General features: G+C 35.0%; 1 protein-coding gene across 1 annotated transcript; it reads left to right on the top strand.

The window, feature by feature from the left end:
* The first annotated feature begins 130,986 nt into the window (after positions 1-130,986).
* LOC136306571 (ubiquitin carboxyl-terminal hydrolase 39-like) lies at positions 130,987-264,570 on the top strand. The gene is given in 7 exon segments (XM_066233063.1): positions 130,987-131,229; positions 192,144-192,584; positions 192,862-193,362; positions 196,530-196,533; positions 262,686-263,433; positions 263,435-263,930; positions 263,932-264,570. Coding segments are annotated over 7 exon segments (2,604 nt in total). The 3' UTR covers positions 264,103-264,570.
* The last annotated feature ends 23,788 nt before the right edge of the window (positions 264,571-288,358 follow it).

Raw genomic sequence — 288,358 nt, 5'->3', positions numbered from 1 at the left:
CTATGGCCACCTCCAGCACTGGATGAGTCAGCTTCTCAGGTCTTCCCATGCATTCCTCTGGCAGTCACTGTCTGTCTCTCTCTCCACTTCATTTTGGAAGATAAGCTAGCCCTTTCAACACACTCATTCCCAGGACCCCAGGCAAGTGGCTGTGAGCAATATTTACTACTCTTTCTCTTGGAATGAGAGCCCTTCTGGCCTCTCAGCATCACACCCCTTTTGTTCCTGTAATCAGGGGAGACCCACTGCTTCTCAGTGCTCCCTACCAGGCTTAGTGTGGCTTTTATTTTGCTCCTTAGTTTTTGAGAGCTGGTCTTGTAGTCCAGAGTTGGCTTTTCATGATGATTATTCCTAAATTAATTTGTAATTCAGTTTGGTGGTGTGAGCTGGGAGTCTGTGCATCTGCCTACTCTGCTGCCATCTTCAGGTCTCCAAAAAAAAAAAAAAAAAAAAAAGAAAAGATTTTTTAAAAAAGCATTGCTGATTCCCATAGTATCATTGTAACTGTCATTTAGATGTCACAAGTATATCATTTATTCAGTTGGAAGAAAGACTTTTGTTCTCTAAAAGGTGTCTTTTGGAAATGGAAGAGATGGGTGGTACATCTCGCAGCCAAACTACTACTTTTTGGACTTTTACATTACTTCTGAATCTAGTGAAGGCACTTCAGTATCAAACTTTTTATGACTTTGATGTTTTATTTTTCATGTGTTATTTGTCTTTCTGCCTCATACAAAATGTGTTTTTTAAAGTTATATCCAGGCCCTAGGCAGTTGGCTCAGTGGTAGAGTGTCGGCCCAGCATGTGGAAGTCCTGGGTTCAATTCTCAGCCAGGACACACAGGAGAAGGATCCATCAGCTTCTCCACCCTTCCCACTCTCCTTTTCTATCTCCCTCTTTCCCTCCACAGCCAAGGCTCCATGGGAGCAAAGGCATCCTGGGTGCTGAGGTTGGCTCCATGGTCTCTACCTCAGGTGCTAGGATGGCTCCAGTTGCAATGGAGCAATGCCCCAGATGAGCAGACCATAACCCCTTAATGGGCTTTCCTGATAGATCCCAGTTGGACACATGAAGGACTCTGTCTCTCTGCCTCCCTGCTTCTCACTTCAGAAAAATACAGTATCAAAAGCAGGAACATTTTCTAGTACTGATTCTGCCACTTAGAAAATCAAATAAACTTTGAAGGGTACTAGTGTGCTTAAGTAAAATAAAGATTTAGCAAGTTTCTTTCAAGCCCTTAAATTTTTTGATTTTTTTATTATCAGTAAAATATAAATGTACAAATGCATTTTTTAACTTCTGGATCTGTTTTATTGAGTATATAAATTTTATAGTAAAAAAAATTCAGATAGCCCTGGCCGGTTGGCTCAGCGGTAGAGTGTCGGCCTAGCGTGTGGAGGACCCGGGTTCGATTCCCGGCCAGGGCACACAGGAGAAGCGCCCATTTGCTTCTCCACCCCTCTGCCGCACTTTCCTCTCTGTCTCTCTCTTCCCCTCCCGCAGCCAAGGCTCCACTGGAGCAAAGATGGCCCGGGCGCTGGGGATGGCTCTGTGGCCTCTGCCTCAGGCGCTAGAGTGGCTCTGGTCGCAACATGGCGACGCCCAGGATGGGCAGAGCATCGCCCCCTGGTGGGCAGAGTGTCGCCCCTGGTGGGCGTGCCGGGTGGATCCCGGTCGGGCGCATGCGGGAGTCTGTCTGACTGTCTCTCCCTGTTTCCAGCTTCAGAAAAATGAAAAAAAATAAATAAATAAATAAAAAAATTCAGATAAAACAATTGCTTTAGTAAATGTCCAATATTATTACTGGGTGTTTAATAACAACCCACATATTTGTTTCAGTTGCATGTAATTGTTTAAAAACTGATAATTTCCACCGATGGGAAAAACCAAATGTTTATTTGGTGGAAAGAAGGCTGACCAAATATATATTTTTCAAATATTTCTACAGGCTATTTTTCACTTATTTTATTTTAGTCACTATTAATTTGCTTTTACTAAGAGGAAGAAATATTTAAAACTACTTTAAAAATTATTTGAAAAATACACTGTATTCTATACAAGGTTATTAATATAAAATTAGTATATTACAAATTACATGGTCATTTAAGATCTTTAATTAAAAACAATATAGATCATTTGATATGCTCTAAACCAATTCAAATTAGTAAATGTCTATTACACAAAGATGTCTTAATTATGTCAGTTATAATAAAGATTTTTATGAATTTAATAAATATTGACAAAGTGCTCACTATGCACAAAGCACACTGTTTTGTTCTGAAATCAAATTTTTAAGTTTATCTTTCTTTTATCTCTCAGTATAATAGGGAAGTCTAGCACTCAAGAATTGCCTTTAGTTCACACCTTACTAAGAATCTTTATAATATCCTCAAATAAATATCATTATTGCTGACCAGGTGGTGACACAATGGATAGGGCATCGGACTGGGACTCAGAGGACCCAGTTTCAAAACCCTGAGGTCACTGGTTTGAGCATGGGAACATAGACGTGACTCCATGGTCATTAGCTTGAATTCAGAAGTCATTGGCTTGAAGCCCAAGGTCACTGGCTTAAGCAAGGGTTCACTTGCTCTGCTATAGCCCCTGGTCAAGGCACATATGAAAAAGCAATCAGGGGACATCTAAGGGGCTACAACAAAGAATTGAAGCTTCTCATCTCTCTCCCTTCATGTCTGTTTTTCCTTATCTGTCCCTCTCTCTGACTTTCTCTCTGTCTCTGTCAAATTATATATATATATATATATATATATATATTATCATCATTAAACTGGAATGTATCCTAGGAATAACCTGGGTGTGTTTGTAGTAATTAAGATAATAAAATCTGACCTAGATATTTAATATGGATTTTTGAAGGTAATATATTTAATTAGTTCTGGACAAAGAATAAAAAGATAGAACTTCTGTGGTCAGGTCAGTGAAAAACTATGCCATCTACTTAAGGGACTGTGTAATGAATATAAATTATGTAGATAAACTTATTTACCAAACTCCATGTGCAAAAAATCATAAATTATATATACAACACACTTTTTTATTAGTTATTTTTTACAACGTTTTCTTCATTCTTGCTTGCAGATTTGGTAAATGCCTATGTCAAATAATTCTGTTATTTAATTTTGATTTAGCATAGTCAAAATGTAAGTATGGCCTTTGAAAGAGCCATTTTCTATGTAAGTCAAATTGTGAAAAAGCTGTTTAAATAAAGGATGTTAATAAAAGCATGGCAATGATGATAAGTCTCATTGCGTTTGTGATAAAGAGAAACTTGATGTGTGCACTCTTACCAGTATGGACTCACTTGAGTAGGAGAGGTGATGGGCCCTCTGTTGGAGGTTTATTGACATCTATATCATACTCTAAGCTCTAAAATTCACCTATGTCACTTTTATAAAACTCACTGCAATCAGAATAACTTCTAGTAATCCACTGGAAGCATTTTATTTTCTCAGAAGTTATTGTTAAAAATAGTATTTGAATTACCAGTCTTCCAGTTCTTCCTAAGAATCTTCTATTTCTTAACCTTATCTCACCACCTGCTTCCCATTTCACAGTTTTATTATTCCCCATGGTTCATTTTTCTCTCCATTAAAAGAAATCATACTTATTAAAGAACACACATCAAGAAGCAGATACTTAACAATGAATTTCTTTAAAACTCTATGGTTTCCTTTAACTTTCTGTGAGCAGTTGTAGAGTCTGATTATCTACATATAGCTGTCATCCAAAGAGAATTTTAAAATACTTAGTTCTGAAAAAAAATGCCATTTGGCAAAACCCATTTACTCATGAAAAGTAATTGTGGTTAGACATATTTAGCTTATATTACTGGCATTCATTTTAAAGTTCTGTAAATATTTATAGTGAATTTAAATGCATGTAAATACTGTATACTATTTCAGCAATTTAATGGGATTCATTTATAGGACATAAAAAAATAGGCTTAGCTGCCACAGTTCAAAGAACTGAAGTTTTTTTCATTTATTTCCAAATGTGTATGTTTCAGAATTGTAAAGTCCCCATGGAAGGAGAATGTGTGTTTTCCTCTATGCAGAATGTATTTTAGATGCACAGTTTTAGATGCAGTTATCTGAATGGGATGGAGAATTGGGAACTTGGAATTGGGGCAGGAACAACTTTCTTATCCTTGGCATTTAAATTAAAAAAGAAGATAAATAGTATTGAGTTATGGACCATAGTAATTGCCCTATTTTCACCTAATTTTGTCTGTAATATGAAAATAGTCCTACAGACTATTCATATACATGGACACACATCAACATGTATGTATAAAATTGTACCTATTCATTTTTTAACAAGTTGTGCTAAACCTCTGATCAGTAATTTGAAAAATGTCTTAGTTTGCAAATTAATTTAAATTAGTCAAAATAAATTACATTGGGTAAACATATGAGAACATTTTAATGTAAATGTTGCACTTCTAGTTTTCTCATTGTAAACATCAGAATGTACATATTTTAGAAAAGAAAATATTTAAGTGACTGGAAAAAAGTAAAACAACTAAGGCTATCAAAATTGAATAGATTACCTTATATAGCAACAAAATAAATAAAAATCTTGTATTTAATAGACAGCTTTGAAGCCAATAAAATGGTTGTATATACAATATATTGTTAATCCTCTCAATAACATTATTAACATTATTATACCCTTGTCATAGATGATAAAAAGAAGACTGACATAGACTAAATAATTTTTGGAAGATCATACATCTGAAAAATAGTAATGTGGCTATTAATTCTCATTCTTAAGTTGTGGGCACAGTCCAGTTTTTCCCAACCACTTAATATTCAAAAGTATATAAAGGGAAAGATTTGGAGAACAATAAAGATATAAATAAAATGGACTTTTGCTAAGATAAAGTAGAGGATACTCAACAAAAAAATTCATTGAGAAAAATCTTATACACTAGGTCTTGTGCTAGCTATGTATCTAAGTAAGATATAGTGTCTGACATAGATATCCTCAAATTCCTGGGAAAATATATTTCTGATTAATAATAATAATATACTGTGACAAGTGTTAAATTAGTGTTATAAATGAAATACAGAAATACCCCCAAAGTAGAAGTTAATTCATCTGGAAAAAGTAAGTGGAAGTAAGCTAGGATGCTGAGGCTTTAGAATTTCCAGGACAATGCATAAAACTTTAGATTAATAAGAGTAATCTTTAGCAATAACAGTAATATAGACATTATGTTGGTCTTTTAAAATACAGTATTTACAAATAAATTAATCATTTACTCAAAAGGTATAGAAGTTGAATTTTGTATTCCCAAACACAGAATCTTCAGAATATTTTTTTAGATGGGGTTGAAACTCTTCTTTGTTGAAGTGAATCTAAATTGTTCCTGCAAAGCCTCTAATATTGCTTTGCACATTCAGAAGTTCTGTTCCTTGCAAGATGTGGCATGCATGTGTGTGCATGAGAGAGAATGCAATGAAAAGAACCATACAAATTCTTCCTAATCTAATCTAAATTTTGTTTCAATGCCTACCATTCTCCATTAGCAAATACATTACTTTCATTTTTATAATAGATAGTCAGCATATTTATAAGTTATGAGTTGAAACTCAATTGAAAATATTCGCAAAGAAGTTTTTGTATTCATGTCTATAGAAGGCAAGGCTAAGTTTCAGTGATTTGTGGGAGGGGTCCCAGTGGTCACAGTGGGTGGCAGTTAATACCTTCTAACATGCACAAGATGGGTTCTGCTCTTGTCCATGGCTCCAGACATCTAAAACACTGCATTTTCTCTGTCAATCCTATTGTGCCAAGTCAGTACTGCAAGCCACTATTTATTTTAAAAAGTTGATAATGACTGGAGTCATGGGGAGTGCTTTGCAGTGATAAATACCCTTGAAAAATGCCATTTCCCTCATTGCCATTCTTGTCTTTTCAGCATTACATAACAGCAAGCATATTCTAAGGAAAGAAAATGGCTAGGTGTTTGTAATATATGTCACTCAATGTTTCCATTCCCATCATGGTGTGGAATGTTTAATTTCTGAACTCTAAGTGCTTAATGACTACTGGTTATTTTCTCTTCTCTACAAACATTACCTGTTCAGTTCCAGTTCATGGAATTCTGCCCATATACTAAACAGTAATATATGAACCCCCCCCTTAGGGTATTCTCTTTCTCTTAGTTGAATAGATAATCTCTAAATTACTCTTTTGCTGAAAGATAATATGATTTTATTTGAATGCCAGGGCTGCCAAATTTGGCTTTTTAATTGCAGTTTGCATTCCATAATAATTCATTTTAGCAAAGTATGTGCTTAACTTATTACTCATCTCCACTTCCACCATCAAAATGCTCTCAAAGATACTAATAGAAGTACTATGTGACACAATACTACATTAATGGACAGATTACACTCAGGAAACAGAGCTTCTAATACGACTGAGGAAAAACTAAGAATAGTACAACCAAGGAGGAATTTTTATCTAGATTTTAATGCTGTCCTTGGACTCACTAGTCATATAATTCATAAGCTGTGCATCTGTGTCTCATTTTATAACATAAATATAACATATATTTATGTTATAGCCATTTCAATATCAAAAACTTCAAGGAAAACTGACCTCTCATTTTAGAGATTCTAAGATTGCTTCAGTAAATAATTATTTTCTTTCTTTTCTTTTAATTCTTTTATGTTGATAATAACTGTCCATATTGTAATTTTAAATTGAAAGCTTTTTCCTGTATGAAATTTTCTGTACATGAAAAATACTTTTTCTATTTAAAGCTGTTAAAGAAATAAAGTACTTAATTTATATTGTGAAATATAAAATTAAACAGTATTAAAATTAGGCCCATTCTCCTGTCTCTTAGGCTGTGATTAGTTGAGAAGATGCTATTTAGGCCATATCCTAATTTACTGTAATAAACAGATATGTTTCAAATTCTAATGTTGAGAAAGCATCATTCTCAGAAAAACAAGCTAATAAAAAATAAGTTGAAATGCATTGATTTATCTAATATAGCCCACAAAAGCTCCCCATTCCTCAAAGACATCTCTTTTGATTTTAGGTGTGACAATTAAAATTGGTAAGGAAATCAGTATAAGAAAGAGACCTGTCAAATTTAAATGATAATGCACATGCTGCTTTAAGGAGAATGGATTATAGGCAGGCAAGAGTTGAAGCATCTGTTAGACATCTACTTAAAGAAGTTCAGAATTATTTAGTATTTTAAATATGACATCAAATGCATGATCCAATTGATATATTAGACATTTGAAATTTAAAACTTCTGCTCTTAGAAGGATAACATTAAGAGAATAAAAATATAAGTCACAGACAAGGAGAATATTTTTACAAAAACTATATCTGATAAAGAACTTGTATTCATAATATATAAAATAAAGAAAATCAAAATTCAGTAATAAAGAAACCATCAACTCAACTAAATGGGACAAAATTTGAACAGACATTTCACCAAAGAAAGTATATAGATTACAAATAAGATCAGGAAAAGATGCTGAAACTAAATCACTAAGGAAATATAAAATAAAATGGTGAGATTGAGTTACATTCCCAGAAAATTTAAAATACTAATCATAGCAAATATTGGCAAGAATTGGGAGGAATTAGAACTTTACTGTGAGTAGAATGTAAAATGCTACAAACACTTTGAAAAACAGTTGGTTATTTTTTTAAATATTAACATATACTAACCTGTGATCTAGTCATTTCACTCCCACGTTTTTATCCTAAAGACTGTGTCCATACACATTTTTTCAAACAAAGGTTCTTAGCAGATTTAAGATTAAGAACTAAAAAGTAGGAACAAGCCCAATGTTCACCAACAGGTGAAAGGATTTAAAAAATGCATATATTCACACAATGAGAAAGCATTTAGCAATAAGAACTACTGAAACATATCACAAGGTAGTTGTGCTGAATGAAGAACGCTAGAGTACACACAGGACAGTTCCATTTATATAAGTCTCTAGTAGATGCAAACAATCTGCTGTGATCAAATCAGTGTTTCCCTGGGAAAGAGAGGGTCAGCCAGATATTCCAAAAGACATGAGGGAACTTTTTGTGATGGATGAGTTCACTATCTTGATTTTATGGTTTCATGGGGAGAAATATACAATTGATCGTTAAGTGGTTATCCATAGACACTCAAGTCCCTTATATAAAATAGCATATAATAATGAATGCAGTTTGCCTTGAGCATCTGGACATTTCCAACCCTAAATGGAAATACTATTTTTATTTTATTTATTTATTTATTTATTTATTTATTTATTTATTTATCTTTGGTATTTATCTGAAGTTGGAAATGGGGAGGCAGTCAGACAGACTCCCGCATGCGCCCGACCAGGATCCACCCGGCACTCCCACCAGGGGTCAATGGTCTGCCCATCTGGGGCGTTGCTCTGTTGCAACCAGAGCCATTCTAGCGCCTGAGGCAGAGGCCACAGAGCCATCCTCAGTGCCCAGGCCAACTTTGCTTCAATGGAGCCTTGGCTGCAGGAGGAAAAGAGAGAGACAGAGAAGAAGGAGAGCGGGAGGGGAGGAGAAGCAGATGGGCTCTTCGCTTGTGTGCCCTGGCTGGGAATCAAATCCGGGACTCCTGCACACCAGGCCGACACTCTACCACTGAGCCAACTGGCCAGGGCCAGAAATACTATTTTTGATGGTTGGTTGAATCTGCAGATTCAAAACCTAGTATATGGAAGGCCAATGTTATATTTATTGAAAATAATTGCCAGGAGTGGATCATTGCAGTTCAAACCCATATTGCTCAAAAGTCTGTCGTCAATGTTTACGAAAGTTTTTACTTTAAATATGTGCAACATATAGTATGTCTGTTGGTCCTCAATAATAAATACAATGTATTTACTATATCAATAGTGAATCTAAAATCTAAAGGCATATATATATACACACACATATATATAAAATATCTAAAAGAGAACAGCCACATGTTAGAGGAATTGGGCTAATTTGAGCAAGAATGTGCTCAAGGTAAAGCATTTGTTATCAGAGAGCATACATTTCTGTCCCCAATTGCTTTATTTAGTTTCTGTTTGTAGTAACTAGTAGAAAAAAAATACTCTAAAATGCAACAACTAATTTTTAGGAGAAAACATAACACATGAAAAGCATTAGCTCTGGAAATATACGAACTGCATATAAATTCAGGCCATACCATTTGATAAATATGTGACTTTCTCAATTTACTTTTTTTTAAATCTTAGATTTTGTAATCAAGCTCTGAGAATTCACACTTGCACATGTACAAAATTTTTAGAAGAACATATTCACCTTTCTCTTAATACCAATGATCTTTGTTAAGATTAGTCAGGGGTGCTGGAGAGGAGGTGATGCGGGCTTGAATTGAAAAAGTTATGCAAGTTGAGTAGAATGATAGGAGAAAGCCTCTTGAGGCAAAAACATTTTGCCAGAGACATGAAAGCAGTGAGAGATTAAGCTGTGGGAAAATCTGGGGGAAATCTTGTAAGATGGAAATAGCAAAGGGTGACTATAAACTAGACTTACTGACTAATGAGCTCAAGCATAAAGTGAACAGTAGAAAGTGGAACAGGCTGGCAGGTGCTAGACCATGTTGCCCTTGTAAGGCCATGGGAAAGGACTTTGTAAGGCATGTAAAAGATTTGCTAATTGTTTGTTTAATTCTAAGTATGTAGGTAAGCCATTAGAAGTTTTAAACAGAACAATGTTCTGATTTTTATGTGTCCAAGCATATCTTACCTAGTCTGTGGTGATACATAACAAAAAATGCAAGAATCTAAACAGAAAGACTGTACATTTAAGGGTCCCTCTACTAAACAATGGCTTTCTCTTGCTATACAGTTTGAGACTTCTTCAGAAAAAATGGTACAGAACTTATCCTGAAAAGTTGTCAATTCATCTTTCTATGAAAATTTTTTCCCATTAATTAGCACTTAAGAATATTTCTTTGTAAAAGGCATGCATGCATGTAAAATAAATAGCATTTTATATATAAAATAGTATATGGTATATATTAAAATTTACGTATATAATTAATACATATTCTACTATAATATATTAATATAATATAAAAAATAACTGTGTTTTTTTTTCTTCTTTTCCAAGTGAGAGAACAGAAGATAGAGAGACAGATGCCTACACATACCTTGATCAGGATCCATCCAGCAACTCCCATCTGGAGCTGACGTTCTGCCCATCTGAGGCCATGCTCACAATTGAGCTAATTTTAGTGCCAGAGGCAGAGGCTCCACAGAGCCATCCTCTGTGCCTGGGGTAAATGTGTTCAAATCAATCGAGCCATGGCTGTGGGAGAGAAAGAGAGAGGGAGAGAGAGAGAGAAAAAAAGGGGGGAAGTAGAGGGGTGGGGAAGCAGATGGTCACTTCTCTTGTGTTTCCTGACCAGGATTTGAACTCAGGACATCCACATGCTGAGCCAACAAATACTTTTGAAGCAACCCAAGACCAGAATAACTATGTTTTAAACAAACAAATAAAGGCAGAGGGAATGAAAATGTTTAACAAACCAAAGAAAGAACCATACAAACTGAAAGCTGAAAGTATATATATATATATATATATATATATATATATATTTATATATATTTAAGGTATAAGTATAGAAAAGACAAAGATTTATCCTTGAAGTCTTACATTTAATTATTAAACCATCCATAGTCACTATAGTTGTAGAGCCAGTAAAGTATACCACTTGACTAGTAGACATAGAGGATTTATTACAGACTGCAAATATATTATATGTACAATCGATAGAGACTTAGCTTTGTCACTTATAGTGAAAGCAACTGCTTATTAAATTCTTCAATACAACAGCAGGGTAAAGGCCTGAGCATTCTCATTTATGCTGCATGGGTGGAAGTACAGTGTGGCTTGAAAAAGGTGAGAAAAGCAGAGGGAGAAGGGAGAAACCAGGGTAGATTGATGAACCATTTTAGGGATGTTAGGTTGTATATTAATGATAAAGGGAGACTTTAACAAGTTTTGTTTGCTTGTTTGTTTTTTATTTAAGTGGGAGAATGATTTATTTTTTAATAAGAAAAAATGTAAATTTGGATCTGTTAGTTAAATTCATAAATTTTATTCACTTTGACCCTTGAAATTAGGGTGAAACAAATATAGAATACATGAAAATAAGAACTTTTACAACAAACCTAGAAACATTTTTATCTGTGAAAGTTACAATAAAAAGAATATATAGAGATTTAGAAAAAGAGGAAAACCTGATGAGGAGATGGCTCAATGTATAGAGCATCGGTCTGGGATGCTAAGGACCCAGGTTCGAAATCCCAAGGTCGTCAGTTTGAGCATGAGCTGACCAGCTCTAGTGTGGGGTTGCTAGTTTGAACATAGGATCATATACATGACCCCACGGTTCCTGGCTAGAGCCCAAAGGCCACTGGCTTAAAGACCAGGATCACTGGCTTGAGCAAAGTGTCACTGGCTGGGCTGGAGAAGACACATATAAGAAAGCAATCAATGAACAACTAAAGTATCACAACTATGAGTTGATGCTTCTCATTTCTCTCCCTTTCTGCCTGTTAGTCTCTCTATCTCTCTCTCTTTCTCTTGCAAAAGAAAGAAAGGAAGGAAGGAAGGAAGGAGGGAGGGAGGGAGGGAGGGAGGGAGGGAGGGAGGGAGGGAGGGAGGGAGGGAGGGAGGGAGGGAGAAATAAAGAAAGAGAAAGAAAAGAAAAGAAAAAAATTAAAGAAAGGAAAAAATTGGGAAAAATGTTTTTATTGAAGTTAGCAACACAGTTATTGTAAATATTGAAGGCTTGGGATCTTACTAAGGAAATAATTATGACCTTTCTCTGGACTAGTAAAACAGGCTTGGATCTAAGATTTCAGTTCTGACTTTTCATAAGTGGGTAGTCCCTACAATCAATCCCTATAGGAAATACTGTCAAATACCAGTAGGGCAATCAGATTTCCCTCTTCTTCCTTAAATAGCTTATTCTTAATTTATGCAACTGAAGCAACACTTTTAATCCATATTATCTTTAATTAATATGTACTTATAATCACATTCATGCTCAATTAAAAACTCAACATTTACTAGATATTTCACAAATTTCTGGAAAATAGAACTAATTATACTGTTTATTGCCATTATTATACATATGAAATCATGTAAAAATTAAAATAAATGTATTAGGGTTACATGAAATTTATTATACTGTTCTACTCTAGCAGTTGCCCCTATCTGTCTGGATGCCTTCTATGGCTGTCTTTAAAATTTGCCAAAGAAAACACATATATTTCTCTGCAGTTAAAGCATCAAAGCTCCCACACAGAAACCCATTCCCTTAGAACCCAAATAAAAACATAAAGAAGACTGTTGGTAGACTAAATACATTTCAAGCCTTTTCCAGGTTTCTATTTAAACACACAGTCTGATTTTCACTTGGTTGACTCTCTTCCTATTAAGCCCTGGGCACATGGACCGGGACATACTTTTATGGCTTTGCAATAGCAATGATGACAGCTAAGGTTAAACAGGCTCCCATTAGATCCAGCAGTGCCCGCTGAAGCACATTACACAGATTATTTCATTGGAATACCAACCAGTGGACATGAACAGAATCTTGCTTAGTACCAGCACCTGAGACATAATGGACACTTAATAATTACTTATTCCATTATAACTGAATGATCTGAACCTAGGGAGAATAGCTAACATGCAGAGCTAAATCATGTTTTAGTGTTTAGTCTGTCCTCGCTTTCAAACTTTTATTTGTGTGGATTCAGACCACGTATGAATTTGAGTAACTAAAATTAAAATTATTGAGCAAAATGGTACAATATATATTTACATATTAAAGTTTTACTATATTTTAAACATTTAATTCAGATATCAAGCTGCATTTGCTTTCATATATTCTTATTTCTTGTGTTTTTAAAGATGGACTTTGACTAAGTCACATTTAAGATACCATGCTGAATGTAACACTTAAGATAAAGAAAATGATGTAAGAATGTTGAGCATACAAGTGATCATTAAAGTCACACTAAAAGGATTCCTAAAATAAATGTTTGAGAATAAATTTTAATTTTTAATACCATTTTTTAAAATCTAGAGCCTAAAAATGTGGTTTATCAGTTGTTTATTGTTTTTTTTTATTGAATGTAGAAATGAGAGATGGTCTAATTATCTTTATAAAATGAAAATTACATGACAGTTGCCATCACATAGTTCCATAGTCATGTGTGAGGCATTGATACCAAGGATGGGACTGATAATGTTATCTAAGAAGTAACATAGAGATTAATGAAATCCAGGAAGTGGAGGGTATTTCTGAATTGTGCTGGTCTCTCTCAGCTGAAAGGCAGGGCAAGGTTCATGTGCTCTTTCCATAAATGCAGTTTAAGACATAGAAAGGAACACTCATTATAGAGACAGAGAACCACCTGGTCTTAGAAGAAGAAAGAAGCTATTCCCGGGGAAATATAAAGTATTACTTTGCATTTATGTCTCTTTATGTTGTATGCAATTCATGGCAAAAATATAGAAATTTTTGAGAATTTCTAATACTCAAAGTAGCAAATTATGCAGAAATGCAGACAAATTTAGTACTCTACAATTGAGATTATAAACCCCAGTTCACTGCAAGTCCCAAAGTAACACCTATGTCTGCAGAAATTCCTGTGTGAACTGTATGCAGGACTGTGCCTGGAACTTATCTGAAGAAGCCTGACATTCACCATTCTTTGATTCCCTTAAATGACTCCAGTTTATTTAAAACAACAACAGTGGTAGCAGTTTGTAAAACATATTTTTAAATTTGATTGAGTGCAAGCATATATGTATTTTAAATGTGGCTTTCTACCTGAAATACCCCAAATAAGACTTCATTCTACTAAAAATTGCAATCTTGACTTTAAGGACTTTTTTATTCTATGCTCACATCTCTTACTTCCCATCCATTTATACCAAAATTCCAATAGGTAAGTGATCATGATGGTGTACCTTTGGTTGAATACTGCTGCAAAGCTTAATAAGTAATTTTCTAGATATTATTCTAATGTAATCCAAAACTTTGCCCATAATTCTCTCAGAATAACTACTGATTTAATGCTGCTACCTTTCTACCAGGCACTAGCCTAGACACTGGAAGGAGAAATTTATATTCTAGAGCAGTGGTCCCCAAACCTCGAGGCTGCGGACCGGTATGGGTCCATGGGCCATTTGGTACTGGTCCACAGAGAAAGAATAAATAACTTACATTTTTTATGTTTTATTTATATTTAAGTCTGAACGATGTTTTATTTTTTTTAAAATGACCAGATTCCTCTGTTACATTCGTCTAAGACTCACTCTTGACGCTTGTCTCGGTCACGTGATACATTTATCCATCCCACCCTAAAGGCCGATCCATGAAAATATTTTCTGACATTAAACCAGTCAGTGGCCCAAAAAAGTTGGGGACCACTGTTCTAGAGGGTATAGTCAGATAGCACAGCATAGAAATATATAAAGATTATACATAAGTACATAATGAAACCTGGAATAGAGAAAAATAAAGCAAGAAAGGGGGATAAGAAGTGCCTGAAAGTTACTGAATTTTAAATATTATAGCCATGCTAGAGGTTGCTGAAAGGTTACATTTGAGCGAAGACTTGAAATAGACAAAAGAGAGCCCCATGGGGCTATGTGAGAGAATAATAATGGGGAGAATGGCTGGTGTGTCTGCAGAACAGCGAAGCCCTATTTGTTACCTCTCTGGCTTTGTTTTTGCTGTTCTCCACTGCAATATTTGCACTGCAGGTGATGGGGACAGATGCAGTGGGGCTTGGTATTCCTATGCATGAAATGAATATCACTGGAGAGTTTAGAACTGAGTAGTAATATGGTTTCACGTAAATTTTAAGAAGGATCCTTTAGATACTTTATTGAGAATAAATTTGAAGAGACAAATGTAGATGCAGGGAGTTGAATTAGTAGGCAAGTGAGAAGAGGGGGTGGTGGTTTGAACCAGGCAACTAGCTGTTTAGGTGGTGACAACATGTCAGATTGTGGAGCTTTCTAGACAAAGTATAATGAGGTCTCTTTGTGGACTCATTTTCCATCACTGCTGATTTCAGTAAAGATTCCCTTCTCATGAGCGAACAGCTCTTGAGTATTTCATTCCATAGAATCCACCATTGGAAGGATGGAATTTCTATTCCCAGTTAAAAAATGTCATGAAAAAATATAATTGGCCCATAGTACATCATACAACTCTCTTTTAATAGGGTGTCCTAAGGCTAATAGGATATAAACCCCTTAATTCCTGAGGCATCACATGTCAGTGGACCTTACAGAGATATCACTGGTAAAACTCATTTATTTTAGTAGGCAACTTTCAAAAATCACTTGGACCACTTTCCACTCTGTCACCACATAAGAGGCCCCAAATTTTAAGATTACAGGTCTTGGAGGGACCAATTAAATAGATATTTCTAAATCTAATTTCATAAAGAAATTGTCCAAGGAGTATCAGAGCTCCCTATTTCATTCTGCTGTTCTTCTGCTTATGAAAGAAAAGCTATTTCATGTGTTAGAGGAAGAATATCAAAGACTAGACCAAACTGTGACTAAAATAAGTTGTATAGTTCATTCATATGCTAATCTGCACAGAACTGGTTGAGATGTAAAAATCTAAACTCAGTTACTATTCTATAGCATATCTATGTCTTGTTCACTAAGGTATTACCAGCACCAAGCCCCCATACCTGGCACGTCACAGCAAAGCAATAAATCCTTATTGAATGGATAAATGAATCATAACACACTGGAAAATGATGAATTTTCAATTTGCTTCTTTGTATGCTACTCTTTGGCAAAGAACATAACTTTTAGTATGCCAGGGAATAAGGGTGAGGGAGATGAATGTATCACCTACCTGTTTAAACATTCTGTTTTAACATTAAGGGTATGATTTCAAATTACTACTCATTTTTTTAATCAATATGAAAGTTTTTGCTTCCAAAAATTTATATGCTTCTTATATACCTATGCACAGAGATAGAAAAAAGTAGTTTTCTAAGCTTTGTTCTCTCATATATCATTTTTATGAATTAATAATTATTGTATACCTACTACTTTTAAACATAAATGCTTTCTTCAAGAAGTTTGCAAACCAGTTTTGGAGATGAGGTACAAATAAGTTTCAAGTTAAATTATGATATAAAAGTGATATAGTATTACATAAGAAGGAACAAAAAACTCACAAATGGTATATGATAGTTCATAAACAATGTCTACTGTTGAGAAAACAGGGAATGGATACTCACATCACTGGAACCATATGGTACTGTATGATCTGAATTGTGTTCCCCAAATTCATATATTGAAGTCTTAATGCCCAGTACCTCAGAATGTGACTGTATTTAGAAATAGGGTCTTTAGAGAAGTTAATGAGTTAAAATGGGCTTATTAGGGTGGATCCTAATCCAATATGATGGCTGTCCTTATAAGAAGAGGAAATGTGATCACAAGAGAAATAATGCCATATGAACATTAAGATAGCCTTCTACATGCTAAGGAGAGAGGATTTGGAAGAACGAACCCTGTTGACACCTTGATCTCAGAATTGTAACCTTCAGAACAATGTCAAAATGTTTCTGTTGTTGAAGCTACTCAGTCTGTGGTACTTTGTTACAGTAATACTAGCACACGAATGCAGTACAAATACAAACTTGGTTTTATCCAAGGGAAAATTTGCAGCAGAGAAATCACAGGGCATAAATAATTCCATGAACTTGAATTTTCTCAGAGAGTGGTGCTTAGAAAACAGCCATAGATTACAATTAGATGCATCACAGAAAGAGTTCTGAAAAAGAGACTCCACATTCATTATGCTCTGAAAAAACATAGGGCAGGGAGGCAAAGTCACACCTAGGTAACTCAATGATAATGAGACCTTTTTGGGTACCAATGTCCAATGGCCTATTTCAGCTAGTTATGTTGAACTAAACCACACCTTTCAAACAATCCCTTTTCTGTTTTTCACTCCTCACCTGTGTATGTGAAGAAGCACAGTTTGGTCAGCTCACCGTCAATCAAACATGAGTTCTTTAGTAATATAAATACTAGATGATTAAGTATCTAGTATTTAGTGTTAAGATTATTAATTACTAAAATTTATTCATCAAAAGGGTGGCCATTATTATTTTTAAGGTAAAATAAATGATATTCACTTGTAAATCATGATTTATAAATTGTAGTTTCATTAAATTTTTACTTTCTTTATAAATTATTTTCCTGTTTACTAACAGGAACAATTTATATTGGTTTAACAGACCTTGCATTTATAATTCATCTGCATGTTATCTATCTATATATGTATTACACATGCAAAGGTAAAGAAAAAAGTGAGTGATGCAGTTACTTTGTTGCCACCCTATTGACACCAGTGACTGGCTCAGGTCATTTAGGAAACTACCTAGTCCCAGGGAGATTAGGAGCTGGAAGTCACTTGGGAATTCAGGTATAGTACTGTATTCTGAATCTACTCTAACAGGAGACTGGAAAGCAAAATTCTGCACTTAAACATTATGAAAATGATCAATATCTGCCCTGGCTCAATATTTGGCAATCCATTGGCCAGATGGCCTCATACAGTTTGGCTCTTTCCTGCTGCCAGATGGTTTGGGTTTCACAGTAACTTACTTCACTAGTGTATGTTCTGAAGCCCTGAGTAACTGTGACATAAGTGCCTTAACCTGTGGGGTTTTTCCACTTGAAATTTCTGAATCTGGCATAGAACATAGAATTCACTACATTTCTCATGTGGCAATGTGACCTTAAAAGACTCTCACTGGCTGCTGGTTTGGGTACATATGCCTAAGGACTTTAAACAAACATATTACATAACATTAAAATGATCATCTGATTTCCAGTTAATAATGGGAAAGAAGTAAAATGTTTATGTTACATAAGCGGCTGAATGCCTAGGTAGAGCTAAATTTAAAAGGGCCAGTCTTATTCAGTCAATTGCCACTCATTTCAGTATGGCTCACAAAGAAATATAGGAATAAATATAAAGAGCTATATAATTTTGGAAAGAAATGGCCGATATAAAAACTTCTGTTAGTATGATGAACTATATCATTTGATTTTTAACCTTGTATTCATGGGATGCAAAGCACTGGTCATGGTATATTATCTTCTTTATATATTGCTGAATTCATATTGCTAGTATTTTGTTAGCTATCTTTCCATCTATGTTCATGACTGACATTGGTCTGTGATCATTGTCTAGTAATGAGATTGTCATGTTTGGAGTCAGAGCTATTCTGGCTGTATGAAATAACTTGAAAAGTATCTTCTCTCTTTTCTGAGAGTTTATGTGGAATTGATAATATTTCTTAGCTCAATGTGTGACAGAATTCACCAATCAGTCCATTTGGGTTTGTGGATTTCTATATAAGATTTTTATGTATAAATTAAATTTCTTAGCTAAAGATGGCTTTCTTCCAATTTTGTAATTCTTCTTGTCTTTGTTTTGGTGTAGTATGTTTTTCAAGGAATCTGTTTTTTTATCTAAGCTGTTGCAATCATTGACATTCAGTCATTATAAGATCTGTGTGATCTGTAATGACATTCCAAATGCCATTTCTGATAGTGTATTCTCTCTCTTTTTCTCGATTAGTTTTACTAAGGATTTACCAATTTTATTAACCTTTAAAAACACAATTTTTTATTTAAATATTTTTCTGAGTTGTTTGTCTCTTTTCTATTTCTTTGATTTTTACTTTTATTTTTACTCTTTTCTTTCTTCCATGTACTTAGTTTCACTTGCTCTGCCTTATCTAGTTTCTTTAAGGGGAAGCTTTAGTCATTGCATTAAAGATTTCTCCTTTTCCAATATAAGCATTTAATCCTAAAATTTTGCTCAACTGACCAAGTTAGCTGCAACCTACCATTTTTGATAAGTTTTGTTTTTTATGATCACTCATGTCAAAATATTTTATAATTTCTATTATGTTGTCTTCATTGGTAAATTATTTAGAAGTGTGCTGCTTTATTTCTTCTGTTATGTTCAGTCTCCTGTTAAAGTTTTATCTGATGAACTTTTTCTTTCATATATTGTCTTTTATAATACTAAGATTATTTTATTTTTGTTCCCCAGTTTCCAAATCTCTTTTGACTTTCTCCATTATACCATCCACTATGATAATATCTCTTGCCTTAAATTTGTTAACAGATTTATCACACTTATCAGAATGTTCTTGTGTGATAGCTAACTCCTACATCCAGGATCTTTGTGCTCTCTTTTTATTTATCTCTGAACCGTCACATTTTCTTTTACCCCTCATGTCTTTTAATTTTTTTAATTGCATACTGAACTTTATGGATAATATCTACAAATACTCTGTAAAATCTGTTATCCTAGAAGAATGTTCAATTTTGCTCTAGCAGAAGGTAGAATTACCAGCAAGCTATGTTGACCATGAGTGGAGGTTGAAAATGGGGAGACAGAGGTCCCCTCTGAGGAGCAATGGGTTCCAGCTGCATGCCAGGCCCTCCAGCCCAGGGATGCAGTACTAGGAAGACAAGTCCCCATAACTTTTGGCTTTAAAACTGGTGGTTATGACTGAGTGAGAGGGGTGCATTGCTGGAGAACAGGGCATTTATCTTAAAGGGCCCACACATTGATTTACATGGACTTACTCCCTCTGAGATCCAGCACTGGGGTAGCAGCTCAAAAGGCACCAGGGACATACAAGGAGAGACTGAATTGTCTGGCATCAGGATGAAGGATGGAGGAGCAGTTCTCTCTCAGACAGAAGGCTAGCAAAAGCCTTTGTTCTTTTGATTAGCCCTTCGCTGACAGACCCTGCAAGCAGGGGCCATAACTGAGTCTCTAGCAATTTGGCTGGCAGTGTTTGCTCCACCCTGGTGATTCCCTAAGACCTCCACCTTATCCAATTTTCCAGCCCAAGTCATTTCCAGTGACTTTCTCATTTGAATGGCCTGTCTTATACTGCAGACTTTCCTAAAATCTCTCTAATAAGCATCTGCCCTTGGTATGCCCTGTACTTCTTGCTAAGTGGCCTCAGACCCAGCACTAGTGGCAGCTGACCTTGGTTCAAAAATTGGCCTCTGCCCTGGCTGGGGGCTTCAGTGGATAGAGCATCAGCCTGGTGTATGGATACCTCAGGTTCAATTCACCGTCAGGGTACACAGGAGAAATGACTATCTGCTTCTCTCACTCTCCCTCGCCCCTTCTCTCCCTTTTCTCTCCCCACAGCCAGTGGCTTGATTGGTTTGAATGTGGCCTGGGGTGTTGAGAATAGCTCAATTGCTCTGAGTGCCTCTGCAGTCAGGAGCTGAAAATAGCTAGCTCAGTACTCTATTTGCTCCAGATGGGGTTGCCAGGTGTATCCCAGTAGAGGTGCATGCAGGAGTCTACCTTACTGTCTCTTCTCCTCTCACCTAAAAGTAAAAAAATAAAATAAATAAATAAATAAATAAATAAATAAATAAATAAAACTTGGCCTCTCCTGGGCACCTTAGAGCTCAACACAACTAACAATCATGTTCAGATTGCCATGTAAACTCATGCTTAGTGACTCAGGGAAGGGCACAGGTGGCAAATGACTTTGGCCTACACTTCTCAGGAAGCCCTGGAGCAGATGCAGTTTGTATTCAACCTCAGACCACATCAGAGTACCACCGGTCACTTCCACAAGCAGCAAAATCAAGGGGTGGATGCAATGGGCCCCAGACTTCACTGAAGCCAGTGCTGCTCTTGGGGTTGACACCTGCATAGCAGATCTCCACAGTCATGGTGGCTAGTTAGCAAAGCCAATCAACTTGGGGGTCATTGCCTTCCATTGACCTTACAACAGCAGTCAAGGCTTAACTACAACAAGAGGGGGCACATAGCCCACGCAGAGAATGCACCTGGAGTCCTCAGCTGGGTTGAACAGGAAGGATATGCCACTGATGCCTATAGAACACCTACTACTACATAAAATCATTCTATGAAGACTAAGAGACATAGCTGCTCTACCCAATATATAAAAAAGAACACAGAGATGTAGCCAAAATGGGGAGACAAGGAAGCATGTCACAAATCACAGAACAAGACAAAACTCCAAGAAAAAAAAAACTAAAAAAAATGGAGATAGTAATGTCCCAGAGTCAGAGTTCAAAACATTGGTTATAAAGATGCTCAATAAACTTAAAGGAAAAGTAGATGAACTTAGAATTTTAACAAAGAATTAGTAAAGGTAAAAATGGAGATAGAAACTAGTCAGAAATAGTTGATAGAATAACTGAAATGAAAAATACATTAAAGGGAATCAGTAGAGTAGGTGAAGCAAAAGATAAAATCAGTGACTTGGAATATAAGGAATCAGAAAACACCCAATGGGAACAACAAAAAGAAAAATAATAGTAAAAATGAGAATAGTTTAAGGTAATGGTCCCCAACCTTTTTTGGGCCATGGACAGTTTAATGTCAGATAATATTTTCACAGACTGGCCTTTAGGGTGAGACAAATAAATATATCATGTGACTGAGACAAGCATCAAGAGTGAGTCTTAGACGGATGTAACAGAGGGAATCTGGTCATTTTTTTAAAAATAAAATATCATTCAGACTTAAATATAAATAAAATGGAAATAATGTAAGTTATTTATTCTTTCTCTGAGGGCCGGTACCAAATGGCCCACGGACCGGTACCGGTCCCCGGCCTGGGGGTTGAGGACCATTGGTTTAAGGAACCTCTGGCGCAACATCGAGCATATTGCATCATAAGCATGCTGGAAAAAGAAGAGAGAGAGAGAGCTAGGGATTGAGTACTTATTTGAAGAAATAATGACTGAAAACGCTCTTAACTTGGTGAAGAAAAAAGACACACAAGTCCAAAAAGCACAGAGATTTCCAAACAAGATGAAAGCAAAGAGGCCCACATAAAGACACATCATAATTAAAATGCCAAAGGTTAAAGACAAAGAGAGGATTAAAAAAAAAAAAAAAGCAAGAGAAAAGTAATCAGTTACTCATGAGGGAGCTCCCATAAGACTGTCAACTGATTCCTCAACATAAACTTTGCAAGTCAGAAGGGATTGGCACAAAATATTCAAAGTAGTGAAATGCAAGGACCTCCAATCAAGATTACTTTACCCAGGAAAGCTTTCAATAATAGATAAATAGCTTCCCAGACAAGAAAATCTAAATGAGTTTATTGCCACCAAACCAGTATTAAAAGAAATGTTAGAGTCTTCACTGAGAAGAAGGAAAAAAAGGCCAAAAATATGAATAATAAAATGACAATAAATACATATCTATAATCAAAAGACATAAGGTAACTGAATGGATAACAAAGCAGGATCCTTACATGCAATGTGTACAAAAGACTTACTCAAGATCAAAAGACATACACAGACTAAAAGTAAATAGATAGAAAAATATATTTAATGAAAATGGAAAAAAAAATCTTGAGTAGCAATACTTAGACCAGACAAAATAGACTTTAAAACAAAAGCTAACCTGTCTAGATAGCTCAATTGCTTAAAGCATCATCCTGATATGCCAATGTTGTAGGTTCAATCCCCAGTTAGGGCACATACAACCATTACATGCATAAATTAATGGAAAATAAATCAATGTTTCTCTCTCTCAAGTCAATTAAAAAAAAAAGGCCCTGGCCGATTGGCTCAGTGGTAGAGCCTCAGACCTGCATGTAGAAGTCCTAGTTCAATTCCTGTCCAGGGCATATGGGAGAAACGTCCATCTGCTTCTTCTCCCTTCCCCCTTTCTTTTCTCTCTCTTTCCCTCCCACAGCCAAGGCTCCACTAGAGCAAAGTTGACCCAGGTGCTGAGGATGGCTCCATGGCCTCCACCTCAGGCACTAGAATGGCTCTGGCTGCAACAGAGCAACATCCCAGATGGGCCGAGTATCGCCCCCTAGTGGGCATGCCAGGTGGATCCCAGTTGGGCGCATGCAGGAGTCTGTCTGTCTGCCTCCCTGATTCTAACTTCAGAAAAATAAAAAAACCAAAAAACCAAAACAAAACAAAAAAATTAAAGGCTATATATAGGAAGAGACAAAGAAGGACCCAACAATTCAACTTTGGATATTTATCTGAAGAATTTCAAAACACTAAATTGAAAAGACATATCTATGTGTTCATTGCCACAGTATTTACAGTAGTTAAGATATGGAAGCAACCTAAGTGTTCATCAATAAATGAATGGATAAAGAATAAATGGTGCATATATACAATTGAATATGACTCAGCCATATATAGAATAAAATTTCATAATTTGCAATAGTTTGGATGGACCTAGAGGGTATTGTGTTGAGTAAAATAAATCAGACAGAGAAAGAAAAATGCTGGATGATTTTGCTTATATGTGGAATCTAAAAGTCAAAATAAATGAACAGCAGAACAAAAACAAGCATACATAAAGAACACTTTGATGGTTTCCAGAAGGAAGGAGTTTTAAAGGGATGGGTGATAAAGGTCAAAGGATTAGGAAGTACAAATTGTAGTTACTTAATAGACATGGGGGTGTAAAGTATAGCAAAGGGAATATAGTAAATAACATAGTATTAAGTATATGATGTCAGACGAGTACTAGATTTATTCAGGTGATCACTTTGTAAGTTGTACTGGTAATTCACCTTCCCAATAAAGAGAGTTCCTCATTTGAAGCTATTGCTAATTTCAAGGTACCTATTTAAAAATTAGCTCGCAGGATTTCTGAATACTTACCAGTCAGCTTTCTGTAATGAGCCCGCATAATTCTTAGGACTCTCCTACAGGATGGAACTGGTAGGTTTTAGAATATATTTCTGTCTCTGTCTCTCTTTTCCTCCCCCCCTCTGCTCACTTACTTCCTGTTTCTTTTAACAAATACACAATAGTTTAAGAAAATCTTTCTAAAGCAAATTCTAACTTTCTAAATAGAATGCTAATCCACAGTGAAAAACAGATATTCGGGTCTTAAAATTATGTCTTAAAAACTTAAGTAAAACAATAATACAAAAAGTTAGAAGTTATGAAACAAGAGACTACAGTTTAACCAGAAAAGAGCATTTATAAATCCCATAAGATCATGCTAAAAGGATTTAATGAAAATATTTTATTTAGTAATAAGAAATGCTGTAATTACCCCATATATTGAATAAAGATATAGTTGATGAATTATTCTGGGATCCTTGACAGTAATCTCTGGCAGATAATAAATTATTGCCCACTTTTGTAAATTATGCAGTAAAACCTCCCAGGAGATACTCGTTTATTGTTTTACCCACTGTGACTAATGGAATCATTCCTTAGCTAGATTTGAGGAACAGAAGATATGACTAATATTTCTCATTGTTTTAGGTTATTTTATTTAAAGAGATAAATAAAGAAATTCCATTTTCCATACTAAAGTACTAAAATTTATTTTTTCTTGTTCAATTCAGTGTCAGTTTAGAAGGCAGCATAGAAATCATCACTCAAATTAAATCAGCCCCAGTTGAATGAGCACTTTCCTCAGAGCCAGGCACCTCCTTGTCAGTTTGATCACCTTTCTATTTAAAATTTGTCAGCATTTCCTTTTCTTCTGACCTCCACATTCATTTCCAAGAACATACATTTTTTAAAAAATGCTAAATTATTATTATCTGATTTGAACAAATACAGGTGTGATGACTAAATGTTATTCAATTAGAAAACTGTATCTGATTCAAATAACCTTTTCTGCAAGTGGCTTATATCACACCAAAAGCATCCAGACAATTAATGATACAGTGCTTTTTTAAAAATATGCATTATTGAGTCTGTTCATATTTATTACATTCCCTTAAAACTGGTTGTGGTAATATGAACTCTTCAAATTCTTCTTTTGTATTAAATTCCATTGTATTATATATTGATGGAAAACTAATGAGAAGGAATAAAACTGACCAGCAAATGGATTCATTCCCATGTATCATCATCATAAACAAACAACTCTCATGTTTTCTACATTTTACTCTGGGAGCTCCTTGATGTACATTGCATAAAATCTTTCTTAAACCAGCATTTCCCAAATTATATCTCTTTTAGGAGGGAATACTCATTAATAACTTGAAGAAATTGTTCATAAAACATAGTTTGGGGATGTTAGTGTTTTTTAATTTTTTAGATTTTCTATATCAATTAAAATTATACTGAAATATATATTTCACAAATAAAATATGACAAAACTATAAAATATTAACAATGAACCCAAAAATGCATTTATTTTAAAATAAAACACATAGAAAGACTTAGTCAAGTGATTATGTAAGATATTTACCTCTAGCTTATCTATTATAATTATTAACCAGATTTAATGGAATTAATTAAATAAGCATTGGTGTTTTTGAAAAGTATATTAAAGCTTATATGGCACTTGAGAATTATTGTCCACAATCAATTTAGGCATATGATTGCTTGAGACACATTAGAGGAAAAACATTGATATTTACTAAGTACCTACTATATGCCCAACACTATTATAGGCACTTGATACTCTTTATTTTCTTTTTATTGAATTTATTGGGGTGACATTGGTTAACAAAATTATACAGGTTTCCACCCATTATCCCCCAAACCCTCTACCACCCCCTGTATACCCTCTGCCCCCAATAAACCACACTGTTGTCCTTGTCCATCATTTTTTTCTCTCTTTTTTTTTTTTGCTCAATCCTTCCACTCCCCACCACACTCCTTCCCTGACAGATGTCAGCCAGCTCTCTATCTTTGAGTCTGTCTCTATAATGATATCCTTATTAAAATCAACAAGCCCAAGCACTTCTTGGGTTCAGTAATTGTTTGGACATTCTGTGAACTTCAAAAGCAGAAGATGACATGGCTACTGTGCTACCACATGCTTACCATAGCAGACGGGACAAATAGTACAGCACAAACATTATAAAATGAGAAGTGCCATGAGAAGTACAAAGTGCTTAGTGAGCTAAGAAAGGAAATAAATTATTTAAGGCCAGTATGTGTGATGGGTGATAGGTTTAAGATGAGGGAATATGTAATCTTGAACATCTTTTTGTATACTTACTTTCTGTCTATGTATTAACTACAGTAGGTGTCTGCTCAGAAATTTTACCCACTTTTTAATTGGTTTGTTCATTTTTTTATTGTTGAATTTTAAGAGTTCTTTGTATATTTTGAATAAATCCTTTATCAGATGTAATTTTCACAAATATTTTCTTCTAGTTGTGGCTCATCTCATTCTCTTGGCATTGCCTTTTGTAGAGAAGTCATTTTTAATTTTAAAAAGGATCCATTTATCTTTTATTTCATGGATCATGCCTTTGGTGTTGTATATAGAAAGTTATCAACATACCCAGTGTCATCTAGGTTTTCTTCCAGGGTTTTCATGTTAGGATCATTTAGTTTAATGATCAATACTGAGTTAATTTTTTGAAGACTACAAGGTCTGTGTCTAATTCAATTTTCTTGAATGTGGATGTCCAGTTATTACCACATCATTTGTTGAAAGAACTATCTTTGTTCCAGTGTATTGCCTTTGTCCTTCTGTCAAAGGTCAGTTGACTATATTTTTGTGAGTTGCTTTCTGGGCTCTCTATTGTGTTCCATTTATCTATTTCTCCATTCTTTCAAAAATACCACACTATTTGATTATTACAACCTCATAATAAGCTCTGAAGTCAGGTAGTGTCAATCCTATAACTTTGTTCCTCTTCTCTTAATATTGAATTGGCTATTCTGAGTCCTTGACTCTCAAATTCCCTCAATTTTTGTTTGTCTGAGAAAGTCTTTATTTCTTCTTCACTTTGAAGGATTATTTTTTAGGTACAGAATTTTAGGTTGATGTTTTTATTTTCCCCCTCTCAACACTATTTCACTTCACTCTCTATTTGCTTACATGGCTTCAGAAAAGAAATTAGATGTGACTCTATCTTTATTCCTTTATAGGTAAGATTTTTTTCCTGTTTATTCTTTCAAGATTTTTCTTTGTATTTGATTTTTCCAAACTGTGGATATTAGATGTCTAAGTGTATATTCTTTGGGCATTTAAACTGCTTGGTATTCTCTGAGCTTCTTGGATCTGTGGTTTGGTATCTGACATTAGTTTGAGAATTTCTCAGTCATTGTTGCTTAAAATATTGTTTCTGTTTTATCTCCTTCCTTCCTTCCTTCCTTCCTTCCTTCCTTCCTTCCTTCCTTCCTTCCTTCCTTCCTTCCCTTTCTCCCTCCCTCCTTCCCCTTCCTTCCTTCCTTCCTTCCTTCCTTCCTTCCTTCCTTCCTTCCTTCCTTTCTTCCTTCCTTCCTTCTTCCTTCTTTCCTTCCTTCCTTTCCATCTCTCTCTCTCTTTCTTTATCTGTCTTTTCCTTCTGGTATTCCCACTATGCATATATTATAACTCTTATAGTTTTCTAACAGTTCTTGAATATTTTGGGTTTTCTTCTTTTTTTCTCTTTTTTTTAATCTTATTTTTATTAATTTTAATGCAGTGACATTGATAAGTCAGGGTACATATGTTCTGAGAAAACATCTCCAGATTATTTTGACATTTGATTATGCTGCATACCCCTCACCCGAAGTCAAATTGTCTTCCATCACCTTCTATCTGTTTTTTTCTGTGCCTCTCCCCTCCCCCCACTCCCTCTCCCCTTCCTCACCCCGTCCCCAACCCCCCACCACCGTTACCATCACATTCTTTTTTTCTGAAGTTGGAAATGGGGAGGCAGTCAGACAGACTCCCGCATGCGCCCAACCGGGATCCACCCGGCACGCCCACCAAGGGCGACGCTCTGCCCATCCAGGGCGTTGCTCTGCCGCAATCAGAGCCATTCTAGCACCTGAGGCAGAGGCCACAGAGCCACCCTCAGCGCCCGGGCAAACTTTTGCTCCAATGGAGCCTTGGCTGTGGGAGGGGAAGAGAGAGACAGAGAGGAAGGAGAGGGGGAGGGGTGGAGAAGCAGATGGGCGCTTCTCCTGTGTGCCCTGGCCAGGAATCAAACCCCAGACTCCTGCATGCCAGGCCGATGCTCTACCACTGAGCTAACTGGCCAGGGCAACCATCACATTCTAGTCCATGTCTCTGAGTCTCATTTTTATGTTCCATCTATGTATGGGTTCATATAGTTCTTAGTTTTTTCTGGCTTACTTATTTCACTCCGTGTAATGTTATCAAGGTCCATTCATGTTATTCTAAATGATCCGATGTCATCATTTCTTATGGCTGAGTAGTATTCCATAGTATATATGTACCAAAGTTTTTTAATCCACTCATCCTCTGATGGACACGTGGGCTGTTTCCAGGTCTTTGCTATTGTGAACAATGCTGCTATAAACATGGGGGTGCATTTCTCCTAATGGAACAGTTCTACGGTGTTCTTGGGGTATATTCCTAAAAGTGGGATAGCTGGGTCAAAAGGCAGTTTGATTTTCAATTTTTTGAGAAATTTCCATACTGTTTTCCACAGAGGTTGCACCAATCTGCATTCCCACCAGCAATGCAGAAGGGTTCCCTTTTCTCCACATACTCACCAGCACTTATTCTGTGTTGTTTTGTTGATGAGTGCCATTCTGACCCATGTGAGGTGATATCTCATTGTGGTTTTAATTTGCATTTCAATAATTATTAGTGATGTTGAATATTTTTTCATATGCCTATTGGCCATCTGTATGTTCTCTTTGGAAAAGTGTCTATTCATTTCTTTCTCCCATTTTTTGATTGGATTGTTTGTCTTTCTGGTGTTGAGATTTACAAGTTCTTTATAAATTTTGGTTATTAACCCCTTATCGGACATATTGTCAAATATGTTCTCCCATTGTGTAGTTTGTCTCTTTATTCTGTTTTTATTGTCTTTGGCTCAGCAAAAGCATTTTAGTTTGATATAGTCCCATTTGTTTATCCTGTCTTTTATTTCACTTGCCTGTGGAGATAAATCAGCAAATATATCACTGCGAGAGATGTCGGAGAGCTTGCTGCCCATGTTTTCTTCTAAAATGCTTATGGTTTCATAGCTTACATTTAAGTATTTTATCCATTTTGAGTTTATTTTTGTGAATGTTGTAAGTTGGTGGTTTAGTTTTATTTTTTTGCAGGTAGCTGTCCAATTTTCCCAACACCATTTGGGAAAATTGACTGTCTTTACTCCATTGTATACCCTTACCTCCTTTGTCAAATATCAGCTGTGCATAGAGCTGTGGGTTTATTTCTGGGTTCTCCGTTCTGTTCCATTGATCTGTGTGCCTGTTCTTAGGCCAGTACCAGGCTGTTTTGAGTACAATGGCTTTGTAGTATAGCCTGATATCAGGAAGTGTGATACCTCTCCCTTATTCTTCTTTTTTAAGATTGCTGAGGCTATTCGTGTTCTCTTTTGGTTCCATCTAAATTTTTGGAATATGTGATCTATATCTTTAAAGTATATCATTGGTATTTGAATTGGTATTGCATTGAACTTATAAATTGCTTTGGGTAATATAAATATTTTAATGATGTTTATTCTTCCTAACCATGAGCATGGTATATGCTTTCACTTGTTTGTATCTTCCTTGATTTTTTTTATTAATGTTTTATAATTTTCTGAGTACAAGTCTTTAGTTTCCTTGGTTAAATGTACTCCTAGGTACTTTATTTTTTTGGTTGTAATAGTGAAGGGGATTCTTTCTTTCATTTCTCTTCCTGACAGCTCATTGTTGGTGTATACAAATGCCTCTGATTTCTGAGTATTAATTTTATATCCTGCCACCTTGCTGAGTTCATTTATCAGGTCCAGTAGTTTTTTTGACTGAAACTTTAGGGTTTTCTATATACAATATTATATCTTCTGCAAATAATGATAGTTTTACTTCTTCTTTTCCAACATGAATGCCTTTTATTTCTTCTTCTTGTCTGATTGCTGTGGCTAGGACTTCCAGGACTATGTTGAATAAGAGTAGTGAAAGGGGGCACACCTGCCTTGTTCCTGATCTTAAGGGGATTGCTTTTAATTTTTTCCCATTGTGTATGATGTTGGCTGTGGGTTTCTCATAGATGGCTTTTATCATGTTGAGGTATGTTCCCTGTATTCTCACTTTGTTGAGCGTTTTGATCATGAATAGGTGCTGGATTTTATCAAATGCTTTTTCTGCATCTATTGAAATTATCATGTGGTTTTTCTCCTTCCTTTTGTTTATGTGATGAATCACATTGATTGATTTGCAAATATTGTACAAGCCTTGCCTCCCAAGAATAAATCCCACTTGATCATTGTGTATGATTTTTTTCATATATTGTTGGATCCGATTTGCTAATATTTTGTTGACAATTTTAGCATCTATATTCATCAGGGATATTGGCCTATAGTTTTCTTTCTTTGTGTTGTCTTTGCCTGGCTTTGGAATCAGAATTATGCTTGCCTCATAAAAGGAACTTGGAAGTGTTCTTTCCTCTTGAATTTTTTGAAATAGCTTGAAAAGTATAGGAGTTAGTTCTTCTTTGAATATTTGGTAGAATTCACTTGTGAAGCCATCAGGCCCCAGACTTTTCTTTGTTGGGAGTTTTTTGATAACTGTTTTGATCTCATTTGGTGTAATCGGTTTGTTTAGGTTTTCTAATTCTTCCAGGTTGATTTTTGGAAGATTGTGTGTTTCAAGGAATTTGTCCATTTCATCTAGGTTGTCTAGTTTTTTGTCAGATAGTTCTTCATAGTATTTTCTTACAATATTTTGTATTTCTGTTGTGTCAGTTGTTATTTCTCCACTTTCATTTCTAATTTTATTTATTTGAGTTCTCTCTCTTTTTTTCTTGGTGAGTCTAGTTAAAGGTTCATTGATCTTGTTTACCTTTTCAAAGAACCAGTTCCTAGTTTCATTGATCCTCTGTATTGTTTCTTTAGCCTCTATGTCACTTATTTCTGCTCTGATCTTTATTATTTCCTTCCTTCTACTATATTTGGGCTTTACTTGCTGTTCTTTTTAGATGCAGGGTTAAGTTGTTTATTTGAGCTTTTTCTAGTTTCTTAAAGTGTGCCTGTAGTGCTATGAACTTCCCTCTCAGTACTGCTTTCACTGTGTCCCATAAATTTTGAGTTGTTGTATGCTCATTATCATTGGTTTTTAGGAATTTTTTAATTTCTTCTTTGATCTCATTCTTAAACCATTCATTATTTAAAACAACCTGCTATTTAGTTTCTATGTGTTTGAGAATTTTTGAGCTTTTCTGTTGTGGTTGATTTCTACTTTCATGCCTTTGTGATCAGAGAAAGTGCTTGATATGATTTCAATGTTCTTAAATTTGATGAGACAACTTTTGTGCCCTAACATGGGGTCTATCCTAGAGAATGCACCATGAGCACTTGAAAAGAATGTATATTCTGCTGCTTTAGGGTAAAAGGTTCTGAAGATATCTATTAAATCGAGTTGATCTATAGTGTGTCCTTTAAGTCTGCTGTTTCTTTGTTAATTTTTTTCTTGAGGATTTATCTAGTGATGTTAGTGGGGTATTAAAATTCCCTACTATTATAGTATTGCTGTTGATCTCTTCCTTTATATCCATCAAAGTCTGCTTTATATATTTAGGTGCTCCTAAATTAGGTGCGTAGAAATTTATAATAGTTATATCTTCCTGTTGGATTGCTCCCTTTATCATTATGTAGTGGCCTTCTTTATCTCTTACTATATTCTGTGCTTTAAAGTCCATTTTGTCTGATTTAAGTATTACTACCCCAGCTTTTTTTTCATTTCCATTTGCATGAAATATTTTTTCCATCCTTTTATCTTCAGTCTATGTGCATCTTTTGTTTTAAGGTGTGTCTCTTGTAGACAGCATATGTATGGGTCCTGTTTTCTTATCCATGCATCTACCCTATATCTTTTGATTCAATCTTTAATCCATTTACATTTAAGATTATTATTGATATGTAGTTGTTTATTGCCATTTTAATCTTTAAAGCTGTATTCCCGTTTTGCTATATTCTTTTCCCACTTTGATCTGTTTACACCATGCCCCTTAATATTTCCTGCAGCATTGGTTTGGTTGTAATAAATTCCTTGAGTTTTTTTTGTTTTTTTCTGGGAAGCTTTTTATTTCTCCTTCAATTTTAAATGATAGATAAAGTACTCTTGGTTGTAGGTTCTTGTTCTGCATTACTTTCAATATTTCTTGCCATTGCCTTCTGGCCTCAAGTGTTTCTGTTGAGATATCTAATGTCATCTTTATGGGGGCTCCTTTGTAGGTGATAGCCTTTTTTTCTCTCGCAGCTTTTAATATTTTCTCTTTATCACTTAGCTTTGGTGTTTTAATTATGATATGTCTTGTTGTAGGTTTCTTTGGGTTTCTCTTTAATGGAGTTCTTTGTGTTCTTGAACTTGTGAGAGTTTCTCCTGCATTAATTTAGGGAAATTTTCAGATATGATTGAACAAAGTCTCTATCTCTTGTTCTTTCTCTTCTTCTTCAGGAACCCCTATGATGCGGATGTTATTTCTCTTCATGTTGTCACAGAACTCTCTAAGAGTTTCCTCTGACTTTTTGAGTCTCTTTTCTTTTTTCTTCTCCACTTGTATGCCTTCATTCCAGTTGTCCTCCAACTCGCTGATATAATCCTCAGCTTTATCCATCCTGTTTTTAATTCCTGCCATTGTGGTTTTCATTTCTGATATTGTATTTGTCATCTCCAACTGATTATTTTTTAATATTTCGATATCCTTTTTTATACTTGCTATTTCTTTGTTTTGGTGTTCGTAATGACCATCCATTGTTGTTCTAAAATCCCGAAGCATCCTTACAATCATTATTTTGAACTCCGCATCTGAAAGTTTGGTTATTTCCATATCACTCAGTTCATTTCCTGGATGTTTCTCTTTTGGTTTCATTTGGATTGCACTTCTCTGTCTTCTCTTATTTATATATTTGGGTGTTTTGTTTGTAGAGCTGGTTGATTCTAGGCTTGGTGTTGTCTGCCTCCAGTTTTCAGTTGTGTTATTTCTAGGTCTTCTTGGGTTGGCATCAGCTATTATTTGTAATCCACTTTTGGATTTTGGCCGCTTTGAAGTCTTGCTTTGTTTGTTTTCTTAATAGGTGATTGTCTTGTTTGCTTATCTCAGCAGGGGGCTCATTTGAAGCTGTATCCAGAAATATGGTGTGTGTAACCTGAGCTCTGCTAGTTAATCTCTCTGGGGATGGGTTGCTTTCTTAGCTCCAGTAGGGGGAGGTGTATCTCAGATCTTCATAGAGACCTGAGTTACTGCCCTTCCTCCCCACTTCTTTTTTTCAGCTGTGTCTTGTTGGTCTGATTGGAGCTAGAGAAATGTCTGGAGATCTGTGACCTGGAAGCACTTTATATTCTTTTTTGTGGAAGGATCATCCCCTCCCCCAGCTACGGTTGCCTCCAGCACTGAATTAGTCAGCTTTTCAGGTTGTCTCCTGCATTCCTGTGCCCCTCACTGTCTGTCTCTCTCTCTCTCTTCCCTTTCTTTTTGGAAGACAAGCTGGCCCTTTCAACACCCCTAGTTCCCTGGTCACCAGGCAAGTGGCTGTGAGCAGTATTTACTGCTCTTTTCCTTGGAGTGAAATCCCTACTGGGCTCTCAGCCTCACCACCACCCCCCACTCTGTTCCTGTAAGCATGGGAGATTCAGGCACTCCCTACCAGGTTTGTTGTGGCTTCTTCTTTGCTCCTTGGTTTTTGAGAGCTGTTCTTGTAGTCCAGATTTGGTTTTTCACACTGATTGTTCATAAATTAGTTTATAATCCAGTTTGGTGGTATGAGCTCGGAGTCTGTGCATTTGCCGATTCCACTGCCATCTTCAGGTCTTGGATATTCTGGGTTTTTTAGTTCTTTTTTTCTGTTTGATTTTTAGTTTAAAACATTTCTATTGTCACATATCAAGCTCAGAAAATCTTACTTTATCTATGTCTATCTATTAATGAGTCAATCAGAAGTACTCTTCATTTCTATCTCAGTGTTTTTATACCTTTTTAAATTTTTTCTTAGAGTTTTTCTGCTTACATTATCCATCTGTTTCTGTATGCTGTCTACCTTTTTCATTAAAATTCTTAGCATTTGAATCATATATTTTAATGGTAATTCTAACATACCTGCTATACCTGACTGGTTCAGATGTTTGTTTAGTCTATCCAAACTGTGTTTTTGTCTTTTAATTGTTTCATACCTTTTTGCTGAAAGATATATGTTATGTATTGGTTAGAGAAACAGCAATGAATAGGGCTTTAATAATGAAATGGTTAGGTGTGGGCTGTAAAAGTTTTCTATAATTCTATAACACTCAGTCCATGCTCCTGGAATGTGAACTTAACTGTACTTCTCAGGATTCCCCTCTTCCCACATATGGGACAAAATGACTAAAGCCTAGAGTTGTATATTTTCTTAGGTAGATTAGGCTCTGGTAAAACCCTAGCAGGGTAGAGTCTGATAAAATAGTTTCTCTTGAGGGCAGACCTTATTAATAGAATGGACTTCTCAAACACATTTGTTTCTTTTCCCTTCTTCTGCTGGAAGCAAGAGGAAATTTTTCTCCAATCTTCATTGATAATCTGGTCAAGCTCTTAGAGGTAAAATTCACAAAACTGAGGAGGAACCATCCCTCAATGACTATGTTCAGCTTTTTACTTGTTGTTAGGATGTGGTGACTTCCATGCTCCTCATGTGCTGAACCAGAAACCAAAGTTTCTGTTTATCATTTTTCTATGTGCTTATCTGACATCAATATCATTTTTTTTGGTAAAATGTCTATTCATATATTTTTCCATTTTTGAAATTATTTGTGTTATTTTTGAGTTTTGATATTCTTATATATTATGAATACAAGACCTTTGTCATATCTTCAAATAGTTTCTCCCAGTTTGTTCTGCAAATAGTTTCTCCCAGTTTGTGGCTTGTCTTTTTAGTTTTTAATAGAATCTTTTGAAGAGAAATTTTAACTTTAATGAAACTACAATAATTAATACAGAGTGGTATTGGTTTAAAGATGAATGAAGAAATCAATGACATAGAATAGAAATTCAGGAAATAGATCCACATTTATTTGGACCACAGATTTTTAAGAAAGATACAAAACTAATTCAGGGAACAGAGGATAATCTTTTCAAAAAATGGTGTTGGAATAATTGATTATTTATATGCAATACAATGAATTCTAGTCTTTTTCTGTACCATATACAGTAATTAACTTAAAAATATATCATTGACCTAAATATAAAGTCTAAAACTATACTGCTTCCAAAGAACACACAGGAGAAAAATTTGCACTGACCTTGGATTAAAAAAAAAGTTTTCATTAATATGACAACAAAAAAATAACCCATTAAAAAATTAAATTGGACTTTTTACTGTTGATTATCATTTGTGTTTAGAAAATAAGAATTAGCACCCTGGTCAGATAGCTCTGTTTCTTAAAGCATTGTCCCAAAACACAGAGGTTGCCAGTTTGATTCCTGGTCAGGGCACATACAGGAACAGATCAATGTTCCTCTCTCTCTCTCTCTCTCTCTCTCTCTCTCTCTCTCTCACACACACACACACTCTAAAATCAATAAAATAATCATTGTTTGAAAGAAAATAAAATAAAAATAGCTTCAGAAAATATTTTCTTAAAGTCTAAGTATGTTTTCAGTATTTGTTAAAAGAGAGAAAGGGGTATAATGGGAGGAGAGAGATGGAGAAAGAAAAAGAAACTCCATTTATCGTAAAATCAGGGCCTTTTTGTTTGTTTAATGGGTCAGTTTATCAGCATTTTATGTACATGCCCAGCAACAAAAGAATGGATAAGTAGACTCCTGTATTTCAATAAAGTGAAGTATAATAGAGCGATGAAAATGAAAGAACTAGAGCTAATGTACAAATGAAAAAAATATCTTAAAACTCAAAAGATATATAATACTATTTATATAAAATATTTTAAAAGGCTCTGAATATAATACCTATTCTGTTATTAACATTATGTTTATTTCTCTCATTTTATAACTGTGGTTTTACAGTAACATAGTAAGCACCATTGAGATAAGGGCAGCATGGCATCATAAGTAATGAATGAAAATAAAAAATATCAGGCTTATTAGGCCTGGCCTGTGGTGGCACAGTGGATAAAGCATTGACCTGGAAATACTGAGGTCACTGGTTTGAAACCCTGGGCTTGCCTGGTCAAGGCATATATGGAAGTTGATGCTTCCAGCTCCTCCCCCCTTCTCTCTCTCTCTGTCTCTCTCTCCTCTCTCTCCCTCTTTGTCTCTCTCTCTCCCTCTCTCCTCTCTAAAAATGCATAAATAAAATAAAAAAAACATCAGGCTTATTAAATGTTACTATTATGTCTTCAATTATATAGTTCCTTGTAAATGAGTCATGTATAGTTACATACTAAGAGACTTTGAAAAACTGATTTTAAAATAAGAGTTTGGCACTGATTAAAAAATTGCCCTTCAACTTACATCAGCCTCATTTCATTGAGGATTTTTTGTTGTGTATCATACAGCAAGAAAATAAACACTGCAAAATGAGGACATGACAATATGGATTGAGGGTAGGATTTCGTCTGAGATGTTCACATACTAAGAGGAAAAAATAAGTCTAATAATTGTTTCAATAAGTCCTGTAATATAATAATTTCTAAAAAGCTAATTCTTACATGTACAAATGTTGACTAAATCTGCTCCCCTAAACTTAAAAGAATAATAATCTGTTAAGAAGATAACTAAACAAATGATATTTTATGAGAGAAAAAACACAAGAGGTAATCATATGCCAAGCATTCGTTATTAAGCACTGAACATACTTTGGTTCAATTCTCAGAACAACCTGGTAAAGTAGGTAATATGATTTCCATTTAATAAATGAGGTACTTAAGGCTCCAAAAGTTTCACTATGCAGTATAGTTCCCCACCTCTGATTCGTATAGGATGTATTCTGAGACCCCACAGATAGTTTCTAACCCTATCTATACCATGTATTTTTCTTTATATGCATGCCTATAATAAGGTTAATTTATAAATTAGGCACAGATAAGAGATTAACAACAATAACTAATAATAAATAAAAACAACAATATATATTAATAAAAGTTAGTGAATGTGGTGATAACCTAGGTGGCTACTGAGTGACCAATGGGCAGGGAGCAGATACATTGTGGATACACTGGACAAAGGGATAACACTCGGGGCTGGATGGAATGGGATGATGTGGAACAGTGCAAAATTTCATCAGGCTACTCAAAATGATATGCAAGTAAAAACTTATAAATTTTTATTTTTGAGTTTTTCCACTCAATATTTTCAGTCTTTTGTTGACCACCAGTAACTGAAACCATAGAAAGTGAACTGTGTATGGGGGAGACTACTATACTTGTAAAGTTCAGTGTCTTATGTGAAAGTCAGAATCAATAAGTGGTGGAACCAAAATTAATACTGAGATCTAACTGAATCCTAAGCACTTTTTTCCCACATGTCACATGTCCTTCTTTCAAAGTAAAGAGGCTTTGTAAGGAGTACATATACATGCATATCCCATTATTCTAATCAGATATCAAAAAGTGTTCTTACAGAGTAAAATTTTATTTTAAAAGATAGAATTTATTTTTATATGTATTTTTTTTGCATTTCTTATAGTTTTCTCTTAGATTTAGAATGTGTGTTTCATAGGTATGGTGAGCCAGAATGGAACATTGGTGAATAAAGTTTATATATGTTTCTGTCGGATGGCCTAGGCAGAAGTACTCTATCTGATAATGCTATACTTATTCTACCTTCTATTATTTTTATCCCTTTACTGGTGTTTCCTGGACAGGTTTTATAGTAGCCATTAATTTAATTGTTTACCTAAAGAAAGTTTTAAATCAAATTGTTCTAGCCAAATGAGTTTTATAATAAATTAATTTTATAATAAAGTAACTGATTTTATAATTAATCAATTGCATAACAAGTTTACTATTTGGAGATTTTAAAAAATTAAGGCATTACAGAAAAATTAGTATGCTTAAATACAAATTTTATATATTTGATACATTCAAATTTGATACATCTTAAAAATGTCTGAATCTCAGTAAACTGAAAACTTTCAACAGATTTTTTTCTGAACCTAAACTTTATTTAGATAATTGTCTATACTTACTTTATGTCTTGTTCTTCATCCCTACCCTATGGCATAAGGTTCAGTAGATCTTTTTTTGTTTGTTTTTGTTTTTGCTTTAGGGAGAGAAACATTGGAACATTAAGCTTCTTCTGTATGGGCCCTGACCAAGGAATCGAACTGGCCACCTCCACACTCCAGGAGAACGCTCCAACCAACCTGGATATCCAGTCAGGGCTTAACATTTTCCCCCCTGAAACAGAGAGTTAAATGGTGAGAGAGGGGAAGGGTAAAGGATAGAGAGGGGAGGGGTAAGGAAAGCATTCATTTATTGTTCCACTTTGTCATATGTATATTCATTGATTGTTTTTCTTGTGTGTCCTGACCAGGGATCAAACCTGCAATTGTGTTGTTTCCGGCTGAAGCTTTTAACTGACTGAGTTGACCTGACCGGGGTAGGCTCAATAAAACTCTGTGAATATCTACCTATTTTATTTGTGTGATAAAAAAGCCATGCTACATTGGAATATACAAAAACATGAAGGAGATCTTTTGTAACTCTACTGAATTGGATAACTAATTAAGCTTTATTAAAGCAAGGTCTTTATCTAATGCCATAACACCTAAATAGCCCTTGGTACAAAGTAAAAGCTCAATAGAGCTGGTTCATATTAGGTAGTTCTATTTTTTTTTTCTTTCTTCTTATTTATTATTTTTTTGACAGAGACCGAGAGAGGGACAGATAGGGAGAGACAGACAAGAAGGGAAAGAAATGAGAAGCATCAATTTTGTGTTGTGGCACCTTAGTTGTTCATTGATTGCTTTCTCATATGTGCCTTGACAGGGGAGGCTACAGCAGAGCGAGTGACCCCTTGCTCAAGCCAGCGACCTTGAAGTCATGTCTATGATCTTACGCTCAAACCAGCAACCCTATGCTCAAGCCGGATAAGCACCAGCTCGAACTGGTAACCCCAGGGTTTCCAAGCTGAGCCCTCTGAATCTCAGTCCAATGCTCTATCCATGGCACAACAACCTGGTGAAGCTAGGAAGTTTTTTTCTTTAAATTGATTTTAATTTGTTGTGTTAACATAGTTACAAGTGTTCCCCCAAATATGTCTCCCTCCCTCCCCCCGTGTTCTCCTTGATACACCCTTTGCCCTACCACCACCTTCCTGCCTTCCCTCCATGATTTACTATCTTGCCCTCTATCTCTCTGTGTTATGTGTATTTACTTTCACTAATGTCTTTCCTTTCTTTGATCCCTTTCCTCTCATTCCCTTTCCCTCTGCCTACTTTCCCTCTGGACTCCTTAAGCCTTTCTCTGCCTCTCTTCCGTTCCTCAGTTCATATTGTTCATTGGGTTCCTCAAATGAGTGAGGTCATATGATATTTTTCTTTCTCTACCTGGCGTATTTAGCTTAGCATAGTGTTGCAAAGGGTAAGATTTCCTTCTTTTTCATGACTGTGTAGTATTCCATGTGTATATGTACCACTGCTTTTTAATCCACTAGTCTACTGATGGACAGTTGGGCTGTTTCCAGATCTTGGCTCTTGTAAAACTGCTGCAATAAACATGGGAGTGCATTTCTTCTTTCGAATCAGTGATTTGTTATTCTTAGGATATATTCCTAGAAGTGGGATAGCTAGGTCAAAAGGAAATTTCATTTTTAATTTTTTGAAGAATCTCCATACTGTTTTCCACAGTGGTTACACCGGTCTGCATTCCCACCAGCAGTGCAGGAGGGTTCCCTTTTCTCCACACTCTCTCCAGCATTTGTTATACGTTATTTTGTTAATGAACGCCATTCTGAGTCATGTGATGTAGTTTTAATTTGCATTTCTCTAATGATTAGTGATATTGAACATTTTTTCATATGCCCATTGGCCTTCTGTCTGTCCTCTTTGAAGAAGTATCTATTCAGTTCTTTTTTCCATTTTTTATTGGATTGTTTACTTTTCTGGTGTTGAGTTTTACAAGTTCTTTATAGATTTTGGTTTTTAACCCCTTATAGGACGTGTTGGCAAATATGTTCTCCCATTGTGTGGTTTGTCTTTTTATTTTGTTTATATTATCTTTTGCTGTGCAAAAGCTTTTTAGTTTAATCTAGTCCCATCTGTTCATCCTGTCCTTTATTTCACTTGCCTGTGGAGTTAAGTCAGTAAATATATTGCTGCAAGAGATGTCGGAGAACTTACTGACTATATTTTCTTCCAAGATAATCATGATTTCATGACTTACATTCAAGTCTTTTATCCATTTTGAGTTTATTTTTGTGAATGGTGTAAGTTGATGGTCGAATTTCTTTTTCTTTTTCTTTTTTTTTTTGCATGTATTTGTCCAATTTTCCCAACACCATTTGTTAAAGAGACCATCTTTACTCTATTGTATGCTCTTATCTCCTTTGTCAAATATCAATTGGCTATAAAGGTGTGGGTTTATTTCTGGGTTCCCTGTTCTGTTCCATAGATCTATATACCTGTTCTTATGCCAGTATCAAGCTGTTTTGAGTACAATGGCCTTGTAGTATAATTTAATAGCAGTAAATGTGATACCTCCCCCTTTACTCTTCTTTTTCAAGATTGCTGAGGCTATTCGTGTTCTTTTTTAGTTCCATATAAATTTTTGGAATATTTTTTTCTATATCTTTGAAGTATGCCATTGGTATTTTGATAGGGAATTGCATTGAATTTATATATTGCTTTGGGTAGTATAGACATTTTAATGATATTTATTCTTTCTATCTATGAACACTGTATATGCTTCCACTTGTTTGTATCTTCCTTGCTTACTTTTATCAGTGTTTTATAATTTTCCAAGTACAGGTTTTTAACCTCCTTGGTTAAATTTAGTCCTAGGTACTTTATTTTTTTGGTTGCAATAGCGATGGCAATTGTTTCCTTAATTTCTTTTTCAGACAGTTCATTTTTGGTGTATAGAAATGTCACTGATTTAAAAATATTAATTTTATATCCTACTACCCTACTGATTTCATTTATCAATTACAATAGTTTTTTGACTGAGACTTTACAGTTTTCTATGTACAGTATTATCATGTCATCAGCAAATAATGGAAGTTTTACTTCTTCTTTTCCAATTTTGGATGCCTTTTATTTCTTCTTCTTTTTTAATTGCTGCAGCTAGGCCTTCTAGAACTATGTTAAATAAGAGTGATGAAAGGGGGCACCCCTGCCTTGTTCCTATTCTTAAGGGGATTGGTTTTAATTTTTGCCCATTGAGTAGAGTATGATGTTGGCTGTGGGTCTGTAATAGGTGGCCTTTATCATGTTGAGGTATGTTCCCTGTATTGCCACTTTGCTGAGAGTTTTGATCATAAATGGGTGGTAGATTTTATGCTTTTTCTGCCTCTATTGATATTATCAAGTGGTTTTTATCCTTCCTTTTGTTTATGTGATGAATCACATTTATTGATTTGCAAATATTGTACCAGTCTTCCTCCCCAAAATAAATCCCACTGGATCATGATGTATGATTTTCTTCATGTATTGCTGGATCCAATTTGCTAATATTTTGTTGAGAATTTTAGTATCTAAATTCATCAGTGATAGGTGCCTATAGTTTTCTTTCTTTGTAGTGGCCTTGCTTGATTTTGGAATGAGGATTATGCTAGCCTCATAAAAGGAGCTTGGAAGTCATCCCTCATCTTGTATTTTTTGAAATAGCTTGAAAAGAATAGAAGTTAGTTCTTCTTTGAATATTTGGTAAAATTTGACTGTGAAGCCATCAGACCCAGGACTTTTGTTTGTTGGGAGTATTTTGATAACTGTTTCAATCTCTTTTGTTTAATCAGTCTGTTTAGAGTTTCTGATTTTTCCAGATTGATTTTTGAATGATTATATTTTTCAAGGAATTAATCCATTTTATCTAGGTTTTTGTCCCATTTTGGAGCATACACTTCTTCATAGTATTTTCTTACAATCTTGTGAATTTCTCTTGTGTCAGTTGTTACTTCTATACTCTCATTTCTAATTTTACTTATTTGAGCCCACTCTCTTTTTTTCTTGGTGAGTCTGATTAAAGGTTCATCAATTTTGTTTACCTTTTCAAAGAACCAGCTTTTGGTTTCATTGATCTTCTGTATTGTTAGTTTTTTGTTTTTGTTTTTTGCCTCCGTGTCATTTATTTCTGCTCTGATCTTTATTATTTTCTTCTTCTACTTCCTCTAAAATTTACTTGTTGCTCTTTTTCTAGTTCTTTTAGGTGCAGGGTTCAGTTGTTTATTTAAACTTTTTCTTGCTTCTTAATGTATGTCTGTAATGCTATGAACTTTCCTCTCAGGGCTGCTTTTGCTGTGTCCCATAAATTTTGAGTTGTTGTATGTTCATTTTCATTTGTTTCAAGAAAGTTTTTGATTTCTTCCTTGATCTCATTGTTAACCCATTATTTACTAACATGCTGTTCAGCCTCCAAGTGTTTGAATATTTTTCAGTTTTTCTATTGTAGTTGATTTCTAGTTTCATGCTGTTGTGATTAGAGAAGGTGCTTGATATGATTTCAATCTTTTAAAATGTATTACGACTTGTTTTGTGTCGTGACATGTGGTTTATCCTAGAAAATGTACTTTAAACACTTGAAAAAAATGTACATTCTGCTGCTTTGGGGTAAAAGGTTCTGAAGATATTTAATAAATCCAGTTGATCTAATGTGCTATTTAAGGCCACTGTTTCTTTGTTAAATTTCTGTCTTGATGTGTTATCCATTGATGTTAGTGGAATATTAAAATCCCTTACTATTATAGTATTCCTGTTGATCTTGTCTTTTTTATCCATCAAATTTGTTTTAGATATTTAGGTGCTCCTATATTAGGCACACATATATTTATAATACATATATCTTCCTGTTGTAATGCTCCTTTTATCATTATGTAGTGGTCTTTTTTATCTTTTTCTATAGCCTTTGTTTTAAAGTTTATTATGTCAGATATTAGTATTGCTACCCAACTTTTTTTTCTTTCCATTTGCGTGAAATAATTTTTTTTCATCCCTTTACTCTCAGTCTATATGTATCTTTTGTTCTGAGTTGGGTCTCTTGTAGACAGCATATGTATGGGTCCTGTTTTCTTATCCATGCAGGTACCCTATGCCTTTTGATGGGAGCATTTAATCCATTTACATTTAAGGTTATTATTAATATGTAGTTGTTTATTGCCATTTTATTCTTTAAATCTATAATCTTCATTTTCTTGATTTCTTTTTTTTTTTTTTTTTTTTTTTTTTGCTCTTTTTACAGCAAGCCCCTTAACATTTCCTGCAGTACTGGTTTGGTTGTAATAAATTCCTTGAGGATTTTTTTTTTTTTTTGTCTGAGAAGCTTTTTATTTCTCCATCAGTTTTAAACAATTATCTTGCTGGATAAAGAAGTCTTAGTTGTAGGTTCTTGTTTTGCATTACTTTAAATATTTCTTACCATTCCCTTCTGGCCTCAAGTGTCTCTGTCGAAAAGTTGAATGTCATCTGTGGCTCCTTTGTAGGTGATTAACTTCTTTTCTCTTGCTTCTTTTAATATTTTTCCTTTATCTCTTAACTTTGGTATTTTAATTATAATGTGTCTTGATGTAGGCCTCATTGGGTTTCTCTTTACCAGGATTCTCTGTGCTTCTTGAACTTGTGTGACTTTTTCCTTCATCAGTTTAGGAAAGTTTTCAGCATGATTTCTTCAAACAGTTTCTCTATCCCTTGTTCTTTCTCTTCTCCTTCAGGAACCTCTATGATGTGGATGTTATTTCTCTTCATATTGTTACAGAGTTCTCTTACAGTTTCCTCAGACTTTTTAAGCCTCTTTTCTTTTGCTGCTTTGTTTCTGTGTTTTTATTTATCTTGTCTTCTAATTCTCTGATTCAATCCTCTGCTTCATTCAGCCTGCTGTTGATTCCTTTCTAGTGTAACCTTTATTTCTGATATTGTAATTGTCATTTCTGATTGTTTTTTTTATGATTTCAGAGTCCTTTTTGATGCTTGCAACTTATTTATTTAGGTTCTCCTTAAATCCATCCATTTTAGCTCTGAGATCCTTAAGCATCCTAACAATCTGTGTTTAGTAATTTGGTTACTTCTATTCATTCAGTTCTTTTTCTGGGAATTGCTCTTGTTGACTCATATGCATTATAATTCTTTGTCTCCCCATTTTTTCTGTGTGAAGTTTGCAAGGTTATTGGGGTTGTGGACCTGAGGTTGGTATATGGAATGTGGTCCCTCCTCCAGGGCTTTATCCCTCAGCTTCTGCTGGTTGCTAGGATTTTAATTCTCCTTACTTAGTAAACCAGTCTTAAAAGTCTTCCCTGCTGTTTATTTGTTGAGCCCAGCAGGGAACTTCTGTGTTTAGGATGGGGGTAGTGGGCATATCTTGCTCTTTGGCCTCAGTTGAAACTCTATCCAGGAATGTAGTGACTGTGACCTTGACCTCTGAGCACCAGAATGTGTGGTCTGCCCAGTTACTCTCTGGGGGTAGGGCACATTCTTTGTATCAGAAGGGGGAGGTGTAGCTCAAGTCTCCCTGGAAACCTGAGTCACTGTCCCAACCCTTTATTTCCTCCTTTCCAAACAACCTTTTGCGCTGATTGGAGCTGGAGAGCTCTTTGGAGGTGGGTCAATTGGCTTTACACTAGGCTTGTGCTAGATGGAGGGACTGACCCTCCTCCCCAGCTATGGCTGCCTCGGTATTAGAGAAATCACTCAGCTCAGGTATTCTTCTCCCCATCACTGTTTGTGTCCCTGTGCCTCAATCTCCCCACTCTTCTCAAGCAAGACCAGTCCTACCATCCCTCCTCATGCTTGGAGCCCCAGGCAAGTGGCTGTGAGTGATATTTTCTGTGCCAGCCCTTTAAGACTGCAACTTCTTTGCCAGCTGTTTCCTACAGACAGAAATCCTGCTCTTCTGTCCACTCAATGCTGTCAGGCTGTCTCCTCCAGTCCTGGGACTGAGGACCCCCACCTCTCAGGATCTCTCTCCCCACAATGAGAAACTCTCTGGACCCTTAGCCACCCTTTGCTCCTGGGAGCAGTGAGCCCCACTATGTACCCACACATCCTACCTGGCTCAGTGTGGTTTCTTCTGTGTTCCTTGGTTGTCGAGTCCTGTTCAATTAGTCCAAAGTTGGCTTTTCATGATGATAGTTTTTAAATTAATTTGTAAACCAGTTTTTCCCATGAAGTGGCAGTTTGTATGTCTGTGTACTCCACTGCCATCTTGGAATGAGCTAGGAAGTTCTTAAGTGTAAATTATGCTTTATGGAAATCTGTCTTCTCATGGTTTAAAATATTCTATTATATATTATTCCATAGAAGTAATATTATTTTTTGGAACATTCTCTGGTTGATAACCTTCAACAATTTTCTACCTTTACTTCAATAAAAATAATTTATAAATAAATAACATTACTAAATTTTCCTTTAGTTTCCATTTCCAGGGAGTATTCTAAGCAATCTCTAATATCATGATACCATAAAGGAAAATAGCAGTATCATAATTAATGACCATCTAAGCCATGTAAGCTCTTTTAAGACTAAAATATTAATATCCAGATATTTCCTATGTTATATGTAGCAGGTGGAGCAAAAGTAGATTTAGAGTTGTTTGTATGGAAACTAATGCAATAATTAATAAATAATATAAGAATAAACTGTTTTAAATCCTCACAACTATAAAACAACCTTTGCCATATACTTCTATTTTACATATATACACTTATATGCATAAATCCAATAAAGTTTAAAAAATTTTTTTAAATCTTTATATTTTCTAGTTTTTTCTTTCAGTGCACTATTTTTAAGAAAAAAATGCATAACTTAATAATGAAAAAATCTAAACATAACTACAGAATGCCACATTTCAAGCAACTGCAATTATTCACTTATCTCCTTGGCTCATTTATATTTTCTATATCTTTATTACTTGCAGGAAATGCTATACAGAAAAGAAATGCATACATTTCATGACTTGAGTATTTAATACAGATATCGATCGACTTATGACCTATGCAACTTACAACCATTCGACTTTACGACCATAATCGTTAGCCATGACTGCTCCGCGTCTGGCAGCACAAGCGCTGCCCAGCTGGGTGTATGACAGTGTAGACCAGCTTCCAGCAGCACTACCATCTCCATGTGCACCATTTCAACTGTTATCCCAGACTCAGTAAAGCAATTTGTGTTTTGTCTTGGATATTTTTCATCAAACCCCTCCCGAGATGTCTACCAAGAGGAAATTGTCTTTGCACCTCAGCCTGCCAAGAAGGAAAGAAAGGCCATTGATCTTGACATGTAAATGAGCTCATCCAACTTGAGCATGGGTTTACCAGCTTGAGTGCAGGGGCACTAGCTTGAGCATGGGATCATAGACATGACCCCATGGTTGCTGGTTTGAGACCAAGGTCACTGGTTTGAGCAAGGGGCCACTCACTCTGCTGTAACCCCCTGGTCAAGGCACATATGAGAAAGCAATCAATGAATGAGTACGAAGGAGGAAAGAAAGTGAATGTGATCGCACATGTTTATGAAAAATCCAACTCTGGTGACCCCAACTGCTGCCTCAGATGATGACATCAATGATCAATAGCCAAGAACCAGCAGCCAATAAAATGTTTTGTATATGTTTATATATTTTGATATGTTTTGCAATTGGGAAAATGTTTCCTATGGTATTTTTTACACCTGTATTTTGTATTTTTGTTGCACCTGCATTTTTTATGTTTTGCAAATATTAAACTGATTGTACTGGTAATGCAGTGTTTTACTTAAACCTGACGAATGTAAAAATAAGAAACAAAATGGTGTAGAGATGATACAAATGGCATAAAATGAACAAAAAGTTATGATATATAACAATAATGAAAGAAAATTATGATAAAATATGATTTAAAAATTTTTCTAACATCATTTCACAGTACTATACATATAACCTACTCAACTTACAACCAAATTGTGTTACGATCAGTCTGTTGGAACCAATCGTGGTCGTAAGTCGAGCACTAGCTATATTCAGATACAAAATTTTAAATTATTTGCATTTTTATCTTTCCTGTCCCTCTCTTTTTTAAAATCTGTCTTTACATGTGTGTATGACAGAAATAGGTATGTGAGAAGTATAACATTACCTATAAACTCATTCATTCACCTCCCTGTGAGTAAATTCATAAGAGGAACATTTGTGTTTTTGTACATGTATTACATTCAAAATTAAACCATATAAAATTGTACTTTTTATAAGTCAGAGTGATCACATATTGACAAGTTCAAATTTATTCCTCCTGGTGTTCTAAGACATTGAAACATATCCTTTTATTCATGGTTAATGAAACTATGTTCAGTATATGCTGAACTGGTCAGAATTTTAAAGCTGATTAGTGTTCTAGTTTCTGGTTTGGGTAACTCAATTAGTTAAGGCACTGTACTACAGAGCCAGTTAATTTTTCCAGAAATTATCTGCAGAATTAGATTATTATATATAATGAGGAGTGAGTAAAGAGGTATGAAATTTTGCTTGTCTATACAAGGTTTATTTCTCTTATAACAGCCTCCTGAACTATCAACTTCCTTAATATTTCAAAATATACAAATTTACCTCTCTCCACCTGATGCAAATCTCAGTCAGTCCTTCCACCCACTCTTTACTGATCATTAGAAAAGTAAATAGTCAAAAAATAATTTTTAAATGGTTACATATTTTTAAGACATTTTTTTCTAAACCAAGTTTTATAAATTGTGTAAAGGTATTTTTGTAAGGATAAATGAAATTCTTAAGACATTTTTGCTGTAGCATTTACCTGTCTTTTATCTCCTAATGTATTTTCTACAAATTATGTGTTCTGATTATGTTTTCTCAGAGCTCCCTAATTACCATGGCAGTCAGCCCCATATAATTCATATGCACAGTACCCCATAATTCTCCGTTTTTGTACTTGGACATTTGTAATTAAGTACTTACTTGTAAAATTTTTAGGATTCTACAAAGAAAAAATATGTATTAATGTACTTATTAATTATGAATTATTGTAGTCACAAAATTGTTTTAGTGCTAGGCACATAATAGGTGCTTATACTAATTGTCATAATGATTAAAATAGTACCGTAGATATAAAAACACAAAAACTACATGATTCTCTCTATAGTCAGGAGATGGACTACATACAGCATGGTGATTTAAACAGTTAACTTGGACTTAGGCAAGCTCCTATATAAACGTCACATCTGTCATTTATCAGCCTGGTCATATAGAACACAATACTAAATATTTATTAGTCATAGATTTATTTTCTGTTAAAATATATATAATAATAGTACCTACATTATAGAACAAAATTAGATCATGAACAATGCCAAATTTCTTGGACAGGTAAAATTCAAAGAAAATAATACAAATATGGTTAATAATCATATGAGACAAGGTTACACCTAATTCATGTTTAAGAAATAGAAATTGGAGGAAAAAAAGTCATTTCCACTTACTAGATTGGCAGAGATTAAAAAGAGTTGATAATATCTAGTGCTGGTAAGGATGTGGTGAAATGTTTATGCTCCTATGCCTTTTGTGGCAACATAAATTAGTGCGACTTTTAAGAGCAATTTGCCTTATCTTTTAATATTTAAAGTTTCTATCTAGTGAGTCAGCAATCAGACTTTTAGGCATTTACCTTATAAATCACAAAAGTGAGAGCCGATGCGTGTGCCACTTATTACTGCATTTCATAAAATCGGGGAAAGTTTGAAATGACCAAAAGTTTTACCATTTTTCTAGTTTTTAAGAGAAGTATCACAAATGTTCATTCTGAATGAAACCTATTTTCTCTTCTATTAATTGAAGGAAATACATATAATGAGAGGAGCATTTTTTTTTCTAAAAATCTCATATATACATACTCTGTAAATGAGCTATATAGCTTTTTTGATATTGCAGTTAATTTTTATTATTCTTTCTTGAACTTTTTCAGACCAGAAAATTTATTTTTATAGAAGTTGTGTAAAATAGGAGAATTGTAATAGGTTTCCCCTTTGATTTAAAAAAGAAGGTTTTGTGTCAGATATCATCCTCTATTTTCAATACAAAATTTATAGTTAAAGAATATGCTCTAATAATCCTGGAAGGAGATGTGCAAATCAATACAACCCTCTCTTTTACCTAGGTAAAAGTTTAAGGAAAACACAGATGAATCATACATTTCTGTATAATCTGTGCTTTTGTCAAAAGGTTGCCATGACTCATTTATGACTTTCCATAGTTTTAAAACTAGTGTTTTTAACCATAGAAAATCTACTTCATGATCTTATTATGATGACACTCGAGTCAATAAGAGACTCCTTTGTTCATGCATGAATGTTTGTAGAGACAAAATATTAAAATTATCCCCTGCTAACTAACTGTGTAAAGCAGAATTTTATACAAAGAAAGAAAAAAATTATAAAATAAAATGAATGCCATTATATATACTGTGTTGGGTCCCATATACAGACATCCCCTCATTTAGTCCTCATGACTTCCTCTGAGATCAGCTACCTTTTGGATCAGGTAGCTGCTAAGAAGACAAAGGAAGAGAATGTGAACTCAAATTTATATGAGAACAAAAGTCACTAAAAGTGACCAAATTCTCATATAATTATTTTTTTTTTTTTTTTACTTTTTTTTTCAGAGACAGAGAGAGAGTCAGAGAAAGGGATAGACAGGGACAGACATACAGGAACAGAGAGATGAGAAGCATCAATTATTAGTTTTTTGTTGCACGTTGCGACACCTTAGTTGTTCATTGGTTGCTTTCTCATATGTGCCTTGACCGCGGTCCTTCAGCAGACTGAGTAACCCCCTGCTCAAGCCAGCGACCTTGGGTCCAAGCTGGTGAGCTTTGCTCAAAGCAGATGAGCCCTTGCTCAAGCTGGCGACCTCGGGGTCTAGAACCTGGGTCTTCTGCATATCAGTCCGACACTCTATCCACTGCACCACCACCTGGTCAGGCAAATTATCATATAATTCTGACTTCAGTTCAATATTTATTCATTTATAGCCAGCCTCACTGTTTTTAGGACCAGATATATGGGACATTATAATCTATAATAAATGATCTCTCATGCAGTTATAAGCAGTGAGCACTGGCATTGAGGAAGAACCAACATACTTGGGTAATTCTAAAGTATTTTTTTAATCAATTATACTGGGGAACAATTTTTTTTTTTCTGTTGCATGAAGTTTTCAATCTGTTTCTATATGTTTCTGTGTCACTGATTCCAAATCTGAAATTTGTTTTTTGTTGCATGCTCCAGTTTTTATGCAATTTTAAATTCTTTTTGTTACAGTTAATGGCATGCATTGGTTTTTAAATAGGAGTTAAAGGGCAATGACTCTTGGATTGAACATAACCACAAGGCAATTAATGTTTTACAAACACCACTTTTACATAATTGTAGTTGTTTTTAAATGTAAAAAACTATTATCTGATCAAAACACCCTCTTATTTTGTTTTAAGATTGAATCATGGCTTCTTCAGTAGCTGTAAATGTAAAAATAGTCCTGACTCCTTTTGTTATATATGTGGCTGTTACACACTTTAACATCAAAGGCGCAATATTTCATCATTGTGACACGTGCATATATTGCCTATTTTCAAGTTCCCCTTGGTGATCAAGACAAGAATTGGGCTCCTCATATTGTGTATCATAGTTGTGAGGAAATGCTTAATGACTGGAGAAAAGAAAAACATAAAGGAAAGCCTTTTGGTATTCCCATGATTTGGCGTGAACCTAAGGACCACAGCAGTGACTGTTATTTCTGTCTGATCCATACAAAGAGCATCGGCAAGAAAAAATGACATATGATCGCATATCCTACCTAATATTCTTTCAGCAACACGACCTATCCCACACTCTGAGACACTCCCGGTTCCAGTTTTCAATGGTTTTATTTCTTCTAAGGATGAAGAAAGTGAACATGGTGATCAAGTATATTTTGATAAGACGCATGAGGAAATGGTTGTAGAATCTGAAAGGTCTTCTTCTGATGCCAAGCAGTCATTAACCCCTCAGCAGTTTAGCCAACCTGAATTGAATGACTTAGTAAGAAATTTGGCCTATCAAAGAAAGCAGCTGAGTTATTAGCCTCCAGGCTTCAAGAAAATGATGTACTTTACCGGTCAGCTAAAGTATCCCATTTCAGAAAGCGTGAACAAATATTTGTGGACTTTTTTCCAAAGACAAACACTTTGTTTACTGTCATGATATCTGTAGTCTTCTCATCCAGCTAGGTGTTATCATTTATAGTCCAACAGAATGGCGGCTATTTCTTGACAGCTCTAAATGGAGTCTGAAATGTGTTCTCCTACACAATGGTAATGTTTATGCAGCAGTTCCAATTGGTTATTCTTTATCTGCGAGAAGATTATAATGGCATAAAAATTGTCCTCGACTTTCTGAAGTATAAGGAGCATAACTGGGTCATTTGTGTGGATCTTAAAATGGTAAATTTTCTGCTAGGACAACAGAGAGGTTTCATGAAGTATCCTTGCTTTCTGTGTTTGTTGGACAGCTGAGCTAAGGAGAAACACTGGACACAGAAGGAGTGGCCGAAACGTGAAGCTCTGGAAGTAGGGATGCAAAATTTTGTGAATGAACCTGTAGTTAATTGAGACAGGATCATTATTCCCCCACTTTACATCCAACTTGGCTCAATTAAACAGTTTGTTCAGGCTTTGAATAGAGAAAGTGAATACTTTCAACATATTATTTTTGCTTTTCCTGCCTTGTCTTTCAAGAAGATAAAAGCAGGTATATTCGATAAACCTCAAATTCGAACCCTCATACGTGATATAGAACTTGCCAGGAAGATAAAGAAGGAGGAGAAAGAATCATGGCAGTCTTTTGTGGCAGTTACAAAGAACTTCCTTGGCAACAAAAAAGCAGAAAACTATGAACTTCTGGTTCAAAGGATGCTGTTGGCTTTCTGTGACATTGGATGTAACCTGAGTGTTAAGATTCACTTCCTGAACAGTCACCTTGATAAGTTTCCTGAAAATCTTGGAGCTGTTAGTGATGATCAGATTACTGCTAGAGCATCAAACGAGATTGTCCTCAACAAGTACACAAACGCAAGAGCTACAAACGCAAATTTTTGCTTGAATAGAATTTAAATAAGTTTTGTGCAAATTTTATGATTAAAATAAGTTTTAATATGTTCTATTTCAAAATTATAGACAAATTCTGATGCAATCATATCTTTCAGTATATTAGTGTATTTACTGCATTATATAAATTATCATATTTTCACAAAGATGATGCCCAAGAAGACATTCTACTTCATTATGTTAAACAAAATGTTGAAAATTTTACAATAAGATGAAAACCTGAAATCTCAAATTGCAAAGAAACTGTAGCTTTCAGAGAAAAACTGATGTCATATTTGAGATCAGCACACTTGTATTAGGTAAGAACAAGTGTTTTTGTGGATGCAACAATAATTTTATTCCCCAGTGTTATCTATCATTCTCCATATAAAATAAAAAAAAGATATAAAGTCCATCCTTTTTTTTTCAAAACCTGTAATAACAATCAATTCCAGCATATGTGAGTGTTATCTGTTCAGTGGTAGTCTTTTTAACATTGTTCTTCTTTAACAGGATAGTTTTAAATGAATTAACTTGTACATGGCCATGACGAGAAGTCAACTTCTTTAAATAATTCAAAATATGTCAAGAGCTTAATTTTTCAGTAAAAAATTCTTATTTGCCTCCTCTTTCTTTTCTGTATTCTTTTGGGCTAGTTACTTTATGTTAGCTCCCATTTCATTTCATTCTGCATAGAAAACATGTAGTAATTAGGAAACAAAAAACACTACAGAAATCTGGAGATAATGTAGCTGTTCCTAGCACCATATGTCTTTATGTCTCAAGAGACTCATAAACACTGGAAATAACTAAGGATTACCTCCCATTTCTTAGCTAGATATCACACTGTTGTGTCATAGCATTTACTTAAAAATCCTGTTACTGTTTTCTTAAAATGATTTAACCCAGAAGTTCTGACTCACGAAAAACATATCCTTGGTGTATATAATGCCGTATTGCAACTACCTAGGGAAATGACAGGAGTTGCTGCTCTGTCATCTTAGTTTATTAATTATTTTGATGTTCCTTGTTTTATTGTCTGTCATAAGAGCCTGTATTTAAGAAAGAAAGGAAATTTGTTGTGGTTAATTTATGAAGTTTCTATCTTTATTAAAGTCCTAAAGTTGTTACCTACTATCTTTGTTACTTCAAACATCATAGATTCTAGTGTTCCAGTTTTGGGGGAAAAAAGTAAATAATTATAAGATAAAACTTTGAAATCAATTGGAACTCTATGATTTGAGCAGACTGAATTCTAAAATAGAGGGTGGGGCAAAAGTAAGTTTCAAGTTGTAAGTACACAAAAGAGTTTATTCTTATATACTATTTACTAATTATTGCAATATTTTCCACATGGACAACTGTAAACCTACTTTTGTCACATCCTGTGTATGTTCTGGTTATATATTAAGAGGTTTAACTAAAAGCCAGCTTGCTTTCTGGAACTCATATCCTGAGAAATTTATTTTGAGGGCTTAAATACTTTGCTTTTGATGCTGCTCGAGGCCCTAAATTCTATGCTGAGATTTCTCTCAAATACTGAATTGCCTCTAATAATGGCAATTCTAAAACAAACAAATTATTAGATCATCCAGATACTTCTCTTTAATAGTCATGTCTGGTCACATCTCTACTAGTAATTAATAATTCATAGAGGTAATTTTTTCTCAAATAAAAAAGCAGTGTAATAATGGCAGATGTCATACAATGCAGTTTTGAAGTCTTTCTGAGGGGCATTGTGGTCAAGTTAACAAGGCTTCAGTGAGGATCTAGTCACTCCCAAACAGCCATTATCAAGGCAAAATTCTTAAGCTTAGGGAAATATAAAGTGCTTATATTAAATAAGATTGTTAAGTAAGAAATTCAAATCATGATGAAAGTAAATCAAATATAGTTCCTGAAATTCAGATTTGTGTATGTGTCTGTGTGTGTATATACATGTATGTATATGGTGTGTGTATATGTGTGTGTGTGTGTGTGTGTGTATACCTTTTCCTTTGAGAAAGAGAGACAAAGAGAGAGAGAGAGAGAGAGCTGGGAAAATTGATCTCCTCCCATATGTGCCCTGACTGGGAAATCCAACTGGCAACCTTCGTGTTCCAGGATGATGCTTCAACCAACTGAGCTATCTGGGCAGGGTTTAATTTTTACTGATTTTTAAGTAGACAGAGAAAGGGATAGAGAGGGAAGGGGGAAGAGACACATTCATTTGTTGTTCTATACTGTTGTGCATGCTTTGGTTACTTCTTATGTGTCCCTTAACTAGGGATTGAACCCACAACCCTGTCATTTTAGGACAATGCACTTAACTGACTGAACTAAACGGCCAGGGTCATGTATACTTTCTTAAACAGAGCAAATGATTACAACTTAATTAAAGAAGAAAATGAGAAATGTGTGTCTCATATTTACCAGTTTCTTCACTCATTTCCTGGTTCCTCTTCAGATCTCTCAAATTCAGAGAGTTCTTTTCCTGAAATTCTTTTTTTTTAAATTTATTTATTTATTTTGGAGAAGAGAGAAGAGAAGGAGAGAGAGAAAGAGGGAGGCCCAGGAAGCATCAACTCTCATATGTACCTTGACCAGACAAGCCCAGGGTTTTGAACCAGTGACCTCAACATTCCAGGTTGATGCTTTCTGCACTGCGCCACCACAGGTCAGGCCAATTCATGTATTTCTTAAGCATCTGTCTATGGTCCTCCTCTTTCCTCTTTGCCAGCCTCCTCCCCCCGAATGTATATCATTTACTGTATGTTCCTATTCAACTACATCTCTGAACAGAGCAGTCCTGGTTCAGAATCTTTGCTCTTCTTTGGATCCACATTCCTAAATGTTTACTCTACATGGATCTAATTGAATTCATGATCTGCTCCCCATATTCTGTCACTAATTTACTGTTTAAAACCAATTATAACAGTAATTACACATTAACCAGCTACTACTGTAAGCACTTTACATGCTCTCATTGAATTCATACCATAAACAGTAAAAGATACATTATAGTTCTTAATGTACAGAAATAGAAACAGAACCTTAAGGAAGGTTGAGATTAAGCTGCTTAAAGCTGACACAGCTACTGAGAGACAGTTGGGACTTTAATGCAGGTGGCTCTGCCTCCAAAGCCTGGGTGTTTGACCAAACTAGGCTGTTTGAAATCACCTTACTCACCCAGATTTGAAACCTCAAACATTTTTGATGTTATCATTTCCTTTATTTTGTGCAATTATATTTTTGCTAGTCTGAAGATATAAATGATACCACTGTTTAGTCTCCTGAGACTAGTAGTATGGCATATTTATTTATATACATGTTGACAACCTTGTATAGTCTTGGGAATTAAGTTTAAAGTAAAATGTGTTTGGCCTTGGCCGGTTGCCTCAGCAGTAGAGCGTCGGCCTGGCGTGTGGGGGACCCGGGTTCGATTCCTGGCCAGGGCACATAGGAGAAGCGCCCATTTGCTTCTCCACACCCCCTCCTTCCTCTCTGTCTCTCTCTTCCCCTCCCGCAGCCAAGGCTCCATTGGAGCAAAGATGGCCCGGGCGCTGGGGATGGCTCCTTGGCCTCTGCCCCAGGCACTAGAGTGGCTCTGGTCCCGGCAGAGCGACGCCCCGGAGGGGCAGAGCATCGCCCCCTGGTGGGCGTGCCGGGTGGATCCCGGTCGGGCGCATGCGGGGGTCTGTCTGACTGTCTCTCCCTGTTTCCAGCTTCAGAAAAATACAAAAATAAAATAAAATAAAAATAAATAAAAATAAAATGTGTTTGTTGAGTAAATGAAATTCACTTGAATTCTAACTGAAAATTCATTTCCTACGTCTGTCTCTTTCATGAATTTACTACAACTTCCACAGCTCAGACCTTTCAATGCCTCGACTTTTGTTTTTCCAGGAGTAGTCACTGCCCCAGTTTCAGCTACCCTCCAGATCCAGTTGGTCATGGCACATTCATTGATCCTTGAGCAGACTTTCAAAATGTGAATTTGTGAATCCCTGATCAAAATCCCACTCACTGCCCATGGAATAAAAATCTTTAGCCTAGACTTTCATGCCTCTCAGAATAAAATTTCATTTTTCTAATTTTTAGGCAAGCTAGAACACAAAATTGTACTTTCTGCACTCAGGATACATTCCTATATGATGTTTTTCCCCATACGTGTGATCAGACCATTACTTTATAAGCATAATACAATTTTACTGAACCATCTGAGCTCAGTTCTTCCATAGGAGTAGCTGGTTTCTCCAGTAGGAATGAATGACTGTACATAATGCATTGTGCACCTCTCCTGAATACTTATCATTTTATCCTAATATGCCTTAACACCTTTTTTTTTTTTTTTTTGAATCATGGGGTAATTTTTTATCTCATATTTTATTCTCCCACAAAGGTTAGATCATGTTAGTTACAGTAAACACTGGTTGAGTGAGTAAATGAATCAGCATTTCTCTGATGCCAAATTCCTAGAATTAAGGTAACAAGCCTGATGGATTCATAGAGAGATGGACAGGTAAAACTAAATGGATGTATTTTCAATGGAAAAGAGCATTCAAATGGGTCTAAATGTTTATCAAATTCTTGATTCCCCAGAGTAAAAAATGTATAAAAAGAAGTGCATCATTATCTATTATTCACTCAAAAGACAATTAATGGGTCCTACTATACATGGTATGGACTCTGCTGAGGATTTTATTATCATGTCTATGCTCATTTGTAAATCTATCTTTCCTAGCAGAACATTTTTGCATACTTCAGACACAAACGAGTAATAAACTGTGAAGTAGGTAAGCTGCCACTTAACAGCTCTATCAAAGCAATATATTTAACTCCCAATTTTAAAAATGCAAACAAACCTTTAACTTCCAAGATCAATGACGTCTATAGAAGGAGGCTTGCTGGGAAAAGCATTCTGTCTTGTCAAGAACTTCTTATCATCAAGGAAGAATAAACACTCTAATTATTTTCTTTAACTTTTTTGTTTGTTTTCTAATTGGATCATCTGTTACTCTCTAGAATTCAAATCAACATCAGATTTATAGTTGGAGGCTTATTGAAATATTGATTTGGTTATAGAAATGTCAAGCTTGGCAGGTAAGCTGTCTTACTGCCAGAAAATGCTTTTGCTTTAGTCAACTTGTTTTAAAAAGGCAGATAGAATGTAATGAGTAAGCTATTTGCATCTATATCAGGCATGGAGAGATTTTAAAATTTAAAGGGTCTCCTTAGCATCCCTGTGATGCCAAATTCCTGTAATTAAGGTAACAAACCTAAACCACAATATATAAATCTTATTTATTAAAAGGTCTGATGTTCATTTTCTGTTTTTACATCTCCATGCTACACTTAAATTGAGGTATAAGAGGCACTAAATTGTACAGGGTATTATAACTAGGATGGAGAACGTGTGAATATAAATTGATACAGATTCTACATGGTTCTGCAATTTCTGGCCCGATAAACTGAACATGTCATGTCATCTTTCACATATCTTAGTTTAAAACTCTTTAATTTGAGAATACCAGATTCTTTCTGTTTATCACTTATTGTTATAGTGAGAATGGCTATATTTTCTAAAAGTATTTTCCATCCTCTGCACTTTTAAAAAATACCCATTTTTCTTTTTGAAAATATTATGTAAATTTTGTACATGTGTTTCTTTACAGAAAATAAAATCTTTTAGTATGTTTCCAATAAGTTAAGCAGGAAAAAAATTGGGTTCATTAAAAAAAAGAACAGAGGAAAAGACAATGATACAAATGGAAAGAATGCTGAATACCAGATAGTGGTGAACTTAGAAGAGTATTTTAATATGTCAGAAATTATTTCCTACTCTTTTACTTTAAAAAATATTACATGCAGACATCTATTTGCTCTTTAAAACTGTATATTGTGTACACTTATAATTGGCACCCAATTCTCCATTATCTTGAATGGATGTGAATGAGCTACTAAAACCAAAAAAGTAAAAAAAGGGGTTCTCTCCACCCATCCTCCAATTGCCTGTGATATTTGTGTATGGCAACAGAGACCTATTGTGTTCACCCATATATGCAATGAAGGAAGATGATGGAACATTCTGGAAAAACAACTGCCTCTCCAGCCTTTCCTAGAGCTATTCCTTTTAGCTTCTCCATCATAGGTCAGAAGGGGACATGATCTAAACAGCTGAGCTGATGAGACCTCAGTTCTCTGCTTTGGACAGAATTGAGAAGGTAATCAATTCCAGTGGCATGTTGCATAATTTATCCCAACTTCAATGGAGAAAATCATAAAAAATAAATTATAGTAATAGCGGCTGTTACTTTCCTCCCATCTCAAGACTAGATTTTGCAAAAAACTGTTTTAAATGAAGGTAGTTTATCAGCATCCTTTTTTTTAATGCTGGGAGCTAAGTATGTTAACAAGCTCCTCTGAATAAGCCATACACATTGTCTCCCTCATACATCTCAATCTGATGATTCAAAAAAGAAACTTTTAATCTCACCCCACTGATCAGCTAAGATATTTTAATGTTTTTTAGCTGTGAGTAAAAATAATATGCATTCTCAAAAAGCGTACCTTTAGTCTTCAGTGGCCAAAACTCTAGAATTAGCAATGGAAAAATTAGCTCGGGGCTTCTGTTTCTGCCCACAGTTTTTGAATTAAGAATGATATTTTTGTACTTAATAAAACAACCTTCATTGCTCATCAAGAGGACTCAAGATATCACCTCTCCAGGCCCCTAGCAGGACATTGTAAGTACCATATGCAGTCCTTTTAAATTTTAGTAAACTCTTCTTTCCTGGGGTTAAAACTTTGGAAATTCTAATTTTTTACTTGCTTTTCACTCCAAAATAATATTTTTACAAAACTAAAATGGTAGGTGGCTTTTCTCCTTCTTTTGAAGAAATGTTCCAAAAATTTGCAATATGGTCATTAAGAGAAAGTATAAATTAAAATACCAAACAATGTTAAAATGTATGCAGTTCACTCTGAAGATATGCATGTTGTAGTAGAATCTTGATAAAAAAAATATTGGGTGGTACAATTGCAGAAATATTATTCCTAAAAAGAAAATGAGTTTATGGTTCAAGACCCTCATTTAGTTGTCTAAGAATCAGCAATACCTGTGAAGCACTTTCTGTTTTCTACTCTTGATATTTATAAACATTAGATGAGCTATATGCTAAATGTACAGGTTTAAGTTGTTCAATTTCTTACTCAAAGAATTGGTGGGGAAAATGGGTATACTTAATATCTGCTATTGCTAAAGGAGAAAATCAAGTGAATTCTTTTTAAATAATCATGTTTGGTTTAGACTCTCAGAAACAGAATAAAATGCTATGAGAATTTTATATGCTGTGAGATCATATATGTGAAACTTTTTACATCGTAGAATGTGATGTAAATGCAAAAAGCTACTTATTATTCTTAAGAAAATATCAGCTCCATTTGATTTCCATCACAGTACTTAGGAAAGGAAAATGGGGGCTTCAAAAGAAATGAAACTATTTTTTTAAATGATTAGGGAACTTTAGTCAGTGTTTTGCAATGAAGACAATTACTACTTAGAGCAAATTGATTAATACTTCTGATAAAATTAATAAAAAACATTTTAAGATTTTTTAAGTGACATTTTTATAAAAAAAAATTGTTTACTCTCCTTTGGATTTTTTTTAATTAGACAGTGAATTATAAAGAAAAAATGTTTTTTTGGTTTTTTTTTGGTTTGTAAGATAGCTGGTTTTGTATAAATTTTGATTAAATTCTTCCCAGATCTTTGCATTCCTCACAAGGTGATTTCTCTTCATTAAAACCACAATAGGGTGATTCATTGAAGGAAAATAAAAGCAGAGCCCAAGGGTCAACAGCATGACAGAGTGGAAAGTATTAACTGTTGTCTCCTTGTATTTTCAAAGTTTGGAGGCCACCATTTCCTGGTTTAGTTCTGCCCACAGATCTCCCATAGAAATTCAGAAGAACTAATGAACTCTGTTAGTGTATCAAAAACAGTCTGTGTCCCCAGAGAGTGGTTTATTGGAATGGTTTGACTTTTCCATCACCCCCTTCAAAATGTTTAACTTGTTGGCCACAGTTAAATCACCTCATTTTTGTTATGGGAACACATCTCAAAAATAGATTCATCTTCAGCTGATAACAGCTGAAGGAAAGGAAAAACTGTTGTCATGGAGAGAAAATAGTTCAAATAAATAAGTATTAAGACAATTTTTTTAGGCTTGTAAGTAGCAATTGCATCACTTGCATAAAATTGTTGAACCTAAACCTATAACCTTAAGTATGAAGAACATTCTTCCTTAACCAAATCAGCAATTCAAGGCTAAGAGATTAATATATAACTGAAGGTGAGAGAAAAAATTAATTCTTCAAAGGTGTGTGGTCAGCTTAAATTGTTTCTGGCTAAATCTTGAATATTTAGCTAGAAAAATCCCATATTTAAACTCTGCAGACTGAACTGGACGTAGGATGAATCACGCTCTGAATAAATTATCATACAGCTCACAAAGTTCTGAAATAAAATCATTTACACGGGGAAATTAGCAAACTTTTTTTCCTACATGGTGCTGTTGCATCTATTAAATTAAACCCTGGGTTTGAGGGATGGCACCAGTGTGTAACTTCAGTTCTAAAGAAATACTTCTTATTCTTCCATCATAATATTTAAAACTGCATTGTCTTACATATTTTAAAAAAAGATTATTTAAATACTTAAGTGAATAGTCAAAAGTGTCATGTAAGGAACCTATTTTATAAATAATAGCTTAAAAAAATAAAAAAGATAAACACCACAGATGGATGTTCGTGCAAGGCTGCATTGTAACTGACAAGCTAATGGCCATTTCAGAGGTTTGAATCACCAGCCAGTAAATAAAAATGGTTGTGGTAAAACACAGTATGTTGAAAGTGTCAAGATGATTTTCATTATCCTTCTATGTTCTTAGTTGCAAGTTTCTGAATATTTTGTGAATGTTTTGAGTCTACTTAAAGATTTTTTGTGTAGACATTTGGTGGTAAATAAATTCAGCTATTTTGAATTACACAAAGAAGGAAAAATAGGCATATTTTGCTTGTTTCTTAATTTATTTTACACTCAGATATAATAAAAATAACCAAAATTTTAAATAAATAATTACCTAAAGGAAGAAATAAAAAGAATAAATCTGAGGAATAAAATGAGATAACAATGTTAGAAAAAAATAAAACACGAGTGCAGATATAAGAAACTTTATGTCTAAGATTTGTAGTTTGTGTAAAACCAAGTTATCAGTTAATACAAGATAATATATATAATCATATACACCATAATTATACTTAAATTGTATAAAAATTGTTTCAAATTATATTTGGAGAACTCATATCTACACATTGCCCTTTTAAGTTATAAAAACAGGAAAATAATGTAGGGTTTAGAAATTTTGAATCTAATATGTATTACAGTATCATATTTTTTGATAAGGTATGTCAAGTTTATAGTCTATTACATCTCTTATTGGCGGTTCATGGGCATTTTTTATGTATAATAAAATGACACTTCTCTGTTTGGCCTTGTAAGTTCCAAGCCAATGATAATCTTCTGGGGTTCAAGCCACTACTTTAGGGCAAAACCTCCAAAAGTTCTGCTTTAGAGTGAAAAGATTAATAGAAAAGGATGTAGCACAAAAGATAAACAAACATGCACTGGAATAATAACAATGGGAGTCTGAGGAAAACATAAGAACAGGAAAAATAAATTGGAAAGGTATGGCATTGAAAAAGACAATAACCCACATCATATATATATATATATACATATATATATATATATATATATATATATATATATATATATATATATATATATCATAGTCTTAGAGTGTTCGTATTTTAATAAACTGGTGCATTTTTCTGTGCAGACACCACTATAAAAAATTTCACAATGATAATATTTTAGAAAATATATAATGTATATAAAGTGATATTCTTGCCACAAAAGTTGGAATCACCCCTTGCAATTACTAATTTATTTGAGCGTACTGAAGTTTCAGTAGGAATGACTAAGACTAAGAAAGGGCAATAGGCAAGAATGAAAAACACTAACGCTAAATACCATAATAGTTTGCAAGCCAAGCATAAGTGAGCAACTGCTAACTATATTTACAACACTGGCTGCAAAAAGTTTTAAATTTAGTGAACCCTCTGAATTTTACCTGTTGTAATGAATTTCTCTAGTTCCAAAGTCCTTTGTTTAATAATGTAGCACTCGTTTTATTTAATATATAAAATTATACAGCATCAGTCTTCTAGGCTTTGAAGAGATCATAGACATCACCTGAAATTGTTTTTTTTAATGTGAACAAACCAGATCCTAAAAGTATATAGTGACTTTTAAGGTGATAAATGCTTGGATGAAAAATACAGACATAGTACCTTATATTATTTTATCTTTTTATTAAGTGAGAGGAGGGGAGATAGTAAGGCAGACTCCTGCATTCATTCTTACTGGGATCCACCTGGCAATCTCACCTCAAGCCTATGCTTGGTCAACCAAACTATTTCTAGCACCTGAGAAGGATGCGCTGGGACCAACCAAGTTATCCTCAGTGCCTGGGGCCACACTGAACCAACTGTGGGAGGGGAAGAAGGAGAGACGAGGGAGAGGCAGGGGGACAGAAGCAGATGGTCACTTCTCCTGTGTGCCCTGATGGGGAATCAACCCAGATGTCCACTCTCCAGGCCAATACTCTATGCACTGGCCACTGGCCAGGGCCCTTATTTTCCTTTACCATACATTTTTTTCTCCCCTCTCTCTCTTCCTTCCTTTCTGACTTTCTTCCTTTTTTCAGAGAATCATTAGAATATTTCTCATATTACTTCTAAATCCTCAAAGAATAAAACATATTTATATTGCTTTGAGGTAGTTTAAAAACTAATAGATGATCATATGGACTAGCTGGTACTTTTAAATATCATTTTTAGTTTACATTGTTTGATTCCAAAACAGATGTACTCTCTTAAAATGATTGAGTTCTCATTTCATAGTGGGTGGTGTAGTTGCAGATGTAATTCAATTACCAAAATCTACTTCTCTCCTAAAAAATATAATGTACTAAAATACATAAAAGTGAAATTATAGTTGTTAATAGGAGATTAAATAATAAAGACTACTGTTGACCCATGAAGGCAAATTTCTCTCTAATGATATGAGAACCTCAAGTAAATTAAATCAAATGGCATTTAAAAATAAGTGATCACAAATACCTTTTGACTAAGTAATTTATGAAACAGTGAAAGAGATGATGGGCTGGAAACAAGTGAAAATGCAGGGTGTTGGCTGAACTTCTCCTATCTGATCTGTCAAATACTAAAATGCATTTTAGAAAATCATTCTCTTTGTTTTTCTCTTTTTTCATTTTATCTCATACCCAGGGTAATTTTTGAGATTTTGAGTTACTAACAAACTAAATGCCTAATAACATTGTATACTGTACAAAAAAAAGAGCAAAACCATAAAACAAGAAAAGTAGTGTTCTTAAATATATTTGTGTAAGAATTCAATTATTTGAACTTAAGCTTATTTTTAACACATTAAGCTTACCTAAAAATACTCAGAGATATTTTAAAACTATGGCCTCATGATTCAAAGATATACTATATCCTAATGAGAAAACTTCACTTATGGTCAAGGGTGTCTCACTCAACACTTCATAGCATTCTGATCCTACTTCTCGTGCGGTTATTTAACTACACTTTGAATTATAGTTATGTGGACTTTCCACATTCCTCTTGCTGCAATCTGTAATGCTGCTGAATAAAAATTGCCTCATTATCTTTTAAGCTCTTAAGTGACTTGCATTTAATATGTTCTTCAGAAGTAATTTTTGTTTTAATTGAATAAACATACCAATACATTAATTCAAATAATATTGAATTTAGCAAAATATAAACATTTCAAAGACTTATAGACTATCAGAGCTTAAATGAATGCTTCTGTGATTGATTTTTGCTGACAATAATTTAAATAATAGGATGTTAAAATTCTCAAATTTTATTTTAGGAAAATATAATTGTACAATGTTGCTGTTATTTAAGTAGAAAACTATCAGACTAATTATTGGTACTGTATTTCTAGGTCTACAGTAAGAAAAAGGTCCTCCCTGTAATATTGAGAATTAGGTCTGGTCTAGTAGGCTTTCTAAATATCAATATAATCACCAGAAGCATTCTGATAAATGTCATTATCAATAGGCATTTATTAATTTTCTACATGTTGCCTGCGATACACAGCTGTGCAAGAAAGTAGAGCAAGACAGGTTAAAAGGGATAAACTAACCAGAGCAGAAAAGAGACTAGATGTGTTCCAATATCAAAACAGCACTGATTTCAAAGAGGGAAAAAAAGTTATTGAGTAGTCAACCTCTGTATCTCATTGAAACAAAGTAAACAAAGCCCAGAACCAAGGCAGAGTTACTTGATCATACCGCTGCATAGCAGGAAGTGGAAACATGGTTGAGACTGTTATAAAGTAATACTGTATGTGTCTCTCACCTCTCACTTTGAGGGCTGAGTGGTGAAATGCCACAATTTTTTTTAACTTCCCTTTCAGGGCAATATAACAGACTGAAAAAAAAGAAAGAAAAGAAAACACAACTGGCATCTAGGTAGAGTTTCATCATTGTATAAAGAAAGGGTAAAATGAATAGAAAGCCCTCATCCTGACAAACACAATGCTTAATAACTTTTAAGCCTGGAATGAAATAAATTATATTGCTATAAACAATGTCAACACACACACACACACACACACACACACACACACACACACACATCCTCCTAAAATAACATCTAAAATAAAGAAAATGGGATTTTTTTTAAAAGTCTGTTATTGAAAATCCACATTCTTAATGTTTCCTTCCAAAAATCAGATATAAAATAAAAAATAACATTCTTTTGTTTTGGAATATTATATAATTTTCTAGAAAACCAAATTATGGTTACCCTGATTAGATTATTTTCTGTTCTTAATGCATAATGTCTCAGAGAACCTGAGCTACTTTCTAAGTACTGTATCTAAGTCTGTTTCTCAATCCTGAAAGTAGAGTAAAAGAGGAAGGTGCTGTTCAATAATCACATATGGAGACATTTAGCTCTTCGTTATCCTTGTCTCTACTGAAGCATCAGTATTAACCCTAGGTTCATTGAAGCCGATTACAAATTCCTTTCTCTGCCCTAGAAGTTAGAGAAAAATGGAGACATCATCTACCATTTTCATTGATCAGGAAGATTGTGTAATTTGATTGAGCAGGTGTGTCTTCCCTTCAGCACTTTTCTATAGAAATTACTTTTAATGCTAACACAGGAATAATTGTCATTAAAAGATATAGTCTTAAGTAAAATGTACATAAATGCCTGTGTTCCTTTTCTGCTCTGGAGTAGAAATATGCTAAGATTTTGATAAGAATTTTGGAATGTTACCTTAGAGAGCATAACATGCATTCCTTGAATATTAACATCTAAAAGATTTAACAAAGACTTGGCAACTGAATACTCTGTCTTTTTTAAGCAGAGTAGTAAGCAGTTACCACATTTAATTGCACTGGGAAATCTCACAGCATCTAAGATTTTGCTAGGTTTGATGTTTTCTGTATATTGGATATGGTGTCCCACTACTCCTTGCTTCCAGGAATCTACTTGCTAACCCACAAAAAAGTGATATTGCTGGTTAGACAAGATATGTACCTTTCAAAAAAGGATTATTTTATGGGATATGTACTCAGGCAATAAATCCCATTAATTCTGTGTCTTACAACTAGGATGCCAAAAAATACCTGAAATACTTTTCTGAGTAGTTGTATGTAGAGCAAACTCACATACAGCAAAGAATCTGCAAGTCTTACCACAACATCTTCATGGTTAATTACATGTGGAACTTGAGGGTGGCCTTAGCCTGTGTGGGGCTTCAGTGATTCATAAATATACTGCTGGGAGAATACAGACTTGGTAGCCATCCATACAAAGAAATATTAGGTGTCCCAGACTTAATGCAGCCCTGAGCAAAACAAGAAGAGGGGAGTGGAAAGGGTTGCTATAGACAGGAAGGGGGTGAGATGAAGTTAAAAGACAGTGAGAGAGACAAGTATGTCTGTTTGTGTCATCATGTTCTCTGGTAGAGCAAATAATAATAAGAGCTTATACTTACATAACATTTAACACATGCCAGGCACTGTTCTAGGTACCATAGTAAGTTAACTTTAGTTATCCTTACAATAGAAAGTAAGTACTAATATTATGCCTATTTCACTGATAAAGAAACTGAAATAGAGTTCGAGTAAGTGCAGTTTAAGTAACTGAAACCCAGAGTGAGACCTCGGGTTCCCAGGCTCACATAACCAGCGAGAGTGAGAAGAGAGATTCATACCCGGAAAGTAGCGCTCCCAACCTTGTTCTTAGCCACAGCAATATACTGCCTTACAAATAGGGACAGCTGACAGTTATCTGTGAGCACGTTAAAATTCTCATTTTATATTAACATATTTTAGTCTCTTCAATAAAACACAGGAAAGGTCTCTTTTCCACCAATTCCCACATCTTTGAACTACCCTTTTTTTTTGTCAAAAGTAGCCACAATTATTCACATAAATATTATGCAAAACAAAAGGATGCTTTTAAAAACTATTTTATGATTAAAATAATATGCTTACTGAGGAAAATTTGGAGAGTGGAAAGGTACAATTGAGTGAAGTGGGAATAATAATACATTTTTTTCTTTGTAGTGCTTTTACCATTAATTAATTTATGATCACAGTAAATGAGTAATATTTGCTTACTGTCCATTTTTCCAGGACCTTTGTGTCTTGAAAAATTCTCTCAAATTGGTATTAGAAGTAGAGAAATACATGTCAGCTCATATAGTTTTTAAGTGCTTTCCTCTTCTTGAGCTTTTAAAAACTGTTAGTATTATTATCCTCATTTTATAGACAAGGAAGCTGAACTTTGAACAGAAGAAGCTCAACAACATGGAATGAGAGAGAGTTGGTCTCACGAAATGTTTTAATGTTTCCATTTAACTGGCTGCCTCTCAGAAAAAGCTCCCTGCTATCAAGGGCTGTTTGCATTTCTATGTGAAATGAAATTACTTGTTGATTCTTCTGAGTCATTTTGTATTTTCATCATTTGTTTTAAGTGTAGATTTCATGGTTTGGGGAACAATGACCTGCATTAGAGAGCAAGGGGAAGTAAGAGTTCGGAGAAAGAGGCTCTTACCCTGGTCTTGGCTGTCTTACCACCTCAGTGGACTAGCTGCAGCCTAGATGAGGTCAACCTCTGTCAGTATGTGGTGAAGAAAAGTAAGAATCACGGTTGGAGTCATAGAGATATAGTCTCAGGGGATGTGCTTGTGTGTACACTTATGAAATGGGATATTCCAGGTTTTCTCCAGGTTATCATGGCTTTCTTCACAAACCTGCCCTTTTACAATCAAGAAATGCCAAAGACTTCTATATCTGTCACATAATAAAGACTGCTCTCTATTTAAAAGCTGAAATACAAAATATTTATATGTTCAATATAATCTCAGAATATTCTAATAGATTGGACTACCCAATATCAAGAAATTTGTCAAAATCATAGATTTAATTTAGTGACATCCAGAGTGTAGTACTGTGTTGTAAAAATATTTCATGTTCTCTTCTAGTGGTGTTCTTAATGCATTTTCAATTGCAGGTAAACATCCTGAGTTGTTGTAAGGATTTTTTGAAAGTGCCCATATATTACATCATCAAGTGATATAGTTATAAGAACTCTGAAAGAGTTAGAGTTTTAAGCCTATTGAACTACTGATACAGTATTCTCCAAGCATGGGACTTTAGTGACCATGACCTTTAGCTGTAGTATGGACTTCATGACACACATTTACTAGTAATAACTTCCTTCTGAGAAAATGTGTTTTTACTATTCTGTCTTTATTTTTCAACAATGTAATAGCTATATTTGTTTAATTTTATTCTCCCAAGCTATATCAAATGAGGTTGAAAGTATAGAAAAAAAAAGTGGATAGATACATGAATACCTTGGTAGGTAAATAGAATATGCTCGATAGGTAGAAAAAGAGCAAAGCATATGTTATTCATATATAGAAACATACAATCAAATTATCTAACAATAAAATCACATGTAAAGAATATTCCTGTGGAATACAAATTACTGTCTTCATAAACCTGGATTAACAAAAGTAATATATATGCATATTATAAATTACTTTGGTAGTGTTTTTATGAAAATAGGTTGGGTCTGTGTAGACATAACATTGGGTTCCAAGTGGAGGCAATTATTATACAACATAACTACAATTTAATTGGTGCTTCAAATAGGTTTGCTGCATTGTTATTGACTTCTGTATATGTTAATTTTTAATTTAAACAAACCCACTGAAATGCTTTAATTGACTTCAAAATTATTGATGATATTAAAATGTACAGCCTCTTTCACTAAATTCTCTGACATATTTTTACAAATTATTTGGCAATAAAAATAGAAATTTTATTTGAGCCCAGTATGTAGGAAATGAAGAAGCTGCAAGATTAATGACTCTATAAAACTTGTATCTAATTTACAAAATCTAGATACCAAAATTTTCTTCTCATATATTAGATATAAAATTAAGTCAAACATAGACAAATATGTGTCAGAAAACAAGACATGTGGCTGTTTAGTTGGAAAAGGCTTCAAATGGTAAATATTTTGTAAAAGAAAACTTATTTGTGAGAACTGAGTATTTGCACTGTAATTTGTGTAGCAGTTGATTTGAGAACAGTTTTTCACTTTCTGGTTCCCTAGAGGCCACTTTCCACTGTTCATTTTGTGCTATAGTAATCCTTTCTTTTAGTTCCTTTGAAAAGCTTAGGTGGTTAAAAATGATGCACAGTGAAATATAGTTAAAATAAAATTTAAAACAATTTCTTTTATTTTTATATTCCTAGACAAGAAGGATAGAAAGAAAATAAGGGAGGGAGACCCCTTTATCCAATGTGTACGAATTCTCCCTATTCTTTATCTTCTGTTTAAAGAGTGCTTGTTTCTTACGTGTCTTTGTTACAGGTATTTTGTAGCTGATTTCTTCCAAAATATTAATTTAAAATTAATTTGGAATATACATTAGTATTTCATTTGAATAAAAAAGTAGTAATTAGAAATTAAAGCAATACATAGGGAACAGATGAACAGCTATCAAAGAGCAGGGGGATGTAGGGAAACTGAGTCAAAGAAAGTAAAGGGATTAGCCAAAAATATATATACACCCTGGCAGGCTGGCTCAGCAGTAGAGCATCGGCCTGGTGTGTCCCACATTCGATTCCTAGTCAGGGCACACAGGAGAAGCACCTGTCTGCTTCTCTAAACTTCCCCTTCTCCTTCTTCTCTCTTTCTTCTCCTCCTGCAGCCAAGGTTGCATTGGAGCAAAGTTGGCCCTGGCACTGAGGACGGCTACATGGCCTCCGCCTCAGGCATCAGAATGGCTCCCACCAACCACAATGGAGCAACATCCAAGATGGGCAGAGCATCGCCCCCTGGTGGGCATGCTGGGTGGGTCCTGGTCGGGCCCATGCGGGAGTCGGTCTGACTGCCTCCCTGCTTCTAACTTCGGAAAGATACAAAAAAATATATATATATATACATAGATAAATATAGACTATGGAGTGGCAATAATCAGAGGGAAGGGGCGGTGAATGTAGGGAAAGGAGGAGAAAGGAGGGGGACATAAGGGAGGAAAGAAGCTTTGCTTGGGTGAGGGGCATAATGAAGTGTGTAGATGGTGTTATATTGAGTTGTACACTTGAAACTTATATGGCTTTGTGAACTGTGTCAACCCAATAAATTAAAAATTAAATTTAAAAATAATTTAAGAAATCTTTTTGCATTTTCTGTTTTTATTCTAATTAAATTAGTAAAAACTTGCCAGTTAAAAAAATAAATAAAACAAGACATTATGATTGGGACTATATACAGTACTTGGGTTTCCTCAGGAAAGAAAACAAAACAAAAGAAGGCCCTAAACTTCACCCCTACACACTCCCATTCAAACATGCACTCATACTCAAATATATTTGATTTCAGGTTTTCATAGCAAAGTCTAATAGAAGAATTGCCTTTGGAGGTATTACATAATCGTCAGGGGTCTTACAGTAGGAAGCTTCACCTACAATTTTTTCCCATGCAGTTTAGAATTTGGTATTCTTGTTAGGTATTTAAGTATATGTGTGAATTACATTTTTACTTGTGTATTTATTTATTCACTAATTCTTAAACAATTTTAGGATCTCTACTTTTTGCTAAAAATTATATTAATACAAAGTCTTATAGGTACAAAATTAAACTACATAAATCTTTTTCACTTTCTCTTTAGTGTATTTTGAAATAAATTATTATAAATAAAGGAAGTAATAAATATGTATTAAATGGTATAGGAGCACAGAGTATATAGTGTGGCAGAGAAAACATACATAGAGTGTTCAGATTGGACACTGTGCAGTCTACTAAAGTGTAAATAAAATATAGATGGTGAGGAAAGGGTGTGTTTATCTGAGTAAGCTGAAGCTTGCTTTGAGGTCACAGAAGGCAAAGTACTGATACACACTATTGTTCAAGAAGCTTTTATTTCTAGTTGATAATGAACCATATTTATAGTAACCCAAATTATTTAATTGAATACCTCTGAGCAGAAGGAATCATTATTACCTTAATAACTGGTAATAGTGTTATCCCAATTTGATAACTTTAATCAATAAAAAGTTCTTGGATATGGATCAGTCTTGCCCCTTCATAGGTTGGGCCTCTCCAGTTATTTTCAGGTAGTTCTCATGTCCCTCTGGAGCTAGCTGTCTTCCTGAACATGCTCAAGTTTTCCTGTGTGAGGAATTGTTTGGAGTTAACTCCTGGTTGAGGTTTATCTTCCCCAGATGGGCTCATAAAATGTGTAGTGACCACAATACTCAAGCATAATTTGACTGCCATGGAGTAGAGTGTCCACATACTTTAATTCTTTATTTGGTCCAGGATAAAAAATCACTTTTAAATTGCAGCATTATTATATTATAAACTTGTATCAAGTTGATAATCAACTAAAATTTCTAAGTTGTGCTTTGTGCTACATCTGCTGTTAATATATATCTTTTCGATCCTGAGCCTATCATTTAGTCCAGCAATTAGATGTAGTCCATTGTTACAGTTTGTTTAGTTCATTTTATACCCAGATCCTGTCAAACAAATCTCATTTTTCTCAAAGAGATTTTTATTTTTGAATTCTAAATATAAGCAAACCCACTTGTATTTGAATTTTCAAGGGATAGTTTATTTCTTCCTAGATATTGTATTTTAGACCTTTTAATTGAAAGGTTAATAGATTTCTGAAGGAAAACAAGTAATGTGATCTGTAGAAATCTCAGGCTTTACAAACTTGCAAAGATTTGGTACTATAATATTTCAGTGTTTCTAGGTGTTTAGGGTTTATTAGGAAACCTCAGTCATACTTTGCCCAAAGCAAGTCTTAAATTTTAGTTATTCTAATAAATCCAGGCATATTTAATTCATATATTTCATGATTCATTTACACTTCAATCACAATGTTGTTGTTTTTGAAGAACCATTTGATGTTCATAAGCCTTCTAAGCCTTTAAAATATGCTTACAAAATCCAATCACTCCCCCCACACATGTACGTATACATTATTTTAAAATAGATCATTATATTTTGCCCAGGGGAATAAAAGAAAATCAAATGCCTATCCTTTGGGTGTGGTTTTAAGTTTTATGTTTTATTTGACTATATATCGTACTCAACTAGAAATTATTCTCATCTGGACCCTTTGTTTAAGAACACATTAAAAATTAAGTGTTCTTAATAACTGAGAGATTTATATATCTAACCAAACAGAGAAAATAGTGATTAGCTAAAGGTGTAGAAGAGTTTTATATGCCCTGAATTTTTATTCATAGAGAATCACTGCAGAAGCCCATCCCAGTCTTAACCCTTTTCTGATATTTAGAGCCAAATACCCAACTGTCTCCTACACTTCACTTGCGTGTTTCACTTGGATGCTCAAATTCAATGTGTTCAGATAAAAAATCCTCTTTCTTCCAACATCACAGCTACCTACACTTTTCTATCATCACCAGCATCCTTTCAAAAATATTCTTTTATCCTGTCTAAATTTCTAACCATGTAAATGCTATTAACCACTAACTTAGTTGCCCACTTGAAAAGTTGGAAGTATGGCTCAGCAGAAGAATTCCTGCTTCTCACTCTGAACATCACCAGCATTATGAATTCTTAAGCCTTCTATCTTCTAAACACTTCTATGATCTCCCCAATTTTTTTATCCTCTGTTGCCAGAACTTGAATTCAGGCTTTTATGTCTCAATTAATTTCATAGAATCCAACATACTAAATCTTACTGAAGAGCACCAGTGACTATCCTCCCAATCCTTAGAGTGCCATCAGACATAAAATCATAAAGTTAGCAGTTATCTTAGGTAAATTATAGATGATCAGCTTTATTTTTCAAAAAAAAAAGTTATAATGGAGTTATCATTAATTTTCTGTCCTCCCATCCTCCTCTATCCATGCATGAGAATACATTGTTATTTCATCATCTTTGTCAAAAGGTTGAGGCTTATGTAATTTTAACCAAATTGTGTTTTAGGATCTTGCTCCAATATGATCTAGACATTTAAAATATGAATACATTACAACAGATCAGATTATACAGCCTAGGGCACATTTGATAGTGGCCATTTAGGATGAGCTTCAGCAGATCTCCTTTGGGGAAATTATTGTTTTCTTAGCTGCCCTCTTTCTTTAAAAGATATAAGGTATACCACAAATAATAGCATTTGAGACTCTAAGGCTTAATGAATCAGTTATTTTTTCTTCCACCCCTGATGAGAAAGATGGGATATTCTAACATTTTGAGACACTAAGAAAAGGAGAAAACACTGAGAAGGGTAAAAAAGAAAAGAAGATTTGACAAAAACAAAAAATATCTATTTGAGAAAGAAGGAAGTGGAGCTGTAGAGAAAGACAGAAAGTGACATTGACTTCAAAACCTGAATTGATCCAGAGGGAAAGGAGTGGGGGACTGGGTAGAAAAGGTGAAAGAATTGAGAAGTACAAATTGGTAGTTACAAAATAGTCATGAGGATGTAAAGTACAGCTTAGGGAAGTATATTCAATAATATTGTTATAACTATGTACAGTGCCAGGTGGGTACTAGAAATTTCAGGGGTAACACTTTCTAAAGAATTTGATTGTGTAATCACTATGCTATACACCTGAAACTAGTACAAAATAATATTGAATGTAAACTGTAATTGAAAAAATATCCTGACTTGAGTCCTGTTAAAGACTTAGTAATAGTGCATCTATTCAATTGAGCTATAAAATCTTTAAGACAAAATTCCCTAATCTGCATAATCAAAATCTTAAAATTTGCTCTAACCATTTCAAAATGAATAAATTTATTTATGTACATAATTTTAAAAAATTGTTTAAATGTAGTATGATAATAATTCCAATTCTAACTGGGTCCACTTCTGAGAATTAGCAAATATGACTGATTTTAAAATGAACAGATAGATGTAGGTTTTGGGTATCCTGGTCAGTGGACCAAACTGTATATCTAAAAATGAGAAAAATAAGAGCAATCTTAGAACTTGCCTCTTACACAAAATTATAACGGTAACATTGTTTACCAGTTTTCTACCTTTAAGCATCATGAAAAGAAGGCAACTGATTTAGGGATTGCAGTGGAGTAAACAAACTCAAATTTTATTTTATGACTTTATAAGAATTCCTTTTCAGAGTAAAAAGACAAAAATATGAGTTTATCTCTAAAAAGGAATGGCAGTGTCAAGTAATTCTTATGTTATTGGCATTTATTATAAGTTTATTTGTTGCTCACCTGTGTTCTCAAGTCTTAAAGTAGTTTCTACAGTGTACTTCTTTATACCATCTGGAAAATGTCACTTTTTACCTCGACAGCATCAGTGGGAAACTGTGGTCTTCCAACATAGTGCTGGAATTATGTTGCAGGAGAAAATTCTTCTTTTTTCTTTTTAATGGCACAAAACATTTAAATTACATAATGCTGTTTGGAGCAGTTGACTGCTCATGGAGCTTCATTCTGCTCGTGCCACAGCAGAGCTATTAGAAGCTGTCTTTCTGTCTTGTGAACAGAAACTGGGAATCACATCTCTGACCCTCAGCAACTGTAGGTTTAGAAATTAGCTCTGGACTAAATTAGCATTACTGTCCCCATTTTGCATCCTGCTGTCCAAGAGATCTCCAGGACCAGTCACTGGAAAATCTGGGAGGGGGAACCCCTGATGACATCTTTCTCAAAGGGTTCACTAGAAGCCCCTTGACTCAGGACAGACAATCATTGACTCTCATGAAAATACCCCCAAGAACTGTCCCTACGTCTACCGCCAAGAAGTATAAAGAAGAGTTTATTATTCTAGTGCTCAAGGTTGGAGTCTTGATCTACTTGGCTCTTCCCTTCTAATTCTATCTATCGAAAGCTAATATCCCCCCACCAAAGGCACTGAATTTTGTTGTTTTTAATTTGTTGCACAAGAAACATCCTTCTGTTTTAGAGGTGATGCTACTTCCTCTCCCATCCTTGAATTCACCCAAAGTTTTTGGAGAAAAACACATTTTAGAGAGAGGATTCATAGCCATTCTAGGAAACAAAAAGAAAGAGCGCTGGGATGAGCTGACAGCGAAGGAACCCCTGATCCTTATAATATATCTATTATTTGTTTACGTAAGTAAATTAATCCATACATTACAAATAAATAAGTTGGTCTGTCAGACTAATTGATTTAACCATACATGAGAATACATAAACTATAATTCCCTTATATGCAATTCTGTTTCATTACAGACCTTAATAAAAATACATGTTTCAGATGCCACCCATGTCACTTCTAATTAAAGTAACAGTAATATCATTCAAATCATGTTTTACAAACGAAATCAGGTGCTAATAACAACTGCATAGGAAAATGAATGTAACCAAGACTTTTGCCCCAAGACTGAGATATACGGTCACAGATGGAGAAAAGAGAAGTGATTTACTTAGGGAAAGAGTTACTACTGAAGGAAAAATAAAATATTTTGTTTGGGGTTCAGTGGTTTTACCTTGTTCCCTAAATGCATTTAACACTGTTCCCTAAACACATTTAACAAAGTGTGTCATGGGAGATAGTGTTTCTGCTATATTCAGGGTTGGAGGGCAAATGAATATTTTTGCTACAATTGCACCTGCTTTAATCTTTTTTTCTACGTCACTTATTTATTTTTATATCTATATCATTTTCTGTCTCCTTGTAAATGCCCTGAATAGCTTTTAAGTATCTTAAGAAACTGTTGATATGTAGATTCCTAATCTCTTTCTCAAAACTTTAAATTCAGAATCTTTGAAAGTGTGACCCAGAAACATACTTTTTAAACAATCATCTTTACCCATTTTTATTCCATGAAACAAAGAACCAACATCCTAAAAACCTGTGTTGTGTGGAAAAGCATTTAAGCTTTGTTTTCAGGAAGAACTTTTTGTGAACCTCAGCCCTGCCTTGCCCTGGCTCTTTAATCTTGGGGAAGTTAAACAATCTAAGCCTCAGGTTATGTATCTGTGAAATTGTCTATGGTTGCCACAGGGATGACATATTGCCTGTAGATGAACCTCAGACACAGGACAGGCAATCAATAAATACTACTCACCTACCCCTCATCTCTTCTGTTTCCTTGAGAACAGGAGGAGAAACTTATTTGATTTTCACCTCTATGTCTTTGCCTCAACCATTCGTCAACTCAGCACCCACATTGACCTCAACACTACCAAAATATTTTTTTTGCTACAAGTGCACTTGTTTTAACCTGTTTTTCTGTTTCACTTATTTATTTCTATATCTATATTATCTACTGCCTCATTGAAAATACTTTGAATAGGTGTCCCTTCTGAGAGCTTGTAAATGCCCTGAGGGAGAATCTGAAATATGCCTGTTCCCCTTGCTTCTGTTTATTGGCTGGCAATTTTTAACATCCCTTAGTTTGCAAAAGCATCACCCCCACGCCCTGATCTCTGTCTTCATCTTCATCTCCCTGTGGGCATGTCTGTATCTAAATTTTCCCTTTTTATGAGTATACCAGTCATATTGAATTAGGGGTTCATTCTGGTCTATAAAGAATGACCTCATCTTAACTTAACCAATTACATCTGCAATGGTACTATTTCCAAATAAGCTTACATATTGAGGTATTCAGGTTAGGACTTCAACATATGAAATTTAGGAAGGTACAATTTAACCTATAACAGATTCTCTTTCCTACTTCTTATCCGATAGATGTGATAGAGAGTGGTCAATAGGTTATCAAATGAGCTGTGTCCAAGGTACAATGGTAGAAAATTGTCCTAAATAATAAAAATACAATCATTTTAATATATATATTTTTGCCCTTATTTTATCAAAATAAGTGAACTAAAGGCAAAACTTTGAATATATTATATTTGTAAGATACTTATGATCAATACTAAAACTTTTCCATATTCCATTAATATAGAAAAAAATCATTTTCTGAAAGTTATGTTATTTCCTTTCTAAATGTTTAGAAAGTGCCAATTGTAAACTTTTTCAGCTTTTTAAGTGTATGTAGATTTGCTTAACCAAAATTAATAGATTGTTTAATCTGAAATAAGTTTATAAATAAATTCTTATTTCAACTAAAAGGTATCAAAATAGGAATATTATTAAAATCACCTCCAAACTATTCATTTTACAGAGACCAAATAAATATATTAAGAAATAAAAAATTATAAAAATGTTTGTTAATGATCACTGTGTTTCATTATGAGTACATTTTCAAATTGAACATATTAAGATTTATGGGAAAGTTATATGCCTAAACCGAAGTTGACTCTTCTTTATATTATATAGAACAGTAATAAATTGGAAAAAAAATCCAAGTCACTTGTTTAAAATTGTGTAGACCAACGAGTTGACTGACAGCCGGGTTTTTTCCCCAACTTTTGAAACAGATATGCTGACATCCTGTATACATATCCTGAGATGATTATTCAAAGTGCAAATTAATGTCATACCCCACATATTCAAACCTCTTCTGACTTTGATTCTTTTGCCCTCTCACTCATGTGCACATCAAAGCCATTCTGTAAAGGGAGTAATGGAACTTTGGTACCTAGGAAAGATGAATGAACATTTCTGCAGAATACTAGTGTGTAGCCATGAAAAGACTAAAAAATGGGTGGGTGGCTTCAAATGTAAGTAGAGGGAAAAACAAATTCTAAGAAATCAGAGGGCTTGGTACCCTTTTGGAAAGACAAGAGTTATTTTTAGGTGTAAAGAGGATGTGGTGACTATCATGAAGCCTAAAGCCATTTCAATCCAAATGCTGCACTTTTTTAATATCAAATGTACTGTTATATATTTCCATTCCACAAAATTATGAGTAGGTAAAAGAATTTTTATTTTAAATATAAAAATGACTTTCAAATTTAAATTGAAAATACTATATATTAGTAGGTACATAGAGAAAAATGACTTCACAATTTTATTAGACAAATACTGTATAAGCAAAATATTAAAAAACAGTTTCCTAAGAGAATTTCATGTTTAATGATTGGGAATAGCAAACTCCTAATTGTCAGTCACACAGATATAGTGAAGATGGAATTTTTTCTTCTGAGTTTTAATAGTTTCTAAGTATTTCAGCAACTCACAGCCACTATTTCTAACAGAGGAGATTCTGGACATGTTTACTGGAGTAAATTATTTTCTTAAAAGTACCTCAAATCAACTGAAAAAATTCTATACTGGGACTTTGGGGCTCTGTCCATAGCCTGGTGGGTATATTCCTAAACTGTCATTTCATTCCTTTAACTTTCTCATCTTATTCTCCTGTGACAGATTAGTTCACTTTAAGCAGGTTTTGGTTGAATAATTAAAAATTAAAAGATTTTTTCATATACTCTTAGATAAGATAAAGATAATAAAAGAAATGAAAAAAAAGAAAATTTGATGATTTAGCATAATGAGATAGACCTAGATTTGAAATTGCAAATGATGCTATAACACTCCGAGCCTTTGTGTCCTAGTCATCTGTAAAATATGGATAAGGATTCCAATCTCTCTGGTTGTGATAGGAATTAAATTTGTTGGTAGCATTCACCAAACTAGACAGAGTTTGGTGAATGCTACTAAGAAATTCTGTAAATTTGTACAAAATACAAATTTTGGTATTACTGTGACTCCACAAATCTGTGGTATTATTGTTAGTTAATGACACCACTCTAACTCTAAAATCATCGGCTAACTCATTACAGATTATGGGTTAAAAATTACAAACAACAACTAGGAAACAATAATAGTTTACCAAGCTAATATTCTTGTCTTTAACTGAGAAAAGATTCCTAATGGCAGAGAATGGTTGATCGAACCTGAGCACTCCCTTGACCACAACTTTCACTGAGGGTGATCTTTGTCTTTATACTTATTTCACTTTTGAAGCCAGTTGGTCAAAATAATCACTAATTTTATTAAATGTGAAAGTAATTACCATCACATTGTAAAACTTTCTGGCTAATTTATTATCAAGGACTTAGAGGTAAAAAAATTATTTTTTATATCTCATTTTTGTTTATTATCTTACCCTAAAAAAGCATGATTACTATATGGAGGCTATTCTCATCTTCCAAGTTTCATCTTTGAGAAGACTGCATTTCATTTAATCAAAATCGTCTAATCTGGGCCTTTCTCCATTTGATCTGTAGTATAAAGAGCCATTATTCCAAAGCATCGACCTGGGACACTGAAGTCCCAGTTTTAAAACCCCAAGGTCATCAGCTTGAGCACAGGGTCACCAGCTTGAATGCGAGATTACTGACATGATCCCAAGGTCACTGGCTTGAGCCCAAAAGTCATTGGTTCAAGCAAGGGGTCACTGGCTTGACTTGAGTGTCCCAGTCAAGGCACATATGAGAAGCAATCAATGAACAACTAAAGTGACACAACTATGAGTTGATGCTTCTCATCCTTTTCCTTTCCTGTCTCTCTCTCTCTCAAAAAAAATTATCTATTATTACTTATAAAACATTTTTTTTATCTTCTTCTGGTAATTTTGTTAAGACTGAATTCAGATAAGCCTTCTCTGCTAACCCCAATGTTTAAAGACATAGCTTAAATTGTTCAGGTCAATGGATATAAGTTTCTTTCTTACTTTCATTTCCTTTTTTGCTTTTCACAGTGACAGGATGTGTAAATCCATCAATGCTAAAGAATCCCTTTCACATTCCTCATATGAATATTGACCTGACATCCAGAACTTTGGGTAACTAGATTATCATTCACTTAACACCATTGCTTGCTTCATATTCTTCTGTTAAACAGAAAATTACATGATTTCCTGGGCTACCACAGCAAAAGGATATTGTGAGAGGACTGCAGGTCAAATACATAAATGTATTTCCTTTTAGTAAAAGACTTGAATAGAAAGAGAAATAGTTTTTGATGAATGATTGTGACTCCCTAGATTATAGCTTTCCTGAGGAAGCCAATAGATATTTTATGATAAAACTATGTAAACTGAAGAGTATAAGAATTAAAGAGAACTAAGGGAAAACTCTTCAGGATTAAAATTTAGAAACAAACCAAAAAGTTCTGTTGAAAAAAAATTACACTTATGATAATTTAACAGAAAAAAGCAAGAACAAAGCCTTCACTAATCAACAAGAAGCAAGTGATATGATACAAGGGAGTGACTTCTATTCTAGCCTTTGAAAGTAGAATACTTGACCATTTGTTTTGAAGCCAGCATAGTAGTTTCTTTACTATTTCAGGCTAAAAAGTTTATAGAGGTTTCCTCTTCTAATGCATCTATTAATCTGAGTGTTTTTTTTAATCTTCTAAAACACTCACTTAAATAAATAAACTCCTAAACACTAAGACAACAGAAACATGGGGACACTATTCCTAAACATTTTTTGTTACTGTTATTGATCTTTAAATATTCCCATTAGTCTACTTCCATCTGGTATCATTTCTGTGCTTTCTGAATGAAGAATAAGTTCTTACAGGACATTTGTACACAATCATTTGAGGATGAGATAGTTTTTATAACCATTATTTTACTGACTGTAAATTCCTGATTAGAAGGGCTCTGGTTTGACAAAATCTATAAACAGTCCAGTACACTATTATTAATATTAGGTTATATATTAAATGACATTCTCAACTTGAACATAAACTGGATACAAATAAAAGATTGGAGTCATGTACTACCTTAAAATTTTGATGTTTGGTATTTGAACATGTTTTGTTCACTCTGTCATTCTGTCATTTTAGAGAAAACCTTCTCTTCTATTATAGAAGTCAGGTTTTCACCGGTTTTTTATCATTTTTTTTCAGAATGCTTTTGTGAAGATAATGCCAGTTTGTCACACAACACTTAAATGCTTTTATTTTACTTGCTTGCCTCTTCCTATTCTTTGCCATTTGACTAAGAGACCCCATTATCTAATTACTCTGTGCCTTTGTTTACCCTCAGAAAAGATAGTCCTAGTTCACGAATTACTTTGACAGTCTTTCCTGGAACATTCTTTAAAAAGTGCACAGTGTTGTCATTTGCATTTTCTACTGTTGGGGTGAGGTGATATGTCCAGGTATTGAGTTTACAGTGGTAATATGAACTAAGTTCTTTTCTAAACTCGAGGGAGACACTCAATCATGAAGTGGCACAGAGCGACTCCAACGGAATAAAACAGAGTTATCAGGATACTCTGTCTGGGGCATTATAATGACTCCATTGGTGACAGCTTGTCTACTGCCTGGTGGTATTAATAAAGAGCACTTTTCTGGGGAAATTGTTGTGCTGGCTTTGCTTTCATGTGATCTGCCAAGTCATATACCCTGTCAAATTGAGTCACTTCACATTTCACTACAGACAAAGGTCCCTTGGAAAATGGTACCTGGAGGTTTCACTGTACCAGTATTTTGCTTTAATTCTTGAGAGGAACCTTTAATCATTAAAAATAGATATTTGCCTCTACCACCCAAAGAAAACCAGAAATAGGTCATTTACATATTTTAGCTTAATCATGGAAATATCTTTTTTATTCTTATTTCCTTGCTCACAAAGCACATAAATTTAATAGTGATCATGCTAAAATATATCTTCAGGATGTAGTTAGTAATACTGATAGTAAGCTCATATGCTTCATGCTCAGTAGACAAAGCTGAGAAGTGAGAGGTGAGAGATTGGGAATTTGGGAGGGATTCTCAAGAACAAGACATTCAAATGGGTTTTTCTTTGTATGGAGTCAAAGTAGCTTATTTCATTTGTTTTTGACAACTGTACATTTTGTTATCCTATGAGGTTAATGAGAGGAAGTCAAGGTAATAATGAGAACTTAAAAAAGAAAAATACCACAAAAAAAGCTATATGTTGTGTGTGTGTGTGTGTGTGTGTGTGTGTGGTGATTTTACCTAAAGAAAAAGCACTTAGATTTTGAATTCTCATAAAGTTCATGTTTACTGAAGAAGCTACCAATATTAGTTGTGAGCAAAGCTAATCTCTGAAGACTTTCTGCATAATTTTTTTATATCAGAGAGGTTGGTTGATTTAGATAATCTACTCTGCAAGTATACTTTTAGATTCTTACTTATATAATCTGAAAAAAGTACCCCAGAATAATGAAATTCTATCTACTTGCCATTATTCAAAGAGAGAGAGAGAGAGAGAGAGAGAGAGAAAGAGAGAGATCCTAATTATTTTAGCTCATTTATTATGCAAATGCTTACTGTGACTCATGGTTGTGGCTAATTTGAAAAATAACATATTATGATAATGTTTGTACAATTAAACCTAAAAGCCCAATTTACAAACAGCTGACATGTGAAGGGAGCAATACCTGTAAGCCGCCAGAAGGCGACCTTATCTTTGAACTAGAGCAGAAGTGGGAGAAACTTAATACAGCCAACAAGACATAATAAAGGTCCTGAAGAATATTCACCAAAGCAATAGGGTTCCTACTTCTGACTGACTACCTCTGGGAGAAAAGATTTTTTTCAATATTTTCACAAAATTATATAATAAAAATATTTCAAAAAGAAAAGGTGAAAAACAGTATATAAATCTTCCCCAATCTGCAAAGAGAAGCATTAGCTTTATTCCTTTTCCCTCATGTCTTCTTTCTTTCATTGTTAGATGAAAAAGAACAAATTGTTCACAAGCTACTGATGAAAAATTGTGCCTTCTTCAGTGCTACCAGGACAACAAAACTGTGACTTCCTTGACATACCTCAAAAGATCTTCTTTATTTGGACATAAATTAGCTATGATATCTTGACACTTTTTGCACAATTCCTTATATTTTTGTAGTTTCCTTATATATAAGAGAGAGAATTATTCCAAAATATATTCTTCTGTGATGTTCAAAAATAGACCAGCATTTTACCTCCTAGAATGAGAAGATATAGTGAAGGAGAGGTGAAAGAAATTATATATTAATAAAATGAATGAATACATAAATAGATATGTGACATTCTGCACTTATGAACAAATTTCTAATATTAATTGAAGACCTAATAAAGGATAGTAAGGATGAATACAGAAGAAAGTCAACTTGTACAATACATTTAAAAAAATGAAATTTTATACAATACAACCATTTAGCTTCATATTAATTTGGAAATAAAACATGTAATTTTTGCTGAGCCATCTAATTCTAAGAATTAACTTAAAAGAAAACCATTCCTAGGTATACAAAGCATATTTTCAGTAATTGTATTGGCTTCTTACTTTCAACAGGACAAAATCTATATGAGCACTTATATGCTAATGTGCATGACTTTAGTTTATATTAATAAAGTATTTGAGTAGAATTCAAAGTTATTTTTTAGAACAAATCAAAACAAATTCATCTGAAGAAGAGTCTGTGCCAAAGTCATTCATTAAACCAAAGCAAAGAAAAATTAAATCTCTAATAGATGAGTAGATTTGTAATTTCTTATAACCACTTTTATTTCCAAGCTACATATTGTTGTGAACCAAAAGCCATAATTTTTAACCAATTTATTTTTATTATTTGGTATATTTTTATTATAGTCCTAATTCTTAGGTCTAAAATATATCTCCTTAAATGGGCTATACACACACACATATATTTGAACTATCAGATATATTTGAACTATTATGATATTAATTTATATATAATGTATATAATATATGTATATCTGATCTATTATGTATATATTTGAACTGAGTAATAGTATATATTTTATATATATTATATATACAAATATTTGAACTATCATTTCAACATAACATAAAATCACATTATTTAGGAGTAATATTTTAACTCTTTGTTCCAACTTGATATCTTAGTATAGTTCTTATATTTTGAAAATAAGCTGTGAAAAATATTTTGCAATATTTTTTAGCAAAATATACAAACAGACAGAAAAACAGGAAGAGAGAAAAATAAGAAGTATCAACTCATAGTTGTGATACTTTAGTCATTCATTGATTGCTTCTCATACATACTTTGACCAGGAGCTCCAGGTGAGCCAATGACCTTGGGCCTAAACCCATGACCTTGGCTTTAAACTGGTGATCTTTGGGTTTAAACCAGCAACCATGGGGTCATGTGTGTGATCTTACGCTCAAGCTGGCAACCCCACGCTCAAGTTGGTGAGCCCATGCTCAAGCCAGTGGCCTTGGGGCTTCCAACCTGGGTCTTCAGTATCCCAGATTGACACTTTATCCATTGAGCCAATATGAGATCAAGCTTTTTCAATAATTTTCAATTCAATTCCAAAAATGGAAGCTACCTTAAAACTGTATGTACATGACTACTGTTACACATGTGGAAAAAACAGAGACTGAATAAAATAGGTACTCAACAGAGGATATCAGACATGCCATCTTATTCCTGCCTCAAGTAAATCTAAAAATAGATACACATGAACCAAAATTACACTGTATAAGAAATATATTCCTATATTTTGTGCATTTGCTAATTAGATGATTTAAAAATTTGGCATTACACAAATATTTTAGGAAGTACCTTCTAGGGATAATTATTAAATGGTCATTGGGCACTACTATCTGTGGACCAGAAATAATTTAAGGAACTGGAATAAAATCTCATCATTTGGTTCAGTGCACAAAATTATTAAACATTTAAATATTATGTTGTATAAAGTTTAGTGATTCCAACCACTGGTCCTCCACAAATTTCATGCCATCCATGAAAGACTTAATTACCCTGATGTTGCATAAAGATTATAGAGTGTATTATCTTCCATGGACCAGTAGTTGAAAAACACTGTAAACTCCTTCATGTTTGTATACAGTTTAAAAATACCAAAATCCTTTCTACCTGTACTTAGTACATTGTTAAAATTATACAGAAAATACTATAAATGTGAGATGAACACAGAAAACAAGTCCACAGATGTTTTATGCATATGTTTAAACAAAATTTCAAGAGGTCTGCCTGAGTATTTGAAAATTTAGCAAACTTTTTATGTAAATTATTTTCTTAATTGAACATCACATATTCTTCAGGTTGGAATCCACAAAACAGGAGGAAACTGTATATTCTCACCATTGTTTTCCACTTGGAGAGACATGTCAGTGTGGGAAACTGCCAAAACAATACAGTATTTTAAGACGGGATTCTGAAGTTAATAACGTGCACCTATGGATTTCATAAGGGGTCATGGTAAGATGGACAGAACTAAGGTACAGGCAGGGATTACCTGTTAGTGAAAGAAGCAAAAAAATGTCAAAAAGAAGAAAAAATAGAGAACAGTAATGTATCTGTTCCTCCCATTAGCAGCCATGCAAGGCTCTGTTGAAACTTCCTCAGTTATTTGTTGTCATTTTTGTTACCAGTTTCTTATGTCAAAAACTGAATACCAACAGCTGTGGTGATTTTTAACTGTATAACTTCTGCTCCAATGGAAATGTTCACCTTTCCCCCAAGTATGTAAGGAACTGCCTACTCAGAGTATCAGCCATAACTATAATTCTCATCTGTAATTCAGATGACAAAGTAACAGACCAAATTCACTGATGGTTCCTGTGTGCTTACCCAGTAGGTCAATGTGAAGACTCAATTTTGACTTGGAACATAATCCATTACTTTTTCAAATGAGTTAACTTCTACGCTGATATTCAGAGTCAAGGTTTCCTATATGCATTTACAAGCATATGCTGCTTATACAAGTATTTCTGAAGTTCTTGAGATATGCCAGACACTTATTTTAGTAATGGTTATCTAAGGCTTTAAGAAATATTCAGATAATTGCAAATGGGTCCCTGGCCATCTTATGCATATTCAAAGCCATAAAACCAAATAGAAGTGGGCGTTTGAACAACAAATTTAGTTGAGATTTTTCTTGTTTGACAGGTAATAATTTCTCTTGATCCAGGAATAGGTTAATGAGTTAAATTAAGCATAGGTATTAAACAAAAAGAGACAAAAAATATATGGATTAAAGAGGGCAAAAGTATGATCTACAATGTTGACTCACAGGTATGAAGAACTATAGCTGAGTGGAGCTTTAGCATTTTGTTAATTTTGTAGTGAATTACACTTCTTGTCATGCAAAAAAATATATTAGAGATCCTCAAGGAAAATAATATGCAAATAATGCATATTTTCAGAGATATTTATTGGAGCCGTTTATCTGCCCTTTATTCTTACTTAGAAGTGAATACATTTACTGGAGATGAAATGGTGATACATATCTGGTAATATCAGGTATGAATACACAATAAACAAAATACAACACAATATTAGAAATATATATAGAATTTCAGAACTGAGGAGATAGTCTTCCACTTGTGTAATACTATTTTCAATTTTAAAACAATGTTTCTAACCCAGGATTTCTCTCTTGCAGAGGAAAAAGAGATCAGGAAAAGGGTTTAGAAAAAAATTTAACAAGAAAGTTCTGAAAGGGAGGCCTGTGACACTGATTCAGCTTCCTCCTTGGACAATTTTCTATAAATAGGTCATATAGTGAAATTTTGATGCATCGAATCTTTGAAGTGTCAAGTTTATGAGCATCAATAAGTGAGGTCAGGGTTAGTTTTCACAAATATTTGATGCCAATCTGTCAATCTATATTCTAATTCAGATCAATTTATTTTTTGTATAGCTGGTTATGTGGTTTGTCTTAGCAATCTCTCTATTTCAGGAGCAATTTTGTTTAATAGTAAAGAGGAGTATTTCTAATAACTATGGAGTTATTTATATCTCATTTGTTAATACTAAATAGCCAAAAGGTAATATTAATTGTAATAGTCCCAGTAACACTGCTATTCTACTTTTACATAGTCTATTTTACACTTAGTTAATAAAAAAGAAATCTAGTTTACTGACATGCTTTCAGATTGTGCAATGTTGTTAACAGATTACAATGTTATTTTGCTTATGCATGCACAAACTTGGTCTTTTCTCTCTTTTGTTCTTTTTCACCCCACCCATTTTCTCCTTTGAAGCCATTGCCTTTTTAATTAAGCAAAGTCAGAATACTTGCATAAGTAAAGCACAGCCCTGGACATGCTAGCTATTTACCATTCCTCTGGTGTGCTCTAAACAGAAAGTGCTCCCTATGCTGAAGAGAAACTCACTTCCTAATGCTATCAGTCTCGTTCCTGCTCCCCCACACCCAGGCAGTTATACTTACTTGATGTGAGAGCTGCTTCCTTCCATACAGTTTCTGGAAGTAGAGCATATGGTAACTGGAAGTGAAATTTGAGCATTATTCCATGCCTTTGACATCCCATCTTTCTCTTCATTCAGCTAACTTGTACTATATGCCTAGTATGCACTGGTCAACTGCGCAAAGAGCCAGGGATGGAAAAACAAAAACAAAAAGCAAATAAGGTATAATTCCTCTGTTTTAGGAGCTTACAAACTCTAAAGGCAGACACATAGACAAACTAGTGGTAACAAGCTACTGGTGTCAGACAGTTTAAAATTTGAACCCTTCCTACCAGCTATACGACCATGGGCAAGCCACTTTATCTCTCCACACCTGATGTTTTTTTCATTCATAAAATGCTGATGAAATCAGTATCTCTGTCATGTGTTTGTTGGAAGAATATCACAGTCTTGTAGTCCATGGCACATAATTAGCTTTCAATGTGATGTGAGGCTGTGATGAGACAGGTGCTGAGATGGGTCAAGTACAGTTGCTACAAAGGACAGGAAGTGGTATCTCCTTGCTTAAGGACATGTAGAAATTACCTTTGGTGGTTGTTTAGGAAAGTCATAGAGAACTATTTAATTTATGAAGAGCTTAGAACCACACAAAATCACTTTCACTTCCTTTTGTTGAGAAGGAAACCACTGACCTCCTGAATTAAACTCTCCTAGTTGACAAAGTTAAGTGATCAGAATTACACAGAATGCAGTATTATTGATACCCTGAAGCATCAGAGTACATGCATGATGCTAACGCATTTTTTGTCATTGGCAGTAACTTGCAGGTGCCTTTGCTACCATTCAATCATATACGATAGCTAAGAAGATAAATGAACTCAGGAGAAGCAGGGGACAATACTTCAGTTTTTAAATCTGCCACAGTTCTTCCCCACTTCAAAGTGGGCTTGACAACTGCATTTATTTCACATTGCAATTGCTACAGGTTAATAATATTGTTTTATCAGGAAACATTTATCTTAAGGAAAAAAGTTATCCTAATACAGGAGATAACTTATCCAAGGACAAATAGAAAGGGGCCTGTGTCTCAAGGGTAATGCTAATGCCTGGAATGCTATAAAAATAAATGAAATCTGATTAACACCACTGGGGAGAATAAGTCATAGTTTCTATGAAATATTATTTTCCTGATTGGAACCATTTTCTCTCTTGTCAGCTTAAAACATTGTATTAAAGATGAGATGACTTTAAAACTGTGACAGATATCTCAAGACCTATGATTATAAATGGTTGGTATAGGCTTGTAATCCTAAGGGTTTAGTCTAAAGTATTTTCTCCATAAATTGAAAGAGAAACACACTAAGAATTCAGAAGCTTTTAATTAAAGTTGTTCAAAAAATTTAATGGGAATTTTAAAGGCTGGTTCACTAAGTAATTTTGATAATAAATTTAATTTATAGAAGAAATTTGTTAGCAAATTTGGTGATGCCAGAAAAGCCTCAATGCACAATATATTTTTTCATGAAAGCATTATTATTAATTACCCCGCTTTAACTAATTCACAAAGGTTAGCCCACTTTCAACTCCATTCAAATATGTATTATTAAACCTATCACCTAAAATAAATAATAACAAATGCTTCTTAAAGAAGAAAAGGATTAGACAGTATTATCTTAACCCTGGGACTAATTTCTTTTCAAAACTACTACATTTGTGTATAAAGTGAAAGCAGTTTGGATCAGAAGTGAAGAAAGAATGCACATGGGCATAATTTATTCTGAATTGCACAGCAGAAACACATCCAGTCTAAAAATCACTCATTCTTGTTTTTCTATAAAATTGCCTGCAGCAGTTTGCGGCATCCTCAGAATGCATTACACAACTCAGCAGCACCACAGCTAAGCAATGCAGAGTACAGTGTGAAAGCTGGGACTGCCCCAAAAAAGCAGGCAGGTTGTTTATAGCGGGTGTGGTGTCAGTAATAAATCAACACACTAATAATACTAATAGCTTGTATTTATGCAGGTCCTTTCCTTATGAAGCCCAATGTGTTTTTAAAAAATGATTCTGTTAACTTAAAATGCACCCCATGATTAGGAAATGTGCAGGTTTAATTAACTCTGTTTTATGGATGAGAAAATTCACAATGTCCTCAGCTGTTGAGTAAGTATTGCAATGCACTGGATTCAATATCCTTTTCTATTGCCTAGGAAGGCCTTGGTAAGGCTACAGTAGGTCTCAACTAATCAGCACAAAGATGACTGAAAAAGGGGCCAATGCAGAGACAACAAAGAGGGTAATTAAGGAAATGTGTATTGTGGTGCCAGACTATCTTCTGCTAAAATTTCAGTGCAGTTTTCCAAAGCAAAAGTTGGAATTTTTGCATTGAGAATCCCAAAGACTTCAATATCAAAAACAATACAAAGAACTAAAATGTCAATAACTGGGTTGCTTTAGATGCACCCAAGCTTTAATGGGCATAAATCAATACAAAATAGTTATCATGTATTGTAAAATTTTTTACTTTAGTAATATGAAAGATCATATTCTTTTGAAAATTAGTCATTCAGTTTGTTAATTCTTTGACTGTGAAGTGTCTTAAGAAAGCAATAAGAAAAGGAATCAAATTCAGAAGAAGAAAAAAAAGTAAGGAGAACCCTCCCAGTGGGCTTCCTTTCATTCTCGCTCAAGTAATTTGTACCCTTCATCAGCTCAACAAATGCTTACTTTGTGCCAGGCATTAAGTAAGTAACCACTGCACTGTGAGGAGACTCAGTGCTTTTGTTGTTGTTAAGTTTGTATTGTCTTCTTTTTTTTAAGTTTATTTTATTTATTCATTTTATAGAGGAGAGAGAGAGAGAGAGAGAGAGAGATAAAAGAGGGAGAAGCAGGAAGCATCAACTCCTACATGTGCCTTGACCTATATGAGACAAGTGTAGGGTTTTGAACCCGTGACCTCAGTGTTCCTGGTCAACGCTTTATCCTCTGCACCACCACAGGTCAGGTTGTGCTCTTTCTTTTTTAATGTAAAAAAATGGGACCTTCTCTAAAACTTCTTCTGTTGAAAATACACAACCTATGAGTATTACTATGGGCCTATGGAGTGCAGAGAGTCACAGTGTAAAGCTAAGTTAACCATTTCTTCTAAATATGAAAGGGTGAGGAAAGACAATTTCTAAGTTGTGAACCAGATAGCCTATTCTTTATACTCCTAACTCACTTATTCATTTACTTTTATCCAGCAAATGCTTACTAAATATCCCTTATGTGTGAGGTAGCATTCCAGGGACTGAGACAGAGCTGTCACTGGCACAGACATGTACTGTTATGGAGCTTAAATAGTCTTGTGTGAGGTGGCATGTTGTCAATAGAAAGAGTCAGATACCCAGAATCTTCTGAATCTCTGGAATGGCATATCAATTGTACACATAATTTTAATAAGTTAGGTTTTATAACAATGTCAACAGACCAAGTCTTCCATTCCAAACAATATTAAGGAAATGAGCCAGTGAATGATGTCTTCATTTTATAGACTTTTATGAAATCAATCAATATGACATGTCAAAAGTGAATTCACCAGTGAATGCATAGTCACTATCATTTTTAAGTGGTGGCCTTTCAGTTCTGTAGAAAATGTAAAACTTTTCTATCAAATTTTCTGAGATCAGACCCCCTGTATTTCTATGTCATCTCAATATGGCAGAACTCAGAGAAAAATATTGATGTTGCATGACAAAGTCACACTGGCTGCCCCTTCCACCAAAGTCCCCATGACTGTCCTCACTGTTGTACATGTGCAGTTGTTACAAAAGCCCTTTTAGGTTATTATAATAAATCTCGTGTTTTTTAGGTGGGAGTTGGTTTGGAAATATTTTCTACATCAATTTAAGAAGAAAAACAAACTTCAGATTTGGGGGAAATATTATGGATCAGTCAGGGTAAAATCAAGAAATAGATTTCACTTGCGCAATGAAATTAGAGAGTTTACCTGGGGAATGAGAAAGCTAAAAGTAAACAAGAATAGTGAGGCAACCCAGAGCTAATCAAAGCAGGCAGTGATCATCACCTCCAAGCTGAGAGAGCGGAAGAAGAATGTCATGTTAAAGCCTTTGTGGTCCAGGGTTTCTCTCGTAGCTGTGGTGCACCTGCCAGGCAAAAGCTAAAGCCACAGATGAAACATCAGTACTGTCACATTTCATTGGAAGCAGAGAAGGAAGAAAATATCCCCAATATTCTCTTTTAGCTCCAGGCCCCAACCTAAATATCACATCAGACACTCTTAGTTGGAACTCATTTGATATATGGGATCCACCCTGAGGAGGATCAGTCCAACCGTGACACACACAAGAGGCAGGGAAAGCAAGTCATATATGTGAGTGTTAACAAGCCCTGTGCTGCCGCAGAAAGTTAAGAAGACTCTTGACTGCTGAATAGAGACATCCACAAAGACAGCTGGAAAAGTAATTGCCACATTCTTAAAACACATTATTTGAAAAAATAAAGACTAGGGCCTGGCTGGTTGATTCAGCAGTAGAGTGTCAGGCCGGTGTGTGGAAGTTCTGGGTTCAATTTCTGGTCAAGGCACACAGGAGAAGCACCCATCTGCTTCTCCACCCCTTCCCCTCTCCTTTCTCTCTGTCTATCTCTTCCCCTCCTGCAGCCAAGGTTTCACTGGAGCAAAGTTGGCACCAGCACTGAAGATGGCTCCGTGGCCTCAGGCACTAGAATGGCTCCGTTTGCAATCAGCATTGCCCAGATGGGCAGAACATCGCCCCCTGGTGGGCATTCTGGGTGGATGCTGGTCAGGCACATGCGGGAGTCTTTTTGCCTCTCCACTTCTCGCTTCAGAAAAATTAAAAAATAAATAAATAAAAATAAAATAAAAAGTGACTAAAGTATGCTTTCTTGAGGACTAATTCAAGTATTAAGTAGGAAATGAAAAATATTAAAAGTAAAAATATAAACATGAAAAGTTAACTGGAGAGTTTAATGACTACAAATAAGATGAAGATGTAAAAACATCAGTCTGTGCACCAAAAATAACCTATTAGAAACCCATAAGAAAACTCATTTAAGTGAGAGGAATGTGCCCCAGCTAGGATCCACCTGGCAACCCTGTCTTGGGACAATGCTTGAATCAAACAAGCTATTTTTAGTACCTGACACTGAAATGCTTGAACCAACCAAGCTATCCTCAGTGCTGGGGGCCACACTCAAACCAATCAAACCACTGGCTGCGAGAAGGCAAGAGAGAGAGGAAGGGGAGAAAATTAGATGGTGGCTTCTTCTGTGTGTCCTGACTGAGAACTGAAACAGAAATGTCCAAACACCAGGCCGACGTTCTAGCCATTGAGCCATCAGATAAGACCTAAATATATTTTTTGAAAGAGAAACCACTAGCCTGACCAGGCAGTGGTGTAGTGGATAGAGTGTTGAACTGGGATGTGGAGAACCCAAGTTTGAAATCCCAAGGTTGCCAGCTTGAGCACGAGGCTCATCTGGCTTAAGCATGGACTCACCAGCTTGAGCACGGGGTTGCTGGCTTGAGTGTGGGATCATAGACATGACCCCATGGTCGCTGGCTTGAGCCTAAGGTTGCTGACTTGAGCCCAAGGTTGCTGGTTTGAGCAAGTCGTACTCCCTTCACTATAGCCCCCTGGCCAAGGAATGTATAAGAAAGCAGTCAATAAACAACTGAGGTATTGCAATGAAGAATTGATGCTTCTCTCTCCCTTCCTGTTTGTCCCTATCTGTCCTTCTCTCTGTCTCTCTCTCTCTCTGTCACAGAAAAAAGAAAGAAGGAAGGAAGGAAGGAAGGAAGGAAGGAAGGAAGGAAGGAAGGAAGGAAGGAAGGAAGGAAGGAAGGGAGGGGGGAAGGAAGGAAGGAAAAAATAGAAACCACTTCCAAATTTCTTATGAAGAGAAATAAAAACAGATTTTAATGAACAAATGTATTATATGTTGTTTTTGGTTGGTAATGTTCAATATAATCAGTACATTTTTCTTCATATATGAATACATTAATAAATATGGAGAAAAAATTCTAATAATGTTATTTTTTTAAGCTTATATTTTGTTTCTGGAACTTATATAAATTTGCTTATGAATCTTCTGGAAGTAAATATAAAACAGAATAACTGAGTCATATTGATAAATATTAGAATGATAAAGTTTATGAATATAAAATGTTAATTTAGGCACCAAAGTTATAGTCACTAAAATAGTAAAATTTTCTTGCCAGACTGAAGAAATGAATCAATGCAATCAAACAAAAAGACCAATGTACACACCCATATATATGCCAATATCCATAAAAGTTAATGTTTTAAAGTAGTATATAACATTAATGAGAATTTCCATTCAGTAAATGGTTTTAACATGATAAAATATTATAAAAAAACAGTACTTATAGGAAAATTGTTATATTTATATTAAATAAGAAAAATCAAGATAGTAAATTATATTTTCAATTATATCCACGTATGTTTAAGAACAATATGCACATGAAAAAATAGAAAAAAAATATTTCAAAAGGTATAGTCTTTAATATTATTAAAGCTCGCTGCAATTTTCTTCTACTTTAGCCTAAGAGCATATACTATTTTATGAATTAAATAGATTTGGGATAAAATATTAATTAGTAAAATGTGCTGAGTGCTTAATATGACTTGGCAGGCAGTATCCTAAATCATTTGACATATAGAAACAAATTTACTTCTCTTTAAACATTTACAAGAACTTATTACCCTCACCCCATTCTACAACTAATAAAACAAAAGCCTAGAAAGTGTTAGTAACAATACAATATGGCAGTGGTTCTCAAAGTGTGTGCCAGGGCACACTGGTGCACCCTAGAAGATTTCCAGGTGTGCCCAATGGTATTCCAGAGAAATATGTGCCTGTTGGGGACCAAAACACCAACAGGGTTTTTAGAGTTCAGATTTATTTATTTATTTATTTATTTATTTATTTTTACAGAGACAGAGAGAGAGTCAGAAAGAAGGACAGATAGGGGCAGAGAGACAGGAATGGAGATAGATGAGAAGCATCAATCATCAGTTTTTTGTTGCGGCATTTTAGTTGTTCATTGATTGTCCTCTCATATGTGCCCTGACCCTGGGGCTACAGCAGACCAAGTAACCCCTTGCTCAAGCCAGCAACATTGGGTGCAAGCTGGTGAGCTTTTGCTCAAACCAGATGAGCCCACACTCAAGCCGGCAACATCAGTGTCTCGAACCTGAGTCCTCCGCATCCCAGTCCGACACTCTATCCCAGGGGTCCCCAAACTTTTTACACAGGGGGCCAGTTTACTGTCCCTCCATTGGCCGGACTATAAAAAAAAAAACTATGAACAAATCCCTATGCACACTGCACATATCTTATTTTAAAGTAAAAAAACAAAACAGGAACAAATACAATATTAAAATAAAGAACAAGTAAATTTAAATCAACAAACTGACCAGTATTTCAATGGGAACTATGTGCCTGCTTTTGGCTAATGAGATAGTTAATATGCTTCTCTCACTGACCACCAATGAAAGAAGTGCCCCTTCTGGAAGTGTGGCAGGGGCCGTATAAATGGCCTCAGGGGGCCACATGCAGCCCGCAGGCCGTAGTTTGGGGACCCCTGCTCTATCCACTACACCACTGCCTGGTCAGGCTGGAGTTTAGAATTTTGAGGGACCAAGGTGTGGGGAATTGGCTGTAAGCTGACACCCTGCCCAACCCCCCACATCATTTGTTTGATTAGGTTGCAAAAGGCTGTTAAGCTGTGGTGCTGGATTGTTTACACTACCCCCCATGTTCCTGGGAAAGACTGGAGGCAAGTTTCTTCTGTCCTTTGTTTGGTGTAAAGTTAAGATGATAGGTATGATGGGGGTTTTGCATTGATGACTAAACATAAGGAATTGTCTCTTGAAACCTTTTGAATTTCTATAAAAGAAGAACATGTGGCACTATATAAAAAGCTTTGAATATTTTACTAAAATTTTCAACATCCTATTTATATGAATTAGGATTTTCTACCCTCAACACAATTAAGAGTAAAAAAAGAGGAATTCTTCAATGTATTGATGAGAAAATGAGAGTTTGTCTTTCAAATATATGCCCAAACATTGAAGAAATCTCTAGGACACATTAGGCTTATGTTTCTCATAACCACAAGAATGAAAAGACTTAACACATTTGTGCCAGGGCCTGCCAAATTTACTAAATCTTACTAAGAATGTATCTATGTATATAAAAAGATAACATTTTGTCATTGTTTTTGTTTTTTAATCCTTCTTTTTTACAAATTCTAAAAAGCATAACTCAAAAAGTGTAACATAAAAATGTTCTTTAATGTCAGAATAAATTTAATTTTGTCGTATATATTTTGTTTAATGACCATAAAAGCACACTTGGACTTTATATTTTTTTCTTTAATATTTGACTTAATTATTATAACATATTTCTCAGAAATTTGTATGTAGTGCATTTACAGTTATTCGTAGGATTTTAGATGTGCCCTGACTTCAAAAAGTTTGAGAACCACTGCAACACGGAATGGAAGATCCAGGATTTGGGCCTGAGGGAGTCAGAACTCACTCAGCATTGGATAGCAATGCCTCTGTCAGTAAGGTGGCATGTGCATTGGTGGAGGCATTTTAGCCTTTAAAAGGGTCTATAAATTACATGTTCTCATCCCGGCCTATGATAACTCAATTGACAAAAGAAAGTAGTTGGATAAGAGCTCATGTTATTCTTCTGATTGAAAGTCTTTCAAGCACCATTTATTCAACATTAGAGGTCAGGAATTTTTTCAAGTCCAGGTGTGCTTGTACAGCCTCCGACTTGTCCTTGAGCTCTCATGAGCTATCACCCTTGTTTCCTGAGAGTTGAGTTATTTGTGTGCTATATAGACTGTGAAATCAGAGACAGTTTCTAGGGGAACCAGCTTTACTTAATCCAAAAGGGCAACAAAGAATAATTTGTAAATGTTACAGTGTGAAGAAAAAGTTAGCCACACAGCATATCCTTAGTTTGAAACACATTTATTTCTTTTCCTTTTTTCCTTTTAAAAATTTTTCCTTTTAATCCTACATAGCTCAAAGAGTTGCAGCATCTTTACATTAATAAAAATCTCGCTTGCTCCTCTTCATACTATCTAAAACCAAGGAACATTTTCTCTTCACAGAATACAAGTCAATACTTTCTAGTCTTCCTCATCCCCTAAAATAGATAATGCAATATTGTTATATATCTATATAGTATTACTTTAATATAATTGTCTTTAGTCTTGAGGGGATGAATGGGAAGAAACAAGGAGAAGCAGCTATTTAGAAAGCTGGTATTATTCATTTAATTTTTATCTCTGGATTTCTCAATAGTTCAATTTGGATCATAACTCAAAAGTAAGAAACAAAAAAACAAAAAGTTCAAATGCCAATAAATCATTTTTTTCACCATAACTTTATACATTCCTATTTACTCTTGGAGCTTTGAAATATATTAAGAGTAATAATCTCTTTTAACCTACATTTTTTAACCTGACTCTGACAAATCTCATTAAAATGTTCTTAGAATAAAGTATGCTATAGAAACAAACACCTGACAAAATATTTCAGTATTATCAAGAAATATTTTCGGTATATTTTATATTTTGAGAACAATTTCTTGTGTACACACAGTCAACATAAAAAACCACAATAGATTTATCATAATATAATTAGTTCCTAAAATTAAAGGTATTTGTGAATACATGCAAAATTTAACAGAAATTTTGGAAATCAAAGACATCATCAAAAAACAAGAAAATAATATTCTTCAAGTAACACTTTTCAAATTATCCTTTCTCTAAATTTATTGCAATTTAGGATAATGACATTTAAAAAATAGATAATCATATAATTTACCTAAAACAAATACAAAATAATATTGAGTTAAAAAAGAGAATATATTTATAAATTATTTTTCATCATGGCATAAAATCAATGTATAAATTATCATGAGATGGAGTTAAATTCTTGGTTAATAATAATACAATAATAGAATAATAAAAAATAAATCAGCTGATTCATAAATGGAATTGGATGAGAAATTTTCAATACAGAAGACTACATAAATGTAAAAAACTCAAAACAAAGCAAATATATTTGTTACCATAAATACACCCAGAATTGTTTAAGATTTCTAGTAATCTTACAGAATTGATTGTCTAGATATATAAAACATTCCAAATCCATTTATATGAAACATTTTGTAATTGTTGAAAAGGACTAGTTAATTCCTCTATTTTAAGGCAAACCCAGACCTAAACTATCAAATTGTTGTTCCAATTTGCTTAAAACTATCACTTCTTGCAGATTAAAAAGTGCTAAAGAAATTCTTGGATCCACCATGAGCAGATTGCTTGTGTATGCCATTCCTTTTCTACCTGCTATTTAATTACTAAAGTGCCCCGAGCATGTTAGCTTTTACATTATTGGTTTTGCAAATAGTAGCACTCTGATTTAATAAACACAAGGACAGTTCTTTCCGTTGATCATTTTAGAACTTCAAACAGAAAAATACACTATTCAGGTCCAAGTTTATGCTAGTATTACATATTGAAATAATATTTTGTTTTGTGTAGTACCAGCCGAGAGTTGGGCAAACATTAAACAATCATAAAAGTCGATTAATACGAAAAGAATAATCATGTTAAAAGGTTAAAAAATTTTACATAAAAAATAAAGGTTTTCAATTTAAGAACTCTCTACCCTATTATTTATATTGACTTATAATGCAAGAAACTCAAATTACATTGACCATGATTAATTTCATATTTTCTTAATTTTTTTTGCATTAGTGTGGTTTATTTTATGGCATTGGCATTCTTAGATTGTATCCATTTTTAATTAGCATTGCTATCTAGCTACCTTTAATATGGTCTCAGGCTATCCTTCCAATTATCTCCTTACAACCATTATCAGCCTTTTAAATTTTCTTTTCTGTCAGTTTGAAAAGTAACAATACATTTAGGGTTAACTATTATTTTAGTCATTTGATTACATACTTTGCCTTTTGATCTTCTGGAAATCGCATGACCCTTACTTAAGACCTTTGCATAATTACCTATCCAATTTTCTTATCTCCCTCTTCCTTTGTATGCCTTTCTTTCCTTAAGGTTCCTGAGTGCAATATAGCTGTGGTCATTGCCAAAGTCATGGTAACCTTGTTATGACCCTCCCCAAAGCCTTCACAAAATAACAAATTAATGACTTATTGCTTTATCTCAGTGTCAAGTCATTTTTAAAATTATTTTGCTTTGTGTTCTTCAATGAAGTTATTTAGGACAAAATGAGACCTACATGAAATGTTTAACTCATAGACTTCATTATGTGAATAATTTGTTTACATGAATATGGTAGTTTTCCTATTCTATGAAAGTATTTACTACATTCAGAATCTTCACACTTTTTAAAAAGACCATAAGAATGTAATCATATTTACATTAAAAAGAAAGAATTCCACTATAGATCTATATGATTATAAGTTTTTCAGATATGCTATTCAAACTCATGATATCTGAAAGAATGTTTTACTAATCTCTAAACTAGTGGTTCTAAAATGATTCTCTGACATCTGGGAGTCCCTGAGACACTTTCAAGAGCCCTCAACTCCAAAAAGTATTTTCATAATAGCAACATATTACTTGCCATTTTACTCTTTTGGCATATGCACTAATGATGAAAAGCAATGATGGATAACTTGCTGGTACCTTAGTCTGTATTAAACTGTATGAGGAGACATTAAATTCACTGATTATTGTCCTGAAGAGGCAGTAAAAGTTAATTTTATTAAATATCTACTTTGAGTACATCTTTTTAATATTGTGCAACAAAATGCTAAGAATACATAAAGCACTTCCGTTGCATTTGAAACAGGATGGTAAGGTTAAGGAAAAACAATCTTGTGTGATTGAGTTGTGAGCTAAACTAGCTGCATTTTTTATGGAAAACACAATATGACATAGGTAGGCATTTTTTAGAAAAAATTAATTTAAAAAATTTATTACTTCAAGAAAACTAGCAGTACTTGGTATGAGTGATAAAAATTTTTGCTCTTCGAAGTAAAACTTAGAATTTTGGAAAACATGTATCTGCTACCATGATCTTGATAAAAATCCAATAAAGAATTTTCTCATAAATTTAGTGATAATAATAGTTAATATGATCTTTTTTATATGTGTAAGAAAGTATTTGGAAGATCTGCATAACTCGGTGAAACGCTAATTCCCAAATGACCCAAGGCTTGATGTTATAAAAATCACTTGTAAGTGAAGAGCTATTCAAGCTGTAAGACTGACCAAAAGATTTAATATGACAAATATGATTGCATACTCTACACTGTTATCAAATTTTAAGAAATAACCACCTATCTAGGTTGGATGTTGGTTTAAAGAATATTTGCAATTATCTGAAAAATTGTTTTAAGATATTTCTCCCATTTTTTTTGTTTTGTATTTATCTGAAGTGAGAAGCAGGGAGGCAGAGAGACAGACTCCCACATGCACACAACTGGGATCCACCCAGTATGCCCACTAGGGGGCGATGCTCTGCCCATCTGGGGTGTTGCTCCGTTGCAACCAGAGCCATTCTAGCACCTGAGGCAGAGGCCATGGAGCCTTCCTCAGTGCTCGGGCCCACTTTGCTCCAATGGAGCCTTGGTTGCAGAAGGGGAAGAGAGAGAGAGAAAAGAGAGGGAGAAGGATGGAGAAGCAGATGGGAGCTTCTCCTGTGTTTGCTGGCCAGGAATCAAATCCAGGACTTCCACACACTGGGCCAATATTCTACCACTGAGCTAGCTAGCCAGGGCTATTCTCCTTTTTTAAATCACATAGTTTTGTGAGGTTGGATTGTCTTAATATAGGTATTTTAATCAAAACAACATATCCTGCCTGACCAGGCGGTGTCACAGTGGATAGAGCATCAGACTGGGATGTGAAGGACCCAGATTCAAGACCCCGAGGTCGCCAGCTTGAGAGCAGGCTCATCTGGTTTGAGCAAAGCCTACCAGCTTGGACCCATGGTTGCTGGCTTGAGCAAGCAAGGGGTTACTTGGTCTGCTGTAGCCCCACTGTCAAGGCACATATGAGAAAACAATCAATGAACAACTAAAGTATTGCAACAAAAAAACTAATGATTGATGCTTCTCCTCTCTCTCCATTCCTGTCTGTCTGTCCCTATCTATCCCTCTCTCTGACTCTGTCTCTGTAAAAAAAAAAAAAATTCCAACAGATTAAATATAGAAGTAAATATCATACTTCAGTTATTCTCAATAAGCTGGCCAGTAAAGAGGGTTGTAAAATGTAAAGAAATGAGACACTTCTCACTGAATTTTGGGGGGGTATAAATATAGTTAATTTGTATAATGAATATGTTATTTATGTTAGCATAGAATTGAATTATTATTGCTATTTGTAAATGAATTAATACATATATGTTATAAGTTTCAATTTCATGTTCTAGTATGTAAAATATCAATAGCTATAAGCCACATAAGTAAAATTTTAATAATACCTGTGTTTAGAGGATCCTAAAACAAAAAGGGTTTATGAACTGCTACTATAAACATTGGTGTGACAAAGTCTGAGTTCTGGAATTTCTGTTTTTGAGAACATTCATTCCTAGGTGATCTCATCAAATTCTATGGCTTAAAATTCCATCTCTAATCTGGCAACTCACAAATTTATGTATCCAACCCTGGTTTTGCCTCTTAACTTCATACTCATGACAAATTTAATATTGTGCAAAACTTATCTCTTGATATTTCACTCTAAATCTGTTCCTTTACCAATCTTCCTATTGTAGTATCTGGCAATTCCAACATTCCAATTGCTATGACAAAAACTTTGTCTTTACCCTTTACTGTTCTCTCATATAGTGTATCCAACTCAGCAGCCAATCTTGTCAGCTCTACCTTCAAATTCTATCCCACATCTGAGCAGTTCTCACCATCTCTGCTGCTAGCACCCTGATTTGATACTACATTTCTTACATGGATTATTTCAATAATCTCTAAACTGATCTCTGTTTCTTTATGCTTGCCCCTTTATGATATGCTAGGCTACACCATAGAAGCAAACATTGCTGCAAGTTTGGGGTCCTCTCTCTCTTTCTTTTTCTCTCTGTATGTGTGTGTATAAAATATATTAAATATATGTAAATATACATATTTTATAGATCCCATAATATATCAGATATCAGAGTGAGAAAATGTATATTATTCATTACAATTTTGCTGGAGATTTTCCTCCATGTCTCCTTACTCTGAGGTACAACTGCTAGAGGACTCACAATCTCATAAATTACTAGTCTCCATGGAAAAGAGAAAGAGATCTCTAGTGTGTTTCATAGCATTAATTCAATTCTCCAAAAGAGAAGTGACAGATATGACTTATGCTTTCAATTCACTGGCCAGACCTAGTCACATAATACTATCCAACCACATAGAATTTAGGATGACCCAACCTTGTCTGTGCCTGGAGGGCAGAGAGCCATAAATACTTGGTGAACAAACAGCATAAGAATAAGTTCTCATTTTAAACTCAAAAAAGAAAAGCTGAATGGTTCTTTGGCCATGGACAAGGAAGCTTCAAGTGGTTTTAAGTCCCAATGAATCAATCCACTGTGAACAGTTTTCTTATCTTAAGAAATGCTTTATCTTTGAATCCATAGCTTATAAACACTCATAATACAGTATAGCCTTTAAAAATGTGTAGGATTACATAAATATAGCTGAAATCTCCTAGAAAAAAAGCCATATCATTTTTGAGGATTTATAGTTAATTTAAGATTTTGCAATTATGTGGTAAATACATGACACCTCAAAAGTTCATATAATTCATGCTTAAATATATATATATGTTATATATATTTCAAGTCATAAATATATTAGTATAATATTTATATGCAGCTTGGTTAAGAAACATATACCATTAAATTCACCACTGTAAGTAAACAGTTTGTTGATTTTTAGTAAATTTATTCAGTTTTGCAACCATCAGCACAATCTAATTTTGGAACATTTCTAAACATTTTTTGGTTTCATGTGATGTTTCAGAGTCATTCTCTGCTCTTACCCTGAGCCCTAAACAGCTATTGATCTGCTTTCTGTCTCTATAATATTACTTTTGCTGGGAAGTTAGAATGCTTGACATTCTTTATGCACATATAAACAAAACAATGGATCTTTAAAATTTGTAAACATCTATCTCAAAGGGACAATATTTACTTGTCCCCAATATTAACTGAAGGGAAAATAGGTTTACCCAGATAGAATTTTAGTTAAACATAAAAGGAATTTATCAAACCCTAGGGAAATATTTTAGAGCATTATATTAAATACTTTAAAAGTTTTCATGGAAAAAAATATTATATTCTTAGAAAGGCTGAAAATAATTATGTCTGAAATCAGATTTCCCTCCAACTTTTTATATCTATTGTATGATATCTAAGGCCATTTTAATCATTCAGGTTTTATAGTTGGCAATCTTGCCAGGTATAAGAAGAGTACCATGCAGCACTGAATACATAGGTGCTGTCACACAGAATCGTAACATGATTCATTCCCAAATAATGAAGCAAATAAATGAAATTAAAAGTTCACCTTTGATTAACCTAAAATATCTCCTACACTATTCTGACCACACTGACTAAAAATAGTTCCTTTATAATAAAAAAATCTTTAAGCTTCATGTAACTCAAAGACGTTATCTTTGACTAGTCTCTCCTCTGAAAAAAAGTTATATTTTCATAAAAGTACAGACAATAGATATTCATAGGAAATGTGAAATGTTCTCATCATCTAATAATATGCTTTAGAGAACATAGAGTTAGAGAGAAAAAGTAAAAAGAGAAAAATGTGCTGAGTTTTTTAAAATAAACTTAGTGTCATCTTCAAGACTGGTCTATTAATGATATTTGTAAAATAAATGTATTTAAAATGAAGAAAAGAATAGACTGAAGTGTTTTGGGAGAGTTGACTGATGATTATTTTCATTATTATAAATTTTATAGCACCTAATTTATTCTAGTAGATTTTTTATTATCCTCTTTCTCTTTTTAATTTTTTTAAACAGAATGAGACCATTTCTAGGAGAGATGAGAATTTCCTATCAGGAAGCTGTGTAGCCAATAGGATGGTAAACATTTCATCAAATGATGATAGCCAAGGAGTTTATAGAAACAAGTTCAGCATATGTGAGATATTGGATGAAGACATTTAAGTATGACTGAAGAGTCATCTTTCTTAAAGCTGACACATCCATGGTGAGCTAGTGCCAAGACAAATGCAAGCAGAACTGTAGTCTGGAAATACTTAAACATATTATTTGAATTCTCAGAAGTATCATTTTTACTTAAAGTAAACATTGGCATGCAAAGCCAATAGTCTGAGTAATCCGGTCTTGAAGTGTAACTTTATTTGTTATGGGGATTTGCTCAGGGAAGAGAAGGGGAAAAAATAAACCCAACCCTTCTTCTAGTGCAGAGAGAAAATAGTTGTTTCTGCAACACTGGAGACATTGTTTGAGGCCATGTAAGTGACACTGCCTCAAGCTACTTTAACAATTCACAACTAAAATTTAATTTAATTGTTTTTAGTTTTATGTTTCATTGGCACAGGCACCCAGGATGAGTATTATCTCTTTATTAGCAGATGGCTACTAAGCTCTACCAGTGAGAATCTCATGCTGCAACCAAGTAGCTGGGTCAGAGTTGCTCTGAACCTAAAGCAAGAAGCCGTAATAATTCCCTGATGAATCTCTTCTCTTGAAAAAGGCAGAATTTATGAGCACTTTATAATCCAGGTGTCATCAACCTAGAATTTAAGAATTCTAGGGCCTTCTGTAAATGTAATTTTTTGTGAATGTCTGTATATTTTTAATGTGCTAGCGTGAAATATTCATAACAATAATATGATCCAGAGATATATGACTCAAAGTAGTTTATATAAGAAACACTTGTACACCCCAATCCTTGTTTTCACTGGAATCTGTCCCTCCCCATTTCCTATGGAACAAGTCAGAATCACTAATTGGACATTGGACTACCCTTCAGCACTTGTTTCGATCTCCAGGTTCTCCTGCACTCCCATTACATTGCTGGGTGGCACTGTTGTAGTGAGAACAGCTGGACATTGAGGTTAGTTTTTTTCATTAAGGCTGTGCTATAAAGCATTCCTGAAAATAATCTTTTTTTATGAACTGTATTCCTGTAGACAATTCTTGGAGCTTATTTTTATTTTTAAATGTACAAATTTGGAATAATTCCTTTAAATTGTCTCTCAATATCTTTCAAACCCTCTAACTACTCCTTGCCAGTCTCTTTTGATGGTTTCTCCTCATCTTGCTAAGCTTTATACTTCAAGGTTTCTCAGCATTCAGTCCTTAGGCACCTTCTCCTTTTTATCTGTAGTTTGTTTCTGCATATCTCCTCTAAACCCTTCTATGTGATGGTGAACCTTGAAATAAGACTTTCAGCATAAACTTCTACCCTAAACTTCAGAATTAAAATCCAGTTGTCTAATGATATCATGTCTTAGATGTCTAACAAGCACTGCATACTTAATCCTACTTGTCCCAGTATATGGTAACTCTATTCTTTTAGTTCTCTAGTCAAGCACTTTTGAATCTTTGTTAATGATTCTCTTTCTCTCATCCAGATTTAGTCTATCAATAAATTATGGTAACTCTGCCTTCAAAATACATCCTTAATTCAATCCTTCTTCAACACCTCTATCACCAATAGCCAAGTTCAACATCTGCCATTTCTTGCCTGGATTGTTGCAATAGTCTCCTAACTAGTTTCTCTGCCTCCAGTCTTGTGCTCTGTAGTTTAGTTTCAGCAGAGCAGCCAACGTGACCTAATGTCACATCACTTCACTTTTGTGTTTAAATCTCTTCAGTGACTTTCCATCATTCTCAATATGAAAGCAAAGTTGTGTGCACAAACTATGATAGCCCACCCCTTATTTCTTTGACCCCACCTTCTACTTCTAATCTGACTTTCACTCACTTTTCAGAAATTTTTGCATGATCAAATGGGACAACCTGTTTTTATGCTTTTTAAACATACTATTCTCAAAATAGAATGCAGTTCATTCTGTGTTCTGTGACTTTAAAAGAGGGGGGAGGGGTTTTAGGGTTTGTTTGTTTGTTAGTTTGTTTTTCTCCTTAGCAGTAACACTTGATATTTTCAATTTTAGAACTAAAAGATAAATAAACTGTTTTTTTCTTTGTTAAAAAATAAAAATAGAATATGCTAGTAGCAATTGTGAAGGTTTAAAGATACAATATACTCCCCCACATTCAAAAAGGCCACATTTACACACTATTTTATAAGCATTTTTATAAATGCACTTCAGTGTTTTGTGTCAACTGCAGAGGTAGATTGAAGCTGGATGGAACCTCCAAGGTAAGAATTCTGATGGTAAAATATCTGGCTCTTGGAGGTAACCCAATGATTCACATCATGGACACTTGCATGGATAGAACCAGTAAGTTATAGATGGAATAAAACAAACCCTCCTACCTTCTACATCACATGTGCTCCAATAGTAGAGCACATCTTAGACAGCTTGGGTTGTTATAACAAAAACAGCAGAGACAAAGTAGCTTAGAAATGATAAAAATTTATTTCTCACCTTTCCAGAAGCTGAAAGCCCATGATCAAACTGCTAGCATAGCTGAGTTTTGATGAGGCCTCCAACTTACTGTTGCATCAACATATAGTACAGAGTAGAGAAAAGAAGCCAGCCTCTAAGGGCATTAGCTCCATCTTCATGACCTCACCTAATCTTAAAGGACTCACTCTATAACATTGTCACATGGTTGGAAGTGTAGTTTCAACCTATGAATTTAGGAGCAAAAAAACAAACATTCCTTTTACAGCATAGCATCACATTAAAATACATACCTTCTTATGAGATTGTATAATAGTAATTAATCTTACCTAACAGGGTTATTTTGTCACTACTGAGCATTGAAATAAATATGAAGCATTTTTAGTATTGACTTTATTTATTTATTTTGTGTGTGTGTGTGTGACAGAGACAGAGACAGAGAGAGTCAGAGAGAGAGAGATAGGAAGGAAGGGAGAGAGATGAGAAGAATCAATTCTTCATTGAGGCTCCTTAGTTGTTGTTCATTGATTGCTTTCTTATATGTACCTTGACTAGGAGACTACAGCGGAGCAGAGTGATGCCTTTGCTCAAGCCAGTGGCCTTTGGGCTCAAGCCAGTGACCATGAGGTCATGTCTATGATCCCACACTCAAGCCAGTGACCCCGTGCTCAAGTTGGATGAGCCCATACTCAAGCCCGCGACTTTGGGGTTTTGAACCTTGGTCTTCTGCATCCTAGTCCAATGCTCTACCCATTGCTCTATCACCTGGTCAAGCATAATATTAACTTTAAACAAGAGGGTCAATGACATAGCAGCCAGAGTTACCATGTGGTTTCAATAAATTACCTTCCTCTCAAAAAAGAAGGAGGAGAAAGAAAAGGAAGAAGAGAGTAAAAATGGAGATTGAATGGTTATACATTCAGAAACCTGTTATGACTCATTCTTCAATCAAAATGTTTTGAAATAAGTTTTTCGAGTTGACATTTTCACATGTTTGAGTTTCAGCTTATTCTGGGCATTACCTTTTCTGATTCAGTTTTTCTTAGTTTCTGCTTTTGTGTCAAAGGATGTGTGTCTCTGTTATGCCTTAGGTACATGTACTCTTGAAAACTGGATTCACTCTGCTTCTACAAGGCTCCTTTTCATTTGTCTTAATGTTTTTTTCTTTATTCCAGCTGCCATATAGATATTCTCAAAGTCATGCTCACTTATGCATTTCAAAGTACTGTTTTCTTGTGTTTAGAATCTAGTCTGCAGTAGTGGATACTTTGTTTTCCTTTAACCTCTATAATATGTCCTTCCATGTCCTGAAAAGTTATACTGTCCTTTGGCTATAAATCATATGACCACTAGCTATAAACACAATGCACAATATCAATTGTCACCATCTATACACCCAGAATTGCCATCTATGATTCCTCATTGCTAGAAAGTTCTGCAGAAGGCCTTCTTCATCGTTCATGGGGATAAAAGCATGTCTATTGAAAACCCATAGGTCCTTCAATATGCTAGCTTAAGTTTACATCCCTGAGGTTTCCTTGCTGGTTACTGGAACTTCTAAATTAGAGGCAGCCCTTGGGTGTAGTTACATAGAATGAATTTCACTGAGGTGGATAAGTTGTCTCTACTAAATAATACAACATAATCCTCAATATATATTTGGAAGATACTTTGGGGCCCTTTCCTTAGAATAAAGTTATAAATAAATAAAAAAGCTTTTTTGGTTTGTAATTTATTAAAAGCAAAATGACATTGGATGAAAGTGTTGTATGCCCTAAAAAAAGGAAAAAAAAAGAGTAAAGGTGATAAAGTTGAGAGTACTAGGATTTTAATGGCTGATTTTAAATTGAGCTGCTACTCAGAAGTAGAGCAGCAGTGCACTACTAAAATTTCTGGGTTCTTTTGTTTTCCCAGGTGCTAGCAATCCCTCCAGGCTTAACTGGCTCTGTGTTTACTTCATCCTTTGGATCATTAATAATGACAGTAAATAAAACCCAGCCTAGGAAGCTAGTTCTTTTAATCTGACAAGTACTCAAGAAACAGTCACGCCTCGAAATGAAGAAATACCTGCAGCCACAACTCCTTCAATTTCCCGTCTAATAACTGAGCTATTTAACAACAAAATTTATTTTTATTTAAATGCTTTAAAAGACCCTTGGCAAAGAAGCCCAGAGTCCCCGCCCTTGCAGCGCTGAGCGCCGTCTTCCGCGTGCCCCCCACCCTGCTGCTGTCACATCCTGAGTGCAAATTCCTTGAAAAATATGGCACCGAAAAGGTTTCTCTGCTGCTGCTTGGTTTTTAGAAGTGAACTCATTTTGGTTAAACATCTGTTTAACACAGTCATACATTTTAGAAAAAATAGAAGAATGAGAAAATAAGAAAGAATATCACTCATAACTCCACCATCCAGAAAAACTAAGATTATCAATTAGTTGTGCTGTAATAGAATTTTTTGTGCAAATTATTCCAAATACATTCTGGCCCCTGGCCCCCACCCCCATGTTATCAAGAAATTTTTCATTTTTTTTTCTTCTTCTTCTTGTTTCCTTTGTGGTCTTTCTAAATATATATAAACATCTACATACCATATTGGTTTGCTTTTGTTTGTATGTATACTTCATAAAGATGAAGCTATGGATTAAATTGTTCCTCTCAAATTTACATACCAAAACTCTACACCCCAATGTTACTGTTTCTGAAGCTAGCAGCTTTATTAAATGAAATCATAAAATTAGGGCCTTCACCCAATAGGACTGTGACCTGATTAAGAAGAAAAGAGAGAAACCTCTCTTTCTCTGTCATATGAAGACACAGCTAGAAGGCAGGAGGAGATTTCATCAGGTCCCAATTCATCAGCCACCTTAATCTTGGACTTCCCAGCCTTTAGAATTGTGAGGAAATATATTTCATTGAGTTTATTTTTTTCATATTTTTTTCATATTGATACCTCTTATTTCTGAAGCATATGCTTACTTATTTGACATAATTTTGTTTTATTATTAAATTAATTGGGGTGCACTGGTTAATGAGATTATATTTGACTATATAAATTAAGAGCGTTGATTTGTATTGCAAAAGATAACATAGTAAAGTCAGTAGAGATGCAGTTTTGGAAAAGAGATTTACAAACACAAATCATGAAGAGTTATGACATATATTATTATAAATTGACCTAAAAAGACAAACCAATAAATATATGAACATAAGTTTATGAGAGCAAATTTATATGTATAAAAAATATGAAGAGGCTCAAGCTCAAAATGTGTAAGATAAATGAAAATTGATGTAACTAATCTCACATACCAAAGCATTCAGAAAAAAATAGATAACATTGGATGGCCTATAGGTAAAAATTTCACATTCATATATAATAGTGTAAATGTAAGTGGCTGCAATCATTTAGAAGAAAATCCATTTTTAATTTTTTGAAATAACTCCATACTGCTTTCCACAGTGGCTGTACGAATCTGCACTTACACCAACAGTGCATGAAGGTTCCCTTTTCTCCACACAGTCACCAATACTTATTTGTTGATTTATTAGTGATAGCCATTCTGACAGGTGTGAGGTGATATTTTATTGTGACTTTAATTTGCATTTCTCTGATGATTAGTGATGTTGAACATCTTTTCATATATCTGTTGGCCATCTATATGTTCTCTTTGGAGAAGTATCTATTCATGTCTTTAGCCTACTTTTTTTTACATTTTTTTTGTATTTTTCTGAAGTTGGAAACAGGGAGGCAGTCAGACAGACTCCCGCATGCGCCCGACCGGGATCCACCCAGCACGCCCACCAGGGGGCGATGCTCTGCCCTTCTGGGGCATCGCTCTGTTGCAACCAGAGCCACTCTAGCACCTGAGGCAGAGGCCACAGAGCCATCCTCAGTGCCTGGGCCAACTTTGCTCCAATGGAGCCTTGGCTGCGGGAGGGGAAAAGAGAGATAAAGAGGAAGGAGAGGGGGAGGGGTGGAGAAGCAGACGGGCGCTTCTCTTGTGTACCCTGGCCAGGAATCGAACCCGGGACTCCTGTACGCCAGGCCAACGTTCTACCACTGAGCCAACTGGCCAGGGCCTAGCCTATTTTTTAATTGGATTATTTGGGAGTTTTTCAGTGTTCAGTTTTATAAGTTCTTTACTAATTTTGGATGTGAATCCTTTCCACTCATATGTAGAATCTCATGAAAAAAAATGAACTAACAAGCAAAATAGAAACAGACTCATAGAAAGCAGTCTGACAGCTGTGGGGGCTAGGAACTGAATCAGGAAGGTGGAGGGATTAAGCAAATGAAGAACAGAAAAAAAGCCCTCAAAGACAAGGACAACAATGTGATTGTCAGGAGTGGGAGAGGTAGAGGAAGGTGTGAGGAGATAATTGGTGATGGACAAAAACTCGACTGGGAAGGATGAGCACACAGTATGGTGCACAGAGATGTGTTGTAAAGTCAGACACCTGAAAGGTAAAATTTTGTTAACAAGTATCACCTCAATAAATTGAATTAAAAAAAAGAAAATCCAGCATGATTTATTAATATTTTTAATTAACATATATATTTGCTGTGAGTTTAGTTGTGTCTCCCAAAAATATATTGAATATATTGATGTCCTAACCACTAGTACCTGTGAATTGCCCCTTTTTTGAAAATAAGGTCTTTGTAGATGCAATTAAGATGCAAATTAAGATGACATCATAGACCTTTATTCAAATATAATTGGTGCCTTTATAAGAGAATAGAGAAGACACAGAGACAGATATACAAAGGAGAATACCATGAAAGGATGGAGAGAGAGATTGAAGAACTGCAGCTACAGGCTAAGGAATACCAAAGTTTGGCAGCCACCAACAAAAGGTAAGAAGAGGCAGAAAAGGGGCCCTGGCTGGTTGGCTCAGTGGTAGAGCATCGGCCTGTCTTGCAGGAGTCCCGGGTTCGATCCTGGCCAGGGCACACAGGAGAGGTGCCCATCTGCTTCTCCCTCCCCCCCTTCCTCTCAGTCTCTCTCTTCCCCTCCCGCAGCCGAGGCTCCATTGGAGCAAAGATGGCCCAGGCGCTGAGGATGGCTCAGTGGCCTCTGCCCCAGGCGCTAGAGTGGCTCTGGATGCAACAGAGCAATGCTCCAGAGGGGCAGAGCATCGCCCCCTGGTGGGCATGCTGGGTGGATCCCGGTCGGGCGCATGCGGGAGTCTGTCTGACTGCCTCCCCATTTCCAGCTTCAGAAAAATGCAAAAAAAAAAAAAAAAGAGAACATGGAGACAATGACACTTTGATTTCAAAGTTCTAGCCTCCAGAACTGAGAATGAACAAGTTTCTCATCTCTGGAGATTTTTTATAGCTGCGCTAGGAAACCAGTACAATATTAGAAATTCCACCTATAAATCTCTCCCATAAAATAATTACAAACATTTCATTATACATGTACAAGGATGTTTATTGCAATGTTCATAGTAATGGTGGAGTGAGCAAATAAACAATACAGAAAATAACCCATCAATAATAATAAATTGTTATAAATAAATATATTGAAATATGCTATCATTTAAAGAAGAGTAAATCATAACCATGTATATAATTGAGTTAGAAGGATTTGCACAATATTTTAGTGAGAAAAGCCAGGATTTTGAAAATCATGCATACTTTGACACTGTTTTCATAAAATAAAAAAATAGCCCTACACATGTACATGAGTATGTGCACATGTATGTGTATATGTGCACATATGTGTGTTTTCGTAGAGCTGCTGCCTGACAAGTGGTAGGATTTCCCAGTTCTGCTATGCAATTTTGAAGCTACTCCAATATCCCAACCCAGGGAAGTGTCCCACAGGTCATGATGATCCCTCTTTACAGGGAGCAGTAAAAGGCCCTGTGGTGGCAGAATTTTGTTTTGGTCTGGCTTTCTTAAACATCCAGCCAAACAAAGCAATCTGAGCAATGCCATCTGTGGCTGGAAAACAAGTTCTGAGTAGAAGTATCCCTCTGTTTTCTGGGCCCAAACCCAAGCACAACCTTCATGCTTCCATAATAAAAGATATTAGCAAGGTCTACGAAGATACGTCCATTTATTTCTCCTGACAATAACCACTTTCTGAGGGTGCTAAATTTCTGCTTGCACTTAATAAATGCTCAATAAATATTTATTGAAATGAGTAATATGACTTAATCCATACAGAGTATAGCAGGAATTCCTTAAAAATCTCTGACATGTGGGTGAATTTATTCTACTGTATAAATAATACTCAACAAATATTTATTGAAATAAATAAAGAAACCAATCTCACTTTATACAAATTCTAAAAGATATTGTTTAAAAATCTGTGGTATGTGAATGCCTCACATAGTTTCAATGTTAATAAAGATTTTTACCTACTTTTCTTTTTTGTCATTTGTTTCCATTTTGGGGAAGGAGAATGTTAATGCCTGCTCCAATATCACTATCTTTCATCAAAAGCTCTTATCTTTGCTATATTGAAATTTTTATGAATTATATATACTTAATCTGAAAATGTGATTTGTCTTGCTAGTACTCCTTTTTGAGCTTCACTTCAGTGTGTTTCCTACAATAACATAAGTAGAATTTCTGAATCCTAAACACACACTGAATCCTTATGTTAATAGAAGTACTCCTGAGAGTTTAGGATTTATTATCATACCAGAGATTATTTTCCAATGCCCTCCAGGACACAACAACACAAAAGCTACTTTAGGCTCATAACCTTCCACCTTCCCTCATGCTACCCTTCTAAAGGAACACCCAGTAGAACCTCTCTGAATGTCCAGTCTTTTATTTGCTTGAGAAGCAGATGAAAAAGCATTGTTGCTGTTCTGACAATGTTAGCTAAAAAAGCAATCTTAACCAGTATATTTTGAGGAAATTTTAATTCTATTTAATTTGAGGATAGGTGAAGTAATTGAAATTAGTGTTGTCCACGATTCTAATGGCAGACACTTCTTCTATGTTGTTGTTATATCATTGTTTTATTATATTACATCATTATTTTTCTGATTGCTAAGTCTCACTACAGATTTCCTAAGAGTGGAACAGAGGGATATGTATTTTTAACGATCTCTTTTGGATTTTATATACAATATATTACTCAACACTGCATACAAGCCTCAGTTGAAGATGTAATATTTGCTAAATAAATACTTGAGTAAAAATGAATGTCTGGGCAGTCTTACTTCTTAAATTTTATTCATGATAAGAAAAATAATTTCTAAAATATGTATTGATTATTATGAGCACACAATTCAAATCCTCCAGGTGAATTTGCATTTTCTCCTAATTTTAATTTTAATTTTGGAAGGAAATATGAGATGAGAAAAAATCAGAATATAATTTTAATTCCTGCATAATCTCAGAAAATAATAGAGTTTAAGACAATCTAGTAATCTTTCTCAAACATTGTCTGAATTATATTTTTTAATTTTCTGTTGTATTATGTCTTCTTTCTAAGCCCTTTATTTTTTTTCTAGCAACCTTCCAATTTCATTTGATGAAAATTCTTATTTTACCAAACCTTATAATTCTAGAGAAATTAAATTGTAATGTAGAGGTCTAAAATATGATTAATACTTTTCTCTTACATAAATTAGACATAAAGCCAGCACTATAGACTGGTTCCAGATATACTTTGATATATTTAGAGTATACAAAGCAAAGACAATGTATATATATTGTCTTTAGTCAACTTGTGTGTGTGTGTGTACATTGTTGTGGGAAAGATCTAGACTATTAAGTTCAGAACAGCAATATATATTATAGCACCTAGAACAATAATCAAAATAGAAGAAAATTATTATAATTTACTCAATATCAAAATATGTATTGAGCACATACTTTGTTTCATTGAGTAGTGGGAGACAGTGAAAATAAATGTATATTTTAAAATACAGTGGGATAAGTGCTGTAGTGGAGATCAGCAAACAGAGGTGACCAAACGACAGCAGGACTACCATTAAATCAAATCCTTTAAACTCATTTCAAGACTAACATTGATCATTCAAGAGAATAGCAAATGTGGGTAAGACTGTGTGTATAAGGAAATGGCAATCCAGGTCCAGCAATTCTGGTAACTTCAAGTCGTTTCTCTTTGAACATTACTTGAACATTTTGAACATAATTTTTCTTTTAAAGATTTACAAGAACAAGTCAGCTGCCCATCTGTTCAACCAAACTAAACAGAGAATAAATAGGTCTGAATGTGTCCAGTGGGACAAACTTTTGAGTTGTTTAAGAAAACTAGTAGAAATGATTTTTGTCCCCTTAAGATAGCTTTTGGCACAATTCTCAGTAATTGAAATTTTCTATGGTTGTTAAAGAGTCGTTAAAAAGCTGTTTCTTCATCAATTAGAATCTTGCTGCCAGATTGTATGACATTTTGTGAATGAGCTTTAATTTGTTATACATTGTTCCCAGAAGGTGAGATGAGATTATAGGGACATACGTGTTAGTTGAGAGATGTATTTTATGTCTTCTTGTGGTACCTTTCTAGTAATTCAAATATAACGGCATGATCTTGATTAGTTAATCTTTCTACATCAGCATTTTCAGATGGCACTTCATAAAATTTTCACTGCAATTAAAAATGCAATTAAAATGGATTATCTAAATCAAAGTCAATCTTTAATTACTTCATGCTATCTAGATCCCTATTTCATGATAGAACAGATAAAATTCTAACAATTGCAGTGCTAATGCCTTCATTATTAAAAACATAATAATACCAGTCTTTTGAGGTTCATCTCATTTCCTATCAGTTTTCTTTTTTAGGCTGTCATCCAGAAGTTTGCTTCCTTTTACAACCATGCTTGCTTAGTCCTGAGCAGCTTATTATATGCTTTCCTAAGGAAAATTAAATGATACAAAGTTCACCTGATTAATCCCAGTTCTTTCATTTAAAAAGGATGAGTTCCTCAATACTGAACTTGTCCTAGTTATTTATTATTTTTTTCTCCATTGTAATCTGTTGCAAAAACAATTAAGAGAAGAAAGAAAATGCTTGTTAAACTTACTATCACATCAAGTCTTTCCAAGTTTTGCAGTATTTTCTAAACTGTGTCAATTTGCATGAAGTGTTTTACATTTTGCCTTTTAATTTTTTCAATAGTGTTAATATTAGTTAGTGAAGTAAAATTCATGAACTTGAAAAATAAAAGAGCCTTTGTTTCAATGTTCAATACCATGTATTAGGTACATAAGAGTGGAAAAGCTCCCTAAACTTCATGAACCTCTATTTCTTCATCTGTAAATGAGAATGACAGAAGTACACACCTTGGAACATTATTATAAAACTAAGAAATTATTTATAGCAAGTTCCTGTTGCAAAGTAGGTACTCAAAAAGGAGTAGCTATTTTTGTTATATCATAAATATTTTCCATGTTACTATACAACCTTTCTGACTATAAAACTAGCATATTAACCTAGGAGTCTACAAATATTTTACAATTAAAAAAATCTTGATGGACCCTGAGGTTGAATATGTTGGTGTTTTTCCATTCTCTCAATATTTGCTTACATAATAGTGTATATCTGCTATTTGAAAGCACCTAACCAAGATATGATATTAAATGAATGTAATCCTGAAATGTCTTTATGAAACACCAAACAGGATATGGCATCATTTTTATTCTTTTTAAAATTAGTTAAACCAAAATAGGATTTATAATCATACAACTTAAACCTCAACAAAACATCGATGTAGACTAAGTTAGTAAAAGATCAAAATTAAATAGTCAACAAATTAGTTAAATATTATCATTGTATTTAATAAAAGATCAAATCCTTTGAAAGAAGAGAGAAGTTAGTTCTCAACCTACATACTAATGGAAACTAACTCTTCCATGGACACAGAGGCTTACTTAGCAATATGAAAATTCTTAAATATCCTATTACAATGAAGGCAAAAAAGGAAAGAAAGAAAAAGAAAAAGAAAAAACCCACATAATAACTTGTGATTAACCTGAATAAAAAACTATATAAAAAACTAAAAACTACCATAAAGACTCTTGAAGGAATTTGTCCAGTTTTGTGTGGTGCTGTGAGTGACAGACCAATCAAAGAATCAGATATTGATGTAGAAATGACCATGCTAGATGTGGAGAAGAAGTGTTAAAAGTAAAGCTAAAAAAAATGTTTAGGATTTATCAGTGCTAAAATTTTCCAATCTACATGTCTAAAAGATTAGAATGCTCTGTGAAATTTTGACTAGTCTTCTCTAGATTAAGTAGTTAACATTTGTTTTCTTCACATTGCAATTCTCTATAAAAAGCTTTAACTTGAATTAAAGAAATAAGTTTATCATCATTGTTGTTCCTTTTATCATGGAAGAAAAATAGATTCTCCAAGGATTACTGCCTTTTGTATCATGATGAAGCTTAAAATAAATAACAATTCTTTCAAAAATGTCTTGCAGATTGACATTTTAGTTCTCATGCTTTCCTTGGAGATTAAATATTATCAAAATCCAATAGCCAGATATATTTTATAATGTCACCAAATACTGTATATATACCAAGTTCAATGTTGAGTCTATTGAGTTTATGGAGAGGAAAACCAGAGGCAGTGTTCTTTTACTAGAAAGAACAATAAAATAATCAATAAGACAATGCCAACCACAGAGCCTCTGGGTGCACGAGTAACATGTGATATCTAAAAAAAAACCCCAAAACTACATTTAAAATAACAGCATTCATGAAGAAAAATATTTAAAATAATTTATTTTAATTTGAATTAATTTAAAAATATACATTTTAAAAATGAGAAAAATGCATGATAAATGGTTAATGTATACATTTTTATCTCTAATTTAAGTATAATTAAAATAATGTCCTATTCATATAAGTAGGAGTAATGCTCTTGTTTTATAAAATAAAAACAAAAAAAGGTATACTTTTTGGAATGACCCAAATATTGTTCATTGTTTTTTTTCCCTCTGTATAGCTTTATTAGCCTGATCTCATTTTATTTTATAGTCTAACATATTATACTTAGATTAGTCAGTGTTCCAGGAAGGATCTTTTTTGACATATTTTTTTTCCAGATAGGAATATTTTCTCATTAAAAGGTTTACTTGAAAAAGCTTACATTGTCAAACATTTTCAGTAAATAATTTTATTAAAATTCACAGGTTTTTTTATTATATAAAATGCATGTGCTTTTTAATCAGGTCTTCTTGGAGACTTCAATAGGTTATAAAAAACCATAAATCCTCCCAAACCTGTTGTTTTTATTATACTTTATTAGTATTAACTGACATTAACTATAAAAAAACTAACCCACAAAACAAATTCCTAATTTATATAAAGACTATGTTTAAACTATAAGCATGATGGCCTGACCAGGCAGTGACACAGAGGCTAGAGCATCAGCCTGGATGCTAAGGACCCAGCTTCAAAGCTCTGAGGTTGCCAGCGTAAACTCTGGGCCACCAGCTTGAGCATAAGATCATAGACATGACCCCATTGTCGCTGGCTTGAGCCCAAAGGTTGCTGGCTTGTAGTCAAGGCTTGAGTAGGAGATCGCTGGCTTGGCCAGTGCCCCTCAGTCAAGGCACATATGAGAAAGCAATCAATGAGCAACTAAGGTGCTGCAACTATGAGTTAATGCTTCTCATCTCTCTCCCTTCCTGTCTTTCTGTCCCTGTCTTTCTCTGTCTCTTTCTGTCTGTCTGTCTCTCTTCCAAAGGAATTTAAAAGAAGTGTAAGCATGATGATTTATGTAAACAAATCAAAGAAGACAAGACCTTAAAATGACCAAGTCTGTTATAACCAGTGCCTTCTATCTATATCTGCTTAATGGGAACTTCTTTTTTTTTTTTTTAAATATTCAAAAACACTTTTACTTCATTTCCCTGAAGCTGAAAACGGGGAGAGACAGTCAGACAGACTCCCGCATGCACCCGACCGGGACCCACCCAGCACGCCCACCAGGGGCGATGCCCTGCCCACCAGGGGGCGACGCTCTGCCCCTCCAGGGCGCAGCTCTGCCGGGACCAGAGCCACTCCAGCGTCTGGGGCAGAGGCCAAGGAGCCATCCCCAGCGCCCGGGCCATCCCCGCTCCAATGGAGCCCCGGCTGCGGGAGGGGAAGAGAGAGACAGAGAGGAAGGAGGGGGGGTGGAGAAGCAAATGGGCGCCTCTCCCATGTGCCCTGGCCGGGAATCGAACCCGGGTCCCCCGCACGCCAGGCCGACGCTCCACCGCTGAGCCATCCGGCCAGGGCCTAATGGGAACTTCTTAACTTTCCAAATTGATTCAATTTAGTGATTGTCTTTATTTGTGTTGATGACCACATTTAGGTCTTCTCCTAAAGAGAAAAGGGCCTTTTGCTTGCTTTTTTGTTTCAAGAGAGTCAGAATCATATGTAATGATGTTTAAATGAAATTCAATGTTGGGTGGCCTCTTCTACTTTTTATTGTGCACGTCACTTCTTATTTGGCCAAGAAGCATATTTGTTTGTTCAGGATGAGGGTCAGCTACTGTTCAACATTCCATAGCAGGCAAACACAGTCAAGACATTATCATGGACACAAACAGCCATTTTGAACATGTGGTCAATTCACTTTTCTTAATTAAAGAAAACAAAACAGAAAAAAACCAGAGATTTTTAAAAACAATTATTACTGAGAATACAACTTTAATTAAGAAATATAAAAGTAAATGTAGTTAAAAAGTATGTGCTTTCTCTTAAGTTAAGCATAATTTGTCTTGTCCTGAGTAGTATAGACTTACAGAATGCTTTCCACCACTGCCTCTACCATTTTTAAAGTTCCAATTCTGACTGGTACTGGCCATAGATATGAACTGTGTAAGCCAATATTTTCAGATGGTGACTATGAATGGGCCACTCTAAAGACATGCTGTTTCCCAAAGTCTATCTCTGCTGGTCTTTCAGCTTATGTTGCACATATCTCACTCTAGCTTTATTTCCTGGCATCTATCTTACAATTTCTGAGAACATTTTTAGCCTCATTAAAAACATTACACCAAAGCAAAAAGAAATCATCTTCTTACCTGTTCTTTAATATACCACCCACCTTCATTTCAGAAATTTCTGCCCTAACTTTGCTCTTGCCCCCATTGTCACTCCTCCTCTTTTTAGCGTTAGGCTCCAGGAAGGCTGAACTCCATATCTGATCAGTTCCTTTCTAACCTGTTTCATTTGCCACAAACATATTGACTTATGGAGAAAAAAATTAAGGCTAATGCTACTTCTCTTTAAAGTTCAACTTCACTATTTATGCTAAAAATAACACTAGAAACTGGTCTCAATCAATATCAGCCTTGATTTTTACAATTCTCTCTGTAGAACATCCATACCATGGACTTCTCCATAAACAGGATGACCACAAAATTTAATCTCCAAGTAAGAACACTTTTGAAAATAAAAGAAGGTGCTAGTAATAATTATGTCTGGACAATAGCCATAAACCAAGATTATACCAGGTACACTGGAATATATCATCACCCTACTTTAAATGCTTGGGTACAAAATGCCTTGAACATTCACTATAAATTTATGTTTTAAATAGAGAAACATGGTAATTTCATGTTGAGAATATTTAAGTGGAACTGATTATGTCTACCCTAATCTCCCATACCTCCTTACCCCAGCTTCCTGTTGTAAGTCTGTGTCATGCTTCATTTTCTTCACACATAGGTAGCTGAAAATGTACATATGCACAGATCTAAAAATATATGTCAGAATATAATGCATGCATGTTTTTCAAAATCTGAAATGGAGTCTTGGAAATAGAATTATTGGTAAGCTTTTTAGGAAACATGGTGGACTTATTACAATCTGTAAATTTATTTATGTCTTTGATAGATTTCAAAAACTGGCTTTATCTGAATTAGTAGTAAAATTTATCCTCACAATTTAAGAAGAAGTGCTTGGAAGTAAGCTTATCATAAGCTAAGAGCATTACCAACATTTTCAGTTTCAGTGCTATTATCCATCTAGAGTAAATAAGACATCCTACTCTCATTTATTTGACTAGTAAAAATAAAGTATTTCATTTGCTGCCCAAATAGCCCACCATATATCACAGCTCATCACCATATCAGCAGTTGTTCTACTGTAAATATGGTGTGCCTGAGACTACATGATGCATATTGCATTTAGATTGAATCTAGAAAGAAAAACTGTAATCCTCTTGTAGGTATCTTTCTGATAACAAAAATCTTTGTTTCAAATTTTTGATATCTTCTTGACAGATTTTTTTGCTACAGTTGTGAAATATGAAGTCTAATACATCAGATCAAATGGATCTTTGGCAGAGATAAAAAACCTTAGAGTTATAGGCCTTAAATAAATAAACTCTAAAGAAAGAGAGAATGTGTGAATGATTATATAATTGTACCAAGCATCAATTCACCATAATTTTTGTGTTTGACTTACAAATTCCCAATCTAGCACAGTAAAGTAACTTGTTCTGGTCAAGAATGACATCTGTCCATTATCACTTATTTTTTTACTCTTATAGACTGGGATTGAGTGTGAAGTTGTTTTTATCCAGTTATTATTCTGAATTCAGTTTTCAGGCTTATGTTAATTATTAGAAAATCAAAATAGCATTTATAATACAGTAATCACATAATTTTCAACTGAACTTTTTGGCATCATTCAGATCAAGGTCAACTTCAATTTGGGGATTAGTAGAACATATCCAGCAGAGTGCTGAACAGCAGCCCAATCTCTGAAATGACACAAACACTCTATTTTCTGTCTACATGGGCTTTTAGACACGTTAATGTTTTCACATATCCAAACATAGACTTTAATAAAAATCTTTTTTTCTTAGTGTCACTGGTGTTTAAGCAAAATACAAAGTCCTTTAAAACTCTTACTCTATTTCATATAACTTACTGGTTTACACACTGCCTAAAGTGAAGAATACATAAACTTGTCAATTTTCTCAATTTCAAATCTTGTGTATGAGATAGAAAGGAGAAATGCAAAATTATAGTTGTGCATTTGAGAGAACAAAATTAAATTAGAAAATATTAGAAGAAATTGTTATCATTCTACAATAAGTCCAAAGTAAAAATGACCCTCTCTTTAATCTAGATGTATTCATGAAAAGTGATATATAGGTTATATTTGTAGAAAAACAATATTTAATTCACTAAGAAATATCAGTGTTTTTAAAGCCCATTAAATACATACCTAGTTTTCCTACATAAAATATATCTCGGTTTTGAATCCTTCTTTATCTATACTTCTGTCGAGGGAATCTCACCAGGTTCATGACTTTAAATAGTATCAACCTGTTGTTGATACCCAAAAGTATTTCTCCCTGAAGTCTAGCCTGATCAAAAGTGCTTATTTTTAAATGTCATCAAAGGAATACACTATATACTTCAAAAATCTGACATGCACAAAGGGGTTTTCTGTACTATTCATATAGTAACACTACCCATCTGGATGTTCCAGGCAAACCTAAGAGATAATTTTGATTTTCCTTTTGTCCCTTACCTAATTATCCCCTTCCTCCAATCCTTTCATCCATTTTTGAGTTTCCAGTAAAGTATATCCCCAAACCAACTTTCTTTTCTATTTAGTCTAAATCTTGTCAAAATCACTGTTGTCCCCTCTTTGGTTGGACTAATGGATAGTTTCTTGACTGGCCAGCTTCCTGACTGGCCTTCCTAATGTTCTTATTATATTCCTACTGTCTGTTGTCCACTTAGCAAGAAGAGTACACTTCTTGAAATATACAAAAATTTGTGCCCTTATATTAAATAAAACAAAGACCCACTTGCTGATAATATCCAGCCACTAAAGAGGAAAATAAAGACATTGTGTGAAAATATTAGTAATTAAAATTAATGCTAACTTAATAACCACTGGAATTACTTTAGAAAATAGAGTATAAATTCTATAATGTTGGCAAACTAACTATATAAATAACACATAGATTATAAATAAATGGATTTTCTATTCTATAAATTTTACTCCAATAAAACTATAAGAAGAAATAAATTGCTCTCATAAAGCAAAGACATGATTAAGATTTGTGAGATATGTCACTATGAACAGATATTATTCAATGTTTTCAATGATTAGTTACAATTGCTGAAAAAATTCAGTGTTCTTTTTACTCTTAAGTATAGAAACTATGATCAAAGATATTTTTCAACCTTGTCTTTGTTGCTAGCTTTTCTGTAATGTACAGTTTACCATCAGGTTCTGTAGAAATGACCAAAGTGTTAATCACTGTGGATTCTACCTATATTGAACAAACTTTTACTGGGCAATAATCTGTCCAAGGGAAGGTAAGTAATCCTTACTATTTCTTAGTTGTTTATGCCAGATGTTTTTTCATAAAGCAGTTGATCAGTGGATTAATTTGGAAAAGCTGATCCTCTGATTTTCTACGCTAGAGCACATGAAGATCCATATTTTAAAAATATACAAATAGGATGTAATGAAGTGTCAACAATATAGTAGCTTTCTAAATTTTAAGCAGTAGGGAAATAGAAAATATTAATAGTCTAAAATTTTTATTTATTTCTTATAGATTTTCCAAGGGAAACAGCATAATGAATAATATAAATTACATATATATGCATTTATACATGCATATGCATATATATTGGAATATAGATGCAGGTACATGCTTATACTCACATGCCTATGCATACTCCTACATAGATTTGTTCTATTTTCAAGTATGGCTGTTATGAGTTAAAATGTGCCTTCTTAAAATTCCTACATTGGATGTTTAACCCTCAGCACCTCAAATGTAATCATATTTATAGATAAAGTCTTTATAGAGATAATCAAGTTAAAAGGGGGTCATTAGGGTAAGGCCTAATCTAAATGACTGGTGACACAGAAACCTATATAAAAAGAATATGATATGAAGAGACAGAGAGAAGAACACTATCTACAAAGCAGAGAGAAAGTCGTGGAACAGTTCTTTGTATCAGAGTCCTAAGAAAAAATCAACTCTGTGATACCTTGACTTGGAACTTCCACCCTTCAGAACTGTGGGACAGTAAATTTCTGTTGTTTAGGAAATCCAAGCTGTGTGTTATGGCAGCCTTAACATACCAATGCACTAGCTAGGCAGAGTTTATGCAATATAAACTAAAATTTATATATGTACAAATAGATTAAATTTTTCTTATTAGATTCAAATGAATTTGCTACTGAAATGCAAAATATAGTTGGAAATACATTGCAAGAATTGCAATATATTATAAATAAAAGAGAATAAAGATATATTCAAGATGTAACTAAAAGAATGACAAATTTTAATCTTGCCATTTCATATTAAAATACTATCTGACTTTATAGATTCTATGGGTACTGGAAGCTATCTAAGAGGAAGATTTAGATAAATATATGCAAGTCATTAATGTGCATCTATAATAGTTTGAATTCAGAATAGAAAAATTTTTTTTTCTAAATTTAACATCATAGTTTTCCCAGGATATCTCTCCACAAATCTTTGTAATCTCTATAGAAACTAAGCATTCACCTGGGTAGTTGCACACTATAATTACAGAAGTATTAAATGTAATTTAGTGACATAGATGAAAACATTATTTAGAATAACTTTAAAGTGTCCCTCTTATTAAAAGGCTTTTTTATTTTTAGTATTTTGGGGTAAATATTTTTATGTAACCACTGAGAATGGGTAAAACGTACTGAGAAATTTACTGTAGCTGTACCTTCTCTAGATTCTTTTTATTATACCAAGTGGAAACTTTTGGAGAAGGAGAAAGTACTCAATTATTGGAATGAATACTTCCTACTTCAAAATCTATTCTATTTCATCCTGTAATAAAGAAGAAAAGAAAAAAGAATTTTTTAAAAATTTAAATACATAGTAAATCTTAAACTCCTTTACAAAATTTAAGACTCTGACACATTTAAATTACTTAGGACACAGACTATAAATGGAATAACTATTCTAGAATATCTAACATTACACTCAGATGCAAGAGATTAACTTTACTAGTTGTAAATCTTTAATTATTTTACTACACTTGATCTTAGCCAAAAGGCTGAGAAAAGATAAATGCTTTTAGATTCTAATATGCACATGAATGTATGTTAATCATTAATCATTTATTATTTATTTAGTATTCAGTCATTTTATAATAAGTCTTTGCACATGAATAAAAATGCTATCAATATGGACAAAAGAAGTCTGTTTTTATGTATTTGTTAAATATATACTTTATGTACATATTTAACAAATATATACTTACATTATCTTTAATGTTCTATATATTCACTTATCTGTGTCTGTCTCTATCTCTCTATTATCCTATCAACCTTATTCTGAATGAGCATCATGATAACTGATTTGTCTGTTATTCTTACTGTCTTCCTTTCTGATATCACAAAAGGAATGTAGAGTAAATATTATTGAATTGTTGATGTACTTTAACTCTGAGAATATTTTTTTCTCCAAAATCTCATCATATGAGCATCACTCCTATATGATCGCTTACTTGATATTGGATACTGACTGTCTCATAGATACTTTAAACAAAGTATACACAAAAGTGAGTTTATAGACACCTCCATTATCCCCTATTTTATCACCTATGACACAGCTGCATGGGGGCAGAAATGTAGAGTCAGATTTGACATCCTTATCTATTTTGTCACCACATCCACTAGAAATACCTTTCTAAGAAAGTCACTTCTCTCCATGTCCCCCCACCAATATCAGCTTACACTCTAAACCAATTCAAGTTCAACCTCACCCTTCCTTAGGATTATGTTTTCTCTTTAATGACTCAATGATATTCTTTCTTAATTCTTCCAATTGTTCTCTAGACTAAATAATCTTTTTAAAATAAAAACCTGATCATAAAAAACCCAATTGAAAAACTCAAAGGTTTCTTGTTGTTTTAGAAAAAATATATTCTTCCCATCACATCTTTTTTGGCCCAACCTAGTCTCATTCTTCTGTTATCACCAGATTCCCCTCACTCTTCTCACCCAAATTAGCTTTGCCTTCCTCCAGGGACACAATGGGTCACATTTTTCCCATCTTCTGTTTATATGTTTTTCCCATGACATGGAATAATTTTTGCGCTTCCTATCTAGAAAACTCCCATTAATCAGTAAACTTTGTATCAATTTTCACTACTTCAGAGAAGCCTTTTCTGACCTTCTTGACTAGACCAAATTAATTTATTTTACCATGAATTTATCTGTTATAATGCATAATAAAATTGAAAATTTATATTTACTTATGCAATTATTTTATGAATGTCTGCTCTCCAGTAGAGTCTAAGCTTCCAAATTTGAAACAGTGTATATTTTTTGTTCATAATTGATCTTCCTGCACCCACTATAGAATGAATATTTGTATAATGAATAAATGAACATAATGTTCTTGAAGATTTAAACTATTTTTTCTAAATTTGAAGAGAAGTATTAGCATCACCTCTAAGGAATGCTTTTTGCTTTAACTTTTGAATTTCAAGAAGGTACAATTGCAAATGATAGAAAAGAAGAAAAAACAGGGGAATAAAAAGGTATAACAAAAACAGACCTCTGTGCTTACAAAAGATAGCCACATATTTGAAACAATAATTTATAGCCTTGGCCAGATAGCTTGGCTGGTTAGAGTCAACTTAATATGCAGAAGTTGCTGGTTTGCCTGGTCAGGATACATACAGAAACAGATTGATCTCTTTCTCTCTCTTTTTTTTTTTACAATTTTACTTTTTTAATGGGGCGACATCAATAAATCAGGATACATATATTCAAAGATCAACAAGTCCAGGTTATCTTGTCTTTCAATTATGTTGCATACCCATCACCCAAAGTCAGATTGTCCTCTGTCATCTTCTATCTAGTTTTCTTTGTGCCCCTCCCCCTCCCACTTTCGCTCTCCCTTTCCCCCCTCCCCCCGAAACCACACTCTTATCAATGTCTCCTAGTTTCACTTTTATGTCCCACCTATGTACGGAATAATGCAATTCCTGTTTTTTTCTGATTTACTTATTTCACTTCGTATAATGTTATCAAGATCCCACCATTTTGCTGTAAATGATACGATGTCATCATTTCTTATGGCTGAGTAGTATTCCATAGTGTATATGTGCCACATCTTCTTTATCCAGTCATCTATTGAAGGGCTTTTTGGTTGTTTCCATGTCCTGGCCACTGTGAACAATGCTGCAATAAACATGGGGCTGCATGTGTCTTTACGTATCAATGTTTCTGAGTTTTTGGGGTATATACCCAGTAGAGGGATTGCTGGGGCATAAAGTAGTTCTATTTTCAGTTTTTTGAGGAACCACCATACTTTCTTCCATAATGGTTGTACTACTTTACATTCCCACCAACAGTGTATGAGGGTTCCTTTTTCTCCACAGCCTCTCCAACATTTGCTATTACCTCTCTTGTTAAGAATAGCTAATCTAACAGGTATGAGGTGGTATCTCATGCAGTTTTGATTTGCATTTCTCTAATAACTAAAGAAGATGAGCATCTTTTCATATATCTGTTGGTCATTTGTACTTCCTCCTGGGAGAAGTGTCTGTTCATGTCCTCTTTTCATTTTTTTATTGGTTTGTTTGTTTGTTTGTTGTTGAGTTTTATGAGTTCTTTGTATATTTTGGATATTAGGCCCTTATCTGAGCTGTTGTTTGAAAATATCATTTCCCATTTAGTTGGCTTTCTGTTTATTTGGTTATCAGTTTCTCTTGCTGAGCAAAAACTTCTTAGTCTGATGTAGTCCCATTCATTAATTTTTGCCTTCACTTCTCTTGCCATTGGAGTCAAATTCATAAACTGCTCTTTAAAACCCAGGTCCATGAGTTGAGTACCTGTGTCTTCTTCTATGTACTTTATTGTTTCAGGTCTTATGTTTAGATCTTTGATCCATTTTGAGTTAATTTTAGTACAGGGGGACAAACTGTAGTCCAGTTTCATTCTTTTGCATGTGGCTTTCCAGTTTTCCCAGCACCATTTATTGAAGAGGCTTTCTTTTCTTCATTGTGTGTTGTTGGCCCCTTTATCAAAAATTATTTGACTATATATATGTGGTTTTATTTCTGGACTTTCTATTCTGTTCCATTGGTCTGAGTGTCTATTTTTCTGCCAATACCATGCTGTTTTGATTGTCGTGGCCCTATATAATATAGTTTGAAGTCAGGTATTGTAATGCCCCCAGCTTCATTCTTTTTCTTTAGGATTGCTTTGGCTATTCGGGTTTTTTAATAGTTCCATATAAATCTGATGATTTTTTGCTCTATTTCTTTAAAAAATGTCATTGGAAGTTTGATGGGAATTGCGTTAAATTTGTATATTGCTTTGAGTAATATAGCCATCTTGATTATATTTATTCTTCCTAACCAAGAACAAGGAATATTCTTCCAACTCATTATATCTTTTTTGATTTCTCTTAACAATGGTTTATAGTTTTCATTATATAAGTCCTTTAAATTCTTTGTTATGTTTATTCCTAAATATTTTATTTTTTTGTTGCAATTGTGAAGGGGATTATTCTTTTGAGTTCGTTCTCAGTTGTTTCATTTTTGGCATATAGAAGGCTATTGACTTCTGTATGTTAATTTTGTATCCTGCGAGCTTACTGTATTGGCTTATTGTTTCTAGTAGTCTTTTTGTGGATTCTTTGGGGTTTTCGATGTATAGGATCATATCATCTGCAAAAAGTGATACCTTTACTTCTTCTTTTCCGATATGGATGCCTTTTATTAAAAGAAACTGACAACAAAACAAAAAAGTAGCTGACCAAATTGGAGATAATATTTACAAACAACAGTTTCAAAAGGGATTAATATCCAAAATATATAAAGAACTCACAAAGCTTAGCAACTAACTAGAAAACATTCCAATTAAAAAATGAGGAGAGGACCTGAACAGACACTTCTCTCAAGAAGACATACAAATGATCAACAGATATATGAAAAGATGCTCATCTTCACTAGCTATTCAAGAAATGCTAATTAAACTATAATGGGATACCATCTTACACCTGTTAGATTAGCTATTATCAACAAGACAGGTAATAACAAGTGTTGGAAAAGCTGTGGAGAAAATGGAACCCTCATTCACTGATGGTGGGAATGTAAATTGGTACAGCCTTTATGGAAAACAGTATGATGTTTCCTCAAAAAAATGTGAATAGAACTACCATATGACCCAGCAATCCCTCTACTGGGTATCTAACCCAAAAACTCAGAAACATTGGTACATAAAGACATATGCACTTCCATGTTCATTGCAGCATTATTCACAGTCACCAAAACATGAAAATAACCAAAGTGTTCTTCAATAGAGAATTGGTGACATATTGGCATTTACAACATCATTGATGGACCATGAGAATATTAAACTGAGTGAAATAAATAAACCAGAAAAAGTTAAGAACTATATGATTTCACACATGGGTGGGATATAAAAATGAGACATATGAACATAGATAAAAGTGAAGTGGTGACCAGAGGGAGGAGGTTGTAGAGGAGGGGTATATGAGGCAAAGGAATAAAGAGAGAGAAATATATGTGAACGGAACATGATTTGACTTTGGGTTATGGGTACACAACATAGTCAACAGTTCAAATGCTATAGAAATGTTTACCTGACAACTATGCACTCTTATTGATCAATGACACCCTTTTAAATTTAATTTTTTAAATAAAATTAAAAACAAATAAGAATGTGTCTTTGAATATTAGTGTCCACAGTACGTAATGAAGTAAGAATTTCAACCCTGCTAGTATTCCAAGCATCAAAAATTATTGTTTAATAACTATTGTTTAATGCCTTTCATTTTAATATCTTATATATCTTGGCATTCTCAATATCAAATATTGTGTTTGGAACATAACACCTGCTCTGTGGATGCTTGCAAATTAAATAAGTAGGTGTTGGTTTATACATTCTATTTGTCTTTGTCTATAGCTTATGGGACCTTTATTGTGAGATCGATGTAACAAAAAGAATTCTGAAGTGATCAGACATTCAAATCACCATATCATGATATTATGAGCTATAAGAAATTTTAAAAAAATTATGTATTTTTAAATCAATAGTTGGGTCTTATTCTCCCTGTATTTTTCTAAAGTGCATAGTGGGGTATTATTTACTTATCATGTGTTTGATAAATACATAGGAGTTTAGAAAGGGTACAAAAGAAAATCTAAACAAGGATCCTACAGGCAAAGAAATCTGGGAAATACTGATTTAGGCTTCCAGGCCAGTATATAGGGAGAGCTTAGGTTGGCAGAAATGGGTTAAATAGCAACAGATATTGACATAGTAAATCATTTTTGTAGTGTGCATATGTATTTGAAATACAGTTTAGCTACCTATCTAGAAGCTAGCTGGAGAGATGCTCTGAGACATAAAGCATTTGTAGTACTAGTACATTGTGTGCAATATGGCACCTTAATTCTAAATACCTATACTATTTGTGTCTCAAGTGTCTAGGAGCCTTTCTGTAAGGTAGTTTTCCCCCCTGAGAAAGAAGGAAGCAGCTGGAGCCACAAAGTGTGGAATAATAAAAGGCTTTATTGAGTACAGAGTGTGCATCTTGCCTGATGGAAAGATGGAGGCCAGGGAAGTCGCAAGTGGTGACCCATGAGGGAGATATTTAAAGGGTCCCTAGGGTGGTCAATTTGCAGTGGTGAAATCTCACTGGCTGGCAGATGGTTGCTTTTTTCCAAAGGGTTCCTGCGAAGTTTCTTTTGGCGTGCTTGGTTGTGGGTGGTCCTAGCCAAAGTTCCCAGGCCTGAGCTTTCTCCATTATCCACCGACCTTACATTTTGACCTATTGTGTTAAATAGAAAAAGAGGCGCCACTTATTCATTTGGCTACTTCCTGCTGATTAGGGGCATCGTGGGGAGGGGGAGATCAGAAGGTGGTGGCTTTGAAGGTGTCAGGAGGAACATCTGTTTGGCCATGATTGAAGAAACTTTGTGCATGTGGTCCTGTAAGGATTAAAAAAAAAAAGAGGAGTAACAGGAGGATTTGCAGGGTCCAGCCTTTTGGTGAGCTGGAGATAGATAGAGTCCAGTGGTTCCGACTGCCAGTGGTCCTGTAAGGAGGCAAGCTTGAGGCAAAACTGCATGTCAGGAGTGGTGTAAAAGGGGAAAGGAAGGGGTCCCATCCATTCCCATAATCGAGACCTGTGAGGGAATTAGAGGTCCAGAGTGTGATGGCAAAACAGAGAAGGTAGCTCTTGTGTCCACAAGAAATGAGATGGACTTACCCACTACTTGCAGCATACCCTGGGTTCTCCGTGTCCAGGTTGTGTCCTAGGAGTTTGAGCGATGCACCCACCTGGCTGGATTGGCCTTCCCATTAGGGCGGTTTGTCCTCCACGTAGAGGCACCAAGGAAAAGCCCATTGCCCAAAGGGGCAATTGCTCCACCAGTGACTGGGCTACTTGCAGTCAGAGCAGGGTTCAGTGGGCAGCCACTGGCAGGGGCCCTGCCAGGACCAGTGGTCCTGCTTGCCACACTTAAAGCAAGCTGCTGGTGGGGTTTCTCTTTGCCACTTGGACTTGGGTTGGGCACTTCCCGTGCCTTGCCTCTGTTGCTCTGCGGGCCTCAGGGTTGCCATAAGAGCTGGGGTTTGGAGCATTACCTTCTGCTGCATGCGGGCCTGGTGAATAGCCCTGGCCTGTTTCTACTAGTTGAGTCCATTAAAAACTTTAAATGCTGTGTTCACAGGTCCCAGATAGGGGTTTGGGGGTTGGGAATAAGAGGAGGAGGGCTTGTGTGGAGCCTGGCACCCATTTCTGGCAGGAAATGTTGGAGTTAGAGGCAGACAGGGTCAAAATTTCTTGCAAGAAAATTGGAGTTGGGCCTTGGGGTCCTGCATACCAGTGTAAGAGCCAATAGTAAGTGGAGAATAGTCTGATGGAGGAGGGACTTAAGAACAGAGTGGAGAAGGAAGGGGCCCCTGGCCAGCAGGGGAGGAGAAAGAGAGTGGTAGTGGTGAATAATAAACAGGATTTTGCAAAGGGAGGGAAGGGGGCTCTCAGAGGGAAGAGACTTGAGCAAAGAGGTCTGCAGAGGGACCAGAAGAAGACCCGAGAGAGAAGCACCCCCGGGGGTCAGGCAGGAGGGAAAGAGAATTGGAAGTCCATGAAGAAGAAAAGATCAGGTGTGGAGGTTTTAGGTGAGGTTTCTCTGGCCATAAAACAGCCTGCACGGTGGAACAGGTGGCACAGAGATTAAGGTCGGGCATGCAAATAACTAGAATCTGTGAATGTAAGAGATCTCCAATCAGTTTCCAACTTTTTTTGGTGATAGTTAAATTGGTGAGGGTGTTAACACTGAAAGTCCCTTCCGGAAGCTAATTCAGTGGGTTCTGTGGCCTGGCCACAGTGGAGAAGAAGAACAGTTTCTTCTTCTTTAGGGAGGGAGATTCCTGTGCCCCCATGGCTGCCCTCAGTCCTTGGAGTGATCAGATTTGAGCATCAGCATCCCAAAACTCAAGGTCTGGCCACAGACGGAAAAGGTAAAGTGGATGTGCTCGGGATGTCTCCACAAGCACCCGCACTCCGAACGGAAAGACTTCCCTGACATAGCTACGGTTTCGGACAGGGAGTCTCGGCAGAAAGAACTGAGGGGAAGGCTGGAGGCAGGGGACTTACTGCACCGTGTGCCAAAGAGGGTGGAAGGTCGGAAATCCTGGTTCTTTCTTGGAGGGGAAGGGAAGAGGAGCGGTCCTTGTGGACTTCAAACTCCTCCTGGGTTTCGGCACCAAAATGTAAGGTATTTTTCCCCTGCAAAGAAAGAAGGAAGGAACCAGAGCCATAAAGTGTGGAATAGTAAAAGACTTTATTGAGTACAAAGTGAGCATCTCACCCAATGAGGTTCCCTGGCCCTGAGGAAAGATGGAGGCCAAGGAAGTTGCTAGTGGTGACCCACGTGGGAGATATTTAAAGGGTCCCTAGGGTGGTTGAGCTAATATGACATGGTGAAATCTCACTGGCTGGCAGACGGTCACTGTTTTCCAAAGGGTTCCTGAGAAGTTTCTTTTGGTGTGCTTGGTTGTGGGTGATCTTAGCCAAAGTTCCCGGGCCTGAGCTTTCCCCATTATCCACCAACCTTACACTTTCTATTCCTCTTCTTGGAATAAACTGAAAGAAATTGTAACTGTTATTTGTTATTCCAAAAGTTAACTAAAAGACTACTATCCATCTTCAATCATTATCATTAAAAAATATTTATAGGCATAAAACATATAGATGTGCCTTGAGTACTTTATTATAAGAAAAATGTAATAGCACTTAATAGTTATACCTGGCACCATAATATTGACTGCCTACAGTAATAAGAAAAAACTTGACTAAAAAATTCCCATTTTCCTATTTATTATCTGTATATATAGACTGAAGCTTCTACAAATACTTTTAGACTAATTTCTACACTAAAATTCCATGCTAGAAAAATACATGGAATCCTAATTCACCCCCTCTTTCTTTTTAACATATGAATTTTTTCTACTAATATTAATATTATGTTAGCTAATAAAGATACATTTTCATGCAGGACCAGTATAACCTTAGTGTATTACAAAATAGTTACCCATCTTCTGATATCACAGACAAGCTTAATGAGTAGTAAAGGGAGGTACAGAATCTCTTCACGCTGATAGGTTCCAATAATTAAATCAATCTCTGCAGCTGTGAAGATTAGGGTTTTCTTCATGATGTTTTTAAAAAACATTGAGTTTATGCCTGCAAAATACTAGGAACAGTGCCTGGCACATAACTAACCCTTAACAAATGCTGAAAGTTATCATTGTTAATATTATTACCTATAGCATTAAAATCATGTCTTCAATAAGGTTTAAATTTTTCTTTTCAGTACAATTCTATTTTTTCTTTAAATATAAGTATCATTGACATATAACATTATATTAGTTTCAGGTATACAATGCAATGATTTAATATTGTACTAATTTGTTTCAATACAGGCATATTAATGTTATTCGTTATACTTTCCTTGTTAAAGTACTGTTTTTAAGGTAGCCCACTGAATTAGGTTTTAATTAAATACCCAAAGATAATATTCCATAAGCTTCCATTTTCCAAAATGTAAAAAGGATGGTTCAATTATAGTCATTCTTAGTTTGTACTATTGTCTGGAAATGAGCTTTCCATCTAAAAGCACACTGGCTTGACATACAAAAAAAAATCATAAATAAGTTTTGATGGGTCTGTGCAAAATATAACCAATTATTGATTTGAAATCCTGCTTAGCCACAACAGAATACTCTATAATCAATTACATTTGAGGGTTTAACCTATAGATAGAGGACAAAAAGGAGCTGAGTTAATGACTTTTTCAACTGGCAAAATGATATCCCTAGGGGCGAAATGTAATCCTCAGGCTGTCAGTAATTTCCAGTGTGTGCTGCCCATTTGCAGTTGTGGTAGCAGGGCTTCCTACTGCAGAGCCAACCAGCTACTCTAGACCATCACTACTGTTTCCAAAATAAAAGACCGATGCAAACTATGTTTTTCTCTCTTCCAAATACTACTGATCTTCCTATTTCCATGGTAACCAACTCCTGCTGGCATGATCAAGAAAGAACTGATTTGGGATTTTAATTAATTGCTTAGAAATGGAAATGTAACAGGAACTGGCAGTTCAACTAAGCACATTTTACGAAGTGAATAAAAATAGAGTTTCTGAAATATTTGAAATTGTTTCAGTGGTTGTAGCACATCTTTTGCTAGACACCTTAATTTATTCCATTCTCCAAAATAAATCTGCCAAATATACTAAGCCATTTTGTCAACACAAATCATTTTGGCAAATACTTCAATCTCTTTTCTAATCAAAGTGCATTGTAATTTAAAAAATCTAACCCATCAGTGTGAACCCACTGGGTCCCATCTGAAAATACTTCTGACATATTACTAGATCATGTTTAAAGGAGCTTTCATCTCCTATTAGTAAAGAAGAGCCTCTGTTCTTGTTGCTGCTTAGAAGTGAATTCCTTGAACCTTACCCACCACAGCAGTAGTTCCTACCATTTGTGGAAAGAAAAGTTTTAAAGTCACCTTTTTGCAAAAAAATTAAAAGCATAAGCATTGGAGCCAGAGTGAATATATTCAAATCTTGACTCCTTGATATACTAGCTGTATTACCTGCAGTTAGTTTTTTGATTAGTCAGAGCTTCAAGTTTCTCATCTGTAAAATGGGTAACCACTTATAAGGTTACTATGAGGATTATAATTGTTAATAAATAGAAAATTCTAGAAAGATGCCTGGAAGGTAGTAAAGATTTAATAAATGTAAGTTATTATTTTTAATGTTTGTATCTTTTAGTCTATATGTAAATTCTACTTTGGATTTTCCTGTAATTCTTGGCTTAATTTCACTCTAGAGCCATAGCACACCTTGGTGTTATATTGATTTGGTCACTTGAAACTATGTCAACACAATAAATTAAAAATAAAAATTAAAAAAAATTGTTTTCCATTACAAAGTATGAACATCTTTTCTTTAGAGAAATGTTAATTCCTGCTATGAGCTACGCACACACAAAAAATTTTATCTAATGCCAAATAAATGATTATTAATGATTTCAAAATAAAATTGTCTCCAGTAAAGAAATAAGTGATAAAATTTTGAGGTATTTCTGGAATAAGCACCATTTTTTGATTTGCAAGTGTTTTAATTATACAAAGTCAACATATTTTCATTGATACAAAGAAAACAATAATAGTAGTTAAACAAATATTATTTATCACTGTAAACTGATGGAATCATTTGACTGAATGCTTTAATTGTTATAATTCCTACATATATATTAATAGGTTTTTGAAAATGTATACAATAAGCTCTAATTCCAAGATTATTTAATTTGTTCAAAATTATCTGGGAGAATAATTACAAGTAATACAGCCTTCCCCACTTTTTACCAATAATAGAATTTTTTTTTTAGGTGAAAGGAGATGAAAGAAGTTGAGATAGTAAGGCAGACTCCTGCATGCGCCCTGACTTGAATCCACACAGCAAACCCATCTGGGGCTGATGCTCAAGTACCAACCTATTTTTAGTGCCTGAAGCTGTCACACTCTGATGGAGCTATCCTCAGAGCCAGGGGCCATGCTCAACCAATCGAGCTACTGGCTGCGGGAGGGGAAGAGGATGAGAAGGGGGGAAGAAGCAGATGGTTGTTCCTTCTGTGTGCTCTGACTGGGAATCGAACCTAGGATATTCACATGCCAGGCCAATACTCTATTTACTGAGCCACTGACCAGGGCCAATAATAACAGAAACTTTAATCCCAGCCTATCAGGTGAGAAATAATGTATTAAATAAAAGGTAATCTTTTTATTTTCCTTCATCCTATCAATACTGCACTTAGCTCCTTTTAGTCATCAATACAAGAATTGAGGACCTAGGAAATTCATAGTAGCTTAAAAATCATATTACTGTTATTAAGAAATGCCTCTTTCCAGATATAAGATTGAGATACTATACTATTATACTATTAGACTTATATATACTATTAGTTTTGCCCTCCACCATACTATGGAGAAAAATGGTAATGATGGGCCTTCTAAATAGGGTTTCTTAAAAACTTACCTGTTGATAAAATGATGTATGTGGTATATATTCCCCTTTCCGATTTTTATTTTTTAAAAGCTTTATTGTAGCTTTAATTTGCATTTCTCCAATGATTGGTGACATTGAGCATCTTTTCATATGTCTATTGGCCGTCTGCATGTCTTCTTTGAAGAAGTGTTTATTCAGGTTCCTTGCCTATTTCTTAATTAAAATATTTGGTTGTTTGTTTTGGTGTCAGGTTTTATAAGTTCCTTCTAAATTTGGAATATTAAGCTCTTATCAGATGTATTGGCAAATATATTCTCCCATTCAGTGGGGTATCTTTTCATTTTATTGATGGTTTCCGTTGCTGTGCAAAACCTTTTTAGTTTGATGTAGTCCTATTTTTTCTTTTGTTTCCCTTGCCCATGGTGATATATTTGAAAATATATTACTATGAGAAATTTCAGAGATTTTACAGTCTATGTTTTTTTCTAAGTTTCTTATGGTTTCAAATCTAACATTTAAGTCTTTAATCCATTTAGATCTTATTCTTGTGTACAGGACAAGATGGTGATTCAATTTCTTTACTTTTTTAAATAGATTAACATTATCCTTTTGTATGTTCTTGCTTCTTTTGTCAAATATTAATTAACTATAAATATGTGGGTTTCTTTATAAGCTCTTTATTCTGTTCCACTGAATATGTTTGTTTTTATGCCAGTGCCATGATGATTTGATTACTATGGCCTTATAATATTAGTTTCATATCAGGTAGTGTGATTTCTCCAACTTTATTCTACTTTCTCAAGATCGCTGTTGCTATTCAGAGTTGCACCTCTGAGAATGGCTATCATTAATAAATCCACAAACAACAAGTGTTGGTGAGGATGTGAAGAAAAGGGAATCCTCATGCTCTGTTGGTGAGAATGCTGACTGGTGCAGCCACTGTGAAAAAGAGTATGGAGTTAAAATGAAACCATCTTACGACACAGGAATAGCACTTCTGAGAATATATTTTTAAAAACCTGAAACACTAATTCAAAAGAATATATGGATCCCTATGTTCATTACAGTGTTGTTTACAGTAGCCAAGATTTGGAAGTAGCCCAAGTACCCATCAGTAGATGAGTGGATAAAAACACTGCGGTACATTTACACAATGGAATGCTATTCAGCCATAAAAAGAAATGAAATCTTACTTTTTTGCGATAGCATGGATGGACGTGGAGAACATTATGCTAACTAAAATAAGCCAGTCAGAGAAGAGAAGTATCATATGATTTCACTCATATGTAGAAGTTACTGAACAAAATAGAAACAGACTCACAGATATGGAGAACAGACTGACAATCATTAGAGGGGATGGGTTCGGGAGACTGAGTTAAAAAGGTGAAAGGATTACACAAAAAAAAAACCCTCATAGACAAAGACAACAATGTGCAGATTACAAAAGGGAAAGAGAATTGGGGGAGGTAGAAGAGAGTGTAGGGGGTATACAAGGTGATGAAGGAAGATTTGATTTGGGGTGGAAAATGCACAGTGCAGTGTACAGATGATATAGTATAGAATTATACACTTAAAGCCTATATAGTGTAATTTTATTAACAAATGTCACCTCAACAAATTCATTAAAATTTTTTAAAGGTTAAATGTCAGTGCTATACAATAAACTACGATGTTTAAAGCATACAATTATTTCTATGTCCTAACGTATGTATACACCCATGAAACCATCATCAAAATTAAGAAGGTGAATATATCTATCACCTATAAAGTTTCTTTACTGACACCTTTTTGTAATCTCTCCTTGAAATCCCTCCTTCTTGCCCCCAGGTAACCACTAATTTGCTTTCTGTCATTATAGATTAGTTTGGATTTTCTTTCATACTGTATACTTATTTTGAGATGCTTTCATGTTGTTTTATGTATCAAAATTTCATTTCTTTTTATTGCTAAGTATTATTCAACTATAGAGATATATTACAATTATTTATACATTCACCTGTTGATGTATATTTAAGTTATTTCAAGTTTGGGCTATTACCAATAAAGACGGTACAAATATTCATGTACAATTTTTTAAAGATATATGTTGTCATTACTTTTGGGTAAAAACCTTTAACTAGAATGGCTAAGTTATATTATAAATCTATGTTTATATTTTTTAAGAAACTGCCAAACTGTTCCCAAGGTATTTGTTCTATTTTTTAAAAAATCTTAAAATCACATTATTTTACTTTAAAAAGTGTCTTTCCAAAGTTTGTTGTATCTAATTCTAACATTACTTAGTCTGTCAGGGAACAAAGAAAGATAAAAGTGTATTTTAATTAACCATAAAATTAAGATTTATAAAAATTCCTAAACAAAATTTTGATGGAGTACACCCAAGTTATTAGGGGGATGGGTATTTTAAACCTCTTTGAACTGGCTTATCACCATAATTATCCACTTCATTCTGCATGTTCGGGCACCTTCTAATATGAAGTTACCCAGAAGCACTTGTGAATAAAATTTTGCAACAAACACAACAGATCAGAACTGAGTGATTTAACTTGGAAAATTAACAATACATGAAAATTATAAAATTTTAAATGCAGCACATTGAGGTAAACTGAGTATATTTTAAAGGACCAAGTGATAAGTTATAGTCAATGCCTTGTCATATAGCTGTTTTACCTCTAAGGTCAGGATGTAGAGACGTATCTCAGGGAAAATTTCACTATGATAATAGATATCAATGATAGGAGGTCTAATAAAACTTGGAAAGACTCAAATCAGACCCCATCATAGGCCCCAATCTTTTCTCAACTGATAAAAAAATATGAAATTAAGAAGTTCCAATGTGAATTGGCCTATGACACTGTGGTAATGAATCATCTCACTTGCAAAACAGGCCTGTTGACTTGTCAGGAGTCCAGTTAAGGTTGTTCATTTTCATCTTTTTTCTCCCTCATTTGGAGTCACTGCCAAAGAGTGAGCAATAGTAATAATAATGTCAAAAGATGCATCTTCAAAGCAAAAAAGCTACACTTCAGAAAATGCTTTCTTAGCAAAATAAAAAAAATTGCCTGACCCCAGGCAGTGGTGCAGTGGATAGAGCACTGGACTGGGATGCTGAGGACCCAGGTTCGAGACCTTGAGGTTGCCAGCTTGAGCGCGGGTTCATCTGGTTTGAGCAAAAATTTCACCAGCTTGGACCCAAGGTCGCTGGCTCGAGCAAGGGGTTACTTGGTCTGCTGAAAGCCCGCGGTCAAGGCACATATGAGAAAGCAATCAATGAACAATTAAAGTGTCGCAATGCGCAATGAAAAACTAATGATTGATGCTTCTCATCTCTCTGTTCCTGTCTGTCCCTGTTTATCCCTTTCCCTGACTCTCTCTCTGTCTCTGTAAAAAAAAAAAGAAAGAAAGAAAAAAAGAAAATTCCAGAAGATACAATAAGATTTTGTATGTGTTTCTATTTCCTGTGAAAGAAACTTATTGAAGGCAAAAATGAAATAGAGCCTTTTGACTCCTAACATGAAAAAAGACAGTTCCTGGAAAGAATAGGGAGTCAAATTCCCAAAAAACACCTCTATGTGGACCACTCACTGCTTAATCAGAGCAACAGAATCCTATAGACGAGAGACACAAGATACAGACTGTACTTATACTCAGCTCTGTTTTATTTTTCAGAGCAAACACGCATAATGACATTATCCAATAATGTAATTAACAGAAAGCCAATAAAAAAATATGGACAAGGTGAATGAGAAGGTAACATTTAAAAATTCTGGAAAATAGCATCAGTATTTTTAATAGGAGTCATTTTTGTATTTTCAAAGTATTATAGTTAATAAATCAACTTTCCAAGCACACACACAACTTTGAAAATTTGATATATTCTCTTATTTAAAATACTCATAAAAATTTTGAACAAAAACATCGATAGTTGGTAAGTGACACATATTAAAGAAATAGACTCTAACCAGTAAGCTGATGATTACAAAAAATAAAAATAATATGAGTGCTGGCCTTGGCCAAGTAGAGTTTTGTCCCGATAAACCAAGCTTGTGGGTTCACTCTACAATCAGGGTACTTATAAGAATCAACAGATAAATGCATAAATAAGTGAAACAAAGAGTTGATGATTCTTTTTCTCTGTCTTTCTCACCTTCCTATCTCTCTAAAACTCAATAAATAAAATTTTTAAAAAGAAATAAGTGATGACTAAAAATAACAAAACTTTGAAAGTGTAAAGCTATTTTTAATATGTACTTTTTATTAAGAACTATGTTTATAATAGCTCACATAAGATATATACAAAAGTAAATTTGTTTCTATGTGCATGAATGCCTATATTGTCCAAACCACACATAGTAATTCCTACTTCAGTTTTTTGCCTTCATGATTAACGAGCAAGTAGGGATTAATGATGTAATTTTTACCTTGTACTTACCTCTCCTTATATCCTGACATAACTTTTGGTTACACTCTGCTCTTTGACCTGATAAGTCTTTGGACTTTTGAACCTCATTTAGCCTTTTATGTGTTTTTTTTTTTCTAGAAGGATTTCGATCTACTTGGTACCATTGTCTTTTTTTTTTTTTTTACCTTTTTTTCTCTTTGTTTTTTCATTTTTCCGAAGCTGGAAATGGGGAGGCAGTCATACAGACTCCCACATGCGCCTGACTGGGATCCACCCGGCATGCCCACCAGGGGGCGATGCTCTGCCCATCTGGGGCATCACTCTGTTGCATGCTGAGTCATTCTAGCGCCTGAGGCAGAGGCCTCAGAGCCATCCTCAGCACCTGGGCCATCTTTGCTCCAATGGAGCCTCGACTGCGGGAGGGGAAGAGAGAGACAGAGAGGAAGGAGAGGGGGAGGAGTGGAGAAGCAGATGGACGCTTCTCCTGTGTGCCCTGGCTGGGAATCAAACCCGGGACTCCTGCACGCCAAGTCGATGTTCTACCGCTGAGCCAACCGGCCAGGCCCTTTTTTTTAAATTTTTTTTAGTTATTTATTTTTTATTTTTTATTTTATTTAGAAAATTAAGACCTTGGCCAATTGACTCAACAGTAGACTATTGGCCCGGTGTGTGGAAGTCCCAGGCTTGATTCCTGGTCTGGGAATATAGGAGAAGTGACCTTCTGCTTCTCCACTTTTCCCACTCTCCCTTCTCTCTCTCTCTCTCTCTCTTGCTCGCTCTTCCCCTTCCTCAGCTATGGCTCAAATCAAGCAAGTTGGCCGCTGCTATGAGGAAGGCTCCATGGCTTCAGCCTCAGGTGTTGAAATAATGCAGCTATTGAGGAAGAGAGCAGCAGCCCCAGATGGGCAGAGCATCACACTTTAAGGGGCTTGCTTGGTGAAGCCCAGTGGAGGCACATGCAGGAGTCTCTCTGCCTCACCATCTCTCACTTAATAAAAAAAAAAAAGAAAAGAAAAGAAAATTTTTTTTTATAAGATTACATTGATCAATAAGAGTACATAAGTTTCAGGTAAACATTCTATAGCATTTGAACTGTTGATTATGTTGTGTCCACATCACCCATACAAATCATTTTCCAGCACCATATATTGTTCCTTCTATACTCCCTTCCCCCACCCCTACTCCTGGTAACCACTTCACTGTTATCTATGTCCATGAGTTTCATTTTTATAACCCATCTCTGTGTGAAATCATACAGTTCTTAGTTTTTTTGATTTACTTATTTCACTCAGTATAATGTTCTCAAGTTTCATCCATGTCATAAATGGCAATATGTCATCATTCTTTATGGCTGAGTAGTATACAGTTGTATAAATGTACCACATCTTCTTTATCCAATCTTCTATTGAAAGACACCTTGATTGTTTCCATGTCTTGGCCACTGTGAATAATGCTACAATGAACATGAGGATGCATTTGTCTTTGCCTACTGATGTTTTTAGAAATTTTAGGTAGATATGACCAAGGTCTAAGTTTAGTGCCTATGTTTTCTTCTATGTAATTTATTGTTACTCATCTTATATTTAAGCCTTTGATCATTTGGAATTAATTCTTTATGCAGGGTGACAAATGGTAGTAAAGTTTCATTTTTTTACATGTAACTTTCCAATTTTCTCAGCACTAATTATTGAAGAGGCTTTTTTTTTCTCCATTGTATTTTTTATCAAAGATTATTTGTTCATATATATGTGGTTTTATTTCTGAGTTCTTGATTCTGTTCCATTGGTCTTTATGTTTGTTTTTCTGCCAATACCGTGCTGTTTTAATTATTGTTTATATATAAAGTCAGAGATATCACACTACCTGACTTCAAACTATATTTATAGATACCTTTTATTTCTTTCTCTTGTCCGATTGCTCGGGCTAAAACTTCCAGAACTATGTTGAATAAGAGTGTAGAGAGCAAGAAGCCTTGTCTTGTTCTTGATTTTAGAGAAAAGCCTTCAATTTTTCACTATTTAGTATGATATTAGCTGATGGTTTGTCATTTATGGCCTTTATTATGTTGTGATACTTTTTTCTTTAACGATTTTATTGAGTGTTTTAAACATAAAGAGGTGTTGTATCTATCAACTGCCTTTTTAGCATCTATTGATAGAATCATCTTATTTTTATCCTTTTGTTGATGTGGTATATTACATCAATCAGTTTGCTTATTTTGAACCACCCTGTGCTCCTGGAATTAGTTTCATTTGATTGTGATGTATGTTTTTTTTAATGTATTGTTGTGTTTGATTTGCTAATATTTTGTTTAACATTTTTCATCTCTATTCATTAGGATATTGGTCTGTATTTTTTGTTTGTTTGTTTTGTATTTTTTCTTGCCTGGTTTTGGTATTTCACAGGAAGTCACTGTGTGTGTGTATGTAGAACATGTATGTCAGGACCAAAGGTATGAAAAGAAGGAACTAATGATTTTGGATGCTTCCTGCCTGCCAGGCCCTAAGACAGACTGGACATAGTTAACTACCTACCTATCAAATTCTACAAAAGAATAATTTTAAAAGCACAGAATTTTATTCTTTCTAGAGTTACTATTAGACCTGAATGATCTGTTTGCCTGATACAATAGAATGAACCTAAATATAACCTCAGAAATCAAATATTAAGAGTATTCTTTAATATAATCCTTCTAAAAATCATACATATTCTACCCAAAATAGTTTGAAATAAAGAAATATTTTTTGCTACGGTTTTCTTTGGTCTATTTTATTTTCTCCCCTAAAACATATACTTTGAAAGTCAAAAAGTAGTTTTATTTTAGATGACTTTTATCATACTATGAAGGAGACTGGCCAGTTCAAAATCAGTTCAGTACCAAGGAAGAAGGTGGTATGTGCTATGGGTTTCTCAGGCCTTTGTTTGCATCTTTCATTTATCTCTTCTGTTTCTGCTCTTTGCCTTGACTCACCATAAAAAAAAAGGCTTGATAAAATTGAGCTCGGTGAAGGTGGCAGTTGAGTGGCCTGTATTAGGAGAAATCTCTGATTTATTCCACAGAATTCTTAGAACTCTTGCCATTCTCTTGCAATATAAGTTTTCAATTTATGCAAAAGTATCTGTTATACTATGGATTACTGACTATAATTTAGCATTAATTTTTTTAAGTGGAATATTCTGTGCATTGCTTTCAACAGTCTGTATTTTCTGACATTATTTGTTAGTCTTCAAGTTTAAAAAATACTAAAACCATTGCTCTATCTAGAATTAATAAATTCAATATACTCCTACAGTATATAAATGTATTAGTCCTCCTGAAAAAAAGTAAAGAACTAAGTTCTTACTAACAACTAAGAACTTCCTACATTTTGAGAACAGTTTGTAGAAATTTACCAGCTGCTTCTTTATGTAAGATAGAATCTTGTGCTTCAGTGTATGAGCTGAATGCCAATTAAAACATTACCTACCTTGAGGGCATTAATATGAAGCAAAAGAGAATGACTGTTGGGAAGTTCAAAATAAACTCAGCAAAAGAAAAGTAGTGTCTTATAAAGAATAACTTGTATTATCTTCTAAAACAACCACCAACTTTCTGAAAATTATTGTATAAATATGGATGATGATAGTTGAGCTCTTTTTCAGCTCTCAAGTCTATGATTGTCAATTCCCAAATATAAGCAAAGTTTCTTAGGAAGCAAACTACAGTCTTTGTTCCTATGCAACAGTTTGTCTAGGTGTCTTGGTTCCAGAAGGAAATGGCATCAGAGCCATTTGGGTTGGCAAGAGTTGAGAGGTTTAGAGTGTGCTATTTCTTTCTTTCTCTCTTTTTTTTTTTTTCTTTTTTTTTTTTGTATTTCTCTGAAGCTGGAAATGGGGAGAGACAGTCAGACAGACTCCCGCATGCGTCTGACCAGGATCCACCCAGCATGCCCACCAGGGGGCCACGCTCTGCCCACCAGGGGGCAATGCTCTGCCCCTCCCGGACGTCGCTCTGTCGCAACCAGAGCCACTCTAGCGCCTGGGGCAGAGGCCAAGGAGCCATCCCCAGCGCCTGGGCCATCTTTGCTCCAATGGAGCCTTGGCTGCGGGAGGGGAAGAGAGAGACAGAGAGGAAGGAGAGGGGGAGGGGTGGAGAAGCAAATGGGCGCTTCTCCTGTGTGCCCTGGCTGGGAATCGAACCCAGGACTTCTGCACGCCAGGCCGACGCTCTACCACTGAGCCAACCCGCCCGGGCCTAGGCCCTAGAGTGTGCTATTTCTAACTGGAGTACAATGAGTTCATATTCTAGTTGAGTTTTCTATTCAGCATAGATACACTGAAATTCTTAGATTAACTGTGTCTACATTCAGTCTTTCCTGAGATAATTGCTATTGTATATAATCCATGACAATCTTATTTATTTTTATGAAGTCCTCCACATCAGCACATGATCTTTTAGAAAATAACCGTATATACTTTTAAGTAATCAAATTTTTAATACAGCTAAAAACAGTGGGTGCCTCCCTTTTTTTTAGGTGAGAAAAGGCAGCCTGAGAAGTGAACACCTCAGATTGCTTCTGTTTCTTTGAGGCTCTTATCCTCAGGGCTGCGTTCTCTTGGCTGGGCATACCTGTTGATCACGCTGCTTAACTGTAATTATTCCAGACAGCTTTTTGGCTCACAGTGTTGTTTCATAGGCTTCATAAATCATACAAATTATTACCGCAATAGAAAACTATAATTACCCGCAAACCCTGACATGCCAAAATGTGTATTAATTAGATAAGGTAATAAATACTTTACAGCACATAGCTATAATTATTACCTCAAAAGTGACATATATACATATAGCATCTTGATATTCTACAGCAAATGATTCGATATAGTATTCACCTCACAACAGAATTGTTATCTAATTTGATTAATTGGTTAATACTTTGCAAGGTGTTTCCAATGAGAAATGATATAGAATTATTAAATTGTAAACTTCATATGATGATCAAATGAGATCTAAACTATAATTTACAGAGGGATTTCCCACCAGAATAATTTATAAAAGTTTGTTTCATAGTTCTAAGTGTGGATTTACAAAGGAAGTCTTAAGAATGATGATTATATATAAAATTTTGCACATTGCATTTCTATAATAGTATAAAATAGTTTATTCATTATCTGAACAATGAGAAAACCTCCCTTCTGTTAGAAACAAGCAAAGTGTTTCAAGTTATATGGTTTATATATAACTCTATTCGAGTACATCTGATAAAATGTACTTGATTACGGAACACTCATATAAATATTTAGTGCATAATACATGTTCATACAGATTAGAATAATGTATAAGTTGGAACTTATAGAATAAGAGGATGTAAAGAAATACAACTATATTTAAGTCTTTACTATATCCAAGTTTATTCAAACCAATTTGTTTTTCAACTCAGTCTTTTTATATTGCATATAAATGGTTTTAACTTTTAATGTTCTAAATATTGTATATACTAATATGTCTATTTTATCTCAACTGATATACATAACATATATTACATTAAAAAGAAAATTATAATGCTGAAAAATATTAATTTAATGAAAGAAATAAATGAATTCAATTACTGTTTGATTAAATCTGCTCTCAAAATATATTAACACTGGTGGTTTTTATTTAAGTAAAAATGCTCTTAAGAAACCTTTAATATGAAGAAATAAAATATAAGTTATTCTGTATTTTCCTGTTTAGATTTTATCTCCATGAATCATTTAAAAGTGACTTCAAAGACAATTGACTCATCAGTTCTTATTTTATCATTATTGGTAAATTATTAGGGACTGTCATATGAAAGGTAAGTCATATGAAAGATAGCACATTGGTACTCAACTGTAGTTTTCACAAAAATAGTAAAAATAATTTTATGGAGACAGTTGAAGCCATCAAGTTGTGCAATAAGTTTTCTTGTATCTTTTCTACTTTCTTCATTGCACTTAACACATATTAGTCCTCCAATAAATATGTGTTGAATAAGTGAATGCAATCAAGTGGCATTTATCTTGGAAGATGGGAAACAATTGACATTTTGTTTTATCTGTATAATTGTATCAGTATAAGATGATAACATTGGGAAAATGCAAGTAATTCAAAGATGCTACTAATTCCAAATGAAAAATGGTGCTATAATGTATTATGGAAATAATGAGGAAAGAACCTTTTAAAGAAGATATATCTCTAAACTTAGTTGTTCAAGGGATTAGTTTGTTCAAAAACTTTTTATTACATTACGGAGAAAATAAGATACTACTAACAAAGGAATCCAAACTTTGTCAATGTTATAGCAGAATATTTTATCATATTTTATATATGTGAAAAACTATAAATATTAGCATATTTTATTATTAACTACAAATGTGAGTATGTTAACTATGAAAATATAGCTCATATAAATAGCAATAGAAAGCATCCTTTCCCCCTATTTAGCTGGGTTCTGAAAAAGCTACAGTTTCAAGAAAAAAAATGTTAAGCAGAATTCTATCACCCTCCTCATTCTTGGACAACTACAAATTTTCTTGAGCTGAGCAGAGTAGAAGAAAAGGGAAGGAAAGAGTGGGGAAACATGCTATGCTTATTCTAAATAAAGTAGACTCGATTTTTGGCATCACACATACTAAGGTCGCAGCATTGCAAATCATGTTTGGAAATTTTGGAACAGAATTGATGTTCACAGTTTCAAGTACTCCTATTTATTCTCAGGAAAAATTATTTATTTAGTCAATCATCCAATCATTTGCTTTATATATAGCCATAGAATGTTCTGTCAGCGAAAAGTGCTATGAGACACAGAAAAAGCGGGAATTCTACTTTTATTCCATAGAAGGTATCTCATTTTCAGGAATTAAACCCAGTTATTCAAGGCATAGCAAGACTTCAAACAATTTACATATTGAGTACAGATTTTCTTCCTTCTTACTGAGAAAGATTACAATTTTCCTAGTTTAATGGGATGTTCCTTATTTAATATTAGGAATCACATGAATTCTCAGGACCTAATCTCACAATTGCTACCATTTCTGTGCATTAAGTTAGACATTTATAAGGTCTTATGGAGAATCCAGACATAATTATAAAATTCACAGAAGTCAAGTCACCCAACACATCTATTTTCAAGAAGTAATGTAGGTAAAAACCAAAATTTGGGATTATAATTGAAAGAAAACCCATGTTATATACGCAATATAAAGAACTCAATAAACTATAAACATGTGCAATTTACAAATCTAAAAGATTAATAATTTTATCTTAATATCATCATTCAACATGTATTAGTTGAGCATCTATTATATATCAGATACAATGATAACCAGTAATTAGGACAGAAGACAAGAAAATAGGCTTACATAATCAGTGTCTGTGTCACTCTACCTCATAATTAGATAATTATTGAAACAATATTATGTAATCTAAGCAAATACTTAACATGAGCTTATTTTTGTTCATTATAAATACAATACTATTCAGTGTATAGAAAATAATAAATATATAGAAAATGAGTAAATGAATTAAAAACCAAATTAATTAAAAGAAAGTGTTCAGACAGTGGCACCTGCTTATAATTTTTTAAAAACTGCAATACTCTACTGAGGACATAAAAAAACTACTCTAGGCCCTGGCCGGTTGGCTCAGCGGTGGAGCGTCGGCCTGGCGTGCAGGGGACCCGGGTTCGATTCCCGGCCAGGGCACGTAGGAGAGGTGCCCATTTGCTTCTCCACCCCCCCTTTCCTCTCTGTCTCTCTCTTCCCCTCCCACAGCCGGGGCTCCGTTGGAGCAGGGATGGCCCGGGCGCTGGGGATGGCTCCTTGGCCTCTGCCCCAGGCGCTAGAGTGGCTCTGGTAGCGGTAGCGGCAGAGCAACGCCCCAGAGGGGCAGAGCATCGCCCCCTGGTGGGCAGAGCGTCGCCCCCGGTGGGCGTGCCGGATGGATCCTGGTCGGGCACATGTGGGGGTCTGTCTGACTGTATCTCCCCTTTTCCAGCTTCAGAAAAATACAAAAAAAAAAAAAACTACTCTAATTATTTAAATATTATCTGATAATTGTTGAAATTGTGGTTCTTTATTTTTTATATTAACTCTCAGTGATTATTTCATAATGTAGTAATTGGCAATTGTAAATGATTGCAATTTCTGATTGTTTACCTATTTTTTTATTTGGGGTAAAAGAAAAGCTGGAAGAGATGAACATAAAAAGGAAAGATGTGGGTTGTCTTTCGGTTTTATAGTGAGGAACTGTTGGATGCAATTTCAGTAAGCAAGGATTGTGTGGAGAGATTAGATCAGTTACAAATTGCTAAATCTGATGGCTTAGATAAAAATTTTACCAGAGGCTTTAAAAGAAGTAGAACGCGTTTTGGGGAGAAGCAATTGCCTTCTGGAGAGTGCACGTAGTATATATTTTTCAAAGCAAATTAAATGTGAAGAGATTGTGTAACTGGATCCCCAATTAGAATAAAATGATTGCATTTTCAGCTAGACTGGGCAAATCCTCTTCATTCTGTACTTAGATTTATTTCTTTAAAATAATTTTTTCTTCATACTTCAGCATATGGCATTTAGCAAAATATTTTACACATATGTATCGATAGATATGTATATGTGTGTATATAAGTATATACATGCACACACACATATATACATATATATACATATGTATATATATATTAAACATTGATTGAAAAGAAGTAAAGCATGTATTATTCCTAGTAGAGTCTGAACAAAGTATTTTGTAAGTGGAAAAACAATCACATGTGTATGTAGTTATACATATGTGTATATATGTATGTGTATAGACATACATAAATATAGGTAAATATCCTATTCTTCTTTTATAGTAACTATATGGCATGCTAAATCGCTGATATGCAAAAGATCTAGCCTATAAAAGGCCTAACATTTTTGTTTGATTTTGTTTTTTTCTTTCATTGCTTATGTCCATAGCTTGGAAACAATTTCTCACCTCACAAATTAAACTGTGTTGGAAAAACTGGAATATATTTCTTTAGAGCCATTCCTCTGAATCCTTCAAACATTCAACTGCACTGTGCTTGGTTTAGAATTTTTTTTTAAATGTCAAAATAATCACATTTTGGATACACAATCTCTCCTTGAATTCATAGTGTGTGTGTGGTATAGTCTAACAAGGGAAAAAGCAGAAAGGAGATTGCAGTAAAAGTTTAAAATCCATCTCTTCTTGAAGAGTTGCCAGTGTCACATAACCATTTAATATAAAATGTCATTAAAACTGGGCAATTTGTCCTCAACTCATAGGAATGTCTTAAATCTTCCTGAAATTTAGTCCAACTTTATATTGTACTCTTGAGCTTTAGTTTTGGCAGTGAAAGTGCATTTGTTGGCATGAAAAATGCCATTAACCTTTATTTATAGAATGCTTTTTAAAAACTACATTAGTTATGAGGGGTATTTTGAAACCTTTCATCTGGCAAACTAAAGGATCAAATGGGTTTTCTTATGATTAAAACAACTAATTGAGAATATTAGAGAATTTCAACAGTGATTGTAATTCAAGAAAGTATAGTAAGAATATTAAATGCAGTGAAAAGAGACTCATCTTTTATTTGCTTTGTTCTCATTTTCTGTCTGAATCCCTTGGGCCAATAACTTAGAGTACTATTTTGCCACTTCTAACTTTAGGATACATATACAGCCTAATATACAATTTACACACACTTAAATAATCCCTCTCTTTGCATGTGGCCAAATTCAGTGATACAGCTAAGAGATAAATATCCAAAAATAAAAAGAATGCAAATTTATTTTAAAAAACCACTAAAGACATATTTAAGTATAACCCCACCTCTTCTGAGTTAAGGACAAACGAAGTTAAGTCTTACACTCATCCATATCTCTCAGCACAATATCTGCATTTAATTGCAGATTAACTACAGTATTGCAGTGGCAATACTGACAGTAAAGACATTAAAACCAACTACATTTTTAAAGACCTTCTTTTCTCCTTCAGAATTTAAAGTCATTAAGAGCTAAAACCAAGAGGTGGAAGATGGAGAGAATAAGTCTGGATACTTTTTTTTTCTTTGAATTATCCAATTCTCATTTATGATTTTCTTTTAATGTGAAAAATCACTACTTATGCGAAGATGTGGTATGATCACCTAAGTTTGTGTTTTCCATGGAGTTTAGTTAAAAACTGAAGCAACTTGATTATTTACATCATCAACTCCTTCTGTCGACCATTAGTATTAGCTGTGCCAAAAAAGAAAATATATATAATTTTTGTTATATATATATATATATATATATATATATATATATATATACTGAAAAAATATCCAGCAGAGGCTCATGCCTATGTTATAAGAGTGTCTGAATATTCCAGAAATGCTCAAAGAACTCGTAGGTGGAAGGGCTGATTATCAATCAACCAAGTACAAATTTGAATGTTCTTTAATGCTTCAATTTCTGGTTTCTTTCATCATACAGAGCTTTCTAATGCTGCACTGGAACTGTAAGCAACATCAAATAGACACAAGAAACCAGACCTCAGGTTATCAAGGGAAGGTTGAGACTAATAAAGTTCACTGAGATTAAGTCTGACTGTAGATATGGTAGAACTGATTAGATCTGGAGCCACAAGGGTGTCACGGAACCTAGGTGAGTACAGGCAGACAGGAATAAAACCAGGTGATTCAGTTACATACTACAAATGGGCTTCGATAGCATATAAGAAAATTTCTGGCTTAGTCATGAAGCTTCTGATGTGCTTCCTGCTGAGACAAGAACCAATTGCAACGATTGTCCAGCAACTGAGTGCAGGCAATCCCCATTACAGAGGTCTTAAGGGGATTAATCAAGCTTCACTAAGGGATGTGAGTCTGTATTTAGGTTAGAAAATTACAATCTCTCATTCCTCTTACATGTTTTATGAAGGATGATCAGAAACAAGCTGATTTCACTTGTTAAATCAGCGGCGTTAAGTAAATATTTTTTAAAAAGACTTTGAAGTATGGCTCCTTCTCTCATTAAATTCAAAGAACACTCCAGAACAGCTCTAAAGTATTCTGTCTCTATGCTCTGTGTATCTTTTCTGCAGAGATATAAACTGAAAAAATCCCCTTGTGCAGACTGTGCCTCTGTTGCCTGAGTTTATAGGAAGCTTTCTTTGTACGCAGAGGCTGAACTGAGTTAGTCCTAAGGGGACATCACAGTCAGTGTTACTGCTGCAGCCTCAATACCCTTTCCAATCTAGTTGCAAATAAGAAAAGTTGAACTTTTGCAAAATCAGCAGGAGAGAGTCCCACCTAAGGGTGAGGCAAATTGAAATTAAGATTGTGAAAGAGATGCCTTGAGCCTCAATCAGAAATATTTTTAAAGAGGTGTGAATAAGGAAGACTGGAGGAGGCTGCATTTGTATCAGTCTCCCTTGGCAAGAGCTGCTACTTTTTCCGAAATCAGGTCATGGGAGTTGGCAGTGGTGTCTAATATAGAATGAGGTACTGGGGATACAGTGCCCTTAGAAACAGGGAGAATATTGATGGATGTGATAAGGATTAATATTTTGATCTGGGCTTCATAAGTTACTTTTCTTGAAAGAGCTCAAGTATCTATTGTAATAATAATCTTTTGTCCTCACATCATACTTGTGAAATAAAGGAAGATCCATTATTAATATAACAGCTTTAAAGAAAAAAATAAAAATTCAAGTGATTTAGTAATTTACTCATGCTTATGCAATGAGCCAAGGGCTAAGCAGATCAAACTGGTTCACAGTTTGGAGCTGTAGCTTGGGGGAAAAAAAGTATCAATTCTGAGAAAGAAGTGTCTCAGAATTAACATGGTGGTCCGTTTTCCCATCTCTGTGGATATAATTCATCCACAGAGTGTTCATTTCTCTTTAATGTGGATTCCTTTTTAAAATTATATATAATTATAACTCTTCCCTTGAAAATATCTCTTTATAATTCTACTTGTAATTAGCCAATAGTTTATTTTAAAAACATAATAGAGTTAGAAAATCATCAATGAATGTTAAAACCAGTAAATAAAAGTTTGATGAGAAAAAGGAGATTTACATAATCTCAAAGTATCTTTTCACAAATTACCACAAAAGGAAAAAAAATTGATGACAAAATTGAGCAATCTCGTAGGTATCACCTTAATCAAGTGACTAAAATTAAAATCATTAGTAATAGAACAAACCAATATCAAGTCTTAGGTATGATGCACTGATAAGAACACCATATCATTTCTTTGGTATTTCTGCCCAAAAAAACCCCACATAATTTAAACCTTATCATAAGAAATGTGAGATAAACCTAAATCAAGGAACGTAATATAAAATAACTTGCCCTCATTCTTCAAAGATGTCAAAGTCATAAAGAAAAAGAAGAACTAAGGAACTTTTTTAGGTTAAATGAGACTCATGTCTCATAAAACTAAATGTAATGTGTCATACTAAACTGGATCAATAAAAAATTTCACTGGGTCAACTGAGGAATTTGAATATAGATTATAAATTATATTAATGTTAATTTTTAATTATAATAATTGTGCAGTGGCTATGTTGAAGAGTGTTTTTTTTTAAAAAAATATATCCATTCTAAAGTATTTAGAGAATAAAAGTATATGATGTTGCCTTCATCTTTCTCTTAAATGGTTCATATGAAGAATAGAGAAGCAAGATACTAGCGGAAATGGGGCAAAGAGTCAATAATTGGTCAATCTAGCTATTTATTTGTTGAATATCTCAGGTCTAGGAAATCTTCATAAGACTTGAAACATTCTACTAATAATTACCAACTTCTTATTATGCATCAGAAACAGTTCTAGGGGATATATTGCTGAGCAAACATACAGAACTACTCTTAAAGTTTAAAAATGTTTACCTGTTTTCTAAAGAGCTCCTTAATGTGGAATTGTCCATTTAAAATAAAATATTCTGCAGGAAAGAGAACAAAGTTCTTTTCATGAAGACATATCCTTATTTCTCAAATTCTAAAAATAAACAAGTCATCAAATCAATAGTATACACAAATGCCTTTACTTTATGACCTGTTCCTCTCTTAACCCAGGCTCTCTATGTCAAAGAACAGCTCATGTTTTATATTTTCTCCATTCACTAAGAAGGATTAGTTTGATTGTTAAAGTTTGTAAGTGCTATTTGGCTGTGGTTCCTATCATGTCCTCAATTTTGAGGGTATGTTTTACTCAAGAAGAAGAAAAGACCATATTATATGACCCTTATTTCACCAGCTCAACTCTGTACATAAACTGAAGTAATTTACGGTAGTGATGATTTTTGAATAATTTGAAAAATTTTTTGAAAAAAATCATTTTTTACTGCAAATGAAACATATATTATAGATAAAATTTTCTATAAAGTTCACACACTGCATTGGTCACAAGTGGCCTTTGTTCAAAACCTCAATTTTGAAACATTCTCATGAAAGCAATGATCATTAATGTAAGTTGACAAGACATAAAACTTCAGTTTGTTGGTAACAAGTAAGTTATTTTATAATTATCTATTCAGTCATCATTAGCCAGTTAAATTAATTTTGAAATATGTACAAGTGTGTATGTATATGTGTCACCATTATACTAAGTGTCAAAAACATGCATTTGGTGTAATAGAAACCCTGTGATTTTTTTTAACTGATTTCTCAAACACAATATGAAAAAAAATTATTGTAAATGTAGACAATTAGGTAGAGTATCATTCTGGCTATATTTACAACACTAACATGACTCTATCAAAAAGTTTATAATAATTAGTGTCAAAATTATATGCATAATAATAATCATTATTGTTATTATTAAGCAAATAGTTATTGAGTATCATGGACTTTCTTAAATGCAGAGCATATGACAAAATATATATGGTCTACCACTTTCATAGGACTTTGAATTCAGTGAAATAATTGCTATTTATTTTTTGTTCAATAAATATGTTTAAAGTAATTAATATGAGCTAAGAAATATTCTAAATACTTATCAAGTTCAAGATAGTAATCTTCATAAAAATTCTAGAAGACATGGCCCTGGCCGGTTGGCTCAGTGGTAGAGCGTCGGCCTGGCGTGCGGAAGTCCCGGGTTCGATTTCCAACCAGGGCACACAAGAGAAGCACCCATCTGCTTCTCCATCCTTCCCCCTCTCCTTCCTCTCTGTCTCTCTCTTCCCCTCCCGCAGCCGAGGCTCCACTGGAGCAAAGATGGCCCGGGCGCCGGGGATGGCTCCTCAGCCTCTGCCCCAGGAACTGGAGTGGTTCTGGTCGCAGCAGAGCGACGCCCCGGAGGGCCAGAGCACCGCCCCCTGGTGGGCAGAGCGTGGCCCCCTGGTGGGCGTGCCGGGTGGATCCCGGTCAGGCGCATGCGGGAGTCTGTCTGACTGTCTCTCCCCGTTTCCGGCTTCAGAAAAATACAGAAAAAAAATTAAAAAAAAAAATTCTAGAAGACATAAGGTATACTACTTTCATTTTGCAGATGTATAAAGTGAAGTATGGTAGGTTAATAACTTTACCAAAGTTATATAGCTAGAAATTAAAATTTGAACCAAACAGTCCAAGTCCCTATTTCATCCTGTAATCACCAAACAATGTTACCTCTTATGGCCATCATCATTATTATTGTCATTATCACTAGAGTTTATTAAAATCTGTGTTCCAAAAGGTGTTGATAACTTCATATACTTTATATCATTAATGAAACATGTGGCACAGTGCCTTGCACATAGTAGAAATTCAATAAATAGTTCCTTAATGAAGGCATAAAAACAATGTTCCAAAATTTTAGCATACTGCCTTGATGATGCTGACACACATTACCCTCATTCTTCTCATTTTACCTGCTAAAGCATTTACTATATATGCCACATAATGTAGCATTCTTTATTATATTGTCTCATTCTTTAACATAAAAGGTAATGTTACCTAATATGCTTTCAAGTTACTTAAGCATAGCACTTTCAAGTCTTTAAGGTTGTCTTACACATTCTTTAATCTCTTAAATCCCTTCATGCAGAATTTAGTCTACATTAAACAAATATTTGTGGACTGATAGAACTCTGGATTCTGGATCATAATACATTCTTAATTATTGAAATCTTAATTCTTGAATTCTTAAGACATGGTAAGCATAACTGTCATCCTACTCACCTGAAGGAGTTAACTGCTCTCTGTGAAAAACACTTGGCTACTAGTAGAATTTTACTCACCTTGACTCACTACTAAGTCAGGAAATCAATCTTACTTGATTTCTATTTTAGATTGTCATCACAGATAGTTTCTCTCTCCTTTCGGTCTTTCCCTCCCTCCCTCCTTCTTTCCCTTTTTTAATTTTGCTTTTCTTTGTCCTTATTTTTTAACAGACTGAAGAACACCTCCATGGGTGATAATCACAATCAGGTTTTATAAAAGCAACTGCCTTTAATCCTGAATTTTAGAAAGAAATTGATCTAGCTGTCGATTCCAAAGGAAGACAGTAGTGTTCTAGGGGACAAAGACAAAGAGTGAGTTAGAAGACAGATAAAACAGTTTTGCAACAATTCAGTTATATTAGCCAGGTGGTGGAGAAATGAAATGAAAAAAAAATGTTCTATAAAGACTTAATATTTATCAATGAAGTAAATATTATTGTTTGAGAAAGTATATATACTTATTTTCTTGTTTTATCCTCATCACTGGGGCTCTCATCTAATCCATAGGATGGATCCTTTGGTTTTCAATTTTCAAAACATTATGCAGACATTAAAACATTTAGGATAAGAAAAGAGCACATTAATGACTCAAGAGACTAAAGTGGAAATAGTGAACCACTCTCTAATAATTGCATTGTCAAGTTATCTAATTCTACAGGTAATAGAAGTAAGAAGTATAAAAAGCTGAATTTTTTTCTACATAAAGATATTCTTAAGAAAAAAAGAAGGGAAACTATAACTACTCATTTATAATTGAATATTTGATGTGTATCAATGTTTATAAATTAAATTCAATTGTTTGACTCTGCAAGGTTGTTGGTATTAAATAATGTAATAATAGTGAAATAATGTGAAGTAATGCTTTACATTTTCCTTTTAATTTTCACAATAATAATATGAGTTAAGTACAACATTACTGTTATTTTACAGATGAGAAATCTGAACCACAAAGAGATAAAATAATTTGGCCAAGGAACCAACTAGTAAGTGGCAGAGTAGAAACTGGAGTTCTAGCAATTTGACTTTTAAATCTGAAAGCTTAATGCATATACCTCTTAAAACACACACATGCATAGTCATCATCAATATGTATCATACTTATCACACACTTCATATATCATACAGCATATACCATATAACATATGCTACAAAATCATTCATCACATACCTGATGATTTTGTCAGAAATACCTTTGTATTTCATCCCCTGAAACAATACTTTTTTCTTTTGGAATTAATACTGATAAATGTTCAGGGGTTGTTGCAACTTTTATTATCAGTTCATGGCCATTTTATTCTATTAGATTTAAACAGGCTTGTTTTTATCTACTTTAATCAACAAGGAAAAAAAACCAAATGTCCACTAAGTTTAGACCTTGTCTCTTTGTCTTTCACAGCCCTGTCAGTTTGTCATGCAGGGAATTCTAGACTGCCACCCTTCTTCAATGATTGGCAATGAAGTGAATGATACAAGCAACTAGGACAATTTTCTAGAAAAATTAGTGCCTTTGGAAGGCTTTGTTATTCTATAAGTTTTATTTTAAAATAGAAATAATAAAGTCTTGTGTGCATAAGAAATGAGTGATATCCAGATGCCAAACTTATATTGAATTCTTTTTTATTTAATTTTTTATTTAGACAATTAAATTTAACAGGGGGACATTGGTCAACTAAAGTTGACACAGATTTTGGGCAAACATCTCCACATCATTTGGACAGTCAATTATGTTATATACCCATCACCCAAAGTCAAATCATCCCCTGACACCTTATATTTGTACTTCTTTATGTCCCACCCCCTCCCTTTCCCCCTCCTTCTTCCCCTTTTTCCTCCTCCTAGTAATCACTGCACTCCTATTTATGTCCACGAGTCTCAATTTTGTGTCCCACCTTTGTATGGAATGATACAGTTTTTATCTTTTTTAGACTTACTTATTTCATTCAGTATAATGTTATTAAGGTCCATCTATGTTGTTGTAAATGATACTATGTCATTGTTTCTTACGGCTGAGTAGAATTCTATTGTATATATGTACCACATCTCCTTCATCCAGTCCTCTATTGAAGGACACTTTGGTTGTTTCCATGTTTTGGCCACTGTGAATAATGCTGTGATTAACATGGGGGTACGCGTATCTTTACATACCAATGTTTTTGAGTTTTAGGGGTATATACCCAGTAAAAGGATTGCTGGGTCATTTGGTAGTTCTATTCTTAATTTTTTTAGGAACCACCATATTTTCTTCCATAGTAATTCTTGAATGACAAGTTCAGTTAACTCTTGAACAGCATAGGGAGAGGGGTAAGGAGAAATCTGCCCTAATAAAGTTGAATATCCACATATAACTTGAGACTCTTCCACACTGAACTAGTAATAGCTTACTGTCCACTGGAAGCCTTACCAATAACATAAACAATTGATTAACAAAATTTTATATTATATGTATTACATATTATATTCTCACAATAAAGTAAGCTAGAAACAAAAAAATGTATTTAAAAATATTATAAGGAAAATACAATTACTGGTCTCTGGCCAGTTGGTTCAGTGGTAAAGCACCACCCTGATGTGTGGATGTCTTGGGTTTGGTTCCCAGTCAGAGCACACAGGAGAAATGCCCACCTGCTTCTCCAGCCCTCCTCCTCTCAATTCTCTCTTTTTCTCCCCCTCTTTATCTCTCTCCTTGCCTGCAGCCATTGCTCGATTGGAGCAAGTTGGCCCTGGGCACCAAGAATGGCTCTATTGCCTCTGCCTCAGGTGCTAAAAAATGGCTCTGACTGCAACAGAGCAATGGCTCCAGATGGGCAGAGCATCACCACCCCCTAGTGGGCTTGCCAGGTGGATCCCAGTTAGGGCACACGTGGAAGTCTGTCTCTGCCTCCTCTCCTCTCACTAAATTAAAAAAAAAGAAAATATAATTACTGTATTTATTTTTTTTAATCATGTAGTTTAAGTGGACCTTTGCAGTACAAACCTGTATTATTCAAGGGCCAACGGTATATTTCTTTGATATATAAGGTCTACCGGAAAGTTCTGTCCATTTCTATCACAACAAGTTTAGACACGTAAGCTCATGTTTATTTGGCGCATGTGTGCCTATTTTTATCACTTAATGTATACATAATGACATAGCAAATTAACTAAAACAAAGTTGATTCACGTTTTTCTTATGTGTGAAGTGATAGTGTACCCATGGCCACTGATAAAGTTCATTTACGCCACTGTAATTTTTACAAATTTCAACAAGGAAGAAATGCTACAGAAGCATGTAGAAATTTATTGAAAGTGTTTGGTGAAGGTACAGTTTCTGATAGGACATGCAGAAAATGGTTCGAAAAATTCGAAACAGATGATTTCGACCTTTCTGATAAGTCACGTTCTGGGCAACCATCTTTGATTGATGACAATGTTGTTAAGACCATGTTGGAGCAAGATCCTTTTCTGACAACATCAAAGATCGCAGAAAGGCTTAATTCAGCTCAGCAAACCATTTCAGACCATATTCGGAAGATAGGATTGGTGTAGAAATATATTATAATATTTAATAAAGTTTATTGACGGTAAGAAAAATTTGTATTTTGTTTTATTCCAAAAACAAACAGAACTTTCTGGTAGACTTAATATTATGTGAACTTAATCTGATTATTTTGGTGTTCAGCATTATTTCCTAGAAATAATGATTTAGCTTGTCATATATATTTATTCTGTCATACAATGAATATTGCACTTATTTTTTGCAATATGTTAAGGCTACAATTATAAACAATTATGAGATCCTGCCTAAAGAAGCTTATGGTCTTGTTGGGGGGAAGAGCTGAGTAGTTTAGGAAACAGGAAAGCAGACACAGGAAAATAAATAATAAATTAATTTACAGTTATAAGTATAATTGAATGAAAAGTGAAGAGATAAATTCTAGAATATTATGAAATTAGGGAAGAAACTTTAAATTATGCCAAAAGCCATGGAGGATGGCATTTAGTTACTCAACATATTAATTTAAAATTTTATTCATATTGTATTTAAAAATTAAATATTGTGGAATGCTTATTAGTTAATACTATTTCTTGAATACTATTGGTAATAGTTGAATAAATATATATTGACAATGTATTGTTTCAGACTGTAATATGCCACTTTTCAGTCATCTCAGTTGGCTTTCAATCTACAACTGACTCTGATAACAATCAAGACTGACCATCTCTAGGAAAAGAAAGTATTGTAAATATTTGGAGAGTGTTAGAGTCTACATCCATTGAAATTCTTACCATGATAACAGTAGGTATGTGACTCATACATTATTGGTTGTGTAATACCTATCACATACAAAATAATGAAGGGTTTATCAAGTCAAATCTATCCAGCCTAGCCCCATTAACTATCTGTTTCTTACCACAGGTATGAGAAATAGACCAAGGGAATCAACCACTACTGGATGACAGGGAACTGTAATTCACAAGACATATTTGGCTTATTTCGCAAGTATAAATCAGAATGTATTCAATGTGTTACCTACATCTATACTCAATCTGTTGTATATATCAGACTTTCTCAAACTTGGCACTATTGACATTTTTAGGTTGTATAATTCTTTGTTTTGGGGGAACCATCCTATGTGTTGTAAGATATTTAGCAACATCTCTGTTGTGTACCAATAAATGCTAGTAGCAATCTCCCTTATCCAAAGTGTGACAAACAAAAATGTCTCCAGACATTGCCAAATATCTCTTAAGGAGTAAAATTCTCACCTTGTTTTAGATCACTGATCTTTGTTAAATTGGGATAGGACAAACTTATGGATCTGTGAAAGTGGTAGGATAAAAAATTGAACATATTCTAGTAATGTATTCTCTACTTTCTAAAAGTAAATGGATTCAATATGGCCATATTTAGTGAATCATCTCTTTATCTAAAGCAGAGGTCCCCAAACTACGGCCCGCGGGCCACATGCGGCCCCCTGAGGCCATTTATCCGGCCCCCGCCGCACTTCTGGAAGGGCACCTCTTTCATTGGTGGTCAGTGAGAGGAGCATAGTTCCCATTGAAATATTGGTCAGTTTGTTGATTTAAATTTACTTGTTCTTTATTTTAAATATTGTATTTGTTCCCGTTTTGTTTTTTTACTTTCAAATAAGATATGTGCAGTGTGCATAGGAATTTGTTCATAGTTTTTTTATAGTCCGGCCCTCCAACGGTCTGAGGGACAGTGAACTGGCCCCCTGTGTAAAAAGTTTGGGGACCTCTGATCTAAAGTATTTGTTGAACAGCCCCTATATGCAAGTCCTTAATCTGTGTATTGTGGGGACAAGATTCATAAATTACAAAGTGTAATTATAAGGAAAGGCAAATAGTTTTATATAAAATAAATTTTCTGTGCTATCACAAGGCAGCACTTGATTAATTACCATTTTAGTAATAAAAAAAACAAAATTTCTGAGTTTCAAATAAGAGGAAATAATTGAGAGCTATATAGTCTAAAGGTTTCTTAGATGAGGTATGGTTTAGGCTATTTATTGAATAATTAAAAGATATGGGTAAAGAGAGATCTCAATAATAGTAATGGAGTGAATACAGGGACAATGATGTGAAAAAATTATAGGGAAATTTGTTGAATAGGTAAAAATGTAGGGGAGAGAATTACCAGTAATACACAAGATTTATAAGAAATGAGGTTGGGCCTGACCTGTGGTGGCGCAGTGGATAAAGTGTCGACCTGGAAATTCTGAGGTCGCCAGTTCGAAACCCTGGACTTCCTTGGTCAAGGCACATATAGGGGTTGATGCTTCCAGCTCCTCCCCCTTTCTCTCTCTCTCTCTGTCTCTCTCTCTCTCTCCTCTCTAAAATGAATAAATTTAGAAAAAAAAAAAGAATTCTTTAAAAAAAAAAGAAATGAGGTTGAAAAGTATACGAAGTTAGACTGTAGAGTGTCAAATGATAAACTAAAGAATTTTGTTTTTATCTTTTAGGAACTAGAATTCTATGAAAGATTTTCTTAGAACAATATAAAGTAATGAACATAGCCTTTCAGAATATTAAATTGTAACTGTTATGTGGAACTTATTAGAGTGAAGGACAAAGAACATATAAAGCCCAGAATCTAAAATTTAATACATTCTATTAAATCTAGAATATAACTCAGAAATAAGATTTTTAACTTAGAAAGGTAACAGCCCATAAACTATGGTCATTCAAAGAATGTCTATATAATTACGTGGAATAAGGCACCATATGTTCATTTCAGCAATTATAATATCATGGGTTCTGATCCATTCACAGTAGAACTGATTATGGTCACAGAATCATGAAGACAATCCCAATGATGAGATTAGGAATAGTAGTCATGCAACCAGTTAAGCTTCTTTCCTTTTGAGTTAGCTGCCTTGATGTTCTATTTTTTCCATATTTTTTGGTAGTTCCATAGTTTTTCCTGAGGTATTTTATTTCTTGGCATGCACTGGATGATCTAAAAGCAACCATGATATTATCAATTTAACTATGCTGTAGGGAGCATGACTATTTAAATTATTATCTACACAAGGAGCAGGAAAATGGTATATTGAGACTATTATGTGAATCAAAGGATCTACTATCATAAGTGACATATTCTAAACTAACTGAATGCTACTTGTAAATCAGACTGAAACAAGAAAATAATGTTCTCCACATTCTATATTGCTTGCTCCCATTTGTTTATAGATTACATCTCTTTTTCTTCCTGTCCCTATCAATTATATGTTTTATCTCTGCCCAACCTTGATTCTTCCATTTAAGGATAGATAGAAAAATTAGATAGATGAAAATCAAGAAGTCTCACAGCATCAAAATAACTCTGGTGAGGAGAGATATATACTACAATAAGTTATATGGAAACCTGACATATTTTCCAGGACATTTTAGGGATTCAGGGATGATACTGGAGTGTGAATTTGCCAAATTTAAAGATATATTACAATCAAAAGCATGATACAGGTGATGGTAATATTAGCAATGTCTAGAATAACTTTCTACATAGATTGAATTGGAGAAGACCCACATAGTTCCAGAAGCTCAGGAAAATCCCTTAGGCTACCCAAATAAATGTCCCATCTGCTTACTGATGCCTGAAATTACATAGTAAGAGTTTCATTTCTTAGCCCCAAGCACTTGATTCCTGTTTAAATGCAAAGCTCCTGAACATGGCAATACTTAAAGTTGCTGCAAAATTTCAGAAAAAAATTTTTCAGAGACATTTTTTAAAGCAGATTTGAAAAACGAGAGAGTATGAGGCTACTGAACCCTGGAAAAGGGTGGAACAGTACAACCTTAAGGGCCAAAGGCAGGAGAGGGGTGACAAAAAGAAATTAAAAAAAAAAAAAAAGAATTCAAAATGCAATAGCATGTGAAAAGACCTTACTATCTCTTCTGGATGTGGGAGTTGATATCACTATTTGACAATGTGCTTCTCTTACTAATTTATATCCTGAATATTAAGGTTAAATACCTAAAGAACTCAGTGAATGTATTTTCTTGCAAATATATAACTAGGGTAGGGATAGAAGTTATACATTTTTCAGCAACCTTTGAGTTTGTGAAAATGCATTTTTATGAAAGATATTTAACCTTGTTTAGGTTGTAATTAGTGATAAAACATCTACAAGACACTAAATAGGTTTTAGCAAGTTTTTAAAATTATAGTATTTTTCACCATTAATTGTATATGTTGCTGTTGCCCAAAATTCTGACAGAACAACAAAACAAAAAATTTTTTAATAATCTTTTTTATTTTAATTATTTTTTTAATTTATTCATTTTAGAGAGGAGAGAGAGATACAGAGAGAGATAAGGGAGGGAGGAGCTGGAAGCATCAACTCCCATATGTGCCTTAAACAGGCAAGCTGGAAGCATCAACTCCCATATGTGCCTTAAACAGGGTTTCGAACCGGCGACCTCAGCATTTCCAGGTCGATGCTTTATCCACTGCGCCACCACAGGTCAGGCAAAACAAAAATTTTTAACAACTGTATTAAGAAACCGTTTCAAGTGAGAAAAAGTCATTTTTATAATCATCTATTTTTAATTCAGATTTGTTGAAATATATTAAAATCAATATGATATATCTATTTGGATACATTTCAGAAAAATCATGAGAATTAATTGAGAAAACAATGGCAAAATGTTTACTTTATATTCCATACTCTAGCCCAGTGCTCACCTAATTGTCTCAAATTTTTTAATGATGTTTTGATGTGAATTTATATCTATTTATTAATTTTTTAACCAGTATCACCCAAATAAATTCAAGTTAAAAGTAAAAACTAATTTTTTAATGAAATTTTCATGAACTCTTTACACAGAAATAAAAGTGACCAATTCAGGCAGCAATCAGTATCCTGTACTGTCAATTTCAACAACTTAAGTTTATATTGTACCTCAAAGCATTACTATAAGTTCTGAAGATTTGGAAAAATTCCAGTTTATTTCCTTTATTTAAAAGGGATCAGAGTTAAGCCAGAGAGACTGAACAATGGACCTAAAAATGCCCATTAAAGCAAGCCCTTAATATGGCTTCTGAGTTCCCTACACAGCAAATATTCCTCCATAGCATTCTGCCCTGTTGAAAACAGTAGTTATACTTAGGACTGTAGGTTTTGGTGAGTTTCAAAACATCCATATATTTACAGTTTTATGAAACTCAGAAGGAAACTAGTAGAAATTCCTAAGTGGAATGATCCAGAACAAAGAATGAAATTTCCAGTTTTTATTAATTGCTCAGGAAATTGAGGTCCAAAAGGTCAAGCAGCCAAACTTCATTATACTAGTCAATAGTTAAGTTGAAAACTAGCACCATAAATTTCTGTTTAATCAACTTTGAATCATGGCCACTTTAGCTGTAAAAGATGAAGAAAATATATATGATATAGAGATAGAGGATTGGTGAAGGACTAGGGTTCTGATGACAGGAAGCCTTGGCTGATGTTTATAGGTAAAGCTATCGTGAAGAAATGGTTAGCCATAAAGAAAAATATCCCCTAATTTAATAAAACCATGGGGCAGATTTCAAGAAAAAGCTCCAGTGGTGTCTCTCTCTCTCTCTCTCTGCAAGAGATATCAGGCTGTAGGGGAAGAAATAAATTTTTCTTTACCCCTTTACATTCTTGGCTGAGATCCCTTTTAATAAGTACAGATTAACAGGAGAAAAACAAACAGAAATTTAGTGGCAGGTACACCTTCTGTATACAGTAAGTAGATGCACCAGGAAAACTGAGTAAGTCCTCAAAATGACCCAAGCCACCACTTTAAATACTATCTCCAATTAAAGACAAAAGAAGATATTGGGGGTGGTAAGTCAGTTATTGGACATTACCAGGAAAGGCGCAGTAAACAAGAGTAAGATTGTTATGAAGATTTAAGTTTTAGACTTCTCTATTGATGTGTTTCTAGAGATTTAATCATCCTTCTTGCCCTGGTTCACAGAAGATAACACACTTACAAAATAAGATTTCCTTTAACAATGTAAATGTAACTTACAAAAGAGTAACTTTTACTTGGTTTTCAGAGTTTTTCCTATTTCTGCTATTTCTTAAAAATAATCAGCCTAAAATTAATCCTTATTATGAAAAGAAATATTTCGCGTGGCAAATTCTGCTCTTTTCAATGTGCAAAGAAGGTGAATCTCAGAAAAGACACTCAAGATATGCACTGCCAGTGAAGAGAATTACTAAGAATAAAAGTGAATTCTTTCTTTAAAATTTAGCCTCTAAATGGCCTACAAGAAGAATGCTGAAAGTGATAAAAAAATTGAAATAAACCCAATAAAATAAGGTTTGAGTTTGGATAGCACAATACTGAGTTTAGGCCCTAATATTTTAATTAATGCTATTAATGATATTGCATATAACTTGTATTAAAAGTGAAAAAGTGATACAAAAATTTGACTGAGGAATGTGTAGTAGACAAAATCCTTTAATCTCACATTCTAAATCCAGGGCTTTAGAATTTAAATTTATTTGCTTGCCCATTCTATAAAATGAATAGAGAACATTTCAACTAATACTAATGTGGAATTAATAAACTTATACATACTAAGTTTTTAGTCTGCTTACTTTGAAGATAGTGCAAGTGCAAAATATTATTCAAAGAAATGATATTTGCGTTAAGTTCCAGTTACTTATTTGTGCATAGAAAACATCCTGGGTTTTTTGTTTTCCTGTATTTTTTTTCTATTTTAGAAGTTGAAACACACTAAATACAATAAATCACTCTTCAAAATTTACTTGGTTCTGCTTTAACAACAGGTCCTTGAACCATAGAAATTCTATAAAATGGCCAAATTGTTCTCAGAACCAATTCTAAAATGAATTGATTATAAGCACAGATGGGAAATATTCAAATACTGAACGGAATCCAAAGATACTACAACAATCACTTTCATTTTGCCAAATTCAGCAGACCACTTTTGATGAATTTATGCTTCTCCCTGGAGCTTGTAACCAGCTCTAATTCTAATAATGATGAGAAACAATAATTAGGTATCTGATACAAACTACATGAATTGCCTTGAATTTATATTATTAAATACTGTGGGCAAAGACTGAGAATGACCATACCATTCAATCAGTATTTCTGCTAACTAACAATGTCTCCCACTATTTTTTTCCCTTCTCTCTCATATACCTTCTGCTTCAGTCATTCTCTAAGCATCATACTGTACTTTCCATACTGTACCTTTTCTCTGCTTTCTCTTCCATGCCTTTATACCTAACATTAACTGTGATTACCTAGGCAGTGGTTGGCAAACTTATTAGTCAAAAGAGCCAAATATCAAAAGCTTTGGTACATATATACTATGGAATACTACTCAGCCATAAGAAATGGTGACATCAGATCATTTACAATGAAATAAGTAAATCAGAAAAAACTAAGAACTATATAAATCCATACATAGATGGGACATAAAAATGAGACTCAGAGACATGGATGAGAATGTGATGGTAACGGGGGGGCAAAGAAGGAGAGAGGGGGTGGAGGGAAGGGAGGGGCACAAAGAAAACCAGATAGAAGGTGACAAGACAATTTGACTTTGGGTGAGGGGTATTCAGCATAATCAAATGTCAAAATAATCTGGAGATGTTTTCTCTGAACATATGTACCCTGATTTATCAATGTCACTGCATTAAATTTAATTTAAAAAAGAGCCAAATATCAACAGTACAATGATTGAAATTTCTTTTGAGAGCCAATTTTTTTAAACTTAAACTATATAGGTAGGTTCATTCCTTATTGAGGTAGCGCCTGCACGTGGTATTTTGTGGAACAGCCACACTGAAGGGGCCAACGAGCCACATGTGGCTTGCAAGCCGCAGTTTGCCGACCACTGACAACCTGTCTTTCTCTCCATTTTATTAATTCCTACAAGTTCTTGAAAATTTCCCAAAAACATTTTCTCAGAGAAACCTTCCTTAAACAGACCAGATAGAATTTTATCTTCTATCGCAGTTCAATCATAGCACCAATCAGAACATGTAGTAATTACTTAATAGTTTGGCTGCAAACTTTTAAGGTACAATGAGTCTCATTTAAATCTTTTTTTGAATGAATTAATGAATGATGGCAGAAAGCCAAATTTTCATTTATTCTAAAGTATCATAATAAACTCTGTAGTATATTGAAATAAAATTGTTGAATGAAAATATTCATCTTGCACACAGGACTGTGAACCCTTGGAGGACACCCACCAAGCCCACTACTCAGAAGATAGAATGTATAATATTTCAATCAATGAATGTTACCACATATTTAATTAGATATAACATCATTAATACTGCTAACAGTGCTACAAAAAATGAGGGAGAGGAGTTGATGAATTCAGTTGTGCATATACATATACATATTAATCGACATAAGTGGAGGACAACTGAGTAGAGATATACAAAATTCAACTGGATACATGTTTTTAAAAGGTTTATACTCAGTAGTAACCAATTTAAGGAAAACAATTGAAGCTATAAAAATGTGAATGTGATTTCCTAGGGAGAGTATACAGTACAAGGGGTAAAAATGGCCTAAGATTCAATCTACAGAAATTTCATATAAAGTATAAGCAAAAGAATAGAACCCCTTAAAGAAGTCAGAGATAACAGTGAAATTAGTATTTTAAGAAAAAAAGTCATTTGAGAACTAAAGTTTGGTAAGTGCTAAAACAATTCATTTGTTCTAGCAACAGCAATGATGTTGTTTGTTAAAATTAATAGAATAGTAGAATCATTAGAGAAAAAGACATTTCACCACAAAAAGATTAAAATCTACTGAGAAGGAAAGATAGTAGATTATTCAAACAATTTTAAAATGAAGAGACAATAAAATAATTAGCATTAGTAGGGAGAAGTCTTTTTAAATCATATATGTGGTTGACAGCATAACTGTAGAAAAGGCACGATTTCAATCTCAGTTCTTCATGTACTACTTTTGCTCCTTGTTATTTGAGAGCTTCAGTTTTCCCATTTATAAAATAGGCTTAATAATATAAACCATGCTTAAATATTGGGGGGAAAGTTATATAAAAGCCCCCATCATAGAGCTTCATAGAAAAGTGGCCCTGAAGAATATAGATGAGTATAAATTGTTAAAGTAAATGGACTAAGAAAAGGAGATAGAAATTACAAAGTTGTTTGGGACATGGGAAACTATTTCCAGGAAAGCAGAAATTGTCAGGGAAAAATGATGGGTTATCTTTCATTACTGGGATAAAGATTATGGACTTTACATAGAAAAGAAGTGAACATATAAGCGAATGTCTAAATACAAACTCCTAAAGTTAAAAGCTCCTTCACAGTGGTTATAAATCTCTTTGAACCCAGAAAATGTGAAGGATTAGCAATGTAACCATCATCATGATCATCATTATCACTATCAATATTATCACAACTAGCCTGACCAGGCGATGGCACAGTGGATAGAGCGTCAGACTGGGATGCGGAAGACCCAGGTTCGAGACCCCGAGGTCACCAGATGAGCGTGGGCTCATCTGGTTTGAGCAAAAAAGCTCACCAGCTTGAGCCCAAGGTCTCTGGCTCAAGCAAGGAGTTACTCGGTCTGCTGAAGGCCCACGGTCAAGGCACATATGAGAAAGCAATCAATGAACAACTAAGGTGTCACAATGCACAACGAGAAACTAATGATTGATGCTTCTCATCTCTCCGTTCCTGTCTGTCTGTCCCTATCTATCCCTCTCTCTGACTCTCTCTCTGTTTCTGTAAAAAAATAAATAAATAAATAAATAAATAAATAAATAAAAATATTATCACAACTAATATTTCTTGAATGCTTTTCATATGCCAGGACAAGAACAAAGGCTTTCCAGGAATTATCTCATGCAGTCCTCATCACAATCTAATTACGCATTATTAATAATCATGTATTAATAATATCCCTATTTGAAAGGTAAGGAAACTGAGACTTAGAGTAAATATATTGCTTAGAAAAATTAGAGAATATTTTATCACTTCATATTCATTTTGAAATATCCCCTAATTTTTGTGAGCAGTATATTTCACTCAAAGGACACATCAGAATGATGAAAGTGCTATACCATGCTCTGTTTCAAATCAGGTCTATTCAAAAAATACTGAGTTAAAAAACTATTATGAAAATCATATTCCTAATTCTACCAATATTCCTAAAGTCAAAATTACTTTATACATGGGCAACCTGAAACTAAAAAAAATAAATAAATAAAAAAAATGCATACAGGCAAGGAAGTAAAAAATAATAAGGTAATAAGTAGTAGATCCGGGAGATAGCTACTAATTCTTTTCTGCTTGGTGTTCTTCTTAAAACACAAATCTTTTTACTGCCCAGTAAATGGAGACTGAAGGAGAGTATTTTGCTTTAAAGTCTTCAAGGAGTTGTAATAAAAACTTGGCATATATAAAATGAAAAATACTATACTGTAGTATGTCTGATCTTTATAAACACAGAGGCAGTTCTAGCTCTTTATTTTTAATCAGCATAGAAGAATTCCTTTTTTTACTTTAAATTTTTTGTTTTTTAATTACAGTTGACATACAATATTATATTAATTTTAGGTATACAGACCAGTGATTAGACATCATATAATTTACTAAGTAATCATTCTGATAAATCTGCTATCCATCTGACACCATACATAATTATTGCAATATTGTTTACTATATTCCCTATACTGTACTTTACGTTTTCGTGACTATTCTGTAACTACCAATTTGTACTTCTAATCCCTTCACCTTTTTCACCCATCCTTTCAACCCATATCCCACCTGGAAAACCTTCAAAATGTTTTCTGTACCTATGAGTCTGTTTCTGTTATCTTGTTTTTTTAGATTCAATTGCTGACAAACATGTATTTCTTGCCATTTTTTTACTTATAGTTTTTATCTTTTTTTTTTTCTTAAAGAAAAACTTTTTTTTTATAATTTTATTTTTTTAATGGGGTGACATCAATAAATCAGGATACATATATTCAAAGATAACAAGTCCAGGTTATCTTGTCATTCAATTATGTTGCATCATACCCACCACCCAAAGTCAGATTGTCCTCTGTCACCTTCTATCTTGTTTTCTTTGTGCCCCTCCCCACCCCCTATCCCTCTCCCATTCCCCCCTCCCCCCCGTAACCACCACACTCTTATCAATGTCTCTTAGTTTCACTATTATGTCCCACCTACGTATGGAATAATACAGTTCCTGGTTTTTTCTGATTTACTTATTTCGCTTCGTATCATGTTATCAAGATCCCACCATTTTGCTATAAATGTTCCGATGTCATCATTTCTTATGGCTGAGTAGTATTCCATAGAGTATATGTGCCACATCTTCTTTATCCAGTCATCTATTGATGGGCTTTTTGGTTGTTTCCATGTCCTGGCCACTGTGAACAATGCTGCAATAAACATGGGGCTGCATGTGTCTTTACGTATCAATGTTTCTGAGTTTTGGAGATATATACCCAGTAGAGGGATTGCTGGGTCATAAGGTAGTTCTATTTTCAGTTTTTTGAGGAACCACCATACTTTCTTCCATAATGGTTGTACTACTTTACATTCCCACCAACAGTGTATGAGTGTTCCTTTTTCTCCACAGCCTCTCCAACATTTGCTATTACCTGACTTGCTAATAACAGCTAATCGAACAGGTGTGAGGTGGTATCTCATTGCCGTTTTGATTTGCATTTCTCTAATAACTAAAGAAGATGAGCATCTTTTCATATATCTGTTGGCTATTTGTATTTCTTCCTGGGAGAAGTGTCTATTCATATCCTCTTCCCATTTTTTTATTGGATTGTTTGTTTGTTTGTTGTTGAGTTTTATGAGTTCTTTTTATATTTTGGATATTAGGCCCTTATCTGAGCTGTTGTTTGAAAATATCATTTCCCATTTAGTTGGCTTTCTGTTTATTTGGTTATCAGTTTCTCTTGCTGAGCAAAAACTTCTTAGTCTGATGTAGTCCCATTCATTAATTTTTGCCTTCACTTCTCTTGCCATTGGAGTCAAATTCATAAAATGCTCTTTAAAACCCAGGTCCATGAGTTGAGTACCTATGTCTTCTTCTATGTACTTAATTGTTTCAGGTCTTATGTTTAGATCTTTGATCCATTTTGAGTTAATTTTTGTACAGGGGGAGAGACTGTAGTTCAGTTTCATTCTTTTGCATGTGGCTTTCCAGTTTTCCCAGCACCATTTTATTGAAAAGGCTTTCTTTTCTCCATTGTGTGTTGTTGGCCCCTTTATCAAAAATTATTTGACTATATATATGTGGTTTTATTTCTGGACTTTCTATTCTGTTCCATTGGTCTGAGTGTCTATTTTTCTGCCAATCCCATGCTGTTTTGATTGTCGTGGCCCTATAATAGAGTTTGAAGTCAGGTATTGTAATGCCCCCAGCTTCATTCTTTTTCTTTAGGATTGCTTTGGCTATTCGGGGTTTTTTATAGTTCCATATAAATCTGATGATTTTTTGCTCTATTTCTTTAAAAAATGTCATTGGAAGTTTGATGGGAATTGCATTAAATTTGTATATTGCTTTGGGTAATATAGCCATCTTGATTATATTTATTCTTCCTAACCAAGAACAAGGTATATTCTTCCATCTCATTATATCTTTTTCGATTTCCCTTAACAATGGTTTATAGTTTTCATTATATAAGTCCTTTACATTCTTTGTTATGTTTATTCCTAAGTATTTTTTTTTGTTGTTGCAATCGTGAAGGGGATTATTCTTTTGAGTTCCTTCTCAGTTGTTTCATTGTTGGCATATAGAAAGGCTATTAACTTCTGTATGTTAATTTTGTATCCTGTGACCTTACTGTATTGGCTTATTGTTTCTAGTAGTCTTTTTGTGGATTCTTTGGGGTTTTCGATGTATAGGATCATATCATCTGCAAAAAGTGATACCTTTACTTCTTCTTTTCCGATATGGATGCCTTTTATTTCTTTGTCTTGTCTGATTGCTCTGGCTAGAACCTCTAGTACCACATTAAATAAGAGTGGAGAGAGTGGACAACCCTGTCTTGTTCCTGATTTAAGGGGGAAAGCCTTCAGTTTAGTGCCATTTAATATGATGTTAGCTGATGGTTTATCATATATGGCCTTTATCATGTTGAGATATTTTCCTTCTATACCCATTTTGTTGAGAGTCTTAAACATAAAATTGTGTTGTATTTTATCGAAAGCCTTTTCTGCGTCTATTGATAAGATCATGTGGTTTTTGTTCTTTGTTTTGTTGATATGGTGTATTACATTAACCGTTTTACGTATGTTGAACCATCCTTGAGATTCTGAGATGAATCCCACTTGATCATGATGTATTATTTTTTTAATATGTTGTTGTATTCGATTTGCTAGTATTTTGTTTAGTATTTTAGCATCTGTATTCATTAGAGATATTGGTCTATAGTTTTCTTTTTTTGTGCCATCCTTGCCTGGTTTTGGTATGAGGGTTATGTTGGTCTCATAAAATGTTTTTGGAAGTATTGCTTCTTCTTCAATTTTTTGGAAGACTTTCAGTAGAATAGGAACCAAGTCTTCTTTGAATGTTTGATAAAATTCGCTGGTATAGCCGTCAGGGCCTGGACTTTTATTTTTGGGGAGGTTTTTAATGGTTTTTTCTATTTCTTCTCTACTGATAGGTCTGTTTAGGCTTTCTGCTTCTTCTTGACTCAGTCTAGGAAGGTTGTATTTTTCTAGGAATTTATCCATTTCTTCTAGGTTGTTGAATTTAGTGGCATAAAGTTTTTCATAGTATTCTACAATAATTCTTTGTATATCTACGGTGTCCGTGGTGATTTCTCCTCTTTCATTTTGGATTTTGTTTATATGAGTTCTTTCTCTTTTTTCCTTGATAAGGCTTGCCAAGGGTTTGTCAATTTTGTTGATCTTTTCAAAGAACCAGCTCCTTGTTCTATTAATTTTTTCTATAGTTTTTCTGTTCTCTAATTCATTTATTTCTGCTCTGATTTTTATTATCCCCTTTCTTCGGCTGGTTTTGGGTTGTCTTTGTTCTTCTTTTTCTAGTTCCTTAAGGTGGGAAGTTAAGTGGTTCACTTGGGCTCTCTCTTGTTTGTTCATATATGCCTGAAGCGATATGAACTTCCCTCTTATCACTGCTTTTGCTGCATCCCATAGATTCTGATATGTCGTATTGTCATTTTCATTAGTCTGTATATATCTTTTGATCTCTGCACTTATTTCTTCTTTGACCCATTCATTTTTTAAATGTATGTTATTTAGTTTCCACATTTTTGTGGGATTTTTTTCCTCTTTTTTGCAGTTGAATTCTAGTTTCAAGGCTTTATGATCAGAAAATATGCTTGGTAAAACTTCAGTTTTTCTGAATTTGCTGATGTTGTTTTTGTGGCCCAACATATGGTCAATTCTTGAGAATGATCCATGTACACTGGAGAAAAATGTATACTCAGTCACTTTGGGATGAAATGTCCTGTAGATGTCTATCATATCCAGGTGCTCTAGTGTTTTGTTTAAGGCCACTATGTCTTTGTTGATTCTCTGTTCGGATGACTGATCTAGAGCCATCAGCGGTGTATTGAGGTCTCCAAGTATGATTGTATTTTTGTCAGTTTTTGTTTTAAGGTCAATAAGTAGCTGTCTTATATATTTTGGTGCTCCTTGGTTTGGTGCATATATATTAAGAATTGTTATGTCTTCTTGATTCAGTGTCCCCTTAATCATTATGAAATGGCCATTTTTGTCTCTGAGTACTTTTCCTGTCTTGTACTCAGCATTATCCGGTATGAGTATTGCTACACCTGGTTTTTTTTGGATGTTATTTGCTTGGAGTATTGTTTTCCAGCCTTTCACTTTGAATTTGTTTTTATCGTTGTTACTTAGATGAGTTTCCTGTAGGCAGCATACAGTTGGATTTTCTTTTTTAATCCATTCTGCTACTCTTTGCCTTTTCATTGGTGAGTTTAATCCGTTTACATTTAGTGTAATTATTGATACTTGTGAGTTCCCTATTGCCATTTTGTATCTTGCTTTCTGTTAGTTTTGTGTCTTGTTTGATCCTTCTCTTTCATTTTTCTATCTTTTGTTTTTATTTGGTTGTATTCCATACATCTTTCCTCTGTTGCTATCTTTTTTATCTCATGTGCTTCTGTGGTGGTTTTTTCAATGGTGGTTACCTTTGAGTAATGAAAAGGGTCCCTTCCCTGTTCATTGTAGTGAACTATTTTGTGAGTACTTTTGCACTCCATCGTCCTTTGCTACTGTTAATCTCCATCTTCTCCCCCTCTTTTTTTTTTGTTGTTGTCACAGTTTAAATTTGGTTTTATTGTGTTCTTGGAGCTTTTACTTGTGGCTCTGTTTTTTTTGTTCTTTGTATCTGATTGGAGAACCCCCTTTAGTAATTCCTGGAGTGGGGGTTTTCTGATGATAAATTCCCTCATCTTTTCTGTATCTGTGGATGTTTTTATTTCTCCTTCGTATTTGAAGGATACCTTTGATGGATATAGTATTTGTGGCTGAAAGTTCCTCTCTTTCAGGACTTTAAATATTGGGGTCCACTCTCTTCTAGCTTGTAGAGTTTCTGCTGAGAAATCAGATGATAATCTAGTGGGCCTTCCTTTATATGTTGTATTCTTCTTTTCCCTGGCTGCCTTGAGAATTTTTTCTTTGCTGTTGGATTGTGTCAATTTCATTATGATATGCCTTGGAGTAGGTTTGTTGGGGTTAAGAAAACTTGGAGTTCTGTTTGCTTCTTGAACTTGAGGCTTTAGTTCTTTCCACAGGCTTGGGAAGTTCTCATCTATTATTTGTTTGAGTTTGTTCTCCATTCCATTTTCTCTCTCTTCTCCCTCTGATATACCTATTATTCTTATGTTATTCTTTTTGATGGAGTCAGATAATTCTTGTAGGGCTATCTCATTTTTTTTAATTTTTGAGTCTCTTTCTTCTTGTCTCTGTTGTGCCTTAAGTTGCTTGTCTTCTATTTCACTAATCCTCTCTTCTATCTGACCTGTTCAAGCTAAGCTTGTTACTTTGTTTTTCAGCTCGTGAATTGAGTTTTTCATCTCTGTTTGATTTGTTTTTATAGTTTCAATTTCCTTGGACATATATTCTTTGTGTTCATTGAGTTGTTTTCTGAGCTCCCTAAATTGCCTTTCTGTGTTTTCTTGTATATCTCGGAGGATTTTTAGGATTTCTTTCTTGAATTCTCTGTCATTTAGCTCCAAGGTTTCCAATATATTAAATTTTTTCTCCATAGATTTTTCCTCATCTATCTGTGTTACCTCCCTTTTTTTGTATCCATGATATTTGATTTTCTCTTCCTTAATGGCATCTGAGGGTGGTTTTGTTGATAGTATTAATGAGATTTAATAAAGAATAAAAAGTTAAAAAATAAATAAAAAAAATAAAAAATTGAAGAGTTGTTTTTTTAAAAAAAAATAATAATGAAATAAAGAAAAATAAAATAAAATAAAAATTTTAAAAAAAAGGAAATTATTCCCCCCCTCCTTTTTTCCTCTCCTCTCCTCTCCCCTCTTTCTTGAGAAAATCTTGTGGTGGACTGTGAATTATAACAAACAATGCCTGTGATGGAGGGCGTGAATTGGGGAAAAGTAATAAAGGGGCAAAAAAAAAAAAAAAAAAAAAAAGACAAAAAAAAAAAAGAAAAAAGAAAAAAAAAAGAGCGTATGGACCCACAAAAAGCAAATAAGGAAAAAATTTGGGTCAAGAATAAAATGATTTGCTTTTAGGTGTTGGTTGTCTAAGAGTTATGATCAGAGGAATAAAAGGAAAATGGAAAAATGGGGGGACAAATTAAAAAATTACTATTGTATTTAGTGGAACAAGAACTAGATAATATGAAGATGCAGGGATGGGAGCACTGCTAGTGAGTTAAAAAGGTGAAGTAAAACCCCCCAAAATGCCACAAACATAGGATTGAGTCCCAGATAAGATAATTTGTTTGTTATTGAGGTTTGAATGAGAGGAGATATAAAGGAGAAAGGAAGAAACTAATATAGAGAGAGAAAAGAAAGAGAGAGAGAGAAAAAAAGAGGGAACCACTAAAAGAAGAAAAAAGAAAGGAGAGAGAGAGAGAGAGTTAAGGGTTTTGGAGTGCAACCCTCATAGAGAGAAAGGAAGAGAAGAGAAAAGATAATGGGAGATGTAACACTTATGGGTAGTGTAGTTCAAGGAGAGGAGAGAGTAAGACCAGTAGAGAGTTAATCGGCCAAATTGGAGGAGGAAAGAAAAGTATCAAGAATGAAGATAAGAGAAACAAACGAACAAATATAATAAAATGGGATAGGTTATAAAGTCTGCAGATTATTCTTGATTTTGAGAGGTTATCTTCTTGCTTTTTCTTTTCTCTCCCTCTTCCTGGTCGGTGACTCTGTACCCCGGGTTCTGCCCCTTTGGCACGCTCAGGTAGAGGTTTGCAGTTGATAAGTCTCTATGGCAATGTCATGTATTGTGCTTTAGTCTCGTTGGCAGTCGAAGCTCATTAGCATTTATAGGCTCCGACAGTGAGAGAGTTCGTGTTCCTGGAGCCTTTCTCCTAGTCTTTCCTTCCTCAATTAGTAGCCTGATAATCCAGCTATGGGGTTGCTGCTGCCTCTGCCTGGATAGTAAGAGGCTCAAAGAGCTGGCAACTCCCCACTCTATTTCCACTCAGCACAGGGCTCTGGGTAAGGCTCAGTCAGTCAGAGCTGCTAGCATAATCAGGCGGGCTTTCCGCCCACTCAAAGACCTCTGGCTCTGCCACTCTGTCCGGTAACACAAGCGGGCGCCCACTTCCAGGGTGCTTGGAGGAAACTCTCACTCACTGTCTGCAACCAGGATATCCAGCCAGCATTCTCACGCTCTGAGTGAAACCCCCAACCGCAGGGAAAAGTTGCAGCGTTGGAATTGAGTCTCGCTCCGTCCCTGTGCGCGGCTTTTGCAAGGCGCTGGGGCGGCTCGAGATTCCACTTTGGCCCACACAAAGGCCCCTGACTCTGCCCCTCTGTGCGATAACACAGGCGCGCACTGCCGAGGCACTCAGAGGAATTGCTCACTCCTTATCTGCGCGCGCAAACCAGGATATGAGGCCGGCTGCGTTTCCCTCTGAGTGAAACACCCTCCAGCACGGTAAATCTCCACCGTTGGAATTAGTTCTCACTCCCTCCCGTGCATGACTTTCCCAGGGTGCTGGGGCTGCCCAGAGACTCTGCCCTCGGCCCACAGAAAGGCCTCTGACCCTGCCTCTCCGTGGGGCAACACGGGCACCCACTCTCGGGGCCTAGGAAGAAATTCTTGCCCACTAACTGCGCACTGACCAGGAGACCGGGTAAAATGGCCGCTCCGCTTGTCTTTCTTTGTTTGGGTTTGGCGCGAGTGTTAGCTTGTATTGCCCGGGTTGCCACAGGATCAGATTTTCCTTGGCTTGGATCTACGTGCCACAGCCTGGTTTGGCCGTTTGTGCCACGGCGGCCTGGATCTATTCACCCCCTTTGCCCGCCTCAGTTTATATATTCACAGTTACCAGAGAAAGCCGCCCTGTTTAGGTTAGTGAGGAAGGCGGAGCATTTCTTATTCCCTATTTCCTTCGGGGTTTGGTTATATATTTAGCCAATTTTTCACTCAATCATACCTTTGGGTGTATTGCGAAGCATCTGGAAGCTCCAAGTATAGGTTTTTCTGTTTCTGGTTGAAGATCTTGTTGAGTTTTGGGGGAGATTTATCTGTATCGCTTCCTACCCCACCATTACTCTTACGTCATCTAAGAAAAACTTTGAACATTTCATGCAATATTGATTTTGTTGTAATGAACTCCTTTAGCTTTTTCTTGCCAGGGAAGGTCTTTATCTGTGTTTTTTATTCTAAGTGATTGCTTTGTTGGGTAGACTAATCTTGGTTGTAGGTCCTTGCTTTTCATCACTTGGAATATTTCTTGCCCATCCCTTCTGACTTGCAAAAGTTCAGTTGAGAAATCATTTGACAGTCTTATAAGAGCTCCCTTTTAAGTAACTAACTGCATTTTTGTTGTTGCTGTTGTCTCCTCTGTCTTTAACCTTATGCTTTTCAATAATGATGTGTCTTGTTGTGGGCGTCTTTGGGTTGATCTTGTTTGGGATTTTCTGTGCTCACTGGACTTGTGTGTCTATCTCCTTCATTAGTTTAGGAAAGTTTTTGTCATTTTTTTACATAGGATTTTCATTTCTTGCTCTCTTTCTTCTCTTTTCAGCACCCCCATGATGCAAATGTTGTTATGCTTGAAGTTGTCCCAGAAGCTCCTTAAGCTATTGACAATTTTTTTTATTATTATTTTTTCTTTTTGCTGTTCTGATTGTGATTGGGTATTTTTTGCTTTCTTATCTTCCACATCTCTGACTTAATCCTCTGCTTCATCTGTTCCATTATTGATTTCCTATAATGTATTTTTCATTTCAATTAATGTATTCATTTCTTTTTAATGTTTTCTAGTTCCTTTTTTATGTTTTCTGTCTTTCTGTTGAAGTTCTCACTAAGTTTATAAATTCTTTCCCTAAGTTCATTAAACATCTTTATAACTAGTGTTTTGAATTATACACCTAGTAGATTATTTTTCTCCATTCCTTTTTTTTTTTTAGCTCTATTTCTGGAGTTTTGTTCTGTTCTTTCATTTGGGATATGTTTCTTATTCTCTTTATTTTGATGGCATCCCTATGTTTGTTTTTATGTATTAGGTAGAGCTGCTGTTTCTCCTGGGCTTAGTAGAATGGCCTTGTGTAGTAGATATCCTGTAGGGTCCAGCAGCACAGACTCCCTGTCACCGGAGCTGGGCACTCCAGGCTTGTCTCCTCCCTCCACCTTGTGCAAGCTGTATTCATCCTCCTGTTATAGTACTGCTTTGATTGCTATTGGCATGTCAGTGGGATAGATTTACTCCCATGCTGATCAACTGCAAGGACTGGCTACACCACCAAGAGGGTCAGCTGTGCAAGGGCCCACCCTGTGGTGCAGGACTTACTTCAGTAGGGCTCCTATGCCTGCTGAGTCTGCCACTTGAGTGTGCCACTTGCAGAAGTGATTGGGTGGTGCTTCAATGAAGTGTGAAGCTGTCCATAAGGTGTACAGCCTCTGGAGCCAGCCTCCCAGGAAGTGCAGGCCAGGGTGAACCACTTACTGTGTGTCTACTGGGGAAACCTGGCATGAGCTACAAGGCAACCTGCGGATGGCTTCTAGTGATGCATCCTTGGAGATGCCCAAGAGAGGCCAAGCTGCAAACCAAAGCTAGCTGCCACTATTACCAGGCCTGGGACTACTTAATGAGAGTTACAGGGCATGCTAAGGCCAGATGCTGCTTGTTTTAGAAATCTTAGGAAAGTCTGAAGCATGAGCAAAGACAGGCTGTTTGTATGGAAAAGCCTGGAAACAGCTCGGATTGGTCAGCAAATTGGATGAGAGAAGGGGTCTCAGGAAATCACCAGGACAGGTGAACAGTGATAACCAGCTTGATGGAAACTCAGTTATGAAACCTGCCTGCCTGCCTGAATTCTTGTTCCATAGGAGAAGAGCTCGTAAAAGGACCAATGGCCTCTGCCAGAACTTCTGTCTTGGAGGTAACTGCCCCTCCATCTCTCATCCTGATGCTAGACAAGTCAGTTCTTTCCTGAATATCCCTGAGGCTTTTCAAACTGCTGCCCCAGGGCTGGAGCTCAGAGTGACTCAGAGTTAAGTCCATGTGCAGACTCATTAAGTGATACACAGGGGACTCCAGCAGCCCCCCATCTCACTCAGCCACAATACCTACTTGTTTTTAACCACCAGATGTTATGGGGACTTTTCTTCCTGGCATTGGAACCCTGGAGTGTCTGGTATGTAGGGCTTGGTTCCATTGCTCCTCAGGCGGGAACTCTGCAACCAAGATATCCCTCCTGATTTTTATCTGACACATGTGGTATGTGGAACCAACCCTTCTGTACCTCCATCCCTCCTACCAGTCTCAATGTGGCTTCTTTATATCCTTAGTTACAAGATTCTGCTCAGCTAGTTCTGAGTAATAATTGTTTGGTAGTTTGGTTGTAATTTTGATCTGGTGTGGGAGGTTGCAGTACCACATTTACCTATGTTATCACTTTGACCAAAATCACTTCTATTATTTTTTGAGGGCACAGTTCTTTTTAATGTTTTTTTTTTTTTATGTTACTGTATGGCATTTGTCCATTGAGTAAAAGTTAATTTTTTCCTACAGCATTATTTCTTGCATCCTTACTTGCAAAGCACTTGAAATTTATCTCATAACCCCATTATCTTTTTAGTTTTTTGGAGTCTGTTATTCTGTAATTCTTTAATTTTCTTATTCACTGAACCCAGACCCCATGGTTGATCACCTGAGCTCATTTCATTAACATCTGTAAATACATTGTGCCCATGATTTGCCAACTGTCTGTATGAAACATTTGCGTGTCATGCATTTTGTCTTTTTACTCTTACAGTGGAACACGTGCCCTTAGATTAAAGCATAAAACTGGATAAAGCCACAGATTAATGCTTTTGAATCTCAACTGACTACACAATGCCACATACTTATGCCTTTATATTTTTTTCAAGAGTTTGCTTAACACTCTTTTTTTAGGGTCTGTTACAATTCCCAAATGACAGTGCTCCTCTCAAGTCTTCAATCCAATCTCCTCTTCTTTTGATCTGAGAAGTTATTTGCTTAATAGTTCATCAAGAAAATTGAGGCCAAAAAAATAAACTGCATTAATTCAGTCAGCCATCACCATGTTATTTACTTTTTCTTTTTTATATCTTACTCATCCAAGGTGTTTTTCTCCCTTTATCAGATCAGGGTTTCCATATTTACTCTTCATTTCATCTCATTTGTTTTCTTTGTACTCTTGTTTCATTAGACATGTTTGGTTTCTCCTATAGTTTATTTTAACATTTTTTATTTTAACTACTTTTTTTTTTATAATTTTACATTTACCAAAAAGTTATGAAGCTAATACAAAGATTTTCCATATACTCTCCACCAAGTTTCCTCTGTATAATACCTTATATTCATGTGGTACATTTGTCACATGTAGTGAAGCAATATTGATATGCTATCATAAATTAAAATCTATAGTTTATTCATATTTCCCAGGTTTTAAATCTTATGTTCTTTTTTGTTCCACAATTCCATTCAAGATACTACATAGCATTTGATCATTATTTCTTCATAACCTTTTCTAGTTATGACAGTTTCTCAAGCTTTCTCAATATCGTGGATATCTTTGAGATTTTGTTACTTTCTGTCACTATAAGTTGTTCTGAACCCATCTTGTGTATTCTGTGCTAGGCTTTTTGTAGATATCATTTTCAAGCTGAGAAACTTCCATTTTATCCTTAGTTTGTTGAGTTTTTAATTATAAATACATTGTGTTGTCAAATGCTTTTTCAGCAGTAATTAATGCAATCATATAACTTTTCTTCTATAGCCTGTTGAGATGGTAGATTACATTAATTGATTTTCATATGTTAAACCAATCTTATATAGCTGAAATAAATTCTAATTGGTCATAATAAATATATATATTTACCATACACACACACACACACACATGTTATTGGGTTCAACTTGACAATCCTTTGCAGCAAATTTATATCTATATTCATGAGAAATATTGATCTGTTTTCATTGTTAGCTTTGCTAGAGGCATATCAGGGATATATCAACATTTTTAAACATGCTATTTTAAAAAATATCTCTTTAAAAAACCAATTTCTGGTATTTTTATTTTCTCTATTTTTTTTTTCTAATTTGTTTTCAATTTCACTGACTTCTGCTTTAATCTTATTATATCTTCTTGCTTTAGGCTTAAATGGTTCTTCTGTCTCTAGTTTCCTCAGGTGGAATCTAACATTATTGATCTTATAATCTTCTTTTCTTTAAAAAATGTTTAATACCACAACATAATTTTCCTCTAAGCATTACTGTCTCTGCATTCCACATATTTTTATGTCTCATTTTTATTTTTACTTAGTTCAAAATATTGTTAAATTTATCTTGAAACTACTTCTTTGATCTATGGGTTATTTAGAATTATGCTTTTTAAATTTTTAGATATTTAGGGTTTTCTACCTATCTTTCCATTCTTGATTTCTAGTTTAATTTCATTTTAGTATGAGAACATTTTTTGTACAATCTTTTATTTTATTAACTTTGTTAAGGAGTTCTATGCCACAGATTATGGTCTATCTTGGTGATTGTTACATGTGACATTGAGAAGAGTTTGTTTTCTATAGTTTTGGGTGGAGTCATATAAATGTTAATTGGATCAAGTGATTGATAAAGCTCTTCAAGTCATCCATCAATCTTTTTATTGAGAGAGAGGAGTTAAAAGCTCCAAATATAATGGTAGAGATGTTTGTTTCTTCTTGTAGTTCTTGTTGAGTGCATACAAGTTTAAAATGGTAATATTTTCTTTAAAAAAATGATATTTTTGTCATTTTATAACCTCCTTCTTTATCCCCAATCATGTTCTCTGTTCTAAAGTCTGCTTTATCTGCAATTAATATAGCTACTCCAGCATTCTTTTGATTCATATTGGCATGATACATCTTTCTTCTTTCCTTTATATATAGTTAACCTAAGTTTTTTTTTTTGTTTTTTTTTTTTTTTTTTTTTGTATTTTTCCGAAGCTGGAAACTGGGAGGCAGTCAGACAGACTCCAGCACGCGCCTGACCGGGATCCACCCAGCATGCCCACCAGGGGGTGATGCTCTGCCCATCTTGGGGCGTCGCTCTGCCTTAATCAGAGCCATTCTAGTGCCTGAGGCAGAGGCCACAGAGCCATCTCAGCGCCCGAGCAAACCCTGCTCCAGCGGAGCCTTGGCTCTGGGAGGGGAAGAGAGAGAGAGAGAGGAAGGAGAAGGGGAAGGGTGGAGAAGCAAATGGGCGCCTCTCCTGTGTGCCCCGGCCGGGAATCAAATCCGGGACTCCTGCATGCCAGGCCGATGTTCTACCACTGAGCCAACCGGCCAGGGCCTAAGTCTTTTTTATTTAAAGTCAGTGGACCCTTTTTATCCATTCTGACAGTCTTTTTATTGTAATTGGTATATTTAGACCATTCATGTTTAAAATAATTATTAATACAATTTAATTAATATCTACCATGTTTGTACTATTTTTCATACGTTGCATTGTTCTTTGCTTGTTTTTATCTCTTTCTCTGCCATATCTGACTTAATTAAGTACTTTATATGATCAAGTTTTATCTCCTTTCTTATGATATCAAATACTTCTTTTAAAAATTTAGTGATTACTCTAGAGTTTACAATTTAAGGTTTTATCTAATCTAAATCTACCTTCAAATAACACCACAGTTTTCCAAGTACAGTAGTCACAGTATTTTTTAGCACACTATTCAAATTTCTCATTCCCACCTTTCTGACTTTCGTCTCAGAAAGTACAGTTATCGCTGTACTATAATCATTCAATATATTGTTTCTTTTAACTAATTAAATATATTTCAGTTCAATTAAGAATAATAAAAATAGTCCTAACCAGTTGGCTCAGTGGTATAACATCAGCTCAGTGTGTGAATGTCTCAGGTTTAATTCCTAGTCAGGGCCCACAGGAAAAGTGCCCATCTGCTTCTTCACCCCCTTTCCCATCCTTTCTCTCTATGTCTATCTCTTTCCCTTTCCCCTCCCACAGCCATGGCTCAATTGGTTCAAGCGAATTGGCCCCAAGCCCTAAGGATGGCTTCCTGGAGCCTCCCTCAGGCCAGAAAAATAGCTTGGTTGCCAAGCAACAGAGCAATATCTTAGAAGGGCAAAGCATTGCCCTGTAGGGGCTTGCCAGGTGGATCCCAGTTGGGTTGTATACAAGAGTTTGTCCCCCTGCCTCCCTTTCTCTCACATAATAATAAAAAAGGAAGAAAAATAGATTACTTTATTTTGCCTTTATTTATCCTTTTTCTGACAATCTTTTTTCATTATATAGATCCAAGAAGATTTTTACCTAAATCATTTTATTTTGCCTGAAGAACTTGACTTGGTATTCAATGTTTTGTATCCACAGAGCCTATTTACAGGAACTAATATTTTGTTAGTACTCAATAATTATTTTGTGACTACTGAGGAAATTTGTTAAATGAGAAAAATGTGTTGGCACATCATGTTACTTTCTATTTACAACAATAATTTTCTGTCTACCCTGAACAGACTGTAATTTTTACAAATACATGGACCTAATATTTGTATATATAAGTCATAGTGTCAAGCACAGTATTGGACACCATTTAATAAATATCTGTTGAACTGAATTGCTACTGCATTAGGAATATTAGTAATTGTATATATGCAAACAACTTTTATAATAACATATAATACTATTCATTATTATTATTACATTAATATCATTTTAAGTTGTTGAGTTACTTTTATGGAAAAGAAGAGCTTTGGTACTTATCTCCAGTTGGAAGCTTGAACTGGAAACTGTGACCATGACTATTGATGATTCTTTCTATTTGCCTATTATTTGTAATTTTAGGAATAGTTTCACACACATTATAACATTAAAGTCCTATAGAAACCATTTGTTTTTCTCTCATAAGCATACTTTATTACATGATATATTTTATTTCCTCTATATGTTTAAGCCTATATAGCCACAGTAAAAAAATGATAAGAAAAATTGAACTTTCATAGGAGTCATGTGATTTCATAGCAACTAAGGAATTTTTGTTACAACAGGAGAAAAATTTTAACCCCACATAAGTTATTCCTCCAAATATTAGAATTAATATAAATAATTACTGCTATAATTTTAAAGTAGTTAAATTTAAATTACAATTGAATTATAGAAGTTTTATTTAAAAAGTTGTTCCTCTATTAGGTAAGAATGTTGCATCAGAATTGATATTCCTCTACAGCTTCTTTATCTCTTGGTTTTCTAGATAGTAAAAGGCATCATACAGGAACAAATTTAATATTCCATGATTTAAATAAGTGCCTACAGATCTAGTATTAAAGTATATTTTATAACAATTTTTATATAATGACCTAGAATTAATAATTGTTTCTTGCTTGAGGAAGTTATATTCTTCTCAAAATGAACAATTGTTATGAAAGGACAGTGATTTAACAAATAATTCTAGTGACTCAGAAGTCATCGTAAGACAGTGTCAAAGTTTGAAGATTGTGGTCTGTGGATGACAGTGTTATCCTAGATCCTTTTGAAGTTAGGCTGAATTAATCACCTTCTTTCTGATGTATAAAGAGCAAAGAGCTTTATACTTTGTTATAGCCATGAAGCATATTAATGATGCTTCAGTTGAAAATAGTGAATCCTAATGATAACAGTCAAGAATAACCCAAAAATTAAGCAGGTATTTCAAAAGGTAACTAATCCTATGGTCAATATCTTTCTAATACGCTAACTTGAAGAAGAAGAAGAAGAAGAAAAAAACACCTTGAGTAAACCATGGAGATGATTGCAAATGAGGAGATTACATACTCAAGACTAGAAAGTTAAAAACAGAAAAATTGCAGATGGATCTTGAGAGTTTAAGATGTGAAAGAAAATCAAGTGAATGAGATTTAATTTAGATAGACAAAATGCCTTTATTTAAAAATAGTGCCAATGGGATTTATAAATCAAGTGAATACCAATTAGAAGCCAAAATAAAAGAGAAAAAACACAGAAAAGCAATGTTCTAATATCAAAGGGTATAACTGAATATTTATATTTTGGAAAAAATTCACTTTGTTGAATAACCAAGTAGACAGTTTTGAAATAGGTTTTTATTCTTTATATAAAAGGTGAAATATTCACATTTGAAAGGAGAGGTACACTAACATAATATACTTACTCAGGACCCAGAATAATTCACTTAGTTCAATAAATATGCATTAAGATCTTATTGTGTATCAAACATTGGACTAGACACAAGTGTTAAAAGATTATTTAATAAAGTATGATAGAGCCCTGGCCATTGGCTCAGTGGATAGAGCGTCGGCCCAGAATGTGGACATACTGGATTTGACCCCCAGTCAGAGCACACATGAGAAGTTACCATCTGCTTCTCTTCTCTTCACTCACCCCCTTTTTGCTCTCTTCCCCTTTCACAGCCAGTAGCTCAATTGGTTCAAACATTGGCCATGAGCGCTGATGATTGCTTGGTTGATTCCAGCATGGGCCAGTGGATGCATGTCTCTATATCCTCTCCTAAAAAGAAAAAAAAGTATGATCGAAATTAGATCCGTAGTTGTTACAGGATGGGTAGAAAGTGGTGAGGTAGAATTACAAAGGGGCATGAGCAAACTTTTGGAAGTAATAGATATGTTTACTCTCTTAACTGGTGATGGTTTCATGGGTGCACACATATGTCAAAACTTACTGAATTTGATATTTTCAATGTGCAATTTATCGTTGCCAAGTATCTTTAAGTAAAGCTGTTAATATTTAAAATATATTCAAGATAACAAATTATAAAACTTTTTAAAAAGAATTTATGCAAATTTGATTATGTATTGATGATTGTTTAGTATTTTATGGGTTTAGTTGGGGAAAAAAATTATCTCCTGAACTTAGTGCCTGCCATATGAAAAACTTAAAAATGTATATATCATGTGAAGAGCATTTTAATATATTGCATGTGGTTATAAAAGAAAAAAAAAGCAATCACTGGCTTGAAATATTTTATAATTTAGAGAAAGGCCATACATATATTTAAACAGACTCTCAAACAAAAATACAGAAAAAGAAACTCTATCAAGTATATCTAATAGCCATTTGAAAATACTCTTAGCATGCTTTTTTTTATAAATAAATTTTTATTTTAATGGCGTTACATCAATAAATCAGGGTACATATATTCAAAGAAAACATTTCCAGCGTCATTTAGTTCTGTTGCATACCCATCACCCAAAGAGAGATTGTCCTCCGTCACCCTCTATCCAGTTTTCTTTGTACACCTCCCCCTCTCCCTCATTCCCTCCTCCACCCCCCGTAACCACCACACTCCTGTCCATGTCTCTTAGTCTCGCTTTTATGTCCCACCAATGTATGGAATCCTGCAGTTCTTGGGTTTTTTTTTTGATTCACTTATTTTACTCTGCATAATGTTATCAAGATTCCACCATTCTGCTGTAAGTGATCTGATGTCATCATTTCTTCTAGCTGGATAGTATACCATGGAGTATAAGTGCCCCATCTTCTTTATCCAGTCTTCTTTTTTTTTTTACAGTGATTAAAAGCCTTTAAGCAAACTCTTGGCCAATACAGCAAGAATCCATAAAAGAGTAGTGTCCTTAACATGTTCACCAAGTGCAAGTTGGCCCCATCACCATGCCAAATCCCTGAAAAATGCAACCCAACCACAGTTCAGTCTGTTAGGAGCTGTCACAGGGAGCAGGAGTCCAGGAAAAGTCCTTAGCATGATTTTGATAAAACAAATGAATAGTTGGTTTAAATATGTCCTAACATTCAAATAAAGAGACATACAAAGTACACCAGCTTCTGTCTACTTGAATTTCCTTTTACTTAGGTGACATTCATGTAATTGTAGAATTATGATGTGATGGCTTTTTTGATTTATCAGTCGGACTAAGCTACAGTTCTTAGTTAATAAACTGAACATCAATTTGTGTGTCTTGTAAAGATATTTTGTAAAAGCAATTAATGTTTATGATCAATTGACTTTAGATCAAGCAGATTATTCTGGAAAATCTAGATGGGCCTGATTAAGTCAGTTAAAAGCCATAAGAGTTATATTAAATCACCTCTGAAGAGAAATGAATTTTTACCTGTGGACAAAAGCTTCAGCTCTTGCCTGGAGTTCCAGCTTGTCCCTCCTGATTGCTTCTGTTATAAATTTTGGACTTGTCTAGCCAACAACCACAATATAATAAAATAATTCATTGCAATAAATTTCTTTTTATTTTGAAAGAAGAAAAACTGAGCTATTTTTATTATGGTCAAGTATACATAATATAGGCCCTGGCTGGTTAGCTCACTAGGTTAAGAACATCGTCCCCAAACAACAAGATTGCAGGTTCGATGCCCGGTCAAGACATACATGGGAAGCAATCAAAGAATGCATGACTGAGTGGAACAACAAAGAAATGCTTTTCTTCCACCGCCCCCTCCCCTTCCTCTCTCTGTCTTTCTAAAAAATCAATAAAAATTAAGCCTTGGTTGGATAACTCAGTTAGTTAGAGCATCGTCCAGAATGCAGAAGTTGCTGGTTTGATTCCCTAGTCAGGGCACATACAGGAGACCTTGATGTTCCTGCTTCTCTCTCAATAAATAAATAAATAAATAATAAAATTTACCATTTTAACTCTTTTCAGTATATAATTCAGTGCTTTCAAGCACATTTGCATTGTTGTGCTACCATCACCACCATCCTTTTTTAGAATTTTTGTATGGTACCAAATGAAAACTCTATCTCCATTAAACTGTAACTTCCTATTTCCCTTACCTCAGCCTCTGCTAACCTCTATTCTACATTCTGTCTCAATGAATTTGACTATTTGCATATAAATGTGATCATACATGATTTGCCCTGTGGTGTCTGACTTATTTTACTTAGCATAAGGTAGTAAATCTCTCAGTATACATCTCCTACCGGTTTTCATTCTCTGCTTGAATGCTAACTACTATATTATATGACATAACTATATATTAACTATATCTATAAATAAAATGATTTATTTAAAACACAGCTTTTTCTAACCAGTCATTTCATGATATTCATGACAGACAAAATCAATGGCTTCTTCTTTATTTCTACATGGTCCTTAAACATATTCTTTTATAGAAGTTGTTGGTTTACATATTCTTCTTCCACATTTAGTTGTGAGCTTTTAAATCTTATTCATTCCTACTCTCTCAGCATCTAAAATGTTTTATTGAAAATTAATTAACTCAAATTTATGTATTAAATATCTTCTTTCTCATGAGAAATTGACTTATTTTTTTCAAAGACAATTACCTTTGTATACAGTCTCTAAGATAATTATTAGTTCCTTTTGTGACAGTCCTAATACAAATTTTAAAAAAACCTTAAAATTCAAATTATTTATACTATTTGGCTACAGTTACTTAATAATTATGAGCTGAAGCACATAGTGTTCTCAAAACACCTGTGTTAGCATTTACTCCAAAAATATACACAACCCCACACATTGCCAAGGACTTGCTACAACATAAATTCTAGAACATTCCTGTACTGATTCCAGGTCACTATGTAGTTCTTAGTTTCCTAATGATAAATTTTGCCTTTGAACTTTGCCACAACAATGTGAAGCCTTCAAAAACATTTAGACAATAGTTGTGAAAACTAGGAATAGCCCAGAGCATTTTGTATCACCAAATAAACATGTTTCTTATTGGCCTTTTTATTAACCTTTGGGAGATGGCAAATAAGACACAACAGCAGCTCCAGGACTGGAGCTGTGACTGCCCATCAGTTAATGTTTGTGTTCCTGAGTCTAATCATAGTTGAAATACTCCAGCTTGTTTATTGATTTAAATTAGAAAACCTTTGACATAGAGCACAGGTCAACTTACCTGTCAAGTTAATATCTAGAGAGTACTAAGAAGAAAATTTTATTTGTAATGAATTTGCCTTTCTGTGCCTCATATTGAGAACTAATAATGAGAAAAATCTAAGTATTTATTTCATGGCATTGTAAAAGAAAACAACATCAGTGTTATTTCTCATTCGCTTAGGCCCAGCATTCCCTTGTGTATGTGTGCACACATGTACTCAAGGTAGACATTTTTTACTAATTCTCTGAGGTGAGTAAACAGCTACATGGAAATCAATAGGTATTTTCTACATTGAACTTCATAAAGGTAAAAATCCAGCACAGTTTATTTCTTACAGAGCTTATCTAAGGAAAGTTGGCCAGATCACTCTTTGTCATCAATGTCACATCTGAAAATCTCTACATTACTGTAATTGCCTTACCAGCTCTTAACAGAAAAAATATCTAGAGTCATAGGCACTGAGTATCTCAAAAGGACATCCAAGGTTGTGTTACATTTTATAGTTTAATTTTGCTCTATCGTCTTTCAAAATCATTTATAATTTTATTTAAACTTATCCTAACACACCATTAAAAAATGTCATTTTCACTTGTTTCTGTCAGAGTAAATACAATTGTTCCATGGAGACTCACCAGGTTTCTATATTTATTTTTCATCTACAAAGGTCTTCAAATAAGTTAGGTTAATAATTTATTTTAATTTTTTTTATTTTGAAATTAAATTTAATGGGATGACATTGATCAAGAGTACGTAGGTTTTAGCAAACATCTCTATAGACTTTAAGCTACTGATTGTGTTGTGTGTCACCAAAAGTCAAATTATTTTCCATAACCTTATATTTTTCCTTTGCTCCCCTCCCCCACCCTCTCCCCCAGGTAACCATTTCACTTTATCTATGTTCATAAGTCCAATTTTATATCCCACCTATGTGAGTTATATATTTGCTTTTCTTTATTTCCTTACCCCAAGGAACCCTCCCTCTGGTAACCACTTCACTATTATCTATGTCCATGAGTCTCAGTTTTATACCCCACCTATGTGTGCAATCATATAGTTTATAGCTTTTTCTGATTTACTTATTTCAATCAGTATAATGTTTTCAAGTTTCATTATGTTGTTGTAAATGATACTATGTCATCATTTCTTATGGCTGAGTAGTATTCCATTGTGTATATGTACCACATCTTCTTTATCCAATCATCTACTGAGAGACACTTTGGTTGTTTCCATGTCTTGGCCACTGTAAATAATGCTGCAATGAATATGGGAGTGCACGTGTCTTTGTGTACCAATGTTTTCAAGTATTTTTTTGAGTAGATATCCAGTAGAGAGACTGCTGGGTCATATGGTTATTCTATTCTTAACTTTTTGTGGTATCATCCTACTTTCTTCCATAATGGCCATACCAGTTTACATTCCCACCAGCAGTGAGATTAATATTTTAAATTTTTTTTGTTTTGTCTAACAATAGAGATTTATTTTTTAACATTAAGAAAAGATTTGGCCCTGGCCGGTTGGCTCAGCAGTAGAGCGTCGGCCTGACATGCGGGGGACCCGGGTTCGATTCCCGGCCAGGGCACATAGGAGAAGCGCCCATTTGCTTCTCCACCCCCACCCCCCCTCCTTCCTCTCTGTCTCTCTCTTCCCCTCCCGCAGCCAAGGCTCCATTGGAGCAAAGATGGCCCGGGCGCTGGGGATGGCTCCTTGGCCTCTGCCCCAGGTGCTAGAGTGGCTCTGGTCGTGGCAGAGCGACGCCCCGGAGGGGCAGAGCATCGCCCCCTGGTGGGCAGAGCGTCGCCCCTGGTGGGCCTGCCGGGTGGATCCCGGTCAAGCGCATGCGGGAGTCTGTCTGACTGTCTCTCCCCGTTTCCAGCTTCAGAAAAATACAAAAAATAATAATAATAATAAATAATAAATTAAAAAAAGACTTATAGAGATTTACAGTTAATGTTACAGAGATTTAAAGTTAATAATGTTATAAATGATCAAGTACCCATTCCTGAGTTGTTTAATTCTTAGAGTTTCCAGAAATGATAATTGTGCATTCTGAGTATGTAAATGTTTATGTTCTGATATATGAAGCAAAAAGTAAAATTATTATTTTTACTGTAAAGTACATCCATTGACAGCTTGTTAATTCTTGCACTGAGAAAATTTAAGACTGTCCAAGTATCAGCCAATCAACAAAGAATCCAGGACAGATGAGCATCATCTTAATGAGTCACTTGTGAGTGGACAGGATCATTATGTTCATTGGTGAACTAAAGCAAGAGAATGGTAGGATCTCTGTTTTCTGGCTTTATCAGCTCAAGTCAGAAAGCTATATATCAAAAGTCAAGGGTGCCTTCAAATATTGCACTTTCAAAGAATGACTTTGAAGCACAGAGTAAATTGACTGGATACCAAAGTCTTATCTGTAACCTTATATTTAAATAGGTCTTGCGGTGATAGCAATGACAACAAATAACAACAATTTGTCCTATCCAATACCATTTCTTTGTATTTTTTACATTTCTCTTCTTTGGTCTTTTCTTCCTTTGTCCAAACAATTTTTCAGCATGTGTGCAATTTTTCTTGGCTCTTTATCACACAATCATTGCAATAAATGCATATCGAGTATCTCCAGTGGATGTAACACTTTACTGAACACATAACCCAAAGTAGAGAGGATTTCACCCTTGACCCCAAGGAACTTATCTATGACTGAAGATTGCAGATAAAAAGCATTAATAAAAGCTGAAGCAACAGGATATATTCAAACACAGATTAGCTTCATGCTGGCATGGCTAGTGGTCAGAACACCATGATGAACAAATGATTGTAAGAACTCTAAATGAGAAGAGAAACTACCCTTCACTTAGCAAGTTGTTATTCTCCTGTACTTATCACGTAACAAACATTGAATTTGATTCTGTAAAAAACACCAAGGAAAAAAACCCTTGATAAGCCTATCAACCAACTTTTTCACATCTGTTAGTCTTAAATTTCCTAACACTTGATAAATTCTTGATAATTAGGCATCACAACAAATATTTCCTGAGCCAGTGACTAACAGAATACTGAACCCATGAAGGTATACAATCACTGTGGGTGGAGTGCAGAGTGCATCCCTAGCAGCTGTGGCTGATGCAATGCTGTGAGAATACTCCAGCTCCCAGAAGCCTCCTGGGCATACCCAGGAAGGAAGCTCGCCAGCTATAAGGAAGTGACTTAGCGCCAACCATGCAGTCCCTGATCTTTTCAGCCATTGGCTTTGAGGAACACACTATAACACCCTATTGGCTGAACCCATGTATATAAGCTAGCTTACTTCCTGAATAAAGTGGATCTGCGACACTGAATCTGGTTCCTGGAGTCGGGTCTTTGCATCTCTGTTGTCCTCACCCCTGGCAGGACTTGTCCACAACTGGTGCCCAACATTGGGCAGGGACCTAACTGGCATCCAAGGGATGGGTGAGTGACCTTCTGCAATGGGAAACCTTCTCCCCCACTCTCGAGCCCCGCAGGCTTGAGCCTTCACTCCCTATTGCAGAGTAGGCGAGTTAAAGTTAGTGAAAAGGGTCTCTGTACTTACTGGGAGATCCTCTCTGGTCTCAATCCCTGGGTTGAGAATGTGCCCCTCTGGGACTTGGATACTTGGGCCCGAGCTCTCAGCCTCGTCCGTTCGGCCGAGGTACATGAGGGACTGGCCTTCCCTCTCAGCCTTACTCCTGCCCTGCTAGTGATACATGCCTGCCTGACCAGTGCTTCTCCTGGGGAACCTTCACCGGTGCCAAAAATATTGCAGGCTGCCTCTCTCTCTGAGGAGCCCCTACCTCCCTATTCATCCCCCTCCACTGAGAAGGAAAGTAGTTTAGCCTCCAAGTTTGACAAAATCGCGGCTGAGCATGCAGAAATGAAACCAACCGAATTGCTAACTGCTCCATCAGCTCTGCCTCCAGGAAAAGCGAAAGTTGCTACTTCTGCATTCCCTGTTGGGGCTCAGTGCCCCACCCCAGCCTCTCAGATGCCATTTTTTTCCAGCACATGTTCCTGCTGCAGACCCATGGGCCAGCCTATACGCCTCCATGTGTCTTTTTTCTTTCTTTCTGTCTTCTCTGTTTTTCTGTATCTCTCACTCTCTTTCTCTCCTGCCCCGTCTCTGAAATGACGCTGGAAGGACCCAGCCACAGCACAGTGGTGGGGATCACACCCTCTTCTAACACAAGGGAGAGGTTATGCTTGTGTTTTTCAGCCAGTTTGGATCCCAGGAACCCCCCAACCTGCTTGACAGGGTTTCTTGGGCACCCACTAAGACGTTCAGTCTTCACCTGTCCAAAGCTACAGCCCTGGCCCTCTCCACACCTAAGGGGTGTGAGGTCCTAAGGGGAAGAGGTCCTCAGCCCTCCAGAAGAAGACCTCGTGGCCGGCATGTGTGCCCCATCACCTGGGGGGATGAGGAGGCTTTGGCAGGGTGGACCAAAAGAATTTCCCCTGACGGGTCCCCAGACCCTGTTGCTCTGTTCTTGCTCATGTGTGCTATAGTAACCGCTGACTCCCAGACACAGGCAGCAGCAGCCCAGGGCTTGAGCCCGGCAGTGCGAGCTGGTGTTTTCAGTTCATCTTTGGAGGGTGAGGAGAATTGGGTCAGAGTTGTGATTCACAGACTCCAGAATGTAAATGGCGGCAGCTGCATTGGGAGGATGAACAGAAGCCAGGCTTGCATCGCCGAATGGCCGCTGGAACGGCAGGGAGTGCCGGCCAAGCCGCTGGTGGGTTCGCTGACATTTTGGGATATAGGGGTGGATGCCATCATGCTCTCCAGAGCAGAGATGGAAATGCTGACTGCCATTGCCATGTTCTCCTCTTTGGGACAGTGTAAGACCTGCCAGGATGGCAGGGATGAGGGGGGTGGCTGAGGCCTCATGTTTGTGTACTGATTCCTGGACTATGACCTAGTGAGCACTGGCTCCTTTGTTGGATGGACTTACAGATTTTGGACAATGTGAAATACCCTGATGGGGGTGGGGGTGGCTTTGCTGGAGGCCATTTCCCTGCCCCGGGAAGCTTTTCCCATGGCTAGAAAGAAGGCCGAGGACATTTTGTGCTTTTGGCAAAGTACTCAGAGACTGGTGAAATGTACCTTTGTAACTATTGAAATTGTATGATTTACTATGTTGTTATAATTTATGTAATGTGCCTTGCAACCATATGTAGTACACAGCCTATGGCAAGCCATCCATTTTGTGTTTGGACTCTGGGACCTTTGTGGGAAGGGGGCATGCTTGGACCTACATCCATTTTTTACAATCAAAATGGAACTGTGTTTAACAGCACCTAGAAGGTCTCTGTAACACAATGGGAGGGAAATGGCATCCCAACTCCTAGGAGGAATCCCTTGTTTAACACCCCAATTCTATTTCCTAACTAGTCAAACATTACAGAAGCTTGCCTCATTGTTTAATCCAGCTAATCTATTAGCATATAGTATAATAGGTATTATAGTTGTTTTAGTTCTACTAGGGTTCCGTTGCATAATGCATAGCATTCAGAAGCTACTACAAACAGCAAACTGTCATTCATCAAGTCAATTGGCCTTAATTAAAAGAGAAGGGAGAGATGTGGGTGGAGTGCAGAGTGCATTCCTAGAAGCTGTGGCTAATGCAATGCTGTGAGAATACTCAAGCTCCCAGAAGCCTCCTGGGCATACCCAGGAAGGAAGCTCGCCCACTATAAGGAAGTGACAGTGCCGACCATGCAGCTTCTTGATCTTTTCAGCCATTGGTTTTGAGGAACAACTATAACACCCTATAGGCTGAACCTGTGTATATAAGCTAGCTTACTTCCTGAATAAAGTGGGTCTGCGTCACTGAACCTGGTCCCTGGAGTCAGGTCTTTGCGTCTCCGTCATCCTCACCCCCAGCAGGACTCGTCCACAAATCAAGTTGGAGGAAGAACTTGATATACTGAATGAAATTTGAATAACCATTCATTATTCTGAATATTTCACTTGTCATAAATTTAGCTCAGCTCATTCTACAGAAAAACAAGAGCATACACACATTCACACACATGTGCACATTCCATGTCCACAAATGTGTTTAAAAAAATATTGCATATATTTGAAGAAGGTAAGGAATTGAGTATTTATAATGTGGGTTATATATAATTCATTTGGAAAAGACCCCATTGAAAATGTGAGTTGTGAGCAACAGTTTAAAATGATGGATTGACCACAGGCTTCTAGGGAGGATAAGGGAAACAGTTCCAGGTACTTCTTCATTTCTTTCTTTATCACTGGAGTTTTTCAATCAACCTAATCTAACAGAACATTTCTCCTTGGCTACTGAGATGTACTTGCAGCAAACAACTTTCCCCTCATTTAAAGAAATAGGTTTAACTCCCCCTTCATTCTTAGAACTCTGTAATTTAGGGGGAAAGTGACATTTCCATATCGTGTTTAAAAAAGGAAAGAGAGATGAATTAATGTGGAAAATTAGATGATGAAGTGAAAAATTGCATCTGCCATTTAAGTCTTACTCATATAGATATATTCCTCCGTGATAACTGGAAATTTCTTTTAAAAATAGTACTTGCGGCCCTGGCCGGTTGGCTCAGCGGTAGAGTGTCAGCCTAGCATGCGGAGGACCCAGGTTCGATTCCCGGCCAGGGCACATAGGAGAAGCGCCCATTTGCTTCTCCACCCCTCTGCCGCGCCTTCCTCTCTGTCTCTCTCTTCCCCTCCCGCAGCCAACGCTCCATTGGAGCAAAGATGGCCCAGGCGCTGGGGATGGCTCTGTGGCCTCTGCCCCAGGCGCTAGAGTGGCTCTGGTCGCAACATGGCGACGCCCAGGATGGGCAGAGCGTTGCCCCATGGTGGGTGTGCCGGGTGGATCCCGGTGGGGCGCATGCGGGAGTCTGTCTGACTGTCTCTCCCTGTTTCCAGCTTCAGAAAAATGCAAAAAAAAAAAAAGTACTTGCAAAGTCAGCAGAAATTCTTAACAATGTCTCTGCTGCTGCTGACATATTTTTCCACCCTGAAAATAACAGATAATTGGGACCCATTCTCCTTTGCATTTAATGCTGTTTCGCTCCTTACTGCATTTCTCCCACTTCTCTTCCCACATGAGAGGTGATTGCATTACTTGTGGAAGATGATGAATTACTTCAACAAGAAATTTGTGGAATCTAGTTAAGGCTCTTTCTAGCATATAAATTAAGCTTAAATGACAGCTTGGTCAGAATTTTACTTTGAAACTGGTCCATGGGAGGCAGGTAAGATCAAATATCATTTTATCGGCAGAAGGCTTTCCTCAGCTAGTTGATGTATCAAAGCTGGTGTATTTACTAAGTATATTGAGGTGGAGAATGCTAAGAAAAAAAAATGCCTGCCTGACCAGGTGGTGGCGCAGTGGATAGAGCGTCCGACTGGGATGCAGAGGACCCAGGTTCGAGACCCCAAGGTAGCCAGCTTGAGCGCAGGCTCATCTGGTTTGAGCAAAGCTCACCAGCTTGGACCCAAGGTCGCTGGCTTGAGCAAGGGGTTACTTGGTCTGCTGAAGACCCGCGGTCAAGGCACATATGAGAAAGCAGTCAATGAACAACTAAGGTGTTGTGATGTGCAATGGAAAACTAATGATTGATGCTTCTCATCTCTCCGTTCCTGTCTGTTCCTGTCTATCCCTCTCTCTGACTCTCTCTCTGTCTCTGTAAATAAATAAATAAATAAAAAATGCCTACTAGTAACACTGAATGATACTCTAAAAAATACCTTTGACTATGAAACAATATCCCAAGAAAGTAGCAAAATAAATTGTAATCTTTCAATCAATTGGACATGCTGGCAAAGATTTTCCCGGTAAAAACAATTCTCCACTGGAATAAAGAGAGACTAGAGGAAAGATATTTTGTGATTCTGACTTGTGATTTTTTTTTTCAGAATTGTAAGGTTTTCTTTTTCTTTAAATCTGTCTCATAGAAAAGATAGATTAATTATCAAGATTTAACTTCCAAAAACACCTTTGTTTTGTTTACCTTGTGATTTTTTAACATTTTATTTGTGGTAACAGTGATTACTCTTTTGTCAGGAAATTTGATGTACTTTACAGAAAAGCCAGCAAAGGAACAGAACATTAAACAAGGGAAGATTCTCCAACATTCCACATGATGGCAGAAGATCTTTTCCTTATTAAGTAGTCAAAGCTTCCAGTTCTGTATTATTCTATTAAATATAGCAAGATAAGCAATCTCCTGTATTCTCTAAACCATTTTAGAGTAATTTGTTCTCTGGAGAAACCAGAAGGGACGATGTATGAAAAACAAACAGCGTGTGGGGGGAGGGAGAATACCAAAGCCATTTTCCTAAAGTTTTCCTAGCTGATGTTGAGATGACAGAAAGTGCCTTTGAAAGTCGCACTTAAAGTGGGATCTTTTAGACTATGTTTCCCAAATGCCAATGATTATTTTTGTCTGTTTATGTTTTTAATCGTGGTAGACAGATCCTGTGAATATACTTAGGTAACAGGCTAGAAAGCTACTTCAAGGCTGACCTTTTTTTCAGAGAATCTTTTTTCTCTGAATTGCAGTGTGGCTCTTGACCACTTAAAAGCTCAAGAAAGCAATAGGCCTCTTGCCCAAAAACTAAACGTCTAGGCAGAACTAATTAACAATCCAGTCAGTCCTATAAGGTAGTGATAGTTCCTGTCTTATGTCAAGAATTTGGAGACATGGGCGATAACAATGAATTTCTTCACAATTAATAAAGACAAATCCCCTCTAATGCTGATTAGCTGCCTATTATATTATCTCTTATTTTGCTTATTTTCCTCTGTTATTTTTAGTGATAATGATGGGAAGATAAGACTATAGTTTCATTAGATCTCTGCCTTTCTCAACTTCTTAAATTTGAGTATCATCTATTTTCATATTTTGTGCTGATGGGTGCAAGCAAAGTCTACTACCCAAAGTGCAGATTATTTCCAAAGTAATGTGACCATGTTACTTACCTACCTAAGTATGATATTCATGAAATGGTATGTGAGCAAATCTTAGCAAGGCAGTGATTTACACTAATACCTTCATTTAACTATAGGAAGAAACAAGCCTAAGAAAATAGTAATATCTTCCATTTTTATATTTTCTTTTTGTAACTGAGACTCAGAAGTTCACTCTTTTCTAAGATCATACCATAGTGCTAGCATTTGAAAGGGTAGGAAATGAAATAAGAAATTTGAGCTTCTAATTCTGCTGTGTCAAGTTGAAGAGAATAAAAATTATGAGTGTAGATAAATATCTAAATGATCATTTTAGTTATATAAGAACTAAAACTCGGTCAAGTTTATCTTCAAGGGTCCTCACACTGGGGATCAAGTACCCAACAATCAACTTGTTCTCTCATGGTAAGCAAGGTCACTTATAGGATGATAAAATACATGTTTCAACAGTCAGGAACATTGAGAACAACAATCTTCCCTGAAGAAGATTGGTTCATCTTTAGTGTCTCTCACTGGCTAAGTCAATGTTTTCTCTCTCCCTCTTAAGACTCTACAAGATATATTTATAACCTGGATTGTGGTGATGATAACACAAGTATACACATATGTTTCAACTAATCAAATTATATACATTATATATAAATTATATATACATACCTCAATAAAGCTGGAAAAAAGCCTTTGATATTTTAAATTTAATTTTCAATAATTTTATTGAAATAAATATAAAAATTTAAAAACCATAAATAAATTAAAACATTGAGAAGAAAGACCATACAAAGTTTCTGATGTGAGACGAATCAAGATGCATAACTATATGCAGAGAGTTGCTCTCTGCTAGACTATTTGACATCATGTCAATCTCACTGAAATGTCAATCTCATTATCTATTTTAGTGTCAGTCTCATTGAATGACAGGAAAGCATGAAACCAATTGCAATGGGTCCTCCAGTAACTTATTGCAGAAGTGACTACTTTCAACACTTCACTATCAAAAAGAATTAATGATGTGATCTTACGGTCTCACTGATTAAAAGCTCTGAAAAAAACGATACACAGTGACTATATGAAAACAAACCTATGAGTACTTATTAACTGATTATTTCTTGGTAGAAAACATCAGTTTATTTGGTTCAGCTACTATGCTGATCTACTTTAATATTGTCCAAATAAAGTGCTAACATAATGATTCATATGGAGATAGCATAACTAATATTATTATTTATATAAGTAGATATGAATAGTATTGAAATTTCAAAAATATACCTTTCCTATATGTTCTTAAAAGCAGTAAAAGTGCCAGAAGAGAATCATCCCTTTTATGAATTTATACATAAAAAAAGAAAGTTCAAAATTCATACAAGTAATTTGAACAAGCCATACCTTTCCAAGTACATTTTGATTTTTTTTTACCACTTAAGTCCCTTTCTGTGGTATTTCTTATACACTTCTAGACTTTTAAAACTACAAATCTTTGCCTGACCAGGCAGTGGCTCAGTGGATAGAGCATCGGACTGGGATGCGGAGGACCCAGATTGAAGACCCTGAGGTCGCCAGCTTGAACGCGGGCTCATCTGGTTTGAGCAAAAGCCCACCAGCTTGAACCCAAGGTCGCTGGCTCCAGCAAGGGGTTACTCGGTCTGCTGAAGGCCCGCAGTCAAGGCACATATGAGAAAGCAATCAATGAACAACTAAGGTGCTGCAAAGCGCAATGAAAAACTAATGATTGATGCTTCTCATCTCTCTCCGTTCCTGTCTGTCTGTCCTTGTCTATCCCTCTCTCTGACTCACTCTCTGTCTCTGTAAAAAATAAATAAATAAAACTACAAATCTTTGAGATCATTCAATTACTAGTTCAACTAGAATTTACTGTTAAGAAAGAATACAACCAGAAATACTGAGACTTACTCAGGGTCTCACAGAATATTAATGGCAGAACAAAGGCTCATTGCAAGTTTTCTGACTACTTATCACTAGTTTATTCACACATATTTTCTAGTTTATACTAAAGGTTGTTTGTCAAGATATCACACTGACATACTAAAATCATAGAACTCAGAAACTTTCATGGCTAGTCAAAAAATTAATGCCAATCCCCCAAACACTAATTCTCAAAACACTAGTTTTCAAGACACTAACTCTCAAGAAGAGAAAGTAGAAAGCAAGTAAGAAAAAGAGAGTATATTAATTTTTTTAAATTCACTGTTAGATGAGAAAAGTAAAATTTGTGCATGAAAATATGGGAGACCATTAATAACCATTATCTCTGAGATTATAGAATTTAGTGTAACACTGGTTGACTTTTCACCTTTAACAAGTGTTTTTAGTTAGGTGATAAAGAGATCTCAATGGTGTCTAAGGTTCATGTCTCATAGCAGCAAATCCTCCCCAGAATCCTGCCTAGATAGCCCATTTTACAGGTGAGGATGGTGCATCAGAAATTTTAAGTATATTATGCACAGGTCACTCAGTGGAAAGTTAGTGAGGGAGAGCGACATGTCTAATTTCACACATCATGTCTGCTTCCTAAATCAGCATGCATCGATACAATATTCCCCTCTGATGGTGTCCTTTGGGTTTCATTTTATGTATGATGTCATAGGTACTTTAAGCATATTTTGACTTAATTATCTATTTCCTTAATTAAAATCAAAGAGCTATACTAATATACCTGTCAATTACAAAATGTTATTGTCCTTGTCATCTTTCTTTTGTCCACACCTTTCAGAGATTGCTTTGTCATATCAATTTATTAGGATACAGACTACAGATACAGGAACCCTAGAGTCCTGAGGTAATTTACATTGTGCAGTTTGGGACTTTTCTCGGCTTTGCTACCTTTTTTAAGGCCTGTGGACTAAAACATGTTCCAGACATTTTTGTGCTTGGTTCCTAGGGATAATAACTGGCTTTTATTTTTATTATTACATCTCTAAACAAATAAGACATTTTTAAATCCAGATTTTCCTTAAAAATAAAGAAGGCAGTTATCACTTAATTTTAAGGAATTTTTAAACAGCATTACCAATAAGATTTATTTATTTTTCCTGAATATTTGTAAATTTGAAATGGAATTTGATTTCCAAAACTCACCTGCTTTAATTTGTATGACTGCATAAAATGGGGTGCAAATGTATTTAATAGTCTTTTTAAAAACATTTTTATCTTAAGCTACGGTTAGAAATTTGGGTTAATGTTCCATTGCATTCTCTCTGCTGGCCCCCGGATCCTCTTAACCTAATTGAAAAGATCTTGATTGAGCACCTACCATGGTAGAGGGAAGCAGGGAAAGGGAAGGGAAGGGAGGGAAGGAGAGGGGAGGAAAGGCGGAGCGGAGGGGAAGGGAAAGAAAGTTTTAAGACATGACATTTTGCTTTTAGGTGTACAGTACTTGGTATATTGTCCCTAAATGTCTTATGTGAAAAATTTCCTCAGAGAAATCTATCAATATTTTGGCATTTTATTAACAAGTAAAATAACCAAAAGCAGTTATCAGTATTGTAGCAGCAGCCTTTTTAACCATCATTTTGGCAACATATTTTTCCATGCTATACATCAGACCAAAAATCTTTTGCATTAACATAAAGCTAATGATTTTATAGACCCACAGTATCTTGACCTTAAAGATCCTTTGAAAGGATGTAGAGCTCCTATCTTTAGGCAAAGATATATATTCATATTAATGATAACACAGCGAAAGAATCATGCATGCAAGTGGCTTTTACAGGGTTTCTAAATAACTCTTTCAACTCCAACTTGTTTATATGAATAAAAAGATATTCATGTCAGAAAAGTCTTAATTTTAGTGGTCAATAGAAAAGAATATTTTCAGCATGAAAAGGAACATCTGATTTAACTCTCTTGATCTGCAAAATTGAATTCTTCTATGTTAAATAGCATGTCTAAAAATTACACAGAATAATAAATAAAACCAAGATCACCATTCGGTGCTCTTTTTTTACTCCAAATATGAATCTGATTTTCAGCAATTTGGATAGTGATGGATGGGTTTGATGCTTTTTAAATTCTACATCTCTGAATATCATGATGTCTTTCTAATTTCCCCACATATACATTGTCAATTTTATTCTAAAACCAACTGTTTTTCCTTGGTAATTCTTTTAATGGTTGTATTCTTAACTTCAAACTAGAATGTGAGTCGTTTAATCTAAGCACAGGATAGTAAATCAACTTAAATTAACCACCCTCCACCGTAACTGAAAATGTTTTGTGCATAATGATGCTTAAAATAAGTTATATTGATTACAAAGTTAATAAAAAGTCATTATATATGATACTGAATTTAGAATAAGATTCAATTCTCAATTTAGTAACCTTTAAAGGTACTATAGTGACAATAGGAATTAAATAAAATTCAGAACTGATTTTGTTTGACAAAGTCATTTGCAAAAATATTCTCCCCTGTGCTTGAAATTATTTACCTACATATTTCTAAGTATTTTGAATGAACATTTATCTTCATGACAGGATACAATGGGTTGCAAAATAATAAATGACCTAAAGTAAAATATTGGCTACCCAGATATCTCAGAGAATAGTCTTTTAGCATAACAACTTTCCAAATAATAGTTTACCAATAAGCAATAGTTTAGAAAATTATTTGAATTAAAGTATTTAATATTTTATACATTGTACATTGCTTGATATTCTAAAACAGAAACATTTCAAATGAAATTTAGAAAAATAATCCAGAAAACTTTATTTTAGTGCTTATTTCTGTTTTTCATAATCATTTCTTTTCCCTTGAGTTAAGATTTCAGTTTTCACTGCTGTTGACAGTGTAACTGCCATTAGAAGCATACATATTTCCTCTCCTTAATTTCTTGTTTCTAAGATGCATTTTTTCTAAGTTTGTTAGAATTGTGTGTAAATTATTTACAGATAATCTTTGAAATCTGAGGACTTTTTAAAGTAATATCAAATTTATAAAGAATTTATAAAACTTGGCCCTGGCTGGTTTGTTCAGTGGCAGAGTGTTGGCCTGGCATGTGGATGTCCCAGGTTTGATTCCCAGTCAGGGCACACAGGAAGAGTGACCATCTGCTTCTCCACCCCTCCCCCTCTCCTTCCTCTCTGTCTCTCTCTTCCCCTCCTGCAGCCGAGGCTCCCTTGGAGCAAAAGATGGCCCGGGTGCTGGGAATGGCTCCTTGGCCTCTGCCCCAGGCGTTAGAGTGGCTCTGGTCACGACAGAGCGATGCCCTGGATAGGCAGAGCATTGCCCCCTGGTGGGCGTGCCGAGTGGATCCTGGTCGGGCGCATGCGGGAGTCTTTCTTTCTGCCTCCCTGTTTCCAGCTTCTGAAAAATATAAAAAAAACACTACTCTTTTATGGATTCTTGCTGTATTGGCCAAGAGTTTGCTTAAAGGCTTTAATCACTGTAAAAAAAAAATTTAGAAGATTAGATAAAGAAGATGTGGCACATACATATACACCATGGTATACTATTCAGCCATAAGACATGATGACATCGGATCACTTACAACAAAATGGTGGGATCTTGATAACATTATATGGAGTGAAATAAGTAAATCAGAAAAAAACGAACTGCGGGATTCCATACATTGGTGGGACATAAAAACAAGACTAAGAGACATGGACAGGAGTGTGGTGGTTACGGGGGGGGGGGGGGGGAGGGAAGGAGGGAGAGGGGGAGGGGGAGGGGTACAAAGAAAACTAGATAAAAGGTGACAGAGGACAATCTCTCTTTGGGTGATGGGTATGCAACAGAACTGAATGACAAGATAACCTGGACATGTTTTCTTTGAATATATGTACCCTGATTTATTGATGTCACCCCATTAAAATAAAAATTTATTTATAAAAAAAATGTATAGGCTTTAAAAAATGTTTGCAATAAGACTATGAATACCATATTTTCTAAATAAAAGTTAATTAAATTCCATATTTTTAATATTAATGAATATATATTACAATGCATTGCATATCTATTAATTCAGCATGCATTAGCATGTGTTTCTAAATAGTGACTCACAAATTTGGTTAATTTAGAAATTTTTAAATACAAAGAAAACCTAGAAAAATATGCTTAACACTAAATATAAATTCAAAATTTATACAACAAATAATAAACTAAGTTACATAGTTTGTTCCTTCCCTTAATTTCAGTATTTGTGTTCTATTTCCATTAAGCTATTTCTATTAAACTGTTTGCTCTATGGCCAAGGTCCAAAAGTTTACTACTTATATATTTTTTCTATATGTTATTTCTAATCTTATATTTAGGTCTTTGATCCATTTTCAATTAATTTTGTATAAGGAGACATACTGTAATCAAGTTTTATTCTCTTGCATGTAGCTTTCCAATTTTCTCAGCACCGTTTATTTAAGAGGCTTTCTTTTCTCCATTGTGAGTTTTTGGCTCCTTTAATCAAAGATTATTTGTCTGTATATATGTGGTTTTATTTCTGGGCTCTTGATTTTGTTCTACTAATCTGTATGTCTGTTTTTCTGCCAAAACCATGCTATTTTGATTATCATGGCTCTGTAGTATAATTTGAAGTCAGGTAGTGTGATACCTCCAGCTTCATACTTTTTTTTCTCAGGATTGCTTTGCCTAGTCAGAGTTCTTTATGGTTCCATATAAACCTGGTGATTTTTCTATCTCTTAAAGGCACAAATAAATGAATGGGACTACATAAAACTAAAAGGATTCTGGACAGCAAAAGAAAATGACAACAAAGCCGAAAAGCAGCCAACCAAATAGGAGATGACATTTACAAACAATAGCTTTGAAAAGAAATGAATATCCAAAATATGCAAAGAATTCACAAAGCTCAACAACAAAAAAACAAAGAATCCAACTTAAAAATGGTGTGAGCATCTAAAGAGACACTTCTCTTAAGAAGACATACAATGGCCAACAAATACATAAAAAGGTGATCATCTTTACTAGTTATTAGAAAAATGTAAATCAAAACTACAATGAGTACCCTCATGCCTGTTAGATTGCCTATTATCAACAAAACAGGTAATAACAAGTGTTGGAGAGGCTGTCGTAAAAAGGGAACACTCATTCACTGCTGGTGGGAACGTAAACTTGTATAGCCATTATAAAAGCAAATATGGTGGTTTCTCAAAAAAATTAAGAATAAAATTACCATATGAGCCTGACTGAGCAGTGGTGCAGTGGATAGAGCATGGGCCTGGGAGGCTGAGTACCCAGGTTTGAAACCCTGAGGTCATCAGCTTGACTGCAGGCTCACCAACTTAAATGCAGGGTCACCGGCTTGAGTGTGGGATCATAGACATGATTCTAAGGTCACTAGGTTGAGCTCAAAGGTCACTGGCATGAAACTCAAGGTTGTTGGCTTGAGCAAAGGGTCAGTGGCTCGGCTGGTGCCCCCAGTCAAGGTACATATGAGAAAGCAATCAATGGACAACTAAGGTGCCACAACTATGAGTCAGTGATTCTCATCTCTCTTCTATTCAGTCTGTCTGCTCCTGTCTGTCTCTAACTCTCACAAAAAGAAAGGAAAGAAATTACCATATAACCCAGCATTGCCTCTAGTGGGTATTTATCAAAAAAACTCAAAAACACTGGTACACAAAGACATATGCACATCAGCCCCCCATGTTCATGGCAGCATTATTCACAGTGCCCAAGACATGGAAACAAGCAAAGTTTCTGTTGGGCACACATGTTTGTAACAGATTTGCTTGCTTATATTTTGCCTAATTGTTGCATTGGCATGGGGCAGTACCATTTGTGTATTGTCTATGGAAGGCTGTGGGTGCTTGCCCTCAGAGCAGCAGATTGTAAATTGTGGACTGCCTGCCATAATGGGAAGGGGCAATTGTTTGCTATTGTAAATTGGGGAAGGTGTTTTTCCCCCAGCCAGTTTTGGCTAGAGAGTGCAGAGAGAGAGGAAATGTTGAGGGGCTTGGGAGCCCTAATTTTAGCCTAACCTGTTTGGCTGGGGAGTGCTGAGGCTGGTGGCTGCTGAGCAAAAGGGAAGCAGCCTTCCCTGACTGCTTGCTCATCCAAAGTTATAAGACTTTAATAAACGTAATGCCCACTATTTTCTGGCTCCACAGTTCCTTTTACATCTGCCCAAATCCAATGAGAAGCCACTGGCCCTACAGTTTCCTTCAGTAGACGTTGAATAAAGAAAATGTGGCATATATATTTATATATACAATGAAATACTACTCATCAATAAGAAATATTGACATATTGCCATTTATGACAGCATGAATGGACCTTGAGAACATTATACTGAGTGAAAGAATTAAATCAGAAAAATTTATAACTGTATGAGTTCACTCATAGGTGGGATATAAAAATGAGACTTATGGACATAGATAATAGTGAAATGGTTACGAGGGGAAAGGGGTTGTGAGGAAAGAGAGTAAAAAGGGACCCATATATGGTGATTAAAAATAATTTGACTTTGGGTGATGGGTTTACAACATAATCAACAGTTCAATTATTATAGATATGTTTGCCTGAAACCTATGTACTCTTATTGATCAATGTTACTCCATTAAATTTAATTTTCTAAATACACTTTTAGAAAAAACTATTTTCTAATCTATTTCTATTAAATTATTTCCATTAAAACTTCTAAGTGTCCTGTGAAAAATGCTATATTTTGAATAGATCAAATATGAATATGCATTCAATATTAGATCATACCATGTTAGTTACACAAAGATATTGTGGACTGAAACTCTTTACAATGAAAGCACTGGGGACTAGGATCAGTAAATGACTCAATAAAGGACAAATAGAGCTAATGAATTTGTAGAACTGTTAGGTCCACTTTCACACCCATTCTGTTTCCCTTGCAAATGAAGGTGGTAATTGTTAAAAAAAACAAACAAACCAAAAAACCCAATGTGTCAAAATGGCTGTACTAAACACTTAGGATTGTGGAGATTAGTAACAATCAATCTCCACCCTCAAGAAGTTTAGCAGGAGATAACAGGTGATGTACACATAAATATAGACCATATATGGAATGGTATTTTGAGTCTGAAAAAAGGTCACAAATTAACCTGAGTTCCACTAATGAACAGAGAAGGAAAGGAAGAGAAAGAGGATGAAGGAATAGGATGAAGGAGAGATAAAAAGCAGAATCTCTTGAGAGTGTGGCAACCAGTAGAGGCACTTGAGATATACCTTGAAAGTGTAAATTTGAAAGCTGAGGGTAGAGAAGGGAATGGAATAGGAAAAACATTCTGCTAATGGGAAAACAACAGCTGATAGGACACAGGCACTTCCTCAAGCCAACATCCACACCTCAGGGTAGAGTCATATTTGCATGCATGCACCATTCCATTGCAATTCTTTTCCAAGTGAGAGAAAAAAAATACTTTGTTTTGTTACAATATTCATGAGAAACAAGCCTTATGTACCATTTCAACACTTTTATTTTTATAACTTTCTTTAAATAAAAGTGGAGAAAGCTTTTAGTAAAAGTAATCCAGATCCCAACCCTCATAATATTAATGTTATGGTTTGGCTACTTTCCAGCTTCTCTGGGATAGAAAAAAGCACCCTCCAATTTAATAACTAAATTAATTTTTTCTCCCACAACAGCATATGCAATTATTAAAGTCAGAAAGATCTTGGCAGCCTCTTGCACTGGTAAATAGAACGTTGCATTCTCATCATATGATTAATTAATGTTCCTGATTCAAGGAGATATGAAATTGCTTTACATTCCTTGAGTTATTGAATAACCTAGTGTAGATTTTGTTTGGGCACTTTTTACGTCCATGCAGTTAAATTGCAAGAAATAAGCCACAAAAGCATAACTTTATTCTGAAGCTCTGTGTGAGTTACAGAAAACAGATTTGAGCTGTACATGAATGGGGGAGGGAAGAAAAGGAGCCAGGGAAAAAAGAAAGGAAAGGGAGGGAGGAAATTTGTACTAGCTGATCGATCATGCCAGAAAATCTGTTTTGCTTCTCATGTTTTGCAGTGTTATTTTGTAATTTTTTAATAACCTGTTTCTTATTCACAAGTCATGAATGATAAAAAAATAATAATAAACATACAAACTAACAAACAAGAAGGCTGCCTATGTTATTCTTTAAAAGGACTGACCCTTGTATTAACTATCAGCAAATGGTTTTCCTTGGATTTTAAACCACATAAGCAATTCTCTAGGCTCAAGCTAGTATGTGACTACCACTTGGAAGATGCAAAGGAGATACGTTAAGGGAACTGTACATTTGTCTCTCATTTATAGCATAGTCAGGACCCAATAAGGGAAAGGGACATTGTGCCTTTTAACATGTCATCTCAAACAAACTGCTCACAAAAACTAGGGGATATTTCAAAATGACTATAAAGCAATAAAATATCCCTTAACTTTGTGAGCAGTATATTATAAAACAAACAGCAAAGACAAATTTCTACATTTCCTACTCTGTTTTTTCTCCCTTAAAATTGAACCTGAGTTATTATTACAGATTACTGCTCAAAAGGAGCAAATCATTCTCATAGTTAAGTAATATAATAAGCCATTCAAATAGTAAATTATCTCATTTTTTGAGAAACTTAGTCTCTATATAATTAAGAAGTTGGGATTTCATCCCTTCAAACCACCTGCAGGTTGTAAGTGCATCAGAACGCCCAAGAGCAGGGCTGGCTCCCCCAGTGAAGAGAAGAGCTCATCAGACCCCCCAAAAATCTCATCACGTCAAATGACTAACTCCCTGTGAAAGGTTAATAGAGAAAGAAATTTAAGGAGAATAACAAACTGTGTCACAAACAGAAATTTGGAGGGGGAAAAAATCCCAGAAAACAGCCAGGTATTAGTAATCAACATGTGTAATTCTAAAGAAAGAAAGTGCATTTATCTATTTTTTAAACCACTCTTGTAGTCTGTCTCTCACTTCATAGAATCACTTTAAGTCTGTTTTCATATGGAAGAAAATGCCCACATATAAGTCATATTAAAGGAATAGACACTGACTCTCTTGAATAATTCAACTATCTGCTGAAAAGATTTTAAGAATTCTACCTTCATTCTACCTTCACAAAATCCCAAACATTTAGAACTTTAATGTTGTTTTCTAGTTAAACTTCTGGAGTACTGATGAAGATTATTGAATAGAACTAAGGTAATTGGTAACAGTCACGGAAGGGAAAAATGATTCTGGGTAAGAGAAAATGACAGCCTCCATGTTTCCCCTTCATTTATAGTTATGCCCTGTGAAAACACAGACTCTAATAACCACATGGGCTTTACTGAAATATTATGTTTCTCAATCCTCAAGTACCCATTGCTTTTTATTTCTATTTCCTTCTAATCCTACATATTTTGTTTGCTTTTCTCCCTAAATATGGAGTTTAGCATATTTCTGTATCTTCTGAAATATCTAATGCATTCTATCACTGAGTGAATTTTAATTAAATATAGAAGTAAAAATATAATCCAGAAACTAGTACTTATTTTCTACCACTTTAAAAAAATTTTGCATGGTTTTTCAGATGTCAGTCAAAACTGAAAACTGACAACATTGTCTTAAGCCTAGGGTCAGGAAATATGAGTTCTTCTCTTAATTGAAACCCAGAATCGCTGTGTGGCATGGACAGAACTTTAACTGTTTTTAATTCACCTTCTCTCTGTTAGAGAAATTAAGAATTCTTACTTCACAGGAGATCCAAAAAGGCAAACATAATAATAGATGAAATTTTCTTTTCTTGGAAAATAAGGTGTCATCAGAATTTGAGGCATCATTATTATTTATGCTCATAAAAACTTTATATAAAGATAGTAGAAAATATTAAATCCAGACATTTCTTCTCATTTCACCAAAAAGGGCATACTAAGATTATAGGCTGACATATAATTAAGATCCAAGATGCAGAAAATAAATGTCTAAATCAAAATTTGAGATATTATTTGTTATTTTTCTTCTCTAGAAAAAAGCCTTCAATTTTAAATATACAATGTTGGTATTAATGAAGTATGTTAATTCATAATGTATCTTATTATGGATCAAAAATAATTCTGAAAAGAAAAGTTTCATTTAACAGAATCAGTGTATTAAGTAGCATGAGAACTTGGATTCAGATAGAGTTCCCAGTAGACAAAAAGTTTAGCGTTCACTAAGAAAACAACAAAAAAATAAAAACTCACTGTGGAAAATTCTGCTCCCCTTAGTATGCAGAAAGCACATGCTGGAAGTAGCTTCACCTGCCAGTTGTGATTAATTTGCTATTTCTTACAATGTCTCACTTTGATTATTAATGATAATGATTTGATTTATGAGTTCTGTTCAGTGAATATTCTCAATTTCTAAAGATGTACTCTTTGGTGGGGGGAATAAAGGAGAAAGGGAGGAAAGGCTCTCGGGCAGATAGCGACTCAGGTAATGGAATGTGGCATCATTTACCTCTAGACACTGGTTCAAATCTATCTCCTCACATTTTCCAAAGGTGTACAGGGAAATCTAAAGGCCAGGCAGAGATATTGTGTATAATAAATGAGAGAGGGATATCATGATGCCACCTCTGTTCTGAGGTTTTGTCTCTCTCTGTTTTGTGGAAATGGAGAACATTGGGGACCTGGGCTTCTGGATTTTAAGGCTTTGCTCTGTGCAGAATTATAGCATGTAAACCCTGAAACATGAATTATATATTAGCATGTTGTCACTTGTGCATATATTAAGAAGCCGATATTTTTAAGACAGTATGAAAAGATGCTAGTGCTCAGAATAGAATTATAGAGAATTAAGGCAATTAGAACTCTGAGGGGCAATGTGCAGTGTTGTTAGCATATCATATTCTCTACCAGCTGACCTCCTCATTGATCATAGAAAAGAAAATTCAGGAGAAATTAAATAGGTGCTTTTCATAAGTGCAAAAATAACTCAGGAGTAATTGATTTTTAAAGGTTGAAAATTACAAAGGCTCCCATCTTTCTTAAGAAATATCTTCTAGGAAAAGAAGTATGAGAAAAGAACATAATAAAATCATCTTTGCTTTTATCATACCCTCCCTGGGAGCCTGAGGACCTGGGAAGATTTCAGAGCTTTCAGCATCACCTCACTGAGCTATACTCTGGGTGTTTATGATCCTCCACTCTCACTGAGTTTCTCCTTACAAGTGTTAATAACCGCTAATCATATTCTTTTTAAGTTTTCCATGGGCTACACACCTGAGACGTATAATCACATTAAGTCTTTACAACAAATCAACAAGACAATAATTATTGCCCCCATTTACAGATGAGGAAATTAAGGCCAGTGAGATTAACTGACTGCCTCAGGTCACACAGTGAGAACAGGATGCTGACCATGGCAATTTGAGCACACAGCATGATCGTGATGTCTGGCCTCTCTGTCCTTTCAGTTGACATGGCTAAAAATTACACACTTTGTCATAAATTAATTCTATCTCCTTCTGACCAGAGAGAAAACCTATGGCTTAGAAAGAGGGTGGAAGCTCTCAGCAGTTGGTGGAAAACAGAACAGCTTCTACTTGTGTTGAGTCTGCTGAGGTTCCTAAATGCTAGAAAAAGATGCCTCAGTGTCTAGAACTATTCAGAAATCTCTTCTCATACCCATATCTAGAAGTTCTGTACTGACAGTCACCTAAACTGTTTCAAAACCTGGTTTCCAATCCAAGAGCATTTGGTCTCAGAGATGCCAATTTATTAAACCCAATTTTAAGTCCTCAAGTTAGCATTTCAAACAAGTATTTCCTGAGTTGGGCTTCTTTTGCGAAAAGCTGGAAGACTATGCAAAGCATTCCCTCTACCTCCCAGCTTATCTCATTCTTCCCTGAAGAAGGATACAGTCAAACCTATACACTGTTTCTAGAGTGCCATCACAGGTTAGTACTCTCAAAGTGCAGTCTCACCCACTCTTTCTGGTTTCAATTGCCCATGAATAGGATGGTGATATCCAAAGTTATATTTTCACTCTAGACCACTTATTCCCTCCCAGACTCATTTGCAGCCTTCCAAGTGGGCAGCTTTAATTAACAGTCTATGTGATCCAAATTCATTTGGCTGTCAATGGAATCTCACAGACCACATATCCAAAACCCATACTTTTCCTTTTACCATATTTCCCCATATATAAGGCACACTTTAATTTTGGGGCCTGAAATTTGAAGAAAAAAAAAAGTATTACACAAAGTTATTGAACTTAAGATTTATTCGTCATAAAATTCATACAACTCCTCATTGCTGTCAAAACTCCCATTCATTACCTTGTCCTTATCTGTGTCCGATGATGAATCACTGGCTTTATATATTGCCACGTCTTCAGTTCCAATATGGTATTTGAAGTGCCCTACTTCTTAAATGACTTGACAATTATCACAATCTTGATATTATCCCAGGATCTTTTCATGCAGGTATAAACTTCTCCTATAGTCGGTTTCTTCACTCTTTTTGCTGGTGTCAAATTGTTCCCAGAAGACTTCATCCATTGATTCCATTCATCTCTCATGGCAAGTTTGAAGGGTTTGTTAATGCTGACATCAAGGGGTTGGAGGTGGGATGCCAAGCCTCCAGGTATGACAGCAAGTTTTGTTTTTTGTCTGCAGCAATCTCCTTTGTGTCTTTTTATTATGTGTGCCCTGAACTAATCAAGCGTCAATAGGGCTGGTTTGCATAAGAGATTACCTGGCCTCCTGCTCCAAACATTCTGAAACTGGATCTTCATCTTGATCCATACAACCCTTGTCATTATTGTGGACAATCACTCCTCGAGGAATGTCTTCTTTTCACATTGTTTTGCATTTGAAAATAAGCATAGGAGGCAACTTGGTTTTGTCGGCACAACAAGATAAAACAACTGTATAATGGCTCTTTCTATGTCCATTTGTCTTCAAAGTTACAGTTTTCACTGCCTTCTTATCAATAGTTCTGTTACTTGGGACATCAAATTGAAGGGGGATTTCATCCATATTTGCAAGCTGTCCCAACTCAAACTGATGTGTCTTCTGACATTGAATGACAAAATGATGAAATTCAAGGACCTTCTGCTCATAGTTTTCAGGCATATTTTGGGCAAGTCTGGTGCATGTATGTTTGCTTATTCCATTCTATTTCATTAACCCGAAGAATTAATTGTGTCCTCCTTTAAAATTAGTAACTTCTTTTTCATCAGAAATTCTTCTTGCCTCATGCTGAACCATCTTTGTGGACACAGGAATGCCAATTGCCCTTTTCTCTTCAATCCATATCTTCAATTCCCTCTCTAAATCAGGCCATTTTGCTGACTTGCCTATAATGGCCTTCTTCTGCTGTGGCATTTTAGGTAGGGTTTCTCCTTCCCATAGCCAGTCTCGGATTGATTTCTCAGTTAGAGAAGAACCAAATTTACATTCAGCAGCACGATTTCCATTCACTTTTGCAAACTGGATAACTTTTAACTTGAATTTATCACTGTATGAAAATCTTTTCTGAGCCATTTCTGGGCAGAATGTGGCAAAATGTAACCTACCATAATATATTGGTAACAAGTGCAAAACAATGAGTGCAAAGACAACAAGCATGAAAAAGCAGGAAATGCAAGTTAAAGAAATCCAGCTAGCTCAGCAGTAGAGCATTGGCCCAACATGTGGAAGTCCAGGGTTTAATTCCTAGCCAGGGCACACAGGAGAGGCACCCATCTGCTTCTCCACCCTTCCCCCTCTCCTCCTTCTCTATCTCTCTCTTCCCCTCCCACAGCCAAGGCTCCATTGGAGCAAAGTTGGCCCAGGCGCTGAGGATGATTCCATGGCTTCTGCCTCAGGCACTAGAATGGCTCCAATTGTGCAGAGCAATGCCCCAGAGGGGCTGAGCATCATCCCCTAGTGGGCATTCCAGGTGGATCCTGGTCGGGTGCATGTGGGAGTCTGTCTGTCTGATCTCTCTTGCTTCTCACTTTGGAAAAATACACACACACACAAAAAATCTACAACCACTGTATAAGATGAACCCAATTTTTAGACCCCAAATTTTTCAACAAAGGGTACATCTTACACAAGGAAAAATACAGTAAATCTCTGCTTCCTCCTATATTCCACTTTATTGCACCCTTATACATTCTTTTCTCATCTAAATATCTGAAAATTTCAGTGTCATTTCCCTTATCATCTACACCAAATTAGTTACATTTATACTAACATTTAATTTCTAAATAGTTTCAAAGCTATCTTATCCTCTCTATTCAGAAACTAATGATGCAAGTCCTGTTCTCATGCCTTGCCTGGATTATAATGGCAAACACCTCAATCGTTTCCCTATTTTCATACTGGTTACCCTCAAAACTATCCTCCTTAATGTTACCAAAAGGATATAATATATTGTGTTGTTCCTTGCTTAACATCTTCCCAAGTCTCCAAAATTTTTATGCATAGAATTTGACCTTGTCTTCTTCTCTGGTTTAATCTTTTGATACTCCCTTTTCATACACTACTAAGTAATTGAGTGTTTCTTCTGCCTAGGATGCCCTTTCAACTCCAACCTTCCCAATATTCCCTACTTACCCATGTAAGTAATATATACCCTCAGTATCAGAAAACTTAAAACAATAAGCATAATTTAGGTTCTAATTTTCCTGAATTGAAATGCTAGTTCTGCCTTTTCTAATTATGGGACTTTATAAAAGTTACCTCATCAGGTTATGAAAATGAGATATGGCTGAAATATATAATATGGCATCTGTATTTCTGCCTAGCTGTGTGGATTTGTGTAGAACACTCATCTTTTGGCACCACAGTTACTTTGTATATAATTTAAATGAACTAGACTTAATGATTCTCTGAAATTTTGTGATGCACAGCCAGTGAGTACTTAGGCATTAACTAATATTTTTGTGTTCAGAGTCACCATTTACAAGGCACTTTCTTAATCATTTCTTTGTCTCTTAGAATACCCTTATTAAGTAAATAAATACATTTACCACTTTATAAATGTTTTCCAAACAGTTAACTAGCTTTAGGTAACAGAACCAATAAGTGTGACCTTATTTTTAGACTGACAGGAGAATTCAGTGTTTCTGATTTCTAGCTCACTGATTCTACACAGGGCTTTGCAACAGACTCATTAGTTACTATGAAGGCAAGGGTTGGGGAGGTAATGTGATGAAGGAGATTTTGAATTCATCCCCATTCAAGATGCAGTGTGCAAATGATGTTTTATTGAGTTGCACACCTAAACCTGTACCCCAATAAATTTAATTAAAATATAAATAAATATAAAAATATATAAAGGCCTTGGCTGGTTGGCTCAGTGGGAGAGCATCGGTCTGGTGTATGGAAACTCTGGGTTTGATTCCTGGTTAGGGAACACAGGAGAGGTGCCCATCTGCTTCTCCACCCATTCCCCCTCACCTCTTTCTCTTCTCCTCTCCTCCTACAGTCATGGCTCAATTAGAGCGAGTTGGCCCTGGATGCTGAGGATGGCTTCATGGTCTTCACCTCAGGTACTAAAAACTAGCTCCCGTTGCAACAGAGCAAGGGCCCCAGATGAGCAGAGCATTGCACCCTAGTGAGCTTGCCATGTGAATCCCAGCTGGGGCGCATGTGGGAGTATGTCTCTGTCTTCCCTTCTTTCACTAAAATAAAATAAAAAAATTTTAATATATAAAAAAGTTATGTTAAATCTAATTCTCCAAAACCAGAAAAAAACCAAAACAAATAAAATAATTTGTATTTTATGTCATTTTATATCTCATATATTAAATGTAATAATATATTATATATATTTATTTAAAACAAAGTAGGCTTATAGTGTCCTCACATCAAAGACGAGAGTAAATATTCAAATGCTGATGTTTCTTCCATTGTCTTCTGTACAAAATAGTTAATATAGAGTCGTTTTTTATACACCTATCTCTGCCAGCATTATAAATTATTAGAAGAGACGAATAACTTCAGGGAACAATTGGAAGGCTACCAACAAAGAACACAACTGTTTTAGATGGGTTCTCTAAATTTACAAGAGAGACACACATATGTAGGTTACTTGGGGTTAGAAACTATCCTTACATGAGGTGATGTGGCCAGTCTTAGAAGCATCAGGAGGCAGGGAAGTGAATAAAGATGCAGAGCAGTTTGCCCAGCCAAGACTCATGGAGGTCTAGAACACTGATCAGAATATAACCATAATTTTAGCAGTCTGACTGTATGTCTTCCTTTTCATTATAACTTCTTTCTTCATGTGCTTCAAGACTCCAATTATTATCTGTCACATATGGAAGTACTTCCCTTCAATCAGAGTCCTTGCACCAGGCTGATGATCAGATTAAAGAAGGCTACTTTGAGGCCAGTGGCCAATCTCTGGGCTGATAAATGTTGACAGGTCACCCGACCCTAGTGCATATTCAATCATTCCAGCCACTTTGTTCTTAAGGGGGCTCACAGGTACTGAGAGCTCCCAATATTGCTCTTCAATTAGATTTAGATTTGATTGCATATAATAGACCCCCTCCTCAAAAAAGCTTAAATTTTCCTGAATTTCTTACTCTAGATTCGTTTGAATCCTAACAATAAGATGGAAAAAAGGAGCATTCTTCAAAATCATGTTCTCCTACGCTTAAGGACACATGTCTGCTTATATCTCATTAGTAGAAAGTAGTCATCTTATTGCAATGAAGGCTGAGAAACATGGTCTTCTCCAGGCCAAAAATCAGAATCTGACCACTAACATGGAAGAATGGATACTTCTAGACAACTCTGGTATAGCAGTATACACTTACTATTCCCTAATTCATTTCCTATTTAATTTCTTACAACATTCATAGTGTAATATTGAAAAAAAAACTTTAAAAATTCAAATATTACCCTTCAGAGATAGAAACCCATTCAATTCAAGCTCAAGAAACTTAACTCTATTTATCTGATTAGCTAGTCATTCCTTTATTTTCTAAAAAAATAAGCCACAAGATACAAAAAATCAATAAAATGTAAGGGAATTTCAACAGCTGACAATCAAGTGGAGACTCAGACAAGCAAGTTAACAACATCACTGTGTCTAACAGCAAGTAACATGTGATTAGTCTCAGCACCCTAAAATTAGGACAATTAGGTCAATATCATGTTTTGGGTTTTTTGAGATCAAAGTAGATAATGCCTAGTGCATTAAGGACAAAAAACATTCTTATATCTAAATATGAAACGATACCTAAGACCAATTCTAGGCAAAATTGTACATAAAGCCAATTTTGTCATCAGGATCCTAGTCTCTCATACACCATCTAGATATCCCCCCTTCTTTACATCTTTCTTAGGTGACAAATTGCAATGCTTCTGGTTGACCAGAAGTCTCTTCCAGATGAGCTCTCAGGAAAGTACCATAACACTGAGCTTCAAATTAGCCATGACTTTTCTTTATTACCAACAATTTTTGTCTCATGTTTTAGGGAAGTTTAGGACATTATCAAGATATAGAAGAAGGGATGGATAGATTCCCTTATGGCAAACTTGCCATTGCATAAAAGTTTATTTTTCTATAGCATTTGTATTTACAGTTCAATTTAAAACAAATTCTTTGAGCCAGAAGTGTTATATTTTTAGGATAATTTCAAGAATCAACTATCAAAATAAAAAGAATATTTTCAGTGTGGTACCTTTTCAATACCCCTTAAATTTCTCAATATAGTTATAAATTTTTCTTTCAACTTTATTAAGATATATACATATTTTTAATTTTATTTAGAAAATTAAATATAACAGGGTGACATGGATCAATAAGAGTATATAGGTTTCAGGTAAATATTTCTATAGCTTTTAAATTGTTGAATATGTTTTATATCTATCACCCAAAGTCAAATCATTTTCTGTCACCTTATATTTGTCCGTTTACACCCTTCCTCCCACTCTCTCCTCTATCACCCTCCCCCACATCCTTCTCCCCTTCATAATCACTTCACTTTTATCTATGTCCATGAGTCTCAGTTTTATATCCCACTTATATGTGAAATCACACAATTCTTAGCTTTTTCTGATTTACTTATTTCGCTCAGTATAATGTTCTCAAGGTCTACTCATGTTGTCATAAATGTCACTATGTCATCATTTCTTATAACTGAGTATTATTTCATTATATATAGGTACCGCATCTTCTTTATCCAATCTTCTATTGAGGGACACTTTGATTGTTTCCATTTCTTGACCACTGTGATTAATGTTGCAATGAACATGGGGGCGCATGTGTCTTTACAGATCAATGTTTTTGAGTTTTGGGTGTAGACGCCCAGTAAATAAATCAATAGGACTATACCAAACTAAAAAAAAATATTTCTGGAAAGCAAAAGAATCTGAAAACAAAAAACAAATAGGCAGCAGACTCACTGGAGGATGATACTTTCAAACAACCAAATGAAAGTTGATATTCATAATCAGCAGCTCCAATAAAGAGTTAATATCCAAAATACATAAAGAACTCAAAGCTCAGCAACACACAAGCAAACAATCCAATTAAAAAATGGGGATATGACCTTAACAGACACTTCTCTAAAAAGACATACAAATGGCTAACAAATATATGAAAAGATTCTCATCTTCACAAGTTAGTTATAAATTGCAAATCAAAACTACAGGCCAATTCCAAGATAGTGATGAAGTAGATGGACATTCTAACTGCCACCTTTCAGAACCAAATTGGATTACAACGTAATTTTAAAACAATCATTATGAAAAATAAACTTTGGTCTAAACAGAGAGGAGTCTATAACCAAAGATCACAGAAGAAGCCACACTGAGACTGGTAGAAAGAGCAGAGATGTGGAGAGGGTTGCCCCACTCACAGGAGTGAGCAGTGGCTGAGGGTGCAGAGGACTCTCACTGTCAGGAGGGTCACCTGAGAGGTGTGGGTCCTCAGCCCCAGGCCTGGATCTCCAATATAGAGCCCCAGAGCCTAAAAGAGGCACTTACACAGTATTTTGAGGTGAAAATACCCAGGTTTCTGTCTGTGAGAAAGAGACAGAGCTCTCAGAGAAGCTGGCTTTGTCTTAAAGAACCTGAGCAAAAAATCTTATTCACAGCCACTTACCCAGGGCTCTGGCAGAGGGAGGACTGAGAAGACTAGAGTTGCATGAGAAGAGTATAGAGTTGGAGGCCCAGGGAGAGACACTGTGGGGGACAGCCACCAGAACCCCTGTGCTGAGTCATTTTCCAATACTGCAGTCACCATCTTTCTTGGGTGGAGCAGTCCCCTCTGAGCAACATCAGCCTAGACAAAAGCAAATGCTCTGCCCTCAGGAATCTCTCTCATCCCAGTAATGAAGATTGGGTCCTGCTGAGAAGTGAGGAAGTAGGGGGCACATCAGTTTTCTGGTATTGAGGCTGGAGTTTCCTCCCACACACTACCGAGACAAAATTTGGTGCTTCTGCCTCACGGGAGACTCAGTAAAAACTGTCCAGACTGTGGGCAGACCACACCTCTGGGTCTCAGAGGCCACACCCACAAGACTTCTGGGACCATACCCTACAGAGGTCTGTGAAAAAAGTCTAGACAGACTGACACCTGGGGCTGAGAGGTAGAGTCACACCCACCACCCTTCCTAATCCCTGAATTATGGCAGACTCTAGACTCTAACAGAGGTTTTTTCAGTGGCTGAGCCCAACAAGCTGCCAGCAGACAGAAGCTACAGGAGGTGAGACTCAGGGAACCTTGGCCTTTTAAGTGGACCTTCTCCCAGGTTGAGTGTAAATAAAAACCAGCCTAGGTATGCAACTTGGTATTTCCATGTGCACCTGAGCCCAGCAGAGGCAGCCATAAACTCTGCATTGATTATAGCTCCAATAAGGTTGCTGAGGGCCAGTCACAGGCAGTGTCTCCCACTGGTCTGCACCAAGTTCCTGCCAGGAAGACCCAGGGCTTGCACATGCAGTGGCTAGCTGCAGAGAAAATCAGTTCAGGACCTAACAACCCTTGTAGTGAGGTATCTTAAGAAGGGCTCCTCACACTTGGCCCAGATGAGGCAAGTTCCACACTCTGTGATCAGCAACAGCACAGCAGCTCATGTGCATTGGATAGGGTAGTGCTTCACATTCAGCAAAACCAGGTGTTGGATATCCTACCCTGCTGGGCTAGATCTTACAGGGGGGGAGGAAGAGAGGCTTGGAGCATAAACTTTAAAGTGTGAGTTTCTGTGAACCTATTGTTGGATCTGGTCTAGGGGCTTAGCCACTTTCTGGGGGCACAGTCAGACCCAGGAGAGGACTTTGTCAAGCTTTCTCCCTGAGATGAGTGTCTCACCAGCTGTAAGAACTTCTGATGAGAGAAATGTCAACCCTACCTGATGTGAACCTGCTGCCCACATTTTTGGGGAGAAATAAAATTTGAGTATCAGCAGTGGCTGAGGGATTAGACTCTTAAGTAAGGGCCACATTCCCTGTACTGAGCTTCTGACCAAGAGACCCCCGAAGTAGGGGGTCTCACTACCATTGTATTCTCAACCTCAGCTGCCCTAAGCCAACAAGCTTGCAATCAATAGAGGGGGTGGTTGGGTGAGGCCAGTCTGAGCCCACACTGCAGTCTTTCTTTAGAAGACTCTGTGGGAAGACCAGGTTGCTGCAAGAGGAGGTGAGAAGCTAAAAAGTGCGGGCAAATCTTATGGAGCTTAGGGCTCTTATGGAGCTGCTGTCATCTCTAAGTAGAAAGAAGCTGATCCTTATATACAGGTTGACCCCTCCCACAGTATTCAGGCACAGAAAATACACACACACAGAGCAAAAAGAGCCATAGCTGCAAACACGTAGCCCACAGCATGTTAAACAGCAGCTGACACCAATCCAAGAAAATATAGAACCAACACAACTGGTAGTGGGTAGCAGATAGCACCAACTCTAGACTCAGCTAGCTACACAAGCAGTACACCCAAAAGAGTAGTCTAGCAGGCACCAGACACTGGAGAATAAATATGCCCAACAAGACAGACACTGTACAATGTGTAATACATAAGATGAAGGTTGACTCTTAGAGCCAGGCAGCCTGAAGGAATAACCATACCCACGAAAGGACCAACTGCACTCAAAACTACATACAGCAGAAGAGTAAATAGTTCCCTCAAGAAATGTTCCTAGAGCAATGAACTCAGGTGGCTTGGAGGTCAGTACCACTGAGCCCATTTTCTTTATAAATACCCCCAAAATTTCAATCAGACAGTGCTAATACACAGCCAAAAATAGGCAGACAGAGACATACAACCCAAATTAATCAACAAGAGAAATCCCCAGAAAAAGAACTAAATAAAATGGAAATAACCAAACTACCAGATGCAGAGTTTAAAATAATGATTTTTAGGATGCTCAAGGATCTTAGAGCAACAATGGATGAACAGAATAAGCACCTAAATAATGAGATATCAAGCATCAAAAAGGAAATTGAAATAATAAGAAAGAACCTGTCAGAAATGACAAATCCAATATCCAAGATGAAGACTGCACTAGAAGGAATCAACAGAAGGCTCAATGAAACAGAGGATCAAATCAGCAATTTAGAACACAAGACAAACATAAGCACAGAAGTAGAGCAGCAAACGAAAAGAAGTAAAAAAGCCAGAGGAAACTCTAAGAGACCTCTGTGACAACATGAAAGAAATAACATCTGCATCATATGGGTTCCTGAAGAAGAAGAAGAAGAAGAAGAAGAAGAAGAAGAAGAAGAAGAAGAAGAAGAGAACAAACAATGCATTGAGAACCTGTTTGAAGAAATCATAACTGAAAACTTCCCTAATTTGATGAAGGAAAAAGTCACAAGTTCAAGAAGCACAGAGAGACCCATTAAAGAGAAACCCACAGAGACCTACACCAAGACACATCATAATTAAAAGGCCAAAGTTAAGAGACAAGGAAAGATACCAAAAACGGCAAAAGAAAAGCAGTTAATTAACAACAGATAAGCCTTTATATGGATGATATCTGACCTTTCAACAGAAACACCCAAAGCCAGAAGGGATTGGCAAGAAATATTCAAAGTAATGCAAAACAGGAACCTACAACCAAGATTTCTTTATCCAGTCAGGCTATCATTTAAAATTGAAGAAGAAATAAAGTGCTTCCCAGACCCCCCCCCAAAAAAAAAGACTCAAGGAACTCATTACATCCAAACCAGTACTGCAAGAAATATTAAGGAGCCTGCTTTAAAAAGAGCAAAGAAAAAATTTAAAAAGAAATTGAGAAAAAGAGGATTGTAGAGTTAAAGAATAACCTTAAATGGAAATTGATTAAATGCTCCAATCAAAAGACATATGGTAGCCTGACCTGTGGTGGCGCAGTGGGTAAAGCGTCGACCTGGAAATGCTGAGGTCGCCGGTTCGAAACCCTGGGCTTGCCTGGTCAAGGCACATATGGGAGTTGATGCTTCCAGCTCCTCCCCCCTTCTCTCTCTCTCTCTCTGTCTCTCTCTCCTCTCTCTCCCTCTCTCTCCTCTCTAAAAATGAATTAAAAAATAAATAAATTTACTTGTTCTTTATTTAAAAAAAAAAAGACATATGGTAGCTGCATGGATAAGAAAATAGGACCCATACATAAACTGTCTATAAGAGACCCAAGTCAGAACAAAAGATATACATAGATTAAAAGTGAACGGATGGAATTGAATATTTCATGAAAATGGAAACAAAATAAAAGCTGGGGTAGCAATACTTATATTTGACAAAATAGCCTTTAAAACAAAAGCTATTATAAGGGATAAAGAAGGTCACTACATAATGATAAAAGGAGCAATCTAACAGGAGGATATAACCATTGTAAATATTTATGCACCTAATATGGAGCACCTATATTGATGGACATAAAGGGAGAAATCAACAGCAATACTATAATAGTAGGGGATTTTAATACCCCACTAACATCAATGGATAGATCCACCAGACAAAATTAACAAAGAAACATCAGCCTTAAATGACACACTAGATCAACTAGATTTAACTGAAATCTTTAGAACCTTTCACCCCAATGCAGCAGAATATACATTCCTTTCAAATGCTTTTGAAAAGCACTTGGTAAGTACTCTAGGATAGACCCTGTGATGGAACACAAAATATGGCTCAATAAATTTAAGAAGATTGAAATCATATCAAGCATCTTCTTTGATCACAGTGGCATGAAACTAAAAATCAACTACAGTAGAAAAACTGAAAAACATTTAAACAGTTGGAGGCTAAATAACATATATTAAAATAACAAATGAGTTAACCATGAAATTAAGAAAGAAATAAAAAATTTCCTTGAAACAAATAAAAATGAACATACAACAACTCAAAATTTATGGGATACAGCAAAAGCAGTCCTGAGAGGAAAGTCCATAGCATTACAGGCATACTTTAAAAAAGAAAAAAAAAAAGCTCAAATATAAACTTAACAGTGCATCTAAAAGAACTAAAAAACAACAACAAATAAAAGCCAGAGGAAGTAGAAGAAAGGAAATAGTAAAGATCAGAGCAGAAATAAATGACATAGAGACAAAAAAAAAAAAAAAGACAATACAAAAACTCAATAAAACAAAGAGCTGGTTTTTTGAAAAGGTAAACAAGATTGACAAACCTTCAACCAGACTCAGCAAGAAAAAAAGAGAGAGGAATCAAATAAATAAAATTAGAAATGAAAGTGGAGAGGTAATGATTGACACTACAAACATATGAAGGATTGTAAGAACATACTATGAAGATCTATATGCCAAAAAATTAGACCACCTAAGTGAAGTGGATAAATTTCTAGAAACACACAATCTTCCAAAACTGAATCTGGAAAAAATCAGAAAACCTTAACACACCGATTACAACAAAGGAAATTGAAACAGTTATCAAAATACTTTTAGGAAACATCAGTCCTGGACTGAATGGCTTCACAGTCAAATTTTATGAAACATTCAAAGAAGAACTAATACCTATCCTTCTCAAGCTATAGGTATTTCAAAAAATTCAAGGGGAGGAAAGATTTCCAAGGTTCTTTTATGAGGCAAGCATAATCCTCATTCCACAGCCAGGTAAAGACACTACAAAGAAAGAAAACTATATGCCAATATCCTGATTAACATAGATGCTAAAATTCTCAACAAAATATTAGCAAAGCAGAACCAGCAATACATTAAGAAATCATACATCATGATCAAGTGGGAATTATTCCAGGGAGGCAAGGCTGATACAATATTTGCAAATCAATTAATGTGAATCTTCACATAAACAAAAGGAAGGATAAAAATTACATGATTATATCAATAAATGCAAAAAAATTGATAAAATGCAACACCTATTTATGATCAAAACTCTCAGCAAAGTGGGAGTACAGGGAATACACCTCAACATAATAAAGGCCATCTATGACAAATGATAGGCCAACTCCATACTCAATGGGCAAAAATTAAAAGTAATTTTCTTTAGATAAGAAACAAGGCAGAGGTACCCCTTTTACCACTCTTAATCAACATAGTTCTGGAAGTCCTAGACACAGCAATTAGAAAAGGAAAAGAAATAAATGCATGCAAATTGAAAACAAGTAAAACTATCATTATTTGCTGATGACATGATACTGTATATAGAAAACCCTAAAGTTTCAGTCAAAAAACAACTAGACCTGATAAATGAATTTGGCAAGGTGACAGGATATAAAATTAATATTCAGAAATCAGTGACATTTTTATATACCAACAATAAGCTGTCTAAAAGAGAAATTAATAAAACAGTCCTCTTTATTACTGCAACAACAAAACTAACTAAATAAATAAATAAAACTAAATAAATATAAAGTACCTAGGAGTAAATTTAACCAAGGAAACAAGAGACTTGTACTAGAAAATTATAAAACATTGAAAATAGAAATCAAGGAAGATACAAACAAGTGGAAGCATATACGATGTCCATGGATAGAAAGAATAAACATCATTAAAATGTTTACATTACCCCCAAAAATCAATAAATTAATTCAATTCCTATTAAAATACCAATGGCATACTTTAAAGATATAGAACAAATATTTCAAAAATTTACATGGAAACAAAAAAGAACCTGAATAGCCTCAGCAATCTTGAAAATAAAAATAAAGTTATATCAAGTTATACTACAAGGCAATTGTAATCAAAATAGCTTGGTACTGTCATAAGAACAGACATACAGATCAGTGGAACAGAACAGAGAACCCAGAAATAAACCTAAGTCTTATGGTCAATTGATATTTGACAAAGGAGATAAGAGCATTCAATGGAGTAAAGACACTCTTTTTAATATATGATGTTGGGAAAACTGGAGAGGTACATGCAAAAACAAACAAACAAACAAAACTAGACCACCATTCACAAAATAAACTCAAATAAATAAAATACTTAAATGTAAGTCAGAAAATTATAAATATCTTGAAAGAAAACATAGGCAGTAAACTCTTCAATATCTCTTGTAGCAATATTTTGGCTGATTTATCTTCACGAGCAAGTGAAATAAAAGAAAAAATAAGCAAATATATCAAACTAAAATTTTTTTTCACAGCAAAAGACACCATTAACAAAATAAAAAAACCACCCACACAATGGGAGAACATATTTGCCAATACTGCTGATAAGGGGTTGATAACCAAAATTTATAAAAACTTGTAAAATTCAATGCCAGGACAGTAAACAATACAATTAAAAAATGGGCAAAAGAACTGAATAGACACTTCTCCTAAGAGGATATACAGATGGCTAATAGGCATATAAAAAAATATTCAACATCACTAATCATTAGAGAAATGCAAATTAAAACCACAATGAGATATCACCTCACACCTGTCAGAATGGTGCTTATTAACAAATCAGCACACAACAAGTGCTGGTGAGGGTGTGGAGAAAAGGGAACCCTCCTGCATTGCTGGTGGAAATGCAGACTGGTGCAGCCACTTTGGGAAACAGTATGCAGTTTCCTCAAAAAAATTAAAAATAGAACTACCTTTTGACCCAGCTATCCCACTTTTAGGAATATATCCTAAGAATATACCAAATCACTGATTCAAAAGAAGATATGCATTCCCATGTTTATTGAAGATTGTTTACAATAGCCAAGATCTGAAAACAGCTCAAGTGTCGTCAGTGATTGAGTGGATTAAAAAGCTGTGGTACATATACATGATGGAACACTACACAGCCGTGAAAAAGAAGGAAATCTTACCTTTTGCAATGGCATGGATGGACCTGAAGATTATTATGCTAAGTGAAATAAGCCAGGCAGAGATAACAAATATCATATGATCTCACTTGTACATGGAGTCTAATGAACAAAGTGAACTGAGGAGCAAAATAGAGGCAGAGGCAGGGTCACAGAGAGCAGAGGTACAGCTGTCAAAGGAAAGGAGGATACAGGGATGGGATCACAGATGGTGAATGTATTAATGAAATTATAAATACATAACACATAAACACAGATAATAGGACAGCAAATCCCAGAGTGAAGTGGGGAGAAAGTTAGGGGGAGGGAGGCAAAGGGGCGTAGTGGGATATATGGGAGTGGGAAGGGTGAGGGTATTACATTGAGTGGGACAGTTAAATCCATGTTAACACAATAAAATAAAATTAATAAAAATTTTTAAAAAATCAAAACTACAATGAAATATCACCTCACACTTGTTAGATTGGCTATTATCAACAAGACAAGTAATAACATGTGCTGGAGGGGCTGTGGAGAAAAAGGAACCCTCATTCACTGCTGGCGGGAATGCAAATTAGTATAACCATTATAAAAGAAAGTATGGTGGTTACTCAAAAAATTACAAATAGAACTACCATACGACTCAGGAATTCCTCTATTAAGATATATTGAATATACAAAATGTTACACATATATAATATGTACAGTTCAATGAGTATGGACATATGCATGTACTTATATCACCACTACAAGCAAGGTAATAAACTATTTATTACCTCTGAAAGAGTTCTTATGTTCCCTTCATTATTTTTTAAAAATTTAAATGCTATTCTTTAAATTCATTTTCCTGACCCCTCAACCAGCTCTTTAGATATATTCTTTTCTGAAAAGTATATAAGCTTGATGGGAAAGAATATTAAAGAAAAAATAAAGACTCTGTCTGGCTCTTTTTTAAAAGACTTTCAACTTCTAGTCCCTAAACTTCATGATATATATAGAAATGTTGGCAAAATCCCAAGTCATGCCAAAGAAAGACTTTTATATTGTGTAATTAAAGGAAAAATATTCTTCATATTCAGAGTTCTAGTACCTCAGTTATATCATCCTCCAAATCCTGGGGTCAGCTTGCTTCATTTAGTAGTTTAAGCAGAGAAAATTAAAACTCTAGAAACCTAATCTCTGATAGAAATGTGGGGTGTTTCTGGGCTCAACATACTAGTATCCTTTGAATAAAGTCCTTTCCAGATTCCATTATTATTTTTGTTTCCAACAGCCATTTTAAAATTATTTTTTTAAAGGAGTGTCTATTTCTTTTTTTTTCCAAAAGATTTTATTTTTGATTTTAGAGAAAGGAGATAGAGAGAGAAAGAAAGGTAGGAGGGAGGAAGGAACAGGAAGCACCAACTCTCACTCAGTTGCTTCTTGTATGTGCTTTGACTGGGCAAGCCCGGAGTTTTGAACTGGCATGAGGTTACCTGTGTTCCAGACGGACACTTTATCCATGTGGCACCACAGGTCAGGTTTTAACATTATTTTTTATAAAATTAACTTTAAAAATTTTATATGAGAAGTATAATTTCACAGGCATTTAGGTTTGTTACAAAAATGACAAGAATAAAGCTGACAAAACAATGTTTCTGTCTAAAATGAACCTTTATGTGCTTTGGTAGAAATCCAAGAACCCCCCTCGCTATGTTCTTTCATTTCCATCAATGCACTCCTTGAACTTATGAAAAGGAAAAATAACACAACCTTGTCATGGGGCAGGAGACACAGAGGACCCAGAAGAATTGTTCATAAATTGCTGGAAAGCGATGTTTGTCATATTTTTTTTTCTTTAATTAATGCTATGTCCTTATATATCAATGTGTTTTACTATATTGGCAAATTAAAATGTAGGAGAAAACGACATTATTTATTATATATAAGGACAAAATTATTGTTTAATACTAGGTACCTTATGAGACATAAATTCTATTTCTTGTTCCATCATAAACTAAAGACAGAACACAAAGCAGAAACTTTTTTTGCTTTTTTTTGTTGTTGTTGTTGCTGTTTGCTTATTTTGTTTTGTTTTTATCCGATTGAAAGGAAATCAAAGAACTTTTTGAAGGGCAAGTTCTTGTTGCTGTGTGCTGGGAATCAAGCTCTCGTTATACTTAATGGATGTTCCATGCCAAGTTCCCCAAACCCTGGAGGTAAAAATTTTCCCTTAAAAGACCTGGAAGGGATTCAAGGTTGCTAAAGGCTTGAATAAAAGTTTAGTTAATGTGCATTGTACATTTTTATTGCCCTGAGATGATATGTTATAATTACCTTCTTAAATCATGTGAGAAAAACTTAAACACATTATTAACAAATGATAATATTCCCAAACCAGACCAGTTTGGTGCCAGTCTCTTCAGAGAAAAGAATAGTGGATAGCAAACAGGCCAACACAGTGAAAAACATGTCTAGAATAAGAAGAAATATAAGGCTGCCTGGTTCTACCAAAGACCACAAGACTTAAGAGAAATAAATTAACCTCTGCTGGAGCTACATGATAAAAAGAAAAAAAAATCTTTTGAAATGTACAAGCAATTATAACATCTGATTTTTGGACATTCCATAATTAATTAGCAGAAACAGAGATATATGTTTTCCAGAATGAAATAAATAGAGAAAAATCTAGGAAGAATACTTCTTTTAGCTTCTTATAAAACTAAATTGAACATTAACATTTGAAATGGGTAGAATTGATTTCTTATGGTATTTATACACAAAAGAAATGGAAGTTAATTTGCATCCTTTCTTTCATCCTACTTGAATTCAACCAAACTTAAGATTTAGAAAGCCCTCCAAGAAGGAACTGCCTTAAGAATTCTTACATTCAAGATCCATTCATGTTGTTGCAAATGCCAGTACTTCATCTTCCCTTATGGCTGAGTAGTATTCATTGTGTATACGTAATATCATGCTAAGTAAAATAAGTCATTCAGAAAAAGGTAAGACCATATGATTTCACTTATATATGGGGTATAAAATCAAAAGCAACAAATGAACAAACAAGAAAAATAAACAAAAACTTATAGACAGAGACAACAGCATGTAGCTACCAGGGGGTAAAAGGCAAAGGGGGTCAAATACATGATGAGGGAAGGAGATTTGACTTTGGGTGGTGAGCACACAATGCAATATACAGATGATGTATCTAGAATTGTACATTTGAGACATATAATTTTTTTAACTATTATCATTCTAATAAATTTAATTTTAAAATAATTCTTACATTCAAATAGACAATATGAAGTCTTTTTTAAGTGACTTGAAAATTACAGAGCTGGCAACCAAAAGTGCATTTCTGCTCTGTAGGTAAGACTGAAACTCTTTTGAAGAATGGCTGGAAGAGTAATTGCTGTCTTCTTTTCTGGAATTCTGCAGACTGGTGGGTACCAGTGATGTACAAGTGACACCGGCAAGTTCTCTCCAGAAGTCTCCACTCTGGAATGGAATTCTTGGAAGGGCTGGTGCTGCCTTCTCTACTGCTTGATTGAAAACCAAAACAGATTTTGTTTTGGCAATGTCTTTTAGAAATCAAAACCTTAGAGTATTGAAAATTTGTTCTTTTGTAATATAGCCAGGGAGATGGACTAGAAGCCATTTTGCAGGAATTTGCAGTATAACATTTTGGTTGAAAGAGACTGACATGCTTGATCATGCTGATTGGTTACTAGGAACCTGAAGTGTAGGAAGAGTTTATATAAAGGTGGAGGAGAAAGAAAAGGATTTGTGCATTTCTGCTTTTGTTAAAGTTACATTGACTCTCTACAGAAGTCTAAAGTCTGTTAGTATATCTGAGTGTTAGAAATAGGAATAAAGTACATCAGTCATTTCCACTGTTTTTGAGTACTCTGTTTCTCCAAGACTTTAAAAATCCAGTGTAAAGAAATAGATACTACTGGACCTAGGACCAATACCTACTGAATGGGGATGACATATCCCACATAATAAAGTATATATTTTTATTGCAAATATAGTGTCAATTTTAGAAGTTTCCAACAGTATAAAAGAGGTCAATATTACAATTTATGATTTCCTTAGAAAAACATATATGAGAAAATTGCATTCATATCTATTTCTGTATGAATTCAGAAGATAATAGAAAAAATTTCCTTTTCCTAATCTTTCCTTTATTCCTTGAAACTTGTGATCAATTCAGGTTTATCAGAACTGGCCCCTAAGGTCATCAAAAAAGATAATATCTGATACATAGCCATACAGTGAAGCCAGTACTTTAATCTCTCAGAAGTAGGCAATAAAATGTGCTATTATCATTAACTCATATCTAAACTGTCAATAATGCACAGGCTTGAACAGTCATCTAGACAGCCTAGAATGTCAACTTAGACAATTTACAACCACAATTTGTACTGAATTTATTAGATAATTCTGCTTTGCTAATATAGACTTGATCCAAGTACATCTAAGGCTTCTTGAGAGATAACTAATATCAAAAACCAGCCCCGAACTGTAACAATTAGGAGTCTGAAGAAATTAACTAAAAACAAATTATACAAATCTCATTTTTAGATGATATGACTAGAATAGTTTATCAGGGTAATGCCATAACCCTTGAAATTTAATTTTAGCAAAATTTTAGTCAGTCTCTTTCAAAGTCATGGGACACTGAATATAGTAAAAGTGGAAATAAGTAAACAAGATTCTATTTTGAGCTCTTCCTCATTAGATTCTCTGCATTATTCAATCTACCTTTGATGTCCCCTAATTTATTCTTCATTTTTGTCATCATACCTTTATTTCTGACTGGATTTTTTATGTTTTATATCTTTATTTTTATGTTTTCTGTCTCTGTTGAAGTTCTCACTGAGTTCATGTACTCTTCCTCTAAGTTCATTGAGCATCCTTATAACCAGTGTTATAAGGTAGATTGCTTTAAATGGTATATCACTTGTCTCAGTTTTGTTTAGTTCTTTTTCTAGAGTTCTGTTCTTTAATTTGGGACATATTTTTTTGTCTCCTCATTTTAGTAGCCTCCCTGTGTTTGTTTCTGCGTATGAGAATATCTGGCCTGCTACATCTTCTGGTCTTGGTAAAGTGGTCTCATATAGCAGGTACCCTGGAAAGAACAGTAGTGCAGTTTCCTAGGTCCCCTGAGCCAGACACTCCAGATGTGCCCCCCACATAGGCTATGTATACCCTTTTGTTGTAGTTGAGTTTGGGTTGCTGTTGGAACATAATGGGAGGGGTTTACCCCCAGGTACCTGATATTGAGGAACTGCTGTGCTAGGGCTATTCTCATAGAACAGGACTCACTTTAATAGGGCTCTGGTGTCCAAAGACTCTACCTATTAAGTGTATCATTCATGGAGGTGCTTAGTTGGAGCTTAGTCATGGTCTGAAGCTGTCTACCAGGTGCATGGCCTGGTTTAGAGCTTCCCAGGAAGTGCAGGCCAAAGTCAGTAACCTCTTATGCCCTGCCTGGAGTCACTCTGTATGAGCTAAGAAGAAATCTGCATATGGTTGCTACTTGAGCTGGACTTGGTTGTGCCAGGGAGAGGCCAAGTTGTGAACTCAGGCTGGTTCCACTAATATGCAAGGCCTGGGTTCACTTAGCAAGAGTACAGAGGCATGCTGGGGTCAGATGCTGTTTGTTTAAGGTTTGTCAATCTTTGAGAGATTTTTAGGGAGTCTGCAGCATGAGCTGAGGCAAGCTGTATGTTTGGAAAAGCCACTGAAAAAAGCTTTGGGTCGTCCTGCATGTTGAGTGGGGTGGCGTCTCAGGGAATCATGGGATGGGGGAGATAGTTTTAGCTGGGTTGATGAAGACTCAGATATGGCACCACCTGTATTTTCAAGGTGAGGGGAGTTCAACAAGGAAACAATAGCATCTGCCAGCATTTCTACTTGGGTGAAAGTTGCCCCACTAGCTCTCACTTTAAAACAAGACAATTCACTTCTTTCTCATATGTCCCTGGTACCTTTTGAGCTGCTTCCCCAGAGCTGGAACTCAGAGCAAGTGTAACATCAGTGAGTCAATCAGTGAATGGGCCCTTGAAAAGGAATATATGGGACTCCAGTAGCCCTCTGTCTCACTCAACTACAATCTTTGCTGGTTTCAATAGCCAGAAGTTATGGGAACTTTTTTTTCTCAGCATTAGAGCCTGGGCTGCAGAGTCTGGTGTGGAGCTGGGACCCTTTTTCTTCAGGGAAGAACCCAGAAAAGAGATATTGGTTCTGACTTTTAACTACACATTTGGGTATTTGTACCAGCCTATTACAAGTCTTCACCCCTCCTACCTGTTAGTTAGAGACAGGTAGGCTCAATGTAGCTTCTTCTTTTTATACTTAGTTATAGGACATTTTTTCATCTAGATTTCAAGTGGTTCTGAATAATGGTTGTTCTATAGCTTAGCTGTAATTTTGATGTGGTTGTAAGGAGATGCAAGTACTACAATTACATACTCCACTATCTTAATTCGAAACCTTCCTATTGTTTTTTTATAAATGGAAATTTAAAATATCTCCAAGTAAGTCTTAGATCCTGGGCAATGTAAAGGACCTGCTGATGACCATAAGTATAAATAATGCTCCAAACTACTTGAAAACCAAACATTTTTTAATGCATAGGGCTCAGATTAATTCTATTCAATTTGTTAGATTTTTTTTGTTACAGTATAATGACTCTATGTTGAAATATAAAATCAAAACCTAGTTTGAGGTCTACAAATTTTTCATGTCTAAGATAACTACAAAACTTCTCTTAAAGGGAACCTATTTAAGCTATATCCAGTAGGAAATAATTTCTATGGAAGTTGAGCTCAAGAAGAACTATTGTATTAGAAAACATAGGAGAGAGCGTAGCATTTGGGTCTCTTTAAGCTATCAGTTTCTGAGAAATATTTTTTCTTTTTTTTTAATCTTATTTTTATTAATTTTAATGCAGTGACATTGATAAATCAGGGTACATATGTTCCGAGAAAACATCTCCAGATTATTTTGACCTTTGATTATGCTGCATACCCCTTATTCAAAGTCAAATCGTCCTCCGTCACCTTCTATCTGGTTTTCTTTGTACCTCTCCTCTACCCCCCACCCCCTCCCTCTCCTTCCTCGCCCCCTCCCCACCCCTCCACCCCACTCCCTGTTACCATCACATTCTTGTCATGTCTCTGAGTCTCATTTTTATGTCCCATCTATGCATGGGTTCATATACTTCTTAATTTTTTTCTGATTTACTTATTTCACTCTGTGTAATGTTATCAAGGTCCATCTGTTTTATTGTAAATGATCTGACATCATCATTTCTTATGACTGAGTAGTATTCCATAGTATATATGTACCAAAGCTTTTTAATCCACTCATCCTCTGACGGACACTTGGGTTGTTTCCAGATCTTTGCTATTGTGAACAATGCTGCTATAAACATGGGGGTGCATTTCTCCTTCTGGAACCGTTCTATGAAAAAAAGGCAAACTACACAATGGGAGAACATATTCGACAGTACGTCTGATAAGGGGTTAATAACCAAAATTTATAAAGATCTTGTAAATCTCAACACCAGAAAGGCAAACAATCTAATCAAAAACTAGGCAAAAGAAATGAATAGACACTTCTCCAAAGAGAATATACAGATGGCCAATAGGCATATGAAAAAATGCTCAACATCACTCATCATTAGAGAAATGTAAATTAACACCACAATGAGATATCACCTCACACTGGTCAGAATGGCGCTCATCAACAAAACAACACAGAATAAGTGCTGGTGAGGATGTGGAGAAAAGGGAACCCTCCACACTGCTGGTGGGAATGCAGACTGGTGCAATCTCTGTGGAAAACAGTATGGAGATTCCTCAAAAAATTGAAAATTGAACTGCCTTTTGACCCAGCCATCCCACTTTTAGGAATATACCCCAAGAACACCATAGAACGGTTCCTGAGAAATATTTATAAAACTAACTCACGGTGTTGGTGGCATTACAATTTTTACTTTAAATTCTCCCCATTTTTCTTCATTTATATTGAGATTATATAATTTAGTTCATAAAAATTCTGGATAATTTTGTTACTGAAAAAATATTCCTTTTTGTTTAATTATTAAACAACAATTAATAGTTACTTCATTTTTCTCAAATTATATTTATGAAAAACTATATTGTTATATCCCTTTTCTTTGGATTAGCTCTTCGTTCATCTTTTCTTTTATTTATTCAATGTCCTTATATGTTTAGGTATAATTCATTCAGATCACTTGTCTGAACTTTGCTTTTTAATCCAGTGTGATACTCTTTCTCTCTTCACTGGGGAATTTAATTTTATATATAGATTGATATCTATTACTAACATTTATTAATTTTACCATGATGTATACTTTCTATCAGTCTGGTTATTTTTTATCCTATCTTCTCTTTATTGGAATAATATTTTTTATTTTATTTTTTTCTACCTTTTTTAGAACCTGTAAAATTATATCAAAGAAATTATCTACCCATCTGTGATGGTTAACTTTACATGTCAATGTAGCTGGGCCTGAGTGCAGAAGATCCATACTCACTAGTATAGGTGAACATCATCTAATCCACGAGGGGCCAAGTAGAACAAGAAAATGGAACATTCCTCTTCTGTAGTCCTGGGACATTGCAGCTCCTGGTTCTTGGGACTAGAGAATTTAACTAAGTTACACCACCAGTTTATCTGGGTCTCCAGTTTACAGTGGTCATATTGTTAGGCTTCTCGGCCTTTGTAATCACATGAGCCAATTCCCATAATAACTCTCCTCAGAGATAGACAGTAAGATGATAGATGGTAGATAGATAGATGATAGATAGATAGATAGATGATAGATTTGATAGATAGATAAATAGATAGATGATTAGATAGATAGATGATTAGATAGATAGATAGATAGATGATAGATGATAGATAGATGATAGATAGATGATAGATAGATAGATAATAGATAGATATATAATAGATAGATAGATAGATAATAGATAGATAGATAGATAGATAGATAGATGATAGATAGATAGATAGATAGATAGATAGATAGATAGATAGATAGATAGATAGATGATAGACTGATGATAGAGTATTGGTTGTATGTGGCTAGAGAACCTTGACTAAAATATATTTAAACTTTAGTTTTCTCATGTAAAATATGAAAGTTGTTCAAAAGTCCCTTTCAGATATACAGCCTCTCTATTTTGATAAGAGAGTAAAAAATAGGCTATCTCAGTTTTTTTGCAGCAGCTCTATCCAGAGTTGTGCCATTTTTAAATTTCCTTGAGCACTTCAGCACACAGAGAGATTTAGGGGATAAGACCATGATCCTCACTCTGCTTCTCTGAGAGCATTTCACTTTCAGTTTTTATTGGTGGGGTTCTGATGTGGATTTCACTTAAAGAAAGGTTCTTCAAGTATAAAAATACAAACAAAAGAAACAAAATGGAATTCGAAATCAATAAAAAAGATAAAAATAAAATTAAGATAGTTCAGTAATTACTGACTAACTGTACCCAAGATGGTCAAATAGGAAAAGCCGTGATTTTCTGTAGAGCTTTGCATGTGCTCTGAGTCTTTATCGTTTTGGTTATATTTGTCAATGTAAATACATAAAGTGTGCTTTGGGCATTTTTTATTTGTTACAAACTTGATAAGGCTAGATAATATTCTGAGTAAAAACCTGAATAGAAAAAAAAGAGTATCTTCAAAAGTGATTTTCATAAATATTCAGTATTTTAGGACTTTAAAAATACAATTACTAAGAGAGGATAATGTTAATCCAAATAAAAAAAACTCAGAAAATATATGACAGATGTTTCCAAATATCTGAAGTTATCATATATATATAAGGAATTAGAATGGCTCCAGAAAATAATAGAACAAACAAATAATCAACGCTAAGTTACTCATAAGAAGAAATGTCTTACAATTATCAGTCAAAAATGTACTGAGCCTGACCAGGCAGTAGCACAGTGGATAGAGTGTCGGACTGGGATGCAGAGGACTCAGGTTCAAGACCCCGAGGTTGCCAGCTTGAGCGCGGGCTCATCTGGTTTGAGCAAAAGCTCACCAGCTTGGACCCAAGGTCGCTGGCTCGAGCAAGGGGTTACTCAGTCTGCTGAAGGCCCACAGTCAAGGCACATATGAGAAAGCAATCAATGAACAACTAAAGTGTCGCAACGAAAAACTGATGATTGATGCTTTTCATCTCTCTCCATTCCTGTCTGTCTTCCGCTCTCTATCCTTCTCTCTGACTCTCTCTCTTTCTCTGTAAAAAAAAAAAAAAAAAAAAAAAAAATACTGGGCTCTCATTTACAAGTAGTTAGTTCATTCATTGCTAGAGGCATTTGAGTTTCAGAATTTCTGGGCTCTTCTAGACAGGACCCCCATCATTAGGGATAGGCTAGACTAGATAAAAGTTAAAGATTGCCTCTAATTCTTCAACACCATATGTGACAAGTTAAAAATTTGGAGATTATAGGTGTTATATTAGCTTGGTTCCTAATGTTGTCATTTTAAGAATGAAACACAGCCTGATAAACTCTGTCCTTTATCCTTTCAAACTCACATATAAACTTGCACACAACAGAGGGACTCTTAATATCTTCAAAGCAGTGAAACCAAATTGTATTAAGCTGTCTTCTGGAAGTCATCTATTAAAATTAATATTATGTTTTATTACACAGCTAGGTTTGTTCTTACTACTCATATTTTTTAAAAATCTAAACATATATTGTTTGGGTTGATATAAGTAAATAGTAAAATTTTAAAGAAAAGCAGGGAAATGGTGATAAACCATATGAGCAAACGGTGCCTTGACATTGGAAGAAACACAGAGTTGTGAGAAAGCAGAGCAATTCCTGGGTACTGACAGTGTTTTATTTTATTTTTTATTATTATTAATTTAATGGAGTGAGATTAATAAATCAGGGTATATATGTTCAGAGAAAACATCTCCAGGTTATTTTGACATTTAATTGTGTTGCATACCCATCACCCAAAGTCAAATTTTCTCCATCACCTTCTATCTGGTTTTCTTTGTGCCTCTCCCCTGCCTCCACCCTCTATCATTCCTCCCTCCCCTCCCCATAACCACCACACTCTTGTCCATGTCTCTGAATCTCATTTTTATGTCCCACCTTTATATGCAATCATACAGTTCTTAGTTTTATCTGATTTACTTATTTCACTCAGTATAATGTTATCAAGGTCCATCCATGTCATTGTAAAGAATCCTATGTCGCCCTGGCCGGTTGGCTCAGTGGTAGAGTGTCGGCCTGGAGTGCGGAAGTCCCGGGTTTGAATCCCGGCCAGAGCACACAGGAGAAGCGCCCATCTGCTTCGCCACCCCTTCCCCTATCCTTCCTCTCTGTTTCTCTCTCCCCCTCCTGCAGCCAAAGCTCCATTGGAGCAAAGATGGCCCGGGCGCTGGGGATGGCTCCATGGCCTCTGCCTCAGGCACTAGAATGACTCTGATTGCAACAGAGCAACACCCCAGATGGGCAGAGCATTGCCTCCTGGTGGGCATGCCAGGTGGATCCCGGTCAGGCGCATGCAAGAGTCTGCCTCCCCGTTTCCAGCTTCAGAAAAATACAAAAAATAAAAAAATAATCCTATGTCATCATTTCTTATGGCTGAGTAGTATTCCATAGTGTAGATGTACCACATCTTCTTTAACCAATCATCTATTGAAGGGCTTTTTGGTTGTTTTCATGTCTTGGCCACTGTGAACAATGCTGCAATGAACATGGGGCTACATGTGTCTTTACGTATCAATGTTTCTGAGTTTTGGGGGTATATACCCAGTAGAGGGATTGCTGGGTCATATGGTAGTTCTATTTTTAGTTTTTTGAGGTAACACAATACTTTTTTCCATAATGGTTGTACTACTTTACATTCCCACCAACAGTGGATGAGGGTTCCTTTTTCTCCACAGCCTCTCCAACATTTGCTATTACCTGTCTTGTTGATAATAGCTAATCTAACAGGCGTGAGGTGGTATCTCATTGTAGTTTTGATTTGCATTTCTCTAATAGCTAATGAAGATGAGCATTTTTTCATATATCTGTTGGCCATTTGTATTTCTTCCTGGGAGAAGTGTCTGTTCATGTCCTCTTCCCATTTTTTTATTGGATTGTTTGCTTGTTTGTTGTTGAGTTCTTTGTATATTTTGGATATTAGGCCCTTATCTGTGCTGTTTTTTGAAAATATCATCTCCCATTTAGTTGGCTTTCTGTTTATTTTGTTGTCAGTTTCTCTTGCTGTGCAAAAACTTCTTAGTCTGATGTAGTCCCATTCATTTATCTTTGCCTTCACTTTTGTTGCCTTTGGAGTCAAATTCACAAAGTGCTTCTTATAACCAAGGTTCATGAGTTTAGTACCTATGTTTTCTTCTATGTACTTTATTGTTTCACATCTTATACTTAGGTCTTTGATCCATTTTGAATTAATTTTAGTAAAACACGACAAACTGTAGTTGAGTTTCATTTTTTTGCATGTGACTTTCCAGTTTTCCCAGCACCATTTGTTGAAGAGGCTTTCTTTTCTCTATTGTGTGTTGTTGGCCCCTTTATTGAAAACTATTTGACCATATATATGTGGTTTTATTTCTGGGCTTTCTATTCTGTTTCATTGGTCTGTGTGTCTATTTTTCTGCCAGGACCATGCTGTTTTGATTGTCATGGCTCTATACTATAATTTGAAGTCAGGTATTGTAGTGCCCCCAGCTTTGTTCTTTTTCCTTAGGATTACTTTTGCTATTTGGGATTTTTTATAGTTCCATATAAATCTGATAATTTTTTGTTCCATTTCTTTAAAAAATGCCATTGGAATTTTGATGGGAATTGCATTGAATTTGTATATTATTTTGGGTAGTGTGATCATTTTGATTATATTTATTCTTCCTATCAAGAACAAGAAATATTTCTCCATTTTATTGTATCTTTTTCGATTTCCCTTAACAATGCTTTGTAATTTTCATTATATCGGTCCTATTACATTCTTTGTTATGTTTATTCCTAGGTATATTATTTTTTTTTTGCAACCATGAAGGGGATTATTTTTTTGAGTTCATTTTCTAATGTTTTTATTGTTGGCGTATAAGAAGGCAATGGGCTTTTGTATATTAATTGTGTATCCTATGATCTTACTGTATTGGTTTATTGTTTCTAGTAATCTTCTTGTGGAGTCTTTGGGGTTTTCAATGTATAGGACCATATCATCTACAAAAAGTGAAGCCTTTACTTCTCCTTTTTCAATATGGATGCCTTTTATTTCTTTTAACTTGTCTGATTGCTCTGGCTAGAACTTCCAGCACCACGTTAAATAAGAATGGAGAGAGTGGACAACCCTGTCTTGTTCCTGATTTAAGGGGAAAAGTCCTCAGTTTTATGCCATTTAATATGATGTTAGCTGATGGTTTATCATAAATGGCCTTTATTATGTTGAGATATTTTCCATCTATACTCATTTTGTTAGAATTTTAAACATAAAATTGTTATGTATTTTACTGAATGCCTTTTTTGCATCTATTGATAAGATCATGTGGTTTTTGTCCTTTGTTTTGTTGATACGGTGTATTACGTTAACCATTTTACGTACATTGAACAATCCTTGTGATTCTGGGATTAATCCCACTTGATCATGATGTATTATTTTTGTAATATGTTGTTGTATTTGATTTGTAGTATTTTGTTTAGTATTTTGGCATCTGTATTCATTAGAGATATTGGTCTGTAGTTTTTTTGTGTGTGTGCCGTCTTTGCCAGGTTTTGGTATGAGGATTATGTTGGCCTCATAAAATGTGTTTGGCAGTATTGCTTCTTCATCAATTTTTTGGAAGACTTTGAGTAGAATAAGAAACAAGTCTTCTTTGAATGTTTGATAGAATTCACTAGTATAGCTGTCTGGCCCTGGACTTTTATTTTTAGGGAGGTTTTTAGTAGTTTTTTCTATTTCCTCCCTGCTTATGGGTCTGTTTAGGCTTTCTGTTTCTTCATGACTCAGTCTAGGAAGATTGTTTTGTTCTAGGAATTTATCCATTTCTTCTAGATTATTGAATTTGGTGGCATATAGTTTTTCATAGTATTCTACAATAATTCTTTGTATATCTATGATATCTGTGGTGATTTCTTCTCTTTCATTTTGGATTTTGTTTATTTAATTCTTTTCCTTAGTGAGCCTTGCCAAGAGTTTGTCAATTTTGTTGATCTTTTCAAAGAACCAGTTCCTTGTTTTATTAATTTTTTCTATAGTTTTTCTGTTCCCTATTTTATTTATTTCTGCTCTGATTTTTATTATTTCTTTTCTTTTGCTAGTTTTGGGTTGTCTTTGTTCTTCTTTTTCTAGTTCCTTAAGATGTGAAATTAAGTGGTTCACTTGGGCTCTCTCTTGTTTGTTAGTATAGGCCTGAAGTGATATGAACTTCCCTCTTATCATGCTTTTGCTGCATCCCAGAGATTCTGATATGTCATATTGTTATTTTCATTTGTTTGTATGTATCTTTTGATCTCTGTGCTTATTTCTTCTTTGACCCATTCATTTTTTAAAAGTATGTTATTTAATTTCCACATTTTTGTGGGGGTTTTTACCTCTTTTTTTGCAGTTGAATTCTAGTTTCAAGGCTTTATTATCAGAAAATATGCTTGGTATAATTTCAATTTTTCTGAATTTGTTGATCTTATTTTTATGGCCCAACATATGGTCAATTCTTAGAATGTTCCATGTACACTAGAGAAAAATGTATACACTGGCACTTTGGGATGAAATGTCATGTAGGTGTATAGCATATCCAATTGTTCTAGTGTTTCATTTATGGCCAATATTTCTTTATTGATTTTCTGTTTGGATGAACTATCTAGATTCATCAGCGGTATTTTGAGGTCTCCAAGTATGATTGTATTTTTGTCGGTTTTTGTTTTTAGGTCAGTCAGTAGCTGTCTTATATATTTTGGTGCTCCTTGGTTTGGTGCATATATTGATATATTAAGAAGTGTTATGTCTTGATTCAGTGTCCCCTTAATCATTATGAAATGACCATTTTTGTCTCTGATTACCTTTGCTGTCTTGTAGTCACCATTGTTAGATATGAGTATTGCTATACCTGCTTTTTTTTTTTTTTGGATGTTATTTGCTTGGAGTGTTATTTTCCAACCTTTCACTTTAAATTTGTTTTTATCCTTGTAGCTTAAATGTGTTTCTTGTAGGCAGCATACAGTTAGATTTTTCTTTTTTAATCCATTGTGCTACTCTATGTCTTTTTATTGGTGAGTTCAATCCATTTACATTTAGTGTAATTATTGACATTTGAGGGTTTCCTATTGCCATTTTATATATTGCTTTCTGTTAGTTTTGTATCTTGTTTAATTCTTCTCTTTTGTTTTTCTATCATTTGTTTTTGTTTGGTTGTAATCCATACTTCTTTCCTCTATTACTTGTTTTTTCAAGTCATGTGCTTCTGTGGTGGTTTATTCAGGGGCGGTTACCATTAAGTAATGGAAAGGGTACCTACCGTGTTCATTGTAGTACACTATCTCATGAATACTTCTGCACTCTATCCTCCTTTGCTACTGTTAATCTTTGTCCTCTCTTTTTATTTGTTTTTGTTGTCACAGTTTAAATTTGATTTTATTGTGTTCTTGGTGGAGCTTTTACTTGTGGTTTTGTTTTGTTTTGTTCTTTGTATCTGGTTGGAAAACCACCTTTAGTATTTCCTGAAGTGGGGGTTTTCTGGTGATAAATTCCCTCACCTTTTTTGTATCTGTGAATGTTTTTATTTCTCCTTCATATTTGAAGGATAGCTTTGATGGGTATAGTATTCTTGGCTGGAAGTTCCTCTCCTTCAGAACTTTAAACATTGGGGTCCACTCTCTTCTAGCTTGTAGAGTTTCTGCTGAGAAATCTGATGATAATCTAATAGGCCTTCCTTTATATGTTTTATTCTTCTTTTCCCTGGCTGCCTTGAGAATTTTTTCTTTGACTGACAGTATTTTATAAGTATGAATGATCCATAAATAGGTTTGCTTTACAATCTTTTTTAAACTCAACATATAAATGTTATATTGTTTTCTATCTTATGCTTCATTTTCAGTTATTTTTTAATGTAATACAAGTAAAATAATCAAAAGGCCAGATTCTACAAACAAATCAACTTGGAGAAATTTTTACAATTCCAAATAATTAGACAGTTTTCAAAAATATAAGGCTACACAAAATCAAGTTACTTCACATACTCATATTTAATTCTTACCTCCTTAGTCATGCCACCCTAATTTTGTTAAAATATTGACCAATTTATATTTTAATGACCAGCTCTACTGATGACACAATATACAATACATAAATTTATATTTTGGTGACTAAAATCTAGACTGTAAGTAATATCCCTTCTTTTTGATTTAGTTGCATGGACTATAAAAGAAAATTAAATTTTAGAAAATAAATCAATTATCACTTTTAGATATTGAAATTACACTATAGTATAAATGAGATAAAGTAATTATTTTTAGAAAGACAGCTGTGAGATATTTTAAATATATCATAGTTCAAGAATTCTTATATTGTAATTGAATATCTTGTATACTAATCTAAAATGATTTTTATGTCTGATTCATCATGAAATTGCACTAAAAATTTTAATAAGCAAAAATGCAATGGATAAGAAGATAATGGAAACAAAATTAGGGGGAATATAATCATATTTTATGAATGTACATTTAAGATACTCTTAAGAGTAGTAATTAGTCTCACCAGGTAGTGATGCAGCAGATAGTGCATAGGACTGGGATGTGAAGGACCCAGATTTGAAACCTCAAGGTCACCAGCTTGAGCATGGGGTCACTGGCTTGAACATGGGATCATAGATATGACCCCATGGTTGCTGCATTGAGCCCAAAGGTCATTGGCTTGAAGCCCAAGGTGGCTTGAGTAAGGGGTCACTTGCTCTGCTGTAGTCCCTGGTCAAGGCACAAATAAGAAAGCAATTAATGAATGACTAAGGTACCACAACGAAGAATTGATGTTTTTCATCTGTCTCCCTTCTTGTCTGTCTGTCCCTATCTGTCCCTCTCTCTTTCTCTGTCTCTCTCTCTGTTAAAAAAAGAGTAATAATTAAGTTAAAAGTAATCACATAACATTGTTATAGAAATATATTAAGATAACAATTTCTTTTTAATTATTTTAAATATTCTAAGTACCTTAATGCATTTTATTTCCAATTAGTTCTGAAATACAGCAAATATTTCCTGTTATTTCTATTGTAATTTTGATAAACTGAGTCAAGGGAAAAAAAACTGTCAACCTGTTTCAAGAGTAAATAGTAGCTAAAGCAGTAACCACTTAAGTAACTACTCTAGGTCTGTAGCTTGAAATATATACTCTGAGAGTTCCAATGGGTCCCCAAAATACAAAATGTGATAATGCATTAAAAAAAAAGCTGTACTTCTGATATTGAACATCTTTCAATGCAAACTTTATTAAGTAACTCATTCTTCCCTAGTCACATAACTGGTATATACCAATTCATAGCTATACAAAATTACATGCCATACTTGGCTTTTCAAAAATGAAAAATGTATAATTTTAAATATTAAAGATTTACTTTATTTTTTTCTGGGGTAAATTTTACATTCAAAATTGTTTCCAAAGTACTCCAATTATACTATTGGTTGTGGATATTCCTCAGGAATGCTAAATATACCAAAGTCAATTACTGAACCTTTAATCAAAGTTTACTATAGCCAGGAACTCTACATAGAGCTTTATGTGTGTTACCTTTGTTTAATCCATGAAGTAATTCAGTAGGTTAGGTACTCTTGCTCTCCCTGTTTCCACAAGGTTATAATTCTTAATAACTAGTCCAAGTTTACACAGTGGGTGAGTGCTAGATCAAAAGCCAATGTCTAGAAGGGAAAAAAAACCCATATTTTTGATTTACAAAAACTTGCTTTTTATTTGAAATATTAAATGCTGTAAGATGCAGATTATGAAGTCTATATCATAAACTAAGATGTGAAGGGAATGCACAATGAAGTAGGAGTAATTTTTCCCACACAAAGAGAATATAACACTACCTGGCCTTCAGGAAGAAGACTAGAAAAGAGAGCTAAAGGTTAGTAAGAGATAACTTTTTCTTCTGCTGTGAGCAAGCCTCTGAAGGTTTTATATGCATGTCTAAACAGGTGGCCAAGAGCACATCCAAAAAGGCTCAGGGTTCTATCAAAGGAATTAACTAGTGTACACACCACAAACCACGCAGCATAAAGAAAAGCAAACATCAAACTTGGCGTGGTAAGAGCACATGTGAAAGCCCAAGGCTTGGACAGTAAACAGAACCATCGCCCAACCCCTGAGGCCAGGAAGATGCTCTCTTCCCTTCCCTTCTGCAGATAACCAAGAAGAGCCAGAAATTAAGAGTCATTTAACTAATTATTCAAAAGAATGAATTGTTAAATAGGTTATTGAATTACTAGCATGAAGATAACATGTTTCTGTGTCTGAGAAAAAATGAAGTTTTATAAGAGGGACCATCTGTGGCCTAAAACCATGTTTACTCATTAAAAACATAAACAAAAAAATCGAATTTATTTCTCTCCACTTTATTAAAATTTTTACTATTTTCTCGACTGTGTCTCCTGTTTTACAACTTTATTTGCAACGTTCCCTACATTCTCTCTCCCATCCACCATAAATTAACATTTATAACTATAAAATACCGTTTACTTGCTATCTTCTCCAGTTGTTGTTATGAGCTATATGAGCACAGCCCTCACATTCCCCTTTAAGGAGACTTTCAGTTTTTAGCATCTTTTTCTTACCTTTTGAAAAAAAGTAATATATATATAGTGTGTGTGTGTGTGTGTATAAGTTTTCTGTAAAAAAAAAATCAGAAAATGCCAGAAACTATGGAGCAGATAGGGATCTATAAATGGTAATTTTTAAAACCTCACCCCTCAGATTGGGGATAGGGTCCAGAGGCAAAATTAACTTAATAAAATAGTCTTTGAAACACCAGGCATGCTTAGGACTCATGTAAATATCTAAATATCTACAAAGTACAATTTATCATCTCTAGATGGGCATGGTTTTGTGCAATATTAAATCATACAAACACTGCCTGATTTGATTGAAAGAATTGAAACCAAATGAATTTAAAAAAAAAATAAAACCCAGATACTATTGAAGAAATCAGGTATGTCAGAGTAAAGAACAACCACATTAGAAAAACTACATGGCAATCTAAAAGAGAAACAGCTGGGAAGAAGTATAAAAGTAATAAATGGTCCAATGCATCAGAGCTCTAGCTGTTAATGCAGAGATTATTGATATAAAAAAAGCACATGTAAACTTTTATCTTGTGAGCTACACAGGACTAAAATCATAATTTTAGACAATAGACACCATCAGCATACTGTACAATAATCAGGAAGAATATGTCCCAGCCAATAGAAAATAATGGGATAGGCATAAAGAGACTCATATTTGGATTCTAGGCATAATGTTCTTTGGAAAATGGAAGAAAAATTTTTAAAAGACCACATATGAGTTTAGGGAAAGGTAAAGAATTCAAGAATTAAGTAAACAGTCTAAAGAATGAAGATAAGAGCAGATCAAACAGAATTCTAAAGCCAGATAGGTAGTTGTAAGAACTAACAATGCCTGGACTTAGTCTCCATTCACCATTTATCCCAAAATTTTGTAGAAATAATTTTCTAAAGGTAAAAATGAGATTGTCTCATAGATTGTTTTTCTGATCAAAAATATAATGAAATTTCTAGGAAGGTGATTCAATGAAAAATAAGAAAGAATAATAAGAAAGTCCAATTTCAAACTATTATCTCAAATCTAATTTAACTTGTAGAAAATACCTTAATTCCATAATTATATAAACAATACAATTTAAAATAATGTGGATGAAATGAGACTATTTTATATTTTTATTTTATAATTGGATTATCTTTAGTTTTTACTAAATGCTTTTTCATGAAGCATCTCATTTCTATTTAGGATCTACAGATTAAATAGGGCAGATATGAATGACTGGAGTTTATAGCTTCAGAATGCTAAGATTTCAGATAATTTGAATAATTATCCCAAGGTTACACCCAAGCTAGTAATTGACAGAGCTAAGATGAAACTCCTTTCTCGTGTACTTTAAGTCTAGCAATTTTCAAAAGACATCTCACTGACTTACTACAGTGCTTATGATGAGAAGTAGACATTTTTTGTTTTGAAGGCAAGGAGGTATGTAGGCACAGACTTTGATTCCTAATAGCACTCCAGAAGAGAGAGAAGTCTTTTGAAGGTAAACTCAAGGGACTGAATAGATGACATCAATATTTCCATTTATCCAATTGTAGGCCTAATATATCTTTAGAAATTTGAATTACTACCTTCAGAAAGTAAATTGAAGGAGACTTCCAAAAGTAGACAAATCTCTGATACTACTTGGTGTTGTCACTTTAAGCTTGACCAAGTCTATTTTGAGAGCATATTAGATCTTGTGGATCTAGGCTAACATCAGATATATTAATCTTTGTTTCAGTTTAGCCAAAGCTGCTAGTTTATTTTGGAGCTTTCCAAGGTAGTATAGCTGTCAGTTTACTCAACCTACCTAGCAACTTCCCTCATCCTACTTGTAATATTGAAGTGAACATTTTCATTAAAAAGAGTGAGGTAAAATCACTGTACTTTATTTCACACTTGATTGAATTATTGTCTAACTTTCATAAGGAATATAGTATTCTTGCTTTCAGAAGCAGTTAGTAGAAACATTAATAGAAACACACAAGAGACATTTATATAAATATTGGTCAGAAATTGACTGATTTATACAAACTAAATGTTTAGAACTGTCAGAAGTTATACTTCAGCCAAATGTTCCATGTTTTTGTATTTTTAAGGCCTGAAAGTAGTAAAACTAAGAATGTCCTCAAATAATTCTTTTCATTTTGTTTTCATTACAACCTATAGTAAGTGAAAGAGTAAATACACACACAAACACACAAAACTAGAACAAAAATTTAACTTCATGATATTTTCTGTTCTATTTTACTTTATTGGAAAGCAAAAGTTCTGGTTATAACCCACTAAATTGATTTCATGTCTCATTAATAGGTCCTGATGTACACACAGTATAGGAAAAAAAAGAAACTAAAAAAAACTTTTAATGACCAAGCTCATAGGAAATATCTGTTTTTTACATGTCTCACTCACCATACCTATCTCTGTTGTCCTCTGGACATGTGCTCAGTTCTACTTTTTCTTATCACATTTTTTTAAAAAAATTATATCATTGACAAGTCCCTTTTTTTTTTTTTTTTTTTTTTTTTTTGTATTTTTCTGAAGTTGGAAACAGGGAGGCAGTCAGACAGACTCCTGAATGTGCCCGACCCGGATCCACCTGGCATGCCCACCAGGGGGTGATGCTCTGCCCACTTGGGGCATCGCTCTGTTGCAACCAGAGCCATTCTAGCGCCTGAGACATTGGCCACAGAGCCATCCTCAGCACCCGGGCGAACTTTACTCCAATGGAGCCTTGGTTGCGGGAGGGGGAGAGACAGAGAGAAAGGAGAGGGGGAGGGGTGGAGAAGCAGATGGCCGGGAATCGAACCCTGGACTCCTGCATACCAGGCCGACGCTCTACCACTGAGCCAACCGGCCAGGGCGACAAGTCCCTTTTGAAGCATGTTCAACATGATTTGGCCCCGAATATAAATCTTCCACTAATCCAAGATCACATTTTCTCATCCAAAGACAGATAATAAGGTTAGAGAGAGCATAGGGTAGAATAAAAGAAGTGGTCCCAAAATTAGGGTGCTCCTCTAAAGAGAACACCTGTTAAAGACAAACCTGAGGAATGAAACAAGGCTAAACACATTATTTTTTTCTCTTCTCCTTTATACTCTCTTTTTCTATCTTCTTCAGTAACATAAAAGCAGTTTTATTTTAAACTACTCTGTTTATACATAAATAATTGGAATTTTACAAGTCCTCTGCTTCATTTAACTTCATGTAAACTTCACAATAACTTTGAGGTCTGTATCATTACATTACTTTTTTGTGAATGTAGAAAGATTCCAAGAGGTTAAATAAAATTCTGATGAAAAAAAATAGATGTGATGGTATGGAAGATATTGATGGGTAAAGAAAAGTTGTTTATAAATCCATTACATAAGACATAAATCCAAACCTATACACCATTTAGATAAGACACTATAAATTAGCAAGGGTTAGGCAAGTAAACAATAGTAAAATATCCAACATTACTTAGAAAAATGATTAGATGCTTAATCTTGTGCTATTGTGCAATTTCATCACTGATTTACATTATTTTAACAACTCTAGGTACAAGATAAACAATCTTAAATAATCCAATAAGAAACTCAAGCACACGCCTATTTTAGCTATAGTCCCTTTATCTCAAGTAACTGCCATTTATTCTGAGCATTGTAGTAATTAACTTACACGTAATCTAAATCTTGTTTAATAAGATGAACTGATGAAGGGAGAAAATATCCTTCTTCACTCCTCCCTCTTGATCTTCCTATGAGTTTTTAGAAATGCCAATTGATAAATAATTGTAAATATGGACAGCAAAACCATTAAGAAGTAATTTAAAGACTATTAAGGAGTTTAAAGAACAGTAAGGCAAGAGTGAGGAGATCTATATTTTTCTGGATTTTTGGATGAGATTACTTTTAAAGCAATCAAATAATATAAAGGTAAACAACAATTATGGGAGTTGCTATGCCAAGATAATGCATTAAGCATTTTTTAATGGGGAAGGACATTTTAGATGTAGTGAAATTTGAAAAGATCTAAAGAGTCACTCAAGTGTAAAATGAAGGATTAGAAGGCAAGGATGATAAGGAAATAGTCATAGAGCAATTTTGGCAAATGATTAAAAATCAATGGTGACCAAAAAAAGTCTTCAAATCAATTCATGCAAATTGTAATTGTTTGGCAATTTTCCATTTTCACTTTTTAATATGCTTTAATTGCCTTAAAATTATTTATATTGCACATATGTAAAGAACATTAAAGTAAAGCAACTGTTTACATGAAAAATTCTTTATGTCTAAAATTCTCAATTAGAATATAAATGTAAGTTGAATGAATGGGAAAGAACTAATACTACCAATCCCATGGTGAGATTTTACTCTGATTATAAGAGACAAAACAGTGCAAGCTTTTTAACTTTCTAGCATTTAAGATTAATAGAATTATGCTCTTGCATAAATAAAATTTCCCATGCTATCATGATATCAACATATAATTTGTTATGTAGTTTGTGTCTTTAGCAACAATGTGTTTCAAACCTGGTAGTGACCTAATATGGGTAAACTATTCTCAGAAAAATAAAAATTCATTTAAGAACATATTATTTTAGAACTCTGAAGGCTTTGCCCTGATACTGTTACCGTAGAAAAGTTTTATTACCTATTTTTTGTATATATTTTACCAAAAAAACCCCAAAAACCTGAAGAATCAAACCAAAACAGTATATGAGGGCTGAAGAAATGGAATATATTGAGACTATGGTTAAAGCTAACAACTGGAATAATGATAATTTAACAAAATATGTAAATAATTCATTTTTCAAATTAACAAAATTTTAATTAAAAAGTGATAATGATGGCAAATTGGTTTTACAATTTATGTGCTTAAACAAATTTTCTATTTCAAGTATTTTCTTTCTCTACCTCAAATGAATGTCTGTGTTCCAGCCATTGGACTGAGACAATCTGCCAATAGTGACAGAAATGCCTTTCTCCCAATTTTTTTTTTTAAAAGATGATGAATAGACCCTGGTTAGGTAGCTCAGTGAATAGTGTCATCCTGGAGCCCTGAGGTTGGGGATTTGATCCCCAGTCAAGCCACATAAGGAGAAGCAGTCAAGGAGTGTACAACAAAATGGAATAACTAAGTGGAAAAAGTTGAAGCTTTTCTCTCTCTCTTCACCCCCTTCCTTTCTCTCAAAATCAATAAAAAATAAAAAATAAAAAAGATAATGGATACAAGTTTCCAACTTTCAAAATTTTTTTTCCCATCAACCTTTGGTAATACATATACACTCGACAGTAGTATAAATGAGTCTGGCTTAACACAAGTTATACATTTACTTCAAATTAATTGTGTCAATATTTCACTTTCTTTCCCCAATACACCCAGGTCTAGATGATATGCTGTGTGTAGAATGAAGAACAGGTGTTAGAACCCAAGCATTCAGCTGTTTGCCTAGCATTTTGCTTTCTATGTCTAAACCTTTTAGTAATTTTTTTAAATACTGAAAGGAAAATATTTCATGGTATTTCTAAGAATCTTCATAAATAAAAACATAAGCAAGAGCAGAAATTGGACTAAATAATGCTTCCCTTTTACATCCAAACCACCGAAAATCTCCCACTGTCATTCTTAAGATTTTGGATTCATCACATAAAGTAAACTATGATAAAAAAATAAGTGAAACAATGAAGAGATATTTATCCAAATAAGATGTTCATTAAAGTCCCTACTTTGATCAAATTCACTAAGAGGCAACAATTAAGACAGAAAAAATAGATGGTGGTTAAATAGTAAGATACCTAGGAGGTCATAATAAATCTTTATCTCTACAGATAAATAATTCTCAAGTAGTGTTTATTTCTCTATCTACTTTCTAACCTAAATATTTCAACATAAGAGTTTAACACCTGTGGTTCCTTAGCCAATAAATTTCAGTTTCTTTTATATAAAGATAAAAAATTGAAATTATATTTAGGGTAAATTACAAGGTAGTTTATGGAAAGAGATGGTCAGCCATGGTTTCAGATGCCCTAAACTACATGAAGAGGAGACTGAGTGGATATCATAGTATACCTGCAAATAAGCAAGTCCTGGCACACAGGTGGAAAGCTGTCCCCCCACCACCTTAGACTTAGTAAAGAAAGTCATTCTCTTATTGATAAGAATTATTTCTGAAAATAATTGTGTTTATTACCTGCCAAGTACCTTATGTGTATGATTTCAACCCATTCTTTAACTAAACTTATGAGATTAGTAGTATCATTAAATTAATTTTTGACTAGCAAAATCACAAAACTGGAATCCTACCACAGGTCTCTAACAATGTAGCTTCTAAAACACTACAGTTTATTATATCTCTTTTGAGACAGAAATCTAAATGAATACCTTAAAATAATATAACTATTTCAAGTCAATAAACAATCTGATAACCAATATTTAAACCCCAGGAAATATATTGGACTAATGAAAATCTGAGTTTAAAAAAAAAGCCAGTGAAAATCTATAAGTATTTTTCAGAGGAGGAGAATGTGATCAGTATTTCTTATTTCAAATTCTCTGATACTAGAATTGCTATTTAAATGTCTGTTTGGAAAGTCTCTTATATGGCAAACATATTTGTGTCCTCAGTTATCTGAGTAGTTTTCAAGAAATATCAATCTAAACAGAAGAGAACATACATTTCAGCCTCTTAGCAAAAGCAAAAAAAATAAATTAAAAGTATACATATATTTTTAAAGCCTGGCTCAAATAGGACTTTAACAAGAAACTCTAAGTCATCAGTATTTTTAAATGTATTACCAAATATGTAAGAGATTTTAGATAATCTTCAGTTCATATGACAATTCTTTGAAATTAACCCACAAATTGGTTTTACCTCATATTTATATTTTATCAAACCCATCTTTCTGACGTAGACATTTCTTTTCTTGGGATTTTTACAAAGATAGTTATCATGCACAGAGTACACTCTAGCTTTTGGTGGTTTTAATCTCAGTTTAACATCTTTGTGTTTAGTACATTTCTTTTCTTTCATCTGATCATGTACATGCTAAGATGTCAAAACTAGACTCTTCTGACATATCAGTCATAGATTTTAGTCAATATGTCTAATTCTTTAAGGTTTAAAATTTAAAAATTCATCATCATGATAAAATAGAGTATTGAATCTCAATGAGTGAAACTTATAGTTGGGTCCACATCAAAATATGCCTTTTATTATGCTTAGAATTTAACATATCATCTATTGAAAGGAAGAAAAAACAACAGAAATTGTATTCTAGATTTCCCTTTCAATTCACAGTACAATTCATACTTTAAGTGCAGTTCAAGTACAATATTTCTTGGTTATTGAGCTAACATGTCTATAAACAATAAAGTTTCCTTAGAACATAGTTTTCTGTAACATGATCTGGTTCATATGTTTGTGTGTGCATGTTCTATTTGCACTCTTCACAATGTATTTCCCTAAGGAACTAGCCAAGTTTTCCCATATTAAAGTGAGGTTAAAATATCACTTAGAAACAACAACAATAAAGGCAACAAGTGCACTTACAGTTAGCTAAAACTTCAGAGGTGCTTAAATACAGCAACTGTGTAATTCATGAAAGAGTCATCTCTTTGAATAAACTCATAACAGAGTTCCAGACCTTCTTAACAGACAGCTCATTACTACAGACTGTCTATGCAAATTGTTCACTGACTATGGGCCCTTAGGGGAGGGTTTTTCTGTTTTCTGTCTTTGGTACTAACAGTATAACTTGCCATATAACTGCCCTCTTGCCAGTAATGTTAATGACGGTGATTATTAGTAATAACTCTGAGTAATGAGGTTTTCTTTTTTGTACTCAAAATAATTGCTCAATGTAAATCCACAGCAATTTTTACAGTACACTAAAGATTAGTAACATTAGAAACTTGGCAAATCTTACTTAAAGAGGCATTTTACCTAATGATCTAATCCATCAGTTCCCAGGCTTAACAGTCTTGAGACTGTTAATTCACTTAGTACTAAAGGAGCTTCCTCTTCTTATAGCAACACTAAGAAACAACTTAGTCATTAAAGCTACATTTTTAGGAGCTTTTAAAAATGTTCCTTGAAAATGTGAATTCTTTCTAAGCAAGGAATGCCTATGAGCACAGGGATATATAAAATTTACTGAGTAATTATTTAGTTATTCATTAATTAAACATTATTTTGTTTAAGAAGTTTTCTTATATTTTGATTTCTAAAGCAACTCAAGATTAATTTCTAAGCATGTGAATTTTATAGTCAATTTATCCATCAGTCATGTAAGCTAACACATCAGAATCAACAAGGAGCTAGAAATATTAACTATACAATCTCGTTTCTCAATCACATCACTTCTACAGGTGCCAACAGGTTCCAGAATCTCCAATTAAAAAAAAAAAACAAACACTTGAGGAGATACTCACTTATTGCTATTGCTACCATTTCCCCCCCTACTCACCAATCCGTTCATCCTAAAAAAGATGTAGGACCACAGAATTCAGTGAAGAGAAAAAGGAAAAAAAAAAGTTATGCATTTTGGTTCACCTGTCTTTCTTTTACATCTGCTACTTACAAATAAGAACTAGGCTGCTCAGAGATAAGAAATCAAGTTCATATTCTATAAGATTTCTTCTCTGTTCAAAAGGAAATTTCCTTATATCCTAAAAATCCCAAAACTCTAATTCAAAAGAAGATATGCACCTCCCATCCCTGTTCATTGCAGCATTGTTTATAATAGCCAAGATCTGGAAACAGCCCAAGTGTTCAACAGTGGACAAATGAATAAAGAGTCATGGTACATTTACAAAATAGAATACTATGTGGTCATGAAATAAAGAAAATCTTACCTTTTGTGATGGCACGGGTGGACCTGGAGATTATTATGCTAAGTGAAATAAGCCAGGCAGAGAAAAACAAATATCATATAATCTCACTTATGTGTGGAATCTAATGAACACAATAAATTGATGAACAAAGTAGAAACAGAAACAGGGTCACAAGAAACAGAATATCTGTCAGAGTGAAGGGAGGTGAGAAGATGGGATCAAAGAAGGTGAAGGCCATATTATGTATACATAACACATAGATACAAATAATAGGATAGCAAATCACAAAGGGAAAGGGGGAATGAAAGTAGGAAGAGGGAGTAAAGGGGGTGAAATGCAAATGAAAAGAGACTTTGCATGGGACATGGGGAGCACAATGTGGGGGACTGAGGGTGTTATGTTCAGTGGGACACTTGAAACCATACTAACAATAAATTTAAAATTAAAAATAAGTTTAAGAAAAAAGAAAATTTTAGTCACTGTCATTCTCTCTATAACCTTAGATTAATCAGATCCTTTCAAAATATGGAAAGGTAGCATCGAAATATTCCATGAATATTCCTACCTCATTTAATAATCCTCAGGAAAAAACAAAAGTTAAAATACAGATCAGGGGAGATGACATCAGAGTAATGGCGGGGTAGGAAGCGATACCGATAAATCTCCCCCAAAACTCAACAAGATCTTCAAGCAGAAACAGAAAAACCTATCCTTGGAGCCTCCAGATGTTTCACAATACACGCAAAGGTATGATTGAGCAAAAAATTGGCTAAATATATAACCAAACCCCGAAGGAAATAGGGAGTAAGAAATGCTCCGCCTTCCTCACTAACCTAAACAGGGCGGCTTTCACTGGAAACTGAGAATATAGAAACTAAGGAGGGCAAAGGGGGTGAATAGATCCAGGCCGCAGCACAAACGGCTGAACCAGGCTGTGGCACGGAGATCCAAGCAGAGGAAAAACTGTTCCTGTGACAACCCGGGCAATAGAACTAACACTCGCGCCAAACCCAGACAAAGAAAGAGGGCAGCCATTTTACCCGATCTCCTGGTCGGCGCGCGCAGATAGTGGGCGAGAGATTCCTTCCAAAGCCCCGGGAGGGTGCGCCTGTGTTACCCCACAGAGAGGCAGAGTCAGAGGCCTTTGTGTGGGTTGAAAGCCTCCGGGCCACCCCAGCGCCCTGGGAGAGCCGCACACGGGGAGGGAGCGAGAACTAATTCCAACGCTGAAACTTTTCCATACAGGCGGGGGTTTCAATCAGAGGGTGAGGCCGCTGGTCTGATATCCTAGTCTGCGTGTGCAGATAGCGAGCAAGAGATTCCTCCGAGAGCCTCTGCAGTGCCTGCCCGTGTTATCCGACAGAAGGGCAGAGTCAGGGGCCTTTGTGTGGGCCAAAAAGCAGAATCTCGGGAAGCCCCAGCGCTCTGAGGGAGCCACGCACGGGAAGGGAGCAAGAGCTAATTCCAATGCTGGAACTTTTCAGGGCGGGTGGGGAGTTTCACTCAGAGGGCAAGACTTCCGGTCTGCACACGGAGAGTGAGCAGGAGACTCCACCCAGCACCTCGGGAGTGGGAGCCCGTGTTGTCCCACGGAGGGGCAGAGTCGGGGGGCCTTTGTGTGGGCCGAGGGCGGAGTCTCAGGCCGCCCCAGCACCTTGAAAAAGCTGCACATGGGAACGGAGCGAGAGCCAATTCCAACACTGGAACTTTTCAGTGCGGGTGAGGGGTTTCACTCAGTCTCAGGGTGAGACTTCCGGTCTGACATCCTGGTCTGTGCACACAGATAGTGAGCGAGAAGTTCCTCCAAGTGCCCCGGAAGTGGGTGCCTGCCTGTGTTACCGGACAGAGTGGCAGAGCCAGAGGTTTTTGAGTGGGCGGAAGCCCCACCTGATTATGCTAGCGGCTTTGACTGACTGAGCCTTACCCAGAGCCCTGCGCTGAGTGGGAATAGAGTGGGGAGTTGCCAGCTCTTTGAGCCTCTCACTATCCAGGCAGAGGCAGCAGCAAACCCATAGCTGGATTATCAGGCTACTAATAGAGGAAGGAAAGACTAGGAGAGAGGCTCCAGGAACATGGACTCTCTCACTGTCAGAGCCTATAAATGCTAATGAGCCTCGACTGCCAACAAGACTGAAGCACAATACATGACATCGCCATAGAGACTTATCAACTGCAAACTTCTACGTGAGCGTGCCAAAGGGGCAGAACTTGGGGTACAGAGTCACCAACCAGGAAGAGGGAGAGAAAAGAAAAAGCAAGAAGATAACCTCTCAAAATCAAGAATAATCCGCAGACTTTATAACCTATCCCATTTTATTATATTTGTTCATTTGTTTCTCTTATCTTCATCCTTGATTTTTTTTTCCTCCTCCAATTTGGTCGTTTAACTCTCTACTGGTCTTACTCTCTCCTCTCCTTGAACTACACTACCCATAAGTGTTACATCTCCCATTATCTTTTCTTTCCTCTACCTTTCTCTCTATGAGGGTTACACTCCAAAACCCTTAACTCTCTCTCTCTCTCGCTCTCCTCTTTTTCCATTTTTCTTCTTTTAGTGGTTCCCTCTTTTTCTCTCTCTCTCTCTCTTTCTTTTCTCCCTCTATATTAGTTTCTTCCTTTCTCCTTTACATCTCCTCTCATTCAAACCTCAATAACGAACAAATTACCTTATCTGGGACTCAAACTTATGTCTGTGGCATTTGGGGGGTTTTTTACTTCACCTTTTTAACTCACTAGCAGTGCTCCCATCCCTGGCTCTCCATTTTATCAAGCTCTTGTTCCACTAAATACAATAGTAATTTTTTTATTTGTCCCCCCATTTTCCTGTTTCCCTCTTATTCCTCTCATCATAACTCTTAGTCAACCAACACCTAAATGCAAATCATTTTATTCTTGATCCAAATTTTTTCATTATTTGCTTTTTGTGGGTCCATACCCCCCCTTTTTTATTTTTTATTTTATTTTTTTATTATTATTTTTTTCTTGCCCCTTTATTACTTTTCCCCAATTCAAGCCCTCCATTACAGGCATTGTTTCTTCTATTAAATACAATATAATTCACAGTTCACCACAAGATTTTCTTAAGAAAGAGGGGAGAGGAGAGGAGGGGAAAAAAAAGAGGGGGGAAATATATTTTTTAAAATTTTTATTATATTTTATTTTTCTTTATTTCATTATTAATTTTAAAAAAACACAACTTTTTTCTATTTTTTATTTTTTTAACTTTTTATTCTTTATTAAATCTCATTAATACTATCAACAAAACCACCCTCAGATGCCATTAAGGAAGAGAAAATCGAATATCATGGATACAAAAGAAAGAGAGGTAACACAGATAGATGAGGAAAAATCTATAGAGAAAAAATTTAATATATTGGAAACCTTGGAGCTAAATGACAGAGAATTAAAGATAGAAATCCTAAAAATACTCAGAGATATACAAGAAAACACAGAAAGGCAATTTAGGGAGCTCAGAAAACAACTCAATGAACACAAAGAATATATGTCCAAGGAAATTGAAACTATAAAAACAAATCAAACAGAGATGAAAAACTCAATTCACGAGCTGAAAAATGAGGTGACAAGCTTAGCTAATAGAACAGGCCAGATAGAAGAGAGGATTAGTGAAATAGAAGACAAGCAACTTGAGTCACACCAGAGAGAAGAAGAAAGAGACTCAAAAATTAAAAAAAATGAGATAGCCCTACAAGAATTATCTGACTCCATCAGAAAGAATAACATAAGAATAATAGGTATATCAGAGGGAGAAGAGAGAGAAAATGGAATGGAGAACATACTCAAACAAATAATAGATGAGAACTTCCCAAGCCTGTGGAAAGAACTAAAGCCTCAATTTCATGAAGCAAACAGAACTCTGAGTTTTCTTAACCCCAAAAAACCTATTCCAAGGCACATCATAATAAAATTGGCACAAACCAATGGCAAAGAAAAAATTCTCAAGGCAGCCAGGGAAAAGAAGAATACAACATATAAAGGAAGGCCCATTAGATTATCATCAGATTTCTCAGCAGAAACTCTACAAGCTAGAAGAGAGTGGACCCCAATATTTAAAGTCCTGAAAGAGAGAAACTTTCAGGCATGAATACTATACCCATCAAAGCTATCCTTCAAATATGAAGGAGAAATAAAAACATTCACAGATACAGAAAAGATGAGGGAATTTATCATCAGAAAACCCCCACTCCAGGAATTACTAAAGAGGGTTCTCCAATGAGATACAAAGACAAAAAAAAAAAAAAATAAAGCCACAACTAAAAGCTCCAAGAAGAACACAATAAAACCAAATTTAAACTGTGACAACAACAAAAAGAAAGGGGGGAGAAGATGGAGATTAAGAGTAGCAAAGGACGATGGAGTGCAAAAGTACTCACAAAATACTGCACTACAATGAACAGGGTAGTAACCCTTTTCATTACTTAAAGGTAACCACCATTGAAAACACCACAGAAGCACATGAGATAAAAAAAGATAGCAACAGAGGAAAGATGTATGGAATACAACCAAATAAAAACAAAAGATAGAAAAATGAAAGAGAAGGATCAAACAAGACACAAAACTAACAGAAAGCAATCTATAAAATGGCAATAGGGAACTCACAAGTGTCAATAATTACACTAAATGTAAACGGATTAAACTCGCCAATAAAAAGGCATAGAGTAGCAGAATGGATTAAAAAAGAAAATCCAACTGTATGCTGCCTACAGGAAACTCATCTAAGTAACAAGAATAAAAACAAATTCAAAGTGAAAGACTGGAAAACAATACTCCAAGCAAATAACATCCAAAAAAAAGCAGGCTTAGCAATACTCATATCTGATAATGCTGACTACAAGACAACAAAAATACTCAGAGACAAAATGGCCATTTCATAATGTCTAAGGGGACACTGAATCAAGAAGACATCACAATTCTTAATATATATGCAGCAAACCAAGGAGCACCAAAATATATAAGACAGCTACTTATTGACCTTAAAACAAAAACTGACAAAAATACAATCATATTTGGAGACCTCAATACACCGCTGACGGCTCTAGATCGGTCATCCAAACAGAGAATCAACAAAGATATAGTGGCCTTAAACAAAACACCAGAGCACTTGGATGTAATAAACATCTACAGGACATTTCATCCCAAAGTGACTGAGTATACATTTTTCTCCAGTGTACATGGATCATTCTCAAGAATTGACCATATGTTAGGCCACAAAAACAACATCAGCAAATTCAGAAAAATCGAAGTTGTACCAAGCGTATTTTCTGATCATAAAGCCTTGAAACTAGAATTCAACTGCAAAAAGAAGGAAAAAATCCCACAAAAATGTGGAAACTAAATAACATACATTTAAAAAATGAATGGGTCAAAGAAGAAATAAGTGCAGAGATCAAAAGATATATACAGACTAATGAAAATGACAATACGACATATCAGAATCTATGGGATGCAGCAAAAGCAGTGATAACAGGGAAGTTCATATCACTTCAGGCATATATGAACAAACAAGATAGAGCCATTTAACTTCACTTAACTTCCTTAGTTTCTTAAGGTGTGAACCACTTAACTTCACACCTTAAGGAACTAGAAAAAGAAGAACAAAGACAACCCAAAACCAGCCGAAGAAAGGAGATAATTAAAATCAGAGCAGAAATAAATGAAATAGAGAACAGTAAAACTATAGAAAAAATTAATAGAACAAAGAGCTGGTTCTTTGAAAAGATCAACAAAATTGACAAACCCTTGGCAAGACTTACCAAGGAAAAAAGAGAAAGAACTCATATAAACAAAATCCAAAATGAAAGAGGAGAAATCACCACAGACACCGTAAATATACAAAGAATTATTGTAGAATCCTATGAAAAACTTTATGCCACTAAATTCAACAATCTAGAAGAAATGGATAAATTCCTAGAACAATACAACCTTCCTAGACTGAGTCAAGAAGAAGCAGAAAGCCTAAACAGACCGATTAGTAGAGAAGAAATAGAAAAAACCATTAAAAACCTCCCCAAAAATAAAAGTCCAGGCCCTGACGGCTATACCAGCAAATTTTATCAAACATTCAAACAAGACTTGGTTTCTATTCTACTCAAAGTCTTCCAAAAAATTGAAGAAGAAGCAATACTTCCAAACACATTTTATGAGGCCAACATAACCCTCATACCAAAACCAGGCAAGGATGGCACAAAAAAAGAAAACTACAGACCAATATCTCTAGTGAATACAGATGCTAAAATACTAAACAAAATACTAGCAAATCGAATACAACAACATATTAAAAAAATAATACATCATGATCAAGTGGGATTCATCTCAGAATCTCAAGGATGGTTCAACATACGTAAAACGGTTAATGTAATACACCATATCAACAAAACAAAGAACAAAAACCACATGATCTTATCAATAGACGCAGAAAAGGCTTTCGATAAAATACAACACAATTTTATGTTTAAGACTCTCAACAAAATGGGTATAGAAGGAAAATATCTCAACATGATAAAGGCCATATATGATAAACCATCAGCTAACATCATATTAAATGGCACTAAACTGAAGGCTTTCTCCCTTAAATCAGGAACAAGACAGGGTTGTCCACTCTCTCCACTCTTATTTAATGTGGTACTAGAGGTTCTAGCCAGAGCAATCAGACAAGACAAAGAAATAAAAGGCATCCATATCAGAAAAAAAGAAGTAAAGGTATCACTTTTTGCAGATGATATGATCCTATACATCGAAAACCCCAAAGAATCCACAAAAAGACTACTAGAAACAATAAGCCAATACAGTAAGGTCGCAGGATACAAAATTAACATACAGAAGTCAATAGCCTTTCTATATGCCAACAATGAAACAACTGAGAACAAACTCAAAAGAATAATCTTCTTCACGATTGCAACAACAACAAAAAAAAAACACTTAGGAATAAACATAACAAAGAATGTAAAGGACTTATATAATGAAAACTATAAACCATTGTTAAGGGAAATCAAAAAAGATATAATGAGATGGAAGAATATTCCTTGTTCTTGGTTAGGAAGAATAAATATAATCAAGATGGCTATATTACCCAAAGCAATATACAAATTTAATGCAATTCCCATCAAACTTCCAATGACATTTTTTAAAGAAATAGAGCAAAAACTCATCAGATTTATATGGAACTATAAAAAACCCCGAATAGCCAAAGCAATCCTAAAGAAAAAGAATGAAGCTGGGGGCATTACAATACCTGACTTCAAACTCTATTATAGGGCCACGACAATCAAAACAGCATGGTATTGGCAGAAAAGTAGACACTCAGACCAATGGAACAGAATAGAAATTCCAGAAATAAAACCACATATATATAGTCAAATAATTTTTGATAAAGGGGCCAACAACACACAATGGAGAAAAGAAAGCCTCTTCAACAAATGGTGCTGGGAAAACTGCAAAGCCACATGCAAAAGAATGAAACTGGACTACAGTTTGTCCCCCTGTACTAAAATTAACTCAAAATGGATCAAAGATCTAAACATAAGACCTGAAACAATAAAGTACATAGAAGAAGACATAGGTACTCAACTCATGGACCTGGGTTTTAAAGAGCATTTTATGAATTTGACTCCATAGGCAAGAGAAGTGAAGGCAAAAATTAATGAATGGGACTACATCAGACTAAGATGTTTTTGCTCAGCAAGAGAAACTGATAACAAAATAAACAGAAAGCCAACTAAATGGGAAATGATATTTTCAAACAACAGCTCAGATAAGGGCCTAATATCCAAAATATACAAAGAACTCATAAAACTCAACAACAAACAAACAAACAATCCAATAAAAAAATGGGAAGAGGACATGAACAGACACTTCTCTCAGGAGGAAGTACAAATGGCCAACAGATATATGAAAAGATGCTCATCTTCATTAGTTATTAGAGAAATGCAAATCAAAACTGCAATGAGATACCACCTCACACCTGTTAGATTAGCTATTATTAACAAGACAGGTAATAGCAAATGTTGGAGAGGCTGTGGGGAAAAAGGAACCCTCATACACTGTTGGTGGGAATGTAAAGTAGTACAACCATTATGGAAGAAAGTATGGTGGTTCCTCAAAAAACTGAAAATAGTACTACCTATGACCCAGCAATCCCTCTACTGGGTATAGACCCCAAAAACTCAGAAACATTGATACGTAAAGACACATGCAGCCCCATGTTCATTGCAGCATTGTTCACAGTGGCCAGGACATGGAAACAACCAAAAAGCCCGCCAATAGATGACTGGATAAAGAAGATGTGGCACATATACACTATGGAATACTACTCAGCCATAAGAAATGATGACATTGGATCATTTATAGCAAAATGGTGGGATCTTGATAACATTATACAAAGTGAAATAAGTAAATCAGAAAAAAACAGGAACTGTATTATTCCATACGTAGGTGGGAAATAAAAGTGAAACTAAGAGACATTGATAAGAGTGTGGTGGTTACGGGGGGAGGGTGAGGGGCACAAAGAAAACTAGATAGAACGTGACAGAGGACAATCTGACTTTGGGTGATGGGTATGCAACATAATTGAAAGACAAGATAACCTGGACTTGTTGATCTTTGAATATATGTATCCTGATTTATTGATGTCGCCTCATTAAAAAAATAAAATTATAAAAAAATATACAGATCAATTTCTATTGGCAATTCCACATCTGTTGTATATACATTTCCCAAATATACTTAGGTTTATTTTTAGGTATTAGTGCTTGTTTGCCTATGCATATTTCTGTAATTTTGTTGTTTTAATAACAAGTCTTCATGTTTAGGAGGATAAAGCATTCTTAATTTTTACGCTTTTGATTTGATTTTGTCCTAGCCTTTACCATATAAATTTTAGACTTCTCATTATATACTGCTCACAAAAATTAGGGGATATTTCAAAATGAATATGAAGTGAAAAAGAAAAAAGCATTTGATTTTTTTTTATTAAACAAGAACATCAGAAAAGCAAATGATAAGTCAAAGAAAGTTATTCAATTATGCAAATCAGATACAAAACCAACTTTTATTTCACTGGTGAAAATGCACTGTACGAAAGGCTGAAAGCACTGTAGTATCTGCACGTTCCCTGATCCCCTAATTTTGGTGAGCAGTAAACATTTTTAGTATTGTTATTGAAATTGGATACATTCAATTGGAATACCTATCTTTGTGCTTTTGAGTTTTTTCATTTTGAACATTGTATACATTTATTTATTTCCAATATATAACAAAAACAGTTTGGGTCACCTGATGTATGCAAATATTTATTATCTACTTCATTAATTCTAATCTTTCTTTTTATTTCTTACAATCTATTTTTTATATTTATCTAGTAGATTTTTCTAGTTAGACAAATTTTTCAATTTTTAAAATCTATTTAGACTCCGAACCTGAGCAGGAGGTGCGAGCAAAGAATGGCCGCGTGGATTCTGAGGACCGGAGGAGCCGCCACTGCCCGTTCCTGGATACCATTAATAGGAGCGTGCTGGACTTTGACTTTGAGAAACTGTGCTCCATCTCCCTCTCTCACATCAATGCCTATGCCTGTCTGGTGTGTGGCAAGTACTTTCAGGGCCGGGGTTTGAAGTCTCATGCCTACATTCACAGTGTACAGTTCAGCCACCATGTCTTCCACAACCTCCACACCCTCAAGTTTTACTGCCTTCCAGACAACTATGAGATCATTGATTCCTCGCTGGAGGATATCACGTATGTGTTGAAGCCCACTTTCACAAAGCAGCAGATTGCAAACCTGGACAAGCAAGCCAAACTGTCTCGGGCATATGATGGCACCACTTACCTGCCAGGTATTGTGGGCCTGAATAACATAAAGGCCAACGACTATGCCAACGCTGTTCTTCAGGCTCTGTCTAATGTCCCTCCCCTCCGGAACTACTTCCTGGAAGAAGGCAATTACAGGAACATCAAGCGTCCTCCAGGGGATATCATGTTCTTGTTGGTCCAGCGTTTTCTGATGAGAAAACTCTGGAACCCTCGAAATTTCAAGGCACATGTTTCTCCCTATGAGATGCTTCAGGCTGTTGTCCTTCGCAGCAAGAAGACATTTCAGATCACCAAGCAAGGAGATGGAGTCGACTCTTTGTCCTGGTTTCTGAATGCGCTACACTCAGGGGGGCACGAAGAAGAAAAAGAAGACTATTGTGACTGATGTTTTCCAGGGCTCCACGAGGATCTTCACTAAGAAGCTTCCTCATCCTGATCTGCTAGCTGAAGAAAAAGAACAGCTGCTTCATAATGATGAGTACCAGGAGACAATGGTGGAATCCACCTTTATGTACCTCATCCTGGACCTTCCTACCGCACCCCTCTACAAGGATGAAAAGGAGCAGCTCATCATCCCCCAAGTGCCACTCTTCAACATTCTGGCCAAGTTCAATGGCATCACTGAGAAGGAATATAAGACTTACAAAGAGAACTTTCTGAAGCGCTTCCAGCTCACCAAGCTGCCTCCATATCTAATTTTTTGTATTAAGAGATTCACTAAAAACAATTTCTTTGTGGAGAAGAATCCAACTATTGTCAACTTTCCTATTACAAACGAGGATCTGAGGGAGTACTTGTCTGAGGAAGTGCAAGCAGTACATAAGAACACCACCTATGACCTACCTGATTGCCAACATCGTGCACGACAGCAAGCCCTCCGAGGGCTCCTACCGTATCCATGTGCTTCATCATGGGATTGGCAAATGGTATGAATTACAAGATCTCCAGGTAATTGACATCCTTCCCCAGATGATCACGCTGTTGGAGGCTTACATTCAGATTTGGAAGAGATGAGATAATAATGAAACCAACCAGCAGGGGGCTTGAAGTCGAGAAGTCAGGGCTGTGCTTCCATGGGGCTTTGGACAAGTAACTGAACAATGGCTGACTGGCACATTCCCTGGGCCGCCCAGCTTTTATGGGGTTTGGTTCACACTAAAGCTCGGGCCTGCCCCCCTGGGATGGCTCTGTGCTATCACCCAGCAGCACTTTGATCAGTTTATTGTAGATTAATCTTTCTCCTTCCTACCTAGCTCCCCTCTAGCTTCAGCAGGCCAGAACTCTTACAGACTATGTAATTTATTTTTGAGTAGCCACGAGTACCTGAAGGACAAAATAATTTCTTCTAAGCATCAAGTCCTCAGGATTCTAGGAATGAGACCCTAAAGCCACTAGCAGCCCCTTTTCATCATAGTATGTTGTTTTCCTGTGGGTCTCATCATTTCCTGACTTTTTTTAGAATGAATTAAATATTTCCCTGTTTTAAAACCAAAAAAAGAAATCTATTTAAAGTTATATAATTATCTCTAAAGATAACTTTAACTGAATCCAATAAATGCTGTTATATAGTACTTTCTTAGTCATTTAGTAGAAACTTTTATAAATTTTATTGGGATTATTCTAAACTCATGAGTTATGAAGTAATGCATTGTTTACATTCTGAATATATAGGGTTTTCTTTTCTTTCAAATGTTAATTTCAAACTTATTTTCATTATAATCAGATCACTAAATTCAGTTTTTGTTGTAGAAATATACTTGTGTCCCTTTGTCTTTCTTAGACCTACAGTTTCACATACTCTCATATGTTGGCAGCAATATTTTTCAGATTTCTTTAAGCAAGGAGTGTTACCTCAGCCTTTGTCTTAAACCAAAAAACTAGCTTCTATCTCCTTTCTCCTAAGAGACTTTTTAGTTTTCATCATTCCATGGAAAGGTACTTAAAAGTAGTACAGTACAACAGAACAATAAAAACCAATTTGGTAAGCCCTTTAATTTCAGCCTGACTAGCTATTTTGCATGTCAATTCCTTTTATAGTCCAAAGAAATATTTAACATTTCAGTCACTGGATTTTGATATCTATTTCATTTAAAAAATACTTGATGTGCCTGACCAGGCGGTGGCGCAGTGGATAGAGCATTGGACTGGGATGCGGAGGACCCAGGTTTGAGACCCTGAGGTCGCCAGCTTGAGCACAGGCTCATCTAGTTTGAGCAAAGCTCACCAGCTTGGACCCAAGGTCGCTGACTAGAGCAAGGGGTTACTTGGTCTGCTGAAGGCCCACGGTCAAGGCACATATGAGAAAGCAATCAATGAACAACTAAGGTGTCGCAAGGAAAAACCGATGATTGATGCTTCTCATCTCTCTCCATTCCTGCCTGTCTGTCCCTATCTATCCCTCTCTCTGACTCTCTCTCTGTCTCTGTAAAAAAAAAAAAAAAAAAACCCAAAAAACAACAAAAAAAAACACTTGATGTACCTATTTATGCTCTAAGTATTTAGCATTTAAGAGTATAAATAGTTACATCAAGTAATGAATTTATTCTAGCATATTCATTGGGAATCTTAGATAATATTAGTAATCACTGCAACAATGATCTGAATCAGATGTTATTATTCTATTGGCTAGATGGAGAAACAGTCCTATAGAAGTTAAGAAATCTGCCAGTCAGATTTAATTACATTTCTTAAAGAGAAATTATAGTCACTCAAACAAGTATTTACATGAAAATGTTCGAAAGAAAATTTTATTTATTTTTTCTTAAGTGAGAGGTGGGGAGGCAGACAGACAGACTCCCACATGCACCCTGATCAGGATCCAACTGGCAAGCCCCTACTGGGCAATGCTCTGCCCATCTGGGACCCCTACTCCATTGCTCAGTAGTCAAGCTATTTTAGCGCCTGAGGCAAGGCCATGGAGCCATCCTCAGTGCCTGCCTGCAGCCAACTTGCTCAAGCCATTTGAGCTATTGCTGTGGGAGGGGAAGAGAGAGAGAGGAAAAGATAAAGGGGAGGAGTAAGGAAGTAGATGGTCACTTGTCCTGTGTGCCCTGACCAGTAATAGAACCTAGAAGTTCCACGTGCCAGACTGATGCTCTACTGCTGAGCCAACCAGCTAGAGCCAAGTTTTTACTTGGACAGTTTTTTTAAATTTCCTTTTAAAAATTACTTTTCAAAATATTGAAATTGGTTTGCAACAGCCAATGAAATAACAAATCATAAGTCTGTTTTTTTTCCTTCTAAACCTTTTCCTAAGCTCAAATACAAATACAAACATACATATATAGTACTTTTTTAGATGGATGATTATTTTTGTAGTGAATTAAACTTACTTTTAATACATTATGAATATTCTTTGAGTTACATCTATATAACTCACTTCTTTGTAATAGCTGCATAACATTTCATAGAATGGATATATAAAATTTTATTATCTATTTGACTGATTGATAGGTTGAATTTTATATGGTTTTAGAAAATTTTATTTAGTATTATTAAATTCTTACAATAAAATCTATGTAACCAACTCATTGCCTGTATTTTGATCTTCAGTTGCTCTCCTTTCAGATTGTGTACCATTTCTACTCTCCATTATAGCACATATCTCATTTCATATGTCTGTCCTTGAATTAGCCTCATTCCACCATGAAAGATCAAGTTACTGGGGAAAAATAATAAACACAGCATACCTCAAAACAATTTATGAAGTTTTCTAAAACTTTCTGCTTAGAATTAAAGATGCTTTAAGAATTCTAATTCTGAAAGAATTGTTTTCAGTTATATTGTGAATTGTGTTTCAACACAGGAGAGTTTTCTAGGAATAATAATTTTCTCTGCCTTGTCAAATTCATTAGGATAATGCTATAAGGGTTCTCTGGGTCAGGCAGTCCAACCTTCCCATTTCATTTCACAAAGCATGGAGCAATAATGTTCTGGAGTCAAGAAGAGCTGAGGATTTCAACTACTGATCTAAACAAAGGGAAAATTATCTCACTTGAATAAACAATTTTAAAAATATCCTTTTGAATGTTAAACACTGATTAATTAGAAAATAATGGCTTAGATATGAATTTCATAAGCTTTTGACCTTCGTTACTTAACATTACCATTTTATTCAGTCCTTTTATAGATTCACTTAGATTATTCCTTCTAGAATAATACACAGAAAATTATTTCAAATGTTTAAATTAATATTTATACAGCAACAGCAATTCATGAATGGTCACCTCAATTATTGGCTCACAAACACAATGTAAGCCAGGAAACAGAAGGGTGTTAAAATGAGAAAGTAATCCCTGGCTGGTGACTGTGGATAAAGCATCAGCCCCAGTGTATCAATACCCAGGGTTCAATTCACTGTCAGGGCACACAGGAGAAGTGACCATCTGCTTCTCTCCTCCTTGCCTCTCCCTCTTCTCTCCCTCTTCTCCTCAGGCAGCCAGTGGCTCTATTAGTTTGAATGTGTCCCCCAGCACTGAGGATAGCTCCATTGGAGCACATCAGTGTCAGGCACTAAAAATAGCTTGGTACTCAGCATTGGCCCAAGATGAGGTTGCCGGGTGGATCCTGGTTGGGGTGCATGTAGGAGATTGCCTCACTATCTACCTTTCTCTCACTAAAAAAAAAAGAAAGAAAGAAAGAAAGAAAGAAAGAAAGAGAAAAGAAAGAAAGTAAATAATAAATCTAACTTCATATATGCAAGCAATAAGAGACATCATTAATACTGAACTGAATTGAAAAAACAATAAAAAAATCAGAGATGGTATTAATATCCTTTAATTTAGTTGAGTTATAATTATATAATGAGAACATTGGCTCTTTGAAAACAATTTGAAAACTGTGCTGGGCTCTCTGTCACTTAGACCAATGGATCTATTCATTCTTTGAGACCTGATTTCCTGTTCAGTTTAGCATACCATTAGTTGAAGGTAATTGTTGAGAGGATACTCTGTTACAAAAGCTACAGAACTCTCAATCATTTCAGTACGGGATAGGTGCCCTGAATAAAGGATCCTATTTCCCTAGTGTCCTTCATTATGTTTGTCTCTTCACACAATTGTGTGATTGTATACCACTAAGTAGTTATTTAGTGGTAATGGTGCATTTCAAATTGGTGACTCAAATAACAAGAATGGAGGAAAAAAAGGGGAGAGAGTCTGATCTTTGCTGAGCTATACACCTGTGAGATTCAACCAAGTCAATCTGAAGACAGACTACCAATATAATATTTTCAAGATCTTTTGCAATGACTGAGTGAAACATTCCTGTGAAGAAAATATTTGAAAAATATTTAGGGATTACAAAACTTCAGCTCTGTTTATCTACATGTTCAGTAGCTTCATAGGTGTACATCTCCTGCTCATTCTTTTTCCACACGTTCAGTTCATTAAATAGTGGAAGCATGCAAGAATCTCATCGGCAGTTTCCTGAAACAGTAAACGTGATCTTGTGGATCGGCATTTCTTTAACTTCTGTCACCCAGTTTAAAGTGAAAGGAAAGGGCATTTCCCACAATGGTCTATAGATGCCAAAATATTGCCCCTCTCAGGGTATTGGTTTTGTCATATTCTGGAGATGTGGCAGTAGAAAATGTATAATTTTTATGTTTGCTCTTCTTTTTTAATTACTATGCATTTAATTATGCAAACTTTTGTGTAATTAGCAGGCATTAGGCAATTTTTCTAAATAGGCTGAATTAACTGTTGCTTTAAACAAGTATTAAAATATTTTTATAACCTTTGTTGAAATTTCATCTGTGCTACTTATGAATTTATACCTAATAGGAAAGCATTTAAACTTAAAAGCCCTAAATATGTAGTTTATAGTTTACAGAATAGTCTAGAAACTAAATGATTAAGGATATAACATGTTTCATTTAGTCCTCCAATATTTTGAAAATACTGATGCGAGGTCCAGAAAAAAAAATAACTTTTTATATTCTATGGATGTCATTAATAGACATCCTTGTTTAAGAATTAAAAGGGTAACTACAAAAAAAAAAAAAAAAGCACTTATGTATCTACACTAGAAGCAAGACATGGATGTGATTTCATCAAATAGAGTTGACTGATTCATTATCTTTGACCAGCATCATGACCAATGTGTCTGTCAATCAAATCTTAAACCTTCTAAACCTGGGTTTATGTTCTCATCAATTCACTTAACAGCACTTAACTGTCAGGCAGATTAGTAGTTAGCTTCACCAGCTTAAATGTTAGTAACCATGTGGTTAAGAATCAAATAGTCTATACCGATTAATATGTGAACGTGGCACTCCAATTATTTATCTGATTTAAACTATTCCCATTTAAATCGAAACTTAAAATGCCTTTCTGTGTATTAACAAGTTGTTCTGCAAGAAAAGAATTACCAAAATTCAGAGTTTTTATTTCCTTTTCTCGGTCTGTCTGCAAAGATATGGCAGTGAGTCATGCATAGGGGGCTTATTTATATGTGCAGGTTACATGAAGCTTCCCAAAAGGCACTCATCTGCAAATGTTTTCCTCAGCTTTTCAAACAATTACCTTGGCCAGAACAATGGTGCATCTGTGTCCTAAGGTTCAGTTACCTGAAGAAGTAATAACATTATTAATGGCCCAGTGATGAATTTATTGACTAAAAATTAAGAAACTTAAAAATAGCATTGTGTTTCAAGAGCAGTTGGAAAAAAAAATTTACAAAATCCAGAAAGAAGACAAATTTTTTTATTTGAATGTATTATTTTTTCTCCAGCGAACTCAATAACTTAAACTTAATAGTAAAGGGAAAGAGAAGATTATGCAAATTATGATAGAGAGTCAACTTATTATCTCTTCAGCAATTTTCCAGGGCCACACATATGTAAATAAGAGTTGCCTCACATATCTAAATGATGAGTTTATATTTAATTAAAATAACAAAAAAGTAAAGGATGACGAATGTAGTACTATTAAAATGTACTCTCTGTAAAATTTAGTACTATATCAAAACTGTAAAATTATTTGAATACAAGAGTAAGGAAACTAATAATATACCCAGAAATTATAGATAGGACATCAAGAGTAATAAGCCTTCCAATCTGCTCTGTTATAAAATGTCAGGGTCACCTTGGAGCAACAACTTCATAGTCTGTCTCTATTCTATAAAATTAAGGGGATAGACCTCAGGATCTTTAATACCCTGAAATCATTAAGATAATCATTCTATCTATATATTACTATAGTAAAATAATAAGCAATATAGAATTCTAAGAAGAGTAAAACTACCTTTAGAAAATTACAGAATAAATTATCATTAAATATTTTGTTCATTCACCCTTTACAAAAAATGAAGCTAATTCCTGATATTGTTTTTCCATTAAAAAAGATATAGTGCCGGCCTGACCTGTAGTGGCACAGTGGATCAAGCATCCACCTGGAAGGCTGAGGTTGCCAGTTCAAAACCCTGGGCTTGCCTAAGCAAGGTACATAGGGGAGTTGATGCTTTCTGCTCCCCCCTTCTCTCTCTCTCTCTCTCTTTCTTCTCTGAAATGAATAAATAAATAAAAATAATTAAAGAAAAAAGATCAGAGTAGAAATAAATGACACATAGACTAAAAAAAATTTTTTAAAAGTGCCAAATGAGTACTTGAAATATTCTCAGGGGGGGCACTATATGTGGTTATACTGTCTAACTATTATGCTGTACACTTGAAACTAATACAAAATAATATTGAAAAACAAAATTTAAAAACTTCAAATAACGTGATTTCTTTTATAATTACCCTTAATTTTATTTAGAATCTATTTAAAATGAGAGAAAGAGAAAGAAGCACATAGAGATGGAGATGGAGATACCAGTAGAGAGAGACAGAGCAGGAGAGGCTAGAGAAGGTAGAGTTCGGGACACTGATCATCTTTAAGTATTGCTCAAATATAAAAGCTGGGGATGGACATGTAACATATACAACAAGAGAAAAAACACACAAAAGAATGATCATATCTTATGAAAAAAGCAATTTTTATGACTCAGCTTCCTGAGACAGAAATTTTTTACTACAACTACTACTTACAAGTATAGGATTAAAAGACTTAAGTGCAATTTTTTAAATTGCTTCAAAGATATAGCAATATCTCATCATTTGAAAGCAGTTGTTTTTCTGAATTAGATAATGACAGAAATTTAATTTTTTTGTGAAAATGCTACATGCTATACACAGGATTTCCATTAATCTGCATTATGAGCCACGTCCTAGTGAAAGAGCTTCCTAGGTGGTCTACATGTTTCTACAAACAGATAAACTAACCCAGGATTCCATTTTAAAGGAAATGTTTACCTAAAGGGGTTTACAGGTAATTATTTTAAATAAGGAATCAAATTTAGTCCTGAGAATGTGGTATGTCTTTGTCATAATTCAAGGAAAATCCAACTGTAGACCAGGTATGAAATGCAAGATTAAAGAATCTATCATTCAGTTTTTCCGGTATCTACAATTGATCAAGGAGAGCTGAGCTTGCACATAAACATTATTCCTGCTTTCAACCAACCCACCATGACCAGATTATTAATGGAATTCACTCAAAGTTGAAAAAGGTATTTTTCACTCTTAAGCAGACATCACTAAATGAAGATTTTTTTCCAGCAATGCAAGTTTCATTTACAAAAAACATGGTATATTTAGGTCATTGATTGAAGGGCTATAATTAGCAATTTTTACTCATTTTTAATGGACCATTCAGAATTAATGGAAAATTTATGGAAAATTAAAAATATATACTTTTGATATTTCTGAAATCTTAGAGCTCAAGAAGACATTTATATTTAAGAATACCATATAATACCCCGGAATAATAAATCAATATTTTCCCCCAAACTCAAGCAGGAACTAAATTAAATTTTTGAATATGTTAATCCAAAACAAATGGTAGCAGTAGTACCTTTCAGAAATGTTTACAACTGACTTTCCTTTAAGACATTTTAGTGATTAATTTGAGATTCACAGTAGGTAAACATTGTGCTATTAGCAGGCCTAGGGTGCATTCAGACATACAACAGCGCCTGTGTAACTCCACAAAATAGCATCTTTATAGTTAACTAGGAAGCTCAATAGCTGAATAAATAACTAACTAAAATACATTTTGTGGTGAGAGCCAGGGTCTATGAAATAAGGTCTTCCATGGAGCTGCATGGACACTATTGATAAATAAAAGGAACATTTCCAGAAACCCAAAGACTTGTAATGATAATCAACAAATTGCTAAATAATGAATTTCATAACCAAAATGATAAAAATTAAAAGCACTTTAATTATTTAATTCTCCTACTGATAAAACATTATAATTATAATGAACATATGATGAGTTAAGTTAGGTCTCTTCAATTTCATTTACACTGGTTAGCATGCTCTTCCCACCCCCACTCCCAAATAATCATCATCATAGTCATCTTCATAGCAGTGTATATAAACACGTCATTTTGTAGTTTATTTTTCTTAATTGTAATGGTGCTGGAAGAACAAGCAGGGTGCAGTGGTAAGTACAAGTTAGAGCTGAAATCAAGAAGACCTGGGTTTGAATGCATATGTTACCTTTGTGAATTTGGGAAACTTACATAACCTTTATAACCCTTCATATCCTAATATTTAAGTCCTAACTAAATAACGTTCACTTTACAGAGTTGCCAAGGCCAATGAGCAACTTGTGTAAGATCACACAACTAAATGGCTAGACCAGGACAAGAACACAGGAATTCAAGAATCAAAGAATTTATCCTTATACATTTACTTCAATTCTCATTGTAGCTCTCAGACCCAAGCTTCAATAACCTCTGCTCTGAAACACTGAGAGTAACAGAGCTGCTCTTTTAGCATGTAGCAACCTTTCATTTCTCCTATCTGCCATAGTACTATCTCTGTACCTTATTTTGGATCTAAACCACACATACTATAAAAGATAGCTGAATTAATAAGTTGGCAGATAGATGGATGAACGAATATATAGGTAAACAATATGAAAGCGATTGTTTTTACTTAAATATGTATTAAGTCCCTCAATAACAAGAACCCATACTTATGTTTATAATGCACAAGATTGATGTTTGTGTGGTACTTTCCTTTTGACAAAGTTTTTTACCCTATAAGGGTAAGTCAAAATTGGATGTGACATGCATTTTAATTTTTTAAGATGAGTATGATATAGATATAGTCAAGAAGTGGCATAAAATGTCTATTCAATTTTGTCAAGAAAACAAAAAAACTGTTTTAAATTTCACTATAAATTGCAATAACTCCATCTCCCCCATAGGCAAGGTCCCCCACCCCAGTGGTGGCTGTATTTTTCCATAATAATCCACACCAAACAGGATGAATCACTGTCTCTAAAAAGAAAAGCACTTACCCTCATAATAAACCTTTTACTGTCAAGTCTTTGGAATAATTTAAATGCTTATAACCTGGAGACTGTTATTATCCCTAAGCATGATGTTTAGGCTGAACATCTTATTAAACTCTATTTAATATTTTAGGTTAGATTTAGCAATGGCATCAGCTCTTGCTTCCCATATAGTTCAATAACTAGACTCATCCTAACTTATTTTTTTTTAATATAAGTAGATATTAGAAAGAGTTTACTAGGCATTTGGTCCATGTGTAAATCATTTAGAGGCACTTTTAGAGATGATCATGCAATGTTTCCTCACAGTTGCTCTTCAACACCTATGCCGCTACATCACTAAAGCCAAGTAGTTATACACTGAGCTTAACAAATAATTACTTTTTATTTTGTGTCTGCCTAATCCAATTCTGCTTGAATATCCAAAACAGCTAAGGAGTCTTCTCCTCATTATAATTTAAAATATAAAACTAATTATTAAAATAATCTTAAACTAGTATATTTTAACAACTTATATTTTTATTGAATTTCAACAAATATCTACATCTTACCTATACACCCCTATAATCATTTCTGAGCTTAAAATAAAACATTTCTTGCCTAACCAGTGGTGGCACAGTGGATAGAGCATCAACTTGAAAGGTTGAGGTTTTAGGTTTGAAACCCTGAGATTGCCTGCTTGAGTGTGGGGTCTCTGACTTGACTCTGAGATCATCAGCATGATCCCAAAATCACTGGCTTAAACCCAGAGGTCACTGGTTTGAAGCCCAAGGTTGCTAGTTTGAGAAAGGAGTTACTGGCTCAGCTTCAGTCCCCCTGGTCAAGGCACATATGAGAAGTAATCAATGAACAACTAAAATGAAGCAACTATGAGTTCATGCTTCTCATCTCTCCCCTTACTCTCTTTCTCCCTTTCTGTCTCTCTCTCTATTTCTCTCAAATAATTTAAAAAATATTTCCCTATGCTAAACTGTACTCAGGTTTAACATATATACCCAGGTTTAAACCAATTCAGAAAAGAGAAAGTTTTTCCTGTTTGCTAGATTTCAGGGGAAGTAAGGGTTAGTAGATTGAATTTCTTCTTGTTGTTTTTTTTTACTATCAATTTTGCTTTCCTAATATACAGTGTGGGATACAAGTGGGTTTGCAGTTGTTCATGTGTAAAGTAATACAATAATTAATAAATAATAATACCAGAATAAACTTTTGTGTATTCACAACTGTAAACCTACTTTTGCCTCACCTTGTATTAATAAAATTTCCATTTTTTTGAAATTTCCACTTGTACAACAACAACAAAAATCCTTCCAACCCATTTCTAATATCTCTCTTCTGTAGATTAATATCAACTTATGTATTTACAGGGGAGTTAAGAAACATGTTTAGTTTATTTCTCCAATTCTAACAAGGTAGAAGATGTCTGTCTAATAACCATTTGTATCAAATTACACTAATTGTGTGATGTGTATTCCCTTTTCATTAGAGGGGACTTCTCAAATGATAGAGGAGCAACCCCACCTCAACCATGCTTTATTGTCCAGTTCCAAATTAAGTCAAAGCATTTAACCAACTTATCAGAATTTCCTTAATCTGACTGGGTCTTCAATGCCTCTACACAATGATTGCAAGTGAGTAAGTAATTGGAGCAAGAGCGAATGCATGGAATGGTGACTTTGGAGTTGATAGACAAAATGTAGAGAAAGTTGTGTGATTATTTCATAATGTTGAAGATTTTCACATTATTGGAGAATAATCGTAAACATAGACATGTAAGACAAATAGGAATCTTTTAGTTTAGCAACACAAAATGTTTACAATTTTTGGTGATTTTAGACAGGCTAGTGTAATGCCATTTTTAAAATCTATTATTTCTGTCATAAAAATTTAAAACTTACTTATTAAATGCACAAAATTTAGATAAAACTGAACATTTCTTCAAATATCTAGACTTGCCTGACCTGTGGTGGCACAGTGAATAAAGCATCAACCTGGAAAACTAAGGTTGCTGGTTTGAAACCCTGGGCTTGCTTGGTCAAGACACATACAGGAAGCAAATATATACTATGAGTTGATGATACCTTTCCCCGCCTCCTCTCTGTAAAAATAAATAAATAATTTTTTAAAAAAAGAAACATATATCTAGACTCTAACTTATCTTATGATCATAATGAAACTACCGTGAAGAGCGAAGGGATTTGAGGTTTCAAAAACATGATTTACTATATTTTTCTCTTATATTCTTTTTAACAAAATATAAGTCTTTTTGCCTTCCATTCAACTTTTTCACAGTTCACTCATTTCAATATTTAACTCAGATTCAGAGTTGTCATTATTCCCACAATATGATATCTCACACTTATTTCTGTGTCGTTGCTCATGTTGAATCTCTTACCACAGAATGTGTTCTGTTCACATGTATTCCATGAAATTGCCCTACTCCATCCCTCAGCACTACATATCTTTGTCATTCTAGTCTTTTACTGTCTTTGGAATTGTTTCACATGTTCCCTTATCTCTCCAACTATATCATATAATTTTAGAGTAAAGACCCTGACTTTTGCTTCCTCTGTCATTCAGATGATCTAATACATGCCAAATATGTAATACATGCCCAATCAACTGAGTGATTACTGCCTGGGGAGAAAATTCTGCAGGAACACATAGCATGTTGGTTACTTAATTTCAAGGGTATCCAGCACAACCCATTCTCTTTTACTTAGAAACAGTGTTACAGAAAATACAAATCTTGAATACACCTGATTTTGTATCTTTTGTTTTATATTACACTTGAAAGAAGAGGGAAGAAATGTTGGCCTTTACTCATTTAAAAAATTATAAGGTGAGAACAACACTTACTTAAAATTCTTCTGACTGCTTGCTTGTGCTTAAGGCCATATGTACGCAGCTTCTTAAAACACAGTGTTTTTATTTCTGTTAACGACAAGTCTAAACATGGCAAGAAGAAGAAAAAAAGACTATGTCACTTATATTAATGAATCAATTAATATGTGAGTGATGGATGCAGGCTCAACTTCACAGGCAGCTACTTGTCCCATCTGGATTTCTGTCAATCTGTTACCATCCATCATAAGTCAGTAGTAAAAACAGCTGAAGGGATATTGTAGATCAAAAGTCATTTCTGACTACAATGATTTCACATTTGTTTTATTTTGTATTAGTTGATACTCGTGTGCTTTTATTACTTCATTATATTAAAGAAGAGGTCTTGCTGGAAAAAAAAATGCATTGACATCCTCGCAAATCTCATACCCTAGCGTGTGGCTTGGTCTGATCAAAAGCTAAGGCTAACGTAGGTGCCTAACTTCAATAAACATTTAGTAGGTGAACTGATTTAGTAACAACCCTTCAAATTTGTTGCATGTTAATTCCATTTTTCATAACTACATATGAATATGAGTGGGACATAAATTCTCAGTGGCAGTAATAGTGGCTCAGTGTGTAGCAATATGTATCAGTATTTTCATTTCTTAAGAGTTTCTAATCACAAGGTAAAGGTTTACATGAAAGTGCAGATAAGAGACCTTTCCATTAAAGGGTCTTTTAATTTAAAAAAAACATTTGAAGGATCTTTCAGATGTTAGCTCCACCAAGTCCTATGACAAATGTTGTTTATGTCACAACTGAATCATTCTCTCACTTAGCCCTCTGCTGACCTCCTCACATTGCTCCAGTACCCTTACACAACAACCATTTCAAATATTATAAACATGATATCTTCCTCTTTGTGAAACATTTGCACCCACAACTACCAATATCTTGATAAAATTCCACCCAGTAGTTTTGGCCTGCAAATCTTCTGGTATAATTAAGGTCTCAGTATTATCCTTCCTATTTACATCATAATTGTTTCAGCAAATGTCAACACAGTGTGAATACCTGGGATGATATAGCAAAGCTGATTCTCTGTCCTTTGGATGAAAGGGAATCTACTTGGCCCTGGCCAGTAGGCTCAGTGGATAGAGCATTGACCTGGCACCATCTGCTTCTCTTTCCCACCTTCTCCCCCTTCTGCCTCTTTCTCTCTTCTCCTCTCACAACCAGTGGCTTGACTGGTTTGATCGTCGGCCCTAGGCACTGAGGACAGCTCAGTTGGCCCAAGCATTGGTCTCAGGCTCTGAGGATAGCTCAGTTGATTTGAGCATCAGTCTCATCTAGGGATTACCAGGTGCATCCCAGTCCAGGTACATGTGGGAATCTATCTCCCCTCCTCTTACTGAAAGAAGAAAGAAGGAAAGAATGAAAGAAGAAAGAAAGAAAGAAAGAAAGAAAGAAAGAAAGAAAGAAAGAAAGAAAGAAAGAAAGAAAGAAAGAAGAAAGAAAGAAAGAAAGAAAGAAAGAAAGAAAGAAAGAAAGAAAGAAAGAAAGAAAGAAAGAAAGAAAGAGAGAGAGAAGGAGGGAGGGAGGGAGGGAGGGAGGGAGGGAGGGAGGGAGGGAGGGAGGAAGGAAGGAAGGAAGGAAGGGAGAGAGAGAGAGAGAAAGACGATCTATCTGCCCCCACTAAACTCAAAAAGCAACAGGAGCATCTCTGTGGCCCCAGGTTCACCACATCATGCTAGTATTTTCCCCTCCAGCTCATTCAACCTTGAGGTACTAGTGGAGAACAACATGTCTGCAGAATGGGCTACTGTACCTAATACAATGAGGAGTGTTTTAAACTATAGTATCCAGTATTCCCAGAACTATGTTATCTAGAAAAAACTAGATTTAAATGAATATGAAAAGGAAAAAAAAGTGTTTAAATAACAGAATGCAACCTAACTGCAGTGAGTAGGAAAAAGAGTGTTCATTGAATACCATTTGATTTGCACTTTATGGAAAAATTGTTAGCTAACAGCATCCAGAACAATTCCTGACACAAATGTGCAGTGCAAATATTTTTGAACAAATAAACAATTTGATATCATGTATTTGAATAGCCACACAGCAGTTGATGTTAGGAATGAAACTTTGCTTTGCTGGAAGCCAGCATGGCATAAGGGAGGGAAATGCAGCTTGGAATTCGGGCAGCATGAATCCTAGCTCTTCCGATTGATAAGTATGAGCTCTAGAACAATTTACTTATTGATGCTGTTCAAACCATAGTTTCCTCAACTAAAAAATGAGAGTAAAAAAAGTGCTTCTATCACACAGTTGATGTGAGGATCAAGTGAGTTAATAAATATTAAAATTACTTAGCACAGTATCCAATTAGATATTGTTTTGCATCTTTCCCTATCATCTCACCTTAGCATTGCCCTCCAAGAAAGTGGTACTGACCTAAATAGTGGACTTTCAGATGAAACTGAACAGCCTGCCCTCCTAGATTTATGAGTAACCTTTTATCATGGAATCTCCATTTGTGAATGACATATTTCTGTCAATCTACCTCCCTTACTCATTTTTTTATTACAATAATACTTATTACATGCCCTTTATATGCCAGATTCTATATTAGTGAAGGGAATAAATTGACCTCATGGAACTTTTCATCTCGTGGTTCTGAAAACCCTGATATGGACTTCTGTCTGCTTGTTTATTCAGTTATTGTTTTCTGCTACTACCTACTGCTGTCTGTCATCAGCCAGACCACATCTTACTCCACTTTACCTGTCCTTCTACCCTGGGCCTATTTTCGTTTAACTGCTATGTCTGGTTTAAAATCAGACTTGATATGTCTGGCTTGTCCATTGAAATATACATGACTATGCACCACAGAATCCACCACAAGGCATTTTTTTAACATCTAACAATTTTTATGTTTTATTTTTTTGTAATTCTAAGATGGTTTTCCAACATTTCTTGCCTTGATCCCCATACTGTGAGAATAAAGAGATACAGTACCTCATGATTATGTTACATGATAGGGCAAAAAAGATTTGCATATGTACTTGAGATTACTAATCAGTTGACTCTGAGTTGATCAAAAGGGAACTTATCTGGGTGGTTCCAAAGTAATCATAAGAGCCTTTTTAAAGTGAAGATTTTTCTCAAGCTGGTCATAGAAGAAGTCAGAGAGATTTGTAAGATAAGAAGGAATGTAGTTGGCCCTTTGGAACAGAGAACAGACTGGGTAAAAACTAGCAAAAAAATAAAAACCTTAGTCCCACAACCACAAGGAATTAAATCCTACTAACAACCTGAATGAACTCGAAAGAAAACCCTTCCCCAGAGCCCTCAGATAAAAGATCAGGCTACCATGTTGAATTTATCCTAAGCAGAGATCTCAACTCTAAGTCCAACTGAACTTCTGACTTACAGAACTATGAGTTCATGTTTTGTTTTTGTCCTTTTTTTTTAGCATTTAAATTTGTGGTAATTTTTTACACAGCAATAAAAAACTACTATAGAAGTGTTGTTTTCCTTTCTGATTTAAAACATTCTCTTTATCACTGATTTTAAACAGTTTGATTATGATGTATCTTGGCATAGTGTTCTTTATTTTTTTTCTGCTTTATTGAGCTAACTGTATTTATGGATGTATAGTATTTATCAACTTTAAAATTTTTTTCATCAGTTTCTTCAAAATTTTTTTCCTTGTTTCTTTTATCTCCTTTTGAGATGCCAATTACATATATGTTTGGGCTATTTAACACTGCCTCCAAACTCACTAATGTGCTGTTCAGTATTTCAGTGTTTTGTTGTTGTTGTTGTTTTGGTTTTTTGCCTATAAGAAATTTTAGATAGTGCATATTACTGAGTCTTCAAGTTGACTAATTTCTTTTACAATGTTAATCTAGTAGTAATCCCATCCAGTTTTATTTTCATTTTAGATATGTCATTTTTCATCTTTAGATTTTAAATATGCATCTTTGTTATGTCTTCTTGTCTCTTTATTCTTTCCTTAAAGTTCTTGAATATATGCAGTACATTTACAATTGCTATTTTAACATCTTGATCTAACAATTATCATCTTTTTTCTCCTCTCTGTTTCTATTTAATTTGTTTTCTCTTGGTTATAGGTTGTTTTTTCTATTTGTTTGAGTGCTTCGTAATTTTTTATTAGAAATCATAAACTTTACATTGTTGAATGTTGGCTTTTAAAAAAATTATTTTGGAACTCTTTGTTCTGATGCAGTTTTGTTACTTGGAATTAATTTGATTTTCCTAGGTTTCTTTTGAACTGTGCTAAGATTGGCCTAGTACACCTTATATTTTATTTTATTTTATTTTATTTTTGTGTGTGTGACAGAGACAGAGAGAGGGACAGATAGGGACAGGCAGACAGGAAGAGAGAGATTAGAAGCATTAACTTTTTGTTGCGACACCTTAGTTATTCATTGATTGATTTCTCATATGTGCCTTGACCAGGGGCTACAGCAGAATGAGTGACCCCTTGCTCAAGATGCTAACCTTGGGCTCAAGCTGGTGACCCTTGCTCAAGCCAGATGCATCCACACTCAAGCTGGTGACCTCGGGGTCTCGAACCTGGGTCCTCTGCATTCCATTCTGATGCTCTATCCCAGGGGTCCCCAAACTTTTTACACAGGGGGCCAGTTCACTGTCCCTCAGACCATTGGAGGACCGGACTATAAAAAAAAACTATGAACAAATCCCTATGCACACTGCACATATCTTATTTTAAAGTAAAAAAAAAAAAAAAAAAAACCAGGAACAAATACAATATTTAAAATAAAGAACAAGTAAGTTTAAATCAACAAACTGACCAGTATTTCAATGGGAACTATGCTCCTCTCACTGACCACCAATGAAAGAGGTGCTACTTCTGGAAGTGCGGCGGGGCCGGATAAATGGCCTCAGGGGGCTATATGCAGCCTGTGGGCCGTAGTTTGGGGACCCCTGCTCTATCCACTGTGCAACCACCTGGTCAGTTGATCCAGTACAGCTTTTAGTGTGGGGATAATTTAGGAACACTACTGATAATTAGGAACACTACTGCAATACCCCTCTGTGGACGTTATGCAATCTCCCATGATATTAAGAGACCTCTTTTTGTCAGCAACACAGAACATTACCAGCCCTGTTTATGCTCCAATGATTGTCTCACCTATTTCTTTCTAGCGATTTTTTCCCTGCTCTCATTCTCTTACACATATGTATAGATAAGTTCATACCTCAAAAGGTATGCTCTCTACAGATTTCTAAAACATAGTCTCTCTCTTTCCGTACCATCTTTCTCCCTGAAAATTCTCCCAGAAACTCTAAACTCTATGTTCTCAAATCAGTGACATCGCCAGATGCTGTTTAGGTTTTCTCTCCTTAATCTTCATGCTGAAAACTCTCATCTGAGCTAAAGCACTCTTAGGACTTGTCTTCTTCACTTTCCTTCTTCTGGAGGTCTTTTTTTTTTGTGCTGCTTGTTTTCCAAAATCTAAATTCCATTGTTTTTCTTATTCTGCCTGGTTTTCTACTTGTTTAAGGCATGAGGGTTAATTCAAAAACTAATATCTTATCATGGCGCAAAGTGAAAGTTTTAGAATTCAGTATTTATAAACTTAAGGACCATATGTGAAAAAGCCTACTGAGCCCAAGCAGGTAAAACAAATAAATTAAAGTATACCAGTAGAAAAAAAACAAGGCTTTGACCAATAATTTGTATATAAAAAACAAAATGTGATGCAAAACAACTTTTGTCTGCAGTCCACAATTTTGGTGAATTTAGCTCTATATCCTCTCTTTGTTTCCACCTTTGAGTATAAATCAAAATTCTTAAAAGATCCCTCCCTTGCAAACCTTTGATAGGCTATATATTCTCTCACAAAAATTAGGGGATATTTCAAGATAAATATGAAGCAATAATATATCCCCTAATTTTTTTTAATAAATTTTTATTAATGTTAATGGGATGACATTAATAATTCAGGGTACATATATTCAAAGAAAACATGTCTAGGTTATCTTCTCATTAAATTATGTTGCATACCCCTCGCCCAGAGTCAGATTGTCCTCTGTCACCCTCTATCTAGTTTTCTCTGTGCCCCTCCCCCTCCCCTAAATCTCTCCCTCCCTCCCTCCTGCGTCCTCCCTCCCCCCACCCCTGGTAACCACCACACTCTTGTCCATGTCTCTTAGTCTCGTTTTCATGTTCCACCAATGTATGGAATCATGTAGTTCTTATTTTTTTCTGATTTACTTATTTCACTCCGTATAATGTTATCAAGATCCCACCATTTTGCTATAAATGATCTAATGTCATCATTTCTTATGGCTGAGTAGTATTCCATAGTGTATATGTGCCACATCTTCTTTATCCAATCTTCTATTGAAGGGCTTTTTGGTTGTTTCCATGTCTTGCCCACTGTGAACAGTGCTGCTATGAACATGGGGCTACATGTGTCTTTACGTATCAATGATTCTGAGGTTTTGGGGTATATACCCAGTAGAGGGATTGCTGGGTCAGAAGGTAGTTCTATTTGCAGTTTTTTGAGGAACCACCATACTTTCCTCCATAGTGGTTGTACTACTTTACATTCCCACCAACAGTGTATGAGGGTTCCTTTTTCTCCACAGCCTCTCCAACATTTGTTATTACCCGTCTTGTTGATAATAGCTAATATAACAGGGGTGAGGTGGTATCTCATTGTAGTCTTGATCTGCATTTCTCAAATAACTAATGAAGCTGAGCATCTTTTCATATATCTGTTGGCCATTTGTATTTCTTCCTGGGAGAAGTGTCTGTTCATGTCCTCTTCCCATTTTTTTATTGGATTGTTTGTTTGTTTGTTGTTGAGTTTTATGAGTTCTTTGTAAATTTTGGATATTAGGCCCTTATCTGAGCTGTCGTTTGAAAAGATCAGTTCCCATTTAGTTGGCTGTCTGTTTATTTTGATATCAGTTTCTCTTGCTGAGCAAAAACTTTTAATTCTGATGTAGTCCCATTCATTTATCTTTGCCTTCACTTCTCTTGCCATTGGAGTCAAGTTCATAAAATGTTCTTTAAAACCCATGTCCATGATTTTAGTACCTATATCTTCTTCTATGTACTTTATTGTTTCAGGTCTTATATTTAGGTCTTTGATCCATTTTGAATTAATTTTAGTACACGGGGACAGGCTGTAGTCGAGTTTCATTCTTTTGCATGTGGCTTTCCAGTTTTCCCAACACCATTTGTTGAAGAGGCTTTCTTTTCTCCATTGTGTGTTGTTGGCCCCTTTATCAAAGATTATTTGACCATATATATGTGGTTTTATTTCTGGGCTTTCTATTCTGTTCCATTGGTCTGAGTGTCTATTTTTCTGCCAATACCATGCTGTTTTGATTATCGTGGCCCTATAATATAGTTTAAAGTCAGGTATTGTAATGCCCCCAGCTTCATTCTTTTTCCTTAGGATTGTTTTGGCTATTCGGGGTTTTTTATAGTTCCATATAAATCTGATGATTTTTTGTTCCATTTCTTTAAAAAATCTCATAGGGATTTTGATGGGAATTGCATTAAATTTGTATATTGCTTTGGGTAATGCCATTTTGATTATATTTATTCTTCCTATCCAAGAACAAGGAATATTTTTCCATCTCATTGTGTCTTTTTCTATTTCTCTTAGCAATGCCTTGTAGTTTTCTTTATATAGTTCCTTTACATTCTTTGTTATGTTTATTCCTAGGTATTTTATTTTTTTTGTTGCAATCGTGAAGGGGATTATTTTTTTGAGTTCATTTTCTAATATTTCATTGTTGGCATATAGAAAGGCTATAGACTTCTGTATGTTAATTTTGTATCCTGCGACCTTACTGTATTGGTTTATTGTTTCTAGTAATCTTTTTGTGGAGTCCTTTGGGTTTTCGATGTATAGGATCATATCATCAGCAAAAAGTGATACCTTTACTTCTTCTTTTTCGATATGGATGCCTTTTATTTCTTTGTCTTGTCTGATTGCTCTGGCCAGAACTTCTAGCAACACGTTAAATAAGAGTGGAGAGAGTGGACACCCCTGTCGTGTTCCTGATTTAAGGTGGAAAGTCCTCAGTTTTACGCCATTTAATATGATGTTGGCTGATGGTTTATCATATATGGCCTTTATTATGTTCAGATATTTTCCTTCTATACCCATTTTGTTGAGAGTCTTAAACATAAAATTGTGTTGTATTTCATCAAAAGCCTTTTCTGCATCTATGGATAAGATCATGTGGTTTTTGTTCTTTGTTTTGTTGATATGGTGTATTACGTTAACTGTTTTATGTATGTTGAACCATCCTTGAGATTCTGGGATGAATCCCACTTGATCATGATGTATTATTTTTTTAATATGTTGTTGTATTCGATTTGCCAGTATTTTGTTTAGTATTTTAGCATCTGTATTCATTAGAGATATTGGTCTGTAGTTTTCTTTCTTTGTGCCATCCTTGCCAGGTTTTGGTATGAGGGTTATGTTGGCCTCATAAAATGTGTTTGGAAGTATTGCTTCTTCTTCAATTTTTTGGAAGACTTTGAGTAGAATAGGAACCAAGTCTTCTTTGAATGTTTGATAGAATTCACTAGTATAACCGTCTGGGCCTGGACTTTTATTTTTGGGGAGGTTTTTAATAGTTTTTTCTATTTCCTCCCTGCTGATTGGTCTGTTTAGGCTTTCTGCTTCTTCATGACTCAGTCTAGGAAGGTTGTATTGTTCTAGGAATTTATCCATTTCTTCTAGATTATTGTATTTGGTGGCATATAGTTTTTCATAGTATTCTACAATAATTCTTTGTATATCTATGATGTCTGTGGTGATCTCTCCTCTTTCATTTTGGATTTTATTTATTTGAGTCCTGTGTCTTTTTTCCTTGGTGAGTCTTGCCAAGGGTTTGTCGATTTTGTTGATCTTTTCAAAGAACCAGCTCCTTGTTTTATTGATTTTTTCTATAGTTTTTCTGTTCTCTATTTCATTTATTTCTGCTCTGATTTTTATTATCTCCTTTCTTCGGCTGGTTTTGGGTTGTCTTTGTTCTTCTTTTTCTAGTTCCTTAAGGTGTGAAGTTAAGTGGTTTACTTCGGCTCTCTCTTGCTTGTTCATATAGGCCTGAAGTGATATGAACTTTCCTCTTATTACTGCTTTTGCTGCATCCCAGAGATTCTGATATGTCGTATTTTCATTTTCATTTGTCTGTATATATCTTTTGATCTCTGCGCTTATTTCTTCTTTGACCCATTCATTTTTTAGAAGTATGTTGTTTAGTTTCCACAATTTTGTGGGTTTTTTTCCCTTTTTTTTACAGTTGAATTCTAGTTTCAAGGCTTTATGATCAGAGAATATGCTTGGCACAATTTCAATTTTTTTAAATTTGCTGATATTGTCTTTGTGGCCCAACATATGGTCAATTCTTGAGAATGTTCCATGTACACTAGAGAAAAATGTATACTCTGTCGCTTTGGGATGAAGTGTCCTGTAGATGTCCATCATATCCAGTTGTTCTAGTATTTCATTTAAGGCCACTATATCTTTATTGATTCTCTGTTTGGATGACCGATTTAGAGCCGTCAGCGGTGTATTGAGGTCTCCAAGGATGATTGTATTTTTGTCAGTTTTTGTTTTAAGGTCAATAAGTAGCTGTCTTATATATTTTGGTGCTCCTTGGTTTGGTGCATATATATTAAGGATTGTTATGTCTTCTTGATTCAGTGTCCCCTTAATCATTATGAAATGGCCATTTTTGTCTCTGAGTACTTTTTCTGTCTTGTAGTCTGCATTATTAGATATGAGTATTGCTACACCTGCTTTTTTTTGGGTGTTGTTTGCTTGGAGTATTGTTTTCCAGCCTTTCACTTTGAATTTGTTTTTATCCTTGTTGCTTAGATGAGTTTCTTGTAGGCAGCATATAGTTGGATTTTCTTTTTTAATCCATTCTGCTACTCTGTGTCTTTTTATTGGTAAGTTTAATCCATTTACATTTAGTGTAATTATTGACACTTGTGGGTTCCCTATTGCCATTTTATAAATTGCTTTCTGTTAGTTTTGTATCTTTTTTGATTCTTCTCTTTTGTTTTTCTATCGTTTGTTTTTGTTTGTTTGTATTCCATACTTCTTTCCTCTGTTGCTACCTTTTTTAAGTCAAGTGTTTTTGTGGTGGTTTTTTCAAGGGTGGTTACCATTAAGTAATGAAAAGGGTACCTACCATATTCATTGTAGTACTCTTTCTTGTGAGTATTTCTGCGCTTCATCGTCCTTTGCTACTGTTAATCTTCATCCTTTCTCCCCCTTTTTTTTTTTTTTTGTTGTCACAGTTTAAGTTTGCTTTTATTGTTTTCTTCGTGGAGCTGTTACTTGTGGTTATGTTTTTTTTTGTTCTTTGAATCTGGTTGGAAAACCCCCTTTAGTATTTCCTGGAGTGGGGGCTTTCTGATGATAAATTCTCTCATCTTTTCTGTATTTGTGAATATTTTTATATCTCCTTCATACTTGAAGGATAGCTTTGATGGGTATAGTATTCTTGGCTGAAAGTTCCTCTCTTTCAGGGCTTTAAATATTGGGGTCCACTCTCTTCTAGCTTGTAGAGTTTCTGCTGAGAAATCTGATGATAATCTAATAGGTTGTATTCTTCTTTTCCCTGGCTGCCTTGAGAATTTTTTCTTTGTCATTGGTTTGTGTCATCTTCATTATGATGTGCCTTGGAGTGGGTTTGTTGTGGTTAAGAAAACTTGGTGTTCTGTTTGCTTCTTGAATTTGAGGCTTTAATTCTTTCCACAGGCTTGGGAAGTTCTCATCTATTATTTGTTTGAGTATATTCTCCATTCCATTTTCTTTCTCTTCTCCCTCTGATATACCTATTATTCTTATGTTATTCTTTCTGATGGAGTCAGACAATTCCTGTAGGGCTTTCTCATTTTTTATTATTTTTGAGTCTCTTTCTTCTTCTCTCTGTTGTGCCTCCAGTTGCTTGTCTTCTATTTCACTGATCCTGTCTTCTATCTGGGCTGTTCTATTAGCTAAGCTTGTTACCTCATTTTTCAGCTCTTGAATTGAGTTTTTCATTTCTGTTTGATTTGTTTTTATAGTTTCAATTTCCTTGGTAATATATTCTTTGTGATCGTTGAGTTGTTTTCTGATTTCCCTAAATTGCCTTTCTGTGTTTTCTTGTATATCTCTGAGTATTTTTAAGATTTCTATTTTAAATTCTCTGTCATTTGGCTCCAAGGCTTCCAATATGTTAAATCTTTTCTCCATAGATTTTTCCACATTTATTTGTGTTACCTCTCTGTCTTTTGTATCCATAATGTTCGATTTCCTTTTTCTTATTGGCATCTGAAGGTGGTCTTGATGATAGTGTTAATTGGAATTAAGAAAAAAAAAGAAAAAAAAAAAGAAAAATGGAAAACTCTTCACAAAAAAAAGTAATAATTTATTATTTTCCCCTTTTTTCTTTCTTCTCTTCCCCTCCTCTCACCTCCTTAGGGAAATATCGTGGTGACCTGTGACTTATATTATGCTAAATGGAACAAAAACTGCCTATAATGGAGGGCCTAATTTGGGGTGAAGAGTTCAAGGGGCAAAAAAGGGAGTAGGGACGTACTAAATACAAAAAAAAAGGGGGGGGGAGAAAATCTTAGACAAGCATAAAATGATTTGCTTGTAAGTGATGGTCGACTAAGAGATATAATGAGAGGGATGAGAGGGAAACAGAAAAAAGGAGAGAAAAAACAATAATTAAAAAATAAAAAAATAAAAATAATAAGTAAAAATCTGTTGTATTAAGTGGAGCAAAGACTAAATACAATGGAGACTTTGGGTTGGGAGGAATGCTAGTGAGTTAAAAAGCAATGTAAAAAGTGCCCAAAATGCCACAAAAACAAACAAATAGAGGAAAACCAAGAACAAAAGCAGAAGAAAAAAAAAGAACAACAACAACAAAAAAAACCCCACAAAAACTTGAGTCCCAAATTAAATAATTTGTTCGTGATTGAGGCTTAAGTGGGAGGAAAAGTAAAAGGAGAAAAGAAGAAATGAATAGAAAGGAAAAAATAAGAGTAAGAGATAAACGAAAGAAGAAAAAAA

The sequence above is a fragment of the Saccopteryx bilineata genome, chromosome 5 (assembly GCF_036850765.1).
Source record: "Saccopteryx bilineata isolate mSacBil1 chromosome 5, mSacBil1_pri_phased_curated, whole genome shotgun sequence".
NCBI lineage: Eukaryota > Metazoa > Chordata > Mammalia > Chiroptera > Emballonuridae > Saccopteryx > Saccopteryx bilineata.
The sequence above is the reverse complement of the archived record's forward strand: the minus strand, read 5'-3'. Positions and strand labels throughout refer to the sequence as shown.